A 247,383-nucleotide genomic window follows, 5' to 3' on the forward strand; every position below is an offset into this window, starting at 1 on the left:
GACCAAGGATGGCTCAGGGCAGCAGGGAACGGAAAGGGAGCTGCAGGGAAGTGATGGGAGGTGCATTTTAAATCCCCTGTGGTTTTATACAAGAGCTACGAGGTAGGAGAGGGGGAATCAAGCACCTTACATCCTGGCCATGTCTCTTAACGGCAATTTCCCTGGTCTTTGTATATCCCCGCAGGTCTGGTGTACCCTCACTACCTCTTTCCTGGCACCTCTGCTAGCATCATCCTCAAGGAGTCACCTTGGGTGGGCATGGCTCCTCTGCACACCAAAATATGAATTTATGATTTTCCCCCCAGAATGTATTTTTCTTTAGGGAGGAAATTGCCCTTTTCTCTTACTTTGTTCTGAAATCCCTCCCGAAGCTTGGCTGTGCTTCTCTATGGGGCTACAAGGTCTCAGAGGAAACAAACCACTCCTCTGGCTGATTTAGGACACAAGCGGAGCAGACTGGCTCGTGGACAACATCAGTTAAGCCAGTTTTCCTCTTAAATACCTATCTGGAAAAAGACTGTAGTGTAGGTTCTCTAGTGTCAAATAAGGGTTGAGCATCCCCCTGCCCTCCCCATTGGCTGGTGTGTTCCTCTGTTTCAGTGCCCATTCTTGCAGACCTTGTCAGAACCTCGATATATCTGGAAGTTGCTTCCCCTGTGTCAAACGTGGGTGGTACTGGGCAGCTGCTGGTGGGAACGAACAAGAACACACGCACGGCTGCTGAGTCACATAGCCTAATTTTCCTGGAGGATGGGACTAAACTCCCACTCATGTCACTGTTTCCATTGCCAGGGCAGAGCTGAGATGCACCCTGGTCTCCACTCCACCAGCTCCACTTTATCTTTCATTGTACAGAGCTGGGGCTGCATTTGTTAACGGATGAGCTTTAATACTTGCAAGAAGTGAAATTCTTGAGACACAAGGAGCTAAAATAACCATTCCTTGCCCTGCCTGTTTACCTTCTGATTGTCACTGACTGCTGCCTTTGCACATTCCTGGGTGCTTGAAAAGGGGAGAGCAGATCTATGCCCTGTAATTTAATACACCAAACATAGTGGCTTAATTGCAATCCCCATAAGCCAGCCACACAAAACTCTACAGAAATTCAATTCATTTATTTCAATTTGCACAAGTCTCCCTCTCAGACTGTAATTAATGAAGGGAAACAATTAAGGTAAACACGGCACAGCTGAGAGGGCTGTCCTTGCTAAAAGTCATGTTTTGGTTTAATAATGTCGTATTTATAGAAGTTCTGTGTTTTTAACAAGTTTTCTATTTCCTTGATGTTTAATTAGTCTTTCCTGGTCTGAATTGGTTTTGTGAAGTCAGAATTCAATAGGGAAGCAGGAAGGGACAGAATCAGGATGGACATGGCTGTTGGCACAGGTTTAGATAAGGGGCCACACTCTGTCTTCCCAAGGAGGACAAGCAGGTCCCACTCCAACTGCTCCAGTGGCTTTGAGTCACTTTTTTCATCATTTCTCATTTGCCAGCTTTGAATACACCCCGTGGGTGAGTTTTCTTGGAAGCGATGGCACATCTGTCTTCATCACTTTCCTTTGGAGAGCAGGAACAATACAATCCGTCTTTCATTGCACCAACTGGTATTGCTAAAGGGTGGGAAAAACCAGGTGCTGGTTTCCTCCTTTTTCTTCCCACCTTCATTAACCTTAAGATGGACTGTGTTCCTCTCCCATCCGAGCCTGGCTCTGCTGCAGAAGATCTGAGCTCAAACGATCCCGTGTTGATTTTTCCTCATGTACCGGCTGGTCTAATTTGTTTGGAAATGTACCATTTGTTAAAGAAAGATGAGGCACAGCCTGACACCTGCTGTATTAATTACTTGCCTCTTCAGCTAATTGCTTGCCCACACTATCAAGTGAGGGAAGTTGTCACCAATGCCTCACGTGTAAGATGCTGGATGGGAAGGGAGGAAATGGTGCTGTTGGAAAGGTCAGGATTTGGGATGATGGAAGCAGGGCCAGTGCTAGTGCTGGTTTACACCTCTCCAGGGATGTAAAAGCCATGTGCAGGATGTGTCCCAGCATCTACAGGAGTGGTGACTGGATGGGGTGGGAAGAACGACACATTTGGAGAGTGGTCCCCTGCCCACCAGAGACATTGCTGGGTGATCCCAGGCAGCTTGTTGCCTTTTCCCACCCCCTGTTGTAGCCTGTAAAATCCAGAAAAGGATATAGACGTCCATCTGGAAAGCTCCAATGAGGAGTGTTGTATAAAGGCCAGAAGTCATTACTAAGTGTTGTTGGGATGCACATGGGAGGAGTGCAAAAAGAGATGGAAAAATACAGGGAGGAAACAAATCCAAGCAGCAGAAACCAAAGCACGGTCAGGACATCCCATGCTGCGGGGTAGAGTGGATCATCTCCCCTCAGGTCCTGATTACCACCAAGAAGCCTATGTAGAGTTGCACTCATCTCCCCATAGCTCTGGCTGCTGATCTGGGGTGAAGCTGCCATGCACACTGCAACGAAGTCTAGGGCAGGGGGGCTGCAGGTGCCCATAGCTGCCAGCTGCAGCTGTGTCAGCCTGCTCCAGATCCAGCCTCTCTGCAGGCTCATAAAGGAGGACAAGGAGAAGCAGGAGCCCTTGGAGGTGAGGAAGTTACCAGATCTTTCCCAACTGCCCCCAGCTGCTCATCCCAGCATCCAAGGGGCTGCCTTCACAAGGGGTCATGGGATGCTGTTCTGTTCCAGATGTGTGCTGGACCCAACAACGGTTGCTTCTTCTCACACCTTTGAACTGAGGGCCATGCCCAGCAGGGTGGCTGAAGAACAATGGGGAGGAGGACACCCCCAGCTGCCCCAGTCCCCTGTTCCAGTCCCAAAACAGCAATCAAGACCTTGTCCTGAATGGAGAGAGGATTCCCCAGCACAGACCCTGTGCATGCTTGGGTAAATCAAAGTGGTTTCAAGTGGCACGGGTCCTCAGCTTCACTTCTGTGCTCTGGGCAGCCTGGCTGGGGCCAGCAGGGCTGCTTTTGGGGCTAGGGGTGAGAAAAGTATGGCCAAGGCTCTGGAAGCTGCTGGTGCTGCACATCCCCTCGGCTGTGCCTTCCTTCTCGCCTGCACTCAGCCTCTTCCTGACATCTAGTGGAAGCAGGGCAGCACGGCAAAGGGAGCTGATGCCAGGTCCAGACTCCCGGAGAGCTGTCCTGGCAGGACACCCTGTGCGCAGGGTTGAAGACCATCCCCTCTTCATCCAGGGCCACCCTCTCATTTTACAGCCCGTGCACGCATTGTCCCTCATCCCTAATGCTAGCTGCCAAATGGAAACCTGCTCCCAGCTCGCAGCCCTCTGCCCATGGCTGCAAAGGCAGAGCAGGGACAAGACACTCTCCACACCACTGGAGGGATGGACACCCTCTAGCATCATCCCTCACTGATCAGTCTCTGCCAGGCTGGTCGCTGTGTTCCCATCCTTCTCCAAAGCCTTTAGCCACAATGATGGGCAGGAACTAGACCCTCCTGCCTTGTTTTACATGCTCACTTTCTGAGAGCAAAACCACCTCATTATTCTGCTTTGTTGCCACCTGCCTCTGCTGGACTGTGTTCGCTGTGTCTATCTCACTTGCTGTTTGAAGGCCAGGGTGTCACCACTCCACGTGTCCCCAGATCTCTCTGGTGATGCCCAAGCACCTTCCTTGATGAGCAGTTAAAGTTAAAAACCTGCAACAAACCACCACCAGCAACACAAAAAAAAGTCTTTATTTCAATGATCAGGAAGAAAATTTAATTCTAAGAATGACAATATTAATACAAACCCCTAAGGTGTTACAAGCAAACTGCAGTGATTTGCACAAGTCCCTTCCCTTCTTCACAGGCAGATGTGGCTCTGGCCCCCAGTGTGGACACTGTGCAGACCCACGCTTCTCCCCTGCATCCCTAATGCCACCCCCTTGCTGGAGGGACCCACAGAAGTCCAGGAAGTTCCCACAAGTGGGGAAAAGGTAGGTGAGGTGCTTGGGATGGGGGGAGCCACTGGGTGAGCTCACATTGAAGCCACAGCATAGAAAGGCACTTCCCAAATGCCAAAGGCACCCTGCCACCTGCATGTACGTGCCCAGGATTCCAAAGCATCCCTCCATGCCTAGCCTCATCCAATATCCTGGAGATACAGCCTCTTGAGGGAATCATGGTGCCCCAGAGACAAAGTAGGAGAGGACATGGCTTAAAGGTAGAGGAGCAAATCCAACTGTGAATTGCCCTCAGCTGCCTTATGCTCACTGTGGTCCCTGGGGAGCTCTGCTCTCTGGCTGTTGCTCTGGGGAGGCACTTTACAGGAAAGAAGGGAATGGGACCTCTTGTTCCTGGAGAGAACAGGACAGGGAAAGGTGGTGGCACTGGGCAGAGACCTCCAGAGCTGTGTCCAGAGCCTCCTGCCCCAGCAACACACGCAGTAAGGAGCATTGTATTCACAGCCTGATTTTCTCTCCCACACGCAGGTCCAACAGCACACTTAGTTCCTAGATGGGGTGTGGAGCCTTTGAGAGAAGCAGGGATAAAACTCTGGAAGCAATGTTAATCCAATGACTGAGTGGATGCCATTCCTAAAATTCAACCCAAACCCACTGAAATTACGGATGTGAGACAAAAATCTCAAACCTTCAGGATTTCCATGGAGGAAAGCCCAGTCTGTCCAGGGGAATAATCTTCCCTATGGTTAGAGACAAGCAGAAGAGAGGCACTTGCAGACAGGCACTTTCTCCCCTGACAAGGCGCTCAGTCACTGGTCCTACCCTCTCCCTGCCTCTCCAGAGGTTCAGCTCCCTTTAACTTCACTCTGTGCTCTTCTGGGGGATCCTGAACTGTTCTGGGTCCCAAGTGCAAGGATTTGGTCCTGATATCCCCTGAGGAGGCAGGAAGTTTACAAGAAACACTGAACACGGGGAAAACTGCAGTAGTCAAGGAGCAGAAAGCCTCACAAAATCACTGCCAGGTTCACATCCCTTGTGTCATAGGCTCCTTCCAGCCCGCAGGTCCAAATATGGAACCTGAACTCAGCCAGGCCTGGGAACAGTAGCCTTTAGGTGGAGGAAAAAGCACCAATGCTGCCAAATTATCCCCCTTCCCACAGCACTTCACAGCAGTGGAGCTGGCAGTCAGGGAAGCAGCCAGGAGCCTCCAGCACGGCTCCAGGGCCAGCACACTCAGCACAGCAAACATAGCACAGCACCAAGCAGAGCAGTGGGAAGGGAATGCCCAGACCCAGATACATTTGGAAAGCAGCATCTCCTTGCTGTGTGACATGGAGGTGGGTCAGAGCAGGACCATGAGTTTCAGGTGGTTTAATGTAACCTTTCTTCTTGTTTAAATAGAAATGAAGTCGAAGTTGTAAGTGGTGGCATGAGAAAGCCATCACGACATCCCTGCCTCCTGGTGCCACCTCTCCCAAGCTTCTAAATTTGCTACATGGAGCTGGACCAGCTATCAAAAACTCCTATGTTGTTCTTCAAAGGAGAGCCAAAACTGAGGCTATCGTGGCACTCAGTCCTCTGCCCTAAGGATAATCCTTAGCACCAAATCAGCTCTAGAAGTGATTTTCGTTCCCGAGACACAACCAATCTTTCCATCCCAGGCCCCACTTTGGCAGCATGGCACTGCCATGCACCAAGCAGCTCCTGGAGGCAGCATGGACAGTGCAGTGTCACTGTAGCACAGCATCACTGCTGATGCAGCACCAGCCCCACCGAGCCAGGCAGAGGGTGCCCAGCTCATCACCAAGGCCACTTTTGGAGGGGCTCAACCACACTTAAACACGTAAGAATCCCTTGGGAGGGCTCTCCCAGAGCCGGGGGGCTCAGACATGGCCCCGGGTGCTGCCCTCGGGGGGCTGCTGCAGCAGCATGGCCAGGATGCGCTGCAGCTGCATGAGGCGGGCACGCAGGGACGTGCTGGAGAAGAGGTTCAGCTGGTAGGACGGGTCAAGGGGCAGGATGGAGATGAGCCACCAGCACCACGTTGGGCCATCTGCTGAGGCCTGGAGGAGAGAAGGAGAGAGCCTCGCATCAGGAATTGCAAGGCAGATGCATGTCCTTTGGGCACCATCGCTTATGGGAAACAGTTGCTCTTGATAGGATAGGAGTGCCAGCTTTAGCTAAGGTATTCCTCCAAACAGCTCCATTGTCTAACCAGGCTCCAAACTGCTGGATAAACCAACTCAATTTCCAGACAAGGGAGTCTCCAGACACAGATGTAACCAGGAAAAAGTCTATACTAAAGAGACAACAAAATATCTCATGCATTTCCTTGTTTAAAGCAATGCTTTTTGGAAGCACAGGCAGAATCCTGCATAGTTGGTGTCTCTGGGGGTATTTGCCATATCATTACTCAGCAAAGCAAAGTGCAGGCCAGAAAACTGTCCAGTGCTTTTGTAAACTGGCTTTCTTAAAACCTGATCCAAATCAACAGGGAAATGCTCCACTCAGCTGAGGGAGGAAGATCAGTGCTGTTATTTTGAGCACAGCATTGATCTGACTGCTGGCCAGGACAGTCTTAGCCAGGGACAAGGCAGCAAGAGATATTTCCGGATGATCCAGACAGGAAACACTTTCTTAAAGGAGTGAAAACTGAATTTAGGTTGTTTTTTTCCCCTCCAAAATCTGAACTTGTCAGAGCAATTTAATAAGCAAACTGCACCCTGCCCTCTTAGTTCCTCACCTCTGGCCAGCTATGGCTGTCTCAAAGGAACACAGTGAGAAAGGAGACTGCAGATTCACTGAGCTGTGGGGTTTCTTTGCCTGTTTGTTTGTTTGGTGTTTTCGAATCCAAACAGTTCAATTTCTCAGTTCTCATTTAGGAAAAGACCCTGGGAAAGCTTTTAAAACTCAGTGCCTGGTTTCCAAGAGAAGTTTAAACCCATAAAGAAACATTAACCAGTTTGAACAAACACGCCCTATATCTCTCTGAGTGAGAGATGCTGTAGCTGGTAGCAGGAGTGAAAAATAGGGTTGGTTTTGCTTATCTTACAATAGAATCATGGAATGGTTTGGGTTGGAAAGGACCTTCAAGCTCATCCAGTTCCAACCCCTGCCATGGGCAGGGATACCTTCCACTGGAGCAGCTTGCTCCAAGCCCCTGGGTCCAACCTGGCCTTGAACGCTGCCAGGGATGGAGCACCCACCACTTCTCTGGGCACCCTGTGCAAGTGTCTTACCACCCTCACAGGGAAGGACTTTTATCCTAATGTCTAACCTCAATCTCCTTCTGTCAGTTTAAAGCCATTTCCCCTTGCCCTGTCACTATATGTCTCTGTAAAAAGTCCCTCACAACATTTCTTGTATCTTGTTGGTAAACTGAGCAGGGAAGCAGAATAACTGGCGCAGGAACCTGCTTCAGAGGCTTTCATGCTACCTGCTCTATTTAGCGAACCCCTTCCCTTGGGGCATTACCTGGATATCTTCCTCCTTCTCCGGCAGCGGTCCATGCTGCATCAAAATGTGCCTGGAGGCAAGATCTTGGTGTTCACAGAACTGCTGAGCCAAGCGGTAGGTGCTTTCGTGCAGGCGATGCAGCTCCTGCAGCTCCTCCCCAGCCACCTGCATATGGAGGGAAGAGGAGAAGGTGTCCATGGGGATGCTCTTTCCCACCACAGCAGTGGCTTTTGCCCTGCTCTGCCCTCACCTTCCTGTCCTCCAGGTACTCGATGTCAGCAGTGTTGTAGCCGTCCCTGTGCCCACGGCTCAGCACCCGGAACCGCCGCCGGCCGATGGTGTCCACCAAGGACCTGCCGTCCGCCAGCAGCTCAATCTGCCGTATCTCCAACATGCAGCCGTAGTCAGCAAAACTGGAGGGAAGCAGGGAGATAAAAGAGGAGTGAGCTGGGGTACCAGTTGTGAGAGAGGTGCTCTAGTGAAGGCACCACCCTCAAGGGAGGGAAAAACATAAGAACTAGCTGGCAGGAGGGGGAAATGTTGGAGTTACCACTTGCTGCTGAAAGGGCAGGAGTAGTGAGCACACCACCTGCACTCCCTCGGATCTGCCATATAGCAAAAGGGCTGAAGTCCCCATACTGCCCTGATGTACTGTGACCCTGACATCTGTGGCATCTGCATCCCTTGCAAAGACATCCTCCCAAAGCCCAGAAAATGTTATTTATCTCATTTCACTTGAACAGGACTGTAGCACAGGGAGGATATGGCACGTAAATACATGTATTTAACAGAGTATTTGGGTTAGGAGTCTGAAGACTGAACCCATCCAAGACCTGGATGCCATAAGGAACATAATGGCCACACTGCATCAAACAAAAGCTCATTTAACCCAGTCCCTTTCACAGCTTGTTAAGGGCAAAGTATGAGAAATGTGGCAGTTTTCAAGTGCTCACTAAGAGGAGCTGAAGGTCACAGCCAGGGAACCATGCAGCTGAGACATCCTGAGACACAAGCTGGTCCTACACCACTGTATTCAACAGCAAGTGTTGGTTATGCCCAGCTCCAGCACTAGACTCACTCCTTGCCATGGCTGTGATGATGCTGTGAGGCAGTGAGGTCCCATTTCTCTCGACTGCGTGGTGAATACACAACTTCCCTGCTGGGTTTATCAGTGGGGTGCAGTGGGATAGGAACCCAGCTCCTTCTCTTTGAACCCCTTGGGATTTTAGATACTTGGGGCTGGGGCAGAGAGGGGTAAATCAGCTGGGGCAGAGGGAAGCCACCTTGCCCCAGAGCTCACCTTTTCCCATGTTCATATATACACATCCCAAACCTCCTCGTGCCGGTCTCCTGGCACCGCCGGATCATAAGGCGGTAGCGAGGCTCGAAGACATGCAGAGGGCAGGCAATGCCAGGGAAGGACATCGTGCACACAAAGATGGGGATGTTCTTGGTCAGGCTGAGGGACGGGAGGAGAGATCACTATGAAAGCTCCTGGATTAAACCCCATCCCAAGGGCTGCTCCCACAAACCACCTGTGTCCTTTACCCCAAGGAGTGATTCTCTGGAGCAGAGCAACACCAAAGCTTCCACTTGGCTTACCAAGAACCCAAGGACAAACTCTGCCCACAAAACAGCCCCTTGCAGAGATGTTCTCTCATCCCAGGTGCCCCATGGGGCACATCTGCATCCACCCAACCCTGCTGTGATATGGTCCTAGAGGTTGGACAGACATCACTTGAGCAGAGCCAAGCCAAAGCAATGGTATGTGTGAGGACAGACCCCTCAGACCCCCGTGCATGCATGCACATGCACAGTGGAGCAGGTTCCTGCTTACTTGGAGAGCTCTGCCATCTCAGCCCGGTGCAGGTCCCTGCGCTCAGCCAGCTCAGTGGGGAAGGTGGCCAGTATGATGTCCTGCAGCAGCACAGTGGGGCTGTAGCTTCCAGCCTTCAGGTACTAGAGAAATGAGACCCAGAAATAGGCTGGAGAAGAGCAGGGGGGGAGCCCTGAAGTTGAATCAGACTCACTTTTATTAGAGCTGAGGGTAATTTTAGATCAGAGAAAGTCAGGGATAAAACCTATCAGTGGATGTCAAGCCATCAAGCAGGACACGATGTCAGCTCCACTGAGACCTCCAGACAAAGCTCAGAGCTAGGGCCTATCCAATGCAATGTCCTGTCTCTGACAGTGATGCAGTCCTTGTATGACAACCTAATTTCCCTGATGATCTCATCCGAATCCCTCTTCATTAAAGATTAAATCAAATCTCCAGGCCATCAGGTTTTCCATGCATTTCCATTTTTAAAAGTAATTAGCATTCATTTTTTTCCTTCTCTCTTTCTCCCTCTACCTCTCTGTCCTGTTTACAATCTCACTAAATCACTGTTGCATCTTCTGGAAATTAATCTCCTGGTCTTAATTATCAACAGTCTCGTGATTCCCATGTGAGTGGCACGGATACCTCTGTGCCAGGGAGCTGCCAACAGAAGAGCATTGCTCCTTCCCACCCCAATCCTGGCTCTCCCTGGGGCTCCATCCCACGGGACACATGGCCTTACCTCCCTCAGGCTCTGTTTGCAGAGGGGGCAGTTGGGCCGGTGGTCCAGGCAGCGCTCAAGGCACTCCTTGCAGAAGGTGTGCCCACACGGCGTCGTCACCGGCTCAAAGAACATCCTGCAAAGGCACCGGGGTCAAGGGACCACAGAGAGGACGTGGGGCAAAGAGCACAGGTAAAGGCCAGCAGAGACCTGTTCACAGGGCTGGGTGCCCTCAAAGCTGTTGTTCCCCATGCCTGGCTCAGCACCTTGCTTTGGAAACCCTGGCTGGTCTCAGCCCCTGGTGCAGGGATCCCACAGAGTGCTCAGGGACTTGAGAAGCCCAGGCTGGTGCTGCAAGGGCAGAGCAGGACAGGGTGGGCAGAGCTGTGGGTGCAGCTTCTGGCTATCTCGCTTTGTGCCTGCATCTTCCTTGATTCACCTTGCTGAAAGCAAGAGATTTTGCTTCCAGCAGGAACAAGACATTTCCCATGTCCCCTCCTACCATTCCAAGGGAAATCTGCTGCCTTCACCAGCCCTCTCCACTAAAGACAGCGATACTGCAGGGATGCAACACCATGAAAGCTATCTCACACTGTGTTTTCCAAGCTCCGGCAGCCCATGGTTGTGAAACTCACCTTCACTACAGCTGCATTAGCTAAGCTTCGCTTGTAGCTCCTGTTAATTAAGTGTAAAGGTTGCTACCTGGCTTATTCCTTTAATTAGCAGTCTGGGCTCAGACTGGGGGACTTGCACAACAATAAAAGATAAGTTCCAGGCCTGAGCACTGCTTCCCATCCCTGCAGGGTCCCCATGGAACTCAGTACACACACAGCACCCCCTTCTGCAGCTCCCCAGACACACAGGGATGTGTAGCCCAAAAAGCAGTGCTGGGAAAGTGCCCCCTTCTTCCCTGCCCCGAGAGCAGAGCCAACAGCAAGCTCTCGGGTTGCTCACAGGTAGTTCCAGGATCAGAAGTGAAATGAAGGTCTTGGGAAAGCCATGCTCAGCACTGAGCCCTGACTCCTCCTCAACATCGGTTCCCTGTTCTCTGAAGAGACCTAAATTCACCTGATGCAGATCAGATACAGCTTTGATCTCCCTCTCTGCTGGGCCATTCTCCCATGCCGTGCCCAGACCTGGAAAAAGCTGCCATACAGGAGACCTTGACCGTCTTGCACATCCAATGATGCAACCTCCAGCCTCTGCCAGCAGGCACTTGCACAGCTGCTTGAGGTCCTGGGACATGCCAGAAATAACAGCCTGGTTTGAGCACGCCCTGTGGCAGCACCCAGGCCTGAGTCAGCAGACAGACACCCGCCCTACCCTGTCCCCTTTTCCACCACCAGCAGGCACATCCCTGGGAAATGCTTCCCTTTGAGTCTGTAACATCCCCATCATGGATAATATTTCCCTGGGGCAGCACCTTCCTGTTCCAGCTTCCATTTACAAAGAGCAACCATCACCTTCAGTCTTTGACCTCACTGAACATCCCCACCTACACACCAAAGTCTCAAGCAGTACAGACCTAATGATTCTGACCCTGAGACTGGGCAACCTGAGCTCTTACAGCTTGGCAAGGCAGGGCATGCCCATGCCTCCCCCTCTTATCTCTACTGAAACCTGTGTCTCAGCATAACTGGGGAATGAGTTTGCTATTAAGATGTGAAGACAGACCCACACCAGGAAAGAAAACCCAGAAGGTATTAATTCATCACCCTAAAAGCTCTTCTGCTGGAGAACTCACCGCATGCAGAGGGAGCACTCCACGTCAGATACACTCAACAGCTCCCAGCAGGGCTGGGCTGTTTCTTCTGCTGTTGTTTCTTCTTTGTTATCTAAAGTCAAAAGAGAAGGAAAGAAAGAGAAGGAGAGAGAAGATTTCAATACTGAAAATTGATCTTTGCTTTCTGATCTTGTCCTAAGGTGTAAGTAGACTGCCACACAAAGTAAAGTTAAAAACAAAACTGCCAAAACGTGGCATAAATCCCTCTATTAACCCATCTGGGTTCATCTATAACTCTTACACCACTGGGTCTCATAGTACTTGGAAGAGGAAGGTGGTGTCTCCCTACCCCTGTTTGCAGGCAGGGAAACTGAGGCACTGGGAGGTGAAGTAGCCTAAGAAACTCCCAGATGGATGTCTCTGGAGACCTCATGAGTCATCACCACCACTTTATGCAAAGCCAGGTATGTGGCAACCATCTGGCTGGAAGCTGATGGCACATTCATATCAATGGAGGTGCCACTTCCCATAATGCACATCCCTCACAAGGGCATTTAATCCAAATCTGAACCCAACTAAACCCATGAGAACCAAAAGAAGCCTTTCCCTGACTCCACACAGGGAACAAGTGACATCTGGCTTTAGCAAGAACTTTTCACCAAGCTAGACCCAGAAGTTTGCTCAACACAGGATCCTCCTCACATGCATGAAGAGCAGTGAACGTGCTGCCCAGAACTGCCCCATTGTGTACCCTGGGATGTCAGCTCACTGAGCTGGCACACAGCATGAACACTAACCTTTCAATGTCAAAATGGATTTTAAACAAGTATTTTGCATGAGATGAGATTCTGGTACCTTTGATGACACTCACCTACCAACCACCGCCCCTGCCTCTCTGCTGAAGTCTCTGGTTCTTCCTGTTGCTCCAGCTGGGAAAGAGTGGCTGTCCCCTGGCTGTGCTCAGACTGAGCATCCCCTTTGCCATCTGCTGGCTCTCCCTCCTGATCCTAGGCACAACAAAGATGAAATTGAGTCCATTAAAAATGATGGTTTGGGGTTACTTTTCCTGAATGCAGTGTGACTTGGGTGTTCAAACATGAGAATCTAAAATCTTAGCAGAAGTATTGCAGACTAAAACTGGGAGAGGAATGGAGACAGAAAGCACCTCTTCTGTTTCCCCAGTCCCCACAGCACCAGCTCCACTGGTGTCATTGCTCTCCCACCTTCCACTACCTGCAGCTTCTCATCCCAGTATGCATCCACTTGCATACAGCTATGGTCCTGCACTGCCTCTCCTTATCACACTTCCTTTTCCATCATTAGAAAACCCCAATTTGGGATGTCCCAGAGGGACATTAAGTCCCATTGCAGACTGAGATCATTGCAGGCTCTTACCTGAGCTTCTCCAGAAGATGGGAGCACAGGGCTCCTTCCATTGACCTGGGGACCTGTTGAGCCCTGATGAGCATCACCCAAGCATGCAGCAGCCATGTGTGCCTGGGGAGCATCCTCTTGCATTAGGATCTGCAAGGAAAAAAGCAGGGCTTAGGGAGTGCTGGGAGAAGGAAGCAGGGAGGTGGATGTGCTGCTAGGCTCTGTCTTTCCCCAAAGCAGCCTCCTGTTCACCACAGGACATGTCAGGGTTTCTTGTTTTAGCACTGGCTGAGTTCTGTGTCAAACAAATGCCTTGGCAGAACATAAGGAAGAAAGCAGCACAAGGCAGCGAACAAAACGGTGCATTATAAGCCTGGGAGCCATGTTCTCCATCACCCACAGACAGCAGGAAGGGAGTGAGCTGTGGGGGTACAAGGTCATTCCTCATGCCCCTCTCCTTTCCCTACTGGAGGGCAAGAGTCCACTCATGGCATGAAGCCTCCATGCTGGGGATGCTGCCAGAGGCCACATCAGTGATAGTGATTTTGGTACATAGATGGCGCTCACCTGAAATCATCTGCAGAAAAAACATTGGCTCTGCGCTGCCAGCTTTTGGCTGGTGCTTTGCCTTGGGTGACTACTGAGGCTGCCTCAAAGCCCACCTCATGCCATGTGTCAGCATCTACACCCCGCAAAAACTGAGACTTGTAGGTATGGACTGAAGAAGGGGGGTTTTCATGGATGAGCCTGCATTGGAGCAATGGGAAGGCTCCTGGACCAGGACCCAATGTCCCTTGATGTCACCCAGAGTAGCACAACCATGACTGATGTGAGTCCTTCAGAAGACATGGGTGATGTGAAGGCACAGGACCCCACCACAGTACCCCTCACCTTCTCCATCTCCTTCTGAGAAGGGTGGAAATGGGGATTGAGTGCCAGGCAGTGCTCCCATACCTGCAGGGCTTCAGCTCTCTGCCCCATCTCCAGAAGCACCTTCCCTTTCCTGAAGAAGCCCTACAGAGCAGAGAAAACCGGTGGTGATGAGACAGTGACCAGCTAAGCACATACCCCTTCAACCCTGAGGGAATCTCCCTCCAGCCTCCTCCCATCCTGAGCCCAAGCACCCGGACACGCTGCTGCTCCCATGCTCAGACTTGTCTAAAAATTACAGGAACCCATAAAATGGGACTCTCCCAAAGTGCAGCAGTTGCAAAAGCCAAGGAAACAAACCCTGCAGAGACCCACAGAGGGAAGCAAGGGCTCTGCCTTTGAAGATACGAAACAATTACCAACAAGTGCTTCACATAACAGCAAATGAGTTCCCAGGGCTGATTTCTCCAAGGTCAGCTCAGCCTTTGTCCAACACTTCCTTGAGTCCCAGCTGCAATCCTATGCACCACCATAGCTATGTGCTCTGTGAGCAAGGATGGACATGGCACCAGACCTGGATTTGCAACATGATGGGACTGGCAAGTGTGTTTCTGAGCAGGGTGAATCCAATGGCTTGAATTCAGGAAAGGGGGAAACTGCTCCCATGCAGTCAGATTCGGCTCCAAGTGCAGCCAGTCAAAGGGGTCTTCTCACTGCTCACCTCATGGTTTCCAGGCTCAGCCTTGCACACAGCATCCAAGTCCTCCAGTGCCTGCGTGTGCTGCCCCAATGCTGCAAATGCTTCTGCCCGGCACAGCCGCAGGGAGCTGGCATCTGGGGCTGGAAAGAAAAATGTTACCACTCATGAGGAATCCATGGTGAGGCAGCAGGGCTGGAGATGCCACTGTGGTGCTACAACCCCTGGTCACACTGAGCACAGCCAGCTCTGGCACTTCTCTTTGGCAGCAGTCACTGCCCTCATAAGGCTCTGCAAGGAAGTTATTTCCCCTTAATGTAAGTTTTAAACTCTTTAAGGCTCTTCCCTTTGTTTTTCCCCATCTCACCCAAATGCCATTAGCCAAGGGGCCCTACCGCTGCCTTGGGGCTCAGCCCTGCTGGGATCTGGGCTCTCATTCATCCTTTTGGGATGCAGCAAAATACCAATACGTGTAATCCTTATAGGGGCTGTTGCCACAGGAGGCTTTACAATGTGATTCACCCAGCAGAGCCACAATAACACATTATCAAACAAGCCTGCAATTACCAAGACCTGAATTCCTGCATCTCCAGGGAGCTCTCCTGGACCCACCTGGATGTAATCCCAGGGCAGAGGAGAAAGTAGAAGAGTTCAAGGATCTGCTCCCACTGCATGACTCGTGTTTTCCAAGAAAAGGCTGAGACTTCCAAGAATGGAGGAAGGGAACTGAGCATCCAGTTCCTCACCAGTGCGATGTCACTGATGAGATCTCAGTGGTGGTGACATGACCACAACACCCCAACTGTCACACTGCTGAGCACCCCACATGCTTCTGCCTGCTCCTAGTAACAGGCATTGAGTTCTCTCCTGCTTCAGGGAAACCCCATAAAGACCTTCCTTCCTACCAGCACTGCCAGGAGGAGCATTGGGGTGGGGGATGTCAGGGAGTACAAGCAAGCAGCACCACAAAACCCCACATGGAGTAACCAGGTGTGGTAATGTTTGTGGGTTTGAACTGCAGAGATTCCCAGACCCACCCCATTATATCACAGCTTGCCACGGAGGTGACCTACATCCAGTGCTGTGCTGGCTTTTCAGCTAAGGCAATGGGGCTGTGCACCCAGCCCTGCCCACACCACTGCCTGCATCCACTGTCACCATTCCCAGGCACCTATCATGTCTTATGCAGGAGGAAGCTCTCCCATGGCTATTGCCTCCTCGTCCCCTGTGCTCAGCTTGGAAGCATGAGGAGACCTTGGTCTCTGCCTGGTGCCACCATAACACAGACAACATCAGCACCAAGGCTGCACTGGTCACACTGATCTGTGCAGCAGAGCAACACCTGATCCCTCAGAGCTTATCTTCCTTTATAATGTTAGCTGGGACCTTATGGGTCTGGTCAGGTCAGGAAACATGGGAACTCGCTGCTCAGTATCCTGTCCCAAACACACATACAGAGATGAAATATTCCACCCTCTAATAACAGGAAAGGATGAACAAATGGGTACAAAGTCTAGAGGCTTATTTTCCACGTGGGCAAACCCATGCTATATGGACAATAAAGCAACTGATTTGGCAAAAAAAGATGTGTAAACAGGGGCTATGAATTCTGCATTTCTCTTCTGCTGCAGCTGGTTTTGGTCTATGATATCATTAGACATGAGGGACGTGAGCCAGCTGGCAGCCCAGGCAGCTGATGAGTGACTGATAGCACTCGCCAGTCTCCTGGCTCCAGGCATGTCAGGAGGCCTCCTGTGTTACGTGTTACAGGGCATTTTTTTTGTTCACTTATTAAAAACAGAAGATAAAAAGTTGACAATTTACTTTCTCCCAAGCAAAAAGAGAGCTGCTGTGCATGGAGGGCTGAGCAGGGCACTGCAAACCGGCCCATCATGCGATGCTCAGCCACATTCCTGTGGGTTAAACATTTATCAGTGGCTCTGTTTGAAAGCAAAGGGAGCCTGTAAGAAGCTGTGGGCTGCAGGAGTTGGAAAACACATCCCAAAAGCACCACCCACGTGGCTGAGCCTGAGCAGCATCAGCAAGTGTGGGTTTATGAGAGCTGGGGCTGGGATTGCCATTTCCTCCTTGCCCTGAAGCTGGACTTCCCCCTGTTCTTCAGGGAATGGAGCATTCACGGGAGGCTGAGGACAAAGCTGGCAATGTTTCCTCTTTATACTCACAGAGGCTTTTTAAAAAGAGATCTATAATTGTACACGCCAATCAGACAAAAGCCTGGCGATAAAGAAGGAAAACAGCACTGGAGAACTGAGCACATGCATCTGAGTTGAAGGATGAGGGTGCAGGGTATGAGACAGATGTCTCAGGAGGTTGCATAAAGGGACCTCCTTTCTGCTGCCAACATGGGGATGGGCCAGCCAGCTCAGCCCTTTGGTTCCAGCATACCCTGAACCTCTGGCACTTGTCTTGTAGCAGGTGATGAATAAATGTCTGCGCTGCAGGAGCAGAGATGACTGCTGTCATAGAAACGCCAGTGAGGAAAGGACCTTCTGCCTCCGTCCTGCTCCAGACGCATTGTATAACTCTTTTTATTTAAGCATTACTCTCCAAGGAATCCACTTACAGCCACATATTAAAGCAGATCAGCCTCCTCTGGGCCCGATCCTGGCCCTGCAGGCAAATGACTCTCCAGAGCTGGCCACAGAAAGGGGCTGGGGCTGCTCTGCACCATGGAGCTCAGCCAAGGCTGTGTCCTTGCCAGGCTCTGGGGGCAAGGACATGTCTGTTTCAGACTGGAAAAGTCCCAACCACTTTATGTAATGGCCATCCCCTGGGCAGAGCTTTTCCTCTGACCCTGAAATATTGCTGTGTGAGAAGATGCAAGAAGCTGCTGCTCTTTCCTCTCCAGCCACTTGCTAACACCAGAAGCATGTGGCCGATGGGACAAAGGCTCCGTGTCCTGCCTGTGGCCCTGGCAGGCAGGATGAGCAGCACGGCCTGCCCAGCCACCTACCCTGGGACACCTTTAGACATGAGAGAGATGCCTAGTTACTGGATCCTCCCTCCTAGTCCTGACTTTCCAACACTTCCAGCTTCCCAGGTCTCCCAGCTCTGGACCATGCCGGCTCAGAGGGCACTATGGCTGTGGCACAGAGTGCATTGGTACCCACTTGCTCCCCCATCCCAGTCCGAGCATCCTCAGCCGAGCCCCGCGCCCCAAACCCGGCAACCCCTCGGTCCCGGTGGTGCTTACCCAGCTCGACCCCTCTCTGCGCCATCCTCAGCGCTTCCCGCACGTCCCCACGCCTGACGCGGTCCCGGACGCGGGCCGCCAGCCCGGCCAGCCGGCTCTCCAGGGGCACGCACTTCTCCAGGAGGCCGCAGAGCACCACGCTGCTCCTCGCCGCCCCGACGCCCAGCAGCTTCAGCCTCTCCTGGCACAGCGGGCAGTGGGCCCCCCCGAGGCACCCCTTGCAGACAGTGTGCCCGCAGGACACGGTCACCGGCTCCCACAGCAGGAGGAGGCAGGACGGGCAGCGCAGCACGTCCATGCCCCTGCTCCCGGGGCCGAGGGGCTGCCGGACGGGGCTGCATCCCCGGGGCGGAGGGGCCGTGTTTTCGGGGCCGTGGCTCATCGCTGAGGCCGAAGAGAGGGAACTGCCCTCAGGACGAGTGGGGCCCGCACACCCCAACCGCTGCCGGGTCCCCGCGCATCGCCTCGCTCCGCTCCGCTCCGCCCCGCTCAGCCCATCCTCCCCGGGGCTCCCGCCCCGTCCGGCCGGCGGAGGGCTGCGGGGCCCGGCGTGGTGCAGCCCGTCCCGCCGGGGCAGGCCCCCCCCCGGCCACAACCGACGGGGGGTGCCGGAGCTGCGGGGGCCGCTATTGGCTGCGCCGCCGCCCCGCCCCGGTCGCGTTTCGTAACGGAGCCTGCGGTACCGGGCGCTCTGCGGAGCAGGGTCGGTGCGGGCCCGGGCGGGGTGTGGGGACGGGCGAGGCTGCCGGACGGGCATGGGCTGTCGAGCACCGCCCAGGGCACGCGGGGCCTCCGAGCAGCCGGGCTGCTGGGGACAAGTTGGGGTACTCGGGGGTGAAGCCATGCGGGGTTGCTGGAGACCCCTCCGGACCAGCAGGGGTGCAGGCTCCGGGGGGATCTGGGGCACTCTGAAGCAGTACGAGGCTGTAAAATGCCAAGGGAGGCTTTTGGGGTGCCAGGAAGTTTTGGAGTGCTTCCGGGGCTATCCTGGGGGAAACGGGGTGCTCTAGGGTGGGGACAAGAGGGTGGGATCCTTCAGAGCAGCTGGAGCACAGGATACACGGGAGCAAGGGGAGCTGGGCAGCCATCGAGAGAGAAGGGTGCCTCAGCTAGCTGAGGCTCTGCAGAGCAGGACTGGGGTGCAGGTTGTTGGGGTGCCCCAGAGCAGCTAAGGCTGGTGAGGCTGGGGTGCACCAAGTGTCCTCTTTTGGACCCCACCATGCAGACCCATCAGGACAGGATGTTTGGGGGAAAAGGGGTGTCCCTCCAGTGTAGGGGGGGGAACTGCATCTCCCTCAGATGCTATACTTATACAGAATTGAATGAGTTTGGACCTGTATGGGGTCAGTCCCCAACAGGATGGGCTCTGTGTCCCAAAAGAGATTCATCCCCTTGCCACACAGCCACACAGCAAGGGGCCAGCAGCTCTCGCGTAGCAGGTGCTGGGAAAACCAGCTGCAATCTGCCAACTCCAGAGCTTAGCAGATCAGAGTTTATATAAGAATGATGCACATTACACAAGGGCTCTTTGTGTGTCTCCAAAAAAATAAACCAAACCCATGTACGCACTGGAAGGGATGGTCTGGGAGGGAGATAACTGGTGGGACATAAGTGCTGGTGAAACCCATGCCTCACTAAGGGAGTGGCTGGTGAAGTTTTAGGCTATAGAGCAGGTTTTGTTTCAAAATCCACTGTAGTTATATTAAACAGCTTATGAGTGGTGTTAAAAGCCCAACAGTTAGTGTTTTGTGTAGGCTTGGTAGGTTTTATATATTCCTCCATTATCTTTTTAAGTGATCCCTTCATACTGGAGAAATCTCAGGCAATATTTAGCAGCACAGCCCTGAACACCTCCTGCGTGTGGCATTAAGGACGGTGGTTGCCCAGGAGGTTTGTGGGGCTGTCGGGGACTCTGCCCCATGGGGAACATTTTGCATGTTCCCATTGCAGGATCAGTCTTTGGTTACCCTCCCAGAGGGACCTGCCACATCGCTTTCCCCAGCAGTTGTCCCATGGGCATTTCTCAGACGAGCAAGTCTCATTCACATCCAATACGGTCCTCTCATGATTTAGTTCTCACCATGGCTGGTTTTTCCACCAAAACCTGCCTATTCACTAAAACAAGATTGTCACCAGGGAGCCTTCACCCCTCTCACCTCTAGACTTCCCCCCAAGGACACATTCATGGCTCCTGAGCTGTGAAATAAGGGTGATTTTAGCTTCTGTGGCCAACTTTGCAGCGATGCACTTGAAAAGGGCTCCTATAACCTGTTTGTGCTGCTCAGGGTGGGAGCAGCCAGTGTCAGGTGAGGAGCAAGGCATCTTCCATCACTCCAGCAGACACCGGGCTGCTCCCTGGGACCTGTTTTGTGTTTTTCCCCACCTCCTGATTCACTCCACAACCATCCTCACGTGTGTGGGCTCTCCAGCGCCCATAAGCAGTGAGGAGGATGTGCTGCCTTTGCATAATGTGTTAGAAATCAACCAACCAGGACACATACGTCCATTGAAAACCAGGCTTCATTAGCACCAGGGCAAGAACAATTTGTTTTCTTCATTCCACCCAGAGCTGAGCTGGTTCTGAGCTCCGGCTTCTTTCTCTTGTCCCTGGTGTGTTTGTGCTGACTCGGTACATAACTGCAACAAACATAAAGCTTTAAATGCTAAGTGCTAACCCTTCTGCTGGCCAGATGAGGACTCCACGCTTTGTGTAACACAGAACAGATCGCACTGTGCTCAGAGCTATTTGCAAAGCACAATAGGATTTAGTTTATATAATTTATTTCCACTTTAAAGGTGGGAAATAGCCCAGGTCAATGCAGAGTGAGGAGTTCAGGTGTTGCTGCAAGCGAAACCAGCTCCTCTGGCTCCCAGCCACAGGCACCATTTGTGCACCTCATTAATGTGGTCCAGGCTGCTGACAGCACAACATGGGGATAGGGGATTCACACAGGCTGCTCAGTGCATAAATCTTTGTTGCAGGCACTGACATTTGATTTTGACACACTGGGGATTAAGGAGTGGCTCAAAGGTGACAACACTTCCCCAGTGGTGCCCTTTTATTGTCCAGAGATTCCCATATGCTCCTTAGGGTGCTTCCAAAGGCATCACAAGTGTTTGCTGAGCAGCAGCTTGCACCCTGAATGTCGTGACCCCTTTTGCACACAGCTATACCCGCTCTGCAACCCAGCTCCTGCCAGGGTGAGCCTGTCACCATCAGACCTGAAAGTCCTGTTGCACAGAGGTAAAACAAGTTTTCCTGTTTCAAAGGCAGCTGCAGGAGGAAAATGTTGGCATCCCACATGAGGATCCCACATCAGCAAGGGCCCCTCAGGGCTGATGCTGTCATGATTGTGTAAGAGCCAGTGCAGCCTCCTGGGTGACCAGGCAAAGAGCCAAGGTCAAATCCAGCCTCAGCCCCTGTGCAGACCCACTCGTGACCACGTGGTTTACATCACCCTTTTGCTGCTTGTCTGCAAGCCTCCAGAGTTGGCATAGGGAACCATTTTTACATCTCAGTACGTGCAAATAGCATGCAGGGAGTTATCTGCATCATACCCCTCCCAGCCTGTCAACAAACACATCAGCTTCCTGCAATTTTTGCTTTCTTTGCATCATGGTATTTCTAGATCCAGGATGTTATTCAACCACCCCGTTTCTCTTTGCCACACATAGTTCAAAGCCAGTCCTGGGAGCAAAGCAAAAGGAAGTGGAAGCAGGTGGTGTGGGAGACACTTCATCTGAACTCACAGCTCGCCTTTTATAACAAGCATTGTTTCTTTCAGGTCTCTGTGCAACAAGGGGAGCTGCTCCATACCTGGTTTTCTCTTGGGCAGAGGCAAGCAGATTGCCACACTGCTCCTTGGTGTTTGGTATTCCAGGTCTGTGCTGGGCTGACTAGGTGTGGGGAAGGCAGCAATCATATCAATTACATGGTGTGGTCCCTGTGTCCTGAAACTGCTGCTTGACAGCTCGGAGAGGCCCTGACTGCCTTGGGAAGGAGGAGCAGATGTGAACAGGGTTGGGGAATTAAAGAAAACATGAATATTTTGCTTTAAAGAAAACTTTAATATTTTCCCTTCTGAGTCATGCAGGCCTTGCCTGAGGCATCGTCATCGTTCCTAGAGAAATGAGTTGACTGCCACGTGGACTGGCAGGACACAGAGCTGCAATGTAACGTTCTCTCATGCTCATGTAACTGGGCTGATGCCTGAACTCCTGGAAACTGGAGAGTCACAATGGGACAGCCCAGATCCATATCTGGCTCATTTTACTGAGAGAAACATCTTGGCAAAGAGTTTGGCAGAACATAACACTCGGTCTTGGGAGTAAGTCCCACACAAAATGCATGGAGATATCTTTTTCCATGGGTCATGTACAAGCCACATACCCCTGAGATGGGAGAACAGCTAAAAGCAAAGTCAGAATTGTCCCCATTATCCAGGGGGAATCCCTAGGATAGGTGACAAGACCATGGTCTGTGGTGCAGGATGCTATATGCTTGCCTTGATGCTTTGCAGTTGTTTTATCTGTGTTTCAAGGGCAGCTGAAGATGCCCCATCTGTAGGGGATCCCATGCAGGGACCTGAAGTCAGCACAGCTTGTTCAGCACCATCTAATCCTAGGGTGCATAAGGACATGGATAACGTAACCAAGTGATTAGGGGAGGAAAAGCCTTAAGGAGCCCACTCTGAAGACATAACTCCATCTCTACACTGCAGCAAGCTCCACCACTTCCTAGAGGGTTGGTGTCCCTAGGGAGCTGTGTCCTTGTGGATCAGGTCACATCACTCCGGAATGAGAGAGCTGATGTATAACCCCCCATCACTACAGGGCCAGACAAAGGCCACCGGCTTCACAAGCTTCTGGGTGCCACATGCCTAACCTGAGACATATGTCCAGGGGTGATGCTGTGGTGACCCCTCACTGCAGCGCAGGGGCTCACCAGGCTGCCCTACCCTGCCCTGCTCATTCACCAGCCAGTGTGGCCTTGGCTCCTTGCCGCAGCAAGAAGTGAGTACATGCCACCTCCCTCATTCCTTCCTTTTCTTCCTTTTCCTGTTGGGCTCCCACCCACCTGATGGAGATGCCAGCAGGGCTGGCGGGGACCCAGCGCTGCCTTTTTGCTTTGCCAAAGAGGCTACAAGTGGCAGCAGGTGAACTCTACAGATGGCAGGGTCTGCTCTGTAGTGATGCCTCTATCCTGCCATGGGCAGGTCAGGTGCAGGGTCCAGCTTGTCCCACTTATCTCACACCATAGTGGGTCCCAGGAGGGTGGCAGCTGCTGGGGAGGCCTGGCTCCCCTTCATGGAGCAAATCTGCTGGTGATAGAGGGGTTGTCTGGATGCAGGGAAGTACGGGCACCGTGAGGTCCTGCAACTGAGCATCTGCTCCATGAGTACTCTCTTCCCCAGTGGCCATGAGCTGCTGGGTGAATGCTTGCCCTAAATACACTGCTTTGGGGGCTGCAGATCTTTCCCCTGCTCTCTGCCTTTGGTGTTGGCTCCTGTACAGATGTTTTTCCAGATGAGCTTTTGTGACCACTTTCCACTGACCTGCTTTTCATTCCTTCAGCTCCAGAATCTCCACCACCAGCAGCATAATAATTCAGTGCTCTTCTTCATGAGGACATCTTGCAAAACCAGTGGCTCAGATCCCAGCTAAGACCCATATCTGACCATGAAGGAGACTTGGGGAGCAATGCTCCGGGTGTTCCAACAGCCTCATTTCCCACAGCCAGCCAGTGTGAAGCCCTAACCACAGACACTGGACTAATTTCAGACAGGATGAGCAGGGCTGTGTCTCATAATTGTGGCTGGAAGGAACCACAGTGAAGGTTCCATTCAACCCTAACCATTCTATGGTTCCATATCCATCTGCCTGTGGGCTCCTTGGCTGGCTGCAGCAGCAGTGGCCTGGGCAGAGCTCTCTGCTCGACATGCAGGAGTACTTCTGGCTGTGCCTTTCTCCTGTCATGGGCTGTTTCTCCTCCAGCTCTCGCTGCACTTTGGACAGCAGGTGAATGTGTTTGGGTGAGTGAGTCATTGCCCCAGTGCACCCTTTCATAATGCACAGACGTCACAGCTCCTAAAGAGGTCAGCAGATCTGTCACCCAGAAACCTGTCCTGGTGGATCTGCCAGAGACACTGCAGGTTTTCCTTGGCAGCAAGCCTGGCACCGTTTCTGTGTGGATTTTAGGAATGGGAGGTTTGGAGAGTAAAGAGCCTGCTCTGCTCTTCTGAAAGAGCAAGTGCAGGAGTCCTGGAAAGGTCTACAGGAGAGAGAAAGGTGTTGTGGAAGTTGTGTATCCTTAGAGTCATTTTAATGTGAATGGATCGCAGGCAGCTCAGTGACTAAAGCTCTGCTGTAACATTAGCTTTTCGAAGGAAGGGACAGGTTGTAGGAGGATGCAGCACAGTGTGAGTGCTCTGCAGGCAGCAGGGGCAGAAACAGGGATTTATCCTCCAGAAGCACCCTCCACTTGCAAGACTCAAGTTCTCTTTGGTTTTTGGTTTCCTTATTATTCAGCACAAAAATAGAGGAGTCATTTCATAGGAACCCTCTGCCTGGCACTCTGCAGGGATTAGTGGATCATAAGCAGGGCTGCAGGAATCAGCTTGTCTGGGAAAGTCAGGATTTCTGTTTCCATTTCTTAGTGGAATGAAAAAGCAGCTTAAAATTTTCCATGGAGAAGACCTCTTGGGAACAGAGGAAAGATTTCCTTTTGATCTCTACCTTAGCGAGGCTTGTTTCCCTAATAGGACTCTTTACATAACAAAGCCTCTAGATGCAAGATGAGAAAAAACATTGCAAAAATAAAGGTCCAACCTTTCTGTTCTGAAATTGTTGACATTTATAGAAAAAATGCCTCTATTTGGGGCACTTCTGCATGAAATAGCATGGAAATCAGTTCTTTATATCTAAGCTCTACTGGCATGTCTGCTGCTATGAAGCCCCAGACATGCCGTGCAGGGTTCCTGCAGGTACTGATGCTGTGAGCAGGACCAGCCAAGGTTATTATATAAAGAGGAACAATTGATGTAAACAAGACTTAAGTAATTCCACGGCTGCCAGTTTCTCTTGCGGGTCCTCTTTTCCTACTCCACCCCTCCAGGGCCTGACACAATGGGTGTTCAGCACAGCTCTGTTCTCACTTTGCTCCCAGCCAGCTCAAAGCACAGCAGCCCAAAGGAGCCCCAGACTGAACCTTGCAGGTGCTTCAGGCAAATGGGGCGGTTGAACACCCCGATGAAGGCAGACCTCGTGCCCAGCAGTGCTTGGGATGCTGCTGGCTGTCACGTCTGTGGGCAAACAGCTGTCTTGGCACACCGAGGTCATGCTGGTGGACACGTCCTGCAGGATAGCCACTGTCCCCCTGTGACTGAGGGTTCTCAGCATCCCCAAAAGCCAAATGTTCCACTTTTACTTTTTGCCTCCTCCACTAAGTGTTTTTAGAGTCCAAATCCACATGGCTGGCACCAATAGTCATGCTGGATACCCATTCATGCCACCTGGTTTCAAGCCAGGGCTGCAACACAATGAGGACTTGGGGACACCAGAAATGGCTTTCACCCCCACAGCTTTCTGGGGAGCCTTGAGCACTTCAAGTCAAGGCATCGCAAGGGTGCAGAAGGGGAGCAAGCTATGTGAGGATGAGGTAGGACAGAACGTCTCTTGTGCCACAGGGATCTGGCTGCACACTTATTTGCTTAGCACAGTGACCTGAAGCAGGTACCATAGAACTTAAACAGCAACCAGAACTTTACTTGGCCCAGCAGTTTGGGGTGCACCCAGCGCCAGTGCTGAGGCCATAAAGATGCTGAGATTTGGTGCAGTGTGAGGTCACGCTGGTAGAGTCAGCTGCAGAGACAGCCTTTTGCCCTTCAGCCACTTTGGGAGCTGGGGCACAAGGTACAGAGGACAACGTTAAGGTTTTTAGCCTGTCATCAGCTGAAAAGCAGTCTCACTCCAGTGAGATGCAACACCTACCAGCTCCAGCTGAACATCTACAGGCCTGCTTGGCCTCAAAAAACAGAGCCTGGCACAGTATGTTTGAACAGTTTCCAACCTTTAACTTAAAAAGCAAAGGCAGGGCCTCCCATTTTCGTATCCAGACATTATTCCAAGAGATTTCCATCCTATGGGAGCCTGGCCTGAGGGGACTGTAAAATGCTGCAACCCCATACACTATTTGGAAGTAGGTTGTGTCTTGTGCAAGAATCCTGTGTACTTGCACAAAGGGGAAACTAGTATATGTAAAATAACCCCATACCGGGTTATTTTACATTAGGCACCCTTGTCTGTGAAGCAATAAGGCACTCGGACTCAGCCTTTCCCTGCTGAAGCCAAACCAGCGCATTGAAACTCAGTTTAGCTTTCGGGGATGTTTGTTTTTCCCATCTTCGTGTTTTTCCTTTAATCTTTGTGCCAGACAATTAAGACAACATTCCTCTGCATCTCTCCTGCTGGTTTCGGTGATTATACGAGAGCCAGCTATATTTGTTCCATGAAAACGACATCTAAAGCCATGCTCTGTGGTTTCAAGTTAAATCCTCCATGGTGCTGACTCTTAAACTCGAGTTGGTCTGAAATCTGCCTTACTCGGGAACGTAGACTCCTTAAGGAAAACCAGTCAAGGCAGGGGTGCAGAGGGGAGAGCTTGCTCTCAGGTTTGCACTGAAGTTCTTGGTTGATGGGGAGACTTCGGGGAGCCATAGAGCACAGCGGAGCGGTTATGAAACCCAGCCCCGCTGCCACATGTCCCAGTCCCGGTAGATGGCGGTGCCACATCATTTATCCCTATTTTTTCCTCCTGTTTTCCCTGTTTCTGCTCTGGTTGGGCTGCGCACACGTTAGGTGCTGGGGCAGCACTGCGGAAAGAGAGGATGCTCTTGGGTTTTGTTCTCCTAAAACTGCTGTTCGTATGGTTTTGATGAATGTGAAATCACCGTCAGTTGTATCAGCTCAGCCTCAGGGCTCTGCGACCACTTGTGCAGCCCATCTGTCCCTGCTCGAGCTGCTGCATCCCATAGCAAGCAGCATGGAAGGGACAGGGAGGAGAGTGATACTACGTGATTTAGGGAGACTATGCAGAGCCAGGCAGCCAGAGCCCTGGATTTCTCTCAAGACTCTTTAACGGTCTTGAACAAACCCTGCTCACACAGATCCCACCTCCTTTCCTTGGCTGTTTCCCTCTCAAGAAGGACACACAGCACTGGATAGGCAGTGTGGCTGGATGAATAAATAGCAGTTCTCTTTGTAGCCTGCAAAGACCTTTATTTGGCTAAAAGTGGCCCAGGCCCCATCCAGCATATGCTGCTGTTCACATTCACACCTCCTTGGTGTGCCCAGGGCATGCACTGCTGATCCAGCGTGGAAAAGCTAGTCCTTGTCTTCCTCCTCATCATCCTTGTTGCTGCCACGGGCCTGGGGCAGGAACAAAAAGGAAAAGGGACAGCATGTGAGGAGAGTGCTGCATATTTCATGTATCATCCCCTGTCACCGCTAGGTATTTGGTAGCACCCACAGAGAGGGTTGTATGTGCAAACCCCACAGGGCTGGTGTGCAGAGGGGCAGGCATGTCCCAGCACAGTGGTGTGGTTACCTCTTCCAAGCTGCTGTTGGAGCTGCTGCTGCTGCTCCTGTCCTCTCCCCCGTCTCCCTGCAGGGGCTAAGAGAAAAGGACAAGCATCACCAGGGACCCTGGCACCCCATCTGATGTTAGTGCTAGAGTCTATAGTCAGGGACATGGTTGGTCTTGTGGGTATCTAGAGCCTGGCTTTGCACCAGTGGTGCTGCTATGGAACCACATGTACCCATGGCCCCACAAAGACCTGCATAGCCAAGAGAAAGGATTCGATGGTGTGTGCAGTGCAGACATCACTGTCCACAGCAGTTGAAATAGGAGGAAAAGGAGAAGGTACTGACTAGGAATATTGTGACCAAAGAGAGAGTGTTGTCTCTCAGTGAAAAAGCCATGCATGCAGCATGATTTCCAAGACACGGCTCCATCTGCCAGAGGTGTGGGGCTGCCACGGGTCAGACACTGCTTCCCTTCACAGTCAGGATGTAAATCAGGTGGGGCTGGTGCTTTCCAGCACCCTGCAAACCCTGGCTGCTGCCTGGGCCACGCATCCTTCTCCCCAGGGCTCAGTGGCAACCTGGGAGCTCTGCACCATTCACCACTGCATTGTGGTCACCTATAGAGGTGGCCCTGCTCCACAGCTGCCTGCTCCCCGAGACATGAGCTCCCAGCTTCAGATGGTCTGAGATGTGCTGGGCTCACCCCAAGCACCATGCTGCAGACTTTTGGCTGGAAACCCTCTGGCAAATGGTTCAGCAGCTGATGAGCAGAAAACTCCATCATTCCCCTACCTTTGCCTCTTCCTTCTTGTCCTTCTCTGTTTCTCCCTCAGGCTTTTCCTCTTCTCCCTTCTCTACTTCCTTATCCTTTTCCTTCTCCTCTTTGTCCTTATCTTCCCGTCCAAACCCTACAAGAGGGCACAGAGGGAGGCTCATTGCCAGCCTGCAGCATCCAGCACACACAAACCCCACAGGTCCCACTGGTTTCACACCAGACACTCACATTTCAGGATTGTTGACATTTCAACGAAGCCAAAGAGCTCTGGGGCACGACACTGTGACACCTACAACACAGAGAGACCCTGAAGGAGCAACAGGAGTAAGAGGAGCTTTTCAGGGATGAAAACATCTCCCTGAATCTCACTGTTTGATTTTCTCTTCTCCATCTCAAAAGAGGCCCTGTGCACTTTCTACCCCCTGAAACAGCAAGGAAAGGGGTAAAGCAGTCTGTGACCTCCACGAGTAAACCCATCAAACAGGACCAGAACCTGTGCCCAGCCAAGCAGCACCCATTGCCCTCTGCCCAGGGAAGCAGCAAAGGGAGGGTGACAGAGGCAGATCGAGAAATCTCAGGGCAAATGTGCAGGGAGCACACTTAAACCCCTGGGAGTAGGTGCAAATTACAGCACGACTTCAAATTAAACGGGGATGAGTCAATAGCGAGCAGGGGTTGGGTGTCCCAGGAAGCCCCAACAGGAAGGAAACCTCCCCTAGGGACACAGTGATGAGAGGAGGGAGATAGAGACAGCAGTGAGCAGGAAAGCTGAAAGCAGCAGCAAGCATTGATGAGGTGCCTGAAGGGTGACAGATGAAAAGGAAAGAAAGACGCTTGCTTTAAAAATAGCAGGACCAAACAAAGCCCAGGATATTGCCTTGTCCACAAACAGCAAAATAAAGCAAAGGGAATTCAGCGGGGGTGAGGGATCAGGTCCCTTCTGCACATAGGAAAGAGTGGAATTGTTCCCATGCTGCAGCAGGTAATAGGGAAACAGTTTCTGTTCCAGCCATTGGTGAAGGGATGCAGAATACTAATAGTTTCTTTTCATGTTTTTTTTGGCCAAAAATTACATCATCTGGTTGGTATTTGGGCTTTTAAAAGAGCAGATACAATTGATTTGTATTTTGTAGCTAAGTTTCCCCTGCAGGGCAGTGGAAGCAGTGGGGTTTGGGGCAGCATAGGGGGGAGATAGATTGGATGGGGAGGAGTATGGGAAGTGACTGATAAAAGGCAGAATCAGTGCAAAGTTAAAGTCTAATTAATAACAAACAGCAATCTAATTCATCTTTGTAATTAAGAAGTGCAACTACTGATTGAAAATAATTACATTTTAATCTAAAATCATTAAAAATAATCAAACATTAACAAAAGAAAAGGCAGCCCCTGGGAAGATGCAGGAGGTACAGCTGATACCCTGAGCTCCTGTCCTGCTCACCAAAGCTGCTCCACAGCTTCCTCAGTGTGTGCTCAGCCCCATATCTATGGGGGATGCCCCTGCCTTGTGCCTTCACTGCTTGGGTCTGAGCAGGTAGGAAAGGCACAAAGTGAACAGAGATACACAGAGGTGGACCCCAAGCTTTGCACTATGGCTCCCCTGTGCTCCCACCTGAGGGGATGTCTCCAGCATCCTTTGCAGCCCCCACCATGATCCATGGCCCAGATGACAGCTGCCAACGCTCAGCTTTATCCTCATCCCAGACCAGCAAATCCAGTTTTGCCTGTTCCTTGGCCATGCAGCAGTGTGGGCAGCCAAGATTCCCTGCCCCAGATGAGCTGGTTCCTTAGAGCCCAGGCAGGCAAAACCCAACGCCCAGCTCCACAGTTCTCACTGACAAGCTGTGATTGTCCTCCACAGCCAACCAAAGCACAAGGAGCACGTGGATCAGACCACTGCCTATCTGTGTATTCATACCACACCAGATACAGTAGCCTGGATGGCCTTACCCCACCAGTACAACGGGCTTACAAGTCACAGTGCCTGCACCTTTCTCAACCAGGGAACCAAAATCCTTCCCCCAAGCATGATGCCCAGTTGCCATCCCCAAGACCACACTGAGCATGAGCTGTCCCAGAGATGTTCCTGCTGAACCCTCTGCTACCCTTGCCCTCCTGCTCTGCTCCTTCAGCCTATGGAGTTGGTATGTGAATGTCTAAATCCCCTCAATGACACAAGGGAGACAGGGAAGCACCTTACCTGGAGCTGATGAAGTCAAGTGGCCTCCTGGATGCCTGGCTGGCAGCTACCTGGGATCTGGGTATTTGAGTGTTGCGGTCTCCTCCCCAGTCCCATTTTGAGAGCAGAAAAACTGGCTCTGCCACGGACAGCACATGACACTGGGAACATGACCAGTTGCATGCATACCTGCAAGAGGCATTGCCTCCAGCACAGGCAGGAGCGGAAAGACCCTTTGCAAGCAAGCCAGGGCAGCTCTGAAGGCTGCAGACATCCATAGGAACCAGTCCTGGGATCCAAGAGGACTCATAGAATCATAGAATAGTTAGGGTTGGAAAGGACCTTAGGATCATCCAGTTCCAGCCCCCCTACCATGGGCAGGGACACCTCTCACTAAACCATGTCACCCAAGGCTCTGTCCAACCTGGCCTTGAACACTGCCAGGGATGGAGCATTCATAGTCTGGGAATGTGCTATGATCAGGACCCTAGTGGAAATAGATAAAAGGAGATTTGGGGCATCCTTAAAACCAGTGAGAGAAGCCTCCAGCAGGTCATTGCTCCACTCCTGGTGAGAAGGGTCAGGCAGCTCCAAGACATCCTGGCAAGGCGAGGCCAGGCAGAGCTCAGTATTCCCAGCTCCCTCTGATGCATGTCCTTGCTGCTGGCTTTCACTCCAACATATCATTAAGCAAATACCTGTCAGCAGAGAGCAGTTACCAGCAGGTCTAAACACTTGCCTAATGTGCTTCCCCTCTAATGCAATGCCCTCCTTTCTAATAGCACCAATATGGGATAATAACAGTAACAATAATGTCAAGAAGGGCTTGTGTACCTGAAAGCTAATTCGTTTTCTCCACCTAATAAAAGGTATTACCTCTCCTGCAAGATTTGCCCCATTTAAAACCTTCAACTCTACAACAAATTTGCTCCCGCAGTCATTTGACTTTAATTTACAGTAATTGCAATACGCATGGAGCCCCCTCCCACCGAGTGAGACTAACCATGGATAACACAGGGAGCAGGCAGCTGTATAGAAGTCACTTGTCCTAAAAACCAGCCATGTCTGCCCCAGGCCTCCTCCACCAGAGCCCTAAATGAAAATCAAAACTCCCCTCAGCAGGTTTAGGTCAGAAGTAAGGGATGTGTTTTAACAGCAAGGGTGGATAAACCCTGGAGCAGCTCAGCAAAACGGGTGGCAGAGTCCCCGTTGCTGCCAATTTTACAGTCAATAGCTGTGGTACTTTGGAGCAGAGATGCTTCAGCTCACACGCAAATAACTCTGGGAACTCCCCACAGCCAGTTTTGGGGTAAACATGGCAGCAATCCTGCCTCTCCCAGCAGGATGAAGCCACCAGACCGATGCAGCCTGGGGTACAGTGCAGAAATCTGTCAGAGATGTGCACAGGGAGCATAGTGTGGGATCCTGTGGGATCTAGGGAGGCTGTGTGGTGTTGGGACCTGATGGCATCCAGCCCTGCCACCTTAGGAGGATCCCTCCCCTACAAACACCATGCTCAACCTTATCTGTAACTGCTGCCTTACAGCACAGGGGTGGCTGCCAACACCCAGCAGGAGAGCAGAGTGGAAACTGCAGCCACGTCCAGGTCCCGACCCAGAGACCATGCAGGTTCTGCTCTCACCCTGCAGTGGGGTGACCCAAAACACCAGCATACAGCCACCTTGGAGCTGCTGTCACAGCACAGAGATTGGAGGAACTCAGGAAAACATTAATTAGCACAGTACTGAGCACTTACAGCTTCTATTTCTGTGCATTTACATCGTCTTCAGCTACAGAAGATCAATCTCTGCTTAAATCCCATCATCATAGACCACTGTTTATTTAGGATCCAGTGTCCACACCTGGGAAAGAAATGCCTCCTCCTGCCACAAATTTTCCCCTTCCTGCCTGAGTCAGGGCATTTAATTTGTGCTGTAGGTGATGTGGGACATGCTGTCCCCTTGGTGGTGCCATCAGTGGCAATGTAGCTGTTGCTTCTTTCAAATGACAATGGCTCATCCCGCCTGAGTCAGAGGTTTTGCTGCTACTGAACGTGTGTGTTTTAATAATGGAGTCCCTGGAAAGCTGGTTGGAAAAGGGCTAGGAGCACATCCTGGAGCCCATCAGGAGGACCAAGCCTTTCTTATGCTTTAAACCCTTCCACAGCAGCTGCCAGCAAGCAGCTTTTACAGCTGCAAATAACAGAATCTCTCCCAGGGAAAGAAAATAATTGTGGAAAGCTTTTTTTCTCTTATCCCCCTTGAGTCCCTGCCAGCTTCTTAGCCGACTCTTCTCTATTCTCAGCCACCTCTTACCTCTTACCTCCCCACACACTACCACAAATTACTCCCAGCTCTCATTAGGTTCATGCAAAAGGCAAGGCCAAGCAGTAAGATCTCCAGACAGTTGGATGCTGAATTCTGATGAATCCTTTGGGTAGGAAGATTTCAGCAACTGTGGATCTGTTTTAGTTGGCTGTCTATTGCAGTCCTTGGACTGGCACACCAACGAAGCTGGTACACATTTGATTACTGGCTGCTGTAACAAAATCCAGGTGGGCAAAGAAAGAATTACTGTCTGCATCTTCAAATCACCTCATTTCCTTTAATTATTAAACTACACTAAAGCACTGCAGGTCAGTAGAATGGATCTGCAAGAAAAGCAGCTGTTGTGCCATAATTGCCTCTTATCTTTATTTCTTCTCTTCTGCCATTTCTGTACGTTTTGGCTTTTTAGCAGGAGCAAAGCTACCATTTTGCATTGGTGCAGGAACTGGGAGCTCAGCTGTAGAAGCCCTCACTGCCTGGGTTCAGAGTCCTTTTTGCTCTGGGAAAGCTAGAGAAAAGCTATGAGAAAATCCATGAGAAAAGCCTCAGATGTCCCAGCCTTGCTCCACAAACCACACCCAGGGCTAGAAGAAAAAACCCCACCATTCTTGCTTCTCATTGTGTTCGTGCCCACTGCTACCTCAATAGCTTTTCACTGAAATGGTTGTCAAAAGAAATCCTTCTTTTAATAATGCTATCAACCAAACCAAGAAAAAAAAATACAGAATTCATAGGTTGTTTTACACCAGACGTTCTCCTTTCAAGTATAGCTGCCTTTAAGATGCAAAAAAATCAGCTCTCCCTTTAGAGATCTAATCGGTCTACCCATGACTAAGGCAAGGCTTTTCCCATATATATATATATAAATCAGAGAAGCATTATCCAAAAGGTATTCTAATAATAAGAACACTTCTCTACTGCACAAATAGAGAAATGTTAAGCCTTCAGTACAGCTGAAATGTGCAAGAGCTGCTAAAACCTAGAGGATTTTCCAAACAGGATTTGAGCATCATTGTCACCAATGAACCAGTACAGAGGCAGGTGTGACATTTAGTCACCTCTGGTTAGCTATTCTGGACTTCTTGAAGTTCCATTTTAGCTGTGCATTTCTGCTCTTGTTATTCCAATAGAGGTTGTTCCCTCCCAATGGGCAGGCTCAAAAGATAGACATTGCAGAAAGGAACAAAGCAGGGAACTTTCAGAGCACAAAGAAACAGATACTGTACATGAAGCTTCTGAGACAAATTAGGACTCCTGCTAACAGAACCAAACTGCTTCCTCTCCCCCTACTTTAATATAGCTTCCAAGAAAAAGGAGCATTGCATTATAGTGTTTTTCCACAGAAAGAGGAGACAAGCAGTATCTGAGTTATCTGTGGCTGACATGTGAAGCTGCACTGAGGAAGTGGAATCCTCCTGCTAAATTCTCTCATTAAATTGCCCAAACACAAGTCAATCTCTTTTGCCAGTTCTCATTTATTGCTATAAAGCAAAGTACCCCCATTCTTAGGGCCAGATCAGCATTTTACCAGCTTGTGCTGAAGCAAGCACTTTGCAAGAGAACAGCACCCTCGTGACAGTCCTAGTCCCACATCCCTGAGTCATTAACAGACATCTTCAGTCAACCAGGCTTCTCTTCAGCAGCAACAGCTTGATAAGGAATCCTCTCTTTCCAGCTCTATTCTTTCCAGCCTAGGAACTGTAAGGTTCATAAATATTTGCCTTTTCTTGCACCTCCTATCCAATACTCAGTTCAACACCAATGCAGAGCTATCAGGAGCCCAATTATGTCCCTCTGACTTAAAAATCACACCATGATTTTAGCTAACTCTTTAACTGGCCAGCTGCTACTCTTCTCTCCAGCACTGGGAGAAGCTCTCTGGACTGTGAAGACAAAGGGCTTGTTAACAGATACAGCAGAGGGATTTCAGTGAAAAGATATAGTCAGTCCATGGAAACAGAGAAGCAGTCTGCACTTTGCCCACCAACCTGGACTATGCTAATCACATTTCTCAATGCTGTAGAAGCTGTCATTGCCAGACTGCATTTAATCACGGTTCTTACAGCAGCAGCGATCAGAGTTAATCTTTTTCCCTTTAACAAGAGCCATTACATCACTCTCCAGCATGGAAACTACGAAGTGGGAAGGTCAAAAAGTTCTTAATTAGAAGGGTTTTTATTACTGTGATAGTTCCGTTCTAGCCTCAATAAGAGAGATCTGAAGTACAGGCAGCAAGAGCTGGAAGGCATCTTGGATATATGAAGCACTGTTTGAAGCCTGTGAAAACAAAAATCAAAATACACACATGAATAATTACGCTACCAATCAGCTTTCCTAAAAACACACTCATTTCAAACAGCATTGATTAATGCACGTAACAGAAGCCTTATGCTTGCTGGATTTTTAAAGCTTCATTTTAGAAATCAATTTAACATTAAGTTTTTGAGGAGTTTTATGCCACTAGGCAAAAAATCAACTGGCTTCAAAACTGCCAAACAAGATCAAGTGCAATCCAAATGTAGGACACTGTTTTCAAGAATAGATGAGAAGAATCCATTTCAAAGTGAGGCATAAGAATGCTGTGGCAGGAAGGAATAACACACCAACAGGAAACACCCATTTCCTACCACACCTCAGAAGTTTACAAGCTCTGAGAACCAATTTAACAGCTAGGAAGTGTGGGACTATTGCATGTTTATTTCTGAGCTTGTCTAAGGTTTGACTTTGGACACCTAAATTCTGGAAAACCAGACTGCTAGATGTAGTATGTGTTTTCTGACCCATCATAACTGTCAGCTGAGACCATATAGGCTCACTTTTCACTGTAACTCATCTCTTGTGCAAATCTATAGACATTTATTAGAACTTTCAAGTGATTAGATAAGGAAGCAGAATCTTAGACCATGAGGCTTGACACCCATAAGGATACCAAAGTGGAAAAAACAGCATATCTATTTTTTAAGTATTACTTAATGTTTTAATTTTAGCATAACTGACCTCCAAAAACACTCCAGTGATTAAGGGATTAAGCACATCTGCTTTCTCTTTGACCTGCAGAGATCAGACATATATTATCCTGATTGGAAATCTGATCACATTTCTTCAAGCAAGATAAAGCTAAATCCTTGGTAGGCTTAAAATCACCATTGCTCCCCTGACTCTAGGAAAGCTAAGTCGCAAACTGCAGAGGACCTGCCTTGTAGCATGCAAATAAGAACAAAGCAACCCACATATGCCCAGTGCAAGCCATATATGAATACACACATTATATCTTTAAATGTACTGCAGACAGCTGGAGAATTGAGAGATAATGATACTATCTTCAATAACACCTGAGTGTTTTGGAAAAGCCACACCAGGATCACAAACCTCATTTACTTCTGTCTCCTTAGTACTGTCAGCTCCCATTCCCCCTCTGCACTCACCCCCACAGCAGTCTGAATGCAGCAGAAGGCATTCAAAAACTCAGCATACATTCAGATGCCACAATTTGGTAATCACTGACCTACAAGATCAGTTTACAAGGCAAAAATTTACATATATAAATGTCCCAACAAAAAAAGCACTTTGTGGTGAAGATCTCAAGGCTGTAATTAACTAGCCACATCTCATTCCTAAGAACTATGGTGTAACTCTTACCCCTGCAGTCGTTAAGCACGTAGTAAACTCTTTAGAGAAAGTTGACAGTTCTTTACACAGCACAATTGTCATTCTGTGGAAGAAGAGTGAAAAAACAATGTAATAAATGCAGCCTACAAGAATAACTTTTAGCATTTCTCTAACACACAAACACTTTGTTTCCATGCATATATAGCTGAATTAAACCAAAACTGATATAGAGCATATAAACAGTATACAAAGCTCCAGAAGTTCCCTGAATAAATTAGGAATTGGAAAGATGTAAAACCAAATAATTAAAGCTGAATGTCTGAAACAGCATTCAAAGGACAGACACATTCATTCAAGAAGGAATGGTACTAACTCCCTTTTTCCTTTTACTGACAAGTGTTATTTTCTGAATCAGAAAGTACTGCATATTTCATGTGCTTGCCAAGTATCTCCTGACATAAAAGAAAAACCTCATGTTATGCATTATTGGAAAGATCAATGTACTAATTTAGCTATTTACTAATTAGACATTTACAATGTCACATACCTAACATACTAAAAGATTAGCAAAGAGGTAATTAAGAATCACTTTTATACAACTACTTTGTCATATTTTATATGTCTACCCACTAACTAGCACAAGCTTAGGGCAAACATTCTACTTGGCTAAATAAAAGCTTTCAACTGGGGTTCCCTCTTTCTTATCAAGAAACATCTTTAAGCTGGAAGAAGAGGCAGCTGAATACTGCTGGAAGATAGTGATGCCACCAACTGCAACTTTACACACATGCAGAACTCAAAAGCCCTACACCCCATGGTTTGCAAAGAAGCATTAGACAGTTTAATCAATATGTCAGTAATTATAAGCTACACATTTAGTGAGAGATGAACTTACTGTGAAAGGGACTTGGCTCTGTCTGTGGCCGTCACCTCTTGTTTCTGACCATGCAGAAATAAAGCTGCAGTTTTGTGGAACATTTCAATGGAGCATGCTGTCAGTTCAGCCAGACTTCTTATGGCAAACGCATGAATATCCTGCAAGAGTTAAGAAGATTCCCCAGACCACACATAAACTAGCAGCATTTCTTATTTAGGACAAGTGAATCACACAAGGTGCTGTCAGTACACTGCACTTTCAGACCTCAGGATCTGCACTCAAACTCTGGGAAACACAACTGTAACTCAGCAGCCAGGTACACACTCTATGGTCACACATTCTCTTCCTTCATCACTCAGTTACCTCTACTGATTTTCCAGCATCGTGGTCGCCATCTCTGGATTCTACTTCTCGATTCTCTTCGCTATCTTTTTCTTCTTTAGGAAGACTACTGTTGAATTGTGCTATCCACTCATGAGCAGATGTCCTCACCTGTATGAAGATGTGCCATAGTATTTAATGACTGAAATGAAGCCCCTCTGCCCACCACAAAACATTGAGTACTGAATCTCTACAGAGCAAGAAAACAGCCATGACTCCTGAGCTAGTGAGAACAACCACAGAAAATGATCCTAGTAGCTTCAGGTCAGCTGGCTGCACTGATGTAGTTCAGGGCAGTCATTTCTCCAGCACTGGGTGTTAGTTTACCAGCAAGACCACAACTTAACAGAGGTGCTTTAAAAACCTGTCTGCAGTATACTGCTGCCACTTGGTGGATCTGAAGGGTAGTAAAATGAAGGCAAGAAAAGTGATGCTTTCTCATACAAAGTTCCAAACATAGCAAAACCAGCTGCTCTGTACCAAGAGAGGGCTTCAGTGCATGACTGTAGGTCGATTTCACTGTGGGGGCTGAAGGCTTTGTGCTCACGGTTATCTTTGCCACCACTTATAACCGCACAGTGAAAGGGCAAAGACACACTAATGTCTACTGATTCAGAGCCAAAAACATTACAGAACATGATTTTGCCCCATAAGTTCAAAGGAAATGGCTCATCTCTTTCAGCTACCATTGTCAGAGGATCTAAAACAAGGCTTGTTTTCATGCATTTGATATTTTCACAAACAAAACAGGAAGAGAAGCGGTTCTTATAAGAAATCTCTCCAGCTTCTAGAAGATAGGAAGTAACTCACTGTGATCAGTTTGGCTGGGCTTGAGGAGATGCGCAACTCTGAAAACAGCTCTGTTACTTCTTTTGTGAACTCCTCATCTCCTAGAGGACAGGAAAAGTTAAAGAATCCATGCAAAGGACACAGACAGGAATAAGCAGCACTTCAATGCAGAACTAGTTCTGTCCAAATCTATCAACTGCCTCCTTTATTTCTCTTCAAATCATAACCTCAGGCAAGATACACTGAGGCTGGTCTTTTTAAATACAGTTTGCAAGGTAAGTTCTGAAACAGTGGAGACACCAGTGCCAGGAGGTTAACTCCTGCTTTCTTAACTCTGGTTTGGTAGCTCAGAATTAAAAATTCCATCTTTAATTTTTTACAGGCAGCATTTTATAATGGAGAAACTTGCACATCACCTTGCACATCACCTTGCACATAATAGGAGAAGCCTATTATATATGGCAGGGCAGATGTTAACAGTGGGGGGAAGGCTGTGAGATGCATCACGTGCAAATATAAAAGATACATTAAATGTTAAATGATAGCAAATGCAGGTGTGTAAGCCCTCCCTGATGAGCCATTTAGGCAAAAGCAATGTGAGAAATTTACATTTAAATCTGCATAATCCTCAAGAATCAGATGGCTCTTGTGCATGAAGGTACTTCTTGAGTCTTTTGGTCTGTGTGGCTAACTCTCATTTAACAAATAAATCAAAAGGCTTTTTGCTTTCCCATAGGTTGGACATCTCTGTTCACAGTTTTTCCCTCATGGTCAGGGAAACCCAGCATCTCTTTGAATTTGTACCGTGGCTCAAGGTCAGTTGTAGGAACTGCCGAGGAGTTAAACAACTTTAATCCTCCTCTGGCAAGAAATCATTACTGCTACAGAATTAACGCACAGCAGCTTTCCAGAGATGAAGGATATTGCTACCTGTCATGCTCCTGGCCACAGCTGGCTTTAGGATTAAGCATCCAGCTAAAGAATAACTTAATTTTGGCAACCTGCCCATTGCTGGTGATCAAGGCTGGTTGGTTCTACACTGAGAATTTAATTGAAAACCAGCTTATTCTTCCAGAACCTGGGGCTCTTTTACCCTTCTTTTCTTCCTCCTCTTCTTCAAAGAATTCAGGTAAAGAAAATGCTTCTTTGAGTTGTTCCATTTCCTCCTTCAGTGGGTCCAACTCTTCTCCAGAGAGAGCACTTAGAACCGATTTCACCTGCACAGCCAAAGAGAGAATCATAAATCCAACAAGAAAAAGACAGACAACGGAAGATGCAACACTGGTTTACACTGCACATAAAAACATCAGGCTGAATGTTAATAAGAAAATAGCACTTTCCTACAAGGAACAGGAAAAAGACCTATTTGTGAAGACCCATTAAATAATAACAGATTCTTCAGCAGTTACTCAATTTTTCACTTAAAAAAATTAATGACTTTTGAAATCGCATGTTGGTCTGCCCTCCTTCCTGCCTCAAAACAGAGTGGAAAACCTCTGCTGTGCTTCCAATGCTCTCCTTTTCTCCAGACCAAGGTAGCAAACAAGTGACTATGAGGAAAGAGTAATTTGTGAAATGTTGTTGAAGACATGCAAGAACTGAGGGTAGCTGGGTAAAGAAAATGGCTTTAGGGGCTGAGGACAGGACATAATGCTCCCAAGGTAAACACCAGATCATAATGCAGGGATCGAAGTGAAGTTGTGTAATCCATCACTTTATAGCAAGTTCTGAGCACTTGATTTTACATGTATATCCATATATTTCTGGTCTTTTTTCCCTGCTCAGCTGACTTCAAAATAGAAGGCAAATTGCTCAAGGCCATTACCTTTGATTCACTCTCTCTGGAAAGCATCTCTAAGGCCTCCAGATGAGAAAGGCCCTGAAACTCATCAAACAGTAACCCATAATGGGCTTTCTTCTCCGTAGCCATGGTAACCTCAGTAGCTGTCTGCTGCTCTTCTTTCTCCTTTGCCTCTCGTAAGACCTGAAAAATAAAAGCAGAGTACTCGGGTCAGTGCCAGAAGATACAGAGCAGGGAAGGAGAAGAGTTTTGGTTCAATAGTAAAAAAGGTTGTATAATGATGGGACTGCAAAAGAAGAGAGAAACCAATGAGCTGCTGATATGGAACTGCCATACCTGAGATAACGTGGAGTTTCTGTTCATTAGGCCCTTTGTTTTTTTGAATCCAGGATCTCCCTCAGCTATTACATCCATTGTCTTTTTCCCAATGAATTCCAAGGCATCCAGACCTCCACTAATAACACTTTTTCCCTAGAAATCAGATTTGGATATAGGCAGCACATAAAATTCACAGAAAACTATACAACTGAAAGAAAGAAACTGAAGGATTTATATCAGCAGTATCATGCTGGACACTCACATAAAAACCAAATTGATCCTTCTCACCCTAAAATTCAACCCTAATTGCCACAAAGAAAGCAACAAGACATGGAAAGAGCCACAACACACTATCATCCTACAGTTTAATAGAGCACTCAGACAGCTGCAGCAATCTGATGGGAAATACACTTTTCTTTTGTGAATAAGCTGTTTCTTAAGCACACTGAAGTATTTAGTTCTCATCCTTCCAATCAGAAAACACTAGACCTGTGGGTTTTGGTTGTTAACTCTTGTTCAAGCCTTAAAAGCAGAAGAAAGCTTTCTATCTGCAGCTCTTTCAGATTCATGGACAAATTGACAAGACAACAGGTCACAAAAGCACAGTTTCTAAGGGTAATGGGTTCCTTTGAAGTGTATTTCTCATGGTCACAGGAGCAAGCTGATTTCCAAGCAATTTGGGCTAGTTTCACAGGAGTTTTGGAGAGCAAAATGGATTTCATCTCTAGACAGTTCTGTGGAAATCAGTAGAAATATTCCAGGAATGAGTATGACCCTGCATTTTACCTGAATACTCTAAAGGAAGTGAGCAGAGATAACAGGGTACAGAGGTGACATGCCCACCCCACACTGTCCACCATTAGGTTTTTTTGTTAGGAGTCAACATTTAATCCTATCAAAATTCAGGACAACTTATACATTAAATACCAGTTAGAAGCAAGGCACAGGATAAAGTTTGTCTGAAGGTTGAAACAGTTTCTCACCATTCACCCACAAAAAATAAGAAGTAAAACCATTCTCTTTATGATGTTTCAGATGAAAGGCAAAAACCCCAACGCTCTCTTACACCCATTTTCCCTGCATTCCCAACTCACTCACTGTGCTTTGGACAGCAGTAGAGATGGTTGACAGTACTTCAAGAGCTCCAGCAATAGGAAAGGAACTGCCATCCCCAACTGCATCTGTGCTGCTAGCACCAGGATTTTCGCTTCCTGCATTAGAAGGTAGAAAATTAACTTCTTTGCTCTCCCAAAAAGATCCTGTCAGCTGCAGAATGGAGAAAATATTCAAATACCAAGTGTCAGCCAGAAGCAGGGCTAGAATTGGAATTATTTTCCTACCTTCTTTTCAGAGCTAACAGAAGCATTAGAGTATTATTTTAGCACTGAGATATCTACCTCAACATGCAAGATGAAGAGGAAGGAGAGGCTAATTATGTTATGAGAAGTGTTTCAGTGTTGTTCTTACAAAGTAAAAACTGACCTCTTGTATCATCTCTAGTTTCTGAAGAGATTTCACTTGGACTGGGGATCCCAAGGGTTGTTTCTGCTTTTTCTATGACATTTGAAATACCTTGACCTAGAGAAGACAACAGTATTACTTTACCCAAGAACAGAAATCAAATCCGAAACAGGATCAGGGCTGCATATTGGGCTTTATTATTCTGGATTCCTCCTGTTTAAGACAGTTCACCCAGCACTAAATCCTACTGCTACCCAGCTTGCTTACCAATGTAACGAACTCAGGTTTCACCTCAGCTTTTAAATCAAGTTGCGAATACTGGCTGAATAGTAGTTTAAAATACCAGCTGAAAATGATGCAAACACCTTAAAAGCTTGAAAGTAATTTTGGCTATGCACAATCTCCTTAATCTCATTGTACCTTTTGCTACAAGTTTTCTCCATTACTTGAGCAATTCCCTTGACATTTTTCCAATAACTGCTGCTATGACAGAAATCCCCTTCTCTAGAAACAAGCTCAAAAGCATTAGCTGAGACATGAAGAATGATTAAAATATATATCAAATACCAGAAAGAGCCTTACCTACAGTGGCTACAGTAGCAGATGCAGTCGACAGAAGAGTTTTCCCCCAGCTTCCCCAGTACCCCCATCCTGTCTGAACTGCAGCTGAAGAATCAGAGGCCTTTAATGAAGAAAAGGAGAGTGATGTAGGTATTACGGTGAGGAGAGAAACACAAGCAGTATGTGACATGTCACTTTTGTGCAGTTTTTCCTTTCAGATAAACATCAATGTGAATTTTCAGAAGAGGAGCAGGCCTTATGCTCAGCATTCTTTCATACTCAAAGCCATGAAACGTGAAGTCACGCTATTCAGAGCTAGAACAGAAATATACCTTGAGGGTTTCAGCTGCAGGCTTTTCTGTGGCAGCAGGCTGACTTGGGGGTTTGGGTTCAGGTCTTTTCCGAGTCATAGGCACAGGCTCGATCTCTTGCTCTTTCTCTTGATTGCTCCCGGTGCTGGCAAGGTCCTCTGCTTTCTGTTCATTTCCATCTTCATTAGAGGTTTCTTCTTTCCGATCTTCACCAGTACCTTTCTCAGACATGACTACAAACACCCATAGAAATCAAAGCAGATAAAACAATCACTCCCTTGTACACTTTGACACTGGTTCAAAAGCATCACATTTGTGTTTTAAACAAACACAACTAAGACAGAAAGCCCTCTACGTTGCCACACGTACCTGCGTGAACAGATTACGTTTTTAAGCAAATGTGTACACCAGGTTATATCTGATTGGAAAAAACTGTCACACTTGGAAGTTTAAAGTCCCACAGAACCACTCTGCTTTATCTAAGTGACACACCCTCTCCACAGGAAAGAAACAGGCTCTTAACTCTGAAAAGCAAATGAAAGGTACAAGAGGTCTTCAGATAATTCAATACATGACATGCTTCATGAAAAGCAGTGAAAACAAATGGCTTGGGAAGACTGCTTGGAAGGGGGCTCCATTAAAATGGGGATAGCTGTCAGAAAGCCAGGCAGGCAGGGAGGCAGCCACTGGTTTGCTCCTGTATTTAGGGCTGAGGGTGCTCACCGGGCTGTTAACAGCACCCAGCACCTACAACACGCTCAGCCGGCACTGACGCTGCTCCCGGGGGATGACGGTGGCTCATGGACAGCGCTGCCACGTCGCTGCCTGCTCACGGGGCAGAGGTTTCTCTGCTCTCCTCCCGGCCTCGCTGCCAGCACCGCACCAGCCCCATGGCAGTAACCTGAGGGCCTCAACAGCAGGCAGGGACAGGCAGGGTCACACTGGGCACCCCACAGATGCCGGCGTCACTGCCGGCATGAAGCTGCGTCCCCTCGGAGCTGGCCACGGGCGCAATCAGGGCAGCCACCCCCATTCACGGGTTCTGCTGGCTTGAACTGAATGAAGAGGACAGCTCGGGGTGACTCGGGGACCCCATCCCATTTCCCCATGGCTTCTCATAGTAGTTAGTGGGACCCCGCACCCTGCAGCTCCCCCAGCACCCCCTGAGCTACCCAGCCCTCGGGGCATCCCTGCCTCCCCTTCTGCCCAGGATCCCCCATCCCCCACATGGTGTTGCCTAGCTCACAACGGAGCCCTTATTCCCTGAACCCCCCTGGTACTGAACTCCTGCCCCATAAGGGCCCCCCAGCTGCCCACAAACCTCCCGACCGGTACCGACTCCTGCACAGAGGACCCTTGTGTGCCCCAAGCCCTCCTCACTTCGGGACTCCCCGGTCCCACAGAGGGCCCCTTCGAGCCCTGTGTACCCGCGGCTCCGGTTCCAGCCTCCTCACCCGCCGGGCCGGGCCAGCTCCGCGCTCCCCGTACGGTACGGGCGGACCGTAACCATCGAGCCGAGGCGCAGAGCGGCGCCCCGCGGAAGTGCGGCCTAGCCCGGAAGGGTGACTGGGGAAGCACATCCGGGCGGTGGGAAGGCGGCGGCGGAGGTGAGTGGCGGTGGGAGCCGGGGGTCGGGCACGGCGCTCGGGGAAGGCCCCGGGGGAGCTCAGCCTCCCCCTCGCTGCTGAGGGAGGATCCGGGGCCGAGTTCGCTGTTCGGCTGCCGGGCGGTGGTGGTGCCTTTGGGGTAACCTGAGGCCGGCGGGGTCCCTCGGCTGCAGGGTGGATGTGTGGTGTGTTCCTCGCAGCCTGGAGCAGGCGGCTTGAGCGGGGTTTGACCCGAGCGAGAGCAGCGTCTCTGGGGACAGGGTGCTGGTTGTGTGCAGTTCTGTACCTGATGGTGTTTAGCTGACCGCGGACAGTAACCATACTGTCCTGTGCAGCGGGTCCTGTGCCCTTTGTGAGCTACCCGTGGCCTGTGTCAGGCAAAGACTGTACGTGGCAAAAGCCACTCAGAAGCGAGGTCTGCTCTGTTCTCTGGTAGATTTGCTCCCCAAACTGTTTGGTTTTGGGCTGCCAGTGCAGCCGCTCACCCTAGGAGCCTTCACTGGTGCTGGCACTAGGTGAACCCTCCATGCAGCCTCTGCTACACTGGAAACACCAGTATAATGGCTTTGGCCAAGGCCATGCATCTGTTTCCATTAACTTCCCGGGAGTTAATGAAGGGTTCTGCCAGATGCAGCTCCCTGATTTGAAAGAGCATCAGAGGGTGGTCACAGTCACACTGTGAGTAGAAAGGTGCACTCAGTGCAGAGTGATCCATTTGCATCTATTTAGTGTGTGTTATTACCAGTTGTGAATGCCAAAATACATTTCCACGCTGAGACAGAAGTGGCAGTCAGAGCAGGCTGTTGTCTGTCAGGTGTGGCTGGGTTTATTGCTTCACTTTTCTCCAGGTATGGGGTGATGTTATTAGCAGTGGATGTAAAGCCATATAACTGGCAACCTCTTGGGCCCCAGCTTTGCAGGGCCTTATAAATGTGTGTGGTTTCAAGTACTATCAGTACTTCCATTGACCTCAGTGGGACTACTTACAGCACTCTGAGTTAAACACAAATATGCTTTTTCAGGATGAGAGCCAAAGATGACTCACACAAGCATATGCATCACAGAGTTTTATCTTTGAACTGCTATTTGTTGTTACAACCTATGGTTTAATAAAGGTTAAGGATGTGCAGCTCAACTTCAGGTTCATTTGTAAAATAGCCAATTTCTATTCTGCATGTTTCGTTTTGCTTGGGCTTAATGCTTTCTGGAAGAATTGCAATGGAGGCACTGTACATGCTTTATCCTTTTTGGATCCTTTATCAGCTCCAGCAGCTGTTTTGCATAAGTGTGATGGTTGAAGAATATGGATTTCACAAGCCATTTTGTTTCTCCCAGCACTGGGCAGTGAGAGATCATTGTCTGCTTAGCAGTAATGGCTTTTCCAAAGCAAAATGCGACAAACAATTTCTAATAAATCAGACCTCGAAGAGTTTAATAGTAAAACTCAATGACCCATCACCAATGTTTTACCCATTATGCAAGCTCAGTGTGAATATGTTGGAGAGCATATGCAATTACTGAAGATAATTGTCTTACGAAAGAAAATGTTGATGAGTATTTCTTGTGTTAAATAATTGACTGAGGTTTCTGATGTCGTTTTAGGAGTGTCACAGGCTCTTGGAACTCTAACAATTTAAATTTAATAATCTAAAATTACAATAATGCAGGCAAAGTACAGGAGGTCCTGGAATTATTCTCTAATAAATCTAAAACATGATTAGTTGGGAGGTTATTGTTTTAGAGGGCTGTAAGTTACATATTTGATTTGGTCCTGAAGATGAGGGTTTGTCTTCACTGCAGAGCTATCATCAGCTGTAACTGCCTCAAATGCTATAAAGTCAGGTCCTGACGCATGCAAAAGCCATTAAGTGTGGTGGCATTTTTAACTGAAGGCAGCCAGGTGATGTGTGCTGATCTGTGATCACAGCACAAGCTGTGACAGGCTCAAATGGCAACTCCAGCACTTCGGATGTCACTGGTCCACAAACTGCTAAGAATCCTGCTAGAAGAAGGCTGCACAAGGTAACAAATAAGCAGCTCAGTTGTTGGCAGCTTTCTGAAGGCTCTGAAACACTCTTGAAAATAGTAGGGGTCTGAAAAAGGAAAGTTAAACCCACACCTTCAAACAGAATAGTTGCTGATCAGCATCAACCTCAGTATTGTCTTGTGCCATTGATGTGGTGGGATGCTCTTCTCCAGAGGCAGCAGGGCTCAGCAGCACTTTCCCTAATGTGTAACTGGTGGAAAAGAGGAACTAAAGAGGCCTTGGGAACGTTTTTAACCATTTAGCTATTGGAAAGTAGCTTCTTCAGAACAGTGGTATAATTCAGCTCTCAGCATTGGTCTCAAATGAACAGACAAGAGGCATGATAGTAAACAGAGTGGAGCCAATTAAAAAGAGGGCAGATGGAGAGATTGCTGTTTACAGGGAAACAATCAGAGAGCCTGTCTTCCGGTTTCTCTTGCAGGATTAAGTGGGTGAGTTGGTTAGTCAAGCTTGAAGGAGAGTTGGACACAGCTGTCTTATTTGCCTTCTTTGTCAAGCTGGTTTTGGCAACAACCACAGCAGAAGTGGGTCAGTTAATGTTTCTCATCGGATGTTGTCTGGTTTGACCTTCCACAAATTAACAGAAAAGAATTCCTAGTCTGGGTAACATGTTATCAGCAAATTTTCTCATGCTTGAATCTGCTTCTTTTTTCTCGGCTGAGAAGACAATTAGTACAAATCACCTGTGTTTATTTGTATTACATATAAATTTCTGTCTGCTTTAGGCAGTGTTAACTGGTGATTCTGGAAGGATGGAAGCGTATGCATTATTTATTAAGAAATTGTACCCCTTTGTATTGTGATATTTATGAAAGTCAAGTCTTCTGGCATTTGTTTTTGGTAGAAGAAAAGATGATATATCTGAAATCACACAGTCAGTGGGGTGAAGTGAGGTATTCTTTAGGATAACATGTTGGCTTGTGGCTTCTGTACTTTGTAAATTGGGGTTTTTGAGGGGCTCTGGAGCAGTCTGGATGGAATCATAGCTTCAGGGAATGCATATTAGCTTAAAAATTTTCTTGAATCAGGCTTCCAGGAAAACTGATTACAGATTTTCTCTTACTGGTGTCATCTCACTTTGTTATCAGTTGGTTTTATTCTGGCTTTTAAAAGAGGAAACTCCTTGTGTGTGAAGAACATAAAGGCTGTATCCTGGTTTCCTGAAATACGTTTTGTGCACATTAATTTGAAGAGAGCAAATTCTGTCCTTAGACAAAGCCATTTTTCAAATTGCTCAGAAATATGGGCAAGCATTTGGGTAGAGAAGATGGAAAATGAGGTCTGACCCATGAGATGCAGCATAAATCAGAAGATTTTCAACAGGAGCTTATTGTAAAACATACAAGAAAAAAGGAGGCAGAATTAGAAAATACAGCAGCAGCAGCAACAGGCATTGCAAAAAAAGGAAGTGCATTTAGACATCAGTGTCCTGATACTCAGCAAGAGACTTCCTCTCTGTGGCTGTAGATAACTGCTATGAGAGCTTTCTCAACACAAGAAATTAGAAGCGTTTTATATAGCATTTAGATATCTAACACTGATTGTGCCTCTAAAATCAAGTAAGTAGATGTATAAATGCTAAAAAACATAAGTGTGTGTGTTTTGGTTTTTTTCCTAGGGCTAAATGAAAGACTATCATTAGAAAATCAGTTGTTAAAAGCAATTCTGGAGGAGAGAGGCAGAAGTTATATCCTCTTTCTTCTTTATCTTTCTCTATTAAGAAAGCACTTTTTCTCTCTTAACACATGCAGAATCCGCTTTCTGACTGTAAAGATAGTTCTGCATTTTGAGTAGTCTGAACAATTTGTTCTTTTTTAAAAGCCTTTTTCCCCTTAATGATTATTGTTCCTGAGGTTATTTATTTGGACGGGAAGATGAACATCCAGAGGACCCAAGGTTGTGCTAATGCCTTCTTACCCTTGTTTCATTACTGTGTTCTGAGCAAAGCTCTGGTTTGGAACCTGTTGGCTGACAGTTTGTATTATGCTAATTGAAATCTGTTTGCTGGAAATGAAATTAGAATACACCATAAGCTTGCTGTCATTAATAAAGTTAATTCTTTTTCTCTTTTTTTCCAGTTGGATTTCCAATTTCCACTTCTAATATTGATGGTCTTGAAAGTGCATTTGGATCCCAGACATTTTCTGTTGCTGAACAAATCGAGAGCCTTCTCTCCTGTCTCAGAGCAGTACAGACAGCTTAATATCATATGACCTCATTTCTTCAAATTAAATGAAAGAAGAATTTTCTCTGGCTTCCCATGAAGCTCAGCTATTGCCTGTTAATCTTGACTGTTAGTGCTGATCTTTCAGTTGGATTTACACTGGAAAATGTAGCTTTTAACGGGACAGTTGCTTTTGGGTCTTTCAATGCATCCCTTCATATGGTGCCTCAAGCTTTAATAAGTTCTCCAGCACACCATGATATCATAGCCAAAGAGGGGACCAGTATTTTAATTGAATGTAAACTGAACATCAGCCAGTATGAATATATTCTTTGGTATAACTCCAGAGGACACCTGCTTGAACAGGAAGATGAAGGTGAGCTTTCCTGCTGCTTTCTATCCTTCAGTATTCCCCTTTTATACAAAGTATCTGAAAACCTTTGGGACTTTATTATCATTTTGTCTTCCTATCCTCCCATTTTTACAGTTAGGAGATAAGGAGAGAGCAAAACAAAGCCCTTTGCCCTCTGGCATGTGGCATGTGAATTATAGCTGAGTTCTTCTGTCCTAGCCCATCCATTCTGCTACAGTGGCACACAGAAGAAATGAGTCTGCATCCTACCAGATTCGAACTGATGTTCTATTTATTATTGCTCTGGTTTATATTATATTTTTCCAAACACATGAATTAAACACAATTCTCCTCAGTTTGTGCCATTGCCAGCTGGCAGCTGGTGCTTTAGTTTTGTTACAGGATTTTTTAAAGCATGGGGTAACTTACTACATTTATTTTCTAGTTTATGCACCAGTGTGACTGTGGAAATGAACACAATTTGTGATGGCCAACGATGAAATATTTGCTGTTTAACCTCTTTGTACAGAGGGAGAATGTATTTTCCTAGCATTGGCTCTTAGAGGTCTGTCCCTGTAGTTTTTAATTTTCACAAAATAATGTCTTTTAGAGACGCATGTGGTTTTATTAATTAATGAAGGTCATCAAGCTAATTGATAGGATCTTCTCGGAGGCCATCTTTCTGCCTTAAGTATTCAGTAACCTCTTTGTAGTTATAATGCCATCTGGAGATTTGTTCAAAGTAGAGTAATTAGAAGAATGAGTTATGAAAACAGTTTTTCCCCCTAAGTTATAAATGCATAAGAAACACCATAGAAAGCTAACTTCTTATTGATTTCTTTTTGCATGAGTTTTGTATATCAGCACTGCAAGCTCAGCAGAAAACTGCATCTCAAGAAAATTCTGGGTTCTTTTTGCCAACAGAGCCATTTACAGACTCACATCTTTTTCATGGGTCACTTCTGGCTCTGAAAATATGGAAAATTAGACTTTATAGAGACATTCTTTCAACACGGTGTTACACTGTCAATGAGAAGCACTAGTGAAGAACTAGGTTCACTGTCACGAAGAGCTATCTGTCCAAAAGCACTCAAGAAAGTGCAGATGAGAGAAAGAAGAAAAACCAGAGTAGCAAGCATGAAGAACAATTTACCATTAAGCAGTAGGATTGGTAACTGGATTATGGCTCTCTGTATCACAGGCATGAAAAGGAAATTTCAATCCTTGGTGTACTGTTTGTATTGTGATAGAAATGGACTGCTTATTTCCAAGCTCCGTCTTCCATTGATGGAGCAACCATCTTGTGTCTAGTTTACCCAGTGGTTTTTGTTTCCTTAGCTCACTTTATTCCTTTTGACTCTCTAGGTGGCCGGTGGAAGATTGCTGAGAATTCCCTTAACATCACAAAGGTCAGCTTTGCTGACCGGGGCCGATACACCTGTGCAGGAGTTAATCGTAATGACACCTTGTACTACACAGTCACCCTGAGGGTAACCTTTACCTCAGGAGACATGAGTATCTACTACATGATTGTGTGCCTTGTTGCCTTTGCCATCACCCTCATCTTAAACATAACCCGGCTGTGCATGATGAGCAGTCACCTCCGCAAAACAGAGAAAGCTATCAATGAGTTCTTTAGGACAGAAGGGGCTGAGAAGCTTCAGAAGGCTTTTGAGATAGCCAAGCGCATCCCTATCATTACATCTGCCAAAACACTGGAGCTGGCCAAAGTCACTCAGTTTAAAACCATGGAGTTTGCTCGGTACATTGAAGAGCTTGCCAGAAGCATTCCTCTTCCACCTCTGATCCTTAACTGCAGGGCGTTCATGGAGGAGATCTTTGAGGCTGTGAGAATTGATGATCCCGATGAAGTTGGTAAGGAGGAAAAACAGCCCCAAGCCTGTGGTACACAAGCTGCCATATACCCCATCAACCCCGAGATGAAGCGCAGCGATTCGCCAGCCGGGGATTCAGACGATGGGTCCATGAATGAGCCAGGTCAGGAGATAGCTGTTCAGGTGTCCATTCACCCACAGTCAGAAGTGCAGAGCATTGACACTGTTTCTCATGATAGCTGCCAATTTGTACCTTCTGAAGAGGGCACCTGCTGAGTCCAGTGATGACCTGTTAAGGAAGCACAGGCCACCCTAGGATGCTACAAGAAAGGGGTCTGCAAACAAGCTGCCTCAGTCCCATATGCACAAGTTTTCCAAATTGCCAGGTGCCAGAACTGCTACTGAGATCTGTGGTTTTTATCAGTATTGATTGAATGATTTCAAGTCTCTTAAGAAAGGCCATTTTGAATATTGTGCAGTGGTTTTTCTTTTTAAAGTGAGCTTGCTACACTCAAAATATTTACAATACAGGAATTCTTTGTCCTTGGCTCATTGGTAGCTTCTGGTACTTCTGATTTGTATTAGAAGTGGTACAACTTGCAATAAAATCTTCTCCTTTGTGAGCTCTTTCTTCCCTCACAAAGTGGAGCCGGAATTCCTTTGAGTCAGTGTTGTCCTTGATGCATTGAGCTGTGTATTCCTTTTTAATTGCTTCTTGGTGTGTGTAGCCATCAGAGCCATGGTGAGTTTGAACAAATCTGTTCTGTGTTGTGTGCTTCTGTGTCGCTATCAAAGTGTACTGTACTTAGGAAAAGAATAGGACCTGCTGCTGGATTCGAAGAATTGCTGTAGCTTCAAAGCAGCTCAGAGAACAACCAGGAGTTCTCAGTTTTCCATACATCTGCAGAAAACTGGGGCATACTCTAGTGTGTGGAAAGTGAATTGTTACAAAGCTCATTGCTTAAACTTGGTGCTGATTGCCAAAGCGCCTTACCCTGGATCTGTCTTACAGAATGGAGCAGTAGCAGCACTGCCTGCATGGTCTGACCATAGAAATATTCATTTACCATAGAAAATGCAAAGTTTTCTATTGTATTTGACATTGTTGTGAGAAAAGAATGCCAGTAATCGCATAGTGGCATTGTGTAAAAATTAATTCATCTACAGATCAGGTGTCTCATGCACTTCTTTCTGAGCAACAAAGGAGGTGACGCTCACTTTGCTCTGGACAGTACTTCCAGAAAGCAGTAGAAGAGGGAGTAGTTAGTGGAGGGGCTGGCTGAGCTGTTTGCTCAGGACAGGAGTGGGGTATTTCTCTGAACATGCCCTGTCTTATCACTGAAGGGAGAAGTGCAGGTGCTGACATCCGCACACACATCAGTACTTCACCGAGGATCTCCCACATGGCTGTAGAGATCCAGCCTCCAGGAGCCAGAGTGCAGACAACAATCTAGTTTCTTCTTTCACTCTTTGGTGCTGATTTTTAGTTTTCTCCTTAACATTTGTAAGCTATATCACTTAAATAGCATTTTGTATCCTGTTGAGATTTAGTAGATGTAAAGCTTGTAAGCACTCCACAAATTAATTTCTTACAACTACTGGAAGCATATTGCCATATAATTTTAACAACTTGGCAACAGGAGCACCATTTAATTCCCCACAACTCTTTTTCTTTCCTTATTATTACAGAAATGTCAGTTGAACAAATGATTCTGGACGGCTGCTCAGGATTCTTAAGAGGATTTGATATTACATTTACATGAGTAGAGATGGAAAATAAGCAGGCAGAGTGGTAGAACCAGGGTGGGGCCATCTGTTGTAATGCATGCTTGTAACAAAGGGTCTGAGCAAGTTATATTTATCAAATCATATTAGAGAAGAGGAAAGTAAAGCATCTGTTACCATTTTAAAGTACCTTCTGGGGAGAGCTCTGCAGTCAGCCACCAGTAAATGCACCCTAGTTGGCTTTGGCCTGTCAGGTAAGAGTGATGTTTTTCAGGAAGGAAGAAAATTGCTAGCCTGCGTTATAACAGCATTCCCACCAGCTTGGTACCATTTCCAAGACTGTAGTAAACTTTATCTGCTTCAAGGGAATAAAGCCTTCTGCGGAGAATTAGAGCAGTTACTGCCCTCAACAGGAACTTTTTCTTTGCTTCCATGGTTTGATGGCACTTTATGTCCACATGAAAAGTTTGTGTAGTTTTGTGTAACCTGTCTGGTTTCTTTCAAGTTCTTTTGAAGTGATCAGTGTTAAAAGATAACTCTTGTGGATAAATGCCCAGTTCTCTTAGGAGCCCTTCTAAGATGCTTCTGGCTTCACTTTTGTACTACAACAGGCTCTGCAGGTTTGTTGCACTTGCATAAGTGGAGATTTGTGGGTTTTACACCCTTTTGGATGTCCTACTTGAAAGAGGTGAAGGCTTCAAGAGAGAATGATCTGCTTAAATCTGTTTTGTGCCACAGGCCATGAGGATTGTACCTGTACTTGCCTTTTTTCCCCATGAGCAGTTCTCCTTGCTTCTGTGAAACTGTTGTATTGTATGCAGCAGTAGCATCTTGGACATTTTGCCCCTAACTACATACGCATGCAGAGATGCAGCTACAAAATCAAAGCTCCATTTAATCACTTCCCTAGAAGCAGCTATGCAGTTGTGATTGACAGATGTCTCATCAGAAGTGGCAGCTTACAGGCAGCAGAATGACACTAGAGGTGTGTCAGATGGGTGTCAGGAGAGCGGGTGCTAAATGAATTCAATCTGTTCTTTGATATTTATACTTTATTTACATAGCTCCGAGTTTTACTAATCACAGCAACTGGTGTCTTTGTGTGTCCTGTTGCCAGTGGAGAGGCAGGAATGAGGGTGCATAAAGATCCTCAGAAATGCAGTTGCAGTGTCATTGCTGGATAGCAAAGAGTTTTCCTGAGTTACTGCAGTATTTTGTTTGCTAAATTAATTTCATTCCTGGGAAGGAGGCTGTTTGTAAGGATTTCAGTAAATCAGGAGTACTTATTAAATGTAGGAACTGATCCTACTCCCACTGAACTAAATTAGAGCAGATTTGAAGCTCCGGTGTATTTTACAAATGATATTACAGGATTGTTATGCATCTGAAAGCAAGGACGATGGTGATGTTATACAATAAATGTAATTTCACATGACACTGATTTCCAAACAACATGTGAACGACTCTTGATCCTGAGTAGGTGTGGGCACTTAAATCTATTAGATATGTCTAATTGATCATTAGCATTGAAAAGATTATGTAAATATCAGTGTTTCTTTCTTAACTTTCCATAGGATGAGGAGAATCTACACTGATTTCCTTGCTTTAAACTAAATTCTCTGACAATCACAAGGCTACTTTCTCTTTTCTTTGTGACTTACTTTAAACAATGTAAAATCCACTTGTTATCCAAGAGTACCTAAAACTCACTTTGTAGTGGTTATTTGTATTACCTGGATTGTAATGTAACTGTTTAATGTAACCACATAGGATTTCATACTTTCATAAAACAAATTGGTAGATTTGCAAAATAAATTCAAAACAAAAGCTTTCTTTTGTTGGAGTTTTCTTGTTTATCTGTTAAGTGCCAGTCTGAGGTTAGATAGCAGCTGTATTCAGCTAAGCAGAAGTTGTTAACCAGCCTGTCAAAGGTTTCTGGGATATTCAGTCATTTGCAATGACATAGAATCATATAGAATCATAGAATAGTTCAGTTGGAAAGGACCTTAAGATCATCTTCAGGTCTGTCATTGTTTTATGTCTCAAAGTCCTCAGCAGCATCTGTAATAATCGTTACCAGATGCATAAATGAATGGTTCCAGGCCTGAAATAGTTCCGGGAGGGCCCTTATATTCTTGAGTTCACTTTTGCAAGCTAAGAAGGTGATTGTGAAGTGCAGTGACCTGCAGTCACAAACCTGTGTTTTCTGTGCTCAGCTTTTTCGCAGGCTTGTACTATTCTGTATTGTAATCACCTCTATTATTTTTAGTCCCCCTCAAACCACAGTTTGTTTGGACACAGCTTACCTCCTAAAATGCAGCACAACACTAATGTGGAGTATCTAAAGGCTTGAAGTGACCAAGTCTGCATCATGTTTTTTCCAGTGAGTTGCTGAGATGGCATAAAGAAATTTCCACTCCTGTGCCAAGGTGGGTGTGTGTGCTGCTCTCACTGCATCCCCTGAGATGGAGGAGATGGAGCTCTGATTTCACCCTTGCTCTCTGCGAGTTTTGCAGCAGTTTATTAAATTACATGGAGTGGGAATAATGTCCCTGGAGTGCTGTGATAAGCATACTGAGAGTGGGAGGGAGGGGGCCATCCCACCTCATTTTGGTGACCGGGCTTTCCCTTTGCAATCAGTTCTGTCTATTAAACTCTGCCAGGGGGTGATCCCAAGCTCCTAAGCAAGCCGCTTACCCACACCACTGGTTTACACAGGGAAGCCGTATCTCCCACGTGAGTGTGTAATATTGCATGATAATGGATGACTTCTGTATGGGCATGTCCTGCAGCTCTGGAGCACAGAGTAAACGTGCCCCTAGTTAGTTTAAACTGCAACCCACCCTAGACACCAAAAACCCAGCTTGCTGAGAAACCCTCTAAATACAGTCAGCAAATATGAATGAGGACAGACTTCACCACATTGTTTGTAAGGAATACTCTCCGGCCACAGTCTCTGCACAAGATAGATCCTAGAATGAAAGCCAAATCTTGGGGATTTTCCTGTGAGAATCAGCTGCTTAAAGGAAGAATTATTGGACCCACACTCCTCAGGCTAGGTCAGTGTTCAATCAGCATCTGCTTTCTATCTGCATGTTATGAGATATGCATGAATGACAACGGTTCAGTTTCTTAAAGCTCCTGTAACCTGACTCATCCTGATCCTGTCCACAGTGAAGAAATTCATCTGCGTGAATTTAAAGCACCTTTCCATTTGGATAACAGCAGCTCATTGAAAAGGGAGCTGCATTAAGGATGATTGTACTTTAAGGTGTGCACCTTTAAAACTGCAATTCTCCTTAATGTTGCAGCACTCTCATCTGGTGAGTCAGGTCTCCAGCCAGAGACATGCGATAGAGACACCACCATTTCATTCAACTCAGTCAAGTTACAGCTTTATCAGCTTCTGTCAGTAAATACCCAGCTGGGTCTCTGTCCATGTTCCTTTTTGTATAGCAGCCCATGCAGAGGTCTCCAAACACTGCCAGCTTTTCTGCATGTGGAAGGAGGAATTACACCATCACTCCAAAAAAAACCCTGTTTTTCTAGGTGTCCAAATATCACAAAAGCCCCCAAAGCCGGAAAGTTGAGCTTTATCCTTGGTAAGACAGTGCCTATTCTTTGGTCACGCCTGGCTGCCAATGATTGTAATAATACTGAGCAATTAGGCCTTTCATTTTTGTTAGGCTAATTAATTGTTTGCACAGTGCCCTGAATATGGAATCATTTTCCTTTGCAAGGAATAAAAGGATTAAACTGGCTTCATCCCAAGCTGCTCAGAATGTATTTTATTTATTTTATGGGAGAAAGATTCTCTTGCAAGCCCCAAACACAACCCATAGACTGGAGTGTTAATGCCTGCACTGGAACATTCTCATCAGCAGGGGTACACGCAGACTGCACATATGTCCATCCATCTGCATCCATGCTCCGTATGGTATCTGGGGTTTCTGCTGCTTGTCAATGAGTCCGTGAAGAGGCTGGAGCCACCATCATGTGTGTGCTGCTGGGATTGAGTATCAGGCACTGGGAGGGTGATGAAGAGCTCCCCCAGGACATCAGCCATCCCCATACAGCATCGAGGGCAGCACCACTCTAATGATGCGTGCTGGGTTGAGCACTCGAAGGGCAGAGCACTGCAGTGTGTAAATGTACTGGAGGCTATCTCAAGAGGTTTGTACTCTGAGTAAATCAAAGGCAGATGAAGCCTGGGCCAGGATTTCATGAAGAAGGGCACCCGGTGGATGCAATATTGCAGAGGCTGTTGCTAGCTCTTTTTTATGTTTGTCCTGCTCAGTGCCTTTGTGCTACCATTTTATTAAATACATATTTCATGTTAAATCATGCCAAGTGTAATATAAGCTTGCAGAAAGTGGAAAGTGGGGGGATGTATTCAGCTGCCATTACACAAACTTCTAGTCCAGTAGCTGGAGATAGCTGGAGTTCCCCTTGCCTTAATCTTTCTCTGGCATGTGGGAGAGCTGAAAGTGACAATTGTGTCCTGTGCTACTTTCTCTTCCTCTAAAGATCAGGACATGGAGAACAGCCTGGGCCACCCCAAACACGCAGGAAAGGAATCAGAGAGTGACGTAAAGCAGGGGCCTTACTTGGCTTTATGTGCCTGTTGTGACCGAAGAGATCATTCTGCGTTCAGGCTAAACCTGCAGAATTTAACTGAAAGTCAAACTCCTATTGTTTATTTAATGCCTGGATGTCTGAGTGTTGCTTCTTAGACTTTGGACCTTCTTGCTGTCATGAAAATGTCCCTGACATTAGTTCTGGCAGCCAACAGTTCCTGCCCCTACTCATGTCAAACGCGTAGTAAATCCAGGATTTTGGGTGCAGCATTCTTGCCATAGCTTTGTTACATGTATGTGGTAGTGGATGTAAAGCAGCAGCTGCAAAGAAAACAAGTCTGCCATTATCTTGACAGCTTTTCAGCATTTCACTTACTTTCAGTCCTTGGTCCCTTCCTTTCACTTTCCTTCATGGTAAATACTCTGAGTATCTTGATTAAAGGGAGAATCCAAGTTTTTCATTGTTCTTTCTTTTGCCAGTTTTTGTCAAGCTTATTTCTCTTAAATAATGACTAGGGTGGAAGACAATGGACCAGAACAGACATGAAGGAGTTTGGACAACTGTCCTAAATTAGAGGATGGGTTTGCTTTGGAAATCCTCTCTGCATCACACTCTGTCACAGAGAGTTGCTTTAATGGCAAATCTCTTGCAGCAGGATGTCACTTCACTTCCATGCATTACTTTAAATGCTTTATTAATTTGATGACCTCTTGGACTCCCAGAAGAAGCCATTTATCAGTGTTTTGAGGAAAGAGAGCTCCTCTGAGCTAAAGGGACTGGTTTGTTGCTCAGATTTATTGCTTGGCTGGCTTAATTCACCATTCCAACATCATGATTTTTAGCTGCTGGGCAGTGGCCCTTTCAATGCTGAGACTAATTAACTGCTGGAACTCTTCTTAGTAAGGCTGTGTTCTTGCTGTTTGGTTTGGGTCTGGGCTCTTTTAATCCACAGGAATAAAGCAAACAGGATCCCTGAAAGACAGGTTGCGTGGATACGGTATCAGCACCGGCACAGCCACTTGCTGAATGACTTTGTCACAAAGGAAGTAAGGCTGCCGACTGTCCCTGCTGTTGGTGCTGTACAAAGGTAAGATGAGAAAAGAGACAACAGCTGAAGAGAGAAGAAAGGAGGGAAGCCAGAATCATGATAGAGCTTGGAGAGCAGCAAGAGGTGTCTCTGATAGACAGTGAGGGATCCACATCCATCAGAGATCTGAGCTATGGACCTTGCTGGCAGGTGAAGGCCAGTGGCTTTGGAGCTGCTGAGTCCTTACACCTCTTACACCTTACACCTTCATCCCTACTGCTGCTGTCACAGGCCCTACTTGTGAAAAATGTACTTCATAGCTTGGATAGGTCATAGGGACTGTGGTGCCTGTTATTGGGACCTCGTCAAAACCTTGCTTGGGAGGAGCAGGAAGGGAAAAGGAGTTGCTGGTTGTCAGGATGCATCCAGCTGCAGGAAGTTAAGCTGCTGGTTGTTATCTCATCAGGGAATTCTGTTCATTAAAATGTTTTATAGGAAAAGTGAATAACCCCTGCACTATTTCATGGTGATGTCTAAGGAAGGCATAAACAGGTTTAGAAGCTGAAGTGCAGATAAATCCAGTGTCTGTTGTACCTCTCCCTGCAGTGTTTCTGTAAAGCACTGCTGCCCTGCTCCTTGCTCCAAGTCCGTAGGTGTGAATGAAATATAAATCACGGCTGTTAACTGAAGGCAGGGAAACCCTTGCTGGCTCCAGCGAGCTCCCCATCTGTCTTTGTTCCTGACAGTTTGATTACCTTTATCATCATCTTTAAATGCAGAGCTGCAAATACCATTAGTGGCCATAAAGAACGGCAATTTTTCCTGACATGCCTCAGCCACAGCATCTTCCTCGGCTGGCAGCAAGGAACATAGGCCAGACACCTTCCTCCTGTGAGTTTGGGCTGGGAGACTCAGCTCCAGTTATCAGTTCATCTCCATCCAATTGTCTTACCCCCTTTCAGATGTCTCCAGGATTTCCAGCCTTCTCCTGGAGCTTTGTGATCTAGTTGCTCATCCTTGGAACACAGGAGTATAATGAAGCATCCCCGGGTGTGTGATCAAGGAAACCTTATGCCACTTCATTTGCCCTGAACAAAGGGTAAAGTGCAGAAGACTGGCTGCATCTGGGAGAGAAGGGATCTCTGCTTCCCATGGGGGTGATGGAGCTCATCTGGGCTTGGCCAGATAGGAGGGAGCTCCAAAAGGATCATGAGGTTTTCTGCCTGCTGGCTCCCACCTGGGTCTGACAGCCCATTCAGCAGTGGCTTTTCTCCATGGTGGCAAACGCAGTGTGTTAAAGCCTGGGTGGGCAAGGGCATCCCCAGCTCTGTGCCAGCCAGCCTGAACCCAGCACACAGGGGACACAGGAGGCTCAGAGACCTGGAGCAGTGATGTCCAAGGGAGTACGCTGGAATGAGAGCCTTGTGCCTCCCCATCCTTCCCACACAGAACGATTCCCCACCACTGGTGTCCTGCAGCAGGAGAGTGTGAGATAAAAGCCAGCAATGAATGGATTTGGTTTATTCTTTCTTTGTAGATTAACAGATCCAGCTCTGACTGAGGGATTTAATGATTACAGCGACTTAATTGCATGGGGGAAACATTTCCTGGCAGTTACGTGTCTGTATTGCCTCGCTGTGTGTTTCCCTTCATATGATGAACAGCGGTGGAGCCCTCCCATGGCACGCTGCCCTGGGGACACAGCCAGCCCCAGGGAAGGGCAGGCACAGCCTGGGTGGCACACAGGGAGGTACCCATGCTTCTGCCAGGACTTCAGGACAAGCCCTGCCACATGAATGCTGCCTGTGTTGTGCCCTGCCTGCTGCAAGCCTCGGAGAGGCTGGATCCACTCACCCACCATCCACTCAGTGCAGGGAGTCAGGCAAGTCCTCAGTGGCCAAGGATGCCCCCAGCAGCCACCCCTGTCCCTGTCACAGCAGGGTTCAGCCCAGGTGATTCCCAGCACTGCTCTTCTCATTTCAGACAGCGGGAGGCAGGGCTGACGGTCACCTTACAGGAACAGACGACGCATAAGAATATTTGATCAGCAAAGGCGAGTGCTTTGGCAGGCGCAGGTCCCGCTGTACCCATCCTCCTCACCACTGCCTCCTCATCCTGACCTCAAGCAAGCTCTCACCGCTTTTTTTTGGCTTGAGGTAAAAAGGGAGGGAGGGAAGGAAGAAAGGAAGGAGCTGCTTCCCAGCGCTCACCTCCAAGACAGAAAACCCTATCCCGGAGTGAGGCAATACTCTCGAGGGAAGGGTCCCCCTCACCCTCTGCAGCTTCTCCCTGGATGCTGTGCCAGGCCCACCTGCCTCTCCATGTCTGCTAAATGAGTTTGGAGCCACACTCATCGATTCATTCTGCTGGGACAGTGAAACAGCTGCAAACTCATCTGTTCATGGGAGCGGAGCCAGGCAGCTGGAGCATCCCCACTACACTGCCCCCCCCTGCAGCAGGTACAGCCCAAACGAGACCCTTCCACACAAGAAAACCTTCAACAGCAAGGAAAGAACAGGGATATAAACACAGACCCTTGCACACAAAACTGCTCTGGATGGAGTTAACCAAAACTGTGCTGGTTAATCCCAGGCAGAGCATTGCAGGGATGACAGCTCCAGTGGGCAGCCTGGGACCTTGCTGGACCTGCTGCTGAGGCCACCAGCAGATCATCTCAGTGCTGGGTTACTGATGTTATAGTGACAGCTTGCATGCGTGGCATGTTCAATCCATGCTGTTCAGTTTCTGTGCCTTTTTAACACTGTCACAACCCGAGACGTTCCTGCTGCTTTGTCAGCCTTGTTAACTGGCTGCAAAGAGCAGATTTCTGTTCACATTGCAGCCACTTTTGAGCTTGGGTCTTGCCTTTAAAATCCAGTTCCCACGAGGTTTTTCTTCCCCCCTCTTCCAGGCACAGCTCCACTCCAGCTTGCAGAGCTGGGAAGTAGCACGAGCAGCAGCTGGCTCCAGCAGCCTTCCTTGGAGGACCAAAGGGAAGGTTGCACACCCCACAGGGCTTTTCTGCTCCTGTCTTTGTTGCCCCAGTCTCTGGGACCCTTGGAAACAGAGGAGAGGAGATGCCAACCCATCACCTGGAGCCTGCAAGCAAGAGCCGGTCTGGGGAGCATCTCTTGGGCTGAACCTCCAGCAGATGCTGTGATGTCTCCAGCCTTTCCCACTCTTGCCTTATGGTCTCTTCTCCCTAGACCAGCAACCGGTTTTTCCCCCCAGCAAGCCTTTTTGATCACATAGGTGCAGGATAACCCCATGTGGGATAACAATATGATCTGGGTGCTGAGTGAGGCACCTGCATGAGTCACAGCAGCAACTGTGCTCTCTGCCCATCCTCCAGTTCAGTCATCTCTGCAGTTCAGGGAGAAAACCACATTCCATGAAGCAAGGCAAGGAGGAGCAAGGGAGCTGCACAAAGCCTCTGACCCTTCTCTGGTCACCCCTGAGCCTGCACTAAGGAAAACCCAGGTGATGTCCATGTGTGCAATGCCAGGAGGATGAGCCCACGAGGATGATGCTGGCACTGACACACATACACACAACCCAAGCACTTGCCCAGAGCCTGTCACTCAGGAAAACAGGCTGAGACTTGCAAGGAGCTACTTGCCAGAGCAGAAAATGTTCATCTCTAGCACATCCTTCACTCAGCAGATGTGTTTCAGGTCCTGCTAAGCTGTAAAGAGACAAGCCAAGAGTTCTTGATGAGAGCAGATGGGCTTAGCTCCATTAGCTATCATTGACTATCCAAAATGCACTCACCATCATGAGCCACAAAACCAACCTGCTGCTGGGCAGGAGGCATGGCCAGAGGCAGCTGCAGACAGATCCAGCACTGGAGGCTACTGGGCACAGAGGAGGAGAAGTTGGACTTGCATAAGAAATGATGGCAAAAGCACAGTTGGTGGGAGTAGTTGGAGCAATAATTCAGGGTTTCTACATTACTTGATAATTTCAGATTGCAGATGGAAATATCCAAGAGAAGCATCTCATCAATCACACGGTCTGTGGTTTTCCCCTTTTTCCCTGCTGTGTTACAATGGAAAACTGCAGCTGGTGCTTCCAAACGCCATGAAATAACATACAGGCATTGGCAAGTTCCAGTCCAGCTAAAGCAAACCCCACTCCAGCTTGCAGGTCACCAAACCCACAGCTGCATTTTGCTGACTGTAATTTGCACCCTGCATATTTGACTGCTCTGATAGCTTTCCCGTCAGCACCGATTCAACATTGTTCTCATGCCAGCCTTCCACCCCTTGAATACAACTGCAGCCAGTGGATTTCTGATAGGAAACATGGAAGACAGCATGGGCTATGTGAGAAACAAGATGGGATTTTTTTATACAATCCTCCAATAAAAAGAGAGAAGACAGGGGCTTCACTCAGTTACCACACTGTAACCCAGCAAGCTACCATGCTGTAACCCAGCAAGTTATCATGCTGTAACCCAGCAAGTTACCATGCTGTAACCCAGCAAGAGAAGATGCTTGTCTCCAGAAGGTCTTCTCTGCTGCTGCCTCCCTTCATGGCCAGGAGAAAGCCACACAAGCATAGTGGCAGAGATGCCTGGTAGCACTTAGTGCTGCGGCTCTGCCGTCCAAGGCACTCTGTCTATGCTCAGCCTCATCAACACAGCAGTAAATTGTCACCATCCTTCCCTCGATGCTGCCTCAGCTGCTCTCACACCCCTCCCTGTCCCCAGTTTACCCACAGGGCTCCAAGCCAGCATTGTGCCATTGACCGAGAGCGGCAGCAGCTTCATGCTGCAGCCCAGGACACACTGGAGTCCAGGATGTGGCCCCTTGATTACCCTGGAGCTATGCTAATGGTTTTCTATTTTAATTACATGGAAGTCTAAATATGCTGCAGGGTCTGTCTAATTCTGCAAGCACAGAGAAGAGCCTCTGCATCACCCAGCATCTTATTTCTTTAGCATAATAAAGGTAAAATGACACAAGGGACATGTGCCTTTTATGGTCCCACCTCAGCTGCCTGCAGGTCCCAAGAGCCACAAAGCAGGAGGAGAGAGGCAGGGAGGGAAGGAAGGCAAAATAAACAGGTAAATCCCTGGACCATATGGCTTGTGCTCAGTATCTTTACGCATGAGGCACCCCACTTAATAAAATTTAGGATGAAAAGCCAAATAAAATTGATAATCTGCCCAGGGAGGGTGATTCAGATGGAGTAAGCACATTACAAGGGGGTGACTGATTTACAGTTTTCTTCTATTTGCAGTTTTATTACTATTACAGTTATTCTTGTGAATATAATTCATTACAGTGCTATTATTCCCAGAAGTGAAAATCAAAGGTTTATCAGCTGACACTGGCAAGCATGAAATACTGCCCCAACACACAGCTCTACATTGGAACCAAAGCTGAAGGCCAGCTAAGGAGGCAGGAGCTGAGTGCTCTCCCTTCTCCATCCCCATGTCCCCTCTGAGGATGTGGGCAGAGGGAGGCAGCCCAAAGCCTCCCTGTTGAACAGGGAGGAGGTGATGAAGCAGACAGGGATTTGCATGACCAGTACCTCATCTTCCAAAGGATGATGGACACAGGAGTGGGAGGATGAGGCTGGCTCAGTTACTTGGAGAGAAGAAGGCAGGTGTGAGTGCTGGCAGGCACTGGGGAGATACAGGAGCTGGGGACCAAAGAGGGTCAGGCATGTTGCCTCTCACAGGGACACAGCATTCCCCAAGCATGGGTTTGGGAAGAGCATCTCACTGTAGGGTGCCAGCAGGGCAGGGTGATGGGCTTGAAGCTGAGAGAACATGACCTGGAGCCAGAAAGGATGAATTCAGGGGAGGGTTTTATTTTTATAACAGCTATAGCTGGGAGGCATAGACTAAACCAGGGGTTTGTACAACTCTAAAAGCAGTGTAGAGAGGACTGAAATGGACCTAAGGTTGCTGCATGGTGGATACTTGATTCTGTAGCCCACATTTAACACAAAACCCATTGTTTCTGTGGTGAGGTTTCTCTAGCAGCAGCTGAAGCTCAGCCCCAGCCCGATGGATGCATGCCGATGGCACAGCCCTACCTTCTGTATCCTTTGGGCTTTTGGACTTTGTCACTTCCTGCATGCCAGCCTCAGCTGTGAAAACCAGGACAAATCCAGCCTCCCTTTGCTCCCCTTCCCAACAAGGTTTTGTCTGAAAAACCACCTCCCTTTCTTTCCCCCATTTGGCTCCACAACAGATCTTCATCCCAAAGGCTTCTTTGCAGCACTCCAGGTACTCCTGCTGTCCTGCTCCAGTGCCAAGAGATACCAGCTCCTGATTAAAGAAACAGCTCCAGAAGCTAATGGCAAAGAGCCTTGCACAGCATGGGAGACCCTGCAATAACCCCTGTGAATGTGGAGAGGAGAGGAAACAAGAGGAGAGGAGAGAAGAGGAAAAAGGAGAGGAGAGAAGGGGAAAAAGTAGAGGAGAAAGGAGACAAGAAATAGATTGCAAGATCTGCACATCCGGGCCAGACCAAGGGCCCTTTCATCCCAGCATCCCAGCCTTGGTCCTGGCCAAGATGGAGAGAGCAGGAGAGATCAGGCAGACTTGAGGAACACGTCCCTGGCATCCACCCATCTGGGTCCCAGAGCTTGTCTCACTGCTTAATAGCTCTTGATGGATTTTTTTCTTCCTAGAACTCGTCTAATCACTTTCTGAAGCTTTGCAAAGTTCTGGCATTTGCAATGACTTCTGGTAATAAGTCTGCATCTGAAGGACACACTGTGGGAGGAGGTTTGTGTGCTTCCAAAGCCTCCGTCCAAGTGCTGGGATCTAAGTCACATACAAGGATGGGAAACAAAGGCAGAGGCAAAGAGTTTACTCCTCATCACTATAAAGAGCCACAGTGGGAGCAGAGTCTCTGAAGCCTGAATTGCTTAAAAGGAAATAAAGCTGTCACCAGCTGCGCTGTCAGCCTGTCCTCAGCCCTCTGCTCTCTCCAGAGACCTAGAAATGGCACATCCCAGAGCAGCTGAGAACAAGCCACCAGGATGAGCTGTGATTGCTTTTTAACAGCTTTAGATCGGGGGAAGAAAACAAACTCATACTTAAACAAATGTTCCCGTTGCTGGGAATTGGAGTGAGCTGATCCTCTGCCCGTGTTCAAAGTGAAGCCCATGCCAAGTGCTCCGGTAAGCAGGGGCAGTTTGGTGAAGCCAAGAGCTGTGATAGAGGGATGTGACCAGACCAGCAAAGGCTCAGCCTAAGGACAGCCCCTCCTGTGGCCCCTCAGCTGGCAGTGCCAGCTCAGGACACTCATTCCCCCCCCTGTGCCGTGGTCACGCTCCAGGCTAGGGCTGCCCTTGGCTTGCCCAGCTCCAGGCAGTGTTGTGCGCAGCAAGCAGCTCCAACCGGACATGCGCAAAATAAATCCTATTAAACTGCAAACAGCATGGAATAAAGGCAAATCCGCTGCAGCAATAACCATGTACTTTCCCTGCCAGAGGCTGGGGACTGGCTGCAGTGGGGCCCTGAAATTGCCCAGCGAGGACAGGGCTCCAGACTGAGCTAATGGCACATGTGTGGCCGAGAGACTTTAGCATCATGGTTAATTGTGATGAGCAGTAAAATTCCAGCTGGGGATGAAGGTCCCAGTGCCTGCCAATTAGTCCTGGCATCCTGAAGACAGACTGTAATGGGATTATTGAACGAGTCCTATTATGCACTAAAGTGTTCAGGGAGCCTCGCCACTGTGCTAAAGCCGCGCTGAGGAGAGCGATGTGAACACCAGCACATGCCGGGAAGAGCTGTGTATGGATCTGGGATCGGGACCAGGCACCTGCCCATTCTTCCCATAAAAGATAAGCACTTTTCTCCCTGCCTGGCTAAATCACTCGCCATGCCAAAGGTATCTGAGTCAACAAGCAAGCAGGAAAGTTGGGCAGTGACCAAGATCTTACAGTTTGACAAAAATGGATTTGTTTTTTTCTCTTGAAAGACAAACCCGAAGTAGCTGCATCAGCCCCCAGCTGAGAATACTTAAAAGGCAGCACTGATGCAGGAAGCTGTTTGCTTGGCTATCTTACTATAACGGCAGGTATTTGTGATTTGGAGCCTTTTCCTTGGCAGCCCTGCTGAGATTTCATGTTTATAACACTACAGTTTAGGGCAAGAGGATGGGCTCAGCCTGCCAAAGGAGCCGCCGCTCTCTCTGGCTCATGGGTAACATTTGGAGCACGGCAGGTCCATCACAGCAGACGATGGAGGGAGCATCCTGCAGACTCGTCCCAGCAGCTGTTAGTGCTGCAAATACACAACCCTCTGGCTCTGTTTGCTGCAAATGTTGCTGGGGGATCTCTCTTTGATGGAGGAGATAATAAATTGCTGTTTAGATGGTAACAACACTGGCAAAGCCTGGCCATGGAAAGGTGCAGATGTCTGTGTTGTGAGTGCTGCCTCCCAGGAGGTGACCCTGGCACCAGCATCTCAGAGCCAGGGACCACATCTGTCTGTGTGCCCATGCCATAGCTCACACGGTGCCATCCTCAGTGAGCTGGTGAATAAGTGCCAGGGTGGTCATCATAAACATCTGGATAAAAGCCACTGCTCATTTACCCCATGGGTGAAGCAGGGGCTTATGAACGTTTGGGAGAACCTCACAGACCCCTCTCCCCTACATCCCTGTTTGCCTGTGCCAGTGCCCTGCAGGGTCTCCTCTGTTCTCTAGAACCCTAATGCAATGTGCAGGCAGCAAAGGGAGAGGGGGGTGGCTCAGTGCTGAAGGGTCTCCCATCAATGCTCAAGGGGCCAGCTCACACTTGGGACTCAGGTACAAGAGCCACACATGTGCTGCAAGCGAGTGGCCACCATGGCTGGGGAATGCACCATCAGAGCAGCCTCTGTGGTGGAAGGAGATGCTGGAGGAAGGAGAAACATCAGAGGAGGTGCACTCCTGGTGCTGCAGGGCAAAAGGTGCGGGGCAGAAGCAACCATGCCCCTTGGCAGCACTTTGTGTGATTAGGCACATTAAAGGACAGAGCAGCTGTCATCAGCTGCTTTGGGAATGCTGGAGAGAGGGAGCATTGGTCTCTTCCCAGCTGACAGTTTCTATGACCGGTGGCAGCAATTAGGGCATCCCTGAGCAGGATGCAGAGCTGCCACAGAGCACTGACGACAGCAACAGAGGTGAGACAGGAGGAATCAGACCAAGGCATGATGGTGATGCTTAATACTCAGAGCTTCATGCTGGAGGGGTCTGAAATGAGCTGGGGAGCAGCATGCTCTGAAAGCCCTGGGGCTGTTGCTGGTGTCCCCCAGCACCACAATGACTCCTCACCCTGAATGATGTGCACTGGGTGTCCCTAGTAACAGGGTCCCTGTGCTGGGGACATGGAGGGAAAGCTGGTAGCTTCCCCCAGGACAAGGAGGAGCCAAGGTCAGGCTCATGACAAGGGCAAGATCACATTGCCCAAGCAGACTGTAAGCAGCAGCATTTCTTCCCATTGAATTCCCTCTAATTTAGCTTTGCCTTTACCCTCACTGCTTTTCCTACCCTGAAAAGCTTTCTGCACACAGCAGGGAGCTCTTCCCAAAGCCCTTCCCTTGAAATACAGTGTCAAGACACCACCTCCCTGCTAATTGGAAGATAAGCCTGGATTTGAGGAGGGATAGCATATAAGGTTTGCCTGCACCAGGGAGCAAAGAGATACCAAACACAGAGAGCCAGAACAAGGGCACCCAGTGAAAAAAGGGGCTTGTAGTGAGAACCTAAGAATGTACTGGGGATTGCAATGTTTTTTGCACAGACATTTGTTACATCTCATTTCTCTGCATGGAGCCCCAGTCCATCAGAGCCTCAGTGTTTTAGCTCATATTTCCTCAATAAGGCATAAGCTGCTGGGGAAAAAAGAGCAAACACGCTGCAAAACTGACAGGGAGCCTGTAAGCAAGGATGGAGAAAAGGCAAAGCAAGCTCTGCACTTCCCAACAACGCTGCCTTGAATGTCATATTAAACTTGCAAACTGACTGGAGGCAGAAGCATCCGAAGCCCGGCCTTTCCACAGCTGTGCAGCTGGAATTGCTCGCAGCCCCATGCTGCACTTTGTCAAATGACATTTTCATCTTAAAGGCTCTTAATCAGTCCCTTCGTCATTTGCCAAAACCCACTTTGGTTTTGCAGCCTACATGTTGGGACAGGGTGACCCTGGGTGCAGGATCTCAGCGCTGCAGATGATGCTGCCTTATTCCTACAAGATCATTCTAGTTCCCTTTATAACCTCTATAGAAATACACAGCTGCACTTCCCTCAAGCCCCAGTATTTTTCCCAAAGTCATTTATTTCTAATAAAATTCAAAACAGGTTTGAAACTCTCCTTTTTTGCCTCCAATGTAACCCACCTATGTATTGTCACCTATCCAATCCAATCTAACCCATCAATATATATGTATTGATGCCACAAACAAATGGCAACAGCCTCAATCCTCTGGATCCTCTTTTGGGTCACTCCCTTCCAAAACAGGCTGCTCCTTGGGGCTGCAAAGCTGCTTCCCCAAAAGAACATGGTCCAAGGGGGGCTCAGAAGGGGTTGCATCTTGCCTATAGCTCCTGACAGCGCATACAAGTGAGGGGATGTTGATGTCCCCTCCCCACTAACCTCCAACCAGAGGTGAAGCAGAACATAGAGCATCCCTCGGCTCCTAAGCAATTCAAAGGAGGAGCAGATGAACAACGCTCCCTTTATTGATTTATTTATGGAGAATGAGACATTAATGCAAGACCTGTTGTTTGAACTGGCTTCTTCTCACCGTGCTGAGAGAGAAGCTGTGATGGGCTGGGGTGTGTGTGTGCATGGAGGTGTGTGCAGAGTGCTAATCCCTGCCCGGCCCCCTCCTCGCTCCATCAGTTCCTTCAGATGATTCTCTTTGACTTCTCAACTTTCTATTCCCTTTTCTCTCCCCTGGTAAGAGAGTGGCTGGCAATTAAAATAGTAGCAGGGGGGGAAGCTTTTCTTAAACATTTCACATGATTATTCCTTAGGCCAAGGAATTCCGATGAGCCAAAAACACAGAACAAGTTTTGCAGGTTAGACCCTGCAGTCTGGCGATGAGACCTCACAGGCTGCCTTCTCCTGCCCACAACGTGCCTTGGATGGTCTGTTACTGCTTACTCAGAGCTTGCGCCTCCAGATTTTCATGCAGCTTTATTATCATTTTTATGCCTTGAGTTTTATAACACACAGGCTTTACGGCAGAGCATTTTTTTGTGATGGTTTTTTATCTCAGGTTTGGTTTTTGCTCAGTAGCGTAACGAGACGGTGGGATTTATGGGCAGCTCTGGGTGTTCTGTTACAGCTTTTCTTAGCAAGATCATCACTTTTGTCACTACCTTTGATGGTCTTTCTCTCTGGCTTTGGTGGTCCCCAAGAGACGCAGCCCACATTAGTCTCCAGCTGTTATTCCAGCAACCCAAGCAGTGATAACACCGGAGCTGTTGCAGCTGAATGAAAGTTTCAAGAGCAGCAGGGTTTTAAAAGTCATCTGACATATTTCTGCTGTCATCCATTAACAGTCTTGAGCAAAGCCTTGCTTACGAGGGACAATGGCAGAAAGCATCCTCGGTTGGAAGGCTAAGGACTAATGCAGCAGTGTTCAACGATCGGCTGGGGACTGGGAAAGCAGCTGAGAGCTGCAGCAAAGCCAGGAGCTATAAACTGGAAAATGAATAAAAAGAACCAGGGTCTTATTTCTTAATGGTGCCGAACTCAGGGCTCAGGTGGGGAAGGTGTGAACCAGCCCCAGTGTTATGCATGAGCTGCTCCAGGAGGAAGCTAAGGCCATGAATATGAGGCTGTGATTTGGGGCAGTGACCAAGGGATCACTAGAGACCAGCATGGATGAACTTTCCTGCAGTTTTGTGATGGAGGGAAAGCAAAGAGCATCCTTCAGCTGAGGTCATGGGGGGAATGTGGGAAAGCCCCAGACAGGCAGCCAACAGCTTTGCAGGCATTCTTGATTCAGCCCCATCTCAGAAGCAGGGCTCTCAAAACATGGCATAGACTGTGTTTCACCTTAAGTAGACTAAGGAGATTCGTTCATTAAAAACCCAGCAAAAGAGTGAAGACAGAGATCCACAGAAAACCTCCCCCCCCCTTTGATTTTGTGGAGCTGACACTTGGGATTTGTGATATCCATCAGCCAGCATAGTGGGCACCAAAGGGCAAAGGGATGTCAGTACTGCAGACTTTCTCCTTCAGCATCTCTCAAAGGAAAACAAAGGCCAACAGCTCCCTTTTCACAGCTTTATCCCTGATAGTTAGCAAAGACATTGGTCAGAGCCTTGGGTGCCATGGTTTAGTGCGAGGTGTCCCTGCCCATGGCAGGGGGTTGGGACCTGATGATCTTAAGGTCCTTTCCAACCCAAACCATTCTGATTCTATGATTTTATGAGGACATTTCAATGCTTTTGCATTCACTTTGCAAACACTGCCCCACATGTTTGGCCTCAAGAGAAAAATCCCAGTTGCAATGAAGTCCACAACAGCGCTAAGACAAAAGCATAGACTGGAGGTGTCCCCTAACAAGGGTGCCTTTCCTAAAGCTTTGTTTTAGCCTGGCAATTCCAAGATCATGATATTGCAAGTCCTTCCCTAGGAACGATCGTGGAGGAATCATTGAGGGTTTCACAGCAGTGGCACAGCAGCAGTGAGTACCCTGTGCACTGCCTCAGACTCGCCGCTAAATCACTGGGCTCAGAAGCAGTGACCAGAGGCACAGACCAGTGCACAGAAGCACACCTGAGCCCCCAGCCCCGCAGTCAATGCAGACAAATTGTCTCCAGTTTGCAAGGAAAAGCACAAAAAAATGGTGAGTTTGTTCATGCTTTCCATGCTCCTAAAGCCAGGGCTGTGAATTGCTCAGCTCTGCACGGGGCTGGGGCTAAGCTGGGACAAACTGAAACAAAGATGAGCCAGGATGAAGTGATGGGCTGGGCAGCTCTTTGCTCCAAAGCCAGCCCTGGAGGCAATGGCCAAGCTGATGTGTTGAGACCCCTGATCTTTACATCACCATAGAGCTGGACCTTGGGGCAGGTTATAGAAGCAGGGCTCTGGGGATGGTCACCACGGACTCTTGTAGTCATTCATCATCCAGGCTGTCCACACACTGACCTCCAGGACTTCCTGGTGGCTAAGTGCTGTTGGAAACTGCTTCAGGACACACACAGCTTTAGTGGGCTGGGGACTCTTTTCCACAGCCATTGTGTGAGGGAAAAGTGAAACTGCTCAGTCTGGAGCAGAGGAGGTGGAGAGGCAACACTGGAATGTGCATCCCAGATCCAAGGGAAGAGTAGGTGGAAAGGATTAAGAGCAGGGGAGAAAAATATTGATCATAAATGGCACTGGGAGAGCTGGTCCTGCCCCAGAGCTGAGAAGGTCATCTCTGATGAGATCTATGAAATGAGCCTATGGAAAATGAATGTAATGATAGTCATCTGAGATGCACCAGTAACACATAACCTACATCAACAAAGTATTATCATTGCATTAGCAAAGCCTTCCTCCCTGGAACTGCACTCAGCCAGGCCATCATTCCATTATATCTGAGAATGAGATGAGAAATCTTGTGTGGTTTCCCTACAAGAGACAGAGCAAATGGTGCTGGGTTCTTTGGCAGAGCCACAGTAAATATCAGAGGAAGGTGCTGGCCTTTGCTGGTGCTGGGTGATGTGAGATGGCAGTGAGGGATGCTGATGGAGAATTGCCGAGGCCATCTCCTCCCCACACTGGGTGTCTGTGGACCAGAGCCAGGCTGGTCAGCAGGGGAAAACGACACCAAGAAAATGACATTTGTAGCTTTGGCAGAGCATGTACTCGACGAGAGGATCTAGCAGAGATGAGATGCTCAAAGGGGTGCTTGCTATAAGCAATCTAAAAGAAAGGGGCAGTAAAAAATAGAGAAAAGGGGCAGGGATGTGGGGTAGAAACAGAGCTGCAGATGCTGGTAAAATAAACCTTTGGTGGATGTACACAGCATTCATCTTTCCCTAACTCCTGGAGGACTCAGGCTGACCTCAGCATCTCTATCCTTCATCCCACAGGAGATTGATGGCAGATCCAGGAGAAACAGGGCCCGTCCTCAGCAGCCTATGGCCCTAATAATAATAATAATAATAATAGTAATAATAATAAAAAGGAAGCAGAAAGCAATTGAAGCCCAGGAGAGTGAGGTGAATTTAAAGCCAGACAGGAATTTCCCATGGGAACAGTTTGTTGGCTGAAAATGCCACTGTCACAAAAATGAGAATTTTTCCTTTGGGAATCTTACCAGATTGATAAAAAAATGCTGAGTTTCCTCTGGGAGAAGGGGTGGGAGAACCAGCGACACTCACCTTGTCCCACTTCTGCCTTTAGGGGGAAAACAAAATGAATGGGCACCAGTTGAGCAGTCACGTTGAGCCAAGGAACCCCACTGATCTCTCCTAAAGCTTTTTCCACACACTCAGAATACCTCTTTCTATGAAAAAACCCAACAACCTGATGTTGCATTTTGTCCCAATTCAGGTAAAAAAAAATCACCTTCAAGAAAGCATCCTCAAGCACAGGATGTGATTTCGTTTTCCAGCTGGCAGTAGCTACCTTGCAGCACCAAAACCTGTGCTCTCTGCATCATGCCCTGCCCAGCCTGCCCCAGTGTCACCAGTTTAATTAGCTGCTGTCCCCAGTGCCTGTGGCTCAGCTCACCCTCCTGTGAGCAAACCCCACTGTGCTGCATGGAAATCGGTGCTTTTTTCCCCATTCTTTCCCCCAAGATTCCGTGCCTGTCAGAAATTGAAGATGGCTCCAGGTGGATCCGTGCCTGTCCTGGTCACTCAATGTTGGTTTTATCCAAGGAGGAAAATAGAAAGAAAGGGACTTAGGGACATGAATCCTCCACTGAGTTTTCTGGATGCCAGTGTCTGCCTGGGGGTGGGATGAACACCCCTCATGGGCACGCCTAGAGACAAAGAGCTTACAAAGAGTTTACAGCCACTTTTTGTCACTTTACCACTCATTTTCCAAGTGACACCAGCACTCACAGGAGGATTTGGGCACCCAGATGGGACCCCACAGAAGAAGCTGGATTTACTGAGCCACAAGGCAGACCCATGCATCCCATGTGCACCGAGGGGGCTGGCTGCATGCATGGCTGGGTGCAGGGGGTAGGGACAAGGACATCTGTGTGGGCTCAGACAGCAAAGGGAGCTTGGAAAATACCTGGGAAAGGTTTGTTGAAGAGAGGTTTTTCTTGCTTGGCTCCATAGACGGGATCAGGAATATGCAGCTGTATTTCAAAGCACTAAAATGATAATTTTCCCTTTGCATACATGAACAGGGACTTCTCCAAAAAGACAGCCAGGATATTTTCTCCCAGTAAAAGGAGCAGCGCCAATGGGCAGCATTGCACCTACCATCCCTTTCCCTGCATCTCACAGCTGTGTCCTGCTCCTTCCCTGGGCTCAGCCACCAGCCAAACCTGCCTCATCCACACCAAAACCGCCTCCCCATGGCAATGAGCAGCGATGGCTCAGGGGCAGGGCTTCATCTGGCTCTCAGGGTAGAGGAGGGGAGAGGGAAGGATGCACAGGAGGGGGTACCCCTGCTGCTATGGAGTTTACCAGCCTTTTATGTTGCCTGATTTTTGTCATCTGCAAAGCTATCAGCTGAAAACGTCAAATTAGTGCTGTTAGTCCACTGCGCAGCTCTTATCTGCGTCTCTCAGGATGGAAGACACTTCAAGATGATTATTGTTCCCCACTGCTCCTGAAATGAAATCGGCCCTCCCAGGGCGCTAAAAGGGAGCCGAGAAATTGTTTGCCTGAATTTGCATGACAAGCCTTGGAGACGTAATGAAAGGGGGTGGCAGGCTCGGTGTCACCTTCTGCCAGCTAAATGATGGAAGGAAAAGTTTCCTTTGTGCTTCTGATTTATTTTAGGGCCTTCATTCCCTCCTCTGCTCCTTTCCCTTCACCTGCTCCTGAGTCCTGCACGTCTGTCTATCCCATGGCTTCCATTCGGGTTGCTGCTTTGGAGCCTGGATGATATTTTCTCGTGCAAGAAGGATGGTCTATCCCGCATGGAGACATGGACCCTATTCCCAGAGCCACAACAGTATCTGTGTGCTCAGGGACTGGCTCTCCCACCATTTCCCCATGGGCAAAGCAGGGTCCCCCTGCTCTGGGACACCCCATTCTGATGTAGCTTTCCCCAGGTCCTGCACACAGGAAAGATGTGCAATGACACAAATTCAAACCCTGTACACTCTGTCATTGCAGTGTGATATAATCCTTTAGATCCACTCACTCAGCCGCGAGTAGGCAAGGATAACATGGTCTTGCAGGACAGAGATGTCTGTTTCCAGGGCTCCTTCTGATGACATTGGGATCATCAACCCAAACCTGCAACACCCTGCATGGGGCAGAAGCTTAGTGATGGGGCATTGCTGATGAAACACTCACAGCACCAAGGCATGCACTGCTGGGGTTTTGCTGAGGACTGGCTCCTCACTGGAATGACTTTGCAATGTTCCATCAGCCAGCTCCTGCCATGCCCAAATGGGACCCCAGACTCGAGTCCCTCTTCACCCGGGTGCTTGTATATGTGTGTGTTTGCTGGGTAGCAGTCAGGCTGTGCAGGCAGCTGGCTCTGGGAGAGCTGCAGCCGGCTTCCAGCAGGGAATGGGCTCACTAATTCCCACCAGCCTTGTGTTCGCTGCCTTCCTCCAGCACTGGTTATCCCTGGCTCACGGTTTCCCTTAGGAGCGGGAGCACCTTTCTAGACTCCACACATATGGAGACAGCCTGGGAGTCGCACTGAGAACAAGCCTGAACACTCAGAAACCTGAAGGCAAATACTGAGATCACAGAAAATGGGATTAAAACACAGAAATTTGCGATGTGTCTAGTTGGAGAGGAGATGAGGTGCTCTGCCTCGCTTCACTGGGGCAGTGCTGGGCCATCTCCTCCCTCGAGGATGTGGATGCTGCTTTCTGAGAGTCCCATGGGGTGTTTCAACCAGGTCTCTGCCTGCATTTGACTCCCTGCAGAAGCTTCTGCCTCCCCTCATGAGGACCAGGAGCCGACAGTCAGCATGTGCTGAGAGCATCCCACCCTGCGCAGGGCTGCAGGCAGGCAGCGGAGCTCTTGCACTCAGGAGACAATAAAACCAGCGTCACACAAGCATCTTCTTGCTGCTGCTCCGTGCTGACACATTCTCCTTTTTCCCTGTTTTTCCCACCCCCAGCAGCGCAGTGGGAGTTTTCTTGCTGCTTCACCTCCCACAGGCAAGTGAAGGTGGGCTGTTGTGTAATGGGCACACTCCGGAAAGGAAACTGAGTCACAGTGAGGGGGTCATGATCATCCCTCTGCTTTGCTGAAGGGTGACAAGAGAGGGCAATGACTGAGCCTGCCTCAACCAGGGTTACGTGGTCCAAGGATCCCACTCGGAACCAGGATTTGGTTGGAGTGTGTGCCTCCATGCTGCAGACCTTGTTGCCATGGTGGGGAATAAACCTGCCTGGAGTGAAAGAGGAGAACTATGTAAACAGCCATCGCATCCCTGGGAAGGCTCATGCTGCAAGGTGGGAGCATCAGATGTAAAAATACACGGCTGGGAATTAGGGGGGAGAATTTTGAGTCAAACAGAGGGACTAAAAAGCCTGGCTACAGGGTCAGAGAAGGAAATGATTAAAGATCTTGTGGTTTGATGGTGAAATGAAAGAAGCAGTTACAATGGGAAAATGTATATATGGCCACGGAAAACTAGATAGCACTCGTTATGGAAGATGTGAAATGTTAAGAATGTAAAATAACCCAAGATGAATATACCAGGGGAAAACCATGCCTGGAAGGGCTATGGGCAATAAGAAAGGAGTTTTTAAAATTGTATTTGTATTATTACAGACAAATGCTTAATAGAGAGAGTAAAACTGCAAATGATGATACATAACAGGCAGAAACAAGCAGCAAATATTTGTTTGGTATTTGGAAAGGAGCCGGCAGCCAGATTTGTCTCACGTCAGGCTGCTGAGGCACTTTCTAGTTCATTAATTGTTTGTCCTTATTAAATATCATCTGCCAGGAATAAACACTGGAGAAGCAGTGGGCCAGAGTGCCTTGGCCCTATGCCCTGCCTGAGCCAGGTCCTGGAGTGAAGCCTGGAGCTCAGAATGCAGCAGGATGTGAAGGGAGTGGTAAAGGTGAGTCAGCTCCTGGAGAAGGGATGAGGGATGACCCAAATCAGTGCTGCCTGCTCAGCCTGGCTTTAATCCTAGGCAAAGTACAAGATAAGCTCATGTAAGATTCAATTAATAAAGAATTAAGGGATAGATATCTAATTAATGGCAGTCCATGTGATTCATGGAAAACAATGTCATATCAAACAAAGCTGGTTCATTCTGTGATGGGATGATGAGTTGGGTGTGCTTTCACCAGCATATGCCTTGCAGGGCCCTGGCTCTGAACTGGAGGGTTGTCCTGGTCCCCTAGAACTCATGTGATGCCTGTTAGTAAAGGGCATGTGGCTGGGATGAAAAGTGAACTATGAGCAGCTCATGGCATGGCAGAGGCACTGGAGGGGAGCACTGCCTCTCTACATGTGGAGCTGGGATGCAAATGGATCCTGTCTGCAGGGATGAGGGCTGTGATGCTGGCAGCAGAGGATGTCTGTCCATTGGTTCCTCCTCTCCTCTGTCCCACCAGCACACCCACAGCCAAATTACAGACTCACAAATGAGGCATGGGGAAGGGGACAGGCATCTGTGTCATGTCCATTAGTGCCATACACATCTGGCACAGAATGTCAACCCTCTAGTTGAGCTGCTCCCTCACCAGTGTGAAGGCACATGGGATGCTGGTGGGCGCTGGATGGGCATCACTCACACCTCTCCTCCATGAGTAGGGGGCTTACCAGGAACTGCATATTTCTGCCATACTACACAACACATTAATTTCACTCTGGAGGAGGAATTATCCTTAGACAAAAATACAAAGGTGATCCTGGGGCAGCTGGTGCATCATCCTGAGGGATGCAGCACCGTAGTCAGACTGCAAGCATTGCTTGCAGGGCAGTGCAGGTTAGGGAAGCTCTATATCAATGGGAAGGGAATGGAAAGCTTCTGTTCAAAGCTCATGAACAGAGGGGAAGAGGGAGATGCCACAGAGGTCCCAGTGCACGTGGGAGCACCCTACTGCCATGAGCCCAGCCAGCACCATAAGGTTCCATCCCTGGTCCCAGCGTAGCTGTCCCCTCCCCAGCGACTGTGTCCCCAAAGTGGGGAGCACAGGGGTACATCCAAATGTTGGTTTGATCTGCGCTCTGATGCTCAGCCTGTTTCAGTCTCATTGCGATTCTACATCATCATGGCATCTCCTGACACTGGATCATTTACAAAGCCCAGGAGGCAAATACAATGAGTCATTATTATTAGTTAATGAAGCATCCAAGCACTAAACCCACAGTCTGCCGAATGGATAAAGAGCTCAGGCTGAATCCGATTTACCATGCATCTTGCTGGCTCCTCCAGCAGCAATAGAGCTGCTGCCCAGTGCAGTCCCCGGCCCCTTCCCTGCTGCTGTGGATGCAGGGAGCAGGTCCAGGAGCTTCCACCCCACTGCTGGATCTGGGATCAGTGCTGTCTGATCCTGCTGTCACATCACAGGCCAGAGATCACCAGCAGGGCAACAGCATCTGCCCTCCTGCAGTGTCATGGGCTTTCAGGGGAAAAGCCAGGACAAGGGGGGACAGGGGGACAAGGGACTCCAGGGGACAAGGAAAGCTGCTCTTAAGCCTGCACCAAGGGGACTGGGGGGACATAGGTACAGGGAAAGGCACAAAGGACATGGCACATCCTTGGCTGGCAGCAGGGATAACACAGGATCTCTGAGGCTGCATCACTCTTCCCAGAAGGATAAATATTTGATAACGAATTACTCTGAAGATAATCCACTTAATCCTTCGCCATGTCTCCAGGTTTCACTGTAATTAAAGCGTGATTAATTTTCTAAAGAAAAGCTAACCCCCCCATGCCTCTTCTCACCCTCTCTCCCCAGGGTGCAAGAGACGGGCTCAGCCCTATGACAGGGACAATGGGGTCCTGCCAAGCCCACTGCTGATGGCTGAGCAAAGCCCAGAACTGGACCCATACACATTCTGCACAAGTCAAACCACCGAGCTTGGAGCAAGGGCATGAAAGCCAGATGTGCTTCTGGCACTGGGAAGGGCTGACACCGGCATGCATGGACTGGGAATGGGCTTTTGACCCCATGTCAGCTCCCTGCAACATCTTGCCTCAGCCCCTCATCTCCCTTAGCCCTTGTCCCCTGCCCAGAGCAGCTGATGTTTCACTGGTGTCCCAGTTTTAAGGTTGGGGTCTGCAGAACTGGTAGGATGCCCACTTTATGGTCTTCTGCATCTCCCAAAGGCTGGTGCAGCCCCATACTGGGGGTTTCAGATCTCAGCCCTTTAACCCTCATCTTCACAGAGGTAAAACTGTGTTATAGTGGTTGTGCTCATGGCAAGGAGCTGCTGGTGCAGAGGCAGCGTGGGCCAGGGAGCAGTGCAGAGGTGGGTGGGAAGTGGGATGGGCTGTGTCCCACTGATCACAGGGATGTGATCAAGGAGTGTGTCCCACTCCCGCAAGAAGTGGCATCACCTTTCCTCTCCCTGAGCACTAAGCCCAGGGCTGACTCAGAAGATCAAAAATAGAGAGTGAGGGAGGTGTGAAAGCAACAAAACAAAAAGGAAAAAGTGAGAAAAAGAAAGAAAACCCAACCAACCTGACTAAGGCAATATGCATCCGCCTCCCCAAGGTCCCGCAGCCTGGGGTGGGGGACATGGCTCATGATGGGGTATTTCAGAGCTGAGCAATAGCTCCAGGGAGCTGTGCTGACACCTCTCTGGTGCTCCCATACGTGGAAGCACTGGTCGCCATGGGGCTGATGGCATCTCTGACTCCCTCACAAGAGGGAGCCAAGGGGTGGGGATGGGGGTGCTGTTAGGGGCAGTGATGCTGGTGAAAGTGGAGGGCAAGAACTTCTCTCTGTTCCTCACTTCCAACTGTGTGCACTCAGACACCCAAAGACACCATGAGGTGCATCCTTTGTTCCCAGGTCTGTCCCTTGTCCTGGAGCTGGTTGCAGTAAAACCAGGTTGGATTTTCCTGCTTTTCACTGATTGGATTTGATTGGAGTGGCCCAGGAAATCCCAGCTTCCCTATGGACCATCTCTGTCCCACATTCAAGCAGTGTCCCTGAGCCAGTACAGGCTGAGCTTCCCCAGCCCCACATGTGCCCTGTGATCCCACCAGCATGGAGCAGAGGAGAGGATGGGAAGATGCCCTGCTCCATGTAACTTGGACTCTAGGTTCTGCATAAGCAGTATCATTCATCATAGAGTAATGCTCTCAGGGATCTTGGGAGATCAACGAAGAGCCATTTTTATCGGATAGTTCAGGCCAGCACAGGCTCTACGGATGCAGATGAAGCTGCATTATTCAAAATACCAGGTTTTGCTTTTGAATCCCAATAGCTGGCCAGTGCTTTTGAAGCAGAAGACAGAGTGGGCACCTCGCTGCAAGTTGGGATGCTGCCCTGGAGCTGCTCCTGCAGCAGGCACACATACACGGACATGAAAACCTGCTGAAGAGAAAGAGCCAGTTGGCGAAGGCTGCCAAATTGCCAGTGGAAAAAGAGTTACGCTGCTGAAGGATCAGTAATTCAACAGAGATGGCAGCTTCATTGCTGGGATGAATCAAAGCTGTGCAGCCCATGGTGCGGACTCTGCCCACTCGGCTGGCTGAGGCAGCCATTGGGATACGTGATGCTGGAAGCTGTCAGTAAGATGCCATGGTCTAAGAGCGCAGAGTTTTTCCTAATAAAACACCACTGTCTTTTACATCACGAGGCCCTGGCTTTTCATTAAATTATAATGATAAGAAATAAAACTCAGCAGCAGTTTTTCCCTCGCAGGGATGCAGCACAGTGCAGTCTGCGAGGTAAGCGAGCTGTGCTCTGCGCTCTTTGCTTTTGCTGTACCTCAGGGTAGCCCTGAGGAAGGGAAGAAACTGTTGCTTTCATGAGCATTCCCCACTTCCTCTTTCCTCCTCCTCTTCCCCCCATTGAATTCAGATTACCAGACAAAGCCAGGCGAGGAAACTCCTGTGACGATCAGTGACAGAGCCCTCTCTCTTCACCCAGCTGCAGCAGGCAGCTTTTTTTAGGAGTATCCCACTGGGCTTTCTGCACTTCCTCTCCCCACTTACAGCACCTGGATGAGCCACGCAGGAAAAGACTACGGGAAGAGGGGTTGAAATCACCATCTGCCTCCACCAGCACCTCCAGAAGCCTCTTGGCAGTGCAAGAACCCCCAAGCCCCTTTCTCTGTCTCTGTGCAGGCTGAGCATCTCCATTGTCCCCTGAGCCCCGAGATGCCCCAAGGGCTGTACCCACACTAAAACACATAGGGGTCCATGCAAGTTTTGTATTTATTTCCCTTGAAAACGTCTCCTTAATGTAAAGTCCTTAATGGGCACTTAACATTATGCTTAAGTGACAACGAATTACACATTTTATTTAAGAGTAGGTATAAGGAACAGCGCAATTCCCTATAGACTAATGGTGCATTTCTCCTCACAGACAGCCAATTAAATATTTAATCAGCACAATAGTCAGTTAAGTATTGTGTATGGGCATAAATACAACCCAATACATTTCCACGCCGCATTAAGCTGAAGCCTGTAGACACTTGTCTCCCCAGCTCAGGCACAACAGCTCAGTCAATGAGTCCTTCGAAAGCAAATTCTGTTATTGTCTATAGTATTAACAGGCATCATTTCTATCCTGTCCCAGCCAGGTATACCAACAGTATGAATAATCTGCATCAAATGGTGGATTAAGGGAAGACTGCTGCCTTCAGGCTCAGCTGCTGTCTGTGAGCTGACTGCAGTTTCTCTTTGGGTCTCATTCTGGAGCTGCAGCAAGAGCTGAAGGACCATTGTTCTCCATGCTCTTCAGATGCTTTAGAAGAGATAGAAGATTCAGCAATTAAAGACACAAACTCAAGAAAAAGGGAAAGAATCCTTCTCCTCATTTAATGGAGAGGGAAGAGGTTAAAGAGACACTAAAAAAATATGCTTTCAAATAGGGAATTGCCACAGGGAAGGAGAGAAGAAAGGAATGAGGGTTTATGGCACACTCAAGGGCACTCAGCACGGGCTCATGGTGAAGGCACAACATGGGCTGGGGCTGTGGGCAACAGTAAGGTTTCCTATGGGCAGGAGGAGCTGGCCCCAAAGGACAGCAGTGTTGGATTTGTGTGTTCAGGGCTATGCCCAGTGCCATGTACAGAGAGAGAGACAATACATCCCATTTTCCCACCATCTAAGATATCTATTCATTCAGTGAGAGTCTTCTTTTGGTCTTGATTTCTATTCAGTTTTCTTTCCACTTCCCAAGCTCTCATCGGCTCAATTATAACTGTAAGAATACATCTATTTGCAGTGCATTGTTGCAAAAATGAATCAATAAGCCTGAAGCAAACACAAGGTCAGACCTTTTGTGTCTGCTGCAGCAGATGCTGCCTTCCACATCCCCTCTGCATTTCTCAGGTAAGTGCTTTCTGCAGACAGGAGGGTCATTCCTGGTACAGAAAGCCAAGCACGATGGATAATTGACAGCTAATTTACTTTTCTGGCTTCCAAGTAACTTCATGTACAAGCCAAAACCCTCTTCTTAGTTCTACAAGCCACAATGATCAGTGCTGATAAATTAACAAGAGGAGTAAGAGCCCCTGCTTGCAGATGAGCTACTCTTGGAAAAGAGGTCTTTGCTTGATTTCAAGACAAGCATGTAACACTGGGCATGCTGTGATACAGCATCTAAACATGGCAGAGAATGAGCAAAACCAGGATGTAGCATTTTAATTACATTTAACTAGAGGGGCACCAGGGAAATCCAGCAAAATGTCACTGTAAAAAGGCTTTTCAAGGTTTGTGAGCAAACCTTTGGTGAACCAGCGTCTGTGATAGAGTGGTGTGAAGAGAAAGGTCAAACTCTGGGAGGGACAGCAGGTTTTGGTTAATTTTACCTATCTTAGAATAGTTTCTATGGGAATCTGTTACGTTACATGAAGGTTTTGGGAAAGCAAAGGCTATGTAACTTGCTGGAGACCAATGAACAGACTGGGCATCCCAGCATCACATCATGGCCCCATGACCAGTGCTGATGGGCTTGGCTGGGCTAAGCCGGTTCACACCTTCCCGTGTGAACCTTCACCTTCACACAGCTTCACATCTGAGGCATGGTGCCCAGCCAGGGCTGGGATAACCAGCTTCCTGGCCTCATGGTGCTTTAATCTGACACATTATTCCACCCTTGGCCAGGCTATGAGCATCCTAGTGTTGATTACATCACCTCAATTTCAGCACAGTAAGGCTTTAAGCCACATGAACATTCTTGGTTCTGTGCCTATTACCTTAATTACAGCCTGAACTTCATCAAAGGTTAATTTGATCCTAGACAATGTAGAGCAATGGAGCTGGGAATCTGCCCCAGCAACCCTCACTGTTTTCCTACTAATAAATCTCCTTCCATCAGGAAACAACAGACAAATGCTAAGGGTGGTTTCCACTTTTCTATCTGTGTTGCTCTTAGTTCAACCTCTGCAACGGCTGCCAGGAGCCATAAATCACAGAGCACAATCCTGGAGCTGGGAATCACTGTCTTGTAAAACAAATATCTTCCAGATTTTGTAGTGCCTGATGCTGGTTGCAAACTGTTGGTTGTCAGGTTCTTCCTTTTCCATTTATTTCCCAGCCCCACATGTCTGCTACTCCTTGTCTGCTATATATCTCCTGTTTATTGTTATTTCCTTGCCCCCTTTGTTTTAATAACTCTTTTACTGTAGATTCTTGTAAAAACAGCTGCTCTAGACAGTAAAAAAAGAGAAAAGAATATCTGGAAACAGATGCCCTGGCATTGCTTCAGCTGTAATCTCCTAGATTTATAATTCCTCTTCAGTTCAATATTGATTCAGAATAAAGCAACTCAAAACACACTGGCAGCTCAAAGCTTTTTGTAGTCTTCTTCTATCTTTCTTCTTCTCTGCCATGACATTTATTTCCTTTTCATGCAAACAACTAAAGCATACAGAGGAATGAACCAATGCAAGCTGATGAGAGACACCCAGGTGCCTGTGGAGCAGAGGGTTTATGTCTGCAGAAGCTCAGAGGAATGTTGTCAGCTCATTTTTTATTGTTATAATTTCTTTCCTCTTGCCCAGCATTACCTACCTCCTCTCAGCATCCTCCCTTAAGTCACTCCCCTGTGTTTCAGGGGCTTACAGTGACCCTGAGGCTCACACAAAGGGGATAGCAGCCCAGCATCCCCAAGCTAGGGCATGGTACCTGTCATAGGACACAGCAGTGGCTGTTCCCTTGGTTCTGGATGCAGTAGCCCAGGGACTGTGCACTGGGGCTCCTTCTCAGCCTGTCTGCTGCTGAATGGCTGCACAGGCATTGGGCAAGTCCCTTGACACCACACTGAAATGGAAACACTAGCATTTCCTTCCCATAAAGGGCCTCGAGAGCCCTCAGAGAAGGGCAGGAGCAAGCTATTAGCAGACTTCTTTCAGGTCTATGACAAAAGGTCCATTTAGGATGCATGTATTAAATATACTGCTTATATCCCCGCCAGCAAACACAAGCACCAGGAGACCCTGAAGCCTGCCTGTAAGTGGCTAGAGGGCCACATCATCCATCCACCAGCATGCAGCTTTCTCCTGACTTACCCCGCATTGATGAGACCTACCTAAGTACAGAGCAGAAGAGTTGTTTGGAGTGTAAATGAGGAATCTGCTCCTTTGCACATTTCCCTCACATCAGACAATGCCATTTCCCTGTTACATCTCAGTTTGTGTCAGGGCTATTTGGTTTGAGTTGTTGGCACTGTTTATGGCTGGCTCTTCCCTTCCAAGCCCAGTCCCTCCTTTCTCCCTCCTGACAAAGCTTTGCCAGCCCTGTGGCTGTGTTATCCCAGCAAAGCTCTCATTTGGGTACCATAAATTAGCCTATTTATGTCTTCTTCAACAGAAGGTGTAGCCTGGGCTCTCTTCAGTTTGCACAATCCCAAGAGGTCTCCAGTTATCTCACCCAGATAAACTACCACCTGCACCCTCTAAGCCCAGCACACCCAGGTTCTTCCCTGGTTTCCACAGCCCCTCCAGCTGCCTTTTCCTATGAGGACAGCACTTGCAGCCACACTTCTCTATGCTTACCTAAAGCCGGGCACTAAGAGGCATAAATTTAGGAAGTGGAAGTAAAGGATCAGTCCTGTGATAGGCCAAGAAGCATCACATCTAGCAGAGACACACACTGCAGAGCGTTTGACTTGGGGAAACGAGCTCCAGCCATCTCAGACAACAGCCAGGCTGGCTGCCTCCACTGGCTGGGAAAGAGGTCCATTGATTCCCCTGCCACATGTCAGCCTGGGGCTGGGAAACCCTCAGGACATCATTTACTGTGCCCAGAATAGCAGACATTCTCCTAGAAATGCTCCCAGAGGCTCTACATCAGCACAAGAGCTACTCTTCATGCTCTCTTGTCTGTGGACTGGGTTGTCCTTTCTCCAGCAGGCAGGAAGGATGGGGATGTGCATGGTTTTAGCAAGATCAAAAGCCATGTTCAGCACATTGGCCCAACCTGGAACATGTGTTAGCTGGGAAGAATGTCACAGGCAGGGGTGGATTCTGTGCCAAGCATCCCCATGGTCTCCAGGCGACATCAGACACAGGCTGCTGTAACCAGTAAATGACTCCTGCTCTCTGCCCTGTTTGCAGCACACGGGTGATCCTGGAAAGCCATCAGAGAAGGGCAACAGTGAAGTGACTCAGTGCTTCAGAAAAGCACCTTGTGGTGCAGAGGTGGTTGTGGGTCTGGGGGTGCACGGGTGCATCTGCACGTCTTCAAGGTGTCAGCTCTGTGACTCCCTGGATCTGTGCTCAGCTCAACACAACAGTGTATTGCATATTCTATTCTGCTCCCTCTTTCCCATAGGAATGCTCCAGGACTGAGCTCTTATGTGAGGTCTACCAGCCTCTGAGCAAGATGTGCACATAAGTTTGTGACAGAGATTCATTAGGCTTATTGCATACCCTGTCAGACACAGTTACAAGAACAAGTGGGTCTGACATAGCTTTCTAGCAAGATTTGCAGTTGTGTTGCTCTTTCTCAGTCTGTCTTTATTTCTGGGATGGAAGGGGGAGCTGGACATGATGGTGGCTGGAGAAACAGCCTCTTTAAGTCTGTAAGACCTGTGTAAGGAGCAGGGAAAGGTGATTTACCAGCTGATAGCATCTCTTGTCCAGCGCTGGACACTTACTGTGTGTTTGTGAGGCTCTGCTTCATCTGCAGTAGGTAAAACACACTCCAGAGGAAGGCAATGCAGCTCTCTCCAGCTCTGTGTCAGTGGGAGTGAACAGTGTTGAGGCTCTGCCAGGAGCTGGCAGGGACCCAGGGTGGCTCTCAAACCTTGATAAATCACAGTAACTCTTCTCCCTTCTTGGACAGCCCAGCAGCAAAACACGACACTGCTCTCTGAACTCTGGTTCACTCCGTTCCTCCCTCTCCCAGGCAAACCCATGTGTCAGCTCCAGGGAATCCAGGACTCCCAAAACTGACTTCCTATTTTTTCCCAGTTTCCAACAAATGAAGCAAGCAAACACCAGATTTGCATCTGGACATGCTGGGGCACAGCAGACCATGACCATCCATGTGCCTCTTCCTTGGTGATAGAGGACACTGATACCACCCCTTTGTCCCTGACCAGCAAGGGGCTGTTATTTCCCCTCTGCTGCCCCCCCCATGATATAGACAGGGCTCAGCCTCAGCTTCCCCTGGGAGGATGAATTTTCCTGACTCCTCTGAGGCTTTTAGGTGTGTTTTCCCAGGAGGGAAAGTCTGGGTGGTCCTCATGGGAAATGCTTTGCCTTGCAGTTCTATGTACCACAAGATGATGGTTATTAGCACACTTGAAGAAGCTGCCAGTTACCCTTCATCCTGCTGTATCTATTGGGAATAAGGCAGACAGCTCTGAACGACACTTTGCTCAATAAGCTCAAGTCTTAACCATAGGGCTGCTGAATTATGAATCCTCAGCAATAGTAACAGCAATTGCAGACTGCAGGGGAGGAGAAGGAAGAATCTGGGATTTCAGGATGAAGGCAGCACTCTGTGTGCTGAACTTCAGCTCTCCAAGTTCAAGCAAGCATTTTATGTAGTTAAAGAAGGTAAAAACACCTCCAAAAGAGCTCTTAGAAACGCCTGTTGGAACAGGGCCTTCCAGAGAGACAAGTGCCTCTTCATTGACCTCCAAATAGTCCATGTGTACTTTGTTATACTAAAAAACAATGGAATTTTGGTCAAATTACAAGGTTCAGCTGATGGGAGGGGGGCTGTATAAATCTTTACACAATGTCTTTGTGTGTCTCAGAGGCCAGAAGCATCAGCAGACTCTGAAGCAATATAAAGAATGAGAGCAACCCTGCGGACGGTGGGCAGTAGAAAGGAAACAAGAGGGTATCCAAACCTCTGGCTTTATGATCTGAGTTCACCTCTAAAAGACAGAAAACAGAAAAAACACCAAGCAGCTGAGCAACTCCATCTTTGACTGATGGTTACCTGAAGACACAAGGCAGCCTTGAGATGTGAAGCTCCTTGAAGGAGGGCAATGTCTTTGAGACACTGCAGAAGTGCTGACCTGACCCAGCATAACCCATGCTGCAATTATAACCACATACATCACTTGCAAGTGACCAAGTATAACCCCAGGCCCGAGTACCAAGTTCCCAGTGGCACAAAGCTCTCAGCATTCCCTGCCACAGGTCAGCATCGTGGTGTTGGTGGGCACCTGCTCTCCTCATCTCATCCTCTCCTCCCATCCCACACCACATCTGCCTTGCTTTTCTACTTCTCAAACACTGTTATTCTGCCTTTCTTTTTAGAGATGGAAAACAGAGGACAAAGGACCTGGTTTCCTTCTGGCTCTTGAACACAAGAGCCTTTGGAAAGGGCCTATTTTAAGAAAGGAGAGCATTCCCCCCCCCGCTGGAAAAGTGGCTCAGCAAGGGCAGTCTCAGTGCCATGCCCTCCAGTCGGGCACTTGAGACACCTGCTAGCAGCCACTTCAGCCACCAAATGCTCCTCCAGCAGTGGCAGAAATCAGTGTCTACAAGGGATGCTCCAGCAGGATTCATGGAGAAGGTGGGGAGATGCATGTCCTGGGGAGAGGTCCCCACCACTCACCCCCTGCACTGACTCCCATGCAATGCCACCTTCTCCCTGGTGATGGTAAGGGCACCTGCTGTGTGGCTCAGACCCTTCCAAGTCTGAGCACCTCACGTTCTCAGCACACAGGGCAGAAGAAGCAGGATGTTCCCATGATAAGGGCAGCCCAGGCTCCCCTCACAGATGGCAGTCATTGTTTTTCAGGGTAAAAAGTCCTCAAGCTGATTTTATGCCAGATGCAGAAGGCAGGACAGGATCCCACTGAGGCCATTTGGTGCATCTCACTCTGTGCTTAGCCCCAGGCTAGTGCTCCAGGAGCACATCTCACCTTGGAAAGCCGCAGTGAGCAGTGTGCCCACTCCAGCCTTGCATGGCAGGTCAGCCCCTGCCTTTTTGATTCTCCACTTGGGAGGGCGCTTCTTGACATCTGTTCTGAATTTGATTCTCCTCTATTTATGTTTTATAGCCCTTGTTCCTCTCCCCTTCATGGGCCTGAGCACAGTAACTTGAGAGGATATTATCCATGTCGCTCAAGTTTTTATGCTCTTCACTTAAATTTTCTCATAACCAGCTTTATTTTTCCCTTTCTTCTGGCTACCTTCAGCACTAGATTTTTCAGTGCTGGGTTAAGCATCTTTATTCTTCTTTCCCCTTTCCATAAGGTTATTTTTTAACGGTGTAAGGAGAATTCATCACACTTAGCAAATAACCTTTAATGAGATCTTGAGCACTTACATGTTCTTGATCCACCCTGAAGAAGACCTCAGACCCAAGTGATGCTACCCACATCCCAGGGCACATCCAGTGAATTGGAAGAAGAGCAGACCTCTCGTCCAGGCTGAGCTCAGTGAGGCACAAACTACTCACATTCACAGGAAAGCTGCAAGGCTCCCTTGAAAGCAGCTCTATGTTGCTCTCATGTATGTATTAGAGAATATCTTTAAGTTCCTCTTGCTAAAAACCATGCAACCCCATGGTGAGCACATTTTAAAAGCTGATACCCGTGCCAAGCACTAACAGCTGCTACGGGAAACAGGCAGAAAAGTGCGGCTGAAGGCTAAGATGCTCAAAGCTGCCTTAATTATTAGAGAGTGAGCTTCCAAATCCCTTGAGAAGCACAGAAAACATTGGACTCGGAATTTACGGTGTGCTCAGAGAAGCAGGAGCCAGGGAGGTTTGGGGACATCTTGACTGCAGTCTGCCTGGCTCACTCTGCTGGACTTGGAATCAGTCTGATTCATTGCAGCAGCTCGGAATTCAGAGCAGAGGGAGCAGACAAGGCTCATTGCCTATTTCAGCCAGAAAGACTGCAACAACAGTTGTGGTTTTCTTTTTTTCCCTTTAAATAAGGTCACTTGAATGGACAGCCAGGAATAGACTCTCTGTCTGCTCATCCCCAGACTAAGCCCCGCTGATAATTACGCACAAACTAAGGCTTTGCCTGAAGAAGCTGGGTCCCCATTAACTGCTAAAGCTCAGAGGGGAGAGCAGGGACTGTTCAGACCCTGCAAAGTGCAGCTTTGGGTTTTTTCTCCTCAATCAGTAATGGTCCTGCTGGTTGGGCATCCTGGCCCAGAGGTGGGCAACAGATTCAGGTCCCTCCTGGGGAAAAGCACATTCCCGTGCGAAGCAAATCCCCAGGTATATTGGTGCAACTGTTTGCAATGTGGAATGCATGAGGCTCACATCCTGCCTTGCTTCACGTTTTGCTCAAGGATTTCTCCTCCCAGCAAGCCATCTCTGCCTTGTCCTCCAGAACTGTGTTTCAACTTAAACATCAGCAATTTTCCCTGCCACAGGCGATCAGTGAAATTACCCCCCTGATTTAAGGCCAGGGGAGATAAGAGTGTGTTGCACTCTGTGAAACAACTCCAACAACTTGGTTGCTTTTGCACCTGTCCAGGCTGAAGATGGACACAGCCACTCCTTCCATTTTGCATCAGGCTGGAGGAGTGACCATTTTCAGTGGTACCCACCCTGAGTATCCTCCATCAGCATCCAGCTCCAGTCACCTTCTCCTACCCCACGCTGCTGGGCTCTGTTTATCCAAAGTAATTGCAGGCAAATTTCCCTGTTGATTGTAGGGATTTTGCTTGCCCAGGTGAATCCATTTGGAATATCATTGGTTCTATTTTGTTTATTTTACTGCTAAAAGATGTGCATAGGTCTGTCCTGAGCAGATAAACCCCCAGGTCAGCCATGCCACAGATAACTCTCTATCTTGCTTCCCAGCTAGAGGACAAGGATTTATGGATGTCGGTGCTGTCTCTCCACCCCTGGGAGAGATGGGGACAGGGTTGGATGCTCTCCTGCAGTGCCAGGGCCCGCAATTTTCGTCTAAAAGCCTGTAATCATCCTCGCTTCTATGAGCTATTGAAGTATTTGCATTGTTTCACAGCATCTCGAGTGGCAGCTCCAGGTTTGGGAAAGCCCGCAGGATCCCTGCAGGATGCGATGCCGGCAGGCACACCCCTGCCGAGCAGCAGAGGAGGGCTGTGCTCCTGCCTGCAGGTGGGCCAGTTCCTGGGCATTGCCTTTTATTGGGAAAGAAACCCACAACAAATCAATTCTGTTCACATGAGACTTGAGCTGAACTTCAACCAACACCAAAGGATAAAGAAAAGCCAAGGGAAACAAAACCCTGTTGTGGCCCAGCCGTGGTTGAGGTTCATTCATTTTTTAAAGATTGTTTTTCCTTTTCTCTTGCTGGTTAAAAATGAGATTTGCAGAAAAGAGGAGGCATCATCAGCACACAAATATCTATCACAAAAAACTGACCAAAGAATAAGTGAAGGAGCTGACTTTCCCTATGGTGCACCCAACACAGGGCACAGTGTGGACATGGAGACCTGGACCGGAGTTTCACATTCCATCCCTGTAGTGCCAACACGTATCTGCAGCATCCATGAACCCAACAAAAACCAGACTTTTGGGTGGTATTTTGGTCTCTATGTCCCCCTTGCAGACATGCCATCCCTCCAGCAGTATTTTCTCCTCCTAGCCTGTGCTGGCACAGTAGCTGGGGCCATAGAAAACCAAGCCTGTCTCACTCATGACCACTTAGCAGGAGAGGGAATCCCATAATGGTTCAGCTCTCTTGCAGGGATGCAAAGGACCCACTGCTTTCCATTACCCACCCCTGCAGGAGTCCCAAGGTCAGAATCCAGCCTTTCACATGAATCAGTCCTTGCCTGAAGGAGCTGCAGCCAGAGGAGACCAGAAGGCAGGACAGTACTGATTCCCTGTCTCTGCCATCTCATTTCCATGCTATCATGCCATCTGTGGGCTTTATTCCAGGAACTCCTGTCACATCCACACCCATTAGCAATTCTCTCTTGCCCATTCCCAGCACCCCAAGTCCCTCTGGTTATCTCTGATCCTCGTCCTTCACCCAAGGCTTTATGATGCCTCTACCCACTTTTGCTGTACTCTGCCCTGCAGCATCTCAACACACGAGCTGCAACCCAGGCAGCCCAGCCTGCTAGCAAAGAGAGCTTCCAAATGGGGATTGAGCTGCTATTAATTGATCCTATATTTGCTTTGAAAAGATGCCTGGGGATGGTACATCATTTCCCTTTCCAGTTAGATGCTTAAAAGCCACGGGCTTTCTTCTTTCTCAGAAACATAAATCTGTGTTTATTTTGCATGTACCAAATTAATCCCCAAGGCATTGCATCCAACAGGACAAAATCAGAGCTCTGTCTGCACCAAAACGCTTCAGGAGAAAGAGGACAGGGAGAAGTACCAGACCTTTAGTAGAAGAAATACATCTATTTGGGAGCTGCATGGCTTATAAATGACTTGGTAACCTCAACAATATTTACTTTGTCTTAGAGTGGGAAGGAAAGACCTAGAGCATCCATATCCATTTTAATTCCTATGAGTCTCTTTATTGGGTTTGATCATTCAGGATGCTCTTATATGTAAAATACTGATCTACCTGCAGCATGGGGCCACATTGTGTTCCCAGTTACAACTTGTGCAACTCTGCCGAAGTCAATTTACGAGGCAAACATTTAATTAGCAAGCAGGCTCACAATCCTAAATTTAAACATATGTCAAGCCAGGGAGTAGCTTTGTTTTAATTAACTCTAAAACTTTGTGGCTGTCATTTCTTTATATAAATGAGGATGCTCTGCCAAGGGCAGGCTGTAATCCTGTGTGCATACCTATGAAACTGCCTGCTATTTCACAACCACTCTTCAAAGAGCTCTTGCAGAGGCAAGGGGATGGGGATGTTATTATAAGGGTCCATATGGCAGCACGCTGGCACTGCAGTATTAAATCAGACCACTGTAGCTTTCCAGCCTGCAGTCTCATAGTACCAGGTAACATATATGTAGCCTCATTGTTGTACAATTTTAGGGGCTATGCATTATTCAACAGCAGCCAAAGTCTCCGCTCTGCCGGAGGTGATTCAGTGATGATAAAAGGAATACATTTTGCTCTAAAGGCAGAAGCAAAGGGATTTCATGGGTCAGTATCTTCTCCACCCACGAAGGAACAATGGAAACATTAACATCTCTAGTAAAGAAATCAGCTGGCAGCGAAACCTCACTGATAATTAAAATAAAAGTACAAGCTGCCTCAACATGTAGTTAGACTTGGGAACTGTAACTTGCTCCCAAATGCTTTCCTCGATAATTTGGATCTAGCAGCAGGCACTGAAATCTGCTGGAAGATGCCACCTAGTGGGTTATGGAAGTTTATTTAAGTTTAAATCCACTTCTTGGTGTGGGGCGAAGGTGGCAAGGGCTGCAGATGTGGGGGGTGTAGTGGTTTCTGTAGATTTCTGTTGCTGTTATTCACATTTCCCTGCCGGAGTTTACACTGGAAGAGACAATATTTATTTCAGTGGTCCCCAGAAGGGCTCGGGGTTATCACAGCTTTGCTGTTGGCATTAGCCGACATTAGCTCCCTGGCTGAGCATCTTCTCATCGCCAGAGCTATTTGCTCTCCAGTTGAAGAGTTCATCCACTCCCTAGTTTTGGAAAAGCTGTACCATGTTGTTTCCTTCTTAAAACACCCCCACCATCCACTGCCTAACATTATCTAGTTTATGATACAGTAAAAACCACTTAATTGGTACCCCAATGAACATTCCTTCATAAGGGGAACTACTGCTGGGGAGCTGATTCGAGCGATCCCATCTGTCGGAAGGCCGGGGAATGGGATCTTCATCCATGGAGCCCTGTGGACAGTAGCCTTGTTCCCCAGTGTTCCCAAGGGCCGAGCTGCATCCTTTTGGGAAGCCCCTGCATCCCCTCCGCAGAACCAGGCTAGGTGCTCCTGCAATACATCCCTAATTGCTATGGGCATCGCTAATTGCGGACCCTTTCCGGAGCAATTACCCACCTCGGTTTCCCCCTCCCTCTCCCGCAGCGCCCACCCAAGCCCCCGCGGGTGCCCCGGCATCATTCGAGAGCCGTAATTAATTAAAGACTCATTAAGGGAAACTCATTAGTGACGGGAGTGCACGGGGTGATGGGTGGGGTGGGGGAGTGGGCGGAGCCTCCCTGCCGCGATGGGCGGGGCTAAGGAGGCCACGCCTCCCCCAGAGCGCGGAGCGGAAGTGCCGGAGTTGCCGCCCGCTGCCGCCGCCGTGCGCGGGGCAAAGTTGGCTCCGTGAGGGCGGCGGGGCCGGGCCGGGCCGGGCCGCGCTGCGCTCCCTCCCGCAGCTCCCGGCTGCAGCCTCCTCGGCCGGCGGCTCCCATGCGGCGCAAGCAGAAGCGGCTGCTGCAGGCGGTGGGGCTGGCTCTGGCCGCCCTCGTCTTCCTGCCCAACGTGGGGCTCTGGTCCCTCTACCGAGAGCGGCAGCTGGAGGGCGGCGGGGCAGCCGGCGGGGAAGGGGCTGGGGCCGCCGCCGCTGGCGCTGCGGGGCCGCCGGGGGTAGCGGCTGGCGAAGCGCCGGTGAGTGTCGTTGGTCGCGGGGTGTGGGGAGGTGTGTATGGGGGGGGTGGGTGCGGTGGGGACCGGGGGTCACACGGAGGGAGGCTCAGCTTGTGCGCGGAGGAGAAGCAGTAGCCGCCCTATAGAGGAGGGGATGAAGAAGAGGGGTGTAGGGGTGGGCTCCTGTGCCCCTGAGCAAGGAGCCCCTTTCCCTTAGCGATGTCAGGGTTGGAAGGGGAACGCGAGCGCTCTCTCGCCAGTTCATAAGTGCGCGGACTGGAGGGTCTGCTTGCCTTTTAGGGCTGAGTTTGGTAAGGGAATACAGCACAAGGGGTTTGGCTTGTTGCTTTAAGAGGTAAGGAAGAGGCGCCTGCTCCATCCTTGCATATAAGAGGACGGCGATTCTGCCTCCCAGAGGTGTGCCTTTCGACGTGCCGCTTCCCTTTGCTTTGGGAAGGGGCAGGGAGCAAACATTACCTGTTACCTCCGGATCCCCGCAGCGCTTAAGGCAAGGGCTAGTAGAAAGTGCCAGGTGGAGCTTGAGGATTACGTCTGTGTGCTGAGCCTCCTTTAGGGAGAGAGGAGTGGATAACTCTTCCTGAGAGGCAGAAGATGCCTGCTGGATACGTGGCCTGAAGATATTGCAGCACATGACTGCATGCCTTTCTTGTCCCACTGGAGTAGTAGTAAATTTAACAGCTAAATCTCTCTGTTGAGTGTGTGAGACAGGGAGGCTGGATCACTCAAATTAGACATTTGGAAGCTCGGTTTAGCAGCGTTTACTCTTGGCTATGCGATTGCTTTGTCTTCTCATTTTGGCTTACCATTAGGAATGATTGGGACTTGAAAGCTTGAAATGTCAGTGTGTAACTATTAGTTCGGCCGCTACTTTACAAAGCTCTGCTTGTTCATAACGATTTAAAACTCTTAGTTGCCTAATTCTTTCCCCCCTTGGAGGCTTGCCACTATGACTGTAGCATAAAGGTGGAGAAATCTACTATGGCAATTTATGCTCTGAGGGAGAGAAGACTCTCGGGAAGCGTTGTAGTCAAACTGAGTCTAAACTCTTCCTTTCCAGAAGAAATGTGTTCTGAAATTGAAGCAATTGGTGCGTCTAGGTATAATCATTATATCCCCGTAATGCCAAGAGGGAAAGGGATCAGCTGTTACCTGCCATAAAGCATCAATTTGTAGTGGATCCCAAAGCCTTCACAGACATCCTTTTAACCTACCCAGTGATCATTATGTACCTGAGTTCCTGATGTTACTGCCTTATGCCTGTATTTCTATTTGATGCAGGGAATCTGTTTTGCATGATTAATAAAGATCAAGCCCTGTAGTCCACTGCTCCATAGCTTCCCATGATGAAATGACTATTGTGAAATCGTGTCTTCCAGAGGTGGTGAGGAGAAAAACGGTAAAGATTCTTAGGAGGCTTCAAAGTTCCTTGTTGGAAATGGCAGTTAATTCTGGTCAAATCTATAAGGGTGAAAAAAATAGTGAAACTGACTTTGTTGCTCTTCAGACATTGTCCTGGTACTGTGGGCTTTGGGTACCTGTAAGCTGAGCAGTTTGTACAGTGCAGTTCCTCATTGCTGATTTCTGTGTTGAGACTTCTCAATATTTAGATAGCCCATATTGCCCATGTTGTACAGAATGTTCACGCTGTTTCTTTATGTCTGCTTAAAGTATGGCAGCTGCCAGTAAGTTGAGATCTGCTTTTGTTTTGATGGTGTGTTGAGCTGGGCAGGAAATGTCTGTGCAGTTTACAGGAGAATTTGCAATAAAACCTCTCTGCGCCTCTGTAAATCAGAGTTACTGAGGTGCAGACTGAAGTTTTCATCTTCCACTCTATTTAAGGTGGAGTTAGAGGCTGCAGTGGGTCTGAGAGTAAGAAATGCTTGTATCATACACCTGTTTTCTTGAGGGATTTGGCCCTGAAATGATGGTTCCTGTTACATTGAGGAAGGGAAAGGATGTCCTAAAGGACAGCTGCCTCTCTTGGTAAAAATAACTTCAGATAAAGCAGTATAAAGACAAACCAGAGGGATTTGATTTGTTGTTTTTTTTCACTGTTGTCACAGAGGTATCTGCTAGCTGACTGCAGAGAGGTTTTTGAGCATCCTCAGGTTCAACAGTTCCAGCCTCTCTTCCTTGGTTCTGACAGGCATCCATGGGTTTTGTACTTACTAATCAACTTCCAGCTTGTAAATGAATATGCTGTTTGCTTGTTCATGAAGCTGTTCTGAAAAGCTGAGTTCTTAATGCTAAACCTCTAGATGATAGGATGCTATCTCATAAAGAATGATACAGCAGTCAAAGATTTTTCTTCTGTTTCTGGCTTTAATTTGCCTTTTTGTGCAGGCTAATTTTGAATTGAGGACATTTCGGATGTGATACAGAATTGAGCTTTTCAATGGAATCTCTGTCCAGGCTCATTCTTCTTCTTTAAACAGTATCTGCTGTTTCAGTCAGTGATTTTTATCTTTCAGAGTAACAGTGAAAGGTGGGGGGTTGGAAGGGAAGGTTTTAAGAAACAGCAGAATTAAAGCGAGAACATAGAATTGTGATGCTAAAATCTGAAGTTTAAAAGCTGCAAGGAGTTTTTGTACTGCATGTTACCTTCAAAACGGTGATGTATCAGTGTAGGCGATTTTTGCCGTATTTAATCTTTAGAGTGCCTGAAACAAATGTGTCAGAAAATGAAGCAATCAGAAGCCGTGTAAATACATTCTAGGAAAGGTGCTAAAGGCCTTCTGCAGAAGTGCCTGGGTACCTAATTGCTCCTGTATTTACACATTCAGGGGAAACCTTATGGTGGCTGAAAATAATATACTGCTTTAATAAGGTGGATTAGGTCTGTGTTCTTTCCTTTGGCCTTTGGGTTTGCTCCTCTGGAGCACTGTTTGGGTGTTTCTGGCTCCACAGCAAAGGGATGGCTGTAAGTCATCAAGGTCTTGTCCTCAAGGTCATGCTGCGAATCTCTTTAGAAAAGCTGATGTATTGAGTTATTCCTCACTATGGCTGCACGCTCAGAAGTGTCTTTTATCAGTGTATGTACAGCTCTGCGGATGGTATGAATAGGAGGTCCTTTTTCCACAGGGTATGTAACAGGTTTGGCTAACATCATGGCTTTAAATGGGGATGATAGTATCAAGGTACTGAAATGTTTCTGTTGACAGCAAGAATATTAGCTTAGGAGCTTCTTGTACTTCATGGTTGTACATTTTTGTTCACCAGTATGTGCGTATCAGTGTGCTCATTTAATGCAGATTAACTTTTGTGTAGTGTCATCTTTTTCTTTTTTCAACAAGTAAAAACAAATGTAGGAATAGCAAAAAGCTAGAGAAATGCAGGTTGTCTTTTAGTCTCTTGAATCTCTGCTGTCTGCCTCAGAGGCTGCTGTGCATCCTCAGCCAAAATGTTTAATGATGTATCCTGCAGCATGTAAACCACAGATGAGTTAGTTTGTGGGGTAGTGGTTTATGTCTGGGCTAATGCAAGTATTTATGCGATTCAGCAGAGATACTACTTTGTATCTGTGTGGTCAGGCTGGAGATCCTCACTCTACATGATGCCTGCCATTATGGGAATGTTGCATTTAAACTTTGAGAGATGCTAAGCTTGAGCATCTCTTTGGATTGCTGGCTAAAAGCATTGTAGCAAATCTGCTGCCTTTCATTGCATGTGTTTTCATGTAACATGATGCATGCTTTATGGAGTCACCCTGTAGCTTATTATAGTAGTAATTTGTGCTCTATAAATTAATCCATGAGCATGATCGAAGTGTATAAATCACATAGGTGATTGTGTGGTGCCCTCTGCTGCCAGCCGGCTGGAGTGAAGTGGGATGTACCTGCTCTCTGGTATGTTCTGAATGAGGAACCCACTGCAAGCATGTGATGGAAAAATGGTTTGTGAGAATGCCTCTTTTGGAAACTTTTGGGTTGTAAAATGACTTTAGTGCAATTAAGCTTAAAGTTTCCAGCTGGTGTTGCTGAAAATAACAGCCCTAATGATGAGCTGAACGGGGAGAGATGCTGTGCTGCCTTCCAGACTGCTGCTGCTGTGTCCTCCTCAGCAGAGGAGGATGATTGGCTTTGCCATTCTGACCTGGGGGTAGCTATGAAGCTGTCAAGGATTGTCAGCTTCATGTTGTGGTTGGCAGAAGCTAATAAGGAAGAGGGTGGTTTAGCAGACTCTGTGCTGCCAATGCTGGGGAGGGAGGAGAAGGGCTCAGGAAAGTGAGAGGAAAAGCTTTCAGCAATCTGCCAGCCAAAAGTAAATAGAACAACCAATTTGCCATACTTGGTAGGCAGATTTCTTTAGTAGTGAGGCTGGTTGTGCCCTGAACCTTGCAGCTGCCACAGGACTCTGGGGCCTGGCTCCTTGCAGACCTGTTAGAGCAGCTGTGTAGAAAAGCAAACTGAAAAGCTTGTTTTGGTAAGCATAGTGTAAAACAATGGGTACCTGAGGACTAGAAATGCAAGTGCTAGAGCTGAATGAGCATGTTCTGAATAAAGAGTGACTGATTTCCAGTATGGGCTACTCTGAAGTTGATCACTTCAGTGCTCTTGTGAAATTCCTTGGCTAGATAAGCATGGACTCACTTCTGATTAGCAAAGTGAGCTGAAGTGAACATGAAGTGGCCAAAATCATCCCACAGCTGTGAAGTGCAAAGCAGAACTTGGAAAATATGCTTCTAATAAACTGGAGCTTTCAGTGGTCTTCACTCAGTGTCTTGTTATTCCTTCTGGTGATTTTCACTGTGCTGGCAACACAGTGAACAAATGGGCTGTGTTCTGAGTCTCCAGTACTGCGTGAAAGTAAAAGGTTTATTATACTTGCTGTTCTTTAGGGGAGGTTATCTCTATCATGGAGCAGGTGGCGCTGACATTCAAACCTGCTCCGTATGCAGCTCTTAATAGCTGCAATGGTTCCCTTTCTTTCTGGAATGAAGATTTGAGCAGCAAAACTTTTGGCTTCTGATACCTGGACTACTTTTTAGATCATCAATGAAAGCCATAATCATACAGTACTGCTTGCTTTTGCTCTATAAATATGGATCAAATCCTGAAAGAAAGCGAGATTTAAGAGCATCTATAGTTACAAACTTTGTGACAGCTAACTGCCATGTGTTTGACTAAATGGACTAATAAACTAATGAAGTTTCTTACCACCAGTGTTGGTGAAATTAGGCAGAAAAATGCTATCGAGCAGACTTTCAGTTAGATCATATCACCTTCCACTCCCTGTTTAAATACAGTTACAGGCATCACTATAAAAAGATAAAGAACCACAGTTTACCTTCCTGTCGCTCTGTTTCCTTATGGAGCCAACTGTAACTTTTACATTGCATGAGAATAGATCCTGTCTAGCTTAATCATTGAGGAGATTGTTCTCCCTGTGTAAAAGCAATATGGCTGCTGTTCCTTTGCAGCTTTCTCCTACACCAGGCGATGCAGGGAGGCTGCCTTCAGCTTCTTTCTGGAAAGTGAAGAGTTGGTAGGGTGCCATAAGGAGTTTGTAGGAGGTATTCTGCTGTGTGCTTGAAGTATCACTGAAATTCATTTAGATCCTCTCTGAAAGCAGGCATTTCAACCTGCTGCCTTGGTGTCCTGTTGACTGTAGCAGAGCTGTGCTAGTGCACCTTAACCGGGGTGAGGTTCATGGCACTTCAGGATTGTGTAAATGTTTATGTAGACAAAGCTGCTGTGGTATTTACCATCAGAGAACACACTTTCTCTAGTGTCCATCAAGCTTCATGTTTTCCCTCCTGTTAGTTCTGTAGTTAGCAGGTACTCTGTAGAGTAACCTTTAAGTTATGCTGCTTTAGGTTGTTTGATAGTAGCATGAATAATACATGATACTGCGTAGGCAGAGGGAGAGAGGTGGCTTCAGTGACTTTGTGCATGTGAGATCTTTTAATAGTAATAGGTATTTTCAGGTTAAGTGACCTGAGTGTATCTGTAGATTTTCTCTGCATCACCTGTACTTGAAAACTGAAAAGGATTTTTTTCCATGTCTGAATGGGTTAAAAATCAGGAATTCTGGTGGGATATACTGCAATAGAAATCAGGCATTAATGATTATTTAAATAATCGTTCATTTAAATATTACTGAAATGTTAATTCAATCAGACTGAGGTAGATTGAGTTAAAGCTGAGTAGCTACTTTTTGTTAATTTTGTATCTATTCCTGTTCAGAATCCCATTGGGAATGGCCTTGCTGCTCTACACTTGCGCTTGGTCTTAACCTGAGCTCATGTCCCTGCACAGAAGGGTTTTGGTCAGGCCTGCTGTGGTTTGGCCACTCTTATTCTTTCTAGATGCAGCTTGGCTGGGATTCCTCTGCTTCCAGAAGAACATATTCTGACAACTTTAGTTCCCAGACTGTTGCAAAGCCGATAGCTGTCAATGGGGATTTTTAGCAGTTAACAGCAAGTGTGAATGTGTTTATCAGATTTCACAGACTCCTGAAGAAATCCTGATGCTCAAGTCACTTTCAGGAGTCAAACAGCACGATGCTTTAATTCCAAATCCAGGGAAAATAGCCTCTCCTCCCCCCTTCCTAATTTTAAATCTTTATGTTCTACTTTTGGATTGCCTTTTGCCTTGTTCATGATGAATAAACTTCTAATTCTCTATCTTTACAAGTTAACTTGTGGTTTTACCTTCAGATCTGGCATGCTGCTTCTTAAAACTCAGGGAGCTAGGAAGTGTTACTGGTCCTGCTTTATTCGACATGAAGCCTAATAATGTCTAAGTGGTAATGGTATCTCTTCTATCAGTGTAACCAGCACTTGTGGTTGTATTTCCTGCATTGTGTGTTACCCTGGCTGGATGATGAAAAGGTAACAAGGAAGGGGGTGTTTATCTAAGCAGCTTTGTTAAGAATATAAGTAGTACTGGATATCAAATTATGGCTGGCTTGTCAGACTGTGCCTCTTTTGTTAGATATAAAGGGTCTGGCAGACAATTGGAGAAGGCTACAGATAAGTAAATCAATATGTAGTGCAATAAGTTGCCAGACAGATGTCCTTTTCAAATGCCTGGGTAAAAGAGTAACTTCTGCTGTGTCTGAGATTTGCTGGCAGCTCTGCATCCAAAGTCCTGTACACTCCCTAAAATACAAGAAATGTGTCATTTGACGTGTCTCTTTCTGTTCATAGACTTGATAAAGCTTTAAATCACAGCTTCAAAGAAGGAAAGTCTGCCATTTCCTGGTCCTTAAATTTGCTTTTCTTTCTAGATAATTAGGGTGGTTTTTTTTTCTCTGCCCTTCTGTGGTTCCTCCATTTTCTCTAATCTTAGCTCCAGGGTTAAAAGAGAGCTCTCTGGACCATATATCTATAATTAGGGCTTTCTAACCACAATTACAGTGGAGTACAAGCACTGCTCCGGTATTGCTAATACCCAGGGTAGAAACTTGCTTCAGGAGGAAAGCTGTTGATTTTATTACAACTGAACTCTACTATCCCAGCCATGGAGTTCCTTCTGCTGAGGATTCATGCCTTCCCTCTTGATAAGTTATCTTTCTATGGTTGATGACCACCAACAGCACATCTTCTGTAGCTGTTGAGAAAAATGAAGAAAAATATTTATTCTGCTAGTCATTTTCTTGGAAACACAAGCTGCTAGCTATTTCAATGAGTGTTCCTTGTGAGAAAGCTCAAGGAAATGCCATCCAGCTCATTTGTAAGGTCTAGCTTCCTTGGGTCTTATTGCAGCTCTGGGCATCTGAACTAAAGCACAGTATTCATTAACTGTACCAAAGGTCAGTAATGTTTTGTAGCCTTTCCTCTTTTGCATCTTTTTTAAGGGTTTAAAGTGGGAACACGATTTTAAGTGAGATGCTGTAACTCCTGTGGGTATTGTGATTCTTTCCTTCGCCAGAAGTAGAAAGCAAAGGAAGGGGGGGAGAATGAAGTCAGTGAGGGCTTGACTGCATAGCACTGCTCAGTCTGGTGGAGAAGTTCATCCTTAATCTTCATTTTGCAGATGTGTCTTCCAGTCTCTCCACTCCTTAGTAATTTTTCAGCTGTAATACTTTCTGTATTGCAATTACCACAAGTAGCAGAAAGCAACTTCTAAAAACCATCTTTCAGAATGGTGAATGGTGACTGAGCATCACCTCTGCAGTGAGGTAACCAGTTTCTGTTCAGAGTGTCTCCCCTCAGCACTAATGTATTTCTCACATGTATGTTCTGTGTAGATGATGTAGCAGTGACCTGACATGTTTCCCTGACGTAGCTTTCAAATAAGGAACTTGGCCCATTCTGTGTGGTTGTGGTTCACAGAGTGACTGCAGAAGTCAGACTTCCAAAAGGCATTTCAGAATATTCTTTTAAATGCACAGAAACTGCAGATATTTACTGAAATACTGACCAACCAAGGGGTTAAATTGCAAGTAGACACCGAAGGGTGGTTTTCCCAGTACAGGTTGTTTGTTTAACTTGGATGTCTGTAATTGTGTTCCTTCTGTAGAGCTGTTTGGTCATAAATATAAAGGATTTGCAGAATAACAGTAATTCAGTCTGTGTCCTGCAAGAACTTTCTGGATGCCCAAGCTCTTCCTTTTTGTTTGACTACTACCCCTTTCCAAAAATGTGATTAGAATGACACTTTGTCAGGCTTGTGATGTTTGGAGCTTTGTCAGATCTGATCTGGAAATGCTGACAGCTGTGCCTCCTACATGCAGAGCTGCTTTGCTTCTACCCTCTTGAACAACTGTTTTTACAAGATTAAGTTGTTACAAGAAGTTCTGCCCTGTTTGATCTCTAAAGCCAGAAATCCTTTTCTTGCAGTTACATGTACATGCTAAGGTGACTTTTCAAAGGGAAGTCCTCCTCTTCTCCATCATAATAATTTATTATGGATTATTATAATTTGGAAGATCTAACGTTTAAAACCTGTAGTAGCCAGTCTTGTTTGGAAGATCATACAGGCTTGTCTTTGTGTAAATTATCTTCGCTTGTGTTCAAATTCGTTTGGGAAGTTACTTTTACTTTGGGAAGTTAGTTCATGATGCTAGCAAGAAAAGAGCTTTTCTCCCTGATGGAAAAGAGGGAGGTTTTTTTTCTTTCTTGAGCTTACCTGATATTTCTGATGCTTCAGATGAACTCCAAAGGAGAAACGTTCACAGGGACTAGTAAGTATGAGCTGTTGCTTAATAAATAAAACAGGTGAAACAGAGTTTGAGTGTTCTTAATGTTTATACCAAAGTTTTCAAAGGTGTCTTGGAGTGTGATGTTCCTTTGAAAAGGAAGAGTCTTCCCGACTTTGATCTGGGGTATGATACAAAAATAACCATGTAACCAGGTCTGGCATCCCATAAGGTTTTTTTCTTGGCTTTCTCTTTTTTATATTATTATTTTTAAAAGAGTGAGCAATCCTTTACTTCTGCTCAGACTGACTTTAATCTTAACTCTGCTTCCTTGGAAGGGGTTCTCTTTGGGGACTACTTTCAGCTCAGATATGTAAAAGCAAGATATATTCCCTCATTAAAGAAAACCAGAACCCCCAAAACTAGAGAAATATAAACACAACTGTGTTGTAAAGGGCTTTAGTTAGGAAAGTAAGTTATTTCTTACAACGGTATGGAAGGTCACTTAAATTTATCCCAACTGTCAGTTCATGTTAGCCACTGTGTAACAGGCTTATACTGGATCTCAGAAAGAAGTGAACCCTGTGATTATCTTCTGTCTTCTCATTTATCTTCCAGGTGGCCTGTTCCCAGGGCTTAGTTTGTGCTAGCCAAGTAATAAGGAACAACCCTTTTTCTCCACTGCATATGTTAGTTTTGCTGATCCATCAAATAGACTCTGGACTCCCCCTTCTCTTTGATTTTTCAGGCTGTGGCTGATTGTGTTAGAAATATCTAAAGCTGCTATTGATGTTTCACTGTTGCCTGCTGCCTCATTTTTTGTGGCTATTTTGGAATCTGATTCTAGGTACTAATTTAGCCTGGGTTGGAGGGGGGGGGGGGGGAAGAGTCTCCCTTCAGAAACCCAGCATATGTTCACAGGTCTTGTTCACAGCAGTGAAGATGAGAAGATTGGTCAACTTAAAGTGTTTGGAATGAGACTTCTCAATTATTTTGCTTGCCTGATTCTGAGGGCATGGAAGTAAAGATGCAGAAGGCTTTAAAAGTGTTACTTTCAGTGTGTGAAAGTCCTGCTTGTGTTGTCCTTAGTTCTGATTGCTGCAGACTACCTGTGTATAGAACATAATAAGTTTTCTTTCAGTATAGTTGTGTATTTTCTGCAAATAGGAACCTGGGCCAGCTGATTACAGCAAAAGAGTCCTTGGGAAAGCAGTTGCAAATTGTCCCAAACCTCAGTGTGTGCCAAGGCCCTTATCTTTGCATTTTGGCCAAAGCCGTTATCAGCATAGACTGATGCTGGTTACAATGGGTGGAAGGCCTGAGCTCTGGAAACAAGTGCTGTCTTGTGGCTTCCCAAGTGCTAATATTTTTACCATGGGAGGCTGCTTATAGTAGAAATCCATCTGAGAAGCAGTGAATTGATGCACGTGAGCAGGGAACACTGGCATTGTTGATAAATTAGCTGTCAGTGGTGCAGAAGAACTCAAAGATTGGCTTAACCGGAACATGTTAAATGAAATCTAAACCTACAGATTTTTTCTCTCTGGATATTTGAAAACAGCAACAAGGCATCTGAAAAATGTGTATTTTAAAATTATTACTAGAGGGTATGAGTTTTCAAGCCTAATGCAGTGAAGTCTATTTTTATAGTCCTAGAAAACAAAATCTGACAGACCATATTTGCCAGCACTTATATTGCTCTGGTGACAATGCTTCTTTTTAAAGCATGCCAGAGGAAATGCTCTGTGCTGGAGCATATGTCAGTGATTAGTGGGACCAGTGCTGCAGGATGAAGCAGGCGAAATATGGTTGTGTGTAGGAAAAAAGCTGAATGGACAGAACATGAGAAATGTAGTGTTTCATGGATTGGTTTTACAGTAGGAATGGAAAATGGTTATTTTTAGGGTTATCTGTATGTGGATGATGTGCTTTCTTCCAAATCAGCTGAGGTTTAACGAAGAGGGCAACTGATGCCTGTCTCTGTATGTTTCCTGTAATTTCCTCTACATTTAGAAAACTGTTTGCCCTTTAAATCTATCACTCTTTATATAATACAGGTGTTTGCATGCCTTGTTTATGCCAGAGTAAACTGAAAGCCTTAGGAAGTGGGAGAGTTTTTTTTTTTTGCGGATGTAAGGGCTCAGGCAGAGACTGATCTGCGTACAGATATGAGTGATTCTTATGTGATGTAGAGGCCACTCTTGTACGTTAAGAGCCATGTGTCTTAGACCTGGAGAAATTGGAAGTTAAAAGCCTGTCTTACTCAGTTGTTCAGAATTTGAGCCTGCAGGTGCCTACAGATCTCACTCAAGCACATAGACCTCACTGTGGGAATCACAAAGCTGGAAGTTCAGCTGTGAGATGCACAGCATTGCAGCATCAGTTTCTTGTCTGTTTAGCCCTCAACATCATAGATGCAGCCATCACTCAAGTGTGATAAAAGATGCTCTTCTGCCTTACCCTGTTCTTCATATCTTGTTACGTTGGAGTACAGAAAAGTCTATTCAGTATAAATGGGAGCAAAATGAAAGTGCCCTGTTCCCTTTGTCAAAATTGATGGCTGTATTTGAACTTTGCCAGTATTTGTTTATGAAAACTGTTTTCCCCTCTAAAATCTTTGTCAGAGCGACTTAATACAACTTGGATTAAGGGAAGTCACAAGAGGTTAGAGAATTCCTGAAAACTAGAAAAACAATGTGTTAGACTGCTACATTTTGTGGAGTAGGCATTTGGCTATTAATGCCCAAAGAAATTTTGCAAGGAGACAAATTATGTCCTATTAAATCCAAGTTATGAAATAATTGTCTTGAGCTTAATACAGCTGTGACTTTACCCATCTTATGCTTTTTTTTTGTGTAGAATTTCTCCTCATGCCTAAGAGATTTTAAAGCTATTTTAGGTCTGGTTTTCTGCTCATCTGTAAAGTTCTTGCTTTTATGCACCTCTTGAGATAATTAAAAAAACAGAATTAAATTCTTTGGGCCCCTTAGGGAGTGATGGCTTCTTGAGGATTGATTTGTATTTCTATGGCACACAGGAGGCCCAGTCAGAAATCTTCAAGGAGGAACTAAAACACCCAAAGGAAGACTGCTTCCCATGAAGTGACATCCCCTGAAAGTATATTTATTTTCCTTCCCTAAAATTGCTCTATAGAAAATGCCTTAAAAATCAGATTGTTTGCTAGTGCTTGCACCAAAAAAAAGAGGCAGCTTCTCAGCACTGCAATAACTTGATTTTATACTGTCACAAATAGTGCCCAGCTTTCTGAAAGGGACAGCTGAGTTTTCACTGGTGCCTGAATCCGGTGCGTAAAGATCTTTGGTGTTTTCAGTCTTGTGATGTGTGGAGTCTCCAGGCTTTGTATTTGATTTATACTTGAATCTGCTGGGTCAGGCATGAGATTTCTGGATGTAGTTTCTTTTTTCTTAGCTTTGTCAGAGCTCGCTGTGAAAGGCTCTTTGTAACCTTGATTATTTTTAATCTCTTAAATTCCTCACAACTGTTAAAGGTGTAGAAATTTAAGAGGAGCACCAGTTTACTTCACGTGTGAGTCTCGCCTTCACAATAACAGGACATCTTTAGCAAAGAAAGCTTTTTCAAGCTCGTTGGAGTTAGATCTATTAGTAATAGAATCATAGAATGGTTAGGGTTGGAAAGGATGTTGAGATCATTGAGTTTCAACCCTCTGCCATGGGCAGGGACACCTCACACTAAACCATGGCACCTAAGACTCCATCAAACCTGGCCTTGAACACTTCCTTGGGCAGCCTGTTCCAGCACCTCACCAACCTCACAGTAAAAACTTCTTCCTTATAGCTAGCCTAAATTTCCCTTGATTAAGTTTGAACCTGTTACCCCTTGTCCTGTCAGTACAGTCCCTGATAAAGATTCCCTCTCAAGCATCCTTGTAGGCCCCCTTCAGGTACTGTAAGGTTTGTGTGGGTTTTACCTGCAGATAAATCTGGGGGTGTTTTAGCAGAAATATGTGTACAAGTGGTCTTTGAAAGTTCCTGGGTAGCAAAGGAAAGGCAGTGCCTTTGACTGGAAGATGCATGGGGCACAATGTTCATCCCTCCCGTTCTGATGGAAGGCTATTGAAAACTGTCTTGCTCGTCAAGTGTTGTGATGCGCTGTTAAGGTAGACTTGTGTGTTGGCTCTGACAATCTGCTCTGTTCAGGAGGTGGAAAAGAATACCAGAGAAAATTCTCTTCCATCTTATTTGTAAACTTTGTCAGCTTAACATGAGTAAGTTTGGACACATGTTCAGTGTTGCTAGATTATGCAGTTAAGATTCTCTTCTGGCTTCCTAAAGCAGAACAGTGTGCAACACATCACCATTCTGTGTGTGTAACCTGTTCTTGCATCTGTATGGTGTACCGTGAGCAAGAAGGGTCAGGAATTAGAACAGAGGACATCAGTTCATGAACCTGGATCTTGTCTGAAATCACAGGGTGAAAAGCTTATAAAGCTTCTAAAAACTCTCAGTGGCTTCTCAAAAGAGGAACCTGGTTGGCAAGGACCCTGAAAGGACTCTTCAACTATAATGAAATTAATCCAACAACTTAATTGCATGTCTGGGTTTATGTGTTTTGTGTTGACTTTAGCAGCTCTGCTTAGTAACTACTGGGGCTAAACTCTTTGAAACAATGAGTCTCCCCCAAAAGATCTTAATCTTAAAAAGTACTAATACTTGAAAAAGTGGGGAGGGAGAGGCAGCAGTTGCAAAGATATCACCTGGTTTCTTGAAGCTCCTCAAGTCTTTGTGGTGTAAAGCAATCTTGGCTTTAGCTTATGTTATGAAATATCCTCCTTACAAGTGTGCACAATGGCTTGGACAGCCTATGGTGAGTATGTGAGAGAGATTACTGCGATCTGCAGCCAAAACGATGGGAGTATCAAACAATGCTCTTTAGCAAAAGAATTGCAAAGCAGCTTTCCAAAGGGATTTATTGTAGCTCAGCCAGTAGCCACAAATGCTGGCTTGTGTCCCCGGAACGCTGCATGTTTGGGAAATGACAGCAGGAATTAGACAAGAACTAATGTAGGTGCATCCCTGCCCTGTAGTGCTGTGCCATCACTTCAGCCACGTTACAGGGTTTTGTTTCTTGGCTGTTGACTTCTGCTTACCAACTTTGCTGAGAAGTGACAATAAGAGAGCACAAGGAATGCTGCTGGACCTTTTCTCCTCTGACTGCTGCACATGAGATTTCCATAATTCACTTGTTTGGGGCTGAAAGGGCAGGCAGGGAAGGTTGTGTTATTCCTTGGATAGTCAGACCATTAGAACTTTTCCTCTTACACCTTTGGTGTGCAGCTGTGTGCCCAGTATGAAACTGGATGCTGCTTTGTGCTAGTTTACATTCTTACTCTTCATGGTGGTTTACATTTAAGCCCAACATAGGGCAGTCACTAACGGTGCTTCTTTCCAACTGCATGGACTGCTGTGGGAATGAGACTGTGTTTGCTTCTCTGGAGCAATGAACTTCAAGGAGAAGATGAAGTAAACATCCATCTCTTCATCTAGTTCTCAGACAGCAACCTATCCCAAACCCAGCTGGCAGAATGGGCTGCAATGGGCAAATCACTTGGCACCATCTCTACAAAGGCTGGCAGGTTTGTACTAGACAGCTGGCGTCCGATGGATCTGACAGTGCTTGACAGAACTATTAATCTGTGTTAATGGCATTGCCTGAGTGGCCTTAATTTTTCATTGTGGATGATCAGGTCCATGGAACTGAATCTGTGCTCCCAAAGCATCCATGCAGCTCAAAGGTGGGAACTGCATTCTGGAGCAGCAGTTAATGCACAGCAGGTTCAGGAAACGCTTGCACTAAAGCAGCAGTCTTGGAGGTGATGAGTTGTGTCCTGTCTTGTTTTCATGTGTCAGAATAGCTCTGGTTTCTCTGGTGGTCTATGGCTTGAGATTGAAAATGTCTATCATGGAAACCTTTTACATATATAACAAACTGTAAATGTTAAGCTGTTTTGGTGTCTTGCAATCTCCTGTACCATTTAGAAACAGTGGCATCAGTTGGATGGGCAACTTCCAGAAAGAAAGCTATGTCTGCATTTGCAGTAGCTTTTGTTGCTCCATATTTGAGTTTCTATTGCTAGAAAGAGACCTGCTGTAGTTTACTAAAGTTTTTACAGCACTCCAACATGGTTTAATCTCCTCAAAGTAATCTCTTGGGAACTGCACATATTTGATAGACATTTTCAAGGCATAAGCCTTCTATAAAGAGTAAAGAAAAGTTCATTGGTATCCAGACAAAGACCCTTTGGCCATCTGAACCTGACTTAGATGTCTGCTCCTTGCTTGTGGATGAGGAAGTGCTGTCTGAGCTGTGGATATAGGGCCCTAAACAACATATTTTATTAGTTCTTAAGCTCCCTTGACCTAATTCCCTTGCTGTTTTTTATTGGTGTGCAGATTAGCAGTGGCTTGCTAGTGTGAAGTAAGCAGCAATAAGTCAAGTCCTGTGTGACTGTGATTTGGGTAATGCCATAGTTTTTGGGGGAAAAAATGGACCAGACTCCTCAAATGAACATGATAAAGGATGGGCAAGGGTGATCCTGGTGCCAAATACAGGCAAACAGGCAAATTGCATGTTAAGACTTGGGTCATGCTGGTTACTTCTGAGTGCTGCTTCCCTTCTCTGCATCATGCCTGATCTCAGTTCTTGGCCAGAGCAGGCTTTCCTGGAGGCCTTAACACATTCCACAAGATTCCAGATTGTTCTGAAAATACTTTCTAAATGCTGTCTTAATTAAAGATTTATTTTCAAGTCAAGTTATTAAAATGTTCCAGGCATTTTCTAGGAGTCTTTGAAAGCTGCCATACATTCCTTTCCGAGTTGATCTGCTGTCTGCTATGGGTTACAAAGTACGATTGTGCTGCTTGCGGTTACAGATAAGTTCAAATAAATGTATTATTATCTCTTTTTCCTTGCAGGAGTCTTTTTGTGAACTGCCATTGAGTCATTCTTTAGGATTTTGTAATTGGGTAGTTCTGGTCCTTCAGCAGCAATGGATGAAAATGTCTAATGTTCCTGGGAGGGCATTTCCAGCATCCCTGGGTATGTCAGACTAGAGAGTGCTGCGTAAGACAATAGACTTAACTGCTGTTTAAAATGCTTTTGTTTTGCTTTGCAGAACCTGTGGCTGCTTCTCTAACACTGGCTGATCTTAGATGATGGGGTTTGTACTGCACAGGAGAATTGCACAGTGTGGAGCTGTTGGCAGCTCACACAGCTGTGGTGCTGCAAGTATTTAATATGCTGCTAATGTGATTTGAAGATAACAAGTGCTTGAGATGTGCCTTTAATGACAAGTTGCACTGTTCTGGGCCTGCCCCTAACAAAATGTGAGAGAAGAGGTGGTTCTCTGCTGTTAAAACAATGCTTAGATCCTCAAACACAAACCCTGTCATGACTTTTAGGTATGTGTACTGACATGGATCGAGTGCTGCTGTTTGGGGGTTTTAATTAGGATTTGAGAATTTTAAAGGCACACTGCACACTGTATTCTGTGTATCTGAGTAGGCTGTGTATTGCAGGGAAGTGAATTTCTGTGACTGTAAAGCAGAGTTCTTAGCTTAAAAGATGCGTTGATAAGAGAGCTCTGGGTTTGCTCTTTCTCCAAATTCATGTTCGGCATTGGTTACGTTATTCTTTGCATTGTGCAGGTGGTTTGGAGGAGCCAGTGGCTTCAATAGAGTTGTCACCTTTTCCTAATGCATCCAGCTGCCTTCTGCAGGACATTATATTAAATCTCCCCTTTACTCAACCCCAGTGTTGGGAAAGCTTGGATGGTGGTTTGACGATGAAGCCAGTGCAGAGGTGTCCTCCTGAGCTTGCAGGTGGCCTTCAACATTTTGCTTTGTTCTATAAAGTTGCAAAAGGTGTAAAAAACCTAAACTCTGAACCTTGGCAGTTTATATTGCGTTTGCTGCGAGCCATAAGCAGCCATGAAAGTGCTTATCAAGTTGATGTTCACATGCTGACTGAAAATTGCAAGAGTATGTCATAGAATCATAGAATAGTCAGGTTTGGAAAGGACCTTAAGATCATCCAGGTCCAATGCCCCTGGCACGGACAGGGAGACCTCACGCTAAACCATGGCACCCAAGGCTCTGTCCAACCTGGCCTTGAAAATGTCACACTAGTACTCAGCCCCAAAACAGATGTGTGGTTATAGAGAGCACTGTTGTCATGTAGACCAGCCCAAAATTCTTTACAAGAAGTGAAATGTTAATGGTTTTGCATCACAACTTTCTGATGTATCAAAAGCCATGTAATTATATATCCTTATTAAAGGTTCTGCAGTGGGAATGGGTGACTGTCTTGGTATTTGCTGTGTTATTAGTGTTAAGTAACAGGAAAGCCTGCTAAATGGTCAGTCAGCAAAAGCATTACTGGGAAGCTATGTAGCTCTGGAGCACTTAAAAGCTGAAGACAAATTCTGAAGTGTCTTTTGTGTTCTGAAAGAAGGATGGGAGGCAATTCTTACCAACTTTGCACTGAGATCAGAGATTAAGCGGTGAAGGCAATAAGTGAGTGCATTAATCTATGGGGCTAAGGAAAACATCTCTTTCCTAAGAGAACAAAGTATGACAGGGCCATTTATCTTCCTTAAGTTTCCCAGGAGATAAGAACCCAAAATATGTTGCATTCAGCCTCTTCTGTCACTGTACTAGATAATTTCTTTGTTAAAACGTCTTACCCAGAGAGGTCAGGTACTGTAGCACAAGCTTTGCTCCCCTGTTGCTGCTCTGTGCTTGGAAGCATTCTGCAGATTTGTGTTGTTTGGGAGAGGTGCTTCCTTTAGAGCAAAGGAGGTTTTAGTGCTGTTTGCATTTAAAAGACAAGGCAATAACATAGTTGTATGACACTTGCTTCTCTCTGACCTACAAAACCACAGGGTTTGGGACAGAGCAGTTGGGGAAGCTTTACACGGTTTTTGGACCACTTTGCTTCAGTCCGAGCACAAGTGATGTGTTTGATCAGAGGATTCCCACTTGCAGTGTATGTATCATTCTCACCGTGTTCTCCCTCTGGGTCTGTTCATTGGACTGTCCTTAGGGTTGTGGGGCTCTTTACTCACAGACCACAAAGTTGTGCTGAGCATTTCCTGTTTGTTTGAGTTAGACACGCTTGCCTGCTTGTTGGGCAAGTTGTTTCACTTGGCTTCAACCACTCCATACGGAAATGCCTGTGTGGGCCATAGGAACAGCTGAAATAGCTGTTTTTCCGGAGTGTGTTGCTTGAGTTGTCTCTAAAGCCAAAGCCATGGAAGACTTTTAAATACAGTAATTTGGCATGAGCAAATGCAGAGTTAGGAAAAGCATGTTGAGCTGGTGGCATTTGGATGCTTGTGTAGAAGTGCTCCCTGAAGGAAGGGAGAGGCTTTCCAGAGCATACTGGTTCCATGCACAGTGGTGAAATGTTGTCTCTGTTGTGTTGCTGGGAAGGAGTCCACAGCCCTGTAAGTCTCAGCTATACCAGAGATGTACGTTACTGTGCTTTTCCAGTATCAGTGTTTGTGTCCTTTAGCTCTGTGCTGATTTATATAAGCTCAAGAACCTTTGAAGCAGGAAAGCACTGTCACCTTCTTTGAATGACTTTCTGTCAGGGGAACTAGGAGACCAGGCTCATGACAGTTTCTGACTGGATTAAAATCCCTGCTCTTACTCAGTAACCCACTCTTTATCTGAGATGGAGTTTAAACTTAAAAATCACAGTGTAAATTCCTAGGGAAAGGATGTCATTGTGTGCACTGGTAATGGGATAGCCTGGATAAAACAATCACAGGAAACTTATTTGTGGGGGAGAAGTGAAGGGAGTTATTCTGGGATTGGCACTTTTATGATAACTTCTGGAGCTTACGCCCCTTACCAGAAAGCTTTTGGATGTTTGGTACAATCAAAATCGGCTGGATTATGGGAAATGTAAGATTTCTTTTTAAAAACATTTTTAAAAAAAGACCAAAAAGTCCAGTTAGTAGAATTCAGTTCATGGGAGTTTAAAAATTAAAGGTAACTTAGCATATAAAATATAGATTGCTTGGGACTAAACTAAGAGCAGGCATATGGGTTTGATTTTTCTTTTCCCCTTCAAGCGTTGGCATGGTGCTGAGGCCAGACAACTTTATTTTCCTGATGCATTATAACCACCTGCAGATGTTTTAGGCATTATCGTTTCTAAATGGGCTTTGACAAATGTCTCTTGGAAGCCAGCAGCTCTAAATATTACATGCAGTATATTCTGAGGAAATGTTGGAAATAAAGTTTTAGGAATTAAATGTTCAGTGTCTGAACTGAGGAAAATTTACCTTCTTCCCTTTTCGGGGGATTTGCTATCTGAAAGCATTCCTTCATGTGACATGCCCAGGTGTTAGCTGAGACACATATAGAGACTGGAACAAATACTGCCACAGATGGGCTTGCACAGTTATTTACTGGCCCTCTGTTGCTAATACTGAATGGTGGACACTTGTTTGCAAGGGTACTTCAGCTTTTATCTAAATGCTGAACTGGAATTTGGAACAGGCATACGACTTTTCAGCATTAAGGCAGAAAAAATGGAAGCATGTATTCGAACATATGGAAGTGTTGTGGTTTGTGCGTCACTGACACAGCATGGCCCTGTACTACAGAAATGTATGGGATATTTCAATTACTTTGTTCAGGATTAAAGTCAAGAACTTAAAGAAGTTTCTGTGCTTTTTGTCCTTCCTCCATAGCTTTGAATTGGACACCTGGCCAGAAGAGCATTTCATATATATAGATACATATCTGTGGAGTACAGAATGTTGCTTGCATGTTCAAATGTATGGTTTTGGGGTGGAAAAGGGACTATATGGTTATTGGCATGGGAATTGCATCAGATGTCTTTCACTTCCAAAATTCAGACAGCTTGATCCATGACTACATAAGCCATTCACTCATTTTTCCATACCCTGGGAGACTGGGAAATACTTGTGCTTTGCTGACACCTCACTGAATTGTGACTTAGTACAGAGCACCCGGAGTCCTCAGTCTGGTCAGCACAGGAGTAGAAAGAGATGTCCTGAGAGCACAGGCTGAGTGCCTCCAGGCAGGATGCTCAAAGCTAGGTAATGGAAATGCCCCCTTAGGCAGGGATGTGCCAAAGAAGCAATACATCTGTAACTTTAGATGTCAGCAGTTCATCGAGTAATGGTGGTCCTAAACGTCCGACATTGTTGGGGATTTTGCCAAAAATCTTTATAGAGTTTTGAAGGGAAATAGGGATGGCTTCAGTGTTATCAGTAGCGTTTTGTGCAAGGATTTTTTTCTTTTTAATTATAAACAGATATTTCAGAACAAGGTGTGTATCTTTACATATCTACACGATTAACGATATGTATCATTTGAACCACACAGGGTAACCAGTGAGAATCTTCTTGCCAGTCTGTGTTACCCTCAAAGAGCCTTGGAGCAGTTTACATACAAGCCAGCTTATGCTCATTGAAACCCCTAGAGACTGCCTGGCACTGGGGAACAATTCCAAGAGAAGATTAGAGATGGCAAGCATCAATGGGTAACTGCTTGAGCAGGGACCTGCATGCTTTCCTTGAAGGGGCATGGCACACTGCCCTGCAGCAGGGAGCCAAATCAAGCAAACTCAAGTCTAATGATCTGGATTTTTTACTATTTCACATTAGTGCTTAGAACTGCTTAGTAGATACAATCCTCCTAGCAAATCCCTCCCTGCTTTGAGATGGTGAACATTCACTGCTGCCTGCTGTTTTCCTGTGTATGAACTGTTATACTGAATTCTTGTGCAGCTGAACAAAAGCTCTCACTGATGCCTGGCAAAGAGAAGAAGTTTTCATTTGTACGGGATATTTGTAGGGAGCATTAAATGGTTGTGTTAATGTGTTATAACAAATGAAACATCCAGATAAAGGTTTGGGTTTGATACTTGCCAGTTGTAGTGACTAGATAATGTATATATCAAATACCTGGGGAGGGAGAGTTCTGTTAAGTTGCTATAGAACTGTTTATGTGTTTGGTTGGACATCTTTTCTTGTCTTACAAAGTATTAAGACAGTTTACATTGAAGGTTGGATGTTACCTTCTCAGTGGTTTCTCACCTGAGCAAGGAAGCTGTTTTTTCCCCACTCATCCAGGGTGTCTTCTAGACATCTACTATCTCTAGACCTTGCTCTGGTTTCTTGCCATAACTTCTTCAGGAGAGAGACATCTCAAAGACAGTACGTGCCCCTCAGCTGCAGCTATCTCAATGCACTTAGACACAGAGATCCCTTCCCTGAACTGGCTATGGAGCCTGAAGTCCTCACGTTTCTGATTAAGAGACAAGCCACAGTGCATTTTCTGAAGCATCAATCAAAAGCATACAGTACTTTTCTGCAGCACTTGCAAGATTGATCTGAATACTCTTAAATCCATAGTAGCTATGAACTTTGGCTTGTCTTCTTGTAAGGGAAAAGAAGATCCTGCTTTTAGTGGGAACTAACAGAAAGTTGGCTTCTGTTGAGCTTGAAGGAATTTGGGGTGGTTTCTCATCCCTGTGGTCTAAGTGGAATATCTTGTCTTGTCTGTAAATGCTGCCTTTTGAAAATGCATTTAAAGGAATGTTGGAGGTGAATGTATTGAATTTTCCCAATTCACCACGATGTGCTTTAGTTTCCTCATACTTTCCCTTCTTGGAAATTAAATGTTTAGCTTATTGTAGTGAGAGCTGCTACATGAATTGTTCCAGAGTAGTTCTTATTGAGGATGGAGGATTAAGTGATGAAGGCTTTTAACTACATGAGCATTGGCAGGTTTCTTTTGCGCGCAGTGATCCTTCTGAAGCTTGCAAAGACGCTTACTTAAATAGAGCAGTGTTGCTGTGGTGGTGTTGTTTAATTGGGATCTTCTTTGGCTGTCACTGAGATTAAAACGTTAGCGTGGGTTTGATGCCATTCTGAAAATTAAAGGAAGTGCCTGCTTAAAGTTTTATATAGGGAAGGTGGTTTAATGTGCAGGAACCAATGAGATTCAGCTTTTGGAGATGTTAAACATAGGTATATTCAAGCCGCCAAAAATGTGTTAAATTTCCCACTGACTAGTAAGCATTGATTCCTTTAAGGCTGGCACTGAGGTTTCCCTTCTGTTTTTACAGAAGCAACTTTTGGCTTTAGGAAGTTTTTATCCTCTTAGGTTCCATAAGCCTGAAAGTTGGGGAAAGCAGAGACTGATACGTGTTCCTGTATGAGGGAGTATGAACGTGCGAATTTGAGTTTGAGCGGTAGAGATAGGAAGAATAGTAAATTGCCTGGACATGCTCCCCTGCCTGATGAATTATGATCCAGTAACCAAATGGTGTGTGTTAAGGAGGTCTTTGACACAAGTTGTCTCAGTTATGGAGGCAGTTTGATATTGCTCCCACTTTGCAGCCTGCTTCCTCCTCCACTGGGCTCGTACGGCTCTGGATGGGGACCTTCTCTAAAGTAGATAGATGAGAGAAGCTGTGTTTGAAACAATAAAAAAGCCTTTCACCTGAGCTTTGCTACCAAAGGTGATGAGTGTCCAATAGCAGTCTAACTTGGCGAACTGGTTTTGCTGTGGTGTGTAGAGGAAAAAGACTGGTCTCACCTGCTCAAAGAATTGCAACGATTTACTTCAGGCCATGGACAGCAGTGTCAGGATTTATCAATCTAAGGTTAGTATTACTGGAAGGTACGTAGTAGCCTTGATTTTTGCTTGGTTTTGTTATACAAATTGGAAAGTAATTCCACCAAATTGCATTTATTAAGATTCTTTTTTTTTTTTTTTGACAAGATTGCCACCTCCTCATTCCAGTAAGTGTTAAGGTCCTTCTTCTTCCTAATGTAACCTGTGAAAATCCAGTCCTATGGAAGCTCCTGTGAGCAGCTGTCCTGAATGGGGTTACTGAAATGTTGACGTTTATCTGAGCTTTTTACTTGTATAATTCATAATAGCCAGCTGCTCTGGCTTATGCTTTTGGGGATGGTGAACTTGTTTTGCCTCTTTGCACAGTAGTAAGTTTATGGAAATACATAAATATTTCCTAATCTGGGAGCATCGTATGGAGACTTAAATGTTGAAGTCTCTTTGCCTGTTACTGCAAGCTTCAAGAGATGTTCTTAGAAGTAAGAAAGACAAGGTCATTTAATGTGTGGCCCCTACAGTATTTTATAACATGAGGCATGGGGAAACAGGTCTAGCTGAAGGCATCTCTGAATCAATACTGAGAAACAAGTAGAAACTTGAGGAGGGGTGAAAGTATTTCATTGCTGTGTATGCATGCCAGAGTGAATTTAGATGCATCTGAAAGACCACTGTAGATAGCAACTTGCTATGCAGTCTGAGGCTGACTTTTAGTATGTGTTAGATATGAATTATGAAGTGATCCGAGTCCATATTCAGTGTGCATCTCTTAATAGCATAAAATTATTCAAAGCTGAGTTGTTTCCTAGCATTAAATGCCTGGCATATTTATGATTCTCTTGCCTTTCTAGCAAAGGTGGTAACTTTCACATGTAGCACTTTACTTGCATTTTCAGAAGACAGTTGCTTTTTTATATTGCCTTAAAATATGTAGCTTGTCCCCCAGCGGTCTCGCATATGCTGACATCCAAAACTAGAACCTTATGTATTTAATGGATTAAGTTTGGGATTCGGGCTAACATTCTCGGGCAGAAAAAAAGCTTGTCTTGTAGCATCATGTCCATGATCTCATAGAGAGAGATTGCTCACAGGTTTAGGTGTGGCTGACTTTGGTTTGGGCTAAATAATCTGCCTATTTATTAGTACTGGTTTTGGTAAAGAGTGTGATGCTTTTCTTCCTGGAGCTTGACAACCATCTCTCGTCTTAAAAAGCCATCTTTCTTTCAATACCCTTTGTCTTTCATTCATCCTTTCCCTAAGAGTAGCACTGCAGAGATGATGTTTTCCTAAACAGGTTAGTTGATTAAATGCCGTGACAGATTATTACAGCCACTTGAAAGCAACTACTGTTGTCTTTAACTTTACAGTGTCAAGTGATTCTGGTTTAAGTAAGTGCAAAACTCTCCAGCTCCCTTTGTATAGCTCACCCACAGACATGTCACCCCCTTCTGTCCTCTCCTTTACTGAGGGGAGACCAGATGTTTCTATCTACTGAAACACGCTGCAGGCACTTGCTGCAGGAGATGGTCACCAGGCTGTCAAAGCAATCTTTATGGGCAGGCTGGTCTTTCACAAGGAGATGTGTTTACAGAGCATGAAATGAAGATTTTTGCACAGAGGCAAATAATTGCTTACAACGGAGACTTCAGCAGCAGACTTGAAGCTTGAGTGATTATTGGTAAGGTCAGATGGAGCACACGGTGGTGTCCACCTCCTGAGCAAAGTCATTCAGAACTTTTTAAGCATTCGTTTATGCTGAAAGGTTTTAAGATGTTGTAGTGCTCATACCTTGAGCATGTCGCTATTGAAAACTTGTAATAGGCTGTGTTTCTCTATCTGTGTTTGTGGTTTGGTTCCTTCAAATCATTCTGAAATGGAAAACTCTTTTTTCACTTGCAGAGAGCAGGGGGAACCATTATCTTTGTCTTGAATTATTATCTGTCACAGAGGTTTTAAGAGACTTTTCAGCAAGTGTCTATGAAACAGGCTGTTGCCGTGAACAAAAGGGATGTCTCTGAAAGCTTCCTGTGGTCAGGAGATGGGTCTGAAGGGCCGACAGGTCTTGGGTAGTGTTGGCTGCTCTAAGCTGCTCTTTCTCATCAGGTCAGGGCTTTTTCTTTGAGCAGTGTTGAAAAACTCTGTCCAAAGAATGGATATTGGCAAAATTAATCAGATTGATTCTTCACTTATGACAGAACAAATCTTGAACTTCAGTCCTCTATGGTAATAAGGCCAGTTCATCATCATTAATTGCATCTCTTCCTTCCCGCTTTCCTCAGCCTGCTTACTCCTTGAAGGTGACTTCTGCACCCAGCAGATGTGTGTGTCTGACAGAGCGTTTGAAAACCAGAGCTTGAAGTGGACGAACTTTTTGTAAAAGAAGTTCTATTCAATTGCAATTAAAGAAGTCACAGAATTCAGTGAATGACGAATGTTAAATGTCAGCATCCAGTCAAACTTCAAAGTGGAGGTGGATTTTCCTCTGCATACCATGATTGTCAGTTGTGATTAAGGCTTGTAGAGCTTGATTTGAAAATGTGTGTGCTTCTTCCAAGAGGGAGAGAAAAAGTGACCAACAAACAGCATCAGAGGCTAATGAAAGCCTTTATCAAATGCTGCATGTTACACCCATGATCTTTCATTGTTTCTCTGTAGGACACCACTCTTCAGAGGCTGTGGGACTTCATACTTTGTTCACATTGTGCTGAACAGCCTTAACCATAACCCCTTTCAGCAGAGTTAGCCTTCTCTGTACTGAAAGCCAGTGAACATGCCTCTTAAAAGGGACATCCAAACTTCACCTGAATACTCCCCAAAACAACTGCGCTTGTCTTCTGGAAACACCCAAAATTTAGGTACAGCATATGGCTTATTCTGCTCCCATTGAAAGAAGGCTTTAAGATAGTTCAAGCTACTTCTATACACGACTGAACAGAGCCTCACCTCCAGAATTCCTCCAACTAGGTGAACTGGAGCTCAGCATTTCTGCACAGTTTGTGGAGGCACTGTTTCCCCAACACTGTTTCTGCCATGAGGCATTAACACCATAAGTTGTTAGAGGACATAAGAGAGAGTATGCGTACTCAGCTCCTCTGCAACAGAACCTTTAATAACCCACCCTCTTTGAAATAGTCCTAGCAGCCTTTTTTCCTGTTTAATAAAATTTGGTAGAAAACTCACCTAAGCAAATCTGAGGAGTTTGTGTTGGCCATTCTCTGCTGTATGTCATGGACAACCATTATTTCTTTGATTTTTCTTTTTTTTTTTGTCTAATGCTTAGACAATATTCTTTCCATATGAGGTGAGACTCATAAAAAAACTAGATATAACATGTTCAAATCACATTGGGTACTTCTTTATTCTGGTATCACAAGCTACCACATCTGTTTCAGCAAATGCCCTGCTATATAGCAGTTTTTCTCAGTCCCATAGAGCCTCCTTATACCAAGGTCAGGCTATGTGCCATAGAGAAGAATATTTATATTTTATCATAGGGCTAACTGCTATGCTCTTGTAATGACCCCGAAGGACAGTAAATGCTCCAAATAATTCACTTTCTTTGGACTATAGTTTTACTGTGCTATGGGAACTAGAGTCAATCTAGAAAATAGAGCAGCGTGTGTATCTTATGTGATTCCAACTGGATGCTTATGAGACTGTTTGGCTGCTGTAGCCATGTACAGGAAGTGGACTGAATATTTCTGCAGTGTGATGTTGTCAGTGTGCTCTCAAGGGAGAGACCCTTGTGGTAAAATGAGACTCCTCAAAGCCTGTCTCTTGGCGCAAGATGGAATATAGGAATTTCTCATGTAGTTGTAAATTCTCTTCCATAATTTCATGTGTTGTGCTTTTAACTTTGTCTTTCAACTTTCTTCTTCACAGCAGTGTGGAAGAGTGTGAGGACTATTGTAATACTTGCCCTTCCTTTCTGCCCTAGTCAGCATCTAGTCGGCATCCATTACTTTCCAGTTTTCTATGTATGATGTTCCTGTAAATATCTCAGGATGAAACTTGCTTCTTTCCCAGCAGTAGGACACAGATTCCCACAATCTGTGATCTGTCATCACACAGAAATGATGGTAAAACAGCTGTTCAACACCTGCCTAAGAAGTCGTTCCAGTCTTGTGCTTGTGCAGTTAATGCCGCCTTTACTCACCCTTGAAGTTGTATCTCAAGTTTTTTGATGCATTGTTCTGTTGCCAGGACCACTTCTGAATTTTAATCCTGTTCTCCACACAACTGGCAACATCAGCAGATTTAACAAGCATGCTTTTCATTCCGGTATTGAAATCGATAGATCATTTTCTAGGGTCTACAAAGATTGTTCTGACACATGACCTGAATGTTTGCATCAAAACATGTAAGATTTTATTAGGTTTGAGTGAATTCCCATCTGGATGTTAACAAGACTCGGTTTACTCAGTTTTGCATTACTGAGTCATGTAATTTTGCCTGTCAGCCCAGCTGCTGCCTGTCCCAGAAAGAAGCTACTTGATTCTTAGTTTTTAATCCTGACACTGCTGCAGTTAGGAGCTCTTTGTCACTTTCACGGTGACACCCAAAAGTGATGTTACCTTTTAGGCATGTGCAGGTTTCCAGTATCTGCATCCCCAGCCCTGCTCTTCCTCATTCCCCAGATGTTTATCTTCCAGGTATTGAAAATGTCATATGTCTTCCACAGATGCCCTGAGACTTGCAACCAGTTTATTCCCAGGCCCAACCACTCTATTTTATCAGTTCCTACTGTGCCTAACCAGGTGTATCGTGCCCTCTTGCTGCATTGGGACTGTGAGCAATAGGGTAGCTTCTTGCCAACTACAAGTGGTGATCATTACTAGAAAGCAGAGCATCTCTAAGAGGAACCAATGTACCCACACAGGATCTAGATTAAACATTTCAGTGTGGATTACTTGATCCTTACCTGGCCTTGGGTCAGCCTGGGGTGGAGACATGGACAATTAAAAGCCCTGGGATGGCATAAAGATGCCTGATATTCCCAGTTTCATGCTGTGTTCCAAAGGGGTGGAGCCAGACCTCTTGAGCAGCTTGCTTAGGAGAGATGTATTAAACTTGGGAAGTACGATCAGATGGCACATACACACACGTACTGCAGGGAGTCTGCCAATGCTTTTCTTGTGGAGGGAGGAGTACCGAAAGGGTGGTAGACGCGCTCTTACTGGGTACATGTACTTGGCACTTCAGCTTTTAACTGGTGAGAAGTCTCTATCTGTTATCATAGACACCATTTATTCTTAAGGTGCTCAGAGCTTTGTATAGGAGAACCTTCCCCATACAGTCCATGGTGGGATTTTATTCCTTAGTAGCGTGATGTGCACGTTCTACAGGTCACCTTTGTAAACTGTCACTGGTGGCTTGGTTTCTCAGCAGAGATTGAAGACTGAAGTTGGGATTTTTGTGCTTGGCTTTTTATTCCCATTGCAATAACGCAGCTGTGCCTGGTTTCAAAGAGCAGCTCATGATTCCTGATGAGAAGGACTGCTTATGGGAACATTGTAATGGTAAAAGAGTCTCCAACAGCCCAACTGCTCTGCACTGCTGTGTACAGCAGGGCTTCTTATCATCAAGGGCAGTAATTCTGTGTGCTGCCTGCTGTATAAGGAGAATATGGAGGTGCAAACAAAGCATGAGGACATCAAATGAACTGACAACATTAATGAGGGGAAACCAGTGGTAGCATGGCTCAGAGTAACTGGGCTAATAACATAAGTCTGATTCTGAGTGTGATCAATCCTGGTGCAGATCTGTGCATTTGTTATTGCAGGGTGCAATGTACCTCATATCTGAGCAGCAGTTAAATAACTGTTTGGGAAGAAGAGGCGTGTTAAATGTTGCTTTTTAGTGCTGATGTTTTCAGTTTAACATAACACTGTCAAGAAGCATCAAGTCTGCCAGGAGGCTGGTAGAGAATTTACTTTAAAATCCTTTAAATAGCTAAAAGGAAAATAGTGGTATTCCATTGCTGAAAACCAGAAAAATGCTGTTTTGCTGCTCAAAAAGCTGTGCTGAGACCAATGCTAACAGTGTGAATCAGGAAACAAACTGGGTTTGGAGCACCACCTGAAGGAATAGTAAATATTTAATTGAAAACAATGGTTTTAATTATTTTCCCTAGACCAAAGCTGTTGCAGTGATTGTTCCAGGTACTGTTGGTTCCACAGTGTCTGTAAGGCAAGTGAGCAATGTTGGCACTGAAGGTACTGCATGTAGAGTGTGGAAAATAAAGTGTTTGTGATTCTCTTTGCTTTACTGGAGTTAGCAGGAGCTATCTTGTACAAGTAGTATTGTCCTTGCTTCAAAGAACGGTGCAGCATTAGCACCCATCTCTTTAATACCAGTTTATACCAGGAGTTGCACCAGTTTTTCCCAAGGCCCTGACTGATGCTCATGCAGGTAGATTCCATTTTATGGAAGGCACAGATTGGCATAGTTCTTCCATCACTCAAATGGTTACAAATGCTGTAACTTTATAATAAACTGAATGAAGTCCAATTTGCAGTCGAACACTTACCAGGTCCATGTATGTGCAGTGCCAAGCCTGGTTGTAATCCTGTATTAGTCTGAGAGCTGTGAATTTCACTTTTGTGTAGTATTTCTGTGTTGAGGATGCTCATTGGGGTGTATCTTTAGTGAGATTTCTGCTAGCATGATACATGGTTTGATTCTGTGCTAGTATTCGAATTATTTGCAAGCTGTGTTGATATGAGCAGTCCTTGATTGAATTGGTTTAACATTCCTATAATCTGATTGGGAGTTTATAGCTCCAGTACAGGGAATTCATGGAGGTGATGGAATTAATAAGTTTTGTATCCTGCATTTCTGTTAAATCTTAATGTAGATTATTCACCATATGCAGCATAATCTGAAAATCTAATTGGTAAATCAGAGTTCAGAAATGCTGCTCCAAAGTGTGTCCTTACAAAAAACCACTACAGCTTGCATGCCATCTCCTCGTGTTAAATGGAGCATGGATATGTGCAGACATCTGAGAGGTTCTGCCTCAAATGTCCATTTCTCAAATTGGTCTCCCAAACCAGCTTGTTCAGTCTTCTTCCCGTGAATATGAAGCTTGTTGCATTTAAGACAGCTTCAGATAGTGCTAAATGCTGTGGAAAACAAATTGCATCTCTGGGTTTTATACTCATAGATTCTGCCACAAGTTGTGGTCAAAACTCAACTCTATTGGGCACATGATAATATATGTTGGTTCCCTTGGAGAGCTCACTTGGTTTCCAGTTTCTGGGAATCATGTGAAGCAGAAAGGGAAGGTGGGAGGGGTGGGAAGTCTTTAATCCCATTTAGAATGGCAGTTCAGAGATTACTTTTGTCTACATCTGCATACTTCATGCATTTGCTGTTGGAGCCCCTCCTGGCTCTTTATCCCTCAGGCAGGGTTAGTAACAGGTTGTCTCCCATCTTGACTGGAGGCAAACCCAGGGAGTAATGTCTTGTTTGGGAATTTCATAATGTGTTGCTGTATCTTAAAGCAAGGTCAAAGAAACGTGCCTATTGCTTGAGGGGGGAAGTGAGGAGGTTTCTGATGCGACTAAATGCTTGCAGGAGCATATTCCAGTTTTGAGCAGATTCCTGAGGCATGCTACTACATGGGAAATGGAGCACTTCTGTAGATGGAAGGGCTGTAAATGTTTTACTGAACAGAAAAGATAAGGCTGTTGTGGAGCAAATGAAAACAACAAATCTTGTTCTGAAGCCCAAAACTAGGCCAGCTGGGGTTTTGACTGCTGAAATGAAAGTCTGAGACTGAAATTGCTGTGCTGTCACAAGGTGTGCTGAAACCCGGGGAAGAAGTCACCAACTTGGTGCTCTGCACTCGTTGGAAAGGCACTTTGAAAGCCGGGATTGCATTAGTCCAACAGCAAGTTTACAACAGCACACATTGCAAAACTGTAATGTTATTTCTAAAGGTAGGTGAAGAACAGTGTAAGGTGTTTGATAGAGATGATGCTGGATGTCATATTGCTGTCCTTAGCTGGTGTCTTTAGACTTTCATCAGCTGATGTACCTTCTTTACCTTCTGCTAAAGTCTCATTTGTGCTAAGGGATTTGTAGCAATTATGGTTAAATTCTTTCAGTTAATAAGTTTTATTCAAAGGGGGGGGGGGAAGTTTCAGTTAAATTAAGTACTGTTCTAGCACTTGATACAAATAACTTTCTGTATTAAGTGTACAATCTCAGCTAAAATTGGGTGATGCTCAAGTAGTGGGCTGTCCTGTCCACCAAGGAGCTGTATGCCTGGTGGTCTGCAAGGAGCATACTTCTTTAACAGCTCTACAAGCAGCTACCAAGTGTCTGTCCCTGAGCATTCTGCAGGAAAGGCTCTGCTTCATGTCTGTGTGAACTGATCACTTCAACTGGTTCTGGTCCAGCTTTAAGTAGCTAACACAGGGTAAGGACTGACCCAGGAGTGATCACAGTGCTTGTGGCTCTGTGTTCTGGAGGAAGCAGGCAGGTTATTTCCATCCTCCAAAGTACAGCTTTCTCAAAGAAAAGCACAGATCCATCCATGTGGGTTTCAATGTCATCGCTGCTTCAGGTGGGAGAGGGGAGCATCACAGCCAAATGGTAGCATTGTGCAGGAAACTTCTAGGTTTGCTTTGAACCTGTTGCTTCAATCTGAGTCACAACACGGCTATAAGATACACTGGGCTTTTTGTCTTTGAAAGCACTTAATTATTCCACATGATGTGATGCCATTTAGTCCTGCATTACCTTTTAGTGGGTCTTGAAATATTGAAGGTATGGATTATGTTAATGTAGCTTTTAAATTTTTGATGGACTGAAACAGCTTCCAAAGTTAACCTTTAGAAAACATTTAGGTAGATTGCATGATGGGCTTTTAGCACTTGCTTTTTCTAGTGGTGTCCTATCTCTTGTTCCAGTAAATGGAAAGCTTTGACCGGGGCTGTGAGCAGCTTCCTGACACAGGACAAATGCTTCAGTTGATGTTAGGGACGTTTTTGTTTTGCATTAGATCATCTGAAAGTCACGGCTGTTTCCATGCCAGTACAGGGGATGGATGGAAGATGGTTGTGCTGCATGGGTGTTGCATCAGTTTGTTGTTCAACACATGCTAATAGATCTGAAAGACCAAAAAGGAATTTCATTTCTTAATGGTACAATAAGACTTAAGATCTATTTATTTATGAAAGGGTTACCTACATTTAGTGTGGATGGTTCAATGATCACGAGAACCTGAGTTTCTTGCTGATGAGAAAGGGAGGATTCTTACATGTTTCCTACCTTCTGAAACCCCTTGAGTACTTGAGGTTTTGGAAGGCAGAAGAAGATCTGCCTACAGATGATTCTTCTTTCTGCTTTGCCATGCCATAACACAGATCATGACAACTGGGCTGTACCCAAGGTTTTTGCCATCTTCATCTTGTTGTAGGATATAAAAGCAAGATACACTTGCTGAGGTGCTGGGGTAAATGAGGAGACCTGGGATGGAATGGATGCCCCTTTAACACTGTCTCCAAAGATCGTAGCTCCTTGCTTTGAAAGAAAATAACAAAATGGCAAAAGGTTTGAATGGGGCTTGAGATCCGTGCAGTGTTATGATAAGTGCATGCACTTCAAGTGGTTTTTCCCTTGTGTGCAGAAAAATTGTGGCTCATGTCTCCATCTGCCCTGCTTTTACTCTGGCAGGAGCCAGGCACGCTGAATAGTGATTAAACAGAAAAATTAAAACTCCATTTTTGTGCATTTGGCATTTGAACGCTGATCCATTGCTTTGGCGGCGTGTTAACAGCGTGGTAGACAACAGCAGGGGCTTGTTTACAGCAATCTGTCTAAATCCAGTCTCAATGTATTGCTTAATGTGCCTTTCTGCTTTAAGTCATTTCCAGTTTTTAAAAAATGAAGGATGGAAGCAGGCAGCAGATTAGCTTAAGATATTGCTGGAGAAGTAATTGCTCCTTAGAGGTAAACAACTTCCTATTCTTAAGGAAAAGAAAATGTGCTTGAGCTGAAATAGAACTTACGAGCTTGCTGTAGGAGTTGATGGATAAAATTCAATGGCTTGTGCACTTACGTAGCTTGACTACATGATCATAATGAACCCTTCGTGCTTTGGAATCTGCTTTTAGCATTGCTGTTTACTACTGACCTTTTCAACAACCTTTTTTAACCTTTTCTTGCAAAATGTGAAGCTGAGGTAGAGCAGAACAGGTAACTGCCAAGGGGGTATCCTTGCTCAACTGTTTTATAGGGACAGAAATCCAAATCCATAATGCCAATTTACCCTAATCATGCAGCATTGATAACTTCAGTGTTTAAACAATGGTCACTGTGTTCCACTGTTAAAATGCAAATAACGGGGGGGATATGCTGGTGGCTTTGGACCAAAGTGTTATGCTTCCTCCTATGCAATTAAAATTAATGAGAAATAAAGATAAAACTGAAAATTGATAAGAAATAAAGCATTACACAGAAGATGCAGCTTCCTGCAAATGAGATGCTTGTTTAATAGTTAAAGCAAAAGTCAGTCCTAGGAAACTTGCTGTGTTTTGCAGATTGCTTAGATATCACAGTCTAGAGTGTCTGTTGAAGGGTATCATCAAGTTTTGTAATTTGCATAATTGAGTCAAATCCCATGCAGCATCCCTGAAGGAAACCACTAAAAAAAGCAACGTTCTAGTCCCTGTGTGCTGTGTCTGGATTTCTGGCGCTCAGTCGTCTTCCACGAAGAGGAAAAAAAGGAAAGAGGAGGGGGAAATAGAGCTTCCAAAATAACATCCATGTCAACAACCTGCCCATTTTCACAAAGAGCAAGACTTCTGAGCACATAGATGAGCCCATGGTGGCGCGTTGCCCACAACTTTGCATGCTGCTTCTCTAATGGTGATAACACGAGCATAAAGATTGCAGTAAAGAGTGGGGAAGATAGTGTTTTATCATTCATGCTGGCTGGTTTTGGTAGTCTGCTGAAATTAAGTTGGTCTTGAAAGTGTGATTCTTAACAAGAAACAGGATGCTAATCAGTCTGCTGCAGATGTACCTTCCCTTCGGAGCTATGTGAATAGTGGGTTCCGGCAAGGTCACTGAAGCAGAGACACTGATACTTGTTTTCTGGCCCTGAAAGTCAATCTAATGTTGAGGCATTGTTGCCAGAACTTGTTAGTGACGCACAGCAGACTTTTCAGATACGGTGTTTTAATAGGGACCTGCAAAGCCATTGTAAGTGTTCCATGTTTGCTTGCAAGGGATACAGTCAGAAATCCTCCAACCCCTTAACATTTGCTCAAGTTAAATGTAACGAAGCATTTCTGAATTGGATTGACAAATGTAACTTCTCTGCCCAAGACTAAAAGAGCTCCACAATGCAGCAAGTCTGTCGTGACCATCTGTAGCTATGTCTACCTTCGAGATTTTAAAAGCCACTTAGAGAGGTATCTTGATCCAATAGAGATTAACATGATCTTGTGTGGATCTTGTTTGGCTTTAGTTGTACAGACCAGTAGCATCATCGTGAGGACTGCAGGCAGAGGAACCCTACACAGTGAGTCACCCTCTACAATCCTAACTTTGCTGGTGCTCAAATGAGGAAAACTTGGTCCGTGTAAGTCTCCAAGACTGAGCACTCTACAGAGCCTATTCCCCGGGACTTGAGGATTGATAACTTATTCTGTGTGCCTCCAAACATTACAGCTGGGAATGATCTGGATAACTGATGTGTGCACTCCATAGTTTCCCCTCTTGCTTAAAGTTTACGGATTACTGAAGTTTTTCTCTTGACATGTATAACCTTTACAGGGTTTAGCTTAGCCCAGCCCAAAGATGGTTTTGTGTGTAAATTTATTTGGGACTGAGAGAAGGAATATAACTATCTACTAGACCTTTCTGCTGTCTGCCTGAATTGTTTGGGCTCTGTGCATAATACAGTGGCAGTTTGTGATTTCTTTTCTAACAGCAGTGGAGGATGGTGCACTATTGCTTGCTTTCAGTATTGCGGTGGCTAGATTGCTTGTGTGTGGTGGTTGCTTGCTCTGGAGGTATTTAAATACATGTTGCTGACATGTGCAGCAAAAGCCTCACCAGTTTCTGTCATGCAGGAGGTTGCAAGTCACCTGCAATTCGATTTAACCCCTGGCTCCATGGGGCTTGGCACAGGGTGCTGGGTTACCATGTGCACAGCAGGTGTTGCAAGGCTCAGTCACACTGTGTATTTCTCCTTTTAGATCTGTTCCTAGACACTCTTACCACACTTTTCTCTTCAGTGGTGGGTGGGATTTCTGGAGTAACTGTCAGTAAGGGGTTTGCATGTGTTGAATCGCAGCAAGCGGCAGAAGGGATAACAACATTGTAAACTCTTCCTGGTGTGCTCTTCCACTCCAGAGTGCTGTAAATAGGAGACAAAAGTCACCTAAAGTACTAAGGATCCAGACCTGCCAGCTCTTCCCATGCCCAGTATGACACCTGTGCACAATCCTAGTGCTCAAAGCTGGTAAAGCTCTCCTTGCAAGGAGGTGTTCTGCTCTGCAAGAGCTTTCCAGGACTTTTCCTGGCAAGGGAGTATCCTGGAGAGGAAGTTGGATGGTGGAACAGGCCTGAAAAGCAGGGATGTTGCGAAACAGAGGCAAAAATCTCATGGAAAGGTTGTGTGCTCTGTGAGTTGTTCAGTGGGGGTGATGGGGAGGTTGGAATGTTGTCAGGAAAACTAGAAACCACTGTGGTGGCCAGAGCAGTTGATGTGTGGACTGTTGTAGCACAGGCACCTGCTTCCTGGTGCTGAAAGTTTGATCTATTTTACACCAAAAATAACCAAGCTGCTGCTGCTTCTGCTTCTGCTGCGTGTCTCACAGCTCTCATCCAGACCTGCTCACATCAGAAGTCAGATGTAGCTTGCATTAATTCCCTCATCTGCGCATTAGGTCAGATGGAGTCATGGGTAGATGCTGGAGTTGGGTTTCCTGCCCTTCGCTCTCATTGTGCCCTGTCACCGCACCCCAAGGAAGCATCTCGAACTCCTCTGCTCGCACCCACTATGTCAAAGCAGCAGCAGGCTCCTGCAGTGAGCAAACACCAGGTTTCTGGCTGGTTTTGGCATATACCATGGCTGTTTGTGCTCTGTGATCGTGTTGCTGACATCAGCCTCAGATTGATCCAAGGACTAAGCAAAATGCTTAGTTTTTCTCCTAAGTGCGTTGTGTTCAGTTTGCCCTCCCATTTGATTTCTGGCCTCACACATTCATCACGATGCTTAGCAGTACTCTTACATTATGAGCCAGTAGAAATTCACCATTGGTGTTTAGTGGGATGGTTACAAAACCACAAGGCAGGCGAAGCATTTTAGTTTGATATTTATATTTGGTGAATTCAAGTGAACCCTTCCAGAAAGAGACGGTTTTCATCACAGCCACTGCTGCTCTGGAGCTGCACTTACCTTCTCCTGTGTAATGGGAAATCAGTGAGGCTTTTGTAGTGCCTCTCATGAAACCTCTTTACCTTGCCAAATGCAAGTCCTTCAGCACATGCAGTCAGAGATGAGCTGAAGACACTGGGTTGCAGGTGGTGATCTTCATTTTACGTCCTGGTAGAGGTGCAGATTGACATTCAGAAGGTACACTGCCATTCTGTGCTGTAACAGAAATACAGATACAGAAGAATAGAGTTCATGTACTAAAAGGACAGTAGTTAACAACATAAAAATGAGCTATTGCTTTTGATTAATCTAATTTCATCAGAGGAAAATAAAAGCTAATAAAAATGAAGAAAATTAAAGAGTCATGGGGTAAGTAACTAGAAATTGAGAACATAATCTAAATCTGCCCCTACTGGGATTTCTCTTAAAGTGGTTGCTTTGCTTCTGGCCTTTCCTGCTAACTACCCTTTATGGCAGTTGCCTTTGTTTTTGCCACTGTTAACCACATCCCATAGCGTAGTCCTACTCTTCCTGTGCTGCCCCAAGAGTCCCATTACTCGTATCTCCCTGCATAATAATATCCTTATTGGCTCCACATGGCACAAGTGGAAGTTCCTAAATACTTGTTCACATCATGTGCCCGCTATAACCGTTCTGTGATTGTATGTAACTGACTTCTTGTCCATCCTGAGCACCCATCAGCTCTCCTTCAGTGAAAATAAAATGGAATAGCAGGGAGCAGGAAGGGGAATGCTCTGAGTATTGGTGTTACTCAACTGTTGTGTGTAACTGAGTGTGGTTTCATAGACGAAACTTGACTTCTGCCAGATATGCCACCATCTGCAAAATGTTAAGAAGCCAAGTGTAAATCATAGTATGATCTGTGATTGAAAGCATCTAATTCATTCTTCTCCCATGTAAGAGATTGTAAATCAAATATAAGTTCTAATAGTTCACAAGTCAGATTTTAATCAGATTGAGCTCTCTTACTATTAGACCACTGGTTTATTACCCTTAGGCATGGTAATGCAACCAGCACAGCTGAAGGGTTTCATAGACGGAGCAGAACATGTACCTGTGTTCTGCCACTGTAGTTCACTTTGACATTTTAGCTGAAATCTGTCTTCAGTGATAATTTCATAAGATCAAACACAGGTCTTCCTTCCCACTGACTGTTGTAGAATAGGGTTGATGTGCTGGGGATAATCTGCAAAGCCTTTGTAGCAAGGTTCACCAGAGCCTGTCTGTCAGAGCATGGTTAGGTAAACTGGTGCCTTGGAATAACAAGTAAAATGTCCAAATCTCCTATTTTTCCAAGTCAAATCTAGGCATGAAAAGGAAGAGTTTGTACTTTAACTAGTCAGGCAAATAATGGCTGTGTCCCAGATGCTGAGATGCCTGATAGCCCTGCAAAGGTTACTATGCCAACCGTTGCTTTTTGGTGGTGGTTTGGTTTGATTGACCCATTAATGAGACTCTAAGCCTCTTGCCCTCCAAGGAAGAAAGCTGCTTTTTCTTTCTAGGAAGTTCTAGCCTGTGGAGTTCTCTCTGCAGGTCACAAGGAATTAAAAGGGGAAAACCTCAACATTCTTTGTGTAGCTACATCTGCAGTAATGATACTACAAATGACTTCTGCTTGTACTCTGCCAGCATATTACAACATAATTGAAAACTCATTTTTGGAGGTGTTCTCTTGACTCTAAATCCTACTTAGATAATACAGTATATATATGTGTGTGTGTGTATGTATATATATGTATACATGTGCCCTTGGATTTTGGGGATGTCTGTATTTGAAATGTATCATGGGTTTTGTTCCACACTAGTCTCTTTGATCCTGAATTTACTCCATCTTTCATTTGCTAACGTGTTTCCAAAGCACCCATTGCCTTTGAATTCCAGGAACATCATGAAAAGAGGAGCTTTGATGGTGTTCAGTGGAGGCTCATGCCTTGTGTAGAATTTGCTTTTAAGTTGAGCAGCAAGAGTCTTAATAAATGACCTTCTAAATCTTATTTTGATTTTATTCAGGTATAGGAGTGTGCTCATTAATAATGATTCCAGCAGTAGGTCTCCCATTACAGCTTTTTTGTTAATTAAATAGGATGTAAGATGTATTGGATGTTTCCAAAATGAAAATGGGAAGTTTTAATAGATTCACTGATTAAGAATACTGGTCCGCATACATGATGGTGCTGTGAAAAAAAGCATCACTTGACAGCTACAGATAAAGTACTGTTCTAAGGCAAGCAAAACTTGCTTCCTTCCTCACTCCTTTCAGGTTAAAAACTACTTCTTTGTGATAGTTTTACCCTAAGGAAGATGTTTAATCTCCTCTTACAGGAAGGGGAGGATGTTGAGGAAAGGTTTCACATGTTGTGTATTTAATACATCCAATCTTTTGTTTAAAAGGTATCATACGTGAGGCAAAAGAAAGACCCTTACTTTGGTGATGGACAAAGGAAAAAGGACTGGCATAACAAAGAAGCTATAAGGAGGGACTCTGAGCGTGTAGGTAAGACTCCTGTAAGAATGTTTTAATACACGCTGTTAATTAGTTTGGTTTTATTTGGCAGGTTGAGTGCACAACAGCATATTCAACCTCAGGGTCAAGATGTTCTTGACATGATGCAACAGCTATTGTGTGTTAATCCCCGTTAAGGCCTGTTCCCCAAACTCCGCAATAACCATTTTGAGGTGAAAATATCTTGGTAACATTTTGGTATTTTTAGGATAGCTGCAACATGATGTTTTAAAAACCTATCAAAAATGTGTGTCCACACCTTTCCCAAGTATGGGAGATGCAGAAAGGAAGAAGAGAGGTAAGGAAAATGTTCTAAATTATGACTTATGCAAGTTTTATTCCATATTTCTGGGTTTTGTCTCACATTGCATAAAAGACCTATTTTGAATGTCACAGCATTACACTGGTGTGTCTGCAAGGGCTTTACCTCCCCTGTGCAGGAGCTCAGGTTGTTAAATATACATATCCATCTGTGCTGAAGAAAGCAGTAGTGATGAGGTATTTAAACCATATGCATTCTTTCTGCAGTGAAGCAAAAAGCATTCTGTAGATCCTCCACAGTGTTGCCATAGCCCCTTCATCTGTTTCTGATGTTAGAGGGAAGACTTTTAGCTTCCATGGTTTGCACAGCTGAGTGGTTTGTAGCAAAACTGCTTATCAAACAAAATGGTTAGGTTGGCACAGTTGCCCCAGTGCTAAGTATGACACAGAGCTCAAAACTAATTGAGGAATTCTCAAAGGGCTATTACTGCTTTTCTTCTGATGTATGGATTAATTTCTGGCCAGTTAAGCACCAATTAGTAGTAATGATGCCTGTTTCCTTTCTGTCTGTAGGAAATGGCGAACAGGGAAAACCTTACCCAATGACTGATGCAGAGCAAGTGGACCAGGCATACAGGGAAAATGGCTTTAATATCTTTGTGAGTGATAAAATTTCTCTGAATCGTTCTCTTCCAGACATCAGACATCCAAAGTGAGTATATAATTCACATGTCTACGGATGAAAGTTTACAAGCCCTAAATTGCCATATCTGCAGAAGTGAGCTCTTTTTTTATGATGGACTCTGGTACCTTTGCTCATCAAATACAGTCCTTTCACAGCTGGGTCCTGCTGTCTCCTTAATAAAGGGCAGTGTATAGTAGTTGCAATGGGAAATAAAGGGGACTTGAGATTTGAGTACTCAGTTATGTATGAAGAGTTTTATCAGAAATCCTTCTGATTTGTGGATCAGTTTCTTAGACATCTTCCTCATAAAAACCTCATCAGGGTTTACAAATAGAAACTGGTTCCAGTTGAATGCTACCTTTTGAGTTCATCTATTCTGGGACATTATCCATTTGGATGGTGTCAAACTGGATTTTGTACAGGCCAGAGGGAGCTTTTCATTATCAAAAGTGCTTCAGTTGGGGCTTAACCCTTGTTCATACAAAGCTGAGAGGCTTTTAAATACTGTTTGCGCAGTTGTTAATCTGAAAGTATTGTTAGATGTTTGAATGGAGCCTTGTTTTGTGTGAAGCCCCTTTTATTGCAATTTAGTGAATCTGCATTCAACATCTCCTTTATTCATGAGATATAATTTTCAGAAGTCAGGTTTTATAATTTATTAACTGCACATTTGAGAGATTGCCTCTTCAGCTGTCACAGCAAACTAATCAAATACGCTGCCTTGACACCCTTTCTCAATATATACTCATAAACCAGAGTAGTGAGTAGAGCTCCATAAATATTTTAGGCATGCAGCTGAAATATTCAAACAGAGATAAATCAGGTAACTGAAGCTTCTTGTTGATCAGCCCATGCTCAAGCACTAGGAAATACAGTTTGAGTTTGCTAACCTAGCTTATACCTGGCCTCCATTTATAGGAGCTGCCATGGGCTCTGAGAATTTAAACATCAGATGATGCCAGTATTTCCTCATCTGAGGATGTAGTATATTGCTTCACACATATTCCCCATTGTTTCCCGAAGTTGCTGACTCCTCATTGCTAATTCTGCTATTTAAACTCTTTTAAAACATGAAACTTCTGACTCCAGTCCCCAGTTAAAATTAATACGTAAAGTGGGGCACCAAAGACTTAAGCTGTGATTAATGATGCTGCTGCAGCTGGTTTGCTTGTTGCTTGACACATTCTTTTCCCCAGTGTAGTGAGTTATAATTGTGGAAGTCTCAAGGAGAGGATAAACAGTGTGTGTACAACGGATGCTGGGATTACCTGGGCAGGGAGTAGGGCTACATGCAATGGAGATTTGCTGGAAAGGAATTCATGACTGAAAAGGTCTGTTGTGCATTCCCCGGGCCCATTAAATAAGATATACTTAAAATGCTGTGGTTTGTGTTATTTCGGAGGTTGATGAAGGCAATTTATAATGAAGTTCAGCTGAGACAAAGTCCATAAGGAGCATTCTAGAAGGAAGAGAGCTGTGTTTTAGAGCACTTGCTTTACCTAGACTTTTATGTCTGCTAAGAGACACTTTCTCTTTTGGAGATGTGCCTGCAAGATGGCAGGGTGTATAAGGAGCAGGTGATGTCAGGGAAACTGCAGCATCTGTCCTGTCCTATGCTTTGGGACCGCAGCTGAGATTCTCCTCAACAGCTGACATGGATGTGGGAGAACAAAAAGGAAGCCAATGTGTTTGCTCTCCTCATAGATGGTTAGTGTGGAGCCTTTATATGCCAAATAGTGTCACCTCTGCTTTCTGCTAATCATGGGAATCAAGCCTGGGGGAGGGCATGTACGGGTTCTACCTGGTACACACATATGATCTTTGTTTCAACAGTTGTGTCTGCTAACATTTTCTTTTGAGTGCTTCTGGGTTTTTTAATATTAAATACTAATTTTGCAGCTCTTGTAAAGTAATTGTAGATGTGATAGCTGGAGGGAAACAATTTCTCTTCATGCTTAATGGATAAACTTCATAGCTGAAGTTTCCCAGTTGTTAAAGTTAGTCAGAAAATGAGAATTCCAGTTCAAGAAGAGTTAGAAGATATTTGAGGGCTCTTGTTTCATACTGGAACAGAACTAGAGGTAGTAGCTCTCTTGGAAAAAAGGCTAAGATTGCAATGCCAAGGGCTGGATGAAAGCAGTCCATGCAGCTTTATTTTGCATCTTGCATCTGTGCATTGCAGCCATAGTCTGCAAGCGCTTGGCAGCACCCCAGAGCAATTCATTAGACACAGAATAAGCTACTGTGCTTTCACACAGACACCAGAGTAACTTCCTGTAAGCACAGATTTATTTGTGTAACATAGGTGCATCCTTCCCCATTCCCTAGGAAAAGTACCTGGGAAAAGCTGCCCTGCCAGAGCTGCTTTCCTACCCACCTGCCCTTCCAGGGAGCAGGTAATCACTGCATGCATGCTGTGCTGTGTGTGATTTCACTACTTGTGTGCACATAGTGAAAGCCTCGCTGAGTGCCCAGCGTGGGAAAGCCTGCAGATCAGTGCTGCTACAGTGCTAATGCAAGAGGTCCAGTGTTGGGGCAGGGCAGGGAGAGCAGTATGTTTGCTCTATGGCTTTAGATGTTACCTGTTTAACAGGGTTCAAACTCCACTTAGGACCACACATGCAGGGAAAATAAACACTGCACTTCCTGCTGCAGTTTGAGCTTTCTTCACAAAGCTGCCTTGAAAACACCCCCATAAAGCAAGGGAATGTTGTTTCAAAAGTAAGATTAATGCTGTGGGGAAATACCCCCAAATTCAAGGGTTTCATATGGGCTCTCTGCAGGCAGCTCTCCAGCTTTAGCTAAGTTCTACTTTGCTTTGTGTCCAAAGTCTGCCTTTTCCACTTCTGTCTGTAGAACTGATCCCATGTGTCAGACAGGACATGCTGAAAAATGGGAAGACAAGATGGATTGCCTAGGAAAATTGAACTCAGTAATTGTCTCTCATGACAAAGGAAGCCTTCAGTAGAGGCTGGAGGTAGATCTGTTACCGAGTGAGGTGGTTTCCTGCATTGAGCAGTTCTTGGCGTGTGAATATCCTATCTCTTCAGTGTATTGTGAACACTCTTGAACTCTGGGACTGTTCAGGGAAGGTGCTGTCACACAAAGTCTTTACTTCCTGCAGATTTTGTTTAAAAAAGACTATTAAAATTGGGTGACAGTTACATATGTGATAAGAGGATTTTGCTTCCCAAAAAGATGGGAATAAATGAGCTAAACCAATGTACTTCACGGATAATGCCTTCATGGGATGCATTCAACTTCTGAAACAACTTTGTAGAAATTCCTCTTCCTAGTGAACTTTGTGGCATAAGGACAGTGAAACAAATATTTTAGAGACTTCTGTATCTTAAGCTATAACTGGAGCTTCTTTTAAAAGCAGCTTCAGCACCTAATAGATCAGTGTAACTTTCCGTGTTGTTAAGTGTCACTGGCCATTAACAGTCCTGCTCCATAATGGAATTCTCTATTTTCTTTCCTGGTGGACTAGATTAGGGCACTACTGGCTTGAAAGTTAGTGGTTTGGGTTTTTTTTTCCCCAAGCACTTTGCATCAATCTGGGGGGTAAAGAACGCACGAAGTTACTTGATGGTAATCCATATGGAAGTGTTGGTGGGTTTTGGCACTGCATTTTTACTCTGTTTATATCCAGCTGCAAGAATAAGCTATACCTGGAGAAGCTCCCAAACACCAGTGTGATAATACCATTCCACAATGAAGGATGGTCTTCCCTCCTTCGGACAGTGCACAGTGTCCTAAACCGCTCCCCACCTGAGCTGATAGCAGAGGTAGTGCTGGTGGATGACTTCAGCGACAGAGGTATGACCATTTGTACATAACTTCACCGTGCTTTTCCTACCTGTGCTTTTCCTACCTGTGCTTTTCCTACCTGTGCTTGCCTACCTGTTCTTGCCTACCTAAGAAGTCAATTCCCCTGAAAATATGTGTATAATAACTTAAGCTTTTTACTTGCCAACAGCACACCTCAGGTAAAACTCAAGTTCTGTATTCAGTTTATGCTGATTTAGCTGCTGATGGCATAGGCTATCCTGCATTTTGGACAACGTGAATAAACAGGGAAGCTGGTTTTAATATTTTGCTAAGGGCCTGTATAGCCCTTAACACTTAATCCCAGGATTAAACATTTGAAGCTTTGAATAAAATACAAAGTGGGGAACAGCTCACTCTTCACATTCTGCATTATTTTTCTAGACACAGAAAATGGTAAAAGAAGCCTTGATAATAAAACGTTTCCACCTTGACTGCTTATGATTTGGCTTTTCTCCTGAATTTTGTGCTCCTGAGAAGTAAATCTGCAACATCCAAAGCTTTGACTGCTCTCACTTGCTGACTTGCTTGCAACTACATTATTTTGTACTGCATTGCCAGGAGTAGTCACTTTGGATTGGGTTTAAGCGCTGTGTGCAAAGATGTGTAGTCAGTGTCATAACACATCACCACAAATGAAACAACCACTTATAATTGCAGCAGCAGTGTGTAGATGTAGTTGCTGAATTTACTTGTTCTGTAGTAGAAAGGCAAGGGATTTTTTTTTCTCAGACATTTAAATGCTATGTGATATAATTAAGCTAGACATTGTCTTGTAGTTTGTGCCCTTGCTATTGTGAAAAAGGCAATCAAATGGAGGAGGAATGAATGTCTCGATCATGTAGGCACTGCATAGTTAGAAAGATCACATGGAAGTCCTCTGAAGTAGCTGGTGGTCTGTGCTGACGAGGGTGCAGTGCCTTCAAGGGGTTATGATTGCATCCAGCAACTCTAGTTTCTCCTTTAAAATTAGTAAGACTATTTAGCTTTATGAGCTGCAGAGTTCAAGAGCTGTGCCACTGACATTACTCAACTGGGGGTAAGAGCCCTCTACACAAATGCTAAAGGATGCACCTCCAAAAATCTGGCGTGTAGGATGCTCCTGAAATGAGCTTGAAAACAAGCTTGTGCGTATTCAGTGTTCTGACCTATACTGACTTCCAAATAAGCACCACGCAACAGCTATAGTATTTGTTCTAAAGTACACCTGTAAGCAGTTTGCAAGCAAGGCGTGATGGGTTGCACAAGTCAGTGTTATATGAAATAAGTATTTCTTTAGAGGATTTTCAGACTAAGCTGGGGGCGGGGGGGGAAATCCGATCCAAACACTCTGCTAACAAGGTGACTTTATTGCTCTTCAGTCTAGAAGCAAACTAAACAAGCTCATGCTGTAATCACAGCTGAATTGTAGCAGCAGGTTCCTTTTGAGAGAAGCAGGAGTAGTGAAATCTGGTTTCCTGTGCATCTATTTTCCTTGTTCTCTAAATGTGCTCTTCTGACCAGGCAAAAGAGAGCACTCCTGGCTCCCCACCCCTGCTCCTCGTCACTCTGTACACGTGCTGTTCATCCAGCTCGCTTTTGCTGCGTTCCACCTGCCTCTGATAAGATGCAAGCTCTTTTCCATCAGTTATCCATCTTTCATCAGGAAGTAGCTGAAATTAATTTGTGTGCAGCATCTATTTATAGACGGTTATAAAAGACTACCGGTGTTGGACAGTGAGCTCAATTGTCAAGGGAAGAGAATGACACACAGGCAAAGAGAGTGCTGTCATGGGTTCAGCAGTAGCTCATGCTCTGCCAGGGAGGAGGGAGAGATAGGGCGCCTGGTCTGGGCTAGTCGGGGAGGTATTCCATACCACAGCACGTCCTGCTCGGGGAGGGGACTGGAAGCTGGCCGGAAGGGAAGGGGTTAACACGCCGGGCTGGGCTCGGGGAGGCAACTGGAAGCTGGCCAGGAGGGGAGGGGGGAGCTCTCTCTCTCTTCGGGGCTGGCCTCGTGGCGGTGGGTGGTATCGTATTCTCTCTCCCTGTTTGTCTCCTCTAACATTGATTTGTTATTGGTACCGGTAGTTATTTCTGTTATACCTTGATTGCTGGACTGATTTTACCTCAGTCCGTGGGAGTTGTATTCCTCTGGCTCTCCTTCCCATCCCTCCGGGAGTGGGAAGGTGAGGGGGGGAGGGGAAACAAAGGGGGAACTGTGCAGATTTAGTTTAAACCAGGACAGTTTTTTGGCGCCCAACGTGGGGCACAACCCATGAAATAACAACAAATCTGACAGGATTTATAGTCATTTGTCACAATGCTGTTTTATTGGCTCTCACAGTTTTTTCTCTTGATCTCACGGTTTCAGGATTTTACCAATTACTTTTCATATATATTAGCTGTGTTAGTGTTTATCAAGTTTGGGGTTTGGGCTAAGGTTCTGGTCTCATTGTACTTTATGTTAATGACTTGTAATACAATAGAAGCATTGATCATGAAACTGATCTGGTTTATGCTCCGGGTATGGTCGCCAACTTTATATTTTGGGAGGTATATAATAGAAGTGCTTAGCAATTTCACATCTTTTTTCTCCTTCTCGGGTGGTCAACCTGTTAAGGAGACATTCTTCTATCCTCCCAGTGTTCTCTCTAGATGGTCTACAACATCATTTGAGAGTTTTGAAGTTTTTGAATGGCCTTTTAATACTGTTGAGATTTGTATGCTGATTGCGATGGGGATCACCATAGTAGCACGCATAAAGAGTGTGTTTTGCTCACAGTTATTTCATCTGATTTCAAGAGTTAAGCGGAGTCAGGTCAGGTCCTGTATTGGGGTTATACGACAAAATAGGAGGACCAGGAGATCTTCCCAGAGGCTGGACAGTCATGAGAGGCAGGGTGTGTGGGATAGTATGGGCAAGCATTTAGGTCAGTGGGCCCCTCCAGCAGTTAGGAATTTTACTCCCGAACAAGTGAAGAATCCGGAAGAATTAGTAAAACACCTAAATGAGGTGTGTTGTCATCCTGGCCATACCAGAGATGGACAAATTACAGCAACATGCTGGGGCTTGGCCTATGCTTATAGGGCCTTGATCGACACTATCCAACACCTTCAAAAGAAAAAAAATGTCCCTGGATCTGAGAGCAACACAGAAGTCAGCGCTGCTGTTCCAACTCCAAGTACAGCAGCTACACCATCCCCAGCGGCAAGTACAGTTGCTACCCAAACTTCAGCTGTGACAGACAGTGCAGCTACCCCAGTAACGAGTACAGCGGCTATTCAACCCTCGACTGTGACAGACAATGTAGCTACCCCAGCAACAAGTACAGTTGCTACTCAAACTACAGTGATAATCACTGCATCTGAACTAGAGGACCAATTCGTACCAATATCGGTTGCTCCTGTACACAAGAGAAAAACCAGAAAGGAGGCAAGAAGGAAGAGGCAGGATGAAGAAACTATGCATCCACTACCTGGTCTAGAATCTGATCAGGGGTCATCATCACACGACGAAGAAGAAGAGGTGACTTCTCGATCTCGGACCTCAACTGAGCTGCAGAATATACGAAAAGATTTCACCCATCAATCAGGGGAGCACATCATCACCTGGCTGCTCCGATGTTGGGATAATGGGGCTGATGGTCACGAACTAGCAGGTACAGAAGCCAAGCAGCTGGGATCACTTGCTAGAGAAGGGGGAATTGACAAAGCAATTGCAAGAGAGAAAAAGTCCCTCAGTCTTTGGAGGCAGCTTTTGGCAGCTGTGAAAGAGAGGTTCCCATACAAGGATGATGTTATGAGTCGTTCGGCCAAGTCGACTACTATAGACAAAGGCATCCAGTCCCTGAGGGAATCACCTATCATAGAGATGATCTACCACACCAAGCCGAATAATGGTAATGTACCCATAGATCCAGATGAAGTCGAATGCACACGACCCATGTGTCAAAAGCATACACGAAACGCACCGTCGTCATATGCCCATCCATTGGCAACGGTAACCTGGAATGACATAGCACCACTAACAGTGGATGAAATGGTTCATAAACTCCGAGAATTCAAAGACAATCTTACCCCTTCCATCATCTCAGCTGTGGAAAAACTGTCTCATGATCTCAAACAGTTGAGGGATGATCTGTCTGATTTATCTAGCTCCTCACGTGTGCCAACACGCGTTTCAGCTATTAACAAAAGGCGTCCTATTGCTCGAGAGAGAAAATATATAAGATACACACCACGGGCCACCCTATGGTTTTACCTGCGGGATCACAGAGAAGACATGACAAAGTGGGATGGACAACCTACTTCAGCCTTGGAGGAACGTGTGAGTGAATTGAAGAGAGGAGCAAGGGCCATGACTGATCGCCCCATGAGAGCTGCAGCTTCAGTCTCTGGTGAACATGTTCCCAGATGGAGCAGAAGAGCTGATTTTACTCCAGCTCCTGTGATAAAGAAGAATAATCCCTTTCAACACGACTTAGGTGTCCAAGATTGTGACGACGATGACTATTAGAGGGGCCCTGCCTCCAGCCAGGTGGAGGTAGGGGACAATCGTATTTACTGGACTGTGTGGATCAAATGGCCTGGCACATCAGCCCCACAGAAGTATAAGGCTCTAGTTGACACCGCTGCACAGTGTACCCTGATGCCATCGAACTGTCAAGGGGTGGAACCCATCTATATTTCTGGAGTGACAGGAGGGTCCCAAGAGTTGACTGTACTAGAGGCTGAAATTAGCCTGACTGGGAAGAAATGGCAGAAGCACCCCATTGTGACTGGTCCAGAGGCTCCATGCATCCTCGGCATGGACTACCTCAGGAGAGGGTACTTCAAAGACCCAAAAGGGTACCGGTGGGCTTTTGGTATTGCTGCTTTGGAGACTGAGGAAATTGAGCAGCTGTCCACCTTGCCTGGTCTCTCAGAGGATCCTTCTGTTGTGGGGTTGCTGAAAGTCGAAGAACAACAAGTGCCAATTGCGACCCCAACAGTGCACCGGCAGCAATATCGCACCAATCGAGACTCCCTGATTCCCATCCATAATCTGATCTGTAGACTGGAAAGGCAGGGAGTGATCAGCAGGACCCGCTCACCTTTTAATAGCCCCATATGGCCAGTGCGAAAGTCTAATGGAGAGTGGAGACAAACAGTAGACTATCGTGGCCTGAATGAAGTCACACCACCATTGAGTGCTGCCGTGCCGGACATGTTAGAGCTGCAGTATGAATTAGAGTCAAAGGCAGCCAAGTGGTATGCCACGATTGATATTGCCAATGCATTTTTCTCAATTCCTTTGTCAGCAGAGTGCAGGCCACAGTTTGCTTTTACTTGGAGGGGTGTCCAGTTCATTTGGAACTGACTGTCCCAGGGGTGGAAACACAGCCCCACCATCTGCCACAGACTGATCCAGACTGCACTGGAACAGGGGCAAGCTCCAGAACACTTGCAATACATCGATGACATTATTGTGTGGGGTGATACAGCAGAAGAAGTTTTTGAGGAAGGGAGGGAAATAATCCAAATCCTGCTGAAAGCTGGTTTTGCCATAAAACAGAATAAAGTCAAGGGACCTGCACGGGAAATTCAATTTTTGGGAATAAAATGGCAAGATGGACATAGACATATCCCTACAGAAGTAATCAATAAGATAACAGCAATGTCTCCACCAACTGATAAGAAAGAAACACAAGCTTTCTTGGGTGCTGTGGGGTTCTGGAGAATGCACATTCCAAATTACAGTTCAATCGTAAGCCCTCTCTATCATGTGACCCGGAAAAAGAATGATTTCAAATGGGGTCCTGAGCAACAACAAACCTTTGAGCAAATTAAACACGAGATAGTTCAGGCAGTGGCCCTTGGACCAGTCCGGACCGGTCCAGATGTGAAAAATGTACTGTACACTGCAGCTGGGGAGAATGGTCCTACCTGGAGCCTCTGGCAGAAAACTCCAGGAGAGACTCGAGGTCGACCCCTTGGTTTTTGGAGTCGGGGATGCAAAGGCTCGGAGGCCAGCTATACCCCAACAGAGAAAGAGATATTGGCAGCTTATGAAGGGGTTCGAGCTGCTTTGGAGGTGATTGGCACTGATGCACAGCTCCTTTTGGCACCCCGCTTGCCAGTGCTGGGCTGGATGTTCAAAGGCAGGGTCTCCTCTACACATCATGCAACTGATGCTACTTGGAGTAAATGGGCTGCACTAATTACACAACGAGCTCGGATAGGAAATCCCAGTTGTCCAGGCATTCTGGAAGTCATCATGGACTGGCCAGAGGGCAAAGGTTTTGGAATGTCACCAGAGAAGGAGGTGATGTGTGCCGAAGAGGCACCACCATATAATAAATTGTCAGAAAGTGAAAAGCAGTATGCCTTGTTCACTGATGGGTCCTGCCGTATTGTGGGAAAGCATCGGAGATGGAAGGCAGCTGTATGGAGTGCTCAGTGACAAGTTGCTGAAACTGCTGAAGGAGAGGGTGAATCGAGTCAGGTTGCCGAGGTGAAAGCCATCCAGCTGGCCCTGGACATTGCTGAGCGAGAAAGGTGGCCAGTACTTTATACTGACTCATGGATGGTGGCAAATGCCCTGTGGGGTTGGTTGCAGCAATGGAAGCAGAGCAACTGGCAACGCAGAGGTAAACCCATCTGGGCTGCTGCATTATGGCAAGATATCGCTGCCGGAGTGCAGAAGCTGGTGGTGAGGGTACGCCATGTAGATGCCCACATACCTAAGAGTCGGGCCACTGAGGAACACCACAATAACCAACAAGTGGATAAAGCTGCTAAGATTGAAGTAGCTCAGATGGACTTAGATTGGCAACATAAAGGCGAATTATTTTTGGCCCGGTGGGCCCATGACACTTCAGGCCATCAGGGCAGAGACGCAACATACAAATGGGCTCGTGATCAAGGGGTGGGCTTAACAATGGACACTATTGCCCAGGTTATTCATGAGTGTGAGACGTGCTGCAATTAAACAAGCTAAATGGTTAAAACCTCTTTGGTTTGGAGGACGATGGCTGAAGTATAAATATGGGGAGGCCTGGCAAATCGACTGTATCACACTCCCACCAACCCGCCAAGGCAAGCGCTATGTGCTTACCATGGTGGAAACAACCACAGGATGGCTGGAAACATATGCTGTGCCCCACGCCACTGCCCGGAACACTATCCTGGGCCTTGAGAAACAGATTTTGTGGCGACATGGCACCCCAGAGAGAACTGAGTCAGACAATGGAACTCATTTTCGGAACAACCTTATACACTTGGGCCAAAGAACATGGCATTGAGTGGGTATATCACATCCCCTACCATGCACCAGCCTCTGGGAAAATTGAACAGTACAATGGGCTGTTAAAAACTGAGAGCAATGGGTGGGGGAACTTTCAAGTATTGGGATACACATTTACCAAAGGCCACCTGGCTGGTCAACACCAGAGGATCTGCTAACAGGGCTGGCCCAGCCCAGTCAGAACTTTTACATATTGTAGAGGGGGACAAGGTTCCTGTAGTGCACATGAGGAATTTGCTAGGGAAGACAGTCTGGGTTACTCCTGTTTCAGGCCAAGGCAAACCCACTTGTGGGATTGCTTTTGCTCAAGGACCCGGATATACTTGGTGGGTAATGCAGGAAGATGGGGAAGTCCGATGTATACCTCAAGGGGATTTGATTTTAGGGGAAAACAGCCAATGAACTTAATTATATGTTGTTGCTTGCTGTGTAATATTTTTATAGTCCATCAACTAGATGTCTTCAGGTCACCAGCGACTGGCCCTGACTTCCCTCTAACCATCGTCCCAACAGAGAATGAACTTTGATAGAACCAGATGAGTTCTGCAGTAAAGGGATGATCAACATCGGCAGGCAACAATCCAGCACTGCACACAGACTTTCCTGCTACAAAAGACTATTACAAACTTAACATCATGGACCAAATGGACTCAATTGCATTATAGGGATTGGTCCATGTATTAAGAAATTATTTCTTTCTATCTGTCTGGGTGTACGCAGATGTATATATATATATATATATATATATGATGGTATATTGAAAATGTGGGATCTGAGCATGACGTGAATGGTATGGAATAAGGGGTGGGTAATGTCATGGGTTCAGCAGCAGCTCATGCTCTGCCAGGGAGGAGGGAGAGATAGGGCGCCTGGTCTGGGCTAGTCGGGGAGGTATTCCATACCACAGCACGTCCTGCTCGGGGAGGGGACTGGAAGCTGGCCGGAAGGGAAGGGGTTAACACGCCGGGCTGGGCTCGGGGAGGCAACTGGAAGCTGGCCAGGAGGGGAGGGGGGAGCTCTCTCTCTCTTCGGGGCTGGCCTCGTGGCGGCGGGTGGTATCGTATTCTCTCTCCCTGTTTGTCTCCTCTAACATTGATTTGTTATTGGTACCGGTAGTTATTTCTGTTATACCTTGATTGCTGGACTGATTTTACCTCAGTCCGTGGGAGTTGTATTCCTCTGGCTCTCCTTCCCATCCCTCCGGGAGTGGGAAGGTGAGGGGGGGAGGGGAAACAAAGGGGGAACTGTGCAGATTTAGTTTAAATCACGACAAGTGCTAATAGAACTTTTGGGTACAAACAAGTGTTTTTCCTGCTTGCTCAGTTGATCTCTGCTTGTTGGGACAATTACTGGTTAGATGAACACTTTTCCTTCGCTGTCAGTTCTGTATTTGCACTGTAGCGTTTCCTGCTGGCTGCTGCGCCTTTAACAGTAGTCAGTGTTCTTCCTTCACCACCCTGGGGTTGGCTTCCATATCCCTCTTTAGGTTTAAATAGGTCCTTAGTCTTTTAGTGATGGTCTTGGCAGTCCTGGGGTAATGGTTGGACTTGATGATCTTAAAGGTCTTTTCCAACCTGGTTGATTCTATGATTCAGGAGGCCGTTAGGTTCTAAACGCATGATCTTGACTTGAATGCCTGGTGGTTATGAATCTCTGGATTTAATTTATCCATTGTATTAATTAAAAAATAAAACCCCAAAACGTGACACTTCAGTCCAATAGCTGAGAATTGATAATTCATCAGTCTGAGCTGTGTGAAGGAGCAGAGACTCCAGGAAAGCTTTCACTCTGCAGGTTATGTGTTTGAAAAGGGCCCGTTCTTGGATGTGGACTGCTGTGGTTGTTTCTCATTAATAATTTGTGTAAGGGATAAAATCACTGTGTCCAAGCTGATGATCATCACTGCTGTGCCACAGAGCTGGTGAGCAGCAACAAGAATGAGGACACATTGCAAGGTGCAATGCTCTGCTTCTGTTTCAGATGCTAGACCCACAGATCTGTTACAGCATCTGTCTCCTAAAATGATGGAATCACTGTTAGATCTAGATGTAGTAGAGGCCACATTTGAGATCAGAGAGGCATAGTATGAACAGTAAATGTCAGCTTCTTCCCCAAAGACATCAGTAAATAGTCATCATAAACTCCAGTGAAGAGCAAAAGATGAAAAGGATAATTGCTCAATAGAACTCTGTTATTAATTCTCCTATTGAGAGGTTACCCTGACAAGATAAAGTATCAGATACACTCTGCTGTATCTCATGATGGCCTTTCACTTGAGGGTTGTCTAAACCTCTGGCTTAAAGGCCAGACCTCCAACACTTTAATAACTCTTAAAGAACCTGGCTTTCCCTGGCAAGGAGACTGCATTCCTCTTGCTAGCGTTTCTTGTGTACTGACCAGCGCTGGGGTTAAATGTACTGGCCTTTGCTGAGCTGCCCTCGAGGTTCTGTTAGGGTTGTGCTCTTGTTCTGCCCTGGTCTCTGTAGGTGGAGGTGTTGGTGCCAATCCATCAACCTCTTTCATCTGTGCATCTCATACGTGGAGAATCTCTGCTTCACATAGAGAGGACTTTGCTAATAATAGAGTAAGTATGGAAACCTGGCTGCTGCATGCCCTGGTGTGTTTTTGGCAGATGTTACTTTCGTATCATTTTCATCTGGTTTTAAGCTTGAGAGTAAGGAATTTTGGGTGTGATGACAAAGAAGGTAGAGGAGTTGGCTAACAAAGTGATAGGAGAGTGAAGATAATGTATGTGGTCTGCAGCATATCTGAGAGGCAGCTGGGTTGCTTTGCATTATTGCAGCTCTCGGACAGATGAATCATCATCTGGAAGTGTCAACAGCCATTTATTTCTTAATTTGTTCGAGATAAACAATAGTGTGACCTTTAGCAATAAACATTTTTCAACGAGAAAAGGCTGTCCTGATGACAGCAAACCTTAACAGCCGGCAGCAGAAGCTTTGCGAGCTGTGTTTTGGAATTGCTTTGTATTTGAAAAATCACATTGTGCTCCAACAGCTTGCCCTCTGGAATTCTTTTTTGCATGCCTGTAATATAATGCAAATGATCAAAATCCAGCCTTCAGACGAATTTAGGGTTGGATTCCTCACAGGCCACAGTGCTCTGGGAATGGCTGCTTGTCAGTGGGGTCAGGGTGATGCAGTACAGTGGAGGCATCCAGTTTGCTCTGAGGTGCTGACCACGTCACCTCCAGCAATTGTATTTGCTGACACTTGGTTCTTTCTTTATGGGGGTTCCCTTCTTAGGTTGGATTAAAAGTTCCTTAAAAGAAGCTGCTTTCCCACATGTGCCAGTGGTCACAACAGAGTAAATATTGTGGGGTTGTTTTCTACTTTTTCTGATAGTCCGTGTTACCAATGTCTCATTCCTATGAAGATTGCTATAATAGCTTACTCTTTTTTCCCCACTAATGTAGTTGGAATGTCTGTGATAAAAGAACTTCATTTTCCTGGCCATAAGCATTTGAAAACAACTGTAGGGATTTAATGTGCAGAAGAATATAGGTTGTATTGAAGAAGGGAGCAGCAGACTGTTGCTGGACAGCAAGAATGAACCTGCCTGGCATTGCCTGCCTCTTCCTGCATGCTAATGGGAACTGCTGAAGACCCACAGACTGACTTCCAGGCATTAACTTGAGCTGTTTCAGGATGGTCCAGAATAGCACCTACCTGTCTGGATAGGAAGAAATCGGAATGCAATACATGTGAAGTACAATGTTAGAATTCCTGATCATAAAAGATGCTTAGCTATGGCAGTCCTGTGTGGATTTGTGGCTTCACTTTTCATTTCTATAGCTATTCTTTAGTTCCTATCTCAGTTAAATTAAGCCTTTTCATAATGCTGGCTTGCAGAGTACTAATTATATCCCTCTGAGCTTGCTGTTACCAGAATGGCTTTAAGTAAACTGAAATGTGTTTTTCATGTGTATCAGTTTTCTCCTGGGGACTGTCAGATGTGAAATTTGTTTGCTTTTTGATTATTTAATTACCATGCAGCAGAGTGGTAAGTGGGTTCTATTATATCATAGAAATAGGAGGAGGGGAAGAGAAGTTGAAATGCAGGTCAGTTTGTAACACTGCAGGTTTCTATACTGGCTCTAATGGCATTTTATTATAGATAGCAGGTAACAGACGAAGCAGTTCCTGATTCTTCAGGGTCTGTGTCAGTCCAGAGACCTACAGTCTGAATCCAGCTGTGAGACACTGAGCTGTCCTCCTCTAATCTCCGTCTTGTATGAAATAGATTGTTGGTCTCCATCTAGTTCCTGTAGTCTATGGACACCTCTGTTGTATAAGCTATCTTTGTGTTTGCATGAATAAATATGCTGTCCTCTCTCTCTTGCTAGATAAATGAACAGCCTTAAGCTGAAGGAACTGAGGGCAGAGGACGGCATGCTTTCTCTTTGCAGGGTGCTTGTCTAAATGTTCTTTGCTTTTCATCTGATATACATAATTGGTAGCTCTGTACAGCAGTGGAACATCGAGTATGTACCGCTGCTGGGTGAGAGGCAGAAGTCAAGCTCTCCTCTCTTTGTGTCTGTTTTGGAGAAGAGATCTCTTTCAGGTGGAGGCTAGACTGGCACAAGTACAGAATCACAAATACCTGAGGTTGGAGAGGATGTCCAGGGATCATCCACCCCAACCCCTCTGCTCAGCTACAGCAGATTTCTCCATTTTACTCACTCAAGTCTTGAAAATCCCTAAGGATGGAGACCCCATAATGAATCTGGGGAACCTGTTCTGCTCAGTCACTGTTAGTGACTTAGCTTAAACAAAAGGAAATGTTTAAGCAGTATTTCCTATGCTTCCAGTTGTGCCCAAGGACACCCAGGTCCTTTTCTGCAAAGCTCCATGCACCAGTCAATAGGGGTGCATGGGGCTGCTGATCCCCAGGCACAGGAATATGTATTTCCCTTGGCAGAATTTAATGAGCTCCTTCTGGCCCATTTCTCTTGCCTGTCCATGTCCCTCTGAGTGGCACATCAGCCGTGCCTCCAGGCTTGTATCATTTGCAGACCCGCTGAGTGTGTGCTCGGTCCTGTCATCCAGGTCTTGAATGAAGATGTGCAGTGGTATTAGCCCTGATATTGGCCGCGGGGGTGCACAGTGATGGTCCAGGCCTCCAGCTCAGCTTGGTGCTGCTGATTGCAACCCTTGGAGCTCACTTTTCCGTCTGCCTCACTGACTGTTTATCCAGCTCAGATTTCATCACTTTGTCTGTAAGGATGTTATGGGAAGCAGTGATTTAAGTCAAGATGCTTTTTATAGGTAAGAAAATAGGAGTGAGGGAATCCACACATATTGGAATAGTAGACCTAGTAAGATGGGCTGCATGAGCATCCTGTATGCCCCAGTCCCATAGTTCCTTTGTCAAGTCACCAAAAGGCATAACTGCCTAGGGAGCACTGATGCCTCTAAAACTTACACTAATTGGTTGGATTTGTATTTATCTGGAGCAAACAGGCATGTATTTTTCAGCCCTCTCTTTAATGTGAAGCATGGCAGGGTTTTTACTTTTCATCCTTGCAGTAATCGAGTATACTGAATTATTCAAGACATTGTTAACTTCTGGTGTGCTGGAAGGCTGTGACTTAATTGCTGAATGTTATTTAAAAGAAACATCCTGCCACATACCTGGGTTAGCTGTGTGCAGAGAGGAGAATGTACCCACCACACAAGTGGTGCAGAAGTGCTTTGGCATTATCCTATGACTTAGCTTGGCAGAAGTCAGTGGCGGTGGTTGTATTTCATATAAAAGTCATGTTTCAGCATTCAGTTATTTGCATATTGACTGACAGCCTGTTCTTACTCATCTATAAGACTACTTCTGTTTAAATGACTGTATTTTACAACAACTGTTGTCTACAGTTGAAGAATACCGCAGCATCGGTTGTCATCTCTAAAGCACAATGTTACATGCAAAGCACTATGTTGATGTAGTAATAAACTTGAATGTGGTAGCACTAAAAATGCTGCATTCTCCAACCATAAGGATCATTCTGGAAGTGTGAACCCAGGTGGGCCATCTGCCTTACAGCACTGTGCGTCTGTACCGTGGCAATGTGTGAGGATTTACCGTCCTTCTTATGGTAACCAGTCAAAATCTGTGACTGGGAGGCAGGAACAGTTTCAGCTGAATTACTTGAATATGTTTAATGCAATATAACAATGCCATTTGCAAAGTCAACCTTCTGGCTTTTAGGTTAAACACAGTGTATTCTAGGGTGTTAGAAACATTGCAAACTTGGGTATAGTTGGCTTTGAGGAGAAAATTCTGTTACAAGTGAGGTTATGGGATCTCATTTTCCCTTGGTGGGGCTGTTAGGGAGGTTTTGGTTTTCAGCTTCATCTTTCTTCCAAGTTGACCATTTCTTTGGGCTTTACTTTAATTCTTGAAAATGATGCTTATTTAGGAGTCCTGAGAATATTTATTTCATCTTCTTCAGCCATTTAAAAACCTTTCTTATTCTTTCCCCACTTTTTTCCTTAGCTGTGTGTTTTCAGCAGGACTTTGTACAATACAATTAAAGCAGCTCTTTGACATTTGGGAGACAGCAGAGCATTATGAGCTCACACTCTGGCACGTGGCCACTGCTCATCTTTGAAAGGCAGCAAGAGGCTTTTAGGCCTTTTAATAAAGGAGTCTGGGGGTGTTTTCCCTAAAGAGTGTCATCTCAGCCCTTGGTTTTGACCAGTGTTTCCCTCTGCCCTCACATAGGGCTGGTCCTTTGCTTTGCACTGTTGTGCTGTCTTCCAGCATCCTGTAGCTTGTTTGGGCAGTTACTGGCAGGGGAGTCTCAGAGCCCAGCTGTTCACTGAGCATCAGAGGGAGCCACAGCCAAATCCCCCTTTTCCCCTTGTAAGATAAATCCCCAATGACTTTTTAGATCTCTCTTTATATCGCAGCAGAAGTAATTCTGGGATAATCTGAATGGAAAAACAAATGTGGGTAAGGCTGCTTGGCTGAACCACATGCAGCTTAATTTGGTCTGAAGGGCAGAAGTCACTAAGTAGTGTACGAAAGGGGGAAGGCGAGGGGTGAGTAATGTGTCGTTTGGTGCAGCATCAGGTGCATAGCAAATACAGAGCGGTTCCATTAACCACATCTGCCAGACCTTAATTGAAAGAAATCATGCTCTTAGTAGCTGAAATAGAAAAAGGTTTAATACTTGAGTTCTTTTTGATCTTTAAATGGAACAGTAAAGGATTTCTGCAGCTAAAGAGATTATCTTTTCATCTTTAGGCATACGCATTGTAGAAGTAGGGTTTTTTTCTCTCAAATGCGCTGAAATACATCTGGTTATTAGTACATCTCTGAATATATGGAGTGCCTGTGCTGAGAACCAAGTGGTGACAGTCTTTCTTACAGAATTTTGAATATGGTTCTTTGAAAGCTTTTTACCTTAACATAATAAAAAGAAAAAGATTTTTTGGCAGCTCTGCTTTTCCACAGCCTTTCCTTTAATGTCGCTTTCAAGGTCTGTTGTAGAAGTTGTGGTCACTGTTGTCTCAAACAACTGATAAAAAGATTATTTTTGTAAACTAAGTGACACAATAGCTTTTTCCCTTTGCTGTTGGAACTCACTGCAGACAATCTCAGGTCGGATTAGACTCTCATAACAGTTTTGGATTAACTGTCAGCAAGATTTCCCCTTGGGTAAGTGGGAAAAGGTTTGCTCTAGGTAGAGAGACTTGGAAGGAAACAAATGTACTCTTTACTTTCATTAGAATGAAATTCTCTGTCATGAAACATATTCATTTTGATATCAGCATCTCATTAAATCTCAGGCTTTTGATGATGCTCAGTTTGTGGACCTGGTCATTTGTCTGCTGCTTTAACATCATAAAGTTCCTGTAAGCAATTTTTAGGCTGCAGTCAAGTTCTAAGAATCTCCCTATCAAAATGCTTCTGATGGAAGCTAATACCAATATCACTTCTCCATGTGGAAAGTGACTGGTGAATATCACTGGTTCTGGTGGTGGCACAAACACTGCAAAGTGAAAACAGACTTCAGAGTAACTCAAGGGGTTGTGACCCATAGCCTAGATGCGAAGTTTGTTACCCGCACTCCTGTATGACTGCAGGTAGCACTGCAGAGCTGTACCTTCTGGTATAGGAGGGAATTTGTGAGCCCACCAGTACTCTGTTCTCTGGTGAGCACCAAATAGAGCAATAAATAAAACCTGATGCAGATGTCCAGTTTTTGTTTATGAAATTAGAATAATATGTTATTCTTCATTTCTGGCAGTGTCTTGTAGGCGTGGGATACTTCAGACAATTGTTAGTGACAAAGCTTGCTTTGGATCCATAATGAAATGTGGATGGGATTCACTTTCAAGTTTTCCTTTTCAGAGTATTCATTTCTAATGTTTCTAAACACCATTTCTGTACTTGTGTATACCCTTCATAACAGAATATCTAAATCCTGCATTGTTCATTAGGCACTGCCTGGAGAGTATTAAATACATTCTCTAGTGTTTTAAGGGTCATTGTAGTTGTTTACTTCAGCTTTTTGGTGGCTGCCTTAAACGAACCAGTTTATTTTTCATCATCTTGTATTTATTACTCTAAGATCAGTTGCTATGGCTAAAGGTCCTTCTAGAAAGGAGATGAGGTGACTTTAAAAGGTCTGCTTTACTATGACCTCTTAGCTAATTATTGTGTAGTGAAGGATGTCCAGCAAACTAAGGTTTAAACAAAGAATTGAGGAGCAGAGTTTCCATTACAGCTCATTAAATAAATCCGGCTGCGTTGCTTGCTACTAAGAAACCTTGTGGTTTTTAGTGGAATTTCTTGGGAAAACAGCTTTAATTTTATTCTCCTCACCTTGAAGTATATGTCCTCATCTGCTAGGAGTCAAAAATGGAGATATCTGCCAGCTGCAGTGCAAATCAGCATTTTAATGCTTTACAGCTGCTTCTCTATAGATGTTAATTAGAAATGTGATTCAGATACCCTCTGTTAGTGCTCATATGTGATGTCTATTATTGGTAATCATAGTTTCTGCTGTTTGAGCATGCATTTTGGGTGGTATTGACAAAGCAGCTGTTTCTACATAGGAACATTGATAAAGGTGGAAACTTCCTCACTTTGAGAAAATTCGAAGATGATGCTGCTGCAATTTAACAATAAAGGTGGATAATCTAAAACACATTCCTTTTCCATATAGTTCTAATTGCAGTGGTATTAGTAAAGACATGCCACACTCATTCTCTCACTGTAGCATCTATTCATAAACATCATAAGGACTGCTGTTGCCTACTTCCCACAAAGTATGCATTGATGTCTGCAGTGGAACACAGTTTACATTGCTGAATGGTGCAAGCCAAGGCTCAAGATCTAAAAGCAGGGTACCTTCAGCTATAGTGTACTACCGTCTCCCGCCTCCCATCCAGCTAAAGTGAGTGTGTCAGCTGAGAACAATATTGTCCATGAGATGGTTTAGTTTTGGTATCAGCACAGCAGGGAATAGCCCTAGATTTGTACTTCAGAATTTAATAGATTTATTGACCTTTCTTGCAGATGTCACTAACTTATTGTGATAGTTCTGTTTCTTGCCAATGAAGTAAACGGGAGCTTTGGGACCTGATGACAAAGAGGTCTAGGAGAGAAAAATGTGAGTTTGTAAAATGTATTCCTCCCATGCCAGAGTTTGTTTCTGCAGATCAAGTGTCCGTATTTTTCCTTCTCTATTGGTAATTTTTTAATTTGCCAAACACTTTGTGTTCTGTTCTCCGACACAGACTACAAGACAAATGTGCTTTTGCTTTATCATTCATGGTTATTAATGTATGAGCATTATTGTAGGAATGAGGGATTATCAGTTAGTTTTCCAGTATTCCATTTGGCTGCAATGCCAAAGCAGAGATTTTGTAGGGCTGTGCTATTAATTTTAGGCTTCATAGTTGTTCTTCCTCACTTAGCCACTTGAGATAAAAGCCTTTGGACTCCAAAGGGATGCATTCCTACCAAATCAAAGCAACTTTCAAGTGGGTTATATCCTGGACATAATGGAATAATCTCTAAGAAGACAAAATTCTGGAGTAGTTAATTCTTGTGCTGCTTCTGGAATCTTTCTTCTCCTGTTGGTATGCACAGAGCAAATACTTTTGAGCCAGGAAATTCTGATAAAGGCAAAGCTGAATCTCTGAGGACTGGTTTGGGTTGATTTTTTTCATGTACTTTTTTTGCTTTTTTTCCCCAGAAAAAAACACCTCAGTGACTTTTAAGTCTTTCATCTTGCAGCTTTGTTATGTTCCATGATGTTCCAGCATGAAATGTCTTAACGCTTCATTTGCCTGCATCTCCCTAAATGATGGCAAGCTTTGTCTTGCTGTCAGTTGTAGGCTTTGGGTTCATGTCATGATATACACTCCAGTAAATAGCTATCAACAGTGAATGTATAGTCACACGCTCAACAGAAGTGAACACCCTTCAATCACAGCAGCTTCCTCTGGCTCTGTTATGAAGCCCGTGGGTAGCAGTGGAGTAATTTTCAATTGGGTTCATTCTGTCCTGTGAGCAGACTTCTGAAACATTTTTGCACCCTTGCTTGTCTCTCCAGTGCTCAGAAAGCACTCAGTGATGTAGATTAAAGGCAGTTAAAGGCTGATGTGATCTCTCATGATTTGTAACTCTACTATGGAAAGGGAAATATAAATTCACAGGATCCTCAACCGGTGTGTGGTGTGTCAGCCTCAGACTGCTGAAGTGGTGATGCTATTGATATGGTGGGTTGTCTTAATGTTTTTCATCTGCCCATACAGTGTTCATCAATTTAGTAGAAGTGTGGTAGCATTAAACAGGAGCACAGGCGTTCCCTTGGTTAAACAACTGCATAATCAAAACCACTTACTTGGTTTTCAGATGAGGGCACAGATCCTGCGGGTTGAAGGCAGTATTTGGGACAGCAATGCCCTTCTTGCTAGTCACCATGGCTACATTAAGCTTGAGTTGAATATTAAGTGTGCTGCAAGGAGCTCACTCCTGTTTCAGCAGCTGCAGAGGCTACACAGGCCAAAACCTGCAGAGTTTGTATGTCAGCAGAGCAGTCTCTGTGATGTTAAAAGCAATCAACAACGAAAATCACTGAGAGTCACAAAATCACCTCTTTATATCAAATGTAGTCAACAGAAGAGGAAAAACCTAAGTTGATGCTTTAATTTTGATACATATTTAATGAAATGGGAAAGGAGAAGAGTAAACTGATGAGAATGATTCCCCTGGGAAATACGGCTTATAGCACAGGAGGAAAAACTGATGCTGTGGGTTGGCCGGGGAGTCAATGTGCAGGATTTAAGAACTATGATGCGTAACACCACAGGTTGGCTTCACTGCTCCTAATGAGCAAAAGGTGTTTAAACCTCACAGCATGAAGGAAGGATGAGTAAATTAATTCTTCTATATTCCCTCAGGAAGAAACAATTGGAATAGACTTCCTTTACAAGGGAAAATTCCCTGAGAGTTTAAGAGGTGAGGCTGTAGCTGAGATGATTATTCCCTATGTATTTTCCTGCTTGGAAATGCAGCCTACTAAACTTTCCCTAAGGTCTGGGAGTATGTTTATGCAAATGCTAGTAAATGTGAGTTTTCATTTAAGATTGCACCTTTGTCTCTGCATTCAGTACTAGTATCTCTTGAAGCCATAACTGAGCAGGGTTTGGATGTCTGGTGCAGGGTGCAGGAAGTGGTGAGAAAGTTCCCTTTGCAAATCCAGGATGTGATTGATGATACAGACAAGAAAGCAGGAGTTAATGCACTTGAGTTTATCGAAGCACACAGCACAGCCTCACACCAGTGGTGTCTGCCCCTGTAACTTGCAATCTGGCTTATTTCTTATGCCCCACGCTTCCATTTTTGTGCATTCATTGTTCCTAAAATGGAATCTTGGCTTTAAAACATTTAGAAAGAGAACAAAGGAAGATTCTGAGGAACCCAACTCTTGGTCTTTGTTACAATCTAAAAACTGCTGTATGGGTTGTACTCTTTCAGCTATTGTCCCATGCATAGAAGCCCTTTTTCCTCTACCCAGTTTTTGTTTGTAAAGCTGTGCTGAGCCCCAGGACTGATACAGAATGGGCAGTGAGAACAGGACCTGCTTCCTTTCAAGAGATTACTACAGAACTGTAATCAGCGAAGCAACAGATATTAATTCTCTTACTTCTAAGGTCTTTTCTTCTTTCTTTGCAAGAAGATTCAGCTTGGAAAGCTGTCACCCGCTTAATCAGTTTGCTATTATTGGGACTGATGTTCATAGTAGGATTTATTAAATCAGTTTATTATCCCCCAACCAACTTCAGTGATCAGCTCATGAAAGCATTGGAAGAAATTTAAAACTGGTGTAAGTGCTGCCTGTTTGGATAACAGCACATTCTGCTATTTAAAGGATTACTCATCTGCACCAAAACAGGGAGAGAAGTTAATTTCAGTGATGTAGAGCTTTCTATTTCAGGGAGGCTTGGCTTGCACATTGTGATGGATTCGGGAAGAAGTCGAATTCATTCTTAAATTGTTAAACAGCACATTTGGGCTGAGTATCTAAGTAAAGATGTATGGATTCATTTGTAATCTTAAACAAGCATGTCTGCATGTGAGAGGGGAGGGATGAGCAGCAGGGTAACCTCTTAACAGGTGAACGGTTGCACTTCAGGTTTTGGTGGTTGAAAAGCTGTAAAATAACCTGCAGGGAAGAGGAACCATCCCTGTCTGCTTTAAAGGGGATTCTGCAATTGCTCCAGTTCTTTCTAACTGTGCCATGTGCCCTTCAGCAGGACCGGGAATGTTCCCTGTATTTCCAGAGTGCCATGGCTCTCCTGTCTTCATATCCTCAGTCTTTTGAGTGTACACTGAAGCAAAGCACATCAGGAGAAGGCAGGATACTGCAGGGCAGAGGAAACTCTGGTTTCATTGGTGGCATCTAATCTGCAGGCAGCTGCTCATGGATGATGAGGCCAAAAGGATGAAGTGCAGTAAAACCACCATAGGAATTTAATATAGGGGAAAAAAGTCTTATTTTGACAGCTTTGGGACCACTTATGTTAGGCTGTTGAAGCTTCTCTGCTATGTTCACACTGTTTTATTTACAGCTCAAAATAAAGCAGTAGTTCTTGACTGGTACTGTTAATGTATATGCTGTATATCAAGTTTATTGCAAAGTCTGTTAGCAAGCTACCAGCCTATCTTTTAATCTGCAGATAATCTTACTCTCATTTATGTGGTTGGGCTCTCTTACTTTGCCCAGTGTAGGCACAGCCATTGGAACCCATCCAGTTCACCTAACAACTTTCGTTAAAGAAAATTGCCCTTGTAATAAAAATTACTCAGTGTGACAAGGTTCCATAATATATTTTTTAAAGCCTCATAAAATTTCGTAGCACTTAATGCCATTTGTTTGTTTTCCTGAGATATTCTTTTAAAAGCAGAAATTGACTTAATTGTGACAGTATTTGTAATAGAATGAAGTAACTGTTTTCTGAGTGTTTGGAGGCCAGGTTGGATGCAGGAATAGCACAGGGATAAGGAGATAAGAAAGCCTTGTCTTTGAAAAGTATGTTTGATTATGTTTTATATGTTGTTGGTGAGGTTACTTCACAGTCTGTGACCCTTTAGTAAGGGGAAGTAGATACAATAAATTCTGCTCACTTGCGGTTCATGGTACATCAGTCTTAACCTTATAAAATGCAATGATCAAGCATGGATTTTTCTGCAGTGATTGGGAGTAGCTCATCTGAGCATTATTGCTCTTGGCTTCAAGGACTTGGTACATGTGTCCCCTGCATCACACATGGGTGCTGATGGAGTAAGTACTTACAGCTTTTCCTTGCTTCTTCCAGCCATCGGAGGCATAAGAAGATTCCTAATGTGTGAGATATTTCTTAACAGTGCAACACAGAGCAGGCTGTGTGCTGCAAGTGTGAAATGCTTTGGTATTTGTTTTTACTATGGAAACATGGTAAATAAGTGCTAAAGAAGCAAAATGAGCATTTGGGAATGGAATGGGAAGTAAGTGGGTTAAACTTCTTGGTGTCTCTTTGCAGAGTACTCACCTGAGAACTCTATAGCTCCTATGCCTTCTTTTCTCCTATATGCTATGAAGATGGGGAATTCTCTCAGTTCTTAACTGCTTGTTCATTAATAGATACAAATCAACCTGTCTTCAGCTGGTGTGTAGCAGAGCAGCCATCATCATCACCACAAATACAGCCAAGTCCAGTGACTTTTGTTCACTTGCTGCTGTGTTTTCCTGTGTGAGACCAGAACCAAAGCTGTGCTTGTATTTCCTGGCAGCAGGCTCAGGTGGGCTATGCTCATACCTTTGGAGGAATTGGTTAGGCTGCCTTCAGGTGTCACCCTACATGAAAGAGCACACCAAACCAGGACCATTCAGAAAGGTGCATGATGCCAAAACCTAAAATGAGCAGTGCACAGGTAGAAGGCAAACTTCTGGGATCTTTCACAGTCTCATTTTCTTGTTTCTAGCAAAATAAACATGGGTTTTCCATTCCTTTGGAGCTTTGGATATTACAGGACTTGCTAAGACTTTTTTGAAGACTTTGTAGGTCTGGTTTAGATAATTAAAGTATTGTGGGGTCTGATCTTGCAAGTGCTACAAAACCTGTGGCTACTATTAGGGGAATCAGGCTCAGCATCTGCTTGATGGTTAACTCCTTCCTATACCTACCTATGAGCACTGGCAGCCGCTTTCATGTTTCTCTTGGGTAGATTCACTAAGGTGTACCTTCTGTCCTGGGCTTAGCTGATTTATGCTTGAAATTATGGTTGTTTTGTTCTCTTTTCTGTTGAACTAATCTTTTGTGATAAACTAACAATGGTGAGGGATGAACTGTGATGTTTAACAATGGTGGTGGCTTTTCTGTTTGTTCTTGTTAGACTCTTGTTGAGTCTACCCACTATTTCAGGATGAAGGTAACTGCAGTTATAACATATCTAGTTTCTATGGAAGGCCCTTATTTAAAAAACCTATAATAGAGTGGACAAAATTTCTGGTTGCTTGAGAGGATCTATTCAAAAGAGACTTGAAAGGTATGATGGAAAAACGTGCTAGACAGCAAGAAGCACTAAGGGCTCTATTGAGCAGGGCAGCCTACGTAGATACTGAGGGACAATTGGACTTGTCAGGCAAAACACAGAAATGCATTTGTGAGCAAAAAACACCTGGGGGATGTTAAATAAAGCTTTGGAAAGGGCAAAGAGCTTGCTAGGAATACCTGAAAAGCAAAGTTGATTTGGGTGATCTTTGAAGGAAGGCAGGTGATGGCTGCTTCAAAGGGGAGGTGCAGGCTGTGTGTTAGTCGTAGGGATTCTGCCCATTTTTTTCCTCCAGTAGTTAAATCTTTGATAAAATCCTGAAGCACAATTGCTGGGTCAGTGCCATCGGGGAGAGTTTAGAACTTAGTGAAGTTTATCTGCCCCTTTGCTCTTTTTAGAGACTTATTCCAATACCTGGCTTCCCTGGTGCCCTGTTCAGGGTGTTCTCACACTGGCTGCCTATTCAACCCCTGCCTTTCATAGCTGCTTTGGAAGCCAAGGAAGACTGCTATACAGAATGGAGTGGATGTGTTCCCTGTAGTCAAGGCAAATAAGCCTGTGAGGTTATTTGTATTTGAATGATTGCCTCCATTCAAGTTCTGTTGTGTGAGATTTTAAGATTAGTTAATTGCTTAGATTTGACAAAGTAGCTTTTGCCTAGCAAGGCTCGTTTCCTTGATTGGTTACTGATGGCTGTGGATAGGATGGTGCATTAATGAACAGTCCCTGGCACGCTGTGAATGGGGTATGCTGTCAAGTCAGTCAAAACTTCAGATGCCTACAGATCAGCCCATTAGCGATTAGGCCAGCATCAGCTTTTAGCCTATTTTTAGGTTTTTCTTTGGTGCTTCACTCTTTGATGTAAAGACAGCTGTGTGCCCCTCACTCTTTATGTAGACCAAGCTTTTTCTTTCCCCTTCTAAACAAGCTGTCTATTGTTTTGATCACTCAGTAATCTTCTGCAGCTCCCCTGTTTGAGTTCTCATTAATTGTGGTGACTACAAATGTCTGTGCTAATTCTGATGTGGCTCCAGTCCATATTCACTAGCGTAAATATTTCCGTATTTAAATGCAAATATCTCCTCTGATAAGCATTTAATGAAGCCATCCAGATACATGCAGTGGCTATGCCTGTGGTGCTGGCTTGGGGGGACGGCTGAGTAGGCTTTTTGCTGTTTGTTTATGCATTGGTCATGTTGTGTGATTTGAGGAAACCCAAAGCAACTTAAATCTGCTGTGTGTTTACTTCTGAAAGTAAATTGTCCTGGGTCTCTTCTAAGCTACATTGGTTTCCACAAAAGTGTCATAGGCTCTCTGCTCTGATAAAGTTCTCCCAGAGTTCTGCTGTGTGGTTTCTTATTCCTCTTTCTCTGCTGCTTTCTTTCTCATCCTTCACTCTTCCATCTTCTCCTAGTTCTTCTTTTTGCTGTTTACTGCTTCTAAGGTTTTGGGACATCTTCAGGAGTCTTGGGTAAGCAGTTATGTTTAAACCCTGGATTTAAAGGAAATGATTCTTTCTTCCTTATTCCTGTTACGGCAGTGGTTAGCTGCTCAGGACGTACTTCCAAAGAGCTCTCTTTCTGGTAAAGAGGGAACAGCATTTTTAAGAAGTTAATTGTTACAGTGTTTGAATTTCTCATTTCCATGCAGAACACCTGAAGAAACGCCTGGAGGATTACATGGCCCAGTTCCCAAATGTAAGAATCCTCCGAACCAAAAAGAGAGAAGGGCTGATACGGACTCGGATGCTGGGGGCCTCTGTGGCCATAGGGGATGTCATCACCTTCTTGGATTCCCATTGCGAGGCCAATGTGAACTGGCTGCCACCTCTGCTAGGTAAGCGCGTGGTGCTGTACATGGCTGAAGACTGACCTGATAAAGAGCTGACACCTTCTGCTTTTGCCTCAGGCTGCAAGTGGACAAAAGGACGATGAATGTCTTAAAAGCAAAACCAAACCAACCACAAGGCTTGGGTGAATTGCTGGAAACTTGTAGCCTTTATTTTTTCCATTCTAGAGCCCTGCACTGTACAACAACACTATCAAATGCTTTGCTTAATTAAAAAGCAGAGATCATATTCTTCCATTTCCTTGCTAAATGAAATCTTAAGTAATTTATATCTTGCTACAAGGCTAAGCTCTCGCGTGGTCATTCAGCAGCTTGCAGAGAGGAATGGCTTTATGAAACAGACAAGATCCTTACGTATAGTTTTTAAGTAGATTTTAGGTATTTTTTTCCTCCTGTATAACTATATTTAACTTCATAGTCTGCAAGCCTGTGGAATATACTTCTTGTGAATGACAGCTGCTGGTATGTCTTTGTAGAACATATGCAGTCTTTTCCAAGGCAGTGCTTCTTCTTTAAGGAAACATCAGTTTTACAACATCTGTTGTTTTCAAGGATGACTAATTGAAAGGACAGTGCCTTCTGTTTCTGCACCTGCATGCCTCTGGCCAGTACCAAGCTCCTTCACAACCCTATTGCAAGTCATCTGTCAAAGCTCTCCGAGGTCTGACTTTGTCAAATAAACTGTGGCACCAATAGTCAAGGGGAGGTTTAAGAGAAACTAGTTACACTTGTCAGCAGGATGGCTGGATGGTAATATACGGTTGTTTTCGCTATAGTTTGTATCTGACAATGGTATAAAACATTTGCTGCTTCATGAGCCCCTGGAAAGGAGGACAGAATTAGCTCAAATGCCATTTAAATGAGAACACGTAGAGTATGCGTTAATTTTAAAGCATAGAAAGGATTTGTTGGATGTGCATTGGAAGCTGAAACATCATTTGTCACCTCTGCTCTGAAAGTTAACTTCCAACTAGAGATCATCTCAGTAATAAAGTATTTAAGAAGTTCCAGATGTTTACGCAGGAATTAATCCTGTGTTGTATTATTTGGTTGGAAGAAAAGATTGAGGGGAGGAGGTACATTTGTATTTCTTGAGCCTGCTGAGAGTAGTTATGCCATTAGTCTGGATTGTTTCCTGCCAGATTCTGGCACAGCGGTTTAAAGGTAGATGCTACGATGGGTTATTGCCCTGGCTTTGTATCTGGGCAGAAAGGGTTCACATCCGGGTTGCTCATTAAAATGAGGACTGGTCACTAAGTACAGGATGTCTGGTTTCAGCCTGGCAGTTTATGTATCTGTGGTAGTGTGCCTGTGTCTTTCTATTCTTCTCCTGGGTGATAACAGAATCACAGAATGGTTTGGGTTGGAAGGGACCTTAAGCTCATCCACGGGCAGGGCACCTTCCACTGGAGCAGGTTGCTCCAAGTCCTGTCCAGCCTGGCCTTGAACACTGCCTGGGATGGAGCATTCACCACTTCCTTGGGCAGCCTGTTACAGTGCCTCACCACTTTCACAGTAATGGCCACTGTAGCATGGATACCTAGTGTTTTTATCTCAATAGTTCAAGCTTGAATACTTCAATGCAGAAATACCAGATGAATTGATATCAATTGGAGCATCTGCCCAAAAGAATGAATGGGAAGAACAGGAACAACATCATTCTTGGACAACTTTGTGTTTTGATGCTCTCTTCTGTAATTTCATGGTCAAAGGAACCAGCTGGTGCAGGTTTTCTAACATGTTTCTCCAATCTTCAGATCGCATTGCCCGGAACCGCAAGACTATCGTTTGCCCGATGATTGATGTTATTGATCATGACCACTTTGGATATGAGACTCAGGCTGGAGATGCTATGCGAGGTGCATTTGACTGGGAGATGTATTACAAGAGGATCCCTATTCCTCCTGAGTTACAGAAACTTGATCCCAGTGATCCCTTTGAGTAAGTTACTGAAATGAAGCGTGCTAAGAGCTGGCTAACAAAAGAACACCCTGTTACAGGGTTGGTTTACACCTTAGTGTAGTAAAAGTCAGAAGCTGGTGTTAAGCTACTTGCTTTTTGGCAGCTGTTTGTTTAGTTGGCCCAAAAGAAATGTGTTGTATAGTAGCTGTGAACACTCTCCTTTTCATTGCTGTTTTTTGCCACCTTAATTCCCACAGAAGTTAACATTTCATTTAGAACTGTAATGTGTAGCGTTTAATGTGGTCATTTATTACTGAAATCTTTCAAACATAACTTAGTATCCCTAATGCTTTGCCAAAAACAACAAACCAATGGCAGCTTATATGTCATTCCCAGGTGGGGGAAGAAGAAAAACTAGCAGTATAATTACAGCAATTTTGATGATTGCAGTGCATTGCAGAAGTAAATCTGTGCTCAAGTTATGTTCCACTGTTGCTGTGCTTGCCAACATTGAGACAGTTCTGCTGTCCTTTATAGTTATGCAGTGCTCCAAAAAAACCCCAACACCACTTTTTGAGGTCAAGCTCAGTGACTTGCTCATGCTACTGAGACAGAGCATCCCATGTGCTGCATATGGGTCCCAATGGGAGAGCTTAAATTCTGTCACTTAATGGTGAACTCTTGACTGCTGGAGGAGAGGCATTGACTGGTTCTGGAGGGAGCCTGGTCCGGTCCTCCTCCTCTGCAAGTGGGAAAAGGTAGATAATGCAAAACCAACTGTTTTATGCCCTGATAGGGCTGCAAAGGCACCGGAACACTGGGTGGTGAAAAGAATATTTGTCAAATTTTGTTTTGTGTTTTAAATGTTTAGCCAGAGATCTGTATCTTTGAATGTGTTTGTAATATGGAGTCTGGTTTTTCCTTAAGGTCTCCTGTAATGGCTGGAGGACTGTTTGCAGTCGATAGAAAGTGGTTCTGGGAGCTGGGAGGGTATGATGCAGGTCTGGAGATATGGGGAGGAGAGCAGTATGAAATATCCTTTAAGGTGAGCTATGTTCTCTGGAAATTACTTCTGTTTTGAAAAGTAAGAATTGTTCTGAGGCGCAGAATGTGAATGATCTATTTTGTCCTTGCTTTTGCGTGTGATTTAAAGGTGAAAGAGCTGGGAGTAGTAAGTACACAGAAGAAACAGCAATGATGTGAGCAGTCATTTGTGAGGGTCAGTTTTGGAGCATGATTAGCAGGGTGTCCCCTGTAGTGTGGTCAGAGCTTCAGATGTGTGCACTCCTCCCAGCAAGGGTAAATCAGCTTGTATGGAGCTCTCTGGCTTTAGGCTTCTTACTACTCACCCTGGCAAGATGATAAATACCCTTCTTCTTGAGGGGAGGAGGATTCTGGCAGCTAAGTGTTTGTCCAACCGTGTACCTCAGTCCTGAGCCTGAGTTCCCAGAGGTGAGAGTAACGTACTGTCTATAGTCAGTCCATCTGACTCCTGGCTGCAAGGAACTGAGACTATTACCCTGTAAGAAATACTCAACAATTGGAATAACAACACTGTTGCTGACAATGACTTCAGATCATTAACTGCCTGGCTTGGGGACAGTTCTGTCACTTATTGATTGACCAAGCTGTTCAGTTGAGGGCTGTAAAATAAGAGTTAGACAGGCAAAACTGCATACCAATAGTAACGAGTCACTGTGACCTATGAAGACCTCTGGTACCTGTGTTGCCTTGGAATGTGGCACTCTGAAATCCATTCTAGGAAACTCACTGGGATGTCCCAGACCACTGAAGGCAGATGGCTAGTGTTCTCTTTACTGATGAGAATCCTTTCCATAGTCTAGAGGGAACTGAGTGAAGACTTCTGCATTAAACTGTTTGGGCTGCTGTGTGATTTCTCTTTCACAGGTTAAATGTATAACCTTACAGGTGTTGGGATGCTACTGACCTAAGCTAACTGACCTCTGCCTGGGGCCAGAAGATGGTAGCAGTGCTAACAGAGGGCACAGTTTAGCTTCAGCAGCTAAAATTCCTCATGTCTCCCCTGGCAAAGGAGTCATGGCTGATCTCTTACAAAACAGATTGCTAAATCCCAATGCCTCCATGCAATTCGGAGGCATATCCAGCTATATTCAGCCAGCCATGTTACCTTGTATACCCACTGTGTGCTGCTTACTGTGCAGCAAATGATAGGGAAAAAGAGACACTGTTTTGAAGACAAAGTCTTTTCTGCCGTTGTTTGCTCACAAGCAAACCCGAAGTAATAAAGTCACATTAGAGGTCCCTTCTCTGTAGTAGCAGGAAGAGAGGGCTGAGGGCACCCTCTTTGAAGATGACACTGCAGTTAGAGCCAGTTCTTTGTATTGCATGTGATGAAATCATGTAATGCTGTCATTCTCTGCAGGGGAGGCAATGGCAATATTCAGTCTCTTTCCCTTGGCCCTGTTAGGAAATGCTGGTTTCTAAGAGTGATGACAGTGGCTGGGGAAGCCCTTTGTCTCTAATGCCACAGCAGGCAGTCACACTGCTCGATCTGCAGGAAATAAGAATACTTCATTCATCTGTTTGCTTATCCTCTCTAAAACACAGTGGTTTATTTCAGTCCAGAGATGGTAATTTATGGAGGGATAAATTGGCTTTAATTAATCTCTGCAAAACCCCCCTTTTTCTTTCATTGTGCAACAGGGAAAAAAAATTAAGTTTTAACTGAAAGAAGCTCAGTGTATTTTCAGAAATTAAGATAAATTGATACATTCATCTGTGGCTGATAGATGTAATAATTCTGCTGGAATTGCAAGAATAGAAGGTTTGTTCCCAGAATTTATGAAGCTGTGACATTCCCTGGCGAGCTCAGAGCCACGTTTTTACCTTTAGAAGCAGACTGAGATTTTGTAGGTAGAGAGGCACTGTCAAATAATTTAGAGCTCTGGCTTTAGATGTGGGGTACCTGATTTCACATTACTTGTTATCTAATGGGGATTCAGATTCTAAGGGTGCTAGACTGACAGCAGACCTTTAACAAAGAACCCATTCCTGGCTTGGGAGTTGTGGGTGCAGGTATTCTTTTGTACTGCTGGTCTTTGATCCATTGCATCAGATGCAGCCATCTCGAGCCTCCCCAGGAGTAGGATTTGTTTTCCTTAAGCATATTCTTTTTGGCCGTGTATGGAGAAACCTGTTCTTTACAGGTTTTCTGCCTTTATTTTAAAACCTGGGGCTCTGTTGCTGAGAGACTGGAAATAAAGAAGTTTATTTAGGAGCCTCTTGCCTTTCTGTTCTGAGATCATACGCATTTCTGTCATCACCTGGCTCTGCTTCCCTCTCAGAAGAAACTTTCCATCTGAAGGCAAGCTGACAGAGAAACCATCAGTGTTTAGCACCTCGGCTAATATATTTAGCTGGAGGATGCATCAAATTCTATTGATAGAAGCCTTGTTCTGTGTAAGAAATGCGTACACCAGACATCACTAGAAAACATAGCATGCTGGAGGGACCAAAAAATGGAGGCTAACTTTAAATTAAAAACAAGCCTTCTAACCATAGCTGCTGGTTTGTAGTTTTCTGGGTCTTCTTAATCCCTTAAAACAGCAATTTCTAGATTAGAAATGGAATCAATGTATCCATTCCATATTCAAGAAGAAAGCATGTGCTGCTTCCTCCTCTTGACCTGTGTATATCCAAAATAGCTCAGTGCCTTTAACCAACTACTTCTGCAGGTCAGGGGGTTTCCTGCCTCAGGTCATCACCAGATGCAACAGGAAGATTTCAGTCCTGCATTTTAGTTGCAGGCATTGCCCTTGTTTGATTGAGCCTCACTTTTCCCTGAACCCTGCTTGCAGGATGCTCCAGGCAGACTGCTCCGCAGAGCTGCCTGCTGTAAGCACCTTTCATATCAGTGCTGTAAGCACGATCCATCTCAGTGGATTGCCAGATGCTGACCTTTGAATACCTGCTTGTATTTTGGAGAAAGGATGAACAAGCATGCACAGCCATTTCTGTGTGGCACTTGGTCCTGTCCTCTCCACTGCTCCTCACTCTACAGCTGTAGTTTCTCTGTTCAGTGGACTCCACTGAGGGGTATTTTTGGTTTTGGGAGTCACTTCCATACCTCTGCTCTCTTACAGTTTTTCCTGGTCTTTTTGTATCTTTCTGCAATGATGTGAGCGAAACTGAATACCCCAAGTGACAATGTGTCTTTCCTCTTCTAAACACAGCTTAATAGCTCTGATTTTCTCAATGTTTCTGCATAATCCTACATTCTGCTGCCTTCATAACCACTTCATTTTCTTTGAAATTATTGCTTTTGATTTGGAACGGTATCTTTGAAGCAGTTAAACTCTTCCTTACTGCAAATGCTACCCTGTACAGCACTTATCTATGCTCAGTTTTACTTGTGATCATGTTGCCTCTCTTACAGTATTTTTGTGGCTTCTATTCTGTTTGGCTTACTCAGTCTTCACTAAACTGCTTTATGGCTCTCTTCCTTAAATATACAGTCTCTGATTTTTTGGGTATGGCAAAACAGAAGAGGAAAAAGTGATGTTTCTGACTTGTACAGACATAAATATAGATGTACTTTGTACATCAGATCTTGAGTGGTTCTGAGTCCTTTATTTGTACATTGTACTTCAAGAGCAGAGAATGAGAATCTGGACATCCCTCGCTAGCTGATCGATCATTTCAGTTTGAGAAATGTTTGGCTTGTAATCTAGAGATTGTGAAACCTCCATAAAATGCAGAGGGCTTGGTGCAAACAAGCCACATCAACAGTTGGCCTGAGAAGAATAGATAAGGGGAAGGCAAAAGAGATGGACAGTACTCCTGGGCATCACTCCGTGCTTCAGCAATAGGAAACATTCACTGCATTTACTCTGGTGATTGTAGATCATTGCGTTTTTCCAGATCCTTTTCCCAAAGCACCACCATGGTTTGTATAAAACATGTCACCTATTTTCCAACAGATCCAAGTGCTCTGTAGCTTCTGTTTGTGTACGCATCTCCTTCGCCCCATGTCAGCAGCATATTTCCAATGCACGTTTTGCCTCTGGTAGGTGTCTGGTCAGGGTGCAGCTGCCAAGGGATCACTTCTGACAGTGTTTCTAGTTGTATATTAAGTTAGTGCTGGTTGTGAGCTTCCAATGCTTATTCCAGGCACATCCTCACACTACTTTCCAGGAGCTCACGTTTGCCCAAACTGGAACACGCCAGGCATCCTGCTGCTTTTTTTGTGGTTGTTTTAAGCCAGCACATGCTGCTCCATTCTAAAGCTCTCAGCTGTAGTTCAGGGTGCCTTCTTTCTCCCTCCCTAACTGGGGATGCAGCCATCAGTTTCAAACCATTGACTTGGGTTTCTGGCCTCTGTTCACACTGTGCACTTGGTTCAGGCTCCAGAGTAGCCTCCTGCCAAGGAGCAGCAGGAAAGTGGACCCCTCCACTCTAGAAGGTGATTACTGGAAATTGCTGTCATTACTCTCAGATACTCCAGACAATGAGGAGGGGCCATGCTGGTGTACATTGTGTGAGAGCAGGCGTTGTGCAAACACATAGATCCCAGTGCCTTTTGAGCTACCTTAATCTCTTATAGAGCAGTAAGTCCCAGCTGCAAGAATAGCTGATGCTTACAATACTGAGGATTATGATCTTCCTGCATTATTGGTTGCCCTTGCTTTCATCTACCTTGTTATGCAGAGAACCCCCTTGACTTACCCGCTGTGCCCTTTTCTTCCCACCTTCCAGTATGTGTTCTGACAAGCCAGTTTCTCTCCATTGCTCCATCCCGTGGTCTTTATTTCTGCTGTGGCTTGCAGAAGCAGCTTTCTTTTCAAGGCTTGACTTTTTCCTTTGTATGTTTTCCCTCTCTTGGGAAGCATTGCCTCATCACGGAAACCATAAACCTTGTATACCCAGATAATTGCATTCACACACCAACTGCAGTATTGTATTGGGTGCTTGAGAGGAGAGATTCAGCTGTCTTACGTGATATTGTTTTCTGACATAGCAGTAAGAGAACTGGATCAGCATAACATTCCCATGTAGAGAATAGGTGGCATATTATCTTGTGCTTTCATAGCATGCTAGCTGTGTCAAAGGCTCTTGAGTTGTTTTATGAATATGGTTTTTATGAATATGTTTTATGAATACAGCTCTCCAGGACACTGAGAAGATGGAAGTAATATCACTGGTATTGTTATTTTACTTCCCTTATATGTTTATTTTATTAGGCTGAGATTGTGTGCTAAGAAAAACCTGTTGCAGTGTGCACATTGACCTCAGTGTAGGCAGGCTTCCCCCTAATTCTAGCAGATCTGTCAGCTCTGAGATCCCTAGCTCAACATGTAGATAGGTAAAATTGGTGCCTGAGGAGGAAGAGAAGTTTCCTGTTCCCTCTTAATGAGATTTGATTAGATCATTGTATAAAGCACTGTCTGCCTGACCAGCTTTAATGCCTATTCTTACGGCATTCTAGTGAATGGCTGATTGAAATTAACTGCAAGAAGTTCAGGCTCTGATGTTTGCAGTCGTGTCAGCCGGGGAGATGGGGCACCATCTCACCCTGCTGTAAAGCAACACGCAACTGGTTCCCCTGGCCTAAGGAGAGCGCAGTAAGCATCAGTCAGTGTTACCATGAAGGCACAAAGTGCTGCCCCACAGACCAGTGCTGTTTCAGCTGTTTGACAAAGCTGTGTTTTTAGCAGTGTAAGTTCTGGTGTGAGCTGTATCCTTCTTTGGAATCAGCCAAATATCACTGAGTGGAAGCATCTGCTCAGCTATTTTGGGTTTTCTTCACTAGCAGTTACTCCTTGACAGACCTCTAGATGTGATTCACCTGACCTTTAACTTTCTAATACTTTTGTTAGCTGTGTTTTACCAATGCATGTCACGCTCTTTCCGTCTCCCCCCTTCTTCCAGTTTTATAGATAAGGACTAGTAATTGTCTTTATGGAGGTTGTAATGAGTTCTGTCACCACACAAAGAAGCTCACTAATAAAATAAATCAAAGCAGCAATGAATGAATGGAAAGCATGCTTTTAAAATTAGATTTGTACTGCAAGTGGTAGACTGTCGCTTGCAGCATGAGACAATGGTAAAAAGGCTCTGAGTTGGCAAAGTACCTTGAAAGGGTCATTGAGCTCTGCTAGCAGGAATTAGGAAGCTTCCTGTTGCCTCCATGCAGCATCACAGTATCATTTAGGAGTAAATATTTTAAAGCAAGATTAGAAAAAGAGTGTGTAAAACTGATCTTGGATTGTGCTTGTTCAGTAACTTAGTTAAGAAGCTTTTCTTATCATATCTTTACATGTGTTCATGTAATGTTGTCTTCTGTGCCTGGAGTCTTGTACCTGCTTGGAACTCCTGGTCCAGCATAGCATCAGTTGTATCTAGCCCCTGCCTCTCCAGTGTACTGCTCAGCTGATAAGTGCTGCCTATAGTATTGCTTCACAAGATCTGCAGTGCAAGGACAGTGTTCTGTTTGTCTCTCACAGGAGGGAAGTCATGTTTTCAGAGATGTGTATTCAGTGTGGCCTACTGAAAGCCTTTCCTTAGAGATTAGAGGCAGCAAGGATCACAAGCTGCTGCTTGCGTACTCTTGTATTGCACTAAAATGCAGCTGCATGTGCACAGATAGGGCTTTCTTGATGCAGGGTGCAGTGCACAGGCTCAGGAAACATGTTGTTGAGTGTGTGTATCTGTGCAGCTGAGCTCTAGGGTCCTTCAGCTATTCCTGCCGTCTTTTATAGCTCCCAGATCTGTTGCAGCTCTTGCACAAACCATTCCTGTCATAGGAAACATCCCCAAACTCCTGTTTTCTCAGTCTATCTGTTAATAGCAGAGAAATCACACTGTGGCCCTCTGCAGCAAAAAGCACAGCAGCTACGGCATATGCAGCATTTCTAATTCCATTGGAAACTTCAAAACCGCCGGGTGCTAGTTTCTTTTTTTGGTCTTCATCTCTTCTGCACCAGCTTCTCAAGACACAGCAGGGACAAAAGGAATGACGTTCTGTAGCAGGAGTGTTTGTCAACTTCCTTCTTGTCTCTCTCTCTCTATAACGGCGTGTAATTAAGTACCTTGAACTTTAGAAGTCGCCTGTGAAAAATATCCCCCTAACTGAGAGCAACCAACCTCCATTAAGTTATACGCAGTCAGCAAATGACTATAATTATTAGGGCCAGCAGACAGAGCTGAAACTCCAGAGGACTTTAGTGTCAGAGCTGATAATTATGCAGCAGCCTTGGCCAAATATTTCTCTTCTGAGCTAAGTATTTAATATTGTCACTGTCGAATATTAATGGAATTGCCTGCTATGTGTGAAGCTGTTGACTAAGCTCGTTGTACAATGAACTGCGGTGGCTCAAATTAGCCACAGTGAATGGAGGGATCGGGAACGCCGCATCAGCCTGCAGCACCAGCAGACCTCCTTAAATAGTGCTGCCTTCAGGGCATTAACATGAGATCTAGGGACAAACTGAAGGGCAAGACCGTGTCATGCTTCAAGAATTCAGTAAGTCAGTTATTTTGCATACTGGACGATACCTTCAAAGTGTTCATTAGATATCTCTGAGAAGCACGTATGAATGTAATTCTTAGATCTAATGAAGTAGATTGGCTGATACGTGAAACATCTCCTTTGGTTTCATTTGGACAAAACTGTTACATCCATGACATAAACAAGGAATAAAAAAAAGGTTGTTGCAGTGTGATGGCAAAGAATGGATTCTCCCCAGGTGGGAAAAGAAATTTCTGGGCCCACATGTAAACATTAACCAAGCATCAGGGTAGTCTTTCTCAATTAGCAGTGTGCTGCAGTGACTTTCTGAGGGCTTTCTTAAAGCTAATTGTGTTTTCACCAGGCAGGGATTTCCACTTAACTGTAAGGCTGCAAAGCAGTGAGTGTGTCAGCACTGAAACCGTCTGAAAGCAGTGATAACCACAGGGAAACGTAGCAATTTCTTCTGCTTTCTGGCACTTGAACAGGCTTCTGAATTCCCTGGAGTGTCTTACGTAACACAGGACCAGTACTGTAGAGATGGCCTCCCTTTTACACAGCCTACACCCAGGTCTTGTATGGCAGTCCCGTTTAACTACAGTGGTTACTATTGCTGTAATAACATATATCAATTTAAGGTGTGCTGTGTGCTATTTTCTGGATGATTTTTTGTTTCTGCTCCTTTCTCTAAAGAATGCAAAATTGGACTGTTTGATTATTGGGCTTGATAGCACTTGTGCTAAATCAAGGCTTGCTGCATGGCTCTAAGCAGACAGTTACAGGATTTGAGACTAAAGCAAAAAGGGGAGGTTCTTTGGGAGAGGGTGTACTTTAAAGTAAAAAATCTGGGTTAAGCTTTTTCAAGATTTGAAAGTCTTTTTTGTTCTTCATTTTTCTCTATATAATCAAGACTGAAATTGTATCTCTGCTGTTCCACAGGTATGGATGTGTGGAGGTCGCATGGAGGACATCCCTTGCTCTAGAGTTGGTCATATCTACAGAAAATATGTTCCATACAAGGTTCCAACAGGAGTCAGCCTGGCCAGAGTAAGTGGCAATGGCATTACCCGTGACAGATGTCTGACTGCAATTGACTGTGCTGTTGTCTCCTCTCACCCCACAATGGGAGGCAAATGTAGGCTTCATAGTCTATAAATTGTGTTTGTATGGTGGTCAAATTGAGCAGTATTGCAGTGGAGGATGTGTATCACAAAGGGAAGAGTGCCCAGGAGCTGCACACTCATGTGCAGACAGCTCTATGCTCTAGGCATCAGCCATTGCTGGGTGTTGGGAATGGACTTTTGCAATCAGGCACTGCCCATGGAATTACCAATACAAATGAGATATGGCTTCCATCTCTATAATACTTTGGTCATTTTATAGCTGTGCTCCACAAGAGCAGCAGGCTTCAGTGTGGTGATCATGTTTTGGAGCTTGAAAGACCTCTCAGCTTCAAGCATCACAGATCACTGAATGGGCAAGCTGTAATTTTCCACAATAGAATGTTTTGTGCCATGCTATTTCTTACTCTAGTGTAGCCCAAAGAGGAAAGCGCTGTTGCCTACATGAATTAGATCTCTCCAGTTAATTTCCAAATTAGAAAAGGATTGCATTGCCCTCTGGTGGGAGCAAAAAATCATAGGAGCAGGAAGGCTGCATAAGTAAAAACCAAAAGATGTGCCCTGCTGTTCCGCAGCCTTGTGGCTTGCACAGTGTTAAAATGCTTCCCTGTTTAATGGCATCACCCTAGTTATAGATTTGGATTTATTACTCAGCCCAGCAATGACCTGTCAGAGCGATAGAGTGCTCTCCTCTCCGTGCCATCCCTTTAGGAAGGAGCTATATTTCTTTTGATTCAGTATTCAGCTCTTGCATACTCACAGTGCTGGAAGCGGATGGCAGAAGGGTGTAGGAGAGGCTGTCTCTTGGCATCTAAGATCATACAGTCACCTTAAGTTGTATGTAGGCTGCATGTGAGGCAGGGTCAGCACACTGCTCATTCTCAGTGTCCTCAGTTTTTGGTAGTGAATGGCCATTGCTGGACTGATGTATTCATGCAAGGTGGGCAGGTGCTGCTGGGTCACCAACAGTGGTGACCAACTATGTGCCTGTTGTTGCCAGAGAACAGTCCAAGGTCCAACAATCTCTTGCGTGTGTTGTGACGAGCAGTAGGGTGGGTGTCTCCAACACGTGCTCATTGCTGGCTTGGAATTGCACAGTGGGTTAAGCTTTACAGCGATACATGAAATACACTGCTGCTAGGAGGTAAAGCCCTTTGCTTCTGTTCTGAAAGGTCATCACCTGAAAGTTCTGTATTTCTGTGGTATCTCAGGGTTTCTCTTAAACAGCTTTTTACCCAAGAAAACTGAAAAGTAGTGGTAAGAAAGAGTATTGAGAACTGAAGCTTTCCAGAAGGGAGTACAGCAAATCCCATTCCTAGATGGGTTAGAAGATACAATAAAAAGGATTTAAGAAAGCAGCTTTTTGTCAGGGACCTTTGAATGTCCAGCGGTATTTACCAGCGTCATTTTGTGAGTAGCTTCTTCACAGAAAGGAAAAAAAGGAACGAAAAAGAAAAGCCTTGATTAATGTTGTTTTCCTTAGCCACAAGGCACTAGATATAATGGCCAAGTGCCAGGATTCTGGTTTGACCTCAACTAAAAATATGTTTCGAAAAGTCCCTTGGAACTAGAGAATAATAAAAATACTCTTCATCCTGAAGCTGGGCAGAAGGAGTGGATGTGCATGAAAATCCTTTCCGAGCACAAGCAGCAGAGCTGTTCTGAATGCCAATGTCAGGAGCTTGTGCAGAGTGTTCTCAGGTGCTTTCCCCTCTGGTTTTTCACACGTGACTCCTACCCGCACAGAACTTGAAGCGGGTGGCAGAGGTGTGGATGGATGAGTACGCAGAGTACATCTACCAGCGCAGACCGGAGTACCGGCACCTCTCTGCAGGGGACGTTACGGCTCAGAAGGAGCTTCGCAACAACCTCAACTGCAAAAGCTTCAGGTGGTTCATGAATGAGGTCGCGTGGGACTTGCCAAAGTTCTACCCACCCGTGGAGCCTCCAGCAGCCGCCTGGGGAGAGGCAAGTCTGTGCTCTGCAGGTGCAGTGGGCAAGCAGGCGGTGGTTGGTTTAAGGTTGTTTTACCCCCAGGCTCCAGTAAGCAGTTTGCTGTGAGGTGGCAAGTGAGTGTTCAAAGATCCTGCTTGATGTGTTTCAAAGACCAGAACTCCCCTACCAGTACGCTGGTGTGATCAAAGAAGGCAGTTAAGCAGCCGTTGCTATCAATGCACAGCTACAGAGAGGATAGAGATTTGGCTTGTTCTGCATGTTGTGTGCTTTGTAGAAGGCAGAACATGCCAACAGGGAGGGCTAGAGAGAGGCAGCAGCTGAGCAGTAGTATTTCCAAAGGCTACACAACTGTGTTAAGCTGCTCTGCTCCGCTCCTTAGCTTTCCCATCTGAAAGCCAGGAAAACCATCCCTGTTCTTGGAAGTCTTCTGTGTTCTGGGAAAAGAATGTCCCCAGGAGTGAAGTCATAGATTATTACACACAGCAACACAGTGGGCTCTGGAGTTAATGGGTTTTGCTGTGTCCTGGAGCTTTCTGTACCTCCATTTTTTAGATTGCTGTGCTTTCTTTTAGCTGTCACCTGCCAGCTCAGATACATGGGGAAGTGAGGAATCTTAAAGCTGTCTTGTACAAATACTGCCACTATTTAAAGCAATTTAAGCCTTCTTTGCTATCACTTGGTAAGAGAAGGAGATTCAGTGCCTAACTTACTATTTCAGATCCGCAATGTAGGAACTGGACTGTGTGTGGATACCAAGCATGGAGCCCTGGGATCGCCACTGAGGCTGGAAAACTGTGTGAAGGACAGAGGAGAGGCAGCATGGAACAATGTGCAGGTAACGGTCCCTTTGGTAAATCATCAGCCCCTAAATAAATTGGGGGAGGGAGAAGTTATAAGAACAAATGATGAATGTTTGAGAAGAAAGGTCACTGCAGAACACTGAAAGGTGAAGGGAGGATGCTCTGCACCCCAAGGCTCATGTGCTAATTGTATTTGGTGGGCTTGTAGCAGGATGTGGTTTGTGCTTGTGGCAGGGTCTGGAGCCTGGTAGGCTTTGTGCAGCGCTTTCACCTCCTCTTTGAGGTCCTGGGAGTGAACAAAAGGAGCACAAGAAAACAATATGCCAAAATAATAAACCAGTAACAAGGCAGCTGTAATATGTAACAAAGTGAATATTAACTTCAAAGGTTGTGCTGGGAGAAGTGATGGAGGAGCATCATGCATATTAATGAACCTGCAGGAGCATTCAATAACCGCTTACTATCATCCTTCTGACAGGAGGCAAATGCATTATAAACACCCAGCCATTGCTGGAGAGAGATGAAACCAGCCAGGCTATAGATTCACCCTCTCAACATATAAGGTGCCAGAAACGACAGCTTTATTGTAAGAAAAGGGAGGGAAATATTAGTTTGTCTAAACTGTGGCAGCTGAGCTGAGGAAAGCTCAAGAAAACAATGCCTCTATTACAGAGCTGTGCATAACTCTTCAGGGGAATGGCTTCAGTGGTAGGAGACAAAGGGTTGTTGCATATCAGTTCTGATGCATGAACGCTCGAAACAAAAACAATTTACTCAGGCAGTCCAAAACTAAGCCTCTGTTCCGTAAGGAGGATCTTGAACAATTAGTGTTTAGGAGCATAATGTGGTTGAACTTCTGCGTAGCACTGAGCCTAAATGATTGTGGTAATTTCTTTTGCAAGAGGTATCTAAAAGAGAAACAGGAGAAAGAACTGTGGCAAAAGTTCTTGGCCTTGCTGCTTCAAGTAGTAGCACCCTGTTCATTCTGTCTTACTGCCCCATGAGACATCTCTGGGGAGAGGATCTTTCTTCCACGTTGCTCCAAAAGGAGCCCACAGAATAGCCCTTCCCTTCAGGCACTGACAGGGAGGCATGCTGCCTAGAACCACGTTGGCTGGTGCTGGTCACAAGAGGGCACTTGCATCCTTGCCAGAGATGCTGTTCTTGTCAAAGCATGAAGCAAAAGATTGACACCAGTGCCAGCCTTTAAACAAGTTGGGGAATTTAGTCCTGTGATGCTTAAAACATGTCTTCAGCCAAGCTCATCAGACTGAGGGTGCAGTTAGACCACTCTGCTGTGTCAAACCATGGCCAAGATCTAACGTCACAGGGGCAGGGCAAGGAGCAGAGCCATGTTACATGGCAGTACCTCACCAGCTCTTTGCCCATGGTTCAGGGATTTCCAAGCCACATGTGCTGGCATCTGGCAGTTCTCATCAAGGCCATAGCACTGCCAAGCATGGGTTGTGCCTTATCACTAGAGCTAAAAACCCTTCTCTTCTGTAGTATCCCTGCTTTCAGTATCCCTGCTTTCATTTCACCTGAAGAAGATCATTGCAGGGCCAGTGGAAGAGAGCACCAGGAAGCACTGCCCTAGTGTTTGCCCTTCTGGGGTGGGATGGGGAGCTGTGGGCTCCTGGTCTCTTGTCCCAGAAGCGTGGGACAGACTCTTCTCAAGGTGACTGCAGGCTGTCTGTGCAGACGTAGGGGTTTACTGCCAGTGTTCACTCCGAGCTCTTGTAGCGCTCTGCCTTTTTCTGCTTGCTGTGAAAGGCTGTAATTGGTCAGCTGCTCACTTAATCCATGATGTATGTCTGCATTGCAGAGACATTCAAGGATGCTATTAGTACCCAAGCTAACTAGCATGGCTGTTTGCAGCAACACAGTCTCATTTAGCATGCTGTGTAGCAGTCCACGAGGTAGCTCTTAGCCTCCCCCAGTCAGCACTCCCTGTCCCCAGAGGTGGAAGTGTTTTTCTCTATCAGATACTGTCATTCTGGTGGTGAAAGCACTGTGCCCAGCACCAGCCACCCTGAGGGTCCTGTTTGTCCTGGCAGGTATTCACCTTCAGCTGGAGGGAAGACATCCGTCCTGGGGATCCTCAGCACACCAAGAAGTTCTGCTTTGATGCCATTTCCCACAGCAGCCCTGTGACCCTCTATGACTGTCATGGAATGAAGGGGAACCAGCTCTGGAGATACCGAAAAGTGAGTGTGTTCTCATTTAGTGTCAACTTCAGGGCCTACAGGCAATTTTCCTTAAAATGTCACCACTCCTGTTCTATTCCTTCTCTTCATGCAGCTGCAGTAAGAGACAATCTGTTGTCATTGCGCCCTTACTTATCCTTGCTTAGAAAAAGGTGGTTCCCCTGTTCCACTGGTTAGAAATGGTGAGGACTGCTTCTCCAGGGCTTACTAAGCAGAAGGACACTCTCCTTGCAGTCCTGCCTACAGCTGGCAATGAGGTGATGCAATACCCTTGCAAAACCTGTTTGCCAAGAGGTGTGCTGTGTTTATTGGATTGTTCTGAGCACTAGAAGGTTATGTCAAAAGTAAGGATTTATTCATCCTCCTATTAAGAAGCACTTTTGTGGGCAACAGGTAAGGAAGTTCTTGATTAAATGCTCTGTCCTAGTAATCTATGTGCATAGTGTCAGGAGCAACTGCAGCAGCCACTGCACTGTAGGCTGGAGAACCTAGTTTCAGACAGAGCTTTTGACCATCCCAGTGGAGGTGTGAGATGGGCTGGATGCTGTTGCGAGGGGTGGGAATGCATCTTGACAGTGTGGAACAACTTGTTCAGGTACATCTAAGTGACAAAATACCTGGTTTTCTTGTGTTGATTTTAAATCAGCTTTGCTTTTCTGCTCAGCAACCTCACATCACGTTTCTCTTCTCCAGGACAAGACCCTCTACCATCCAGTAAGCAGCAGCTGTATGGACTGCAGTGAGAGTGACCGAAAGATCTTTATGAATAGCTGCAATCCCTCATCTCCAACGCAGCAGTGGATATTTGAACATACAAACTCAACCATCTTGGAAAAATTTAACAGAAATCTTGATCTTTAAGAGACTGAGGAAATACATCCATATATATATATATATATATATATTTTACAATTCTAGTTTTTACTGGGGAGGGTTACAAAAACATTTTTAAGAGTACTTTTTTTTAAACAGTGAATGAAAGTAAAAGGGAGACTCTCAGGAGAAGGTTAACTAGCAGGCCAGGCTTTATTGTGAAGATGCTGCATCCTTCTCTTCTGGGGATGGTGGAATGTTAAAGGCTTTGCGAGAGCCACTTCTGTGCTGAGACTGAACTGAAACTGATTTTGGAGGAGTCTGAATGCAATTCAAGCTGCTTTTTTGTTTGCTTTATTTCCTGCCTGGGTCTGGTGTTAAAGGATTTTGTTATCCAGGACTTTCTGTAACTGCTAAGATGGCGGCCATGAGGGAAGATTGTGAAGGGAAGAAAGGGGTAGCCATAAGGAGGGATCACGGGGGGAGAGCAAGGGCAACCATGGGATGTGAGGGGTGGCCATGAGGGGAGAGCAGGGACAGCCATGGGATGTAAGGGGTGACCATGGGCCACTATGAGGGGTAAATGAGTGGTGGCTGTGAGTGGAGATCATGGGGGGCAGCCACAAGGGAAGATCTTGAGGGGAGATCAGTTTGTCCTTAGTGACATGGTTTAGTGGTGGCCTTGGTAGTCCTGGGTTAATGGTTGTACTTGATGATCTTAAAGGTCTTTTTCAACCTGGTTGGTTCTATGATTCTGTACCACCTGCTGAAGCGTTCCCACAGAGGTGCTTTATCTTCCAAAGCCTGCATAAGTAAAATCTTGAAGATTTAATCCTCCCATCAAAAAAAAGGCCATCAAAATATTAAATGATTTTTTTTTCTTGCCCTAAACCAAAGTATATTTCAATCAGTTGAGTATTATCTCTTTCCAAATCACAGCCCTGATAAAGGAACTAGCTCAGTGGAAGTGCAGCCAGGTGTTGGGAACAGCACTGTAGTTATTAGTGATGAGGAATCTGTGTTTCTGGTCCATTCACTCTGCAGTCAGTTTGTCAGTCACTGTTGGATCTTCAAGGTGAAAGATGAGCAGAGGGATATGAAATAAGCACAGTTCTTAAAGGTGAAGGTTTTTTGCTAAGAGCCTTTGAATATCAGGTTCCAAATTTGCCTTTTATTCAGAATCTTTCTAGCATGGACACCTCTGGAATTTTTCAGAGTTTAATCGATTACATAAAGGCCACTTCCATTTTTCCTTTAGAAGATTGAAAGCTAACTTAATTCACAGTTGGTGTGAGCAGATTAGTTCAGGATAATTAAGTCAGGGCTGAAATTAGCTGTTGGTCTTTATCCATTTGTTCATCAGTGTGCAGCTTGTTGCGGTGGTGAGTCCTGTGGTCACTAGCATTCTAGGCTTGTGCTATTTATCCCTCCTCTTTTCCCAGCATCCACAGCACTGTACAGTTTCCTGTGACTGGAAATCTGTTTGCTTAAGCAGAGATGTGAGATTGATGGGCCCATTTCACTGGTACCCTAACCTCCAGTTAGCTGTGCAAGGTGTTACCCTTCTGGTTTGGCTGCAGGATGTGCCAGACACTGAACCAGAATAATCTCATCCCAGGTAGGGTGTCATGTGAAGGCAAAGAGATTTCTGCCTACTGTGAAGAAACAAGCAGGCTGGCCCTTTCTGCAGAGCTCCAGAAGGGAGCACTTTCTGATGGTGCCAATTGTAGGACCATTGCCCATGTTTCAGATGTCCTTGAGGCCATGTAATGCCGTGTCTGTCAACTGGGAGCAAACTAGGACACAGCTATCTGCCTCTTAAGGCTGATGTGTTGACTGAGAGGCTCAAATTCATTCCCACCTCTCTCATCCTCACAGCTGAGGCCACACGCTGACTTACCTGGTACATGCATTCACGAAGCAAGGGGAACATGGGTACTGCATTACAGTGGGGGACCGGCTTGCCAAATGCATTGGTATCTAACATTTTGGGAGTGAAAAAAGACTCTAGGCTTCCCCTGTGACAGTTGTACAGCAGTACTGCTATGGAAGTGAGGCCAGCATCAGAGTTGACATCTTGTGTTCTCAGTAACTACCATACATCTGTCATTAGGATCCTTTATCATTTCTGTGGGAGACAGAACCAGTTCCCAGTGCTTTGTGTCTGTTGCTTTCCTTAAGTTATTAATGCTCTCATTAGTCTAGTAGTGCTGACTATGGATCAATAGATGGTCTGACTAGATGTTTTTATACCTGTGGAACAAGAAGCTGTCCATGAACAGTGCTAGTTTAAAAGTGTGACACAATCAGCAGATTATAGGAATGGACTGTCTGTCATTCTGCTTGCAGCTTGCAACTGTGTGAGTCTTAGTTTCCTAATGAGAGGATTAGCTTCTGTTTGGGAAATGCATGGCTTGCTTTGTACTTGGGCTCACCTGGTGAAGGGAGTCCTCACTGCTTGGCTTGCTGAGCACTTGCTTCAGAGGGAGCTGCAGTAAGGAACAGGTCTTTTACCACTTAGTGATCTTCATTTGGAGGGAAAGGAAAGCTTGTAGCAGTTTGCACTGAAAGATTAGATAACTGTTGAGGCAATTCCTGTTGTCAAAACCAGCCACCAGTACATGGAAACAGGAGCTTCAGTGAGAGTGGTCCTCTTGGGTCCTTTTCAATACGGTTCATCTGATCTGCTCCTTGATGGTTTGGGATCTGAGTGTGATCAGTGCCTCACCAATTCTGACTGGCTCACTGGGCTTTGAGCTATTAATTTATTTACATTAATTATACTTTTCAGTACCCTAGAGGCTTTGCTGACTAATAAGAAGACTTAATATAACCAGCCATTCACTGATTGAGAAATAGAGACTGTATTTCATCATCTACATCTTTAATTGAGCCTTTACTGGTTAATTATTCCAATTACTTTTGGTTATTTGTAAGCCAGATTGCTAAAGCATGAACACACAAGTGAATCTTCCCATCTGCATGCAAGTCAGGACTGGAAATTGAATATGCAAAATAAGTGGTTTTGTATCTTTCCCCCCAAAAGCATTCAAACACCCCTCTCTCCATGGCTGCATAAATTCTGCTGCTTTTAAGTATCAGGATCCCAGACAACAGGGGGATCCCCGGATGTATGTTATGTTGCATAATAATACTTCAGTTTGTTCTTGAAGCTGTTGTTGATTTATACTGGTGCTAATCTCTCAGGCCTACAGACAGAGTAATAGGTTTGGGGCTCTGGTATGTGCAAGGTAGCTTTTTTCATGCCTGGGAAATTAACTTTCTTTTCTACATCGTAACAGAAGAACGTGTGAGCCTTACTGAAAGGGGAATTCAGCATCATTAAAATAAAGATGTGCCTTTTAAAATGTAAATGTACAGCAAATGCTTAAACTTGAACCTTTTCGTAGTGCCTTGCTGGACAAGAGAGGAGAGGGAAAAGGGTTGGGAGGTAAGGATGTCAGAGAAAGCTTGACTTGTGCTGTGTTTGTGTGTGTTTTCTAGTATGTCCAACTTGTAAGTGCAAAATCTGTGTGAACGACAGTAATTCTGAAGCTCTGGGGTTTCCTTTGTTAAATCAATACCAGTAATGACTCGGGGAAGGGGGATGTCACTCCTAGTAGGAAGGCTTGGAAAGGATGACAGCTTCTTCTTGGTACCCTGTAACAACCAAAGCTAGACCAGGGAGTGTCCCGGTTAGCTGATGGATGTTCCACCTCACGGTGAAGACTCATGCATTTCACCAGCATGCAAGATCCTGCATTTTACTTTCTGAGTATCCAAATCAGAAATCACAAACAGTCCCAAAGGCTGTTATAAAAAAAGTCCCAAAGCGGCATTATAAAGCCACTGGATCTATGTGGTCTTAAATCTACTAGTCCAACTCTGAAGTCCTAATCCTGATTAGTGAGCAAGCAAATGTGAACTTCAACAACAAAGCAAGATAAAACTGATAGAACTAATAGACTAAAACATTTGATAACAGTAACAAATAGCTATAGCCTCTAAGGTGGAGAAAGGAATTGGTTTCAAAATGCATTCTCCAGGATCTCGGTGATTTTGTCTATTCTTTGTACTGCATGCGTTTTATCTGTAAAACTGGATGGTGCCTCTTGAATCAGTGTATATTTATTTTGTGCATATTAGGACAAACAGCCTAATATCTGGGGTTGGTAAAGGATTTGTAGCACTTTAATGTAGTAGCTTTCATAAACTGGGAATCATGAATAGAATGCCTAGTGTTTTTAAAGCTGAATGGACTTCCTTTTATAATATATTTAAAATAAATTTTTAATGTGTTTTCTGAAAACTGTGTGTGCCAAAATTACTGTCTCTGCTTGGTTTGCTCCAGTGATTGATTTCCCTTCTCTTTGCTTCTTAGGACAGTAAGCTCAGTTACCCTGGTCTGGTGTTTCCCCAGCACAGGCTTCCTGCCACATAAGGGACTGCTCTCCTTTATTGCCCTGGGAAGTGTCCTTCCTGGCTGCCCTTTGCATCAGGTATAACTGCAGGGTTTACTGTGGTCATGCCCAAGGCAGACACAGGCAGCTGGGGCTGCAGAGGTGCCTGTGGGCACCTCTGTGTCTGTCCCTCACAGGTGCTTCCAGGGCCACTGGGATCAACGCATCATGCCCCAAAGCTCCAGCCCATTGCAGGACCCTGCAGAACTTCAACTAAGACAGGTTTAAAGAACCACAGCCATGAGAGGAGGAGACACATGAGGAGAAATATAAGATATGGATCAGGCTGGAGGAGATTTGGGGGGAGATAGGTTTGTGCAAGGAAGTGTTCCATGCCCAAGGGCGCAGTCCCAAAGGGTGGGTGACTTGTGTTGAGGTAGGACACCTCTGAGAGACGGTGGCCATGGGCAGTCCTTGTTGGTAGGGCACAGAGGAGCAGAGTAAACTTAGCCAAAAGAAGGAGGAAAGGTGTTTACTTCAGTATACATGGTCTTTTTTTCTCAGCAATTAAACTATTGATTATCAGTTTGTGTTAATTAGCAACTAAGTAAGTAAAAATCACTGAGGTGGAAGCAGTCGCAGATGACGCAGTGCTGGAGCATCATCTGCTACGGTGTCTTGTGGTCCAAGCTACAGCTGGTTTTCCATGGGGAGCAGCTTTGAGTGTAGTTGGCAGCTGCTCCCTGTGGGTGGGTACTCCAGGCAAGGGATTCCGGCAGCCTTGTCCTCCAGCCGAGCACTGCCATGCCTGGCTGGTGACCCTTCCCTGTCCTCAGAGCAATGGCCCTGCTGTCCTCTCCAGAGCCTCACCTTGCCAGGGACATTCCCTCCCCAAGCCTGCCATCAGCCATGTATGCAAAGCAGCACAGGAAGCTTTTCTCAAAGGCAGTTTGTGTGTTTACTGCTGAGATACATGGCCAGGAGCATAAGATGTTAAAATGACCTCCGCTTATACATGTGTCTTGTCTGAACTACCCGTTCCTGTGGTCTAGGGGTGAAGTTGTTGTCCTTTCTCATGGTATCTGCCTCAGAGCAACTGTTGAAGATCCATCCTACCCCTCGGTTTGCAGGCACTCTGCCACTCACTGCCTTCTGTGTTCCGATCTTCCATGCAGAGAGAGCTGTTGTTCAGGTAAGTTTATGGGCTGCTCATGGCCCCACCTGTGCTCCCATTTGGACCCTCAGCACTTTCTGCTGTCACCATTTCTGCTGTGGCCTTCCTGGTGCTCCCCACTTAACTCCATGGGGTGAAAAACTGTGGAATAAGAGAAAAACAATAGCACATGGCAAAATGTGCATGTGGGAAAGTCAGCAGTTGCGAAGGGGAAGGAAGGGAAGGAAAAGCTCTTTCTGGGGGGAGCAGCAGTCAGCTGCAAGGCTGGACTTTATGATCTTAAAGGTCTTTTCCAACCTGGTTGATTCTATGATAGAAGTGTGATCCCAAGGGAAGAAACTGCTGTGATTCTTGGCCACAGCACCATTTCCCAAGGGGAGGATGTGCCAAAAGCTGGAACAGTGTATTTTAGCAAGTTCAGTACGTGCCACCCTAGAAAGACATTGCAGAGTGTGTGAGGTTGGGGGATGGCACTGGGGCAGTGTTTGCATTGATCCTCAAAGGACAGACACTGGAAATGGTCTCATTCCAGACTGGAGATATAAAAACAATACAAAAGGCTTCTTCCCAGGACATCTTTGGCAGCAAAGACCTTCTGGGAGGTGGCATTTCTGTCCCAGGAACCCAAATAGCTCCATTAAACCATTAAGTTCCAGGTGACAGCTATACTGCAAGCCTGTCTTTAGAGGGTAGTGGTGCTCCAGCTAAGGTTTAAAGGCCTGTGCAGGTTCCCCTCATTTGCTTAGGGGGCGGCCTTGGCTGAGCAGGACATTACTGCTTTCAGGGCACTAAAGCTGCCTGGGCAATGATGGGTTTATGAAACACTGTTTCTCACTTCATTGCAGCTCCCATCAGAAATTATTGGATTGGGTTAGTGATAGATACCTAATAAAGATTGCCTCTATGAGGCCATTTATTTCACAGCAAGCTAGTTCTGGACTAGCAGACTGTGAAATCTTGAGGTTCCCATGAGGATAAATGTGCTGAAATAAAGTGCAATTACACAAACACCTCCATGCACCTTTCTTTTTCTTTTTGAAAGACTGAACAAGGTGTCATTGTGTTTACCAGAGCTGGGGGTTCTCAGCACTGAATTAGCAAACACTGACAAAACAGGGAATTGCCTTTGAGTGGGCACTGCAGAGCAACTTAAAGTCCTCTTGTTTGCATAGGCTCAGAGGTTGCAGCCCAAGATGGAACAGTGATAGTGCCAGTGTCTCCAGCCAGCTTCCCGATGAATAGTCCAGGGAGCACCTGCAGAATCTCCTCATGGGGACAGGAGCAAGTCCTGCGTGTTTTGAGCATGTTCCTTTTATCTACTGGCTGCTGTTATCATTTGTCCCTGCAGTCTGTGCTTTCAGCTTCCCGAATGGCAGGAGACTGCTGTAAGATGTCCTCAGCGTCCTGGTCAATTTGAGATAAGACTGTGGTGGGTTAACCCTGGCTGGACACCAGGTGCCCACCAAAGCTGCTCTATCTCATCATCTGGACAGGGCAGAGAAAATATAACAAAAGGCTCATGGGTCAAGATATAAACAGGGAGAGTTCACTCACCAGCTTCCATCACAGACTTGACCTGGGAAAATCAGCTTAATTTATTATCAAATCAGTGGGAAAACAAGAAATCAACCCAAATCTTAAAATACCTTCCCCTTACCCCTCCCTTCTTCCTAGGTTTAACTTTGCTCCTGTTTTTTCTCCACCACCTTCCCCCAGTGGTGCAGGGAGATGGGGAATATGGGCTGTGGTCAGTTCATCACACCTTTTTTTCTACCCAATCCAAAGCTAAGCCTAGGAAGCTTGTGAGTGGGATCTCCAAGATCACTGTCAGCCTCTTCCCAAAACCAAGGGACTATCTGTGTGAGTATTGCCAGGAGGATGTTGACGCATGCGCATCCCAGGTAACATGGCCAGAGGCTGGTACAAGCATCGGAATCTTGCTTTTTCCAGTCTCTTTGCTGGTTGCTAACTCCTTCTTGGTCTGTGGGTAAGAGCGGCAGGCTCCTGGCACTGCTGTCCCCAGGAGAGTGCACTGTCCTTCTCTGCATGTCTCAGGGTAACAAAGCAAGCAATTGCCTGAGGGCACCAGCAGTAACTGTGATGCATGAGGCAGAACTGTCCCTGCCCTCCAGGTTTGTTGTGTCTGGTATTGCAAGGACTGCCTCGACACGGATTTTGGTGTTCCAGTCTGTTTCAGCAGAGCACGTTATGAGATGTCTGCTATGTGGAGCAGGATCATCCAGTGGCCGAGGGCTGGCAGAGTCTCTTCCAAAGCTATTTCGTGTGTGTGCATGGGATGAACCATCCCATGCAGAACACACTGTTCTGCATCCAGGCTTCCACGCTTTGCAGTGATTTTAGTCTATAGAACCTTTTTCTGTTTGTACATAAATTCCATAAAATCCTTTTCCATTTACAGCTGTTCACGCAGCTCTGACAGCAGCATCTGCTGTCTGCATTACAGAGGTCACAGTGCTTTCAGAACCAACATCTTACCCCACAGATCAGTAAGAATCTATCTCCCCCTCACTTCTTGTCCCTTTTATAGGGTTGGGTTGGCTTGGGTTGTTTTATTTCTCTGCAGGTGACAGAAAAGAACTTCACCTCTGGAACCAGCTCCAACTTTTCCCTTTCCTTGCCTTATACACGGGCAGCACAGGTTTGGTCTGTCAGCCAGGGGCTTTCCTACCTACGTGCCACCGGGCAGGTTTATGTGGTGACTGCAGTCGAGAGCCGGCGCTTATGGAGGCCGCCGGTCCGAGGGTCTAGTCCGGTCGGGCTGTGCGGCGGGAGGAGGCCGGCGCTGTCCTTGGGGTCCCTGCGGAGCCGGGGTCGCACTGAGGTGAACCGGGATCGGTGCTATCTCCGTGGTGCCCGGCACCGCCGCTCGCCCCCCACTCTCCCTCCGACCTTCCGGCTGCCGTGCTACAAGGGAGGTGGGCCGGCGCCGCGCTGTGGCGGCGAGACTGGCGTTGCTTCTCGCCAATGGGAGCGCGAAGCGGCGGTGTTCGCCCCGCCCCTCTATCAGCACCGCCCAACCAGCGCCGCGCCTGCAGGCGCGGGGGGCGGGACTTCCGCTGCCGGGGAGGCGGTTTTGTGTGTGTGAGTGAGTGCGAGCTGTGCGTGCGGGGTCCCCGCGGGCCGCGGCGCTTGGGGGGCCCGGCCCGGCGCGGCCTGCGCTCCCCTGCTGGCGCTCAAGGGGGTCCCCCTTGAGGGGGCCCCCTGCGAGGGTGCCGGGGTCCCCCCCCGGAGGGTGCGGGGTGACGGTGGCAGCGAGTGTTTCCCCGGTTGTCGGCTCCCCGGCGGGGTGAGGGGCGGGCAGGTGGGCGATGAATGGTTTCAGCACGGAGGAGGACAGCCGGGATGGGCCTCCCGCAGCCCCCTTGTACGGCCAGAGCTGCTGCCTCATCGACGACGGGGACCGCTGCGTGCGCCCCGCCGGCAACGCGTCCTTCAGCAAGAGGATCCAGAAGAGCATCTCGCAGAAGAAGCTGAAGCTGGACATCGACAAGAGTGTGAGTTGTGGAAGCCGATGAGACCCCAAGGACACCCCCTCCATGGCCCGGCCCCGCACTGCGGGAAGTTGCTGCCCCGCCGGGCGAGCTGAGCCCCGAGGGGGGTCACTGAACCCCAGGAGCGGTGTGGACACGGGTGCGGTGCTTCGCGGGGTGAGAGCGGTTCGTCTGTACCGCGTTCTGCTATGGGCAGCGTTAGCACGCTGGGGCCCGGAAGAGCTTGCGGGGTAAAGTCACGGCTGTTCTCCTTGGTTGTCTCCCGAGGGTTAATGAAGCAGCGCTAAAAACGGGGTTTGGGGAGAAGCTTTCATGCGGTGGGGAGCACATAACGATCGGGGGAGCGAAGGGACCTTTGCTTCGGAGGTAATAGCTCGGGTTTGATTTCGGTTTCGTATTGAAAGGCACTGCTGCAGCTAGGCGGAATCAGCGGGATGGCTTGCTGGTGGAGTTAGGGCTCACTGGCGGTATTCTTTCAGTTGCTAGGAATTCCTGTTCCCCTAAGGCAGGCTATTACCGCACCTAATGGGAAGGTGAGGTGTGCTGCCTCTTCACCAGGGCACCTGCATGCTTGTTGGCTGGTCGGCACTGAGCAGCTCGGTTTGCTGCTGACCCCTTTGTGACATTAAGTGACAGCTGTCAGCTCAAGATAGAAACAGGTCGCTTGCCAAGTAGAGAAATAGGTAGATCAGAGCAGCCTGTCAAAGAGTACAGAAGGAATTTCTCAGAAGCAGCTCAGTTAACGGAGTTCTGCTTTTCTTACCTGATCTTTGAAGATTAAAACCATTAGAATAAGAAACAAAAAGGTGAAGTTTTGTGTCGGACTGTTTGGCAGCTTCCCTGCTTGGCTGGGTCTGAATGCATCACATCATGGGAAGAGAGTGACTCAATTTGAAATCAAGTCTTATTAAACCCCAGATTATTTGTCCTGGTTGTAGACCTCAGCAGATTTGTCTAGTGGAATAGTAATTTCTTTCACTCTAGGAATGATTTGTTGTTGACAGATGTAGGCTTTAGAAATAAAGAGGAAATCAGACTAGTAACTCAAAATGAAGGGAATGTGTGAAGCTGACTGCATAAAGTGCTTTCAAATGTCAGGTGTCTGTGGCTTTTGCCTGACAGGTACCAAGTAATACTGAGCATTTGTGGTTCTTGTTTTTCTATATGCTAAGTTTAGTGAGATAATGTTTGTTAAACAGGGGGGTCCATGGCAGGATAAGCTGTAAGAGACATTTTCTTTTTGTTTCCTTGTTTGAATTGAGGTAATTACATAAATTCTATGTAGTCTAGATTTTAAAACACTTGCATTAATAATCTTCTGTATTATTCAAACCAGAATGTTCAGAAGAGTAGACCGGAATAATGTTTTTCTTGGTAGTTACCTGGTAGTAAGTTCTGAAGCAAATGCTCTTCCTCCACACAATTACCTGGGTTTTTTTTTCCTGACATACAGTTGCAACCATTAAAAATAAACATTATCTGCAGAAATTGAGCTGGAGCTCTCCAGTCCTTCATTTTCCTTGCCTTTCATGTTTGTAATGTAAATTATCTCTAACTCAAGAGGACAATATCAGGCCTGGGCTTTAAGAGTAGAGATTCCTTACCATCACGAGGCAGGCAGTCATGCCAGTCACCTGTAATGCTGCTGTGGAAGTGGCTGCTGTGGAATGCTGTTCTGCAGTACCTGGTTTGATTGCTTTTTCACTGCTTCTGGTTCTTAGGTGAGGCATCTGTATATTTGTGATTTTCACAAGAACTTCATCCAAAGTGTCCGAAACAAAAGAAAGAGGAAGACAAGTGATGATGGAGGTGACTCTCCTGAGCATGAAACGGATGTCCCAGAGGTTAGTAGGTGCCAAGTCAGTGTAGGCTGCTTTTGAGCATGTTGAAGTTTCTCTTGGATGTGTTCATGTATCAGAAAACACTGATATTTTAAATTGCAGCTCCACTGAAACTGCTGTGGAGTTGCTCTCATTTTTCAGGGATACTCTTGTTCTGATGTATGAAAATGTCCCAGTTTTCTTCATTCCTGTGTGAGTTCTTTGCTCATGTAAAGTTCTCTATAAAAAGAGGTGTAATAAGATAACTGCACATCTTTGTTTATGTACTGCTTCCAAACAGAGCTGTTAAGACAGTATTGGCTACTAATTCTTACTTAAAAGTAAATTGTTTTCAGTGGTGACTGAGGCTCCAGTATGGTTCCTTGTTACCTTCCTATTCATTGTTTTGCAGGTACACTGGAGTATTCAGTAGGTCACTCTCTCTGTGTTTGGGTATTTGTTATCCAGGGATATTTAGCTTTTCCAAACCTTTGCATAGATGGGACTTTTGGCACTAATCAAAACAACTCTCAGATACTCTGTAACATCTTTATTTGCAGGAAGTAGGCCTGTGGAAGGTTGTCTGTGTCGCAGAACTCTAGGATAACCTCTTTTGTGTGCCACTGTGTGCTCTGTTTGCTTTGGTGATGTTTCTGGTCCTGCTGACATCGCAGAAAGTTACGCAGAGGTGATGTTCAGAGTTCTGGCCACCTCAGCAGAGCCCTCTGCTGGAAATGCCACCTCTACTGACAAAAAGCAGTTTCATTTTGGGGGGAAGCCACCAAGAATCGCCTTGCAGCAGAGCTGTGCCTTGACTGCAGAGCTCTGTCCACACCCCTCCGGTGTGGAAGCATTGAAGGAATAGCAGGTTTTTGGTTTGTGTATTTTTTAAGGATACCTGATTTTCGTTGTAGCTGTTTGTGTTTCCATTCTAAAAGGTTCTCCATCAAACCTTTCATATACAGGCTTTATGTTAGTTGCCAGGATGATTGGTGAAGACCTAAAAATGTTAGTGCTGTAGAGCATGCAGGATATTTGGTGGTTAAAAAGGGAGGGATGCATGTCACCTAACTGATCAGGGAGCTCTGCACTGTGTCAGCTTTAATGTCATTTTCTTCTTGATTTTCAGCAGAGATTCCTTTTGTCTTTGAAACATGGTATTTTCCACATGATTTTCATCTTCCTTCCTGCAACCTCCCCCAGCTTTGCTTTTAAACTGTGCACTTCTCATTTAAGTATTTGAATTTCATTTCTTCCCTGTCTCTGCACTCTGTTTTATGTCAGCAGCCATTTGTTCAGTGCCTGCTAAATTGATATTTCATGTGTGAGCTTTTTCAACCTTGTGGGAACAAAAAGTTCCTCTCTGCTTGGAGGTTGCAGAGGTGTAATTGAGAGCAGAAATTGGCCAGCAATTCTGTTGACAGCATGTGAACCAGAACAAAATTTTCTGTTTCCCTGAGGCTGTTTTGGTCCTTCAACATTAACAGATACAAAATATACTTAGATTTGTCAGTGAGGCAAGCTGATGTGGTGCTGAATGCTGGCAGGGAAGAGTCCTGTTGAGGAAGAAGAATTATTTTTAGATACCTCAACATTTCTGCCTGATAACAAGCAGAAGGTGGTGCTCACCCCTCTTCTCTGCATTACTTCCAGGTTGACTTGTTCCAGCTCCAGGTGAACACCCTGCGACGTTACAAGAGACATTATAAGTTGCAGACTAGGCCTGGACTCAACAAGGCTCAACTGGCAGAAGTAAGTGATGACAGAGGTAGTGTTATCTTTATCATTAAACCACTTTTTATCTCCTCTGCTCATGTGCTCATTTTGCGGACACTAATGCTTGTAGTGACTCTCGCTAGTACATACCATGTGCTCTGCAGAAGGTTTCAGGAGATGACACCAACAGAAAGCTGTGTGCTTGCTTTCACCTGAGACAGTCATGGAAGACATGGAAGCTGGCTCTTGAAAGCATGTTTTAGTAACTTGCTGTTATCTGCTTCCTTTCCCTCCTTCCTCATAGGCACAGTCTATTACCTTTAGGGTGCAGAAACAACCTAGTTTGCAGTGGCCAGGGTGTTAGCTGAAGATGGCTGTTCGACTGAAACTGAGACTTACACACTAGTAGTCACCCCCTGTTAGTTTTCCTTTCCTCACAGGCACTTGAACTGGTTGGAGTTGCTTATTATTAAAGGCAGAATCCCTGACCATGACTTCAGATTCCTTATTTCCTCCCTTGTCCTGGTGTCTTATGATTCTGTATTAAGTCAATAAAAGGCCCTTTCCTTAAGGGCCTCTACTGCTGCTTTCTCACCATATGGGGTACTACTTAAGAAAGAACTCTCTGTATCTCTCTGTTATTTAAGCTAGTTGTGCTGATATGCATCTGCTCTGCTCTCTTTCCTGACTTGATCTAAAGGCATTTAATGGGAAAAGTCTTCTCTAAACTGTAAAAGTAAAAAATCTGTAGCAGTTACTGAATGGTAACAAGGTTGATTTTGTAAGCTGAGGCTGTCACAACTGCCCAAAACTGTTTTGCTTTAAAGACAAAAGCCAGCAGACCAAAAAAGACAGCAAGATGCTGTCTTGCTCTCTTTCAAAGTCAGCTAGGGCATGAATATACAGAATATAGCAGATATGTAGTGCATGTAGGAGTAAGTTAAGTGAAGCAGGGTGGGTGTATGTCCTCAGTAGTAGCTCAAATTTGCCATGTTCTACCTAACTAGTTCATTGTCCCTCAGCTACCTCCTGCCATGAAGGACTACTTACTTAGGCAATTTACCATGAATGTGCCCAGGAGTGAAACAAATAAAACTACTGTGCAAGCAGAAAATAAAGGGAGCCTAACTTCAAGTTGTCACACACTTCCCAGATTTCCTGTGAAGTCTGAGCAGCTTTGACCCTACGCTGGATCCTCGTCCAGCTCCCATGCTTGAATCACTGCTGCCTGAGGCTCTTAGACTCCTGCTGCTACCCCACCGTAAGGAAAACTCAAACTTCCATAAATCTTCTTGGAGTGACTTATTGCTCAGCCTGCATCAAAATCCAGTTTTGGAGCCGTGTTGGGTATCATAAAAGAGCTTCTTCCATATGAGAAGCAGATCTCATCCAGCTCCATATTTTCTACATTCATTTTCTGAGGAAAAAGCAGCTAATGGTTCAGGGTTTATGCCAGTGCCAGAGAGGGGTAGCCCTAACCAAATCCTAACCCTCCCCTCGCAAATCCCCTGGTGTTCCTCTCAGTAAAAACTTATCCAATGCATTTTCCTTTGGATTCTAAAACTTTGCTATACTTTGTTCACAGTTTGCTATAACTTTGTTCACACATCAAAGTATGTGAGTATTTCTGACACTCTCCTTTAGAATACTGAGCTGCAGGGAGAACTTGCTCACCAGATAATCTCAGCACGAAATGTCACTTAGGAGAGGCCACGCTGCTTTGGCAGGAGGACGTTCTGGCTTCCAAATTTCACTTGTAGGTTGGCTACAAATACTGCTGATATAGCAAAACTCTGCTGTGTTCATAGGCACATTCCAGCTGTAAAGAGAGAGAGGTAAATGAGGACTGACAGCTTGAATTGGTGCATGTTTGACTAAAAGTGTATTACGCTCAGTGGCCATAAAATTGTTTTTGGAAAGTGAAGAGAAACCCTGTTCTGATTATTTCTGCTTTTTAATGTCAGACTTTCTGTCTCTTTCCATGTTGTCCTTCCAGACTGTCAGTCGTCACTTCAGGAATATTCCTGTGAATGAGAAAGAGACGCTTGCATATTTCATCTATATGGTGAAGAACAACAAGAGCAGGCTGGACCAGAAATCGGAAGGTAGCAAGCAACTAGAATGAAGATGAACAAGACCTGGGATAAGAGAGACCTTGAAGGAACAGATGGTATTGTGCATTTTAGGTATATAAAAACTGCTGAAGTATACTGTAAATTTTTTTTAAATGCAGTAAGTCTGGATGACAGAAAAAGCTATAGACATTGTTATCAGGAGTATTGGGAAACATGTGCTCAGCATGTTTCTGAAGACTTCTTCCCCTCATTTCAAAGTCACATTGGAACAGAGAAATGAGGATAATGCAGAAACCAAGTAAACCCATAGGACTGTGGAGTTTGTCAGCTCAGTGTTCTAAACCATTTCTGGAAATCTGCATCTCAGTGCAATTCAGATCACAGATGGAATTTTCCCACTGAATTCAGACTGCATCACAAGCCACCACTGCAGTTTGACTTGGCTGAGGACTGGAACAGCAACAGAGATTAAATCCATTATTGAGGTGCATGGGCCAGAAGTTTGCCTGAAGCTTGCTCCCCACCTGCACATGCTCTGTCCTGCCTTGAGTCAGTGCTTCAAGTCCCAGTCTTCTACAGCTTCTCCAGCTCACCAAATCTGCTCCCATGAACTCTGCTTCACTAGTCTGAAATTGATACATTTTTCTTTAACCATCCTTCCTCCCACCCCCTTTTGACATGGATGCCAAACAGTTCTCTGCAGTTTCTTTTTCTAATTTCTTTTCTTTCAGAGCTCACTAATTAATTGTCTGTAAGCATTTAAAAACTCCTGCATTTCCTCTGAATGTGGTATTAAGGCAAATACAGCTTATCTGCTGAGTCTGGTCCTGTTGGTAGAAATGCTCATTTAATTCACTTATGTGTATTTCCTTTGTATTCAAGGCTCAGTGATGGTAGGTGAAACAGGAACATCTGTCCCCTAATCTCTGTGTCAGATCAGGTATCAGTCATGAATTTTATACTGAAGATGCTCTTCAGCAGGTGTCACAGAACTGCTGTCAATCAGTGGGCTCAGCAGTCTCTTTGGTAAAAGCAAACTTAGGCTGATGGGTGTAGTATGATAACTGGGAGAGTGACCTGAGTGGAGCATGATGCGTTTCATCTGTCTTTGCAATGGGCAGCAAGTATCAAAGCATTTGCCTTTTATGTGCATCACATGTGCTTTCGTAAGAGCTGTGTGAGTGAAGGATGCTGGTGCTCTGTAACTGGGCACTGTAGGAGGAGATTGCTCTGATTTTGTTATTTAAAGCCAAGGTGTCCTTACAAATAATGCAGTGGTTATTTTGGCAAAAGGAGCTTCTGAAAGTGTTGGTTGTGACTGACTGTTCTCCAGTGACCTCAAATCTCTTCAAGGGGATGTCATAATTTAAAGCACCACTCTTTTTTTGCTGTTTTGATGTCTCCATTCTGTTACAAGATGCCAAGACTACACATAGTATATTCTCAACAAGCCTTAAGCAACAAACTGAACAGTAGAGAACTTTGGCTAACGTTTTCTCAATGGCAGGTTTTACTATTCTGAAACTGGATGAAGCTTTGTTGACGAGCTAAATATACATCATGATCCCAGCTCAGTGCTGCTTCAGAAGGTATGAAGGGTTCACATGGTGAAGCTCTTATTGAAGCTTTCCCAGGGTCTCTTTAAAATTCAAGTCATAATTTAAAGAAAGCCGTACATCAGCTCTGAAGCATTTGCTAATACTCCAAAAACGTGTTCAACAAACTTTGACATGTCTCATTCCTATGTCATAGGCAGTAATACTCTGTTATGGTACACATCCCATTTGTGAAGTTTTGGGGAGTGTGATTGTTTCAGCATTTCCTTGTTCAATCCAGTATGGATTTTAAGACCATCAGACAAGAGAGAGGTTCAATGAATGAGGAGAGAATGTCTTGTGTCAGCATTTCATAAATGTTTAAGAAGTTCCTAATTACTGGTCCTTTCCTTATTGAAAGGATGGAGTAATTCCCACATTAGTCACCATGATCTGGCTTCTCTCATTCAGGACAGATAGCTAAGAGAGTTCTCTGACTGCATGGGTAACCATCAAAGTACTCGTGCAGTCAGAAGGTATTACTAAGGGAAAATTAGTGAGGTGAGAGGTTTATGCCTCTTTGTAACTTCTAGACCAAAACTGTAAAAAAATGTAGTTTGTTTGGGATTTACCTTCTTTTTTATTGTATTTTGTTTTGTTTTATTCCTAAGAGTAAATAAATCTGTTGGGGTGTTTTAGCAGCCAGCAGCAAGATGATTCGTTTCAAGGAAATATGGTGGCAGGTTCCATCTGTTCAGGTGTATTCACTGGAATGCTTTTGTGCAGAGGTGGTATCCAGGAAACTTATTTTTATTTTCCTTAAAATAGTCAATTGATGTGATCCTGTTGGGTCACTGTTAAAGCAATTATACCTTTTTTTGGGAAGAAAAATTAAATTCTTAGTGAAGTGTGATGGTGAAGAGATGTTTACCAGCCATTAGCAGTTGTTTATAAGGTGGAAAGCTTGGAGGCAAGACACCAAAGAAACAGAAGAATCTTTGGTTGTTGGACCCCACAGCCTTATAAACCCTTGCAAATGCCTTATTACCTTGTTCTCAACTGAGCTGAATGCCTTGAGCAAAAAGAAGCCGATGTCTTGTTGGAAGGGTTAGCCACTTTATGGCTCCCATGCTATAAACTGAAATCACACATCAATTCAGTAGCAATATCCATGTTCAGGGTGCCTGTGATTCTTGAAAAGCATTTAGTGTCTAATAACCAGAAAACGTAACAATGCAATCGTCGTTCTGTATGAAACCATGCTGTGTATTTGATTCCTTATGCTGCATGCCAATTAAACAGCAAAAGACTTTCCAACTTCTTTTTGGTTTAAACTTCAAAGTAAATGTGTTTGAACCTCACACTTGTGAAGCCATGAGGTGGGACATTTGCTCAGCACTTTTAGACATGACGTGTTGGAAAGGTGGAAGACCCAAATTGCTTTGGCTGGTATGATGAGTTTGTTTTTTCTTTTACATTTTCGCTTTTCACAGATGGGCCTTAAATTCTGTCTAGCTTTGAACCATGGAGCACAAGCCTTGGGGGCATGGAGGATGACCAGATGTCATCTTCCATTTCTAATAGTGGAAGCTTATTTCTTACAAGCCTGCATAGGTGACATTCACCCTGGGGCAGAGGAATCGTCTTTAAAGCTCTCCAGCCATTATAGAGCCTAACTCAATTACATTGCCTAATTCAATTCTCATTGAAGAGTTGCATTTACTTCATTAGACTTGAATAGATCCAAAGCCATTAGTATGAGATCCAAATAATGCAGAAACATCTCTTCTGGGGTTAATTCCATCCTGTATGCTGACCCTCTGCTCACTTTAAAGGAAGAAGAAGAAATCATTGCTGGTAGTTATTGGCTTGAGCTCAACTCAAGGGAGTTGGAAACGTGGAGACTTGAGTCGGTGGCAGTCTGACGGCTGAAAAGTGAAAATCTATCCAAGGTGGCTGTGTTAGAATGCAGGGTCTGAGTTTCTGCATAGCAAAGAATGTGGTATAACATGAAGTAAGCAATGGTATTAAAAGTTACTGTTTCTTTTGCCAGGCACTTTAGATGCTCAAGCCTGAGAAAAGCAGAGTGGGCAGGTTTGTACCTCTTGTCCCCAGTACTCTGTTGTCCTGGTTTTCCTTAACAATGTGGCTGTAAACCACTAGATGCCCTGGTGTGCAAGACTTGACCACAACACAGCAAGTCTGGCACTGCAAGTTAGTTTGAAGTGCAAGTTGGATTCAGAGAGGCTTTGAAAACAAGAGCCACAATAACCCACAGTGAGTGTGTATTTGGGAGGGGGTCATGTTGGCACAGAATGAAACAGGACCTGGCCCACAGAGAGGCTGAACAACAGCAGCGTGGAGGAGGATTTGTTCAGTGTTAGCTCTTGTAATGGATGTTTTATGAGAGGGGAAGAAGGGGGAGCTGCGCACTTTACATCTTTTGGTTGAGCCAAATGTAAATACCAATGGGAGAGCTTCAGCAGTAACTGCAGTTGGAGGGGAGAGAAATGGTCTGCTGAGGGACTGTTTATTTAAATGTGCAGACCATACACTTCCCTAGAGCACTAGAGTCACTTTGCCTGTACAGATTAAAAGAGTGGGCAATACAAGGCAGCCTCCTGCACAAAAGGAGTCCTTGTACTGCCCCAAATATTGACTGAAGAGTCCTAAAGGTGAAGGAATGTTTATTGATGCCTCACTCCTCTTGTCACTGCTGCCCTCTAACCATCTCTAGCTTATCAAGTCAGGGAGTTCTCATGTTCCACTTTCAAAGTGCAAATGAACTGTTAGGATGTAAGGTACTCCTTGCACTTTTCACAGCTATCCCTGGTCTCACGGATTGGACTTCCTGGTTAAAACATCTGTTTGGAATGAATTGAAGTGTGGGGAAAGGGGGAGGCTCCTGCCTTAAACCTGAACTTCCCTTGCAAGCGACTATGCAGCCACCCTGTGCATTAAGAGGGCCAAGGAGCCCTTTAGCTGAGCCCAAACAGGGCTGGGTTTACTCCACAACTAGAGTGCAAGGGAGGTGAATAGCAGGTAACTTGCAGTATGGCTTGAAGTCTTTCAGCAGGCTTATCAGGAGAGAAAAACTGTTCCCTCTTCTGTTTCTGGCCTCCATGTGTTGTGCTGATCTTATGCCAAATGTTTTGGACACCTTGTATTTTTAACTGTGTAATATAGCTGTGTATTGTTAAAGCAACTTAGTAACTTATAGCAAAAACTGTAGAACTCATTTCTCTGAGGTGTAGGAGATGTCCTGCTTCCACTGTGTATGAGACTTTAACTCTGTACTGTCTGACAAAGACACAATGCTGAATTTCACTTTAATAAATGATCTATCTAGCAACAAGGCCTTCATTCTCTTCTGTTTGCCTTCCTGCCCTTATCACTTTCAGCTCCAGAGCCGAAGGAGTTCTGCTTTTCATGACCCTTTTGTGCCAGGCTCTTCTGATTCACAGTCATTTCCCACCTCCCCAGGGCTGGAGTATTGCAGACACAGAGGGGAACAGCACTGCTGAGTAGGGGATGTCAGTCCTGAAGCAGAAAATTCAGGTGATGGGTTGTTTTATGACAAACCTGTGTGAGTTATGCAGATGTAAATCATGGGGACATTGAATGCCACAGTAAGACAGCTCACAAGGAGATTGTTGGAGAGCCACATGAGCTTGCATTTTGGGGTGTTGGGCTTTTCTGTGCTGGGGATTTTGCCCCCTGTATTATGAACAGTCAAGTGCAGCGTCTTACTTGATTGATGTTTCCTAATGAATACTCTTTAGTTCAACCCTGTGCTTCTGCCTACTTCAAGTACACCCTTGGCTATGTCTCCTGCATGACTACTCGCTCCTGTTGCCCACAGTTGGAGTTGCATCCCAGTTGATGAGGTGGGTGCTACTCCAGAGCGATGCTGTCATGTGGCATCCCAGTGTTCAACCCATTATCTGCAAGATCCTGGTCTGTGTAGTGCTGTTTCTTTTCTTTTCCCCGTGTTGCTCTCCTCCTGACTCTCAGCCCTACAGGCAAAGATGCAGCGAGGAAGTGAGTGATGACACAAACCGGGGCTTGAATACTTGTTCTCCTGAACCCTGTCATGGCATTTCCTAAGGCTCTGCTGGCACTGCCTGCGGCATCCTTTAGCCTTGTTTTTTTAGCCAGGAAAGGGGTTGTGGTGTAGGTTTTCAGACTCTTGGATCTCACAAAGGAGGGTGTGGAGAACTTTACACTCAAAATATGTGAGCTACATTTATTGCTGTCAAATTACAGTGTTGATGTGCAGTAAAGATTTGCACTGATAATTCTGCAGCATCTCCTGTATCCTTATTCCTTGGTGCTGTCCTACAAGCGACTGACCTGTCTCCTCATCATTGTTCAATTCGCAGTAAGGGATAAATTGACCTCTGGGAGAAGGCTGCCAACTTGCACTGTGGCTGTGTGGTGACTTCCAGCCATGCAGAACACACCTATTGATCCTGCAGTGCTGCAGGCAGGAGGCCTTTGGTCCCCTGTCCTCCATCCCAAGGCATTTGGTAGCAAGGGAGTGGGGACTGCAGGGAAGGGAGCTTAGAGAGCTGAACTGAATTGTGTTGTGCCCTACTCTGCTGTGAGAAACAACCAGTGAGCAGCAGTTACATTTGAGTCTGATACTCTCGTTGCTAAAGGCTGACATTGATGTATTGGAGACCTGGGGGAGACTGAGCTGGTGCATCAGAAGCAATCCCAGTGTACCCAGTGCCTGTGTTTATGGGCTTGTCTGGAGGCCCTTGCAGTGAACTAGGATCTTTCTGTACGAGGCAATGTGCTGCTGCCCTGCTACCACTGTTGTGCCTGTCTTGGGGATCCCTCAGCTGAAGGTCAGACCAGAGGGGCCACAGAAGCATGGAGCAAGTGTGGATCACTTCACAGGGCACCCCCTGTGTGTTGTCAGGCTTTCTGAGGAGGTATCAGGGAAAAGCCTTCAGGTAAGGGCAGCATAACACAGTGGAAGGGGAAAAGCCCTGTACTTTGCATTCCCAAACTGGTGAGTAGGGGCTCTTCTGCCAGCACAGCGAGGAGGTGTCTTCCCTAGGGAGAAAGGGGAGAAGGGCTGCAGGAGGAGAGCTTTAAGCAGCAGCCTATTACCCAGGCACCTCTTTAGCATGAGAGAGTATAGTGGGAAGTCTGGTGGTACAAATATACCCTGCCAGCTTATCTGTTCTTTCTGTAGACTAATGAATAATGCTGCTTAACCTCATGTCTGCTCCCTGCCAAGAAACCCGCAGAAGATTTCAAGCCCAAAACCAAGGAGGAGCCTGCCCAGCCTTTAGCAAATTCACACCGAGAAACCAAGCAACCGGATGGATCTGACGGGCCTGCAATGCACATCTCTGCGCTCCGTGCTGCCGTGAGAGGGCAGTGTTAGCTCAGGAACCCAGCGCTGAGCGCTCTGCCCCAGCACCTCGGAGCCCAGCGCAGCAGCGGGGGACCAGGGGCCGCTGCCCCATCCCGAAGTTGCCTCCTCGGTAGGAGCCGACTGTACCTGTCGGATGCCAGCGGCGGGACTGGGCTGCAGCGGGATGTGGAGATCATAAAACCGGTTTGTTTGGGGCTAGTTGTGGGGTTTTGTTTGCCCTGGTTGGACATTGAAATTGAACACGTCCGATTCTCTGTGTGAGCCGTCTCACAGCCTCCCTGCAGCACTGATGGAAACCAGGCTTTGGCAGAAGGGCAGCGCAGAGGACTTGGGAATAATGTGAATGTGGATTTAATGGTTTTACGGTGTAGAGACGTGGCTGAGCAGGCTGAGCACGCAGGGGAGAGCCCTAGGGTGGTTTTCCTTCTTATATGATTCCCCTGTATCCAATCAGGGATGACTGCATGGCTCTGCCAGCACTCAGTCTCACTTTGCCAGGAGCTGGAGCCCATTTCACATCTCTTATCCCTGTATGCTTGTTCCTTAAGTATCTCAAAGCCCCCTAAAGTGCTTTTACTTATTTGTTCTTGGAATGTTCTCCAAGACCTGTTCCCTTTCTGTGTTGCAGGAAGTAATCCGTGATCCCTTCAGCACCCACATCAACGAGCACCGTGGTGTTGTAGGGAAGACCAGAGGCTGTGAGACAGGGGAAAATGGAAGTGTGGAGTAGGTGAGCTGGCTCTGCTGCTTCTCCAACCTCCATATGGAGTTCCAGGGACCAGAGAGCACTACGATGGGCACTACATTAGCAAGCTCACTCACCCAAGATTGTGGTCACAAAGCAGAGAGGAGGCTCTGAGTCCAAGGTGCGCGAGCATTGCCTGCATCTCTTTCTGGTCTCAAGGTGAGCAGAGGAGGGAGTTCCAAGGCTGACGCCAGCTCTATGCACTCGCTCAGACTTGTACCTGCTTCCAGCTCCTCAGTTCAGGACGAGCTGCTGGCCAAGCAGTTAAACCAGCCTGCTCTGATCCTGCATCCCCCCCGGCTGCTCCTGTGGGTCACTTATAGGCCATGAGAATTTTGTTAAAGTAGCTGCAGTACAAGGGGGGAAGAAAACCCTTTTCCTCTCTGTTCCTCACTTTCAGCTGCTGGTGACGCCATAAATTCCCTGCTTCTCTGGTTACTGTAAAGCCTTTCAGGGTGGTCAGGACCTGAATTTCTCACCCAAAAGAACAAGCAGGGAAAAGGGAAACTTCACAAGCAAAGACGTTTCCTCCTGCAGGGATTCGTTGTGAGGAATCAGTGGGCTCACAGTGTGGGCTCTTGCTTTGCAGCCCCTCACTCAGCCCTCTTGGGTAACTCACTCTCCTCTCACCAGTAAATATCCTCTTCCCAGCCCTGCCTGGCTCCTTGGCCCCTCTGACCTGCAGGCTGTCAGGTTTGCTATTGCATTTCAGCTTTGTGGTAACCAGGAGAGGCAGAGCTCATCCAGCATTACACAGCATGGAGATGGCACCGAGTCCTGCTGAGCAAAGGGTCCGGCTGGTTTTACCCACTGCCCTGAGCTGCAGAGCACTGATCCTCCACCTGATAGCCCCAACTCCATCCTGGACCTGAAATCCATCTGCAGCACAGGACACCAGTGGGCTGCTGTGCCACTCCACACCAACCAGCTTCACATAAGGGCTCTGCTGAGATGTCAGGGAGAAGATCAACACGCAAATGGCAGCAAAGTGTCATTGAAGCCAGAGAAGGTGCTTGCTAATGGGATCGCTCCACCACAGAGCAGGACACGGATGGGTCACTCTGCAGAAAGTCATGGTGAGCATCTCTGCTAACCCATACCACGCACTTGTGAGAGGAGTAAATACTCACTTCTCCAACACCCTGCACTGAGGAAAAGGCCTTACAGTGCTAGCAACCCCAAGCAGGGACAGACAGTGTGAAAACCCAGAGAGTATGGATATGGTTTAAAAGGTAATATAAAAGAAAGGGACAAAACAAGTGGGAGGCATCATCTCCCTGATATTTCCACTCTTCCTGTGCTTGGACATCATTTCTACAGCTACAGATTGGAAATTATCTTCTCTTTCAATGGGTCTCTGGATTCCATGACTCCAGAAGCATGGAGATTCAAGGAAGAGCTATTGCATGTCATGAACCAGAAAATCCTCCCCAGCAGAGCGGTGCTCCCAGGAGACAGCCTGGCTTGGGAGCCAGTGCCTGGGCTGAGAGGCTCCGGGTGTTGGGAGAGGATCAAAAAGCTCCCCTGGCAGTAAATCTTTCCCCTGCCATGGCACTCACTGGGGCTTGTGGCCGTTCCTCCGAGGTCGGCCCCAGGTCAGGATTTCTTCTGTCTCCTTAACCCCCAAACCTGGAGATTTTTGTCTTATCTTTGACGCCATCTTGACACCGAAAACAAATTATAGCCCAATTACCCTTGCTGAGCGGGGCTGGGGCTACCTTAAACCGCCAGAACCATCAGGCGCTTCCTTAAGCAGGGGTAATTAGAACTGGGGGGAGCCCTAGAACATGGGGCTGCCCTTGTCCTCCCTGCTTGCCATGGCTGGAGAGGGCATCCCATCCATCCCCATCCCACCCCATCTAACCTACTCACTCTGGCCCAGCCATGCTGCACCCATGGGCTCCAGAGGGGCCACAGCAGAGTCCAGGCAGTGTCCAGGGGTTCCCGCCACCCGAATGCCTCCCCCAGCCCCATGTCACTGATCAGAGAGGCCGCTGATGGGAGGCAGCAGCTGTGGCCCTGTCCATGACCTTCACATCTGGGGACTTCTCATCCAGAGCAGGGGCATCTCCCTGCTCAGGCCAAGGAAGAGGCAAGCAGCAGCATCACAGCCGTGCTGCTGTAACAACCAACATGAAACATTAAACATGTATTTTTCTTCCCTTATTCCAGCGACATTAAAGCTGCATGAGGGTGTTTCTTGCCTGGGTTCTGCCCTGGTGGCAGCTGTTTTGGAAGCCAACATGCACTGAGCTGGGCCCCAGCCTTTGCTCATCTGGGATCTGCTGCTGCAGCCCCTCTGCTCATGGAAAGTGTGTGCAGAGCTGGGCCTCTTCCAGGATCCACCGCATGGAGCAGGGAAGTGGAGCTGTGCAGCAATATGGGACACCCTCCTGGCCCTACAGGTTTGCTGCGGGTGCCCTCCGAGCGGGTGGCTGGGGCTGGCTCTTTCTTTCCCGTTTTTCTCTTTTTTTTTATCTTTTTTCTTCTTTTTTGGCAGATTGGTATTTTATTTGGCTCCATTCTGTCTACCAAGCTGTCCAGTGTAACCCTTCCCTTGCTGCTCCCGAGATAAGAATAGGCTCCCCCGAGATCAGATAAACAGGCCCATAAATACCTACAACAACAAGAAGCAGGGACTGGGCTTGGCAGGAAGGGAGGGGAGAAAAAAAAAGGGGGGGAAAAACATTTCTTTGCACGTAAATCCCAGGGGTGGGAAGAGCCCGATGGCCAAGCAGAGCCAGGGTCCCCTCCATGGACCCTCACAGCTGGATTCCGATGGCAGGGGACACAGCACGTATGATGCTGCCCCAGGGCCAAGTGATCCCTGTGTGTGTGTGCTTCTATCCAGGCAACTGCAGATTCAATCCTGCGTGCCAGGGGTGTGCTGCTTCCCAACGGCATCAAGTTCACGGCAGGGTCGAGCTGTAGCTGTGTGCTGAGCCACCTCCCCTGGTGATGAGTGAGGCTTTCAGACGGTCAAAACCTCGAAGCTGATGCTCAAACTATTCTTCTTCCACTCAGGATTGATGCAGCCGGTCCCGGGATCTGCCTGCTGGGATGCTGCTGGGATGCAGCTCCCAACTGCACGGGTTTGCTGCCTGAGGAAGAGAAGCTGTCCCCTGTGCACGGCTCCCACCCCCCTGCAGCTCCTTTCCCTTTGGGGTGAAGGGGCGACCCCATCCCAAGCTGCTGAGCTCAGCATCAACACCCTTCCCAGCCCCGGAGATAAGTCAGGGATGGAGCTCACTTCTTGCAGCTCACTTTTAAAGCATGGGTTTTTGGGAGCAGCAAAGCCCAGGGAACAGGAATTGTTCAATGCTCTTTTTCACCCATCTTACCCCAAAACGCTGAGCCGTTATCTTGCAGGAAAATGCTCTTGCTGGGCAGGGAAACCCTCTGCAGATGGAAGCAGAGTGCTTCCCCTTCCAAAATCACCATGAAGTGAGGGAGGCTGGCGTGGACTTTCTCAGAAGTTTACCAGCAGGTACCACCACCAGAATCTGGTGGTAAGAAAAGCAGCAGCCAATGGATGCAGGCAGAGCATCACCCGGCTCTGCAGGGTGCTCCTTTTCCAGAAGGATAGACGGAAACTCATAGGGAAAAAACACCAGAGGTACTCTCTGAGGTAGAGGAGGGTCTGCAGGCTGCAGATCATGGTTGTGGTGTGCCGGGACTGAGGCACCGACTTCTGTGCAGAACCCCCAGCCTCATGCAGCAGAGCAAATTCTAGGTCCCCTCGTTAACCCTTTCTCTTATCTGATGAGAGCAGCCTCAACCAATGCCATACGGATGCAGGGATACAGGCCCATGTAACAAGGATTGGCGCTGGACACATTTACAGTGCGCTGGATTAGTGCTAGCAATGGCTTGGGAACATTCCCGTAAAAGCCCAGCACTTTAAGGGACCATGAAACCCAGCTACAAAATAGGCTATTTGGGGCTTATTTTCTGCATTTTATTTTTTCCTTATTTTTTTCCTCTTTAAATGTATTTGGGTTTAGGAACGACCTGTTCTAAATCCATTCATGGCTTTGGTGCCGTGCTGAACTTCTTATAGCCCAAACAAAACTGAAACCCCACCAGTGCTGCACTGAATACTGCTGCACTCAGGCAGTCAGTCCATCCTCATCTCCACCTCATTCAGAGGGATCAAAAAACACATCGAGAAAGCAGCGGTGCAGCAGCTCTCAAACACAAGGAGGCTGATTCCCGCAGCCTGATTGTTCAAGAAACTTTAACTCCATCCCAGAGCATTTGTGTGTCCATCGATCTGTATTTGTACACACACAAAGTGGTTCCAAACCCTGAGCTGTTTCCCCGCTGGTGAGCTGCTGTATTTTTGGTGTGTGTGGCTCCACACACGCAGATCGATGGATCTATCGGTGATTTACTGATGTTGCATCACTATTTCTATACCTTTAGACGCAAGCAAAAGCTGGGATTCAAACAGAAAATGTAAATGCTCCCCCCTGAGCCCTCGGATTAACCTTCCAACCCCGTGCTGGTTCTCTTTGCCTTAAGCAGCCGGAGGAGTGTCAGGGTCTATCCTGGTGTCCCTGGTATGAGCGGCGTGGCAAGGCAGAATCAGGCCCTGAGCGCATTTGGGAAGCGCTGGGTAACAGAGCTGAGCGTGTACTGAATAAAGGAATGAGGATTCTGCTTTAACCATTAAGGATTATTAAGGATTTAAGCCTAAGAGGTGACAGAGAGGACTTTGGGCTGTGTGAGCATCAGTGTGTCTGAGGCTGGTGGTATCCATGTGTTTGATGGTGAGGGGGGAATGTTGCTACTTCAAAATGCAGCCGAGGCAGCGGCTAAGAGGGGATCCCTGTGAGAACGGAGTCGGGAGCTGCCGGGGCAGGGAAGGGAGCCGAGCCCTTGTTCTTTACACTCAGCAGCATTAAAACAGGGGCTCCACAGCTCCGCGGTGCTCGCGCCAGCCAGACGCTGTAAAGACCTGTTCCTGCCATCCTTCCCCACACCAAATACAAGTCCTGTCCCTCTAGAAGGTGTCCAGGGCGAGGAGGGAAAAGGGTTGTAAGACAGGGGCAGTTTGTGCTCTGGGATGAACAGCGGGTACCCTTCATGGAGCCCACCAGCTCCTGTGGTGCGCAAGCACGGCATGAACAAGTCCCAGAGGATCCCACGGGCGGGAATTCCCTCGTATGGATCGGCCCCATAGCAAGGTACTGATTTCATGGGAGTCCTTAATCCCGCAGGATGCGTTATCCCGGCAAAGAGCGGGATCTGAGCAGGCGGGGAGGGCGCAGGGGTTGGAGCCGAGGCTGTTTGCATAGAGTTTGGATTTTATTTAATGTTTTTGTTAATTATTCCGTTTTAAATACGTGGTGCGGCGCGCGCGGTCCCTCGGGAAGTGGTCATGCAGATCTGAGGTAGAAAACCCGGCACAGGAGTGAGTGTTCCCAAATGCACCTCTAGGTAGTTTCACCGCAGCCACACGTCGGTCGGGCAGCGGACGGGGACAGGGTCTGGGGCTCTTATTTACAACAGCAAACGAACTAAACCGCTTCAGCCCGGCCGGGGGGGGGGCAGGAGCCCCCGACCGCTGTTGGCAGCGGGAAGGAGCAACGATTACTGCAAACAGGGGAAGGGGCGAGAGAGGGAATGGCCCGGCCGGGCCCCGGTGCCGACGGGACAGGCAGGATCCGGCCCCGCAAGGCGCCCGTCACTTGTCTCCCGCGGAGCATCGGCCTCGGCGGGGGTAACAGGGCCCGGGCTGGCTCCGGGGGCCGGGCCGGGCTGGGCTCTCTCCGGCATTGCACATGGAGGGGTGAGCGGGGAGCGCCGTCGTGGGAGAGCCCTCAGGGGTTCAGTTCCAGGGCCCAGACCTGCTGGGGCCAGCCCGTCCGGCCCTTCAGCTTCTTCTCGCCGTGGCCCAAAGGCTGCGAGTAGACCTCGGGCTGCTGCGGGAGAGGAGACGGGGAGAAGGGGGAGAAAGGAGCGGTCAGAGGGGGCAGGAGCCCGGGCACCTCGTGCCCGCCTCGGGGCTGCAGCCGAGCCCGCGGCTCTTACCAGCCCGAGGATAAAAAAGGAGGTTTACGGAGTCACCATCCCTGCACCCCGCCCGTTGCGGCGGGGGAAAGCGGCCGCCCTCGCCCCAAAACACCCTTGCTCCTCCCGGGAAAGCGGCAGGGAGAGGGGACGGAAGGAGCGGGGTTCACCCCTCGGGGAAAGCAGCAGGGAGCCGGGATGGGCTTTCCCTTTCCCTCCTGCGGCTGTTTGGTTTTAAGCTGGGTAAAAAAAAGGACTCCAGCGGGACCGGGAAGGGCGTTTTCCCCGCAGATCCCCGGCTCTCCCTGCCCGCCCTCGGAGCTGGTCAGCGGGGTCCCGACCCGCTTCTTACCGTCTCCCTTTTCCTCTTGTTCTCCCTGCCGTCGGACTTCTTGAGCTCGGCTTTGAAGCCCTCGGTGTCCCCGGGCTGGCTGTCCTTGGCCAGCACCTCCATCAGGTAGGCGATGTAGCTGGTGGCCAGGCGCAAGGTTTTGATCTTGGATAGTTTGGTGTCGGCGGGCACGTTGGGGATGCACTCTCGGAGCTCGGCGAAGGCGCTGTTGATGCTCTCCGTCCTCCGCCGCTCTTTCTTGGGTCCCCCGACTCCTTTCCTCCGGCCCAGGCGACCGCTGAGAACCTCCAGCCGCCCCGGGCCAGCCGGGCCGTGCTCGGCTGCACTGTAACTCGGGCTCTGGCCGGGGAGCTCGGGGCTCACCTCGGCCGGGCTGAGCACCCAGCCAGGGAAATAGGCTCGCTCCTGGTGGCACCGCGCAGCCGGCCCGAGGAGGAAGGGGTCGTGCAGCATGGGGTGGTGGTGGTGGTGGTGCTGGTAGCCCCCTACCAGGTTCATGGTCCGCCCCGCTGGCCCCGGGGGCCGTGCTCAGCAGCGCACCATAGCCGGGAAGGGCTCCCCGCCGGGCGGGCAGCGGGGAGGCGGCTCCGGCCTGGGGCTGCGGTGATGGTGCTGGTGGTAGCGTTGGGGTTTGGGCTGAGGCGGACGGGGTTTGGGGTGTTGGTTTTGTTGGGGTGGGTTTTTCCCTTCTTTTTTTTTTTCCCCCTATTAACCCCTTCTGAGGCCTCCCAGACGCTATATAGCGCCGGGGCCCCCCCGCCGCGGAGCCAATGGGCAGGGGAGGATGCTCGGGGGCCCCGGGGGGAGCGGGCGGCGGAGGGGGCGTGCGCCGCTCTATCGAGTCGGTTTATTTGGGCTCACACCTCCGCTCTTCTCTTTCGGCCCCCGCTTGTTTCCCGCTTGCAAGGAGAAGGGGGTGAAGAAGGACCCTAGGGGGGACCCCGGCTGCCTCCCCGCCGCACATCCATCCACTCCACTTCCCTGTTCCCAGGGCACGGTGTTAGGGCATTGCGGGGGCCTTGGAGCACCCCGAGCCAGACAGGAGCAGCCTCATGGGTGATGGAGGAGAGGGGCAGGAGAAGACACTGGGGACACCATGGGCTGGGAATGGCAGAGTGAGGGCAGGGGGTGCTCCTTCCACATGGGGTGCATTGCCCGTGCATGTGGATGCTCTGCTGCACATAGAGGCACACTACATGCCTTCAGGCACACTGCACGTGTGTAGAGCACATGTATGCAGTTAGAACACACACGTTACTCAGATGCACTGGATGTGTTGCCTGCACATCCCACAAGCATAGAGCTGTGCACACACCGTACTCCTGTCTGTGCTGTACACATGCACACCACAAATAAGTTACACACATGCACTTAACTGCACCCATATATATTACATACACCCACCAGCAGCACACAGACGGTGCACACACAATGTCATCATACTTATACTACATGCACACACATGCTGTGCACGCACACACACATGTTGGATGTATGGCATATAAACACACACGTATACTGCACAGCCGTGCACAGACACTGCACATGCATACATAAATATGTAGAGATTATACTGTCCACACACACAAACACATTTACAACAGAGCAGTGGGGCCGTGCCCTGTGATCCCCTGTCCCAGCCTGGCCACCAAAGGGATGGGGGGTCCTGTCAGGGCTGGGATCTTGTACTTCATGCAGCTCCCAAACCCGAGCCCAGCATGAGGCCCTGCAGCTACAGCACATCCCACTCGCCCCTGCACCCATGGGACACAGATCCCTGGGGCGATACCTCCCAGACCCCGCTCTGTCGGTTGACATTGGGAACGACCCCTACGCTCTCTCCCATTACTGCCAGTGTGGACACTGGGCACGGCGGTGGCTATCACAGCGCCGCGGGGCAGGAAGGGACTTCGGGCCCGAGGTATGTTAGCGATTAACGGCGCTTTGCAACGATTCATCTTGCAGCGGAGGGTGGAAACGTTGGAGGGTTGTTTGCAGGCGCTTGTATTAATCATCCGGGCTAACACACCATTAACGTCCTCCTGCATTTTAAAGATGACAAATTTTATTTGACTTCTCTCAATCACTGTTCCCGGGCGGATTCGGGAGCCACTTAAATGCCTCGGATTTTCCATCGTTAGCTGTTACAAGGCAAGCTGCAAAGGCAGGAGGCCGGGGGGGCCGGGGCAGGGTGCAAGGGGGTCTCCGGCAGCCAGGGGGCTTGGGGGGGAAGCAGGCATAATGGATCTGCCCAACCTTGCTCCCCCCTGCTTTGTTCTTAGCTGCTGCAAAGCCCACCCCCCCTTCCCACCCCCTTTAAACAAGCTCCCTGCAAACATTTGCTAGTGATTACTCTTCGTTAGAGTCAGGCTTTGGGCAGGGTGTTGTGTCCCTGATTGCCTCCAAAACGCCCATGGTTGGGTGGGATCCCTGAGCCCAGCTTAGAGCTGGTGGGGTCTGCTGTCCGTCTAAGAGAGGTTCAGGGTTCCCCCTTCATCCCTCACCCCCCTGTACCAGCAGAGCATCACCTGCAGTGCCTTGCTCTCTCTCATAAACTATCCACACTCCTCACTGAACCTCTCCTCATCCTTGTTTAAGCCCTGATCCAGCAAACCACCAGGCTGGTGTCTGTGCCACTCAACCCCATTGCTGCAAAACACCCCACTCACCCCAAAACAGCCCACCCATCCCCATAGCCCTGCATTGCACAGCCACGTCCAGCTTGGAGCCACCGCCTCTATCCTTGCACCAGAGCCACCTCCAGCCTCTGAGCCAGGTAAGCACAGCCCAAGCCCGGGCATTATCTTGCTTTATTCACCACCCTTCAAGGTCCCTGGACCCTGCACAGCTTGGAAGTGCTCAGCTGAGCAAATAGTGGGACCCGTGGGTTGATTTTCCTTTGGAAAATCATTCTAATCTTTCGTGCTTTAATAAAATAATAAAACCAGAGCCCTTTTCATGCCGGCACCTTCTAAATCAAACCAGGCTGCTTTGGTCATGGCATCCAAATTTAGCACTTCTCCAACTTTTGGTGAGTTCCTTTAATTTCACTTCTCCTTACTTGTGCAGGGGGAGGAACGCCAAGCGGTTCGGATTAGGGGATTTATGGCTGGTGGGGTGGGAGGAACCATGTTTCTCTCCACCTGTTTTCCTTCAAATCCTTCCCAGGGAAAGATTTCCTGACCCTTGATGATGGTGACAGGGGTGTCAGTGCCGCATGTTGGGGGGTGAGGTTATCCTGTGTCTCTGCACCCCCCTGCACCCCGATGCCAGTAGGATGGATCCATATCCATCCCCTGCTCTGGTATGGGGCCATGGTTTTGGTCCCAGCCCCTCGGCCACCTCCTTATCAGCACCCAGCAGCCCTGGGTGTCCTGTGACTTTGACGCCAGCTCTGCTCCCTCCAACCCCAGCCCTGGCTCCCTTATCTAAATAGGAGCGTAAATCAGTGCCTTGGCAGATGCCCTGGCAGGACAGGGACTCCATAAAAAGGGGCTCTGCTCCAGCTATGTTTACATTGCAGCCCCATAAAATATTCTCCTTGTCTTCCCTGCAGCATCCCGGCACCTTCCTGCACCCGCATCCCCCCTCCTCAGGTTCCATCACAGGGTACAGCTGGGAAGGTCCCAATCGCAGCACGTTATGGTACCCCATTGGGTACCCCGTTGGGTACCCCACCAGGTTATGCTCAGAGGTACCTCGATACCCTGCGATCCCCCCCTCCAACAGCAGAACAGGGCTGAGCCAGCTCCCCTGGGCAGCTGGGTTGTGTCTAAAGGTGCCCCTGGGTATTTATAGCACTCTCCCAAAATAATACAATAATAATCACTCAGCACCTTCCTAACAGTTCTGATCCCAGAGGCCTGGGGGAATGGTTGAGAAAAGCCTTGGGAAACTGAGGCACGAGCAGAGTCTGCTTCAAGGGGATGTCTGTGGGGCCGGCATCATGCGTGGGGCTGCTTTGGGGAAATTATTTTCATTGTGGTGATGTGAGGAGGGAGAGAATCTGCAGAAGGGAAATTGGGTCAGTTGGCTTGGCAATGAACCCAGCCCTAGGGTCATGGCCAAGCCTGGGCTATGAGCATTAGAGCTGTAAAAGCCCACTCAGGACATACCTCCTCCTGTATGTCTTCCCACATATGTCTTGTGCCAGTATAGGTCTTGTCAGAGCAGAAGGACCATTGGGATGCAGGGGAAACCACACCTGAGTCCCTCCAAAATAAATCTCTGGGCCTTGATCCTACAACAACATCACGCAAGCAATGTTCAGTGGGGTCCAGGCCGTTAAAGCCCTTCCAAAGAAACAGAAGGAATTGGTGTGAATGGGTACCCATGGTGTGCTGAGCCCTGATGCTCCTGTTCTCCGCGTGAATCCACAGCACCTCTGTACACACACCTCCTGTGCTGCCCCTCTGGCGACACGACAGATGATTGCAACCATTGCCTCTCAAGAAATACAGCCTATTTATGGCCAAACAGCCATTGCTGCCTGGATAAATCAAAAGGGAAACAAAGCTTTATGGAAAGAAAGCATTAATTTTTTCATGCAGGGATGCGCCAGGCACTCGCTGGTTATTTTTGGTGCTCTCTCTTTGCTGGTGCTGTAAATGACACTGTGTTTACCAGAGTTTTTATGTCATCAGAGCAAAGTCACAGCTCGGCTTCCTCTCCTGTGTATTTTATGGGGATGGATGTGCCTGTGAGGAACATTCAAACTAAACAGAGCGCTGGTTTATAGGAAAAAATGTATTTATTTGAAAAACCGTAACTCACAACTGGGGCAAAACCGGGCTCCATGTTTATTGCCGCTAATGGGGTGTGGTGGCCATAAATTAACCTGTGAAACTGCTGGGGCTGGACCAACAAGGGCTCATTGTGCTGACGGAGCAGAGCGGGGCTCCCCAAAGATGGCCCATGTCAATGCGCAATTAGGTTTGGATGCAAACAATAGGCAAAGGGAAGGGAACAGTGGCCTCACTGCTGGAACCACCCCTAGAATCATTGCTCCAAGCTGGTGTGGGTGCCCTGCTTGAAACAGTGCTGCTCCCTCATCTGATTGCCATAGAAATGAGCAGAAGGAGGCTGTACCTGTCATAAAGGGAGTATCTGTGGTACCCATCACAGACACATAGTTGAAGATGATGGAAGAAATGAGTCTGTGAGCTCTGACTGGCAGCATAGGTGACGCATTTGTATAGAGAGCCCCAGCTGACATCAATATTGCACTGATGCAGGAGTGATGCTTCTGCTCTAAAGCCTCTTCTTTCCCCACTCACATTCCCTGTTGAGACCAACACTGACCCCTCAAAGTCCTGTCGCTGGGGAGCAGGAGGTGCCACCATCATCCCCTGATGCCTTGGCTTGTGGTTTAAGTGCTGACCCATGGTGTCACCTCTCCATGCATGGGGAGAAGCAGAGAAGAGCAAACTGATGAAAACCAGCACCTTCCCCTCCTCCGTCCACTTTCCACTCCTGAAGCAAATTTACAAGGGCTCTAAAATGTCCAACTCCAGGGCATCAGCCAACTGCTAATAGCTGGGGATTGGGAAAGACATTTCCTCCGCGTGAGAAGGATTGCATAAGCGCTTATTAAGGCAGCTCCTGGCGTTGTCTGAAGCATCTGGTTTGGGGCATAGCTGGAGACAAACTGCTGGCTCTCAATGAGGTAGGGCTGGGACCAATGCTTGCAACTTCCCCTTCGTGGGTGCAGGTTCAGGTCATCTCGATGTGCCAGTGGGGAAGAAAGGTGGGTTGCGAGGTGAGATGTGTCTTTATTCCCATCTTGGCACAGGGACTGACCTGGCTCGTTGGCTGGGCTCCTGTGTCTTACTCAGTGATGTGTGCATTGCAGGTAGTTGGCTTTGCCATGGGAGAAAGCTGGTGACAGTGGTATGGGCCACCAAACTCTTTGGGGATGCTCTAATAAGGCTCCACTGTGCTGCAGGCTCAATGCAGAGTGCTGGCACTGGGGAGCAGCCAGAGCCAGGGAGCAGCATCCTTCCCTATAGTGGGACCATGTCCCAGTATCCATACTTCCTGCCCTCTATCCATGCAGATCTACCTGAGGGGGGTTTATTCACTTTGTCTGTAAGTATTTGGGAGCAGATTCACTTCTCATTGCACAGTGCCTTGTGCTGGGTCTGGCTCTGCCTTCCCAGCTCTTCTAGGGTGGGAGAATGAGGACAATTAACAGTGCTTCACTGTGCTGTTATCCCCAGCTCTGCAAAACCCCAGGACTTCTCTCTCCCTGGGTGCAGGAGCTACTCCACTCCCAAGGGCTGGCATTCCTTTGGTTCTCCTCGCTGCATCCCAAGAGGTTCATGCAGCCACCGGATTGGCCATCAGGTTATAGAGAGTTGCAAGACAATTTTATCAAGGTTGGGTTTGTTCTCTGCAGATTGGGGTGGTTTTAAAAATTAACAGGCATCTGTTAAGTCTTTTTGGGGGTGTGCAACTGAAAATTATTTGGGAGCTGGAGGTTTTAAACCATTTTAGTGCTTTTTTCCACCCCTTTTCTCCCCTGTTTTATAAGTGGAAGGTGGCAGAAGTAAGAGTGCAGCCTGGGATCAGACTGAGGCTGCGAATAGCCTCGTGTTTAGAATGCAAGTTTTGGGTCAGTTATTTCTGTTATTTTCTTGGGTTTTGCTTTAATGCCCCCCCCCCCCAAAAAAAAAAAAAAACAAACAACAAAAAAAACCCACCAAAATCAAACAGGGAGATGAAGGGGGAATCCTGGAAATCTGTTTCTTTCATTAAAAACAACATCTCACACAAAGCTGCTGCTGACCATGGGCTGTATCCAGCCACACCAGCTTTTATAAGCATAGCCCATGGAAGCTAGTGTTGTATGGGGGTGTTATGTGGGGAACACAGTGTAGCCAGAGAGGGTGGTTGTGCTCTTTGCTGGAACCACCATCCCGGTGCTGGAATGTGCTCCCAAAATACACCATCCCAAATGCATTGCAGAGCTGCCAGCCCAATGTTGTGCTGGGGGCACCTTCTGTGCCTTCCCTCCCCTGGCCTTGTATTCAAGTATGGGTGGTTTGGGGCAAGAAAACAACTTTTTCATGAAATTATTATTATTATTTATAAAAGCTGCCCCAGTCTCACTCCCATCATCCTGACAGCCTGTGGTTTGGGTTCAGGGTGGAAATTTGCCTCCCAAGGACTGGGTTTCCCCTATCCCAAGCTGGGATCCAGCACCCAGTGCATTGGTATCACTGCCTCTGGGGACCCATGGGCATAGAAGGGTGGTGGGGATGTCTGGGGGGAAAAGTCTGAAATGCATGGGGTGTTGTGTTGTCAGTGTGGGCTATGGAGCTGGCTTTCAGGGAGTCATGGGATATAGATGTGCTGTGAAAACTGAATCCAGACGCTCAGAGAATAATGACTTTATTTATCACACATCAATATGCAACTCCTCCTAACATCCTCTGGTGTAGAAAACTTTTAAAATTGAGCTTTTTGGAAGGAAAAAAAACATTTCCCCCATAAAAATGCCAATCCCATCCCAATCCTTGAAACTGAAACAAAATAGTTTGCTTTGAGCTGAAGACATTTCTGCTCTTGGCTCCCTGTTTCCCAAGCAGAGCAGTGAACATGAAGGAAAAACAAGCCTTCCCCATTAAAATGCACTTAAGCGAAACTCCAGTTTTCTCTAAGACTTTGCTTGGAAACATTTAGAGCAGCTTCGTGTGAACCAGTTCAGCCCTTTGAGAAGCCATTAAACTAAAAAGCACCCAACTCAAACCAGCCATTTCTGCAGGAAACATCTCTTTTGGACAAAAAGGGGTTGTTTTACACCATAAATCCAAGAGCTCCCTTAGAAATGTGGCAAAACCCGCCTGCAGTGCTGGTGATGGAGCAGCTCCAGGGCTGTTTTGCAGGACAAATCCTGGTTGTCCCAGATGGTGAAGCATCACCAACTTCAGCACAGTGTATTTTCCATCTGGATGAAGGTTTGCAAGGGTGTGTTATGGCAGGGAGAGAGTTTGAAGCAGTGTTCATCCCTGCTCTGAGTGTCCCCAGTGCTCCTATGGGCCCTCAAAAGGGCCCATCCCTTTGGAGATGAGAACACTCAGCCTAAGACAAGCAAAAACTTTTCCCCAATGCAGTATCAAGAGCTTCATAAAGCTCTTTTATTTCTCATTGGCTCCATGTTACCCTAAAACACAGAAGGAAAAATCCCAGTAATTCCTCAGCCAGTGATATACAAACCAGCAATCCTCACATATTTTTATTTATTTATTTATTTATATCTGTAGATATTATATATAGTATATATTGTATATTTGTGTATATATATGCATGACATGTATGTTGTGTGTATATATATATTGTGCATATATATGTTGCATACGTATACATTGTGTATATATATATGGTGCTGCTTTTTCTGTAAGTGGCATCATCAGAGTGTGATTTAAGGACAATAATTTCTATCCCAGGGTCTTCTGCAATGGGTTTTTGACATGCAGCTGCCCCCAGTGAGACCCTCCCAGGCTGCTCAGCTCAACATCTGTGAAATCAGGTAAAAATTGTTATTACTTATGGATTTACATGAACTTGCCTTTATAAGGGGAACTGGGATCCTTCTGGATGCGCACTGCTCCTTGCCATGGTTTTCCTCAGAAGGGGACAGGGAGGGAAGGGGCTACGCTGCTGTGAAACCACCTTTTCAGTGGGTGATGGTGGTTTTCCTGAGCCAAACCAGCAAGAAACATCAAAGATGACAGGCTTCATTTGCAGTGTCATTAACCAGAGCCGAAACCCTAGATGGGCTGGGTCTCCTGTGAGCAAAGCGCTCACTTCCCACGCTGCAGCTGATCTTTCTCTGATTCTGCCTGATAAAGGCTTTTGTGGGCGCATTTCACTCACACAGACCTTGCTTTCCTTCACGTGGATGTTATTATTTAATATATGGGATGAGGAAGTCATTTTTCCCCCTCTCTCAAGCACATCCATAGCGAGTGAATGTACCCCCTGTATTCCACTGGTTCCCTATCACCTTGTGCTCCCCCATGTATTTGCAGGGGTTTCAAATGAGCACAAAGCATGACCCTCAGGGAGTATCCCTTCTCACCAGGAATAAAACTCATTCCCAAGCTGCCCACATCCTGGAGATCTCATGGATGTAAACCCCAGGATCTGACCCATGGGTAATGTGGTGATGCTGGTGTGAGATGCAGGTGGGCAGTGGGACTGGGAAAACCCGCAGAATCCCTGTATCTACCCTTCTCTTGGTCCTGGCTGAGGTTACAAACCACATTCCCAGTTAAAAGCAGCTGCTGAGACCCAAATGCACTGGATGTGGAGATCTGAGCAAGCTGGGCTTTAACGTGTGGCCACACCAGTGGCTCTGTTGCACTTATGGGCACCAGCACCTAAACACGACCTGCTTCTTCTAATGCACAGGGTTGCTCTGGGCTCAGTTGGAGGCATGAGGCGAAAGGGCTCATATGAAGTTGCTGGCAAATGAGCAATGGAGCCGAGTGTGCTGCCTGCCTTCACACGGGGCCAGAGCACGGTAGGAAAAAATACCGCAATAGGCAAAGCATCTCCCGTTTGCCCCTAAGCTCTGGCTCTTCCTGTGCTGATAACGAACCTTGTAAATCTCCCTGCAGCACTGAGGCATTTTTTCCCCCTCTCCTGCCCTCTCAGCGGTGCCTTGTAAGACACAGGACCTGTGGCAGGGCTGCCTTCCTCACCCCGCTGTGGGGGGATGCCCCAACGCAGTGCAGCCCCCTGAGCATCCCAGCAGGCCCCCAGCCCTGGGAAGGCAGATGGGTGCAGCAGGAGCTGTCTCCTCTCTAATTGTCCCCCTGGAGCTCTGTGACTGAGCCACTTGCTGATATCTCTGGTCATCAGGGCTGGTGCCGGGCTGGCTCAGGCAAGATGTGGACTGATAGAGCCCCTCCATCCTGCTGACAGGGATGCAGGGCAAGAGCTGGGGAGGAAAACACGGAGTATGTGTCCAAACAGTCCATCACCTTAGTGCTTCAGCTGGAATGTGAGCTTGTGCGGTGAGCAGGCTGGTGCTCAACCCTGCCTGTAGGAACCTGAGCCACTTAAAATCTCAGACTGGTTTGGGTTGCAAGGGACCTTAAAGCCCATCCAGTTCTAATCCCCTGCCACAGGCAGGGACACCTTCCACTAGAGCAGCTTGCTCCAAGCCCCATCCACCAATTGCTGGATGTGTTTTGTGGCATGGACGCATGGCATTGACCTGGGAGCACTTGAGCATGCTCAAACCCAGGGATGCAATGATGCTGCTCTGTGTGTTCGGCAGCAGGATGGGAGTCATGCTGGGACCACAAGGATAATCATTTCCCATGCAGGTGGCCTTGATGTCGCCTCTTGATCACTTGCTCACGGGTGACAGAGCCAGGACTCCTTTTCAGTGCCCCTGTGGTGCTGTTCCCTCCCTGCAGCCAGGCCTCTGCCACCAAACCACCCACAATACTGCTCCATTGGGACCTTCCTCCCTCCCACACCAGAAAACGCTATTGGCTTTCCTTTTCCTCTCCCAAATCCTTCATAAATTTCCTATTGCCAGTGCCATGTTCCCATTAAACCTCGCAGGCTGATTGCATCTGTCAGTGTCACTGTCTGGGGCTGGAATGTGTCACCCTGCTCCAGAGGAGACATTTATTTCGCTGTAGTGGAGCATTTCAGGACAAAGCACTGGGTTGGATCACACTGGGACAGTTTTCCTGCAGAGGCAAGCACTGATCCATCTTGTGCAGTGGGAGGAAAACGCCGCTGCTGGATTCTTTCCTATTTAATTTTCCTAAACAGAGGGATGAGGAGCACGAGAGCTGCCCATCAGCAGGATCCTGCGCTGTGCTGGAGCGTCATAAGGAAAGGAAGTTTGCTCTATAAAGTGTCCATAACCCATGAATCTGGAGCAGACACTTCTACCACCATCCCCATTGTGTCTCACTGTCCATGTAAGGACTCTTGGGGTGCCTGGCTGGCAGCAGGGGTGGCCCCATAGCTGTGTGTGCCCTATGTGGTGGCAAGGGCTGGGACTTGCAGGGTGTGGGTTGTTCATGGTGGTGGAAGCACATATAGCCTTGTCCTAGCACAACTCTATGTTCCTGCAGGCATTGGTGGTGACAATGTGGTCATGATGGGGAGCAGTCAACCATGACCTGCCCAGGCCCACACCACATGCAGCAGGTCCCCAGTGATGAGGAGAGGGTTCTTTTGTAGGTATTAGGTGTGATAATGAGACATTCAGGGTTAAAACACAAAATGAAATCAGGCATCTGCTCTTGTTGCCCTTCTAAGTGTGCAGCTGCACACAGGAACTCTGGGTGCTGGGAAATGCTCTGTCCTGACCGTGGCATCCGTCACCCCTGGCTGTTATGGCAGGGCTGTGTGTCTGGGGAGACATGGAGTGGTGGAGATGAGGATCCAATGGGACAGGTGGTCACCTCAAGGATGGACATCCTTCTTCTTCACCCTTCTTCTAGCTGTGCAGCAGGAGCAAGTAATCCTCAGAAGAGTGATGATGGATTCATCTGTCTTTGAGATACATGCCCTTAGGTGGTACTGTGTCACCAGTGAGAGGTTTCCTTATTCCCCACTACCTGTGCTAGTGTCTTCCAGGGAGGCTCAGATGTACTGGGAAGTGCCTCTCCTCAGGGTGCTGCCCAGTGACCTACACATGGTAAGGGGTGGAAGAGACAGTCAGTCTGTATTGCTTTGTTTATAAGAACATATTTGCAGTGATTGATGCCTGAGCTGAGGAAGTATGCTTGCAAGTGGGACTTTAAAACATGAATCAAACAGTGTTTGGAATATGTACGCTGCTCTGTCAAACATTTCTCAGTGCTTGGAGTCTGCAGAGCCTGCACATCCAGAGGTACCCATGCCTGTGCGGAGGTGTCTGGAGGGGAAGCAGCATCCTTCAGCCTCAGCATCACTGCTCCACCCAAGAGGCTGCTGGGGATGGGCTGGGGTCTGAATCCATGGTCACTCTGCAGAGGGGTGAGTGCAGAGGTGTCCTGTTAAGCGCTGTCCATCACGGGACATTCCTTGCGATGCTCCTTGCTTCCAAATCGTCCCCCAGGGCTGCCAAGGAATGAGAGCGGCCCTGAAGGACAGAGTCAGCTTTCAGGCTTCCTTCCCCTCCAGATAACCTGATTGCCCGTGGAGAGAAGAAAGGTCTGGAAGGGGCGGGCTGTATCCAGATGTTCACTAAGTGCATTAAGACCCTCAGCCAGAGGAGCACATGCTTCAGGTTAAGCCCCTGAGCAGTCCCAGCTGCAGCAGTATTAATGAAGTCTTCAGTTAATTGCTTGTTGAATGCTCTCCCTGATAAGGGCTGGGGTGGTTTGTAGGGGACAGGGCATCTTCTCAGGTTTCTTTTTGCATATCCTGCTTGGGAAGTTCTACATCCCTCCATACCTGCATCACTGCTGCCATGGCACCTCCTTTGCCCATGGAGTGAGGTGGGTTTCCCAGTTAAGGGTTTTCCCATTGTGCAAATGGGATCCTTGCCCCCATGTTCTCTGGAGCTCCGCTTTCTCTTCCATTCTTAAGGATGTTATCACAGTGGTACCAGGTGATGTGCCATGCTCAGAGGAGCATCCTTACTCTGGTGATCTGTTCCTGTGAGCAGATAACTGGGGGATGCCAGACCTGTGCTTCCTGGGAAAGGGATCAGCTGGGGATAGGCTCAGGGGGATGCCTACCAGCTTGTCCGTAAATGGTGTTTCCAGCCTTTCATTTGGGACACACAAACTGGGCATCCCTCCAGGATGGGCAGACCTTTCTCCTCCGGCTCTCTGCCCACTGCAGCCCATGGCAGCAGAACTGCCCACCTCATTCCTCCACCCAACCGGCATTCATTCCTTTTCCCCAGGAACCCCAAGAAAACCATTAGACAGATATTTTGGATCAATGAGAACCAGAAGGATCTCTGCTCCTCCAGCCAAGTGAGGACTCTTTTAACTGCACACACGGAAAATGCATCCCACGAGCAGATCGCCTCCTCTCACAGGTCTGCTTTCGTTGCCTTTTAGCACAGGGGAGATTTATTCACTCTGTGGGCTCTTTAAAAGGTGTTTTCTTTATAGCCGGGCTTCTCCTGCTTTAGGTGAGATTAGGAGGTCGTATTTCATGAGTGCTGTGGATCCCCTTTCTGAAGCCCTAATGAACTATGGATGAGTGACCGCAGTAATCCAGTCTGTGCAGGAGCTCATTACAGTCACAGAGGCTGCTATAATAACTAGTTACATCTGATCAGATTACTTCTTTAAGATGCTATTTCCACTGGTGAACAAGAGCCTGCTCTGATCCTAGTGTGGGCAGCAGGAGCCTTGCTCTGGGCTCCGAGAGTGAGGAGCTGGCTCTTGCCTAGTGCTCCATTAACAAGGCACAATATGATGAACTCACAGTGCAGAAAGGACATGGGATTTCCCATTGCTGCTTTGCTCTGCCAAGCCCAGCCGGAGCAGAAACCTCATATCCTGCTGGAGGAAAGCAATGGGCACTAAGGAATGATCCAGCCATTTCCCGGTTATAAATAGAGATTTTGGGAAAGGGCTGGCAAGCAGCTGCCCAGACCCACACCCAGCCCAGACCTGTGTGAATAGAGCTGGTAAAACAGATCCCAGCACAGTGGTAAAATGGGATGCAGCAGGGTCTGCCCTCCTGCCCCACACTGAGGCGGTCACCCCAACCCCTTCCTTACTGAAAGCAGAAGAAGGCAGCCCTGCAAATATCCAGAGGAGGGGAGGAAAAAAGGCCAGATCCATCTGCAGAAAGCACAGGCAGGAATTGTTTCTTTGTCTTGGGAAGTGTCAGCGAAAGAAATTCCCTTTGAGGATAGGTTTGTGTTTGCAAGACTTCAAAACCCTCATCTGGACAATAACAGCTTCTGTCTAAGGGAACCAGGCCCGTAAGGTACAGGCCAAGCCTGTAGTATTAGACTGGACAGTAATGAGGGCTCTGGTGCTGATAAGGGCACAGAGCTCAGCCACCTTCTGCTCTGCTCATGCCAGAGGGGTGAGTGTGCATCCCGCCCGGCTGCCTGCAGGGCTCCCAGCGGCACAGAGGCACCGGGGATGTAAACAACGGGTAGTCTGGCCTGAGCAGGGCTCCCCATTGCTGCTAGAGCTGTGGGGAGATGCTGCGGGAAGCGATGGGGGATGATGCTGTGCTCTGACCCAGCTTAGCACCCACACCCCATACTCAGCAATAGAGGCAAACAGGTCCCTATTGGCAGTGTAATATCAAACCCAGTTTAATATAGGGTAAAATATTTTCTCCTTTTGGCTACCCCTGTTCATCCATGGGTTTGGCATAGGACAGCCTGTGGGTCCTTGATGTGCAGGCACAGCAAAATATGTTCAGGACTGAAAAAGCCATAAAATCCAAGAGTTTTCCTTTGCTGCTTGCTCAGTGGAGCACCAGGGCGAGCAAAGGGGCTTGTGCCAGTCCCACAGAGCAGAGGAGGAGGTTAATGCACAGGTCTGCAGGCAAAAGAAGGCCGCTGGGGATTTCTGATCATCTCATTAGCCCACGAGAAAGGCAGAAAATAATTGCTGGGGGTTCAATGCAGCCCATCTGTGTGGGATTTTCTCAATAATAAATGCATACGGGCTGCTTTTAATGCTTTTCAACATTTTTTCAAGTGAAACATTTCCTAGTGCCAAAGCCCGGGCAGAAATCACTTCCAGCCCCAGGGGCAGCCAGGGGATTGAGAGGCACAAGTCTCAGGCTGACTTTTTAACAGGGTTCGTACAAACTATCCTGCCCATAATGTTCATGTAATTGGTGCTTTTGAATACCTGGAGGAGGCTGAGGTCCTCTGAGGCTTTGAAAGTGGGTTTTACAGTATTTTCTGATGTGATACATTATATATATATATATAAACCCCCTAATCATGAGTCAGGCAAACAAAGCTCGTGGGACTGACTTAGAATTATTTACACACACACTCCTTTTTAAGTGATCGTGTTTAAAGCTTTTAAAATGTATACTTTTTGAACAAAAGCTGATTTTTCACAGTCTGAGAACTCTGGCAGGTTTGGTGCAAAACCTGCCCCATAGCTGGCTGTAAGGAGGGTTCGAAGCTGATTTGTCTGATTTCCCTGCAAGATGCAGTTTAAGCCTTAACTCTGGTCAAGCAGGGAGTGACTGAGAGGAGTTTTGGTTATCAGGACAGATGAAGAGATGGGCTCAGTCCTTTCCCTATGCTGATTGTCCCAGTCCATGGAAGTGAAGCAGGTAACCGGAGTGATTTCCCTTGGTTTAGGGAATTTCACAGCCATCAACAACACACACACGCTCACTCATTAAAGCCAGGGCTATTAAAGTGATGCTCTGACCCCTGCCAAAAAGCTGCCCTAATAATTTCCCCATGTGGTGAAACCTCAGGCATTTATTGTGGTTTTCCCCCTGAAGAAAGCACTGGGGGCTCTGCCCCCTCCCCACCCCACAGCTCGCCCCCCTCACCAGCGGCCCCAGCCCCGTCCTGTCTGGTAACTGGGAAGGGAGTGAGAAATAACCCTCTTAATCCCTTATCAGGTTTGCACACTTAAGCCCTCTTTTAAGTGTTCACTTGCTTCCTTTCCAGTGGCATTGGTCGGATGCAAGCAGGGGATCATAGTAGCTCCCCCAGACCCTTCCATACCTGGACCATGGTGTACAGCTCCCAAAACCCCACGTCAGCCAGCCTTGGATGTCTCACCCTGGTTCTTCTGCTCAGGGTTGCTTCTATGAGACAAAGCAGACCCTGCCCCCTGTTTCTTCCCCATCCCAGTGCTCCCAAAGGCATAACAGTGCCCACCCCCAGGACCCCCACAATAGCATGGGTTTGGTGTCATGGCCAGGGGCTATTTCAGGGAGGGGGGGGTTCCTGGGTCACCTCTCGAAAGCTTGCACAGCACAGGAATCTGGGCCAAAGCATTTCAAATATGCCTCGCCGTGGGCTGGAGCTCTGAGCCTGCCTTAAGTGGGCAAGGGATTTAGTAATCACACCTCCCATCGTCCTGCCAAGGGCACGGGAGCCCAGTGCTGGGAGACACAGAATACTTGCACAGTTTTTCACCTATCCATGAAGCCTGCAGTGGGAAAGGAGGGTTGAACCTGGAATGCTGCACCAGCACAGGCTGTGGCTCGCATGGTAGGGAGCTTGTGGGGTTTTCCAGGGGTTATTGGTTGTTTGGATGATAACCTCCATGGGAAACTGCTGTGATTAGTTGATGTTCCAAGAGAGAGAAGCAGGAAATGGAAAAACTGGATTTTTGGAAGTGCCGAGCACCGGGTGGTTTGGGTTTCATGGCTGTCCCCAAAATATACATATATAGAACAGGGAGCCATGGAGATTTTGGTGCAGTAAAGCTACTGAGAAGCTTCATCTAAAGGCTGCAATATGCTTTAGGTGACCCCAATTGTTCTGCTTTGGTTTGGGCTTGGAGGATACACTTTCCAGCTTTTAACCGTATTTTGCTTAACCCCTTGAAGTCCAAGGTAAGTGAAGTTAGGGCTGGGAGGAAACATCTCCCAGGCATGGAAAAGCAAGTCACGGTTTTAAATGGCACTTGGCCATTCTCAGCCCATATCCCAGACATCCCTCTAACCTCACCAGAATTTGATTGGAATTTACAAGTAATGTTGTTTATCCCCAGATTTACACTTTTTTATAGTGAAAATATGCTTCTCCAACGAATTTCCTATTGGCCATGGAAATGAAAGGGTGGCAGTGGGTTTCTTCCCCACATGGCTTCCCCTGCTCCTCCATGAGCAGAGGGACACACACCAGGGGCAGGGTGATCCATCCCAGAAAGTGGGTGACATGCTGGAAATGGGTGACATATGCTGGGAAAGGTGTGATGCATTGTCAGGAAGGGGTGACACACTGGGAATGAGGTGATAAACACCAGAATGGGGGTGACATACACTGGGAGGGAGGTGACACACACCAGGATGGTGGCTGTAGGGATGCTTGGAAGAGCATGACACGTAAGAGGAGCAGGTTTCTGGGAAGGGGGTGACAGACATCATTAAGGGAATAACAGACATCAAGAAGGGGGTGACCTAGTGGGAAGGGGGTGTCACATGCCAGGACGGTAGGAGATGGCCACATCTAAGTCCCATCCCAGCAGCTACAGATGGCACAGGGCAGCCAGCACAGCATTGCTGTGCAGTGGCATGGCCAGATCCTGCAGTTTAGGCTCCTCATCTATCATACATGAGTACCAACATGCAGGGCAGCACTGACACGGAGCCACCGCATCCCTCTGGCAGCAGTACCCATCACCGGTGCTCGAGCTGTGGCTAATGTCCTTTCACCGTGTATTATACAAATCATATAAATAACTCGTCCTTAGACTTCAAACATGCCACTTCAGATGTATGGTGGGAGATTACAGAGTTTGTTAAAGCTCAAGTCTTCAATCATCCGGGCAGCTTCGAAGCTGCTCCCTAAAATACAGATCAATGCTTCAGTTTTATGGGAGGCTTTCTCCCATGTGACCAGACTCAAATCCCTTATTTTATGGCTTGCTTATACATTCCTGGTGAAAAACGGTTTACATTTTGGGCCCCAGGAGCTCTCCTAAATCAGCTGCCAGGTTTTTGCAGCTGGTAGTAAAGGGAAGCGCTGTCATCGGGCTGCCCGGAGGTGAACAAACGAACCGCCAGGCACGGGACTGACGGCTCGCCCGGAGCCATACACCAGCTCCATGGCTGCTACTGCGGCAAGGACACTGTTCTGGTGAGAGGACACCGGCCACAGCACCCCCACAGTAGCATCAGCCCAACAACAGCATCCCCCAGGGACCCCAAAGCTTTGGAGCCACATGGATGAAAGGGTTAAGCCGTGCTGGATGGCTGGAGAGGAGAGGGATGCTAATCCCCCTGCTCTGGTCCTGCTGATTATTTGCTGATTCAGCTGCTGAGCTGAGCCCAGCCCCAAAGAGGGGCCTTGGCTCTCACTGCTGGGGATGCTCATGGCTCAGCATCGGCTGTTTAATGTTGAGAGGAAGAGCTGAGCACAGTGCCCAGGCCCTGGCTGCCTTTCTGCCTTGGGGCAGCATGTCATAAGCAGGTTTTGCAGGGAAACTGAGGCACAGGTTATCCCTGGGCGGTCCTGATAGAGTTGTGATTTTATCCTATCTCATCTTCCCACAGCACTGTACCCCTTCCCTTCCCTGGTGAGCATGAGACAGAGGGCTGAGGCACTGCAGGGAACGCTCAGAGGACCCAGAGCTCTAGTAAGGACCAAAGCTGCCACCCTCTGTGATGGCACAGGGACCTGCAGGGACAGTGTCCTCCCACCTTTGCCAACCACATCACCTCCCCTCCTTTAGTGAGTACAGCAAGCTTACAGTGTTTCCTGGCACCAAAGTCCACTGCGGTCACCACTATCAAAGTCCCCTCCAGAGTCCAAGACCCCCCTGTTGTCAGCTACCACCTTGCCTGGGCAGCTCCAGTGCTGAGTTATCGCTGCTGAGCAGAGCACGGTCGGTAGCAGGCGATGGCCATAACTCCTGCCTGTACAAACACCTCCTCACCCGGCTCCTTCCTGACAGCACCATGACGGAAAGCAGCTGCTCTGCCGGAGAAGGGATCTTCAGGCTGTGGGCAGCAGACATGGAAAGGAACCTAACGAATGAACGTGGGTGCCTTTTTGTGCTGATGGGGTGAAGAACCCAAGTGAACCTGCTCTGATGATTGGATGTGGTATTATGGGGCCCATTGAGCACACAGCTTTACCCTCCTATTGCTTCCCACTGAGGATGCTGGCATGGGAGCACAAAGCTCCACAGGGAGGTGTTGGCTGGCTGGTTCCCTGGCTCTCCTGCATGAGGAGGTTTGTCTCCTCAGGGGGTTACTGCAGGTTTTGCCCAAGGTTGCCCATTCCCCAGTGACTGAGACTGGCCCCACAGAGTGTGTTTTCTCCAGCAAGTCCCGAAGCAGAGAGTGGAGCTGCTGCTTCCCAACACAGGTGTCCCAAAGTGCTTAAATCTGTGATGGGATCGTTGGATGAGATGGGTTTGGAATTGCAGCTGGGCTGAGCCCCTCCATCTCCTCCCTAAGTGCAATTCAGTGGTACCCAGGCGGCATCCCAGGAAAACACAGATCAGTGCCAAGGTGCTGGTCTCCTGCTTCAGGCATGGCTGGTTCCCTGTCCCCCAGCCCAGTGATGGCCAGGTCAAGGCTTCCCTAAAATGCCAGGTGATCTTATCCCACCCTCTATAACAAACCTGAATTTCGATCTCAAGGAAATCAGACAGCTTCTTCCTGCTTCCAGCTATTTAGGGGATGGTTGAGTTTTTTTCCCTGTTGCAAATGGGTAGCTTCATAAGGAAAAAAAAAAAAGAAAATCCATATTCATCTTGCTTTGAAAATGCTATAAATAAATCAATTCACTCCCAGGGATAAGCTCTGCCTTCTCTTTGCGGTTGACTCCTGCCAGTGCTAATTGGAGCCAATAGGCATATGATGAGGGAAGCAACCCCCTTTACAGGCAACACTTTAGCCTGGTGAGCATGTTTACAGCCTTCTTTCAAAGCCTTAAGGAAGAGGGATCTGTCATAAACCCTGGCAGCCTTTGCCGAGCAAACAGTGCTGCCAGAATATTTAAAACCCAGCGTTTGGGTGGAAAAATACAGAAAACACATGTGTTTCCATGTGAGCTCTGCCGCTGCTCAGAGCTGCAGCTGTGGCAGTGCAGGGCAGCCAGGTAGCATGGCAGCAGAGGGGATGAAGAGACATCCCTGGCAGGGATGGGGGGCCAAGACCTGAGGTTATGAGTGGCCATGAGGACCCCCAGGACTTGCACCCTGCCCGTGGAAGGGGGTCTGTACAAGCCCAATGCAGGGCTCAAGGAGACATATTCCCTTTACTATGCTTCTACAATGAGCCCTCCAACTTCTGGGGTGCTTGAAGGCAGTGATTTAGAAGAAAACCACTTTCCCAGTCAATGAAAGAGTTGTTGTTGGTTTGTTTTTTGTTAAAGAAATATATTGGGGAAACCATAGAGGTTAGTAAAGATGTTTTCAGGATTACTTTTATCTGAAGAAAATAAGGAGAGATTTCCTGGCATTAAAGATGCCAGTAAGGTTTATAGGAAAACTACAGTGCAGGGGTAGAAGAAGCAGTGCTCTGGGTGTGGATGGGATGACCATGGCCCCATGGGCTGAAGGAGCAGCAGGACTGACTGCAGGACACTGCGTCTCCTGCTACACAGCCACCTCATCTCACACACAGGGATAAACTAAGCACAAGTAACTGGCAATAAATTGTGTTTTCCTTGCACAGACCCCCTGACAGTGCCCTTTGCCAGCCCCCCTCTTGCACACAGTAGCTAACTCTGATTTCCCACCCTCCGCAGGGTTAGGACCTCTCTGTCCCAGCAGGACAGGGAGCAGGAGGCTGGCAGGGCTCCAGCAGGGGCACGGCACTGCCACAAGCCTTTCCCTAAAGATGAATGGCTGCCAGTCCTCTTAATCCAGCCACTTTGGAAAAATTGTTTGTTCTCATCCTGTTTGAAACAGCTTCAAAGTGGCTCCAGTCTAGACTGTGCCAAGATAAATTACAAACCCAAAGTACTGATATAAACCATAGGGAAAGGAGTCATTTGCTCTAATGTAATTAAAACAAGATATCATAATGTATGTAAGTAGGTATATGTGCAGGCCTGCTCTCTGCTGGCAGGGCAGCAGGGAAGGGAACCAGGCAGGACACCACCAACAAAAGCAAACCCAATCCCACCAAGGTGGGGGATTCTGCCCCCTTTAAAGAGGGGTTGAGCACGGAGACCACGCCCCCAAGTACCCACCAGCCAGTCAGGTGTGGCAGACACTACTGACATCATCACCTGTGGTAAAAAAAGCTGAAGGGGCTCTGTTGTGGATGGATGGATGTTACAGGTGGGTAGGGCGGGTGGTTGGCTGCTGCAGATGGGTGTCACATCTATGAGCCTGGTGCAGGGTGATTGGTGCTCATATGTAGGGCTGGTGTGCAGTGCCATTGCTAGAAGCAAAGGAGCAGACTCTGGAAGGGTGTCAGTGTGCCAAGGGAGGCCCAGGCCATAGTCATAATAGGAAGAGAAAGACAGAAGAAGGGCTGTCCCAGTGTAGGAATGCAGGTGTTCCAGCATCAGGATGCCTTTCACCAAAGTGCATCTGATGGGAGCCTTCGTCCACACCTCCTGTGGGAGCAGCTGAGGGAATGGGCTTTTTCTCCAGAAAAGGTACAGTGTGAAAGTAGCACTTTTTCTTTCACCTGCAATAGGTCTGGTCTGTGATGAACCACGTTAAGAAAAGCATTCCTTCTGCTAGGAATTCACTCAAGTGAAATAAATGGGGATCCTCTTAAGTCTCCTCTCATTTACTAAAAATAAGGAGGGAGGGGAGAAAGAAAGTTGAAAGATAAAGTTCTTAAATTCAGGAGAAAGGAAATTAAATCAAATAAAGAGAAAAATCCTAATTTTGCATCATTATGTTGACAAATAAATACAGGAATCCTTGATGAATAATGCTCATAGAAGTTCAAGAGACTTTTAAGGAGGTTAATGACCATTAACTTTTCACCATGACTTGGCATTCAGACAGAGCTCAATGAAATTGAATCTTATAAAGAGAAAAAGAGGCAATTGCCAGCAAAGGTCTCATTTTGTTTCAATAGCATTATTACACTTGGATATGTGTATTAATACAGCTGGAAGTTAAAATGTCTATAAACATGTGTATGCATACATGTTGTGAGTACATGTATGTTGCTATACATCACCTCCCCTATACCACATTCCACCTCTCCCCAAGGCTACTGCTGTGCTGCAATGGCTTTAACCTCCCTTGGGTCTCCTCTCTATGTCTCTTTCCCTGCAGCTCACAGCAGTAGATCATCCAGACACCATCCCTGGTTTGAGACGCTTTCGCCCCTGTGTTAACTACAGCACAATTCCTTTCCAGTTATTCCTGAAATATCGATCCCCCTGGTGCTGCCCAGATGCTCTTCCTGGCAGTGTTTGGATAGGTTGGCAACAACCCTAGAGCTGTGATGCCCTGATGCGATGTCTGATGGATGCGTGTGGAGTTTCAGCTCGTGCCACAAGAGGTCTCACGGATTTCATTGGGACCATCAGAGGAATAAAATCCCCGTTAATGTAAGCAGGGCTAATGCACGTGGGACCTCTCCGGTACAGGTGGAGAGCAGTTGTGTCTGGGCTCTCGCTTTCCTTGGGAATAGCCCTAAATCTCCCTCCTGAGAGCCCACGAGCCGGTCTTCAAAGCTACTTTATTCCTGGTGAGGTGGTTAGATGTGGGAAGCAAATTGCCCTCATCACTCCTGGCAAATTACTTGGAATACATTGTTATGGGATGCTTTGGGAGCCAGTGGGTGCAGAGAGCCCATGGCCACAGGACACAGACCTGCCTGGGGCTGAGCTGCTGCTTTATTGGGTTGTATCCATCACAGCCTGCTTTGGTACTTGCTTCCATCCCATTTATATCCCACAGGAGACTGTCAGATCCACAGCTCCACATGGGCAAACTGTGGTCCTGGCACCACATCCTTCCCACATCCCCACCCTGTGCTGCCCCCACCCTCCCAGTACCCACATAAATCTCAGCTTGGTGCTTTGAAGTCCCCAGGGAGGGGAGTTGTTGTGTTTGTTTGCAGTGTTGCTTATCACCGCCATGCCTCCTGCTTGTCTCTCGCCGTCCGTGCAGCCCTGCTGCCAGGGACCACTGGGCTGACAGCACTGCCTGATAAGGATGATGGATGGGAAGGAGGCTGGCTCCACCACGGCCGGGATGCTTCCTGGGAGCCAGAGCCGCCCCAGTGCTCCCTGAGTCTAGAGAAATGTATGTCCGAGGGATGGAGATCCAGTGCAGGATGCTGAGCCTTCCACCACCCCAATAATTGGTACCACACACTGATACCCCCACATCAGCCAGAGTCCTTTCCACGTCCCTGTGCCCATGGAGTGTGATGGGCAATGTAGATCCACATCTGCTGCCTGCTGGCAGGACAGTGGGGAGGAGATGTCCCCCACTCTGCTCCATCACCTCCAGGGTGGCTCTGCAGCCCATCCTGTTCCCCTCTGTGGGATTATGGCTTCGACAGTGATGGGGGACACAACTGACACCACATCTGTTAGCACAGCAGCCTGATGGCATGGGGAGACCTGTAAGTGAATGGTCCTCACTTGTGCCAGGGAGGTGCTTTTGCCTAAACTAGGCTTCTGAGGTGGGAATAGGGAGAAGTGGGATCTGCACATCCTGGTCCCTTTGGTAGTGCTCCAGCACTGGAAGGTCCTTAATCTCAGTTTAGGGCATTCCAGATGGGAAATGATGCTGCATCCCACCCCTTTACATCTTTACATCTCTGTCCTTTGGGGAAGCCCTCTGCAGTGATTTTCAGAGCTGAGCAGCTCCTAATACACCTGGAACAACCCCCTCCCAACCCCCTCCATGGGTCAGCTCTTGTTTCTGGCTCAAAATAAGCCAAGGGAAACATTTTCATGCAGCTACCACAAGGACCATATTGTAGTTTCTTTGCAAGGCCATTCTTGCTTCCCTCCCTTACCATGACTTTTCGTTGCCTCTATTTGACCCAGACCTCTCTGACTTTTATATTTCTTTCCAACTCCCTTTTTCCCAAGCCATACCATGGAGGACTAAATACCTCCGCTCCCAGGTTCAGGCTGCAGAAAGCAGGAGTCTGGACTCGGTCCCCTCTAACAGGCTCTAACGAAGAGCCCAGAGCACAGAGATTACTGCTAACCCATTCCCCAAAGCATCACTCACTGAGCTGTGCCAAGTGCAAACCAGGGATAAAACAGACTAATTGCAGTTAGTCGACCAGACAATGGAAAACTCGGATGCCTTTTTCTCACCAGCCTCATTACCAGGGCTTCTTAAGTAGAGGCTATGCTTGTAATTAAATAGCCGTATCTTGGCTCCCCAAGACAGGAGGAAAAGGCAATTTGGAAATGTCTTAAAACACGGAGTTTGGCAGTTCTCCTGGATTTAGAACAATTTGTGGATTTAAATCATTCCATTTCAAATATGTGTGCTTGCTTTCAATGGAATTAAACAAAGATGTGCAAGATGGAGGGGAGGCAGTGCTTTCGTGGATGCTTTTCCCTCTCTGGGTGTCAAGGGAAGAGGTAACACTGGGCTCTGGGAGCCTGTTTGGTAGCAATGTGTTCTCTTGCCTGCTCTGTGTGGCTGATGCTGTGGCTGATTCAGCTGACGAATACAGGGGAGCAAGAAGTCCTATTAATGCCAGATTTTCCAGTGTTTTTCAGCCTGCTCCTGGTCTTACGCTCTCCTCCTGTGTTCTCCACCATGCTCCTACCACCAATGGGACCAGCTCCCCAAGCACAAGCCATGACTGACTGAAGATGGACAGGCTCTTCTAAAGCTGCTTATGGGATGCCACATTATAAATGACAGTCAAAAGGTTGGTAAGAAAGGGTTCCTTGGGCTCTATGCCTTTATACACCCCCTTCGATTTGGCATGAAACATTGGTAATATCATCATTATACAAGTTTCCACATCGACAGGGAGAAACTCATCAGATATTTGAGAACCACATGAAAATCTAACACCTCTTTTACTCCAAGAATAGAGAAAATCACCCTGAATTTCTCTTTAGGCAGCAGGGAAGGTTTATCTTGGCAATAGCAAAGCTCTTCACTTAACTGTGGGTAGTTGCTGGGGAGGAAGGGCCCAGCAGCATCCCAAAAGGTCTCCCCTCTTTTAGGTAGCTCCAGGAGAGAGCAGACCCTTTGCAGACCACTTGCACACCTTCTTCTGCTTGTGCATTTGTTAGTCACTCATTTGAAGTCCAAGTAATAGGAAAAACCCTCTCCCTGCTCCTTCTGGCATCATGTGTGCATATGTGTCAGTGGGCAGCTGAGAGGTGAATAGAAGATGAACTATGAGATGGCTTACTTGGGTAGCATGCAGGAAAGAGGGGTAGTTTGAATCCAACCCAAATCCTGGGCTCTGTAGGCTTGACATAAGCATTTAAGCCTTCGGTCGGGATCTGGTGATAGAAGAGGGCTGGAAAGCGCATTTCTTTTGTGGTTAAAGGTCCCTTTGTCAGTCCATAAATCCAGAGGGAGGCCTGTTTATTCTGTTTACTGCAGTTACCTAACCTGTGAGCCTCTGTGTAAATCATGGCAAGCTGTGATTTAGAGGGGAGCTGCTCTCGCCATGGCGTGTGCACCATGTCCCTGCCCAGACCCCCACGCAGGCAGCGCACTCCTCCAGAAGCCGGGAGATAAGAACAATAAAAGCTGCAGCACTCTCTCTAGCACCACTGCCACTGTGTTTCTCTTTGGCTCCATCACACATTGCTGCTAAACTGATGGAAAGAGAAACCTGAACCCAAACTCTGGGTTTTCTTCTCTTATTTTTAGGAAGCAACAAGCATTTCCTCTGGCTCCCCAATGCATCTCCACACCGTCACCCCCAGGGATGTCCAAGCACCACTATCTGATGGTCCTTGGCCAGACGAGGAGGCGGCCATGCTGATAAATCCCCCTGGGTGCCTGGTATGGCAGCTGGTATCCCAGCCTTCCTCACCTGAGAGGTGCTGACTCCCTGGAGACAAAATCAGTGGCCAGATAAGGGAGAGACTCACAGATAATGGCACCAGATGCTCCATAGGGGCCCCCTGGCACAAACGACCTGTGTTATCTGTCCATAGAGAGAGAGGAAGAAGAGGGTTTGGGCAACTGAAGGGGAAAATAATCACCACTGAAACCCCAGGCCTGGTGTGTTAGGCTTTGGGCATGCAGGTTTGGTGATGGAGGAAGGATGATGCAAAGCTGGAGAGCTGTGGGAGCCAGCTCACCCTGGGGGGGGGTCCCCAATTCACACAGCCCAGGCTCCATTCTCCATCCTCCATCCCTTCCTCCGCCTCCTCCCACCCTCCTCCATTAACATCCGCCACAGGATTCCCTTGGCCTTCTCCGTTAGGACGTTGCTGCCAGTTTTGATGCTAACCATTGCGCTCCCCTGTGCCCCCCTCCATTTCCAGGCCAGAGCAGTGCAGGGGGGGATCAGCCCAGGTCCTTGCTGTTTAGTCTACCGATCAGATTGGTGACGAGCAGTCTAGCAGCTGGCAGAAAGCACTCCTATAATTGCTCGGGTGCTGCTTTGAGCTGTTTGCCCTGTGGATCTTTCTTACTCTGAATCCTAGAGCCAGGGGAAAGGGAGGATGATTGGCAGGGGGGTGGGGGAAAAATGTTATATCACTACCATTAAAATCTGGGCAGTTGGAGGGGCTTTGTGCTGACCTCAGATGCAGAAGGATTTGGGGTGTCAGCCACTGTGCAAAGCATGGCATCCTCTGGACATTCCATTGGTTGTCTCACTCCACCTTCAGGTTGGAACATCCTTGGCTGAAGAGCTTGATAGGCTACGCATGGTGTGCAGATGTGTGTGCAGATGTGCATGTGCATTTGATGGCCCCTTGCAGGGAGGGTAAGGATCCAAGAACACAGTAGCTTGGAGCCCATGGGCAGCTTGGTCCCTCAAGCACCAGCCATGATTCAGCTTTAGGTCCTGCTTCAACCTCAGGGTTTGAAGAGCCCATGCCCCATGTCCAGCAATGGGTGAGCCTCCTCTGCTGGAACCCAGAGCTGTGTTACTGAGTGAAACAGATGGCAGAGTGCTTTGCTGCACGCAGCATCCCTGAGAGGCGCACTGGGGCCAGTGTGTGCCAAAGAGGGATCTCATATGGACAAACCACACTTGAAACTTGCAAGTTATCTGCCAGGCCTCAACTTACGTGTGCACTCAAGTGTGTAGGCAAAGCAAGCAACCTAGGGTGGTCTTCAGGTTCACTGGGGTTCCTCCTTTGACCACGGATCAAAGTGAGCCCCATGGGGCTCAGGGTGGGATGCAGACGCTTGGAGTCGGTGCAGCGGCAGGGATGATGAAGTGGATGGTCCAACCCAGCTGAAGAGATGGGGTTTGTTTTCTCTAGAAAGCTGGAGACAGAGGGGGATGTGATAAGAGCCTCCCAAGACCTCCAAGACAACAGTGATCAATCGGCCTAGGGCTCTGCTGGAGCTGGGCCAAGATGTAATCAACTTAATTTGCAATGAGAAAGCTCAAAGGTTAGGTATTAAGATGAACGATTCAGGCACCGTAGGAGGACAGTGAAGCCTGGGCCATGTGAAGGGTATTTAAAAACGAGCAGGACAAGGCTGTGTGTGGAGCATTCAGGCACTGACATAGGGTTTGGGAAGAGTTTAATCCCCTGAGCTCAGTGGCTAGGCAGAGACACACAGTGATGCCATGTGCTGAGGACATCCTGCATCCCTGTCCCCATTTCAGAAGTTTTGTCTGTCTCCAGATTTCCTGGGCAGGCTTGACCAAACCATCCCTCTGTCATAGCAGAGCCTGGACCACGCATCCTCCCAGCACCCTGAGCGTCCTCTAAGCAGCTCCTGCCCTGCAGTGGAACAGGGACCAATGAGGCCCTGTGGCACTGACTTGAAGGTGGCATTTCTAAGCTCAAAAGAGGGAAGCTTGGAGGCTTTTAGACACTTGCAAGCTATGTTAGAGGAATTCCCTAAGCCTTCTTCTTTTGGATTGGTGCCTTTTGGCATTTTAAAGAGAAAAATTATGAGAGGCTTGAGGCTTATTAAAATCCCAAATTCGACCACTCCTGCAGAAACAACCCTCCTTGTTCCAGGCTGGCTTTTATGGCTGTTGTATGTGTGTGATAAAAGCTGGCTGGGGCTAGCAGCAGAGCGGTGTGGCTACTGCCACATCCCAAACCGCATGTTCACGGGTGTGTTAGTGATTTGCTGAAGCGTTCTGGCTTTGGAAAGGTTTCACTCCAACAGAGGGTGGGGAGCTGCGCTCACTTGGGGTTTTGATGGCTCTTCTCATGTGAAGTTAGATCTCTGGTTAAATAAGTAGAATTCATCAAGATTTGTACAAAAAAAAAGCATTTCCCTCCCTTTTCAGAGGGTAGTTACAAAGCTACAGGGAGCACACATGCTCCATAGCTCCATAGCCACTGGCTGCTCCAGGGAATGCTCCCAAATCCAGTATCTACCCCAGGCCCATGGTCCTGCCGTTTCCTTTTGGTTGGTGCCTGCTGTCTGCTGGTGACTAAGGAGGTTTATCTGCAGAGCTTTGCAATCAAAGGGCTGCAATAGGCAGGGAAGGATTAACCCCAGAAGGGGAGGAAAATCCCTCGCTGGCCTCCTGCCCCATACATCAAACACAGCAATCCCACAGCTCATGTGCAGCACAGCAGTTAATCACAGAGGAGCCGACCCTTTGAGATGGAGGAGACTTGAGACCTGGCTCCTCCAGGTGCTGGCCTGGCTGGCATGGGACCCTCCATGCACTTCCCCAGCCTGTCCCAGCCTCATGGCTCCCACTGACACCCATCACCCTCCTCTGGGCTGCTCTCCCAAGTTCTCCCATGCCAAACCCGGTTGGGGTTGGGTGTCAGTTTGGCATCGCTGTCTGGGCAAAGGGACACTGATGGAATGTGGCCATGGGATGGGTCAGGGATGGAGCGTTGGACATGACTTCTCTGGATGCCAAAACCCCCCATCCCTCCAGGACAACCATCCTGCCGGGACCCCCATCCCTTTGGCTCACCACTTGTCCCGCACTTGCGGAACAGGTGCAGATGGTGGGGACCAAACAGGTCGGTGGCTCCATCTGTTGACAGGCAAATACAGCAGCCAGCACAGGAAGGGATGGGAGAGATGCGCTGTGCTGCTGGGGTGCAGGGCAGAGGTACAGTGTAGGGGTGCAGTGCCGTCCAGGGATACAATCTCCCCTGGGACCGGAGCACTTTCCCGGGATCACAGCTGTCTTTAGGATCCAGCTGGAGGAGAAGCCATGGAGGTGAAGCCCAAGGTGGGATGACCAGCTCCTTGCAGGAGGTGTTGGGGCGGTGGAGGGGACAGGTTTTGGAGACAGCCCTGTCACGCACCCCTTGCTGGAGGTGGGAGCTTTGGAGGGTGGTTGGGAAGGAGCCTGCCACATCCCTTTCCCTGTGATTCAGGTGGCTTGTGAGGCCATACAGTTCTGCCCTTCAGCCTCCTCTGCCTCCCTTTTTATCTCTATAGGTACATTCCCCCTATTACGGTTTCCATCCTATAGGCTAATGCTTGTTGCTGATGACCCTTTGGAAGCATCCAGGAGTGTTGGATTGAGCCAAACCCCGCGTGGAGCCGCTGGCCACAGCCCACATGTGCCACCCCCTGGACACTCGGCGTAAGCGACTGGAAGCCGCCGGATCCCGAGGCAGAAACCTCCAGGTCTGGCTGCTGTTGGGTGGGAAAGGCGGAGATTTGGCACCTCTGGGATTCACCTCCCGGCACACGGGACCCGAAGGGGCACCAAAACTTAGATATGGAGCTCTGGGGTGCTGTGGGGGAGCTTTACCACGCTGCCCCACAGCCTTGCGAGCCTTCGGCGCATCCTCCCAGCCAGACTCCTGTTGTTTGGGAGGGAACTGAGCTCTCCTGCCCCTAAGGATCGCAGAGCACCACAGGGAACAGTGGGGTTTAGGAGCTGTTCAGCTAAATCCTCTCCAAACTTGCAAAGAGCACGAAACCTGTGGGCTTGTCGCAGTTTCTGCCAGCCCTCTGGAGTGTAGCTGGGGTTGGTAGCAGATGGGGCATCTGTGGAGCTGATATTTTGGGAAATAGGAGGAAGGAATCAGCTCTCTCTGGCCCCAAGAGCAGAGGACACAGGAACAAAAAATCGCCTCTTTTGGGGAACCCATGGAAAATGGGACTTTATATAAGTTTATTGCACATAATATGACTCAATACATACACAAAGGCTCTTGCAGAAGCATCGCTGTTTCACCTGGCACCGGGATGCTGGCTCTAGGAGCTGAGATGCTATCTCTGTGACTAGCTGGCAGTGCCAGGCAGAACCAGGGCGTATCAACCCGTCCTGCGCTCAGGACACCGTGCAATCGTCTTGACATGTACCTGAGATCCGCTCCTGGTCCGAAGCCAGGCAGGAGGAGGCTCCCTGCGGGAGCTTTCCCCGCCGCGGGCTCCCTGAGTCTCAAGCAAGCCCTTTGTGCCCGCAGGTCAAACATTTCCCCTCTGAAGGAGGGAAAGCGCTGGGTTGGATGTGTTTGGGATGAACAGGGCATCCCCCCTCGGTGTCCCTGCGGAGCGGTCCCCGGGCGGGCGGCAGGTGGCAGCAGAGCCGGGCTTCCGGGACAACCCATATGCGCTTCCATCCAAAGGGGTTTTCCTTGCGGGACTTTTCCCAGCTGTGCCGTGCCCCGGCTCCTTGACCAGCAGGAAAGGGGAAGCACATTGGCAAAGGAAGGCTGCAAAGCTGCAAGGGCTGGAGCAGCTCTGCTCTGGAGCCAGGTTGAGAGAGCTGGGCTGGGGCAGCCTAGACAAGAGAAGAATCCTGAAGGGGAGACCTTATGAGAGTCTACCAATACCTGAAGGGGCTACAAGAAGCCTGGAGAGGGGCTTTGGACAAGGGTGCCGCGGAACGGACTCAGTCAGAGATCAATATGATCAGACAAAAAGCCATTTATTGCAAAGCATTAACTCCTTATATACTATTGCTTACACACACCTACAGCAATTTGGCGTATCATGATTGGATACTTGTCTTGAGGACTAACATATAATGACTAACATATATGACTAACATATAATTGGTTAAGCACAGGTGTGAGAACTTGACCTCGAATGCTTGCCAACAGTCCACAGTTCTCATCACTCAGTGAATCCCAGCTTCTTCTTATCTTGCTTGCTTAAGCTTCCTCGGGCCTCTCAGGGCCTAGCTGTATCCCTCAGAGTTATTCAGAGCTCATGTACCAAATATCCATTTTCCTGTAAGAACACTGTCTCCACAAGGGTTGAAACTGGATGAGCTTTAAGGACCCTTCCAACACAAACCATTCTATGATTCTGTGAAACTCAAGCTGGTTTGATCCCCAGCCATCCCAAAGCTGACACCATGACCTTGCCAGGGCTCTGTGGGGCACGGTGACAGCCCAAACATTTCTCTCCCTGCCCCTCCTGGGAAGGATGAGCAGCTCCCACTGTGTTGAGCAGTGGTTTCCCATCCCCCTCAATAGGGAAACCTGAGGGTCAGGGAGAGGGGGAAAGTCCCTGGGAAGGCATAAATGAACCAAAGCACAAGGCTGTGAGAGCATGAACAGGTTTCCAGTGGGATTTCATGGCACCTGCCCTATGGCTGGGAGCACAGTCAGGGCCCATGGGGGTGCAGGGCTGGTTGAGGCAGCCAAAGCTCTCCATTGGCATCTGATGACAGAGAGGGGGCCAAGGACACCCCCTTCTTAGGGCACTCTGGGGTGCCTGTTTACAGGGATGGATGGTTTTGCCGAGTCACAGGTCAGGGCTGGCAAGCATCCAGTGCTGGATGAAGGCTTGAGCCATGCAGTCTCACAGAAAGAATGAGGGGAAGAAAGTGCAACCCCTGGCAGGGAGCTGGGAGCATCTTCTCCAGCCTGTTGGGCTCGTCCAACACCCTGTCTTGTTGAAAAGGAGTTAAACAGGGAGAAAACAATTTCTGCTTTGCAAGCATGGACCTGTTACTGGTGTAAGAGCTCCTATCAGGAAGGTGGGCACAGGCATGGGGTCAAGAAGCCCCCAGAGGCATAGTGGGGTCACAAAGCTCCTTCTTTGGTGCTGTATGGTTTTAGAAAACCCAAACCTGGACACAGGGGCACATGAAGGCTGCTGCCAACAGGTAGTCAGCTTTTGAGTCTGCAATTGCTTCTGAGTGGGAGAGGAGATTGGGACCAGCTGAGGTTGCTGGAAGGGGAGGATCTGCATCCCTCAGTGCTGAGCCACCACCAGATATCTTTCTTTTACTCCCTGTCTCTCCTCTCCCTGGAAGCAGGGATGGGGGGATTTCTCTTACGGGGTCCAGGATAAGGGAGCACCAGCACAGGTAGTGCCAGTTCCCAATGGGTCAGCCATGCAGGGAAGCCCACTACAGCTCTGTGACTTCTTGAGCCACACCAGCATGTGCTGTGGTGGGAAATTTCCGTGTCAGAGGCAGCCCCTCTCTCCTTCACCAGCTCTGCCTCCTCCTGGGGCTCGAGTTATCTCTGGCACTGGTGTCCAGGGTGCCTTGGTCACCCCACCCAGCCTGGCGCACCAGAGATGCGTTTGGAGCCAGGGCTGCCCTCTCCTGATTACACACAGGGGTGATGCAGCTTTTATCGTGGGCAAAGCGCTGTGGGCTCCCAAGAGCCCCATGCTCAGAGCCCGGCTGTGCTATCTCCCCTCTTCATGTGAGCTGCAGCCTGCCTATCTGACAGGCACCACGAGCAGGACATGGTCCCTGGCCTCTGCACAGGGGAGAGGGTCATTGCTGCTGCCTATGGAACTCGTTCTTCCAGAGAAGGATGGGTCCTGATTGCTCTCACACTGCTGTTGTGATCCCCTGAACACCAGCAGTTGCTCCTGGGACAGGTCCAGCCCTAGAGCCTGAGGTCCTGTCCTTGGGAGTGGGATGAATGAGCACGCTTGCCCTCCAGCAGCCATCAAACCTTCAAGATGGGATGAAAAGGGTTATGCAGTGTGTTAGAAAATGTTTAAATGTGAGCATCTGACCTTGCTGCAGTTTCCCTTGGGGTTTTCCTGGTGTTTGGGCCATCACACAACCAAGTAGGTCACTAGGGGGGTTGCATGGAGAACAGCTTCACTAGGCAAAGCATCCAAAACAGTATCGCTTGAGGAAGTTCCACAGGAGCATCTTCCACTGCCTTCTGAAATGACAGTGCCATCCCAAAGAGCAGCTGGAGTCCCTGCATCGGTCACTCCCCCCTGGCTTGGAAAGGGAACAACATGGAAGTATTTGGGAGCATGGGGAGGGATAGACAGGCTGGAGAGCCCTGGGAGGAGGTATCAGTCTGAAGATCAAGCAGACGATGTGCCCCGGTGCCTGCAGCTATTGTGAGCACCAGGGCCTCAATGCTCCAGCCTCTGCCAGTGTTATCAACCATCATAACACTCTGTCTCCAGGTGCAGAAAGACAGGAGGTGCCTTGATGGGGATCACTAAGGTGAGTTATGACATTAACAGTAATCATCAGTCAGGTGTGTGACTGATGCTGCCTTGACTTTTCCCTTCTGTGATGGCCTCATATCATTAGGAAAGGAAGAAATTCAAGGCAGCCTCTGACATGGCTCTTGTCTTTCTCTGGTGCTGTTCTGGGCACGTTTTGTGCCCCACCAGCACTCACAACCCCTGGCCACCCTGCAGGCTCACGCTGCTGTCCCACTGCATGCTCCAGGCCACCACTGTGGGCTCCTCCCTGCCCAGATAAACCGCAGGGATGTTTTGGTTTGGCACAAGCTTTGGTTTTGCATCCTTAGCAGAGGAATTACAAACAATAAGATAAGGCTGTAGAGTGGAAGCAAGCTCAGAAAACTCTGCTCCAAGTGTAAAGAGGCATCTCCTGCCTGGCAGACTTTGGGTAGGACTTAAATTGCTGCCGAGGGTTCCTGGAGAGCTGGAAAGCCCTCAGTGCTGCCTTGGGATTGGGTCCTGTGCTCACCTTGCACTGCCTCTACTGAAACAGAGGCAAGATTTGCTTAGAAGCAACCCACAGGGGTGGAGAGGGGCACTGTGTGCATCCCCTCTATCTTTTCTTTCTGAGGATGGAGAGGAACTGAAAGGTGTTTCTCTCTGAAGAGGGTGAACTCTTGCCTGGCTCCTGTTGCTTCCTCTCTGAAGTCCTGGCCCTGCCTGCTGTTAGATGAAAATGTGTTCAAGAACAAGTGGGGTTTGCTGACAAGCATGAAAATTGAACAGACTGAAGCACAGGTGAGAAATCCTGGCTCTGGCTGCACGCAGCTTCACATCGCGTTTAGGTTGGTTGTGATTGAACTTCAAAGTCTAACAACCAGCCCGACAGGAGGTCAGACTCCCTTTATGGGAGCACCTCTTGTATCACTATGAAACCAGGCAGCTAAAATATAACAAAATCCACTTGCAAATTCTGCATTTTTGCCCTGAGAGCCCCTTCACCCAGTGTGGTTGGAGCTGGTCAGCAGTTGTCACTGTGCAACAACTATCTGTAACATCATCAGGACTTCTTCACTTGCTTGGTATAATTGATATTGTTTGATATCATTGTACAAATGAATGCAGTGATACAGAGCACAGTAACTTCCACTGACAGCATTGGGAGACAGAGGATGTTTTGGGTCCCTGGGCTGGGTCTCTTCTTCCATTGTTGCTTGCTTGGTGTCAAGAAACTTGTTGGGAAGTACAGGGGCAAGAGAGGCAAGTGCAAGTATAAAGTCATAAGATACAGTATCTCACAGCCTGAAGTCCTGGTCCACTGGCTCTCTGTGGGCAATGGATTTAGGATCCTCCTGACACTTTTATACCAGCATCTCCATGAGCATCCTGTAGTCTTGCTTGCCCCCTGGAGCTGAAAAAACAAGTCTGCTATATTCTGGGGTTAATTAGAGATACTCTGCTTGATGTCCTTACAGCTGCTAATCTTGGTGAGCCTTTCCTACAGCAACAGCTTCTGGTGACTTTTTAAAACCACTGATGGAGCAGTTCCTCTCCATTCCTTTCATCTCCAGAACCAAGTGAGATTCTCCTGAGGGCCACTACACAGTCAGGGAGCTCCCTGCAACCTTCCAGGTATTAAGCATTATCTGACATCACTTGTCCAGGTCTCTGCAGGGAGGGAAGCAAGGGAAAGAGGAGTTCGTCCTTACACAGGCCAATGTCTCTTTGCTGTCCCCAGTCCCATCACTGCTCAGCCAAACAGAGGGCTGACACAGACATGGCATATCTGCCCCTTCACAACCCATTCCCATCCCTAATGACCTCCCTGGGGACAAAGCATGAACATGAGCCCTTTTAGCTGCCGTGTTTGTATACACAGGCCTGTTGCTGACACAGATCCTTTAATCCCCCTTGCCTGTGTCCCACGGACTGTGCTTGTACAACAGTGGCCACAGATGGGTGCTGGCACTGCACTTTACTGAAGCCCTTTTACCTCTGATTCGCTGATCAGCTGCTGACAGGGTGTTATCAGGAGGCTGTGGTGAGCTCAGTGGCAGTGCCAGCATCCTGGCTAAGGGGACTGTCCCCAAATTGACTTGGAGTCAGGGGATGGGGAGGACCAGTGTGTGCTGCTCTATTCTTTAGCATCATCTCACCCACACTGTGGGCCTTCAGCTCGAATATGGAGGTGGCTCAGCACATGATTTAGCATGCTGATGTTTCCTTTGCACCAGCAAAATATTTGGGAAAGCAAACACAAAGCTGGTGAAGCTGGGTGGGAGTTACAGCCAGAGAGCCCAGCTCACTGCAGGGCACAAGTGGAGTGGAGGGATGTTCAGAGCAGGCTGAAGCACGGTCCCCTCTGTATCTTAGGTGCACACACCCTCTACTGCTGGTGATGGAGATCTGGACTCCATGTGGGAGAGCTGTCCCCACTATTTAGGACTGACTTCTTATGGGGGTCTTGCCTGATTCCTCCTTCTTTGATACCACTGTGATGCCCAGGCTGCTTGTGCCTGGCACTGGAGTATATGTGGCTGCAAACGCATCATGATAGGATGCCTGGTACCCCTGGAAACCAGAGGGTAAAAGTCTGAACCCTTGCACACAAAATAACAAGCAGCTTTTGACTTCTCACTGTTCCTCAATCCCCTAGCGATCTGAGGAGGATAACAGCACTCACCACATCCATACATATCGGAGAAGCATTGCCTGCCAAACACCCGGCAGCAATGTCATTGTATGGCTGTCCAGGCTAGGATTTGAATGGCAAAGCCCAGGGCTTTGCTTTGACTGCAGATGGGTAAAACAATATTTAAATAAGTGCCAGGCACTGGAAGGAGCAGGAGTCCCATGGGAAAGGAGAGAATTTGCTGCTGTGTGTGCCTGATGGTTTTATTGTGGATGTACAGCCTGCAAAGGGAGCAAAGGACACTACTGAGAGCTGCCTCTGATGTAGTATTTCGTAACTTTGGTGGTTGACTCCAAGCCTTTTGGCTGTTAATTATCCCTAGGTGCTTAGAGGAAAATATCCCAGCAATTCCACCCATAAATCTTATTGATTCTCACCTTGAGGCTTTGGGAGCTTTTAGGGCACCTGCACAAGCTGCCACTGCTGGAATTGATTGAGCTCCATGGAGCAGCCACTTGAGGCAGAAAGATGTATGTCCCCAGCCAGCTCAGGTACAAGGTGTTGATGGCAGAGAAACACAGGCTCCTGGTACTCACAGCATATTGCCAGCACACTTTGCTTCTCCATGGGAATGGCACATCCCTGGCTGGGCTGAGCCAGAGGCCTTCATGGTTGCAGGACCTGGGAGAGATGCAGGACATCTCATCTGAAACACAGAACACTTAAGGTATTTTGAAGGATGCTAGAGCATTTATACCTCATTTCTCTTTGTAGAAGCCACTGAAAGGAGCAGGAGTATATCTGGAATATTTTTACTGAGATTTCTGGTGGCAGAGGGGTGGCATGGAGGGAAATATCCCTCAAAGAACATATCAGCATCAGAGGTCAACTTGTGCCATGTTTTCACAAGCACCAGGAAACTCAAATGATTTAGGGGACATGTTAAGCAACCTTGGACTAATATATCCACAGCAAAACAGACAAGGTGTGAAATTCTGGTCTAGAGGAGGTATTGCTTTCTACAGCCAATGTCATCAATAACTAGGAAATGGGGGTGGTTTTAGGATTTTTCTTGTGCAGATAAGGTTATTTACTGACTTTGGGAGACTCCTACAAGAATGTGGTTTACACAGGCTCCCACAAGAATGTGGATTTTTTCATAAGAGAATAGCACAAGCGGGAATGGTTTCAAACTGAAAGAGGGATTCAGCTTAGACAGTAGGCAGAAGTTCTGCTCTGTGAGGTTGTTTTCCCCCGCTGAACGGGGCTTGAAGCAACTTGCTCTAGTGGAAGGTGTCCCTGCCCATGGCAGGGGATTGAGGCTGCATGAGCTTTAAGGTCCTTTCCAACACAAACCAGTCTGAAGTTCTATGATTCTATGATTCTGTGATAAAAGTAGCTCTGTATCATTAAAAAACATGCAAAACCTGCATTGCACAGTTCAGATTTTTCAATTATGGGATATTTATTCTCATTTCAATCTTACTTCTTAGTAAGTAAAGCAGGAACAGCTTCATAATAAGCAGGAAAATCCATGGGGTGCACTCTGGACACAAACACAATTGCAGCACTGTTTCTCAGTGGCAGAAGATGGGTGGAAGCAGTGAGGGGCCAGTGACTCCTTACAGAGCTAATGGGAGCTGGTTCCCACTCCACATGTGGCATGAGTGTCCTGAGCAGCACAGTGCCTTCAGCTGGCTGCAGCATTGAATCGTCGAGCCCGAGCCCCAGGGCCGTGGAGCCCTGCCATGTGAAAGCACTTTTTAATGGGGTTATAATGGAACTCGTTAGTGTCTGCTGTTTTATTACGCAGGTTGAAAATTACCTATGAGTGTGAATGCATTCCATCTTCATGCTGATTGTTCATATGCTTCACTAGGAGGGTCCAAGCGCATTTATCTTGGAGCCAGTGAGTATCTTTCATCCTTCTAGAGCACACAGCTACAGATTGAACAAGCCTATGGGACTGTCAATGAGTACTCATTGTGTTCTCATCCCCTTGCCCTGGCAGGAAAAGCAGAGAATTTGTTGCTCTGCTTGTTTGTTGTGCTTTTGTGCATGGCCCCTTTCCCTAGAGCAGAGGTGTGAGCTCTGTGGTTAAAAACCTGGAGTAAGGAGAGGTTAAAAGCTGGATTAAAGAAGGAGAAACTGGGGATACTGAGGGCCAAGCAAGACCAGAGATGCTCAAAGACGTTAGCAGCTGCCATCAAAGCATCTTTAAACCTCCAGGCCAGTGTCAAAGCAGCCAGGCATCTGTGATAAATATGCAAGCCACACTTCAGTCATGGAGAAATAAGCTGCTGTGCATGGAACAAGGGAGGTGGGAGCTCCTGCCCAAATCACTGCTTGCCAGCAGAGTTTCCCTGGAGACTGCTTCCTTGGAGCCTGCACGGCCAGCACAGGGTTGGGAGGCTGCACCCAGAGCTTGACGTGAGCCAGGCAGGCCTGGGGACACATGTGTGCCAAGGGATGAGGTAGAGAAGCAGGCTTGGGGTGATGGTTAGTTGTTTTCATTGAATCTGAGGAAGGCAAAGCTGGATTATTTCCCAGTGAAATGTGCTGTGGAAAAGTGGTGACTTTTTGGCTGCGTCTCTGCAAGCTGCTGGAGCTGAGGAGCAGAATATCCAAGTGCTGGAGATGTGGTCAGAGCAGGAGAAAATGAGTCCAGCAGAAACGCACTGGGGTGTGGGGAGTTTGATAGACCCAGCTTCCCTTCATGTGAAGGATGGGTGTTTGAGAGCTGAACAGCCAAGGTGGTTAGATCCAGGGATGGATGCAAAGAGCTTGCACAAACACTTCCCTTTCTCCCCCTTTGCCCATGCATCTCTTTTCTATCACTGAAAGCTCTGCCAAGGTTTGGCCTGGCTGTCCACTGAGGCTCACCCACCTCCCTCCTGCCTGCCAGCTCCAGAGCCACTCTGGCTCTCACCACGGGCTCCATCCCACCCACGTGGCAGGTGGAAGAGCATCCCAAAGGGACCAAGCAGCAGGAACTGGGGACAGGACAGGAAACCCATTGAGCTGCATGTACCCCAGTTACAAACACCTTCCTCAACCATCAATGGGCTGTACTCCCCACTAAGGGCTCCTCAAGAGGGTGAAGGTTTGAGCAAGGCTGGCAGGAAGGTGGTCTGAGCCAAAGGGAGTTGTGTAGCCCCTGAGCTGTGCTTGTGAGGTGCTGTATGCAGTACAGGATGTAGCTGGTGTTACTGCAGCTCTGGTCTCAGAGCATCCTCTCTGGGTGTTCAGCCAGACAGTCAGAACACTGGCCTGCTCTTCTGGAGTTAGAAGCTTCCTCTAAACTGTGACTGCAGCCCAGTAAGCCAACTGTATCCTGGGCTGCTTCACAAGGAACATGATCAGCAGGTTGAAGAAGGTGATTCTCTACCTCAGCTCTACTCTCGTGAGACCCCTCTGTAGTCCTGTATCAAGCTCTGCGAGCAACAACACAGGAGGGATGTGGAGCTTTTGGAGTCCAGAGGAGGCCACAGAGATGCTGCGAGGGCTGGAGCAGCTCTGCTCTGGAGCCAGGCTGAGAGAGCTGGTCTGGGGCAGCCTGGACAAGAGAAGGCTCCTGAAGGGGAGACCTAAGAGCAGCTCCAGGGCCTAAAAGGGCTACAAGAAACCTGGAGAGGGGCTTTGGACAGGGGCCTGTAGCGACAGACCAAGGGGAATGGCTTGAACCTGCCAGAACAGGGGAGACTGAGCTGAGTTCTTAGGCAGAAGCTCTTCCCTGTGAGGGTGCTGAGGCACTGGCACAGGGTGCCCAGAGAAGCTGTGGCTGCCCCATCCCTGGCAGTGTTCAAGGCCAGGTTGGACACAGGGCCTTGGAGCAAGCTGCTCCAGTGGAAGGGGTCCCTGCCCGTGGCAGGGGTTGGATCTGGAGGAGCGTTAAGGCCCCTTCAGCCCAAACCAGTCTGGGATTCTATGATTCCTTTTGTAATTTTACTGTCCAAATTCTTATATGTATTCTGGATGCAGCACACACTGGTGATCCCGGAGGCTGCAGTACACAAGGGTTGGGTAACAAGGGACATGTGAGCAGAGATGGTCCCAGCGGACCATCCTTGACAGCCTGAGACTCCCTCTGCAGACCCGCCAGACCCTTTGACGCTGCTGCCTTTCTGAAATGAGTGCTAAGCTTTGTCTGTGTCTCACCCTCTTCTTTCCTTCTAAGAGCTCCTCTGGGAAATCAGCTTTTTATCCTTTGTGAACCAACATCTTTAGTGCTTTGTCATGCTGCTGGAGTTTGCACATACGTATCCCCAGGGCTGCAGGACACACCAGGGGCTCCCAAATGAACCTTTCTGGTAAGAAGCAGAGTGGTGTGTTCACTGGTAGAGGGAAAAGGCTGGGAGAGGCTTGATCAGAACAGAAAAAGCACCAAGGGCCACTGTGAACTGGAAGGGTTGCGCTACAACTGTGTCAGCAGTGAAGTCTGCCTTTGAAAAGGGTGTTATAAATACAGCCAACGGGGTCTGGGCTCTTTGTCTTGATAGCTATAAGAATTAGGGGTCAAGTATCAAAGATGTTAGTGGTGACCATGATTGGGTGACATCCCATTGCTCATCCTATCAGCCTCAGATTTTAACCTCCTCCGATGGCGTCCCATGTGCTTTGCCGGGCTGAGGACACCGGATGGGGTTTCCCCATGACAGAGTCATCTCCCCCGGTCACACACCAGCTCCGTTCCCGGTCCTTCCATTGGTCCGCTCCCCCGGGGTAGTGGGTACCTGAGACCACCCTCATCCCTCGGCTCCGGGTTGATCCCGCAGCAACACCCCCGTTGCCCCCCTACTCCACACCCTCCACCCC

General features: G+C 47.0%; 7 protein-coding genes across 15 annotated transcripts; 3 read left to right on the plus strand and 4 right to left on the minus strand.

Moving 5' to 3' along the window:
- Nucleotides 1–1,096: 1,096 nt before the first annotated feature.
- On the minus strand, nt 1,097–18,392 carry LOC101872185 (LON peptidase N-terminal domain and RING finger protein 1-like). Of its 2 annotated transcripts, none has more exons than XM_031047355.2 (12): nt 17,809–18,392; nt 14,619–14,737; nt 13,982–14,041; nt 13,049–13,177; nt 12,525–12,660; nt 11,675–11,765; nt 9,952–10,066; nt 9,228–9,349; nt 8,691–8,849; nt 7,641–7,803; nt 7,409–7,555; nt 1,097–3,686 (listed from the first exon to the last, which is right to left on the minus strand). In XM_031047355.2, exons 1-12 carry the CDS (start codon nt 18,188–18,190, stop codon nt 3,585–3,587), a joined length of 1,725 nt encoding a protein of 574 aa, XP_030903215.2. In that variant the 5' UTR covers nt 18,191–18,392; the 3' UTR covers nt 1,097–3,584. The 2 variants fall into 2 exon arrangements, with proteins under 2 accessions (XP_030903215.2, XP_030903214.2); XM_031047354.2 differs by lacking the exon at nt 1,097–3,686 and adding an exon at nt 3,707–5,997 and having other exon boundaries at nt 17,809–18,391.
- An 8,671-nt stretch (nt 18,393–27,063) lies between these two features.
- Nucleotides 27,064–30,444, minus strand: LOC115946221 (mental retardation GTPase activating protein homolog 4-like). Of its 2 annotated transcripts, none has more exons than XM_031047400.1 (5): nt 30,363–30,444; nt 28,394–28,454; nt 28,183–28,298; nt 27,413–27,478; nt 27,064–27,234 (listed from the first exon to the last, which is right to left on the minus strand). In XM_031047400.1, exons 2-5 carry the CDS (start codon nt 28,410–28,412, stop codon nt 27,190–27,192), a joined length of 246 nt encoding a protein of 81 aa, XP_030903260.1. In that variant the 5' UTR covers nt 28,413–28,454; nt 30,363–30,444; the 3' UTR covers nt 27,064–27,189. The 2 variants fall into 2 exon arrangements, with proteins under 2 accessions (XP_030903260.1, XP_030903261.1); XM_031047401.2 differs by having other exon boundaries at nt 28,394–28,472; nt 30,363–30,430.
- A 3,679-nt stretch (nt 30,445–34,123) lies between these two features.
- On the minus strand, nt 34,124–44,320 carry FAM114A2 (family with sequence similarity 114 member A2). Of its 5 annotated transcripts, none has more exons than XM_013128608.3 (15): nt 44,204–44,320; nt 43,146–43,300; nt 42,798–43,009; nt 42,487–42,586; nt 41,926–42,021; nt 41,542–41,654; nt 40,462–40,596; nt 40,150–40,308; nt 39,418–39,541; nt 38,346–38,425; nt 37,518–37,646; nt 37,173–37,312; nt 36,308–36,380; nt 35,666–35,719; nt 34,124–34,945 (listed from the first exon to the last, which is right to left on the minus strand). In XM_013128608.3, exons 3-15 carry the CDS (start codon nt 43,005–43,007, stop codon nt 34,847–34,849), a joined length of 1,512 nt encoding a protein of 503 aa, XP_012984062.2. In that variant the 5' UTR covers nt 43,008–43,009; nt 43,146–43,300; nt 44,204–44,320; the 3' UTR covers nt 34,124–34,846. The 5 variants fall into 5 exon arrangements, with proteins under 5 accessions (XP_012984062.2, XP_030903192.2, XP_030903193.2 ...); XM_031047332.2 differs by having other exon boundaries at nt 39,403–39,541; XM_031047333.2 differs by having other exon boundaries at nt 39,403–39,541; nt 44,231–44,319.
- On the plus strand, nt 44,274–54,327 carry MFAP3 (microfibril associated protein 3). Its single transcript, XM_005147178.3, has 3 exons — nt 44,274–44,383; nt 48,509–48,970; nt 50,312–54,327. The coding sequence occupies exons 2-3, from the start codon at nt 48,691–48,693 to the stop codon at nt 51,055–51,057; spliced, it is 1,026 nt and encodes a 341-aa protein (XP_005147235.1). The 5' UTR covers nt 44,274–44,383; nt 48,509–48,690; the 3' UTR covers nt 51,058–54,327.
- Nucleotides 54,328–93,084: 38,757 nt separating this feature from the next.
- GALNT10 (polypeptide N-acetylgalactosaminyltransferase 10) lies at nt 93,085–182,501 on the plus strand. The gene is made up of 12 exons (XM_005147177.3): nt 93,085–93,282; nt 131,836–131,938; nt 132,782–132,920; nt 136,546–136,712; nt 160,708–160,893; nt 162,663–162,846; nt 163,735–163,852; nt 172,235–172,342; nt 174,163–174,384; nt 175,091–175,207; nt 177,230–177,379; nt 178,073–182,501. Exons 1-12 carry the CDS (start codon nt 93,085–93,087, stop codon nt 178,238–178,240), a joined length of 1,860 nt encoding a protein of 619 aa, XP_005147234.1. The 3' UTR covers nt 178,241–182,501.
- Nucleotides 182,502–186,863: 4,362 nt separating this feature from the next.
- Nucleotides 186,864–197,776, plus strand: SAP30L (SAP30 like). Of its 3 annotated transcripts, XR_004080320.2 has the most exons (5): nt 186,864–187,281; nt 189,000–189,122; nt 190,752–190,866; nt 191,968–192,075; nt 192,811–192,941. XR_004080320.2 is itself a non-coding variant. In XM_005147174.3 (4 exons), the coding sequence occupies exons 1-4, from the start codon at nt 187,096–187,098 to the stop codon at nt 192,937–192,939; spliced, it is 537 nt and encodes a 178-aa protein (XP_005147231.1). In that variant the 5' UTR covers nt 186,864–187,095; the 3' UTR covers nt 192,940–197,776. The 3 variants fall into 3 exon arrangements, 2 of the variants coding, with proteins under 2 accessions (XP_005147231.1, XP_005147232.1); XM_005147174.3 differs by lacking the exon at nt 191,968–192,075 and having other exon boundaries at nt 190,752–190,850; nt 192,811–197,776; XM_005147175.3 differs by lacking the exons at nt 189,000–189,122; nt 191,968–192,075 and having other exon boundaries at nt 190,752–190,850; nt 192,811–197,776.
- An 8,609-nt stretch (nt 197,777–206,385) lies between these two features.
- HAND1 (heart and neural crest derivatives expressed 1) lies at nt 206,386–207,426 on the minus strand. Its single transcript, XM_005147173.1, has 2 exons — nt 206,929–207,426; nt 206,386–206,488 (listed from the first exon to the last, which is right to left on the minus strand). Exons 1-2 carry the CDS (start codon nt 207,424–207,426, stop codon nt 206,387–206,389), a joined length of 600 nt encoding a protein of 199 aa, XP_005147230.1. The 3' UTR covers nt 206,386.
- Nucleotides 207,427–247,383: the final 39,957 nt, after the last annotated feature.

This window comes from Melopsittacus undulatus, chromosome 10 (assembly GCF_012275295.1).
Source record: "Melopsittacus undulatus isolate bMelUnd1 chromosome 10, bMelUnd1.mat.Z, whole genome shotgun sequence".
NCBI classification, from domain to species: Eukaryota; Metazoa; Chordata; class Aves; order Psittaciformes; family Psittaculidae; genus Melopsittacus; species Melopsittacus undulatus.

Coding starts and splice junctions, on each gene's coding strand:
- LOC101872185 (XM_031047354.2), bottom strand. CDS start 18,190: ATGAGCCACGGCCCCGAAAACACGGCCCCTCCGCCCCGGGGATGCAGC. Junction 7,804..8,690: donor ATATATGAACATGGGAAAAG/GTGAGCTCTGGG, acceptor GCTTCCCTCCAG/TTTTGCTGACTACGGCTGCA. Junction 5,998..7,408: donor AGAAGGAGGAAGATATCCAG/GTAATGCCCCAA, acceptor TCTCTCCTCCAG/GCCTCAGCAGATGGCCCAAC.
- LOC115946221 (XM_031047400.1), bottom strand. Junction 27,479..28,182: donor ACAAGAAGGAAGAGGCAAAG/GTAGGGGAATGA, acceptor CTTTTCTCTTAG/CCCCTGCAGGGAGACGGGGG. Junction 27,235..27,412: donor CCAACAGCAGCTTGGAAGAG/GTAACCACACCA, acceptor TTCCTGCCCCAG/GCCCGTGGCAGCAACAAGGA.
- FAM114A2 (XM_031047335.2), bottom strand. CDS start 43,007: ATGTCTGAGAAAGGTACTGGTGAAGATCGGAAAGAAGAAACCTCTAAT. Junction 38,426..39,402: donor GAAGGGTAAAAGAGCCCCAG/GTTCTGGAAGAA, acceptor CCTGTCCTCTAG/GAGATGAGGAGTTCACAAAA. Junction 34,946..35,665: donor TCACTGGAGTGTTTTTGGAG/GTCAGTTATGCT, acceptor TTGTTTTCACAG/GCTTCAAACAGTGCTTCATA.
- MFAP3 (XM_005147178.3), top strand. CDS start 48,691: ATGAAGCTCAGCTATTGCCTGTTAATCTTGACTGTTAGTGCTGATCTT. Junction 48,971..50,311: donor GCTTGAACAGGAAGATGAAG/GTGAGCTTTCCT, acceptor TTGACTCTCTAG/GTGGCCGGTGGAAGATTGCT.
- GALNT10 (XM_005147177.3), top strand. CDS start 93,085: ATGCGGCGCAAGCAGAAGCGGCTGCTGCAGGCGGTGGGGCTGGCTCTG. Junction 136,713..160,707: donor GGATGACTTCAGCGACAGAG/GTATGACCATTT, acceptor ATTTCCATGCAG/AACACCTGAAGAAACGCCTG. Junction 175,208..177,229: donor CAGCATGGAACAATGTGCAG/GTAACGGTCCCT, acceptor TTGTCCTGGCAG/GTATTCACCTTCAGCTGGAG.
- SAP30L (XM_005147174.3), top strand. CDS start 187,096: ATGAATGGTTTCAGCACGGAGGAGGACAGCCGGGATGGGCCTCCCGCA. Junction 187,282..188,999: donor AGCTGGACATCGACAAGAGT/GTGAGTTGTGGA, acceptor TCTGGTTCTTAG/GTGAGGCATCTGTATATTTG. Junction 190,851..192,810: donor ACAAGGCTCAACTGGCAGAA/GTAAGTGATGAC, acceptor TTGTCCTTCCAG/ACTGTCAGTCGTCACTTCAG.
- HAND1 (XM_005147173.1), bottom strand. CDS start 207,426: ATGAACCTGGTAGGGGGCTACCAGCACCACCACCACCACCACCCCATG. Junction 206,489..206,928: donor ACAAGAGGAAAAGGGAGACG/GTAAGAAGCGGG, acceptor CCTCTCCCGCAG/CAGCCCGAGGTCTACTCGCA.